This window comes from Anastrepha obliqua, chromosome 2, assembly GCF_027943255.1.
Source record: "Anastrepha obliqua isolate idAnaObli1 chromosome 2, idAnaObli1_1.0, whole genome shotgun sequence".
Taxonomy (NCBI): Eukaryota; Metazoa; Arthropoda; class Insecta; order Diptera; family Tephritidae; genus Anastrepha; species Anastrepha obliqua.
Window position 1 is genome coordinate 27293840 of NC_072893.1, and position 288358 is coordinate 27582197.

A 288358-nucleotide genomic window follows, 5' to 3' on the forward strand; every position below is an offset into this window, starting at 1 on the left:
GAGCCTCGAAGCCCATTAGTATTAATTAATCAAACAAGCATTTTTATTATTATATGCAGAGTATCAAACTCACAGAGTCTCCATGGCAGAAGCTGTGGGAATGCTGCATAGAAAGAGACATTCTTTGCAAGTGTCCGGGTCCGCCGCTGAGCTTTCTTAGTGTGCCTTTTGCGGATAGTCTGAGGCAGTTCTCCAGCCTATATCACGTTGCTCTCCTCCACTACATCACTAGCTCGGCTGTTGCCACTACAGGGATGACTGTAACCACCTTTCTTCCTTTAAGTTTTCAAATCTTTCGCAAGTAGTGGTTCACAATACGGTATCAAAACGGCTCTCTGGTGCTACTCGTAATGGATCCGTGGTACTCTTGCCATCTAACCTACCCGCCTACCATCAAACCCACAGGCTCGATATTTCATTTGAATGATAAACCAATCAGGATATAAAAAGCGAATTTCTCATTTATTTGTATGTCAAAAGCATCAAATTCACAAATCGAAAAAAAACTCAAATTTTTCAAAATAATAAAATTTTGAATATCTGCATAAGTACCGCATAATGTAAATATAATATAAAATACTAATATCGTAGTTTGCCAAGAAATTTACTCTAATGATTTACATGAGTATTTTTCTAAACAAATCATGTCTGACAAAGATTTTCACGAAAATATTTTATTTACGATACGACCATTACAAATCCTCTGGCTTTTCATGCATTATTTGTTGGCATTTAATTTAATGAATGTTTTCATTTTTACTTGCTACTTAGTGCATGTGTGTGTGTGCGTGTGTGCATGTAGATATACTAACAAACGCGAGTGTTAAGTTGAAAATTCACTCTTAAAACTAATGAATACGAAAAAAATCGACAAGTTGATTTGTATCTTGAATCCAACTTGCCAACGAACGTTTGCCAAAAATTACAGCATACAAAGCAGCTATGTAAGAGCAACTACAAAATACAAAGCAAAAAAAAACAAAAACAAAAGCAAAAACATAACTAAAAATAGATGTAAAAAATACAATTACGATTGTCACCATTTAGCCATTTTGGCTAGAATCATTGCGCAAAAATTTAGCGGCACCGTCCGCAGCTAAAAATACACTCAAAAAAGACACAAAATGATGAGAGAAAAATGCACATAAATCAGAAAAAAAAACAAAATTGCATATACTAAATCAGATTGAAAAGGCGGGCCATTAAAAGCACAAAAGCCCTAAAAATCATCGACTAAATGTAAATAAACAAATGTTGAGATGATTTTTGTAAATGAGCTGTGCTCGCTGCGGTGCGTTTGGAGGCAGACGAAGAGGCAACAGCAGAACTGCGCCTATTTTTCATGCACTATAAATTTTGCGCTTTGCTGTGAAAATTGTGGAGCTACAAATGCCAGGGTTAGCGACGTCGTCCAAATGGAATAATCACTTAAGCTATGTTGGATACGAGTAACGGGTGGTTGAGTGGTTCTATGAGTGCTACTACAGTGTGTGAAAAAACTGTCAAGTATTTAATAGGTGATTTGTAAGTTTTTTTTCATTACTTTTTGCCGATTCAGTTAACAAATTATTTGAGAAAAATCTGTGATCAGCAGTAATAATCGGCTAAGTAGATTTAAGAAAATGTTAGATTTAAAAAACAAAATTAATCGATAATAAATCGAATTAATTACAGTTTCAAGCCGATTGGGAGCGGCAGATATTTTTTAGGAATTGTGTTTTCATGACAGAAATACACTCGGAGGTTTGTCATTACCTGCCCAGGGGCGACCGCTATTAGAAAACACTTTTTCTTCATTTTGGTGTTCCACCGAGATTCGAACCAACGTTCTCTCTGAATTCCGAATAGTAGTCACGCATCAACCCATTCGGCTACGGCGGCCGCCGCGTAAGTAGATTTAAGAAAATGCTGCCTCGTATAGGCGATTCTATGCCTTCACTCATTTCTTTAACTGAAAACCTGCATTCGTAAGATTTTTTTTTTTTTGTTTTGTTTTTTTCTGTTTTTTGGCATTTTAAGTTATGTCTTAACAAATAAATATCTACAGAAGTGCTTCGTCTCAACAGCCTCACTTTCGACTTGGGCTGCTATTTCTAGCTGATGGTAATGAAGGCTTGCAAGTACAGCGACCTTAAGTGACCTTAATTCTGCGACGATTTTCTGTTTTATGGAGCATAATTTTTTGGGTTATTTATTTTTACTTTTTTTATTATTTTTTATTTTTTTTTTATATTTATTTATTTGTTAGAGTAAAGTTATAAATAACCAATACACTTAAAATTTAACAAAAATACTGGCTACTAAGGCCTTCGGCCACTCTCTTCTGCAGCCATCAAAGCCACGGTTAGCAAATGGGTTACTACAACTCACAAGCGAGATTGGCAGGCTGAGAGAGGCTGCAGATGGACTAAATTGATGTTACCTTACATGTCCGATCGACTGTCGCAAATCCTCCTGTCATTAAGCAGAAGGGAGTGCAGACAGCTGGATGAACTGATGGCGGGCCACTTTCTGTGGGCGAAGCACATGGAAAAGGTAGGCATCTCAGACAGTGTACTACTCTACGCAGCTTGTGAAGAGGAGGATGAGACGGCGGACCACTTCCTGTGTGTCTGCCGCGCCTTCGCTCGAATCAGATTTGAGGTCTTTGGCACTGATGTGTTAAGAAGCGAGCACCTTGGCTCCTTGGCACCAAAAGATCTACTCAGATTTACTCGGAGATCGGGTAGATTTAAAGAAAATTAAAAGATAATTCAAGTATAGCACAATGGACTTAATTAATGTCTGAGTGCTGCACTTGTTAGTTGTCGCAACAAAAAAAGGCCTTCGACTCGCGTTCGTAATTTAGATTCGATTAAGTAGATTGCTAGCCAGCTTATGCTAAGTTGGTGATAGATGAAAACTACCTGCACCTCCAAAAAGGTGTTGCCCGTTTTCGTCCGCAAGTGGTACTTTATTTCCCACCTACCCTGTATATCTGCCGAGCGTTCCCCTATTCACCACCTGGGGACACGACTGATAGGAGACAGGCAACTAGACACGGTCTTTGGGTCATTAGTTCTTTAATATTACCCGGATAAAAACTATCTAGCCTTTAGCAGTCGAGTCACCTCACAAGGTCGGCGAGAAATCGGAGACTTCAATTATTTATTTATTTATTAATTTTTTATTAGTAAAAAAAAAATAATAAAATTATTATTCTACTTAAAAATCTATAGCTATCAGCTTGTCGATTGGGAAGCAATGCTTGATTGGAAAGCAATATTAATTGTTTCATGTAAATACAGAATTTCTGAAAAAATAGAGAATTTCGACTTCACATTCAGTTAAGGCACAAATCATTTCATTTTGTTGAAATTGTCTGTAGGAGGAACAAATATTCTAAACTCTTTTGAAATTACCATAAAAAAGGATTATTCGAAGTGAATCCTCTCCTAAGTTGCTATACTGGAAAAGAAACAGCGCAACCTGGACTAAGCAGCCATACCAATACCTTTGAACTCTGCACATTAAAGCCTCAGAACAGAGTTTTTTTACGTAAATACGGTAGCAGTGACTATTTCACTTTGATGGGGGTACGATGTCTCGAAATTACAGTCTTACAATCGCATATATTTCTTTAAATTACTTATACAAGGTGGCGCAAAACTAATCACCCTCTATGAAAATTTCTAAATCTTGCAACTGACGCCCTACGTCAATCATAATTGACACTTGTAAACTATACAGCTGCAGTTCACTTGTGGAATGGATAAGCAATGAGCGCGAAAAGGTCAAAATAAAAATTCCATCCCTCAAAACCCATTTTTTGTATTTAATAAAAAAGTTATCGAGAAAGAAACGGCTGGCGCGCTTTGGTAAACTCGGTCACATTCGCTTAAGCGGTTATCGCGCCAATTAAGAAGAAGAAGAAGAAAAAAGTTATTAAAAAGTTGATTAATTTTGCGCCATCTTGCATGTCAGTTATGGTTAGAATAGAGAGTGTGTGCTTGCATTTCTGCTCGTATACTTCACCCAATTCAATTGATAATCTCTGCATATTTCTTTAAATTCAGTCGAAATTCCTATCATGAATTTATTTTTCTCTCAAAACTGTTTTGATTTCAATATCAAGTGCTGGCCTTCGCAAACGCCAACTACTCCACTTAACTAACTAATGCACTAACAAATTTTTAAAATACGAATACATTGAGCTTCAAGTTTTTCAAGCCCCCCTCACTTTTACACACAAAACACCTTTTTTACTCTTTTTAACAATAAAAGCCATTACCCAAGCTCCAATTATGACTTAATGAGAGAGAAACAAAAAAGGAACGTCGACTGATTCTCTATGATTCATTAGTAATACCATTAGTAATTAGCCAAATCCATTTGACAGCCACTATGTGAGAAAACTTTATCACCATCAACATCCTTCCGCTCGGAGTGAGCTTTAGCTTCCTCAACGATCTTCTACCATTCAACTCGGTCCAGAGCTTCCATCTTCCAGTTTTTTACTTTTAATTTCTTCAGGCCTTCGGCAGTGTTTTATAGCCATGTCAAGTTGGATCTCCCTTTGCCTCTCACGATGATTCGATTATAGTTTATTTTTTTATTTTTCCTATCGCCGCGATTTTTTCATACACACAACATGACCGGCCCAGCGCAGTCGTTGCGCCTTGATAACCTTTGGAACATCTTCGCGGTTGCATAGGTCAATTAGACCGTTGTTTATAGGGAAAACTTTGCCCAAAGCATTTCTGGAAAGCGATATTTTGCTAAATCATTATCTGTAGTTTGTAACCTTCCCCAATTTAACCTGAGTACTCTGATAGCAGCCTCTGTCTTAGACCCTTCCTTTATGAGTAATTTGTGAAAATATCTGCACTTCCTCAAGTCAAATTCAATAAGCTGAGAGTGAGAATCCAATTGATTTCTTATAGCAATTCTTGCTACTAAACGAGGTGCAAAGCCTGAGATTTTCGTACGCATAGGTAGGTAACTTAAAGAGTTTGTAAGCCGTTAATCTTCCCATTTTGAACACTTTAAACACTTTTATAAGCAATTTTTAGCTCCAGATCTGTTTAGTCAAAGTTGTCATTGTGACATTGAAAACCTTAGCTTGTACTTAATCCAATGCATACTTCAAATTCTTTCTTCACACAACTCTTTTTGGACACCCTATATACAAATGCGTATTATATATGCCAATGCACGTATACGGCGCCAGGCATCCGATTCGTCCTTGTCCCTCGTCTTCGTATCTTTTCATTGCACAGGTGCTGTGGCTGTGCGCTCTGCATCAACATCATTTCATTGTATGCGTCACTTTGTATGCGAACTGTTATTATTCTGATTTTCTGTGTCACCATAAAAATAGCCAAAAATGCAGAGGCTCACATACATACCTATACTCATGCAATATGGTCTATTAAATAGATGCTGAGGCTAAGCGTGTATGTGGATCGAATAACTACCAAGCAGTGAAAAGCCAAACTGGTATTTAATGTGAATCGACGTACTAGTTTAATAGTAACTAGAAGTATACCAGTTGCAAAGTGGTGAATTCAATACGCACACACTGAAAATGCAAGCAAAGAAAATTAAACAAATGTATCATCATCCCTGATAAGTGGAAATTAGGGAGAGTGGTTCCACTACTGAAACCTGGGAAACCCGCCAACCAAGGGGAATCCTATCGTCCGATAACTCTCCTTTCCCCAGTAGTGAAGACTCTTGAAACCTTTCTACTCCCGCTCTTTACGAAACACCTGACCCCAGCCTCACACCAGCGTGGTTTCCGAAAAGTGCATAGCACCACCACTGCACTCACCGTCATTAACACCCAGGTAAACCGCGGACTTAACCAAAACCGCCCCTGCGAGAGCACTGTCCTAGTAGCGTTGGATCTAAAAAAGGCTTTCGATACAGTCAGCCACGCCACACTACTTGATCGCGAACTACCTGAGTGGTCGTCATTCGTCGGTGTTATTTCGAGACCAAATATCAAAACAGAGGAAAATAAAGCAAGGAGTTCCGCAGGGTGGTGAGCTTTCACCCTTGCTTTTCAATTTCTATGTATCGAAACTCCTCCAGCCACCAGAGGGAGTCTACCTAGTCCCCTACGCCGACGACTGCATGATAATGGCGTCGGGCAATGACATTGATGGCCTATGCTCCACGGTAAATGACCACCTTTCTCGCTTCTTCACTGCGAGGAACTTACAACTTTCCCTCACTAAATCCACGGCGACCCTCTTCACCACCTGGACAAAGGAGGTCAAGCTGCAACTTAAAGTAGAAATCGATGACACACCAATTCCGACGGTTAACAACCCCAAAATATTGAGAGTTACCTTTGACAGCTTGCTCTCCTTCTCAGCGCATACAACCGCTATTGCAATTAAAGTACAGAATCGCAACAAGGTCCTCAAGTCGCTTGCCGGCAGCACTTAGGGCAAAGACAAGGAAATATTGCTGTCGACTTTCAAGGCAATAGGCCGACTGGTTCTAAACTATGCTGCGCCTGTCTGGTCGCCTGGAACTAGCTTCAGACCTGCCAAAACACTGCAATAAGGACCGCGACAGGATGTCTCTTGATGTCCCCAATACAACACCTACACGATGAGGCCATTATGCTACCTGTGAAGGAGCATAATAAACTACTCAGCAAGCAGTTCCTATTAGGGTATTACCGTAGGCCTCACCCATGCAGACACCTGCTTGAGCATGAGCCACCTTCCAGGCACGTCAGGAGGCACTTCCTCAATTACGCGGACGAGATCCAAGACAAAACAGACAGACAGCTACTGGATCGGACAGTGTACAGACAGGCCATAAACGATATTCATCGGGAGCCTATCACCACCTTCGTGAGCTCCCGACGCTCGAATGCCAGAGTCCAACCATCACCAGATGAAGAGCTCCAGCTTCCCGTGAGACCCGCGTAACACTGGCACAATTACCTTGTGGATACTTTAGAGGGTTAAACTCCTATCTATCCAGAATCGAGCCCGAAATACCAAACATATGTCCGGCATGTGAAGGCACCCCGCACGACACTAACAACCTTCATTTTCAATAAAAGTTAAACATAAATAAAATATATAAAAGATTTAAAAAAAAATGTCAAAAAACATACACCAAATACCAACTGTATTTGAATGACAAATCAAAAATACTTTGATCAAATTTGTTTATTCACTTTATTTGCATCAAGTCTCACACAAAGAAGTCAGTAAGATGAGATTTGATTTCAGACTTAAGCTCTAATAGTAGCTTTACTTACTTTGTCTAAGCGCGTTGCCAAAGATTTGTTGTCTACTATAAACTAGTCCAATAACTAGTACGATCTTGATACGCAGGCTGACTAGTTCGTTAACTGGTATGAAGCTGCTGGATAATTAGGCAGTTAACATTTCAATTTCAATAGAATTTCTCCGTATAAAAAAAATGTCGTGCATTTGTTATATGAAGAAATTGCGCAAACCTGTCAAGGAAAAAAATTATCTAAAATCAAGGCAAATTTTGAGCGACTTCAAACTTGCACTTTATTATACTAAAATTTAATAGGCAACAAAACTGCGTACCCAAATTCCTTTTTCAAATTCTGATTAAAAATATTGGCGTTGTAAGAAAATTTGTTGAATTCTTATAAATCTGGCATAAACCGCGTGAAATTTGATTTAAAATGGGGTTTAACATAGAATGAACTTTTATTTTTTAAAGGAAAAAATCAAAATTAAAGAATAAATAAAGGGTGGTTAAGTTTCAAGGGCCGGTGTTGATTTTAAATAACATACAATTTGTTTTTTAAATTATTGTCATTTCTCTTTATTATGATAATATTTGTGTAGCTCAATTAATACATATTGAACAAAATATCGGCCAAATGGTTGCCGCGGCCTCGGCGGCACACCTCCATCCGATGGTCCAAATTTTCGATGACGCTGAGGCATAATTGAGGTTCTATGCCGTTAATGTACCGAACTATCTCATCATTTAGGTCTTGAATTGTTGCTGGCTTATTGACGTACACCTTTTCTTTCAAATAACCCCAAAGAAAGAAGTCCAAAGGTGTCGTTGACGTTAGGGGTGGTTCACTTTCAACATCGACCCTTGAAATTTAACCACCCTTTATATAAATAGTCAAAACTTCTCAATCTATGGAATCTGCAAGGCAACATTTTCTTATATAATTTGCTAACCAATGACATGCAATTGTTCTATGTACTTCTGCAGGGTCACGCACAAAAATTCATATGATAACTGTGCATGCTAGCACATACTATCGCACATGCATGCACTCACACATACACAACAGTAGTATATACACACACACACACACATGTATTATAAATCACATGGCAAATTGTATTTTGTGCGACGCCTCAACGCATTAGATTTGATTAGAATATTTATAGAGATGGCTCATAAAATTCTCTGCCTGCAATTTGTCATTTTCTCTAAATGTTGAGAAGCAAGCAAGGAGAGGGAGTGCATACGACCGTTATTTAGATCCATGACAAATATTTCATCATCTTTGCCTCCTCTCAACGTGACAAGCGTCTCAATTATAGCAAATGATTTCAACATTTTATAGCAAATTCAATTAAAAAAAAAATCAGCATCATAAATTTTCATGGTTCATAAAGTTTGTAAATCTCAACACTGCTACAAATTTTATTGCACAATCAACTACCTCTGCGATGTGTGGATTCAAGCAATTCACGTGATTATTTCTGTGCTATTATTGCAATTTTGTGTTTTTTTTTCTTCATTACAAAAGGCTTTTGTTTAGCTATACACTTCACACTCGATTTGGCGATTATTGGCGTCAATATGATTTATGGCGCATATACAACTTCTATATATTATGTGTAAATACATACATATGTATGTGTGCTATATGCTTTTCGTACATTTAATGACTCATAAATCAAAATATAGGGTAGATATTTATGGATTTGACTTGAAGATCAATTAAAAATAAGCCGCTATGTAGAGACGTTTACTGTGTGTAAACAGAGTATTAGTATCAGAAGCGTAATTGCGCAGAAAGAATCAAAATACCGTTTTCACAAGTGGGATATACCCAAAGCGAATCTATATAAGGTGATGGCATTCGAGCAACAACAACATGTTTTAAATTAAAAATGTCAAGGGAAAGAGAGTAGAAGAGTGAAATAAATGACAAATAAATAAAATTACTTTGACGCGCATTCACAATACAAGAACAATTTTCCGTCAACTTCCCGTTGTACTGGCATTTCGAAATTAAAGGCGAATTGAAGAAGAAGAAATCAACTACTCTAATCACACCACCTTTCTATAGATACGCCTTGGATATACCCATATAAGTTAAAATAAGTGAAAATGTGCATTTTTTTGTATAGATTGAGTTCAAGAGCGCAGAGAAAGCAAAGCATGGAGAAAAAATTGAACGTGCAGGTATTTTAGGCAGGACATAGAAATTTTGTTTAGATAAATTCAAAATTTGAACTGTCTTTGGAGTTTATTACTATGCTCATTTTAATGAATTTAATTTTTTAAGAGGTGGCAACCCTATTAACAAATGTTTTAAAATACGTTTTTGCGAACGCCTTTCGTTTGACACCCACATAATAGTTGTTCAGTTAACTGCTGGAAACCTCCGACCATTTTTTGAATTTGAAATAAAAATGTTTTGGTTGGAATAGCCCATAGATTGAAAACATAAAAATTGAAATAATATTTTTTTTTGCCCACTCCACTCTCGAACCTTTGACTTTAAATTGTATAAGTTGAGAACCCTACCTCTGGATAATTAATTTCTGTTTAGTATGCACATTTTACAGATTTTATTTTTAACAGGTGGCAACCCTGATCAAAAATATGTAAAAAAACAGGCAGCCGGTACGCCTTTGTTCGACACCCATATGGCAGTATTTCACTTAACTTATTTCTAAAATTAAATAGTGTTCATTCAAATGGGTGCCAACTATCTCAAAAAATATTTGCCAAAATAAGCTGCCTCAAATTTCTTCCAATTGACACACATTCTGTATTACTTTCGTTGTTTATTATAAATTAGTTAATTATTGAATTTATTTTTTTCAGATATGGCAACTCTATTCAAAAACATATTCGCAATTAAGACTTGTCAAAGCTTTTACAATATTTTTATATTTTATTCATTTTACTTGAACTTTATTTCTCAAACAGGTGGAAACCCTCTTCAAAATATTGTGGAAATTAAGTTCTTAGTTGATATTTGATCAAACTTTTTTACTTCATTTTAATATTTTTTTTACCATTTTATGTACGCCTTCAGTTTGGCACCCACAAAGTAGTATTTCAGTTAATTGATTTATTAAATTGCATAGCGTTAATTGAAATATGTGGCAACCATCTTCAAAAATATTTGCCAAAAATAAGCTGCCTCAAATTTCTTTCAATTGACACACATACTGTATTACTTTAGTTTTTTATTATAAATTAGTTAATTATTGAATTTATTTTTTTTTAGATATGGCAACTCTATACGAAAACATATTCGCAATTAAAACTTGTCTAACCTTTTTCCATATTTTTATATTTTATTCATTTGAATTCACTTGAGCTTAATTTTTCAAACAGGTGGCAACCCTATTCGAAATATTGTGGAAATTAAGTTCTTAATTGACACTTGATCAAACTTTTTAATATAATTTAATTAAAAAATTTTACCAGCCGGCAACTCTTTTAAAAAGGTAGTCTGTCCTTCAATCCAGATCATACATAAACTAACTATGTGTACCACCAGGGCTGTCCCTTTTCCTCACTCTACAGTGTCCTCATTGAAGCAAGCTGTGGCTTCAATATAATATATCTAACACGGCTCGTTATTTTTATATTGGCTACTTCTGTCAAGTTATTCAGGGAACTTTTTCCTAAATAGTCGATTTGTGAGGCCCATGTTCCATTCTACTCGTTGCACAGATCAGGGACTCAGTTCATAGCTTGTTGGCAGCTCTGATAGTGTGTTTGTCTTCATAAGCATCTTACAAGTTGCTAAAGGTATAGGTATTTGCGCTTTGTCTAGTTGGATCGGTAATGTGGTACCCAATCTCGCTAGTTCATCTGCTTTGCAGTTGCCTTCTATGTCTCTGTGACCCGGCACCCACAGCAGCTTTATTACAAAGTACTGTGATAGTTCTGTCAAAACGTCGATACATTCTTTTACTGCCTTCGAGTTAATATACGGCGATTTTAAAGCTTTCAGGGCCGATGGACTATCTGAATATATGTATATATGTAGGTGTCTCTTGTGGTGAGGACACTTTTATTCAGGGCTAGCAGGCCTTCCCTGATAGCCAGAATTTCAGCTTGAAATACACTGCAGTGATCCGGTAGCCGGAATGAAATGTTTGCACTCATTCCTTCACAGTGAGGGCCTCCACCAGCTTGATCATTTAGCTTGGAACCATCAGTATAGATATTCCGCTGATTTCGCTTCTATTGTGCATTACCCCATTGTCCCAATCTTCTCTCGTTGGGAAAATTGTGGTAAAGGATGGATTTAAATGCATGGAGTAGTTAGCGGAAAACGTTTCTCTAACTCTTTCAAAGGCAACAAATTTACGCTCTCAAATTGCATGCCTCACTTCTAATAATACCTGTTCAATTTCAACATAAATTTTACGTAAATTTAACAACAAGAACAAATTCACGCTTTCTATTTACAAAAGTAAATATTTAGATGTGCAATCAAATTTATTAAAGCATCGTTGACATTGAACGTGAACTCGAAACGGTTGGTTGTTTAGTTCATTGTTTTCTTCTTATTTCTCTATTCTGAAATTTCTGAAATTATTCCAAAATAAATTAAAATTACAAAATTAAACGCGCGCTAGAAAAACAAAAAAAAAACGCACAAAGAAAATAAAACAAAAGCAAACCAACAAAGCGAATGAGCAGCAGGTAATAATTTCACATCCCAACAACAAACAGCTGTTCAAGGCCAGAGGATGTAGTCAATGTACTCGTAAACACAAAACTCAAAATGCTACAAAACAGATACAACAACAATCATTAAATATAGGTATATAGTCTGTAAAAGTAGAATTGTAACGAATTGTAAGCTGTATAGATTAGCGTGATGAAACTAGCCAAAACAACAAATGCCACAAAATGAAATGTAAATAATTTTCTTCAATTTTTTTCTAATCGACTCACCCGCTACCTCCCCCGCCATATGCGCGAGAGCACACAAAGAATGCTTTAATGAGCAATAAAAATACGAGCACAGCGTGAGTTACAAATGAAAACACATTTCACCCGCCCGCCCGCTTTACTATTTAGTCGCCTTCGCTAGGGCGATTGTCGAAAATATGTAAAATAAAACAAACAAATCAATAGAAAAATTTACCGACAGGTAAATGAACAGACGTTGATATTTTTACAGAATTTACAAATTGCTAATGTCGACTACTGTTGGCGCGTTGTTACTGACAGTAGCGCTAAAAGCGACTCAATAATTCAGCCAGTAAGCAATTATTTCAGAATCTCCATCAAAAGCGGCACGTCTACTGTCCCGACGCGTCCCGCGTGAATATGCAAAACAAATAAACCGAACTGAATGAACGCCCACTCAGCAGCAATGAATATAAACAGGCGGACAAAGAATAATTCATTGTTTTGTAAAACGCCCACCTCACCCCCACCCGCAAACAACTTCTAGTAGGTTCTGTGGTGTTGTTTTTTTTTTGTTTTGCTTTTTGCTATTGTCGTTTGTCCGAGTTGATTTGGTCAATTACCGAGCGCTGCCTATTAGACGCGTGATTGAATGGAAAGCATTGCAGCAGATTTTCATTTTCATCTGAATTCTCATTGAGAACTAAATGCACACATACATACATGCGCATACACACACTTATGGCAAGCGACTGCGATTTGAATTGCCGCTATGCCCACCGCCTGCGTTGCTGCCTTGTGGTGAAAATATTGCATGGTTCAAGTGCAGAACGCAGCAGTACAGTTCCGTCTAGGCGCTGTTTCAAACACTGATCAGCAGCCACCTCTGCCTTCGTCGCTGCCTCTGCCTCCGCCTCTAACTCTGCCTCTACCTCTACCTCTACCTCTACCTCTACCTCTACCTCTACCTCTACCTCTACCTCTACCTCTACCTCTACCTCTACCTCTACCTCTACCTCTATCTCTACTTCTACCTCTACCTCTACCTCTACCTCTACCTCTACCTCTACCTCTGCCTCTATCTCTGCGCCTATCTCGCGCACACGGTTACGTATACGACGCGGTGTATGCTTTATGTTGTGGGAAAAGTTTCTACTTACATAACTTCAAAGCGCAGCTCGCGTGATTTGTCAGTGTACGGTGAGACAATGTTGCGTGTGTGTGTGTGTGGGTGTGTGCGCACTTTGAATTTTGTGAAATTGAATGCGTCCTCTGTCAATTAAACGTTTTATCGCTTGAGCGCGTCGCTCATACGCCCCCGCCGGATGTCTACAAGTTGAATATAGTTAGTAGTTATGCATTTATTAATGTAGATATGTATACGCCAAAGTTTTTGTGTATTTACATTTGCCTACGAACTCTTTACCTTTCCTTCTTACATACATTTATATGCAAATATTTATTTATTCGAGTGTGTATTTGACGACCGATCACATGTGAGCTCGTAAAAGCGTATGAATGAAGGAATTCATTGTAAATGCGGAAATAAATTTGAAAAACAGAATTTAATTACATTAGTTAAGGTGTTTACTTCCAATTTAAATTTCATTTGATTGCGAAAATTTTTGTGCATTTGTGTGGCAACCTGGTTGAATTTGTGATTCTCACAAGGTTAGATGGGAAATTAAGATATATGAAAAACAAAAACGTGATTCATGGCTAGTGATGCGAATTTAGAACTACTGGATATAGAAATTTTTTTTCGGAAATTATAAAGTAGTAAAGGCGGGTTGTTATAAGGTAGTAAAGGGTGGTTAAGTTTCAAGGGCCGGTGTTGATTTTGAATAAAATACAATTTTTTCAGGAAATTATTCTCATTTCTCTTTATTATGATAATACTGGTATAGTTGAGTTACGCACGGAACAAAATATTGGCCAAATAGTCGCCGCGGCCTCGGCGGCACACCCCCATCCGATGGTCCAAATTTTCGATGACGCTGAGGCATAATTGAGGTTCTATGCTGTACCGAACTATCTCATCCTTTAGCTCTTGAGTGGCTGCTGGCTTATCAATGTACACCTTTTCTTTCAAATAATCTCAAAGAAAGAAGTTCAACGGTGTAAAATCACATGATCTTAGCGGCCAATTCACATCGCAAAAGAGCCATGGTTTCGTTAGCTGTGTGACAAGTGGCACCGTCCTGTTGAAACCACATATCGTCTACATTCATATCTTCCAATCCGGGCCATAAAAAGTTCGTTATCATCTCACGATAGCGAACAATATTCACAGTACTTGTGTACTATATTAATTTTTCCTTAAAGTTATTTTTCTTAAACTTATTTTAGTTGTTGGCATAGCAACGCGCGCCGGGTACAGCTAGTTTTAAATTAAGGAAAAATGAAGTTTATCTGCCAAAACTCCACCATGTGAAACTTTATGATAATTCCTCCTCTGTTATTGCTACAGCTACGCTGTAACTGTTATGAGCTCTGTAGACAACTGAATGTGTGCCACTGTTTACATTTAAATGTTAAAATTGCTTACATTTGTAATAGCAGAGAATGTTAATGAAATGAGAAGCAGATAGGGCACTAATTGTTAACATACTGACAGTAACATAACATTTTCTGCTTTACATAGCATTTCCTGTTTTACATAACATTTGCAAAGGAATTTGAAAATCGAAGTGTGCTGTCAATCTACATACAATTATTGGAATTCCTAGTAAATTGCAATTAAGTTAAGTGGAAATGTGCTATAATTAAATTATAGCAACAAATGTTTAATGATAATTTTGCTGTACTCCTGTATTTATTTCAATGCGTGCAGAAAATTTTCAAAGTAATTAAATACCAATCAAAATAATTAAATATTGAGTAAATTTTCAGACTCTTTTTGAAAATATGCAAAATAAAAACCAAGTAGCGTAAAAATAAGCAAGAACTGCAGAAAAGTGAACAAAATTATACGCCAATAAACTGGCAATAATATTAATTATTAGAAAAGTTGTAGCATTTTGAGCTGTTAGTTTTTTTTTACATTAAAAACTTAGATAAATTTTACAGTATCCAATTTTTTTTTCTGTTTTTATTTTGATTATTTTTTTTTTCTCAAAAAGTTCAATATTCCCATCGAAATAATTAAAAAAGGTTACAAACTGAAATCAAAATATAATTTAGTAGCATTCAATTCTACAAAAATGCGTGCATACACACACACACATATACATTTACAATAGCTTAGTACAATTAATAAACTTTGACTCAGCGAAAAACAAGTTTTTTGCACAAAGTTCAAACTGCTAAGTAAAACGCAATTAAACAACTTTTTAGGGAATTTTTTTGTAGTGCAACTGCTATGCAAAATCTTCTTCTTCTTTTTGTAGAATTTCAATTAAAGCCCATTAAAAATTTACATACAAAGAAAATATTAACGTAATATTCATAGGAGTGCATTAAATTAATTAATTCCTCATGAAAGCGAGGTGAGTTTTAAACCGAAAGCAGCCGGTAAAAACGATGTTCTAAGTAGTGCCAATGAACTTTCAGGAATTGAGAGTTAAAACGAATCTAGTTCCAGAAGTGCAAGTGAAGCTTTTAATACTCGTTTAACTGCAAAAGCATTTGTCAATAGCGATATTTTTTTGAGAGTATTTAATGAATTAATAGCACTGACGATACCATAAATCTGGCTCGCTTGGGGACTTTTTTTATCAATTTGCCTTGTGGAAGCGCAAAAAAATTGCTATGCTCTCTTTATTATGTTATTTGTGGTTATGTAGAGTGACTAATAGAATAAAAGAAGTTTTAATGCAATCATTTATTTTGTAAAAAACATGATTTTGTGGCAAAAACTACGATATACGAGGGGGCACAAAATTAACCATCCTATCGGAATATTTATAATTCTTGCAAATGGCGTCAATCATATTTGACACTCATAAACTAGACTAATAAGTACTTTTTTTAACTTGGTTTTAGATCCTCTTTATTTGCAACAGAAAATGCATTTTTTCTACTTTCTTTTTTCATTCTCATAACTTCTCTAAATTTTCATATTAATCAGAGATATCTTTATATCTTTAATAAGCTAGTAGCGTTCTTACCGAAGACTTTAATTACAACAAAAAACATCTCAAATTAGTAATCGACTATATCACGTCTATGTTATCTTAATCGATTTTCAGGTGTAGGAAAATTTAGAAACATGAAAATTTCAAAATGCGATATCTCTGCGCAAAAAAATCATATTTGAGCAAACAAAACGCCATTTGAAAAAAGAAGGCCTGTATTTAAAGATACCATCCTTTAATTTTGGTGAAAGAAAACATCTGCAAGGCTACATAACCTCAAATATGGGCAAAAATGGTGTTTTTTGCACTTTTAGGTTAGGATATCTCGAAAACCAGAGCAGATAGAGCAATTATGAGGCCAGATTTGGATTCAGCGCATCATAAACCTTCGGAAATATATAGTCTGGTTTCTGGGTCTGAATGTTGGTTAAATTTTGTCGGCCTGTGTAATCATGTACGCGCTTCGCTAATGTATTGGTTGCTTCGCTTAGCAGCTCAAAATCATACGACTAAATAAAGATAGCGAAAAAAACTTATAGACAAAAATGTTCACAAAAGAATGCTCTATAAAAAAGCTCTGAAGTATATTTTCCATAAAATCTATAAAAAAGAAGTTATTACGCTTTAAAACAATTCATCCCTTAATTTTTCGCGTAATTTTGTTTATAACTTTTTTATTATTAATTTTATATTACAATAAAAAGTTTTGAATGAAAGTTGTAGATAACATTATTGTCTACAAAAAAGTATCTTACAAAATGTTCGTAACTTTCGGAATTCACGAGATAAACGCAAAAAACCAGTTGCACCCTTATTTCCAAGATGGCGGCCGCGGGACACAACCCCCGACCCCGAAAACTCAAACTTAAGTTCACAGTGATGGGTTTTACATAATAAAAGCATAAACTCGCATACTCCTTAAATTACTTAATTGGCTATTTTTTTGTCTCTTTTGACTGGACTATTATACACAAAATATTTTCGGATTAGTCCACAAAACTTTAGTGGCATTTTTTTCGCCAGAAACTCGGCGTTCTTGAATTGAGTTGCCAACTCGCAGCGTTTACTCGTGGCGCTTACTCCTTTCGACTGTCAAAACATACAATAAAACTTATAAAAAATAAATAAATGTTAAATAATAAATAAATAATTGCTAATTTCATAAAAACATGCGCACTTTTGTGCCTATCTCCATAAATTCGTGGATTTGCTTGTCAGAAGCTTGTGGCAAATACCTACAAACAAAAAAACTATCAGTAAAACTAATATCGGCAGTATTGAAAATCACCCATGGCTATGTAATAGTCAAAAACCACCGGTAGTCACGAAAGTGCGATCGATCATTTCTGAACTCTATTTACCCACATTTGAGTATTTAAAGCATAAATTTCTTTGTTCTTATCTTTTGTGTGCAGGGAAATGTAGTAAAATGTATTCAACTGCACATCGCCCGCTGTTTTAGTGCAAATATTTGCATTTCAATCGATTTGTGTGCCATTTCTGTGTTAGCATTAAATATTCGATTCGTATACGAACTCCTTCCGTCTATTCAACTCATTGTTTGTTCAACGATTTTTTTTATTTTTTTGCCATTTCCCGCTGATTGCTTTACATGTTTTTTTTGCGTTTTTCTCCCTCTCTCTCTCTCGTTTGAATAAATGCTAGTGTGTCAGTGCGTCTAGAAATAAAAATTGGCACTTAACGTAACGAGAACATGGCGTGCCATGTGAGTCGGAAACAGCAGACGGTGGCTGGGGTCACAACCACCCAGAAGTAGTGCTAGCAATGACAATAACAACAATAGCAACAACAATAGCAAAAACAATTGCAATGCAATGGCAATAACAGCAATAGCAAAAACAATTGCAATGCAATGGCAACACAATAGCAACAACAATAGCAACAACAATATCAACACAATAGCAACAACAATTGCTACTGATTGAAGCTTTCAACAAGGAAGCCAATGCAGTGGTGCATTTTTTGATGACATTAAGTACCTACTTAGAAAAAAAAATGTTTTTTTTACGCTCGCACACATCTACATATGCACATTTACGTAAGCATACATTTGTTTACATGTGTCACGTGACATTTGGTTAGCAGCAATGCGCATTCCACTTGGCCGAGCGATACTTAGTTCAAGTCACAACGACAATACTTAGTTGCGGCAGCAGAAGAGGCAAGAAAAAAGGGCAATAACAATTCCTAATTGCATTAAATATCTACTCAGCAGAAACTGACAATTGCAATGCATTCCGCAAGCTAATTTGTTGGCGCTTTTGCGCTGTTTCTATGTTTTTTTCTGTTTTTGTTTTTGGTTTTATCATATTTATTTATTTATATTTTGACATTCAGTGTTTTTCGTTGTCACATTGCTGGGTATTTCATTTGTTCTGTTGTTGTTGTTGTTGTGGTTCTTATTATTGCTGACACTTTGCTGGCTTGGCATTGAAAATGCAAATGCACATACATACATGCATATTTGCCTTGCTTTGCACTTGCGGTTGTTTGGTTAGTTGTGATTTCTGCGGCATTGCCTTTGGTCGTTGTTGTCATTGCAATTAGCTGGTAGCGCTTCTTTATGCATATATTTATGATTCTGTCAATACATACATACATACATATACTCATGTGCGTATGTAAGTGCATACACGGCATCGCGCCTAGCACGCGAGCAATAAGAAAAAAGAAAAAATTAAAAAATTAAAAATAAAAAATAAAAAAATAAAAAATAAATAACTGGCGCGTACATTTCTGTTAGGTGTTTGGCCGAACGTACGTCTTGATGTTTTTCGCCAAATCGGGGTACCTGCATTTTTAAGCCGACTCCGAACGGGAAATGCTTTATATTTTTATGAGGAGCTTTTTTCATGGCAGAAATACACTCGGAGGTTTAGAAAAAACTTGTTCTATTATTTTGCTGTTTCATGCACATTAACCATTCCGCTACGATGGCCGCTTCTAATAAGCAAAAGCAGCAGTGTTTTCCGTGGCAAAGTTGCTGACCCACCAGTACAATTACATTTGGCATTAAAATTCTTGCAAAAAATGTTTGCACCAAAAACTATAAAATAAATAAGACATTAACTGCTCACTCGTAGGTAGGTGAAATAGTGAATTGACAGTTTGGCACTCCTCAAGTAGCACTGGAGCGCCGTTTTGATACCATTTCACGACTTCCAGTGGGCAGATATCTACAGCCAACCAGAGTTGTCGATATAACGGAGAAAATTGATGGGATTTATGTTGGCATACTGGCCCAGGCTAGCGAAGAAAGGAGCTCCCAGTGATCTTAATCGTCTAACTGCCAAACCGAAGTAGCACATAAAGAAATGGAGCTCCATCTTTTCTGCGCTTTCCTAAAAAATATTTTGTGCAGTTCCACTTTAACTACTGTCAGGTGGATGCCGATGACCGGGTAGGAGGTATCTGAGGCCAATTCATTCCCCTTCCTGACAAGCTCATCAGCAATTTCATTTCCATCTATGTTCCTATGTCCTGGAACCCAGATCGGAGAAATGTTATCTGCACACCCAAGAGAGTTGAAGTCCTCCTTACACGAGTTCACTAGTTTGAATTTTCACCATGGCATCGTCAGTCTCTTGATCGGGCTTGATTATTGGAGAAAATATTAATATCTCCCTGGCTCCCGCGTTCCTTAAGCATTTTGCATGACTGCAGGATCGCAAGGGCTTCTGCTTAAAAAAACTGGCAGTATTCGGCAGTTTAAAGGAGATAGATAAATTGGCTGATTTAGAGAAAATCTCAAGCTCTAGTAAATAGCGAATGAAAAAATCATGTAGATATGTATGTATACTTAGTCTTGCCATAAATTCCGTGACAAATTTTACAATGCATACGGCGAGAACATATTCGCGGAAAAAAGTTCCGTTATGTTTGCTTTTGTTCGTCTGCGTTGGCTACTCATAAATTATACTCAGTTTCGTGTCAAATTTCGCTTGCTAACAATGGAGTGGAGAGCTAAAGAAAACCGCATTGCAGTCTGAGGGTAAAAGTGCAAGTGAGACTTACGAATTGCTGGAAAAACTCAATACTTCGAGAAGGTTTGCCTACCGCACGATGAATCGTTTTTGGCAAACGTCTGAAGTGACAGATCGCAGAAGAAGCGGTTGTTCTCGCATCGTTCGGATCAATGCGGCCATAAAAACCGTTCGAAGAATAATTCGCAGAAATCTCCTTAGGAAGCAGAAAATTATGTCCGACCAGATCCTTGTCAAGACTAATTAGAGATGATTTCCGCATGAAAGCCTTCCGTGGCTCAACTAGTCATCTATTAACAATGCACTTGAAAAAAATCAAACTCGACAAATGCAAGCAGCTTCTGCGGTGGCACGCGATCAACGGCCATGAAAATATTATTTTCACAGATGAGATAATTTTCTGAAGAAGTTTTTAATGAGCAAACAGACAAAATCTCTGCTTAAGCTACTAAAGACGCAAAAAATTTTATTACAAGGTTTCAACATGGCCACCATCCAGCCTCCGTAATGGTTTGGTGGGAAGTGTCTTGAAAGGCGTTGCACCTCTTAGAAGGCGTGCCTCACCAGTGAGCAGTTCTCCCTTCAATGGAGAGCATTGGATCTTCCAGTAAGATTCCGCTCCAGCCTTTAAGGCAAAACCCAACCCACAGTGGCTAAAAAACAATATTCCTGGGTGCATAGCTGCAGAAGATTGGCCGTCTGGAAGTGCAGATGTGAATCCATTAGACTACAGTTTGTGGTCAGATCTGGAGAACATGGCCTGTCGAAGACCTCGCAGAAATTTTAATAGCCTCAAACAATCTTTGGTTCGAGCAGCGACGTCAACAGCCATGGAAACCGTGCGTGCTGAAACAGATGAAAGGCTTAATCGTCGAAGGCTTGAGTAAAAGTGACCATTCGTGATTAAATAAAACCAGTTTCCTTAAGAAAAGTATTATAATTCCATACAAATAACGGACTTAACTTGTAACAGAACTTATGGCAGTACTAAGTACGTATGCGCATATTTGTATATAAAAAGAAAAACCGGCATTAAAGCTTTACTGTTGTTCTATAGGAAGAAATTTAGCAACTTTTTTTACTTCCATATTAACTGCTTTATTAATTAAAGATAGCTTCTTTAAAAATTTGGGAGCTCGAAATTAATTTGAGAGCAAAACTCTAGTAGACTTTTTTCCTTAGAATTCTATGAAAGATGTCTAAAAATAATTTCCAGCCCTAATATGGGTACACAAGGTGGCGTAAAATTAATAATCTTTTGTTTTGTTTTTTATAACTTCTTTACTAAATAAAAAAAACGATGATTTCGAGTGCTGAAACCTTCACGCGATTGTTTGTCTGTTTGTCTACTGCAGTTGTCTGTCTCCTAAGTGTCAAAGATGATTGACGGACGACATCATTTGAAAAAAGTGCAAATGTTTCGATAGGATGATTAATTTTGCGCCACTTTGTATTTCGTTGATTCAGCCTAGTTTTCATGCCCCTTTTTATGGAAAGAGAAACGCGGCGACTGCCGTTGTTGTTGTTGTAATTGAGTGCGCTTGTATGTGACACACAGTCTGTGACTCCAAAGTAGGTGGATCCGAATTCAAACTCTCGCACATGAAATATGAAAATGAATAATAAAAAATATATTGAAAAAATATTAAAAAAATTCTGCCTAATAATTGTCGCCACTCATCAGTTGTTTGTTTGCCAACTGTCGCATGAATTTTCTGCAGCGAAAAATCTTCTTGTAAAGCATTTACGTATTTTCCGGCTGTTAATTTTTTCTGGAAAGTTAATGGCGTACGTATACACAACAAATTAGAGTCGATATAAAATTTAAAAAAAATATTATCGTTATTATTGAAGCATTGAATTGAAAGTTGAAAATATTTTTATCAGACGCACCCTGTTTTATACGTCTAGGTAGATATATTACAGTGCAATCAAAGCGCATTCATTAAAGGCACTAGACCAACAACAATATTTTGTAGGTTTGATTGTCAAAGCAAAGTATTGGCAAAGTATGAAACAAAGCATGAATTCGCCTTGCTTTAGTCTGGGGTGACAGCCACATGGCCACGGCGAAAGAAAAAAAACAAATCAGCTGATTTGCCGATACCACCTTTAACAGATTCGCCTTGCATGCAATCGTACATGTGTATGTATATGTATGTGTTAATGACTTTTTTTTTAATAAATATGCAAATCTTACCCAAAAATGTAATAACTTCAATTTGCACTTAAACGAAATATGCGTCTTATGCCTTATGGAAATTTTGCAAGCATTTTAGTAATTGGCCCAACTCAAAAGTCTAATAAAAAGCAAATAATTCTCTTATAAGCCATTTTATGCAAATTACTTCACACTATAACGCAAGGAAATTTAACATTTCCTATGAACGTAAATATTTTGCTGAAGCCATTTGGTCTAAAACCATTTGCACTCACGCAGGATTTAAGATTTACCAAAATGTTTTATATGTTGGCACAATAATCCCTTTTCACTCGTTGTAATGAAATTAAGAATTGGTATCAACAAAGTTATAACGCGAATGGGTCGCATATGTAAATTTGTAGCTCTCTTGCCTACGCACCAGTTGACCCACAACCACACATTCATTCATTTATATGCATACTTGCGTTTGTGTGTATGTGGTTGAAAATTTCGACTCCGCCACAGACATTGTGGGGACAATCTTCTACGTTGTTAAATCGTTTTTCCTCCAACTTTTCGTCGCTGTTAACTTGCTTTCCATGTCATTGAATCTGTTGGCTTGGTGGCTTTCAAGTGAAAAATGTTGTAGTGTTACGAATTTATTGGTATTTACTCTAAGTAAAAGCAAGTCAAGTGAATGGAAGAGCGAATGCTTTGAAAGGAGTGGCATATACCGAAAATGAGTACCAACATTCTCCAAGGGGAGAGGAGAAAGTGCCCAAAAACAGCAACACAGCGAGTGTGGCTGTTACTCGTATAGGCATACAACAATGTAACTATGCAAGTATGCTTATGTACATAGATAAATATATCAGCCCACGCAGACATTTACTATATGTGTCGCCTATCAGCTTAGACAAATCTAAATGGGACTAAACGCATTTTTATTTAATATATGCAAGTATGTACACAAATTTACTTACATATCTATATAGAAATGTGTATATCAGCCAAAACTAAAGCACCGTGCAAAACTTGGAAGCCTTGCTGGCATGCATTCTGATCTATGCCAGCAAATGTGTATGTATGTGCATACTTATAGTTGTGCGTTACTACATGTGTAGAGATATTTTATAAATTCTCCTTCTGACCTTTCAGTGCTGTTTGTTGTAATGAGAAATGTAAAAATGATTTCATTACATTTTATGAGTGTTACTCGTATATAAATAAGTACATTTGTTGTTTTTGTTGTTGCATTCCGCAACATTTGTAAAATGTCGAATAAAAGTGAAATTGGAGTAAATGTATCGAAAAATTAAGTGGTTGACATAACTTTTACGTGTACATACATGCATACACAGATGCGATGACAGACTGTCATTGCGGTTATGGAATGAGGGGAATGAATAGCAAATACAGCAAATATACTGCTGTTTCATAACATTTTTTTTTGTAATAGTTAGCACTTTTCTACGCATATCTACATATACACACACATAACTGCATTTATCGGCGTTTTTGCGATTATATCTGGTTGATTGCAGGGCAAGGATTTTTTTGTGGGATTTAAAAGCAATTAAAAGCGCGTGCATTGATGAACAAAACATAGTAGAACTTTTTATTCTATATAGGCAAAGTAAGCCTATTTATTTTGCTGATGATGGGGATTTTGAAATATTATTTCATGTGTGGCAAATTTTCTACAAATTAACTGCTTATATTTTGCAGTTTCATTCAATTAATTGGGCTCTTCAGCCAATTCGACTAATAATTACATGATTTGATGTCTATTTCCTCAGTATTAAGCGCACAATACCAGCAAAACGAAAATATTCAGAAATATTTTTTAATTAAAAATTATGACACATTCCAAAATTCTTGGGAATCACAGCAGAAAGCTCAATTTAGTTGTTAATTAGTAATTTTGCGTGGGGCACACGGAAAATAACGGTTATCGTAATAAAAATAAACCGACATTTGATATGGCAACTCTTAAGGGGGAACGCCACTGTGGAAGGTAAAAAAATTGGCGATTTTTAGGATTTTTTTTTGTAAGTAGGAATGATTATTCGAGGATCGGACAAAAGGCAATTTATTATATATGTATTAAACTATATTGATGTAAATTTTCATTAAAAAATATTGAAAATTGACAAATTTATGTAAATAAACGTAACGAGTGAAAAAAAATGACGTCATCTGGTGGCAGCGATACAGCAATGAATAATCATCTGAAATCAAAAAAGCAAAAATTTTATCAATCTACACAATAGTGGCTATCGTTGTACGTAGACGTTTTTTTTTTTGTTTTTTTTTTTTTGACATAATGAAGGGGTGATTTGAATTTCGATGTGTGTTTTTCACCAATTTTTTGATTTTCAACAAGCCCAAAAAATAGTTAGCCAATGCGTTAACAAAAGTTTTGAAAAAAAGAAAATTAAAATCGATTCATTAGTCTTCGAGAAATCGTTGCCACCGTATCAAAAAAGTCGTTTCGAGAAAAACGCATTTGAAATAAAGCATCGTATCGTAAGCGCTACGAGGCCGAACCGACAGACGCTCACTTAAGTTCACATAGAATCGGGAATAAAGCGAATTTCGCTTTAAAATTTTTACCACATTTTCTTGAGTAGTTATACTAACAATTTATGCAAAAAAAAATCGATTTTTTTGATTTTTCACAATGGCGTTCCCCTTAAGGTCCAGAATCACCTTGAGAAATAGTTACAGATAAAAATAAGAAGAAGAAAATAAATAAAGATAAAGAAAAAGGAAAAGAAAAAGAAGAAGGAAAGAAAAAGGAAAGAAAAGAAAAGAAAAAGAAAAAACAAAAGGAAAGGTAAAATAAAAAGAAAAAGAAAAGGTAAAATAAAAATAAAAAGAAGAAAACAGATAAATAAAAAAGGAACAATAAAAAAAATTGTTAAAGAAATGTTGAACAGCTCAAGTTATTTTTTACTTTAAAAAAATTAATGGTCAACCCTCACAATAACAGATTCAAATTTAAATATATTTATCACTAATTGATCCATTGATCTTTCACTCTTTTTAACATTTATTTGAGTTTTTTTTTAATTAAATTTTTTTAATCTTTATTTTTTTACCTTTTTTGTTAAAATTACAAAAAAATATTCCCAACATTTTCAATAAAAATCAAGTGACAAACTAAGCATAACAAAATTTGTCTTTTAAATTTAATTTAATTATATTTTTATGGCTACATTTATAATAAAATTATGGCAACCCTGTTCAATACAAATCTAGTGATAAACTAAGCGTAACGAAATTTGTCTTTTAAATTTATTTAAATTATATTTTTATGGCTAAAATTATAATAAAATTATGGCAGCCCTGTTCAATAAAAATCGAGTGCTTAACACTCTTAACAAACTGCTATTGAAAAACTAACCTTCTATTAACATAAACAACAATTTGCTCCTCACTTTACCAGCACAAACTTTAAATTTCAGAGAAATGGTGGCAACCCTTCTATGAAATTTTAAAACTAATTCACTTTTTAACATTTATTTAATATCTAATGATATTTGATGAAATAACATTTGCATGTGCGTCTTGATGTTTTCCATAAATGGAACTACAATTTATGCCAAATCGGCAAATGGGTTCTTTTGAGAAGATTTTTCATGAAAAAAATAGTTTCAGCCATTGTCAGCCGAGGGGCGTCTCCTAATACAAAAAACTTTTTCAATTTGCTGTTTCATGCGCAGAGATTCGAACCTGTGCACTACCGTATGGTAATCACGTACCAAACCACTCGGCTATGACGGCCGAATTAATACTTTTGTTAATATCGTAAGCTGCCACATTTGGTATTTTTGTTTTTTTTTTTGAGTTTGATCACTTTATTTTACATCCATATTTTCCATTTCATAAAAGTTTAAAATAATTTACGGGCTCCGGTATTATCTTTTTCTAGACCAAACATCAGTAGCGACGCCACTCGGGAAATCCAAAAATGTTGAACAAATTTTTTTAATGATCCGTAAACACAAAAAAACACTTAAAATAAATGATTTTAATTCCCTGAAAAGATATAGCACAGGCTTCTTTTAAAATTTTTAAATTTTAGTGGCATTTGGAAACCATGTAAAAGGCTATGAAAGTTAAGAAAATGGCAACTGTTTCTTGAATAGCTGGCAACACTATTTGAAAAACTCAAAATTTTCAACAAAACATTTGGTTTTTTATTTTTATTGCATAAAAATTTACTACACGACATAAAAAATGCATCTACAATGACCAGTTTTTCAATGTAATTGGGACTATTTCGCACCACTCTTGGTACAATGCCTCTCGCAGGAGGTTTTTATTGCTTATGTGGTGATTTCTTTTTTTTTTCAGCATATTCCACACGTGTTCAATCGGATTGATATCCGGGCTCTGTGATGGCGTCTCTAAAAGGTGTGGAGTGTTGTAAGCGAGGTACAGCCTAGTGTTCATTGCTTTGTGTTTAAGGTCGTTGTCCTGCTGAAAATAGAAATCGGAACCTATTCCCAATTTCTTGGCGCTGCTCTTCATATTTTTTTTTTTTTAATATCAATAAACCCGTATTGGTCCATTGCTCCGTCGATGAATTCCAAATTTCCGACTCCTGCTGCAGCTATGCGGCCCCAAACCATAATACCTCCGCCGCCGTGTTTTACGGTTTTTATGGTATTTGTTGGATTTAGAGCTTCTCCTGGTCTCCTCCATACGCGAAGACGCCCGTTTGAGCCAAAAATATTGTACTTCAACTCATCTGAGAAAATGACCTTCCACCAGAAGTCAATTGGTTTGTCCACATACGCTTTGGCAAACTCTAAGAGCTTCCTCCTATTAATTAAATTTACGTGCGGCTTCTTGCAGGACCTAAAATTATACATACACATATGTTTTTACCGCTCTACGGACTGTTTCCGGGTGCACCTCCTTGTCAATGTATCGCCCAATGACAGTCTGAATACGGGATTTGCTTCTACTCATAATCTTAGCTATCTCTGCATAAGATTTTTGCTCTTTTGTGTAGAGATGCAGGATCTTTCCACGATCATTGTGAATCGAATATTTTGTCCTGCTCAAACAAAACACGCCAACTGTAATGAAATTACTCATTGTTGCACACATTTTTCAAAAATCCCCGTTATTTCTAAGAAGAACGCTGGCGCCAGACAGCGCAAGACATTACGAGTACGTAGACTTTTGTTGACGCAAATATTTGAGTATGTTTACATTCGTTGGAATAATATAAGACTAAAATTAAAAGTTATTGTTTTTCTTTTGTAGCTTAGAAGAAAATATATTGTTTTATTAGCCTACATCAAAGTTTTTTAAATTTAACAAAAATTTGGCCAAGTTACAGGGTGATTTGTGCAAATAAAACAAGACTACGGTGACTTAAGTGGCACACTGTATGAAAAACAAAACAAAGCCTCGGATGAGAACTGCTTGCTTTGATGCCCCTGTGACCCCTGCAAACATATGTATGTGCATTTACGTATGTACATACATATATTGAAAAACTTCTACGAAATTCTTATTACTTTTTTTGAAACAATTATTTTTAAATTCAGTCCTGTGCTATTTTATTCCCAATATTTCCTCATGGGTTTGCTAATCACCCCGATCGCGCTCGAAAATAAATGAGACTCTAACAAATTGAAGATTAAATAAAATATAATTTAAAAAACACACATACATATGTACATATATTCTATTTAAAATTTAATGTTATGATTATAATTTGTAAAGAAAGTCACAAAAATTTCCATAAAAAAATGTCAAAGGAAAAATTCCATTGAAGGTTACTAGCCCATTAATTATTTTTAATTCTCTTTTGCTGCTAGCAAAAATTGAGTCAAGAGCATGGCGGCCATAAATAAAATCATAACAATAAATAAAAGCGAAAATTTACACCTTCAAAAAGTGTCTGACACTGCAGTATGAGAAATTGCAATAAAAAATGTGGACTACATACATACATACATATATACAGTTGAGTTGGTGGTGCTGCTCTTGTCACTCTCGCTGCTGCAACAGACAATCAAAACAGCGACAGCAAGATTTACGACAGCTACTTGATGCGCTGTCACTGGCATTCATGCTAGCAGCAGCAGCACCACCAATAACAACAACTACATAGCCACAGCAATGCTTTGCGGCTGGCCTTAGCGCTGCGGAAGCACTCAATGCTGTTAATGAAGAGAGGCGGAGGAGCGTACAATGCGCAGGCAATCACGTGCAGAGTTGATATTTTTTTAATTTTTATTTTTGTTGGTAGAAAAGTTGAAGGAATGAGGGGAGCTAAAAGATATGCAAATGTTTAGTAGATATTTGATATCTGCAATTTCTGAAATCTACTTGTAAGTGGTTGTTTTTGCAAAGAGCAGAAAATAAAAAAACAACAACAATGTCATTAATATTGCAGTCACAACTTTCAAACGACTTTCAAATGATCTTTACGCAAAAACACAAAACAAAAAAAACAAAGCAATAATAATATTTAATTCACATGTAATAAATATCTCAAAGACATTTCAATTAATTTTGTACATTTCTCGAAATAAATTTAAATTTATTTAATTTGTTTCAAATTTTTTTATTACAGGTCGCCGACACAGTTTGTAATATTTTCCAACACAAAAAAACAACACAAAATTACCAGTAAACTGCAAGCAAAATAATTCCCTCAAAAAAGAAACAACGATAAAATCCCAAAATATTTCAATGAGTAACAACAACAGCAAGAAAATCAACAGCTGAAATAAGAACATCATAACGTGACAAGGCATTCTCCCCCAATAAGTAAATGCGAAGTAAACCACTACAATAAAAATTACAACAACTGCAACCAATAACGGAAACAACAACAATAATACGCTTAAAATTAAAAAAAACACAAACGAATTGAATTGAAGCCACAACCGAAACACCACACACAAAATCATTTCGCAATAAAACGTCAAAATTTAAGGCAACAAATGCATAGAGTTAAAAACGTGCAGCCACAAAAAGCGAGCGAATAATTAAATTTGCATTAACAACAAACCGAACAACAACAACAGTTGTAAAAGCAAATAGAACCAACTTGCAGCGCAAAAGGGGCAAATAACACGCAAAGGATCAATAAGCAACCAGAGCAGCAACAGTGGCTGTAGCAGCAATAACAACAACAACAACAAGCAACACGATCATTATAATTAAATTATCACGACGCGACAGTGTTTGACAGCAACGGCAGCAGCAACAACAAAAACAGCAAATCAAAATATCAACGTCCTTATAATCACGGTAATAACAGCAACAATAACAAGCAGCGTAAATTTAAAACGGTGACAACGGCACATAAATATACATACATACATACAAACATAGTACATAAAAGCGTCTGCAGCAACAGTCATTACAAATAAATTTACAATACTTACCTGCAAAAACCAAAAAAAAAAACAACTACATACCAAAAATCAGCAGCAACAAAACAATAACAACAACAACAAACAGCAACAAAATGCATATAGAAATTCAGGTGGCATTAAATTTCGTGATTTCGTATCTGTACAATAAACTGCCAAGGCGACGAGTAAATATTTTTGGAGAGGAGCTCGAAAAGGCATTGAAGGATAAGTTCCAAGGTCACTGGTATCCGGAGAAGCCATTCAAGGTGAGTACATGCCGGCAGTTGAGTGAAAATTAATTAGAAAAATGAATATTTTCAATTAGACCAAAAATCTAACAGCATAGTACACCTGCGCTCAAAATAATAGGAGCGCAACGAGATACCAAATTTTAAATATTATATATTTTTGTTTTGTATTAATGTTTTCTTTTATGTTTTATAAAAGTATGGTGCGTATGACTCAAAGCTCCAAACTTGGTACAAAACGCACAAAAATTTAACAAAATTGAAAAGAATTAAAAAAAAAATTTAAAAAAATTAAAAAAAAATGTTCCTTAAAATTCTCAACTTTTTCAGCAGAATTGAAAAAAAAATTAAAAAAAAAAAATAAATTGGCGTGTTCACTTCTGTTAGGTGTTTGGCCGAGCTCCTCCTCGTATTTGTGGCGTGCGACTTGTTGTTGTTCCACAAATGGAGGGGCCTACAGTTTCAAGCTGACTCCGAATGGCCGATGGGTTTTTATGAGCAGCTTTTTCATGGCAGAAATACACGCGGCGGCTTGTCATTGCCGGTCGAAAGGCGACCGCTATTAGAAGAAACTTTTTCTTACATTTCACTTTATCTTGCATTACAAGAAAACTGATGCCTTCTTCATGCTCTCTCCAAGATATATAGTGTTTCTTTATTTTCCATGATAGCTTCCAATCAGCGATCAAGTCTGGTCAAAAAGCATTAGGGAAGCACCCCGAATAAGAGGAGTTGGCGACTAGTAAACAAAAAAATAAACAAACGTAGTAAAAAACACGTTTATCCAACCTTTCAAACACTTAATAACGACTATTCGGGAGTAGCTAATTTAGGACCAGTTAGGAAGTCATTTCACACATTTCTGTTTTCCTGTCACAACTGATTTAAAGTTCATTGAGGTTGTAATTTTTTTACCAATAAGTAAATAGAATATTTTATTTGTATTTTTTTTTCATGAAATATTTTCTCTTCCAATTTCAGGGCTCGGCATTCCGTTGCTTGAAAACTGGTGACCCCATTGACTCGGTATTGGAACGTGCGGCACGCGAGAGTAGTGTACCTATTGCTGATATTCTAGAAAATTTACCTGCTGAGCTCTCCGTTTGGGTGGATCCCGGCGAGGTGTCGTATCGCATAGGCGAGAAGGGTGCGGTGAAGGTAAATTAGCTTATATAATTTTTAATTATTTTTAACTTAGTATTCCCAGTCAATCCACTTATTTTTAGTTAAAAATCCTCATACTTTTATCTAATTGCCTTTAATTGTATCTGCAGATTCTGTACTCGGAAAATAGCGACAATCATGAAGACAACACATCGGCCGACCGTGAGGTCAACAAGACCTTCAATCCGGAAGCGCAAAGCTTCCGACCTATCGATGCGGTTAACACGAGCATGAATAGCTTAAATCTGAGTCCGAAAACTTCACCGCATGCAGGCTCCTCACCGCATTCAGCTTCCTCCAATTCGCCCACCTACAAGGGCAGTCCCAATCCCGCTGCATCGGCCAATGGCTCATTTATGCAGCGCACACAGGCACCTCTAACATTCACAACAGCCACCTTTGCTCAGACGAAATTCGGCAGCACCAAATTGAAAACCAGTTCCAAACGTACCAACAGGTTGGTATAAAATTCGTGTGAACGCCGCACCTCAGCAGCTACTAACAAATATTTTAATTGATTTTTCTCATTACTTCGCAGCAGCAGTTCGTATCGTATGTCGCCCACAGAGTTCTCTAACTATATTAAACAACGTGCCATGCAACAACAACAACAACTTCATCACGGCGCTCATGGTGCACCGAATGTAGGACAGCCGCCAAATCATTTCGGTCCCATAGGACCCGTCTCCCCAGCACGCTCACTCTCACCGAATCCACTGTCACTCGGCCTTGGACAGAATGGCGCCACAGCGGATCCCTTTTACTTCCCCAACATGGCCTCAATGGGTATGTATCCTCAATTCAATGGACATCGAAATGTATTCGACGCGCAATTCTACGCTGCCGAAAATAACGGAATGTATGGCGGTGGCGCACCAAACAATCCGGCCAACGGCAGTCATGGCAAATTCAACAACTACTTAGATCCACATGGCTTCTATGGACTGGGCGGCAATCAACATTTACAACAATCTGCGGCTGCCGCCGCTGCTGCTGCTGCTGCTGCAGCTGCCGCCCATCAACAACAACATCAGCAACAATCGCAAATGGCACCACCACCACCACCAGGCGTCGTTGGCTCACCAATGCCAACGCAACAGCAACAGCAACAACAAGCAAATGGTAGTGGCAAAAATGCCATTGATAAGAGTGCAGTTGATAACAATACCACTGGCAACAACAACACGAATAACGGTATTACATTAACTGTTTCGAAAGGCAGCAATGTCACAGAAACAACAAACACAGCCAACAATGCAGTCAACAGCACTGCCAATGCAGCTGCAGCAACACCCACTGCAGTCAGTCCATCGCCATTGGCTGCAGCAGCTGCTGCCGCAGTAGCAGCAAGCGCTGCCGCCGCCGCTGCTGCTAACAGCACCAATCAACAACAACAACAGCAAGACTCAAACAACTCGAAACTGATCGATGGTCTCAATTCGTTCTATTCCAATGCAACTGGACCCTACCAGCAGTTGTTGGTGGCCAACTAAGGTGGTTTTTTGTTGGGGTGAGCGCGTGGGAGAGAGAGCGAATGTAAGGGAGTAACGAATGTAACATACACAGCGCCGTAGAGAAAAGAGAAGAAATTGAATATTGAAGCTGTAGAAAGGAAGAATAGAATATTTTTTTAAATGCTTATTTTTTAGAATTATTGCAAAAGCAAAAAAAGAAATATTAAAATATATGTATGTAAAGAAAACATTAGCAGAATGAGGGAAGTTAGGCGAAGGAACAGGCAAGTGAGTAGTGCAAAGCGTAATTTTTTAAAAGGAAAATATGATAAGCAACTAAACATACAAAGCAAATGTATACAAATGTAAAACCTGTAATAAATACATGCAAACAAATACGCAAAACATTACATAGCAAGTAAATACAAATACTATTACATATATTACTGCAATGCTAGAATATATGAAAACGGAATTCAAGAGAAGGAACCAATTGCAAAGAGACGTGGAAGCAGCAATAAAGATAAATAAATAACCTGCGCTTCGCTAACGAAGAACGCCAATATGTCCAGAGGCAGTGCCAGAGGAGGGGAGTTTTGTAATAGAAATACACGCAGATGTATGTGTGACAACAGGATGGCAATGGAAATGCTAAAATGCGCTGTTTTTAGAAATAAATTAGCAAATTAAATACAAAGAAAACCTAACCTAAAAAACAAAACAAAAAAAAAAAAAACAAACACTATCAGATTAGTATAAATTTCAAGTCGTTTTATTAACTAGTTGTAATCGATTAAACAAGAAAAGAAGAAAGAAGAAAAGTGAAAAAGCAGAAGAGCATGAAAAAATCGGAGAAACAACTAAGTATATAACAAAAGCAAAGAAGATACGATATAAATAAAGTCTTATTATAATAAGTTTTAAAATTAGTCAAAAGTGAAAATCGTTTTGCTGTTTTTTATACCCACACATTTTTCTAATATTCAAATGTTGTATTATATAAGAAAATGAAAATGTTAAATGTTTTATATATATTATTGTATAACTACTTATTACTATTATATTATATTATTATTGCTATTACTATTATTGTAACTAAACAAAAGCAAATCTAGTGAAAAATGTTAAGAAAATCAACCGCAGTACTTTAGTAAACACTTAAGTAACTACATACAAACACACACACACACATATGTACACTCAAGCACTCACCAAAAGCCACACACGCCTAACACACGCTGGCCACAGACAGGCAAGCGCCAAGCATGAAAGGCGCGCTGCATGCGGGAGTAAAGACACCTGGAAGTATAACAGCTTGGATTGACGCTGATTTGTAACCGAGTAACCGAGTAAGAACTTCCACGACATCAACAACAACAACAACAGCAACATTAATAACAAAATATGCAACTGTTCGCCGTATATCTTCGGGCCGACAAGCGATCGGTGAGTACGAGTACGAGAAGAAATTGTGATGCACAACCGGACTAGTGTAACAGAGAGGGGTAGTAAGCCCCTTAAATGGCAGAACCGCTCGCACTTTGTAGCCTAGCGCCGCATGCTTACTTTCTGTGCGCCAGCAGTGTACATTTGTATTGTATGTACCAATAAGTACCTTTAACACTTTGACCTTGTGACCTTGTGCGGTGCATGCGTGCGTGCGTGCGCGTGTGCGTGCGACGACATCTCAGTCTTTAACAATTAAGTGTGCAATAAATTACATGATGTATCTCCTAAACTACCTTGATTTGTCAACAAGTTTGTAGAAAATATATATATCTTTTTTAGTTCAATTTACAATTAAAGCGTAATTTTTTATTAATTATTCTAATGTTAACATACATATATGTAAATGCATATATTTTGTAATGCCTACCTACATACATACATACATATATGCATACATATATATGTATATATATATATAAATATAATTTTACATATTTTTCTAATTCAATCAAATTTGTTACTGTGAAAAGTAGTGTTTTTTTATTATTATTAATATATTATTATTACTATTACATGCATAAATGTTATTTTAACACATACGTACATACATACTTATGATGAGGAAAGAACTATACCAATATAAAATGTATTAGAAAAAAACGCAAAGCAAAGCAAAACAACAAAAACAAAAAAACCAAAAAACAACAACTAAAATTATTACCTAAATGAGCTGTTTATTTTGTACAGAGTTTTTTGCTAGTACATTGCAACATACATACATACAATATTCGTTTTTATTTTTAACATTAATGATTTTTTTATACTTTTTATACAAAAAAAATACAATGTTTGTAGTGATTATAAATTTTGAAACTTTTTTATTGAGAATATAATAAAAACTTTTCCACGTTACATTAATTAAACAAAAAATATACAAATGGAGGACTTTTTCATTTCTATTATTTTCCTGTTGTTGGAGTGTGAACGAAGAAGGTTTCCTGGAGTTCAGTGAACGAAATGAGCTGAATGAAATGAGGTGCAGTGCCGAAGCAGTGACGTTTTGGGTAAAGATTTTTGCAATAACCATTTAAAAGGGTTAGAGCGACAAATAAGCAATTTTCCATTTTTAATTTGCAATTATTTATGAATTACAAAAAAATAACAGCCACTTTCCTTTTGTGTGCGCATTTATTCGCCGTTTGCTAGCCTGCATATTCCAAAGAAAATTAAAGTGAAACAAAGTAAAGTTAACCAGAATTAAATTAACCTAACCTCAAAAATTTTAACTTGAAAAAAGCAAGAAAAAAAAATAAATTCAAGCAATTCAAATCTAGAAAAAAGTAATATATTTATATGAAAAAAATATATGAAAAAACTTTCCCCTATATTAAAACGAGATTAGCACTGAATTTTTTGTTTTTTTTGAACCTAACCTCAAAAATTTTAGCTTGAAGCAAGAAAAAACATAAAATCAAGCAATTCCAAATAAATATGAAAAAACTTTCCCCTATATTAAAATGAGACTAGCACTGATTTTTTTTTTTTGTACTAACCTAAAAAATGTCGACTTGAAAAAAGCAAGAAAAAAACATAAATTCAAGCAATTCAAATCTGGAAAAAATAATTAAACTAAATTTTTTTTTTAACCTAACCTCAAAAATTTTGACTTGAAAAAAAGTATATGAAAAAACTTCCCAATTTCAGAAACCTTATATTAAAATGACATTAGCACTGAATTTTTTTCTTAACCTAACCTAAAAAATGTTGACTTGGAAAAAGCAAGAAAAAAACATAAACTCAAGCAATTCAAATCTGGAAAAAAGCATATGAAAAACTTCCCAGTTTCAGAAACCTCATATTAAATTGAGATTAGCACTGAAGCTTTTTTTTTTAACCTAACCTAAAAAATTTTGACTTGAAAAAGCAAAAAAAAAATATAAGTTCAAGCAATTCAAATCTAGAAAAAATATATGAAAAACTTCCCAGCTTCAGAAACTTTATATTAAAATGAGATTAGCACTGAATTTTTTTCTTAACCTAACCTAAAAAATGTTGACTTGGAAAAAGCAAGAAAAAAACATAAATTCAAGCAATTCAAATCTGGAAAAAAGCATATGAAAAACTTCGCAGTTTCAGAAACCTCATATTAAAATGAGATTAGCACTGAACCTAACCTAAAAAATTTTGACTTGAAAAAAGCAGGAGAAAACATAAATTAAAGCAATTCAAATCTGGAAAAAAAGTATATGGAAAAATTGTATGAAAAAACTTTCCAGTTTCAGAAACCCTATATTAAGGGGACAGATACCTGTAAACGGCCATATTTTTCCTGATTTTTATTAAAATTATTTAAAATGAAGAAGTCAATATATTTTTTTCAAAATTGGCATGCAGTTTATTTATATATTAAAATAATACAATTTTTTTTTATTTTTTATTTTAATCATTTAAAATGGCGGATGTATACTCAATTCTTTCAGGAAGGTCGCAGCGGGGCTTCTCAATCGGCCGACATTGTAGCATCGGCGTCAGTGACCTGAATACAAAAAATCAAAATTTTTTTTGTTTATCAATGTCATAATTTCTATATGAATTAAAAAAAATGGAAAAAAATTCGTGGAATAAAATGCTTCAAAAAAAAATTAACTTTGGGACGAATTTTCCAACAATTTTTGCTTCGAAAAATTATTTTTTCGAAAAATTTTCGAATTGATAATTCACATTGAAAATAATATCATAAAAAAGATGTGTGCAAAATTTCAGGAAGATCGGTCAATAACTTTTCGAGTTATCGTGTACGCCAATACGAAAAATATAGCTTTGAGAAAAACGCGTCTGAAGTTTGAATACAACGCAACTATACCTCTCCCAGCGCTCGAACGCAAAGAATAGAGTCGTCACGGTTGACGATCTATAATATAAAAAAATACTTAAATTTACGTTCTAAAAATATTTTGACATATTCTTAAAGGATTATATTAACATTTTATGAAAAAAATAAATTTGTTTCCAAGTTTTACAGGTATCTGTCCGCTTAAAATGAGATTAGCACTGAGTTTTTTTTTTTTTGTTTATTCAAAACCCCATAAGCGGCGCTTTACCGGCCCTGAAAAGTAAAAGAAGCGCCAAAAAACCATTTGTTTTTTTTTATATATAAACTGAAGATCAATCACGCATTCGTTTACGTATAACCAGCCTAACTTTAACTTGCTTTAGTTAAAAAAATATTTTTTTATAGGTAGGTATGAACAACCGCGCATATTTTAAAACTGAAGATCAATCACGCATTTGTTTACTTACAACCAACCCAGCTACTCATTCGAACCATGCACACTTTAAGCAAGCAATATTCCACCACTTCAATTTCATAATAGTCATAAAAACTTTAGAAAACTTCGTCTAAAAGTGTCTACTGAGACCTTAGTTTGAGATTCTAAACCTAACCTAAACCAAACCTAACCCAAATGCAACATAAAAACACCAAAGAAATAGCAAAAGCGGATACAATAAAATCTCTTAGAATATCTAATTGAAATGCCTAAATCCTGTAGGCAATTCTCAAACGTTTGTTCCACAACTTTTAATATATTTACATATATTATAAATATTATAAATATTTAAAACTTAATACAAAAAAATCTGACATAACCTTGAAAATTTTCTGAAATACTGAAAAAAAATAAGAAATCGTAAAATGGTTATGGTAACTTTGGTTTTAAACAAAATCTAAAATAACAGCGTACCTCGGCGTTCTGACTTAACCTCAATTTATCTTAAAACTCAGAAGTTAACCTCACTCAACGAAATTTCAAAAAACCCTTAAATTAAATCTAATTGTGGCCAGTGTTGCTCGCATTCTGCTCTTTTAAGCGTTAGCCAAAGCAAACACAACCAAGCAAACTTAAAATAGTTCAATGTAATGGAAAATTAAGCCAAGTTTTTATATAAATGTCTAACCATAACCGTTGAATCCTTATGCGTTTTTTGCTAAGCCAAAACCTAAAAAGTTACCTTAACAAATTTGGTGTTGTAACATAACCGCAATTTAATTTAGCACTCCACTAAGCCTTTAAAAACGAATTGAGAAAATTTAAATAATTAAAAAAATGTGTAACAGCAATTAAAAAAAAAAAACTTTTTTTATGCATATAATTGTTGTGTTCTCAAAAAATCTACGTTCGCCCAATTTAAAGTCAAATTAACCTAACCTCAAAAATGAGTATCTAACTTTTCTTGCTAGCAGAAGCAAGCACTTTTTGTCACCGTCAGTTACTATTTGGAATATCCTATTTGCTATAATCGAGATTTTCAAAATATTACCTTAACAAGTTTACCACCTTGAAAAAGTGTCTTTCAAAAAATGTCTACTCAGAAAAAGTTAAAATATGTATCTACATTTTTGATCGAAAATATCTATATAAATAATAGAACAGGAACTTTTACAAGCAAAAAAGTCCATTAAATGTGTACAACGTGGTTAGTACTAGAACTCATCAATAGTTACGTATGTATTTGGGGTATTCACAACGAACTCCACAGTCAGCAAATTTGCTTGAACGCGTTAATTTTTTTTTATTAATTTTTAATATTTTTTATTGTTGTTTTTTTTAATATAGTCACACCTTAATTGAACTTATAATAGTTATCGCTTTTTCATCGAATCTTTGAATTTTATCGTCCCTCTACTTTTTACCGGTCAAAGCACTTGAGCACTAATTTTTCTTTTTTCACTTACTAGTGATTAATAAATATTTCTAATTGAGATCTTTTTGCGCTTCACGAGGCTATGCAAATTTTTGTGTGAAAGTTTTGATACTTTATTTTCACACTTCTTTTCTTAAGCTTTCACTTAATATATTTCCGCGATGAAAGTTTTCAAACTGATTTAAAAGCTTTGGCAAACTTATTCGATAAGAAGCTTTTTATGAGCTTTCTACTTCTAGCTTTTCTTTCTTTTCACTTACTCATGGCCAAAATATTTGTGAAATAGAGAACCTATTGTGCTTCACCAATTAACGCAAATTTTTTTGTGAACATTTTTATACTTTATTTCCCAACTTTTTTTGTGACAATTTTTATACTTTATTTCCCAACTTTTTTTCTTAAGCTAAGTGAAAGCAGATTCGCGAAGTGAAAGTTTTCAAACTAATTCAAAAGCTTCGGCATCTATTTAAATATGAAGCTTTTTCATAAGCTTTTATTAGATTTTCTTTCTGCTTACTTAGTCGTGAAAATTGGGAACTTGTTGCGGTTCACTTTATGTTCCTACTTTTTTTCTTAAGCTTTCACTTAGCATATTTCCATATTTGAAAGTTTTCATACTCATTCAAAAGCTTTGGCATTAATTTCAATAAGAAGCTTTTCTTATAAGCTTTCAATAATTTTTTTATTCTTGTATGCAATTTTTTATTCCTCAATTTCCTATTTATTTTCTTAAGCTTTCACTTGGTGAATTCGAATAATCAAAGTTTTCAAACTCTTCCAAAAGCTTTGGCGTTAATTTCAATAAGAAGCTTTTTTATAAGCTTTCAATAGCTTTTCTTTCTTCTAACTTACTCGTGGTTAAAAGTGTGAATTAAACAACTTCTTGCGCTTCACCATCTTACCCAAATTTTTGTGTGAAAGTTTTGATACTTTATTTTCCTACTTCTTTTCTAGAGCTTTCACCTGCTGGATTTGCATAATGAAAATTGTCAAATTTATGCACTGATTGAAAACCTTTAGCATTAATTTCAATGAGAAGTCAAACCAATTTTCATAAGCTTTCGGGAGTTTCAAATAAGCTTTCGAGCATTTCCCTTCAATCAAATATTTGCTTCTTTTCTAAAGTTAGCACTTGGCGGATTTGGTTAATGAAGCAAGCACTTTTTGTCACCGTCAGAATGTAAAAACTAAAGCTTTCAAATTTATGCACTGATTGAAAAACTTTGTCACTAATTTCAATGAGAAGCTTATTTTATAAGCTTTCGGGAGTTTCAAATAAGCTTTCGATAATTTTCCATGAATCAAATATTTGCTTCTTTTCTTAAGCTTTCATTAAATTGAAAAATTTTGACATTAATTTCAATGAGAAAGTTTTTTCATAAGCTTCCGGGAGTTTCAAATAAGCTTTCGAGCATTTCCCTTCAATCAAATATTTGCTTCTTTTCTAAAAGTAGCACTTGCCGGATTTGCATAATGAAAGTTTTCAAATTTATACACTGATTGAAAATCTTTAGCGTCAATTTCAATGCGGAGCTTTCTTTATAAGCTTTCGAGAGTTCCAAATAAGCTTTCGAGCTTTTTCCTTGAATCAAATATTTGCTTCTTTTCTTAAGCTTTCACTAATTGAAAAACTTTGACATTAATTTCTATGAGTTGCTTCTTTTCTTAAGCTTTCACTTGGCGGATTTGCGTAATGAAAGCTTCCCAATTTATGCACTGATTCACACAAATTTTCCATAATTTCAATGAAAAGCTTTTATCTGAAGCTTGCGGGAATTTCCTTTGAATATTTAAGCTTCAACGCAAGACCGCTCGGTGTTAATTTTTGTTATCAAATTTTTTCTACATTTTTTTCGAGATTTGTGAATCATTTTCATTGAATTTTTGAACGACTATCCAAACAGATGTTCTCCTTTCTTTATTTGTAATTTTTTTATACTACATTTTTGTTTAGAACAACTTTTGTACTAAAAAAACATTTATAAAAATATGTAAATTCAGAAAAGTAAAAATTATTATACATAAATATCGATGTGAATAGCAAACAAAATGAATGAATCGAATGTGCTAGCGTTGTTGTTGTACAAATCGACAACGACACCATTTTTTATAGAAAATTAAAAAAAATAAAAATTATTATAGAAAATATATTGAATTTCAAAAATAAGTTGAAAACGATTATATAGCATTCCAATTTAAATAAAAAATAAACTTATTTAAAAATTTGAATACGCTTTGGATTTCCAAAACAAACACAAAATAAATTGTAAATAAATACAAAACCAAAAAAAGATTTACGTACGCCCTACCAATATATTTGTTGAGCCAAAGAGTAAATAAATATTTAAAAGAAAAGTCTAAATTAGTAGTGGAAGTAAGACTGGCGCTAATGAAATTAACTTTTTTTCACTTTCTATAGATAGAGCTTTCCTGCAAACGCCCCACGAAGGCGCATCCATTTTTCACGCCTAACAATCCAATTTACCTGCAGCGTGCATTGCAAATGAAAGCTAACGGCTTTTGCTGAGAGTGAACACAATGGAGTTAAAGAGAGCGGTACTCGTTATGCGTAACTGTGTAAGTGTGTAAAAACAAACTTACAGCTGTGCGTAAGCTTGAATTTGCGAGTATTTGAAATAAAATTTAGAATAGAAAATTAAAAAAAAAAATTAGGAATTTAATTTTAAAATTTAAAAAAATTTTTAATTTTATTTATTTCAAAAATTTTTTTAAATTTTAATTGTTTAATACAAAAATAAATAAAATTCAAATGCATTTTCCAACGCTCACGAGTACCTCGAGCACGCGCCCTTGTACATACATCGAGTAGTTTTACTCACCTACGCAAAGTTGAAAGCCTTTTTTCATGTGCGTTCAAGTGTTAATACACATAGAATTCTCCGAACAAAAACAAAAACAAAAACAAAAACCTACTTGTATATTGGTGTCTTAGTTGTATTTAACAAAAACAAAATATTTTTTAAACTTAACAAGCAAGTAACAAAAACACTTTATGTACCTTTAAACAAATTTAATAAACATGCATACATACATACATACATACATACATGAAAGCAAAAACTGAAAACTAATTTAAGTGTATAGATTGTAAAATAAATATAAAAACACGCAAATATCTTAGCAACAACAAAGTGTACATACAAACATACCCTCAAAAAATACCTACAATACAAGCAGACAAAGCTAACTACCGTGAAATGTTAAGAAATGGAGAAAGAAAAAAAGTAAGATAAAACAATAGAAAATTATAAATACATAGAGTGCATACTATAAACATATATATGTATATTGCAGTAGTGAATTTTTTATTCTTGTCATAATTTTTGTACTTTTATAAATAATAAAACTAAATTAGAAAAAAATTTTATTTAAACACAAAAGAAATGACACAAAAAACTAAACGCAAATGTGTAAACTTTCAAATACAAAAGAGTTCACAATCACTTTAAAACTCTGAAATTAATTAAGTTCTCAAGTACGTTGAAAAACGGGGAATTATTCTATGTATGTGTAAACTTGGCATTAGGCAAAATGCTAAAAAGCGTTAAAAATAGAAAATAAAAAATAAAACACAGACACAAATGAATTTATTTGAGCAATTTTCGTATTTTTATAAACATAAAAACATGATTTACCGCTTGTAGTGAGTCTAAAGAGAAATTACTTTCCACACAATTTGTTACAAATTATCTGCTGCCAAGTTTCGTTCGATGATTGACTACAAAAAAAGCAAAAAACTAGAAAACCAAAAAACAAAAAACTAAAAAACTAAAAAACAAAAATGCAACCTAAAGCTATGTTTTTTTTTCTACAAAGAAAAGAGCAAATTAACAAACGAAAAAACTACTAAGAACCCCACATACACGCTTACACATACATACATACGTACATAAGTGCACACAAATATAATATAAGGCAAGCGCCAAGAATTGTTGCATGAGTACGAGAAAAAAAGAGTAGCGAGCAAGCGAACACTGAGAAGCGCTAAAAACTGTTGCATGAAAAAAAGGAGAAGAATAAAAAAAGATTTCTAGAAGAAAACCCCAAACACCTATAAACATACAAAGCTTGTCTCCGCCAAACGCAGGAAGTCGAAAGCAAAAGTTAGCGCAAAGTAGGCAAAAGTAGGCAGAGCAAAAAGCTAAGCAGCTTAGCATGTAATGGACCTGTAAAGTGAAAAATATTTTTTTAATTTTATAATCGAGTGAATGTCAGTGTACTCAAAAACTCAAAAATTAACAAACTAACTAAAAAGAAACCAAAAGAAAAAGAAAAAAACAAAAACAATTATCTACGCGTAAACTCACTAACTTAAACGGCAATTTGTCTACCAGCAAGTATTACAAAGAAAGAGAGAGGGGAGAGAGAGAGAGCGAGCAACACACATACACGCATACTTGTGCATTGCGCAGCCGAAAAACAAACAAACTCCAAAATAATTTTTAATGCTAAAGATTACAAACGATTTGTAAAAATTTAATTTTTCTACAAGCATAAGCGCGGAATGTACGCGAAAAACAAAAGAAAAAAAAACAAAAACAAAAACCAAAATGCAAAATGCAAATAAAACAGGATATTGAAAATGTACGAGTTTGTGAAGCAAATTTGCTAGCGCATGTGTTGTGAATAGGCACACACCCACACACACACATTGCGTAGCAAAAAGCAGCCGAACACTATGTAACAATAAGAAATGAAAAATTAAATATAAAACTTGCATATCAGTAAAAACAATAATATTTCATAATATTTGTACTATTCTAAGGTAAGAAGAGAGTGCCGAGTAATGAAAATACATAGACAAAAAACTAAAGAGGAAACAAAAACAAAAAACCAGAAAACAAAAAACAAAAAGACAAAAACCAAAGCAGCGGCAGCAGCAGCAAATATAAAAAGCTAAATTACTCAAAATCCATATATTCAGTTAGGTGCCAGTGTATCTAAGAAAATTTTTTGCATAACTCTATGTATGTTGTTTATAGCGTTAAGCGTAATGTAAATGTATGAAAATGAAGTTTACGATCAAATATTAAATAAACAAAAATTGAAAATGAATTGGCAAACTTTTGAAATTTTCGTATTTGAAAATTTTTTTCTAAACAATACAAGCATGAGTATTTTTTTAATAATTAAGAAAAATCTAAAAGTAATGCTTTCTCACATACATACATACATACATACATACATAAATCTACTGGATGTTCTCAAGCCGTTCGCCTTTTTTATACCTTGGATGTACATAGTAAATGAAAGTAATACCTACGCTTATATGTGTGTGTGTAAATACCTATTATAGTACAATATTGCATGCCCTTCGCACATACATACATACATATACATATGTACCCACATACATGCATAGAATATGAGAAATTCAAAAATTGTTTCCAGTTTTGGTTGTGAGAATTTTGCGCGCTAAATGAGGTCCCCATTTACACTGGGAAACATTTGGTAGTGAAACATTTTGTTCGTGGGAGCAAAACGGATAGGGAAGAGAGAGAGAGGGGATTTTGTCCCCCGTACTGGCACACTTAAGTGGTGAGGGGTAGTCAGAGGCCCGAAAAAATGATGATTTTGAAAATTTTTTTTTTACTAGGGAGGGAAGAGGTAGAGAGGATTTGGTCCCCCGTACTGGCAACACGCTTGTGTTTCATATTCGCATTGTCAAACTTAAGCGGTTAGGGGTAGTCAGAGGCTTGAAAAAATGATGATTTTCAATAATTTTTTTTGCTAGTCAATTGCTTTATTTTTCAAAAATAAAAACATAGCGTTAATATTATTATATTTCGACTTGACTTTAGCAAAATTTCAAAAAAAAATTAATAATTGTAAAAGTTATCGTTGTTTGTGTGGAGCCCGTTTCTCCAGAAGTCCCTTGCGGTGATCATCACAAGTCCTTGGAGATCCACCTAAACTCAATCGGACAAGAGAAATTAGTTTTATTAATAGATAATCTTGAGCCTGATCGAAGCTTTTTTTTATTTTTTCAAAATTAAATATTTTTCAAATTTTCGAGAAAAAAACCGACAATTAATTCTTAAAAAAATTTAAATTTTTGAAAAAACAAATCCTTCGATCAGACACGAGTTTTTTATGTTTTTTTTTACGGGTTTTAAGTTACAGTGATCACCATTTCAAAAAACATAGTTTTGAGAAAAACGCATTTAAAGTTTTGCTATCGAGCTCCGGAGCGCCCGAGCGCCCTTTGTTAATTGTTGAATAACTCGAAAAGTATTTGTCGGATTCACTTAAAATTTTCACATAATATTTTTAAGATATTATACTTTAAGAAAATGCAAAAAAAGCTTATTCCAAAAATTCTGCCTACCCCTAACCCCTTCAAGAAGTAAACGTGAAAAGCAACGAATGTTGCCGAAAACAATTTTTCTTCTGTGTGACTGCGCATGAAATATCAAAAGCGAATTTTCAGTGTCTCCCTTCCAGATGTGTGTAAATCGGAACTAAAACAGCACCAGCGAATTAATTGGTTCAAGTGAATTTTGAAATTCCATACTTTCCTGATTACTCGTAGATTCTTTTAGGATTTTCAATGGATTTACAATTTGAGTGCATACTTTTTGGCGCCAATACTATCAGATATGACAATTTTTTTAGAATTTCATTATAATTTTTTTTTCTTGCACAATCACCACCTTGAAGCAGCAGCATAGCTTACAAATTGACTGCATTCGACAACCCTGCAATTTACTATTTGTAATATTTATTGTATTAAGCCGAAAATTCCACTGGAGTTGACAAGGTACGATGCATGTAAAACCGCCTACTAGCCTACTATGGAAATGGCAAGAGCTTCAGCTACACCGCGAGCCTTGCGTAACTTTGGCCCGGTTTGCATACTGTAGCAGGTTAAATTCCTACCTTTTTTATATTATTTTATTTTATTTATTTATTTTTTCATAAGGAGGTTGAAATCAAAATGTCCGAAACATTATCAAAGGTGCCGTCACACCAATGGTATGTGGGTCATGCTCCCAATAACACTATAACATTCCTCCTAATCGGCTGATTTCCATACTCGAACCGCCTTAGCATTTTTTCAAGATGGAGTCGCGTTTATGCCTACATAACAGATTCCGCTCCTGTAGGTGTATGCAGACTTTACGCCATCAATAGAACCCACTTCTATCACTGCCTTCGAAAGCGGTTGTGGGGGGAATGAAACATCCGAGAATGTGCAATATTCCGATACTCACAAACTATTGTCTTGTTTTTCGGTTTGATACTGTAGTGAGTGTTTGACTCAAGTGTCGGTATCTGTCGTCGGTTTGTCTAAAACAGTTCAACTCCACTGCCAAGCTGCTGGCAAAGGTTAATCCCGACATACCCAACATATATCCAGGCACACCGCACGACACCAACCACCTTTTCACATGCCCCATCAAAACCACTCACCTAACACCCCACTCCCTCTGCACCCAACCTGTCGAAACAGCACATTTCCTGGGTCTACCGTTAGATGAGTTAGACAACCGGAAACTACATCGCACCGACAGAGTTTAGTAAGCTGCCACAACAGCAACATCAACTGAAGTTGGCAACTCAATGTCAGCAAGTTGTGAGCGTAAAGTTCCTGGCCCAATGCGTGCTAGCTTTTTTTGGCTTGAAATATAGCGAAGTCGAAGACGACGATAAGGCGTTTCGCTACTGCTAGTAGCTCAGACCAGTAGTCAAAAAATTCTAAGTGCCCTCTGTAGTTGAAGTAATAGTAAAGAACTTGGAATCGGCCACAGGTCGTCTTTCCTAAGTTTCTGCCACCACGAAACGTGCTGCGCTTAGAGAAACGTCTGTCCCTAGAGCTCCTTCATCTAAACAAGTAAACAGACTGAGTCTAAATTGTCATCCTATTTGCCTAATTGACAGCGTCTTCTGGAAGCCTTAAATATGAAAAATGCACTACTAAGCCACCTTTTAAAGAAAAACACATTAAGGCAGTTCTTAAATTTGCGAAAGAATTCGTAAAAGTGGAGCTATTTGGAAACACGCCATCTTCAACAATGAAACAAATTCAATATGCACGGCTCAAAAGGTTATCGTTACTACTGACGCGATGTACAGGAGACGCAGCATCTAATGTCGAAACGAGCCCTAGGAGGCGGAACAGTGATGGTCTGGGTAGCAGTAGAAAATGAATTCAATTCGGGAATTACAGAATCGTTGCTCTGGCTTAGGAAGGCAATGGCTTAAGGTTTTCCGATTTCAGCAGGATAACGACAAACTCTACAAAAGAAATTGTTCAAAAAATTGGTATGCCAGTTTTATCCTGGTCAGCATTAACTCCAGATTGAACCCCTGTTGAAAACTTGTGAGAAATTTGGCAAGAAAAGTTTTCGATCCGATAAAGCTGTCCAGTGAAAATATCGTTGAACTTAAAGAAGGTATTAACAGCGCAAGAAAAGTGATGTCACTATGAAGAACTTCGTTCGAAGTACTCCTCGTCGATTACTGGTCGTGATCGAATATGAGGCATTCTCTGAAAAAATAGAAACCCAGAAATTAATTTTGCGAAATTTTTTTCCCCATAATATATGCATGAAAACAAATGTAGACCCATGAAATGCGTGGATGCTACCTTCTCAGGGTTTTAATTTTCATGCTACTTATCTGCCAAATGTCAATAACTTTTCAACGGATCAGTATATTAAAGAAAGTTTCGAGAAGTTTTGATGCTTGATGACTTTTTACCTTTCAAAAAACTGTAAAAATAGAAAATTTCAGAATTTTTAACTGAAAGTATCCGAAAATGTCCCTAATTTGTAGGCTTGCAATCCCCTAATTGCCATTTTGGGACAACAACGCATTTTCTATCCACCAATAAATCTGCCTCATGTATTTTGTAACTCATAAGCAAAAACTCCACACTGGGCTTTTCACGTGCTTCACGTGCAAATTTTATAGCTGAGATATGTTGTAGCTTTATAGCAGTGACAAAGAAGATGTCTGAAGTTACTGCCACAACAACAACAACAACAAGATGTCTAATACACTCTTCCTCGTCCTCATTCTTGTAGCTTCTGCAATTGTTGAGGTGAATTTGTGTATAAATTCAATGTCTCTTAGCAAATTTTTGAATCTTTCGAAAAGCGACGAGTTCATGGCACAAATTTCTGGCAAAAATATAATTTTGAACATTTTTTCATATAAAGGTCGGTGTAAATAATAAGCCCGAACTATCTTAAATTTAAAAACATAAACCGTAAATATTTTTCAACTTAACTGAAAAATATTGTAATAATACGAAAAAATAATGCATTGAGTTTTTGTTGTTAATTTCATTTCATATTATTTAATAATAACTCGTGTAAAAGAATTTGGCATCATTTCTTGTTATAATGAAAATTCAGGAAAAAATTGCTTTGAGTGCAGAATTATGCGCAACACTCTAAATATCTATATATTCAGCTCGCATTTGTTTAAAAACTTTCTCGAGTTGTTTAGTGAAAGCTTCTCACCAATTCAAGCACTTCATTTTCACTTCACCAGCATAACTAAGAACAGATTTTCGAGCTAACGCTTAGATCCTAATTTTAAAGATAAAATAAAAAGCTTTTCAGTCTATTGCTGTTTTTTTAAATGTTTGGTATTTATTTATTTTTCTTTATTTTTAATTTCTATTTTGAATTTGTACTTTTCAATTTCTTTTTTTGACACTCAATGGCCTGAAATCTATGCCACATTTTCATGTTTTCATCTGTGGTGACGACAAGTCTATGCGAGCTTTTTCAAGTTTTCACACTCACAAAGGAAAGAGATCCCGACAGTCCATCGTTATACAGACCACTTTGCATGCTTGGCATAGCCGGCAAGCCAAGGATCGATCCTTGGCCCGGACTTTTGGAGCGACGGACTACGACGAAATCCTTTGCATCGACATGCCAGATTGCTCTTACCTTGGACTGAACACTGGCTTGACTCGCGTGGGCTTAGTCTAGCCACTAAAAAGACGAAGTTAATATAATACTTCCAACAAGAAAAGACATACCGTTAGAATTAGACATGAGAGGTTTAAAATAATTGAGTGTCAGAATTGGCAGAAAGTGACGTACTGGGCGCATATTAAACATGCAGAGAAGAAATCTGCCAAAACAACGGCCATGCTGTCGAGTTTGATGGCATACATTGGCGGACCAATAGCCAGCAAAACGAAATTACTTACGCGAACTACCCAAGCGGTGTTACTATGCGAGAGTAAAATTTGGGCTGATGTCTGCAAAACAACACGAAGGTGTAAGACTTTGGTGAAGATTCAAACAGCTGCTATCCGAATAACATCAACCTACCAATACCAACACCATATCAAAAGCTGTAGCGTTATTCATAAGCTACTCGATCCCGATAGAACTTCTAGCATTGGAGCATAAACGGCATTGGATTCAAAAGGAAGAGGCCGCTCGTTTAGAAAATATGTCTACATTCAAACTCAGGAGCGAATCTGTCTACATAGAAGAGCTTTCCTTCACCAAAACAAAAATACAAAAACAAGGCGACCAGACAGGCGCAACATAATCTTCTAGCTTACAGCTGTTTAAGCTTGTCTGTAAGTGAGGTAAATGAGTTATGGCACTTAAATTTGTATCTGATCAAGGATATTCGCCCCAACAGCATTTTGGGAGGATAATAGGTTTTGAAATATCTCTGAGCAGTTTTAGCAACCATCATTTAATGGATTGAAGAACTTTAAAGATTCACTGTTCGCTTTTCGAGTTGGACTATGAAGAGAAAAAAAGACTACTGAAAAAAATCTCACAATTGCGTGTGTAAATTTTTTTCAAGGTTGCAATTAACTTTTAGTTATTTTGTGCATATTTCGTGAGAATAGTTGATTGAAAGCTTTTATCACTATCGGCTAAGGCACACAGGCTTTGCGATTTGAAAGAACCATAATGAGAAAAATCTATGGTCCTATTCGGCTTGAAAACGGCTCGTATTGCATTCGTTACAACAACGAAATTGAAAACCTTAGTGGTGGTGAAAATGTAATACGTTTTATTAAAGCTCAGCGGATAAGATGGATTGGCCACACCATAATGGAATGCCCAACGAAAGAAACCAAAAAGGGTGTTTACTTTGCATCCAATTGGAGGAAGAAAGAGAGACCGACCAAGAAAGAGATGGCTTGATGACGTAGAAGCAGACTTAAAAGCGATGAGCGTGCGTAATTGGAGAAATGAGGCAAGAGAGAGACTGAATTGGAGGAGGATTGTTGATGAAGCGTGGACCATAGCTTTGCATAGCATAGCACAGACTATGAAGCTAAGAGAGAGAGAGAGAGAGAGAGGGAGAGAGGGAGAGAGAGGGGGAGAGAGAGAGAGGTTAAGGCACATACATAGGTAAATTTTTCATTTTTGTTGAGATTCTAAATAGTTATTTTTATTTCTAAACATTGAAACTTTCATATTTTTCTCAAAAAAAAATTATAATTTATCTTACGCAGAAAACTCACAAACTTTTAACGAAAAGTTAATCGAAAAAAATATTGAATCTTCCAGTAAAATCATGATTTTATATTTATACATATGTATATATATATATATATATGTATGTATGTCCACATATTCCACGCAGTGCTGGGGCTTTGAGAATAGCAATATTGTAGTTAAGAAATTGTACAGAAAAAAATTAGTAATAAATAAACTAAAGAAAAAAAACGATTTTTAAGGGACTATGTACAAAGAAATAAATGGATTAGTTAGAAAGAAAGCAGCTTCTGTTCCGAGAAATAAAAAACACAATTAACGTCAAGTCAAATATGTATCGTAAGTGTAGTAGTGTGTATGAAGACTTAAGTACAGTGGAAAATTTCGCTACATGAAACGTACGAAGTTTTTTAATAACGGCACGTCGAAGCACGAACTGGAGAGCGCGGTCAATGTTTGCTTTGAAGTGGAGAAAAAATAAAATAAAATAAAAGACGAAAGAAAATTTAAGTATTTAATAAAATAAAATACGCTCAATAGAAAAAATAGTTGAATTGACAGGATTATTAGCAAAAACAAAAACAAAAAAACCTAAAAATTATCGTACGACATGCATAGCAGCATAAGAAATAATGGCAAGTACTACATAAATAACCAAAAACATGCGAAAATATGTGCATACCTACATACATACGGCATGCAAGAAGAAGCATTCTTATTGTGAAAAGTTTTTAATTACTTCAGGTACCTTTTTTGTATGTGTATGTTTGTAAAATGCTCTAAAGTACCTGGTTCTCTTACATAAATGTCGCACAATTCATTAAAATTAGAAAGAAAATATTTATAATTAAAAGATGCTTAATGAAAATACGCTTATATGCTGTAGTAAAAGTTTAAGTAACAACTTAAGATGAAAATTTAATACAGAAAAACATTAAAAAAAACATTACAGTTTTTTTTTTGTTCTTGTTTTAAAAACATTTTTCAAAATGCCTACACAGCTATAATGTTTGATGTGAAATTTTGGGTTTAAACACAAAGCGCGAGGAGTATTCATAAAAAAAGTTCAATGATTTAATTAAAGATAACTTTAGAAAAATAATAAGTTAAGTTCATAAAATCAATTTATTCCAAATTTTTCTCTTTCTATTTTTTTTGTTTTAGGTTCTTTCTTTTAAGATTATTTTCAGTTCAACACCTACCAGCTTAGCCCAACTTGAAAATTGAAATTTGAAAAGGTCGAGCCAAGGAGCACCTGGAGATTTGGTGGCTCCTAAAACACTCAGGCTAAAAAGCCCATTGTATTTAAAGCCCTGGAAAGGGGGTAGATAGTCAAGAAGGGAAGGAGAAAAGTATCAGAGAAAGAGATAGGAAAGAATAGAGACAGAGACAGATACAGATACAGAGACAAAGGTAGTAGTTAGTCCTGTGAGAATTTTCCAGATTCTTTGGCAAATCTCTAAATATCCTCCAGTTTTAGAGAACAAATATTACTCATTCTCATGACATCGGAACCCAAAACTCGTAGCCGTGCTCTAGCAAAGAACTCACAGAGAAAGTGCTCAGTGCTATCCGCTTCCTCCAAGCATGACAGGCACATCGGTTAGCCCAACTTACTTTTAGGTGGATTGACTCAGGCATCTCTTTAAGAGATATGCGGCATTGCATGGCTACCTTGGAGGTTGTCGACTGTTTTGTAAGAAATTTTATAGCCGCCTGGCTATCAGTGAAAATGTAGATGTCATCTCCAGGTAGCACCATCAGTTCAGCCTAAAAGACAGTACAGTAGTGGGGGAAATCCCCACATGTTTAGATTATACATTTCCGGCCACCCTGTCCTCGAGCTCTGAGTCTTCTTTTAATACGAGTACATGAATGGGCTCGTCCTGTCTTGCATCGTCCCATTTCCACTCTTCTATTGAGGGTAGGAGGATCGTGAACGTTATAACGACATGTGTAGATGGGAGTACACAGTCCACTAGTCTGGAAAGCCACAAAATTGTAGGATTTAAATATTTATGAGTCTGATAATTTCGCGGCTTCCCAGACTGGTGGATTGCACGATTAATGAGAATTCAAAAAAAGCGCACGAGGATACTTGGTAAATTGTGTGAAGAAGTACTGTGTCAAATTTCAAAACGATCCAAACACAGTTTACCAGGTAACCCAGCCTGGAGCTTAAACACTCGTAACTTCGTCAATTTCAATTTCGTCAATAAAATTTTCAAGAGACGATGGTGGGAAAACAAAGTTTAAATAACTTACCTCGATTTAAGGACACCAACACAAGGTGCCACCGCCTTCAAAAGAGAGTGCCCGGAAAAAAGATTTCGATTTGTTTAGCGCATTACCTAACCTATTAGTAAGGGCTGCCGCTCGAATACACATTTTTTATCCAAAAAAAAAGTTCTTTTAGTTTTTAAAATTTGTATGCAAACAAAATTTTTTTTAATATTTTAAATTTTTATTCGCAATTTTTTTTTTAATTTTCTTAAAAAATTCTTTTTTAATTTTCTTAAAATTTTTTTAAATTTTCTTTAATTTTATATATTACAAAAAAAACTTTTTTCAATTATTTCAATTTTTATGCAAACAAAACACGCCTTTGAACGTTTTAAGTCTTTATACAAACAAAAAAAATTTGTTTTTAATTAAAATTTTAATTTTCTTAAACTAAAATGAACTAAATGAAATTAAAAAAATTTTTTTTAATAATATTACTTTTTTTAATTTTTGGAAGTCTTTTATGCAAACAAAATTTTTTTTAATAATATTACTTTTTTTAATTTTTAAAATTTATTTGATGGCCTAACAAAAAATTTTCTTGAACGTTTTAAGTCTTTATTAAATTTTTTTAATATTGCAAAAAAAACTTTTTTTAATGTTTTAATATTTTATTTGCAAATTTTCTTAAAAATTTTTGAAATAATTTTTTTAAATTTGATACAAAAGAAATTTTTTTTTTATGTTTTAAGTTGTAAGGTTATGTTACCTTTATATCCGAAAAAAGGAAACGCACGTGTAAATGCTACGGTTGCTTTATTTCAACTAACTATACATATGAAAACTAAGAATAACGATTGAACAAAATGTACATGGGTTGCTATGATTCCTACATAAGTCTTTATAGAAACAAAATAAAATTTGTTTTTAAGTATAATTTTTTTTGATTTTCTTCTTTCTTTTCTTATATTCTTTATCCAAAAAGACTTTTTTTTAGTTTTTCAAATTTGTATGCAAACAAAAATAATTTTTTTTAATGTTTTAAATTTGTATTTATAATTTTTTTTAATTTTCTTAAAAATTTTTTAAATAACTTTTTTTTTAATTTTATGCAAAAAAAATTTTTTTGAAAGTTTTCAGTTTTTATACAAACAGAACAAATTTGTTCGAAATTTTAAATTCGGTATTTTTTAATTTTTTTAATATTTTTTATCCAAAAAAAATTTTTTTTTTAATTTTTGCAAACAAAATTTTTTTTTAATAATAATATTTTTTTAATGCTTAAAGTGTTTTATGGAAGCAAACAAAATTTGTTTCTAATAATAATTTTTTTTTTTTAATTTTTTAACATTTTTTTTTAAATGTTTCTTATCCAAATTTTTCAAATTGTTACCAAAAAACATTTTTTTTTTAAATATTACTTTTTTAATTTTGAAAGAATTTTATGCAAACAAAAAATTTTTTTAATAATATTACATTATTTGATTTTTAATATTTGTATGCTAACCAAAAGTTTTTTTAATAAATAAAATAAATAACTTTTTTTATAATTTTTGATATTGTTGTGTTTTATGCAAACAAACAATTTTTTATGTGTTTTAAATTTTTGTATGTTTTTTTGTTGTTTTTAATTTTAAAAACTTCTTAAATATTTTTTTAAATTCTTATACAACAAACATTTTTTTTTTTCATTTATTTCAATTTAATTACATTTACGTACTTGGGTTTGTTTACTCTCTATATTTCTTTTTAATATTATGCCACGATATTATATACCTATATATACATATATACATTTAAGACCTTAACTTACACACATACAGGCATACAAACATACATACACCCAAAATATGATCAATAAAACTAAAACGATCGGTTGTTTAATGAAGAAAATACAAAAAAATCTCCTATGAAAAAATTCAAAATTTAATAGAAACTTCAAATATGAAATTTTCAACTAATAGACATTAAAATGCGACATTTTTATAAATTTATACGATTGTATATGTGTGTGTTAAAACCCACACAAAAAAGTATTCCACTGTATGACTTACCTACGCATCTTATCTGTTTGCGAATTTTACCCAAGCAATCTCAGTGTGATTCCTTTTGTACAATACCAAATAGATGGCAGAAAACTAAAGAACAAAAACAAAAACCAAAATAAAACAGCATTCAAGCAATTAAAATTATTTTGACGATAAATTGCAAAAGAAAAATAAATGAAGCAGAAATAAGACATAAAATTAGTGAACCACAAAACTGAAACAAAAAAACACAAAATTCATTCGGACACTTGCGAAAAAATCAAATTTAATATAAAGTAAAAGCAAAAATAAAAGATGAAGTGTTTTTGGTTTTCGTCTCTTTTTTATCTTTCCGAAAGCAAATTAAAGCGTACATACAAAAATACAAATGAAAATGTAAGAAAAGAGAACTTTTAAATTTTTACTATTAGCCTGTAACATTTGTAGATTTTTTATTCGCATTTCTATTTGACATACAAACATACATACATACATGCATGTAAATTATGAATATATATTTATATTTGTAATGGTACAACTTAACTGAATATATCAAATTAGTAAACAAAACAAAAATATTGAAAATTAACAAAAATAGTAGCTGTAAAAATAACTTAAAAGTAAATAACTACACACACATGCATACTTATTATACACAAACAAAGAAAAAAAAATATTCAATTTGTACTTATGAAGAATAATAACAAAAACAAAAGCATGTAGAAAAAATGCAAAAAATGCAAAAATATGTAAAGTATATTAAAAATGTTTTTATACTAATTATTTTTGTAATTGGCAAACAAATTTTTTACGTGATTTTTATACTAAAAATACAATTTATTTGAATTTAAAACGATAAAAACTAAATTCAACAACTGTAGACAACCTAAAATTTACACTTAATTCATGTAAAAGAAAAATAAAACAAACAAACTTCTAAAAGCAGTTAGAGCAAAGAACAAGCAAAGTGTAGAGAAAAACTTAAGAAATATTTGCGCGTAAATTATTTGGATAAACTTACTTAAATTTGGGAGTTATGAAAACAACAAATTCAGCTGAATTGGCAACAAAAGATTATTCAACCAAAATACAGTCAAAAAACAACAACAGTGCAGAAAACGCTAGCGCTACAAAGGCATTGAAAAAAAAACTATATGTATGTAGATTATAGATTGGCGTTAACCTTGGCGTTAAAATATACGAACAAGGCCAACGTCAAACAATTTCCAACAGATAACCGCATTTTGTCGAAAATGGCACACTGTATACAGAGTATAATGCTTCAATTTATTTATTTACTTTTCAGCTGTTAACTCCCTCCTACACCGTTTCGCAAGCCTGACAATTTTGATAATAGTGTGACTAGAGTAAGCAATAGGAATAGAAAAAAAAAGTTATAGCTTCCTCATTTGCCGCAAATTTGGCTTCGCCAGGCTGGCTTTGGAGCTTATTGAAGTAAATATGTAACAGAAAATTGTGCTGGACACGATAAATTTATAAGTGGCTATGAAAAACAACTGCATGACGACAAAGGGCTATATGAAAATAATTGTAGGTTATGAAAAGTGTTACTAAAAAAGGTAACGAAAAAAAAGGGATCCTTAAAAGTCATAAGAAAAACGAGTCCATAGGTTTTGGAAATTATTTTTGTATTACTTTTTATCAACTTTTAATTTGAACTTTCAACTATATTTTTTAGCTAATACAACAAAGCAATTATGAACAGTAGAAAAAAGGTTTAAGACTAAAAAATCTTTATTTTTAAAACATTCGACGGTTACTTCGTGATGACAGAAAACACTGCTAAACATCAATATGCGCGCTCTAGTAGGTTAGGTTAGCCTAGTTGGCCACAAGCCACGCATAGAGCTTTTGGTCCCTAGCGATACCAGATGGAAACCGACCTCTATGAATACATCAAGTAGACATCATCAGCGCTTTTGGCGAATCTAAGCAGCGCTAGGCGATTCGCTTTTGGGACGTCGTCCAGACTCTCAAACAATGGGACTCCCAGGCATTTTAAACGCGTTTTTAATAATGCCGGACAAACGTACAGAAGGTGTTCTAAAATTTCCTCAACATCCTCTCTGCATTTCCTGCATTTGTCCGCGGGAGCAATTCCTATCTTGTACGCATGTGCAGCCAATAGATTATGACCTATCTATGGTAGTTCTGCAGTCCTTTCGCGAGAGCGTAAGTACGAATTGAGTCAGTTTTTTGTCGTTAGTTCTACACATAACTTTTGCTGCTTTACATGTGGTGAGATTAGTCCATCTATCTTTCACTCGCCTTTTCATGTAGTCGTCCATTTCGTTGTATTTAGCGGTTTTTGTGTGCCGTTCTCTTGTTCAAATGGTAGTCTAAGAGCACTTTTTGCTCTCTCATCTACTATTTCGCTGGATATGCAGCCTACTGTTTGCGGCTAGCCTTTCTATGGCCTCCCTACTCCGTCGAACATTTTTGCACTTAATACAATATGAGCTTATTGCTTTTATTGCTGCTTGACTGTCCACGTATATATTAATTGTTGAGTTCTTTCTTGTTCTAACGTAGGCTAGCTCCGCGGCTTTCCCTACAGCAAACACTTCCAGTTGGAAAATACTGCTGTGGTCTGGCAGCTTGATAGGCAGTCTTATCCCTAGTTTTGAGCAGTAAATACCCGCTCCCACTCCATCTGAAGTTTTAGAGCCGTCTGTATAGATGTGAGAAGTTCTATGGCCAGGCTTCATGCCTTTGTGCCATCCCTCCTCTTGAATTGTAGTGCGAAACCTTCTCTCCCAACTAAAGTACGGAGTCATGTAGTCTGTGCAACCTGAGCTCCACTTTCCTATTGAGCTGTGACCGAAGGTTCTGCAGGTGAATACTCCAGCAGCCACCAACCTCCTCGCGGATTTCGCTGCCAGGTTTTCCGTCATAAGGTCAATAGGTGGCATGCTGAGAATCATTTCCAGTGCCACCGTTGGAGTGATTTTCATCGCTCCTGTTATGCCCAGAGCAGCAAGTCGTTGAATCCTTTCTAGTGGCATTAAGTATGTATAGTAACTTAGTCAAAAGTCATTTCAAACATGGCAGTAGATAAAAATAAAAATCGACTCCCCTGAGTTAGTGTGGAAAGTGTATTACCACCTAAATTGACAGGTGAGCCTCAAAAATCATGATATTTCTTCATTATTTCCACAAAACCCACACAGAGAACGCAATTTACATGCGCTCCTCCCATTGAACCCTCTCAGGATATCAACGCTCTCTGCAGTTGCCTTAGGTTGCAGAGGCATCAACAGAATAATGAATAACAGAGTTTATTAAAAGAAATCTAAACCGAGAGCCTCTAAAACAACAATAGCGAGAGTATGTTCATTAACAGCACATTCTTCATTAGCACTCTCTGATAGAACAGTTCTGCTTCTGTTTGCGGAGTCATTAACAGAATAATGAATAATATAGTTTATTAACATTCTCTGCAAATACTTTGAAACCAGAGAGTCTTTGAAACAACAAAAGCAGACAATGTTCAGCGAGAACAGATTTCGCTGTTATTATTAACATTCCATACTGATAGAATAGTGGCTTCTGCTTGCAGAGCTATTAGCATAGCAATAAACTGTTCTCTTCTCGTACTCTTTTTGGAAATTCCATTTCTACCACTTTTTCTAAAACATAATTTTAACATTTGCAATATACCGTCTGTTTAAAAAAAAAGAAGAAATAATATTTAAAGAAGTGGAAAAAGAGGTCGAAAGCAATTTCGCCACAAGGAATGATATAACAAATAACGATACTACGAAATGAGACACTGGCTGTCAGTTCAAAAAAGTGCTAGTTTGAAGCAAAGTGCATCTAGCACACTAACAGGGTTGCGAGAGAAAGCATATCGCACCCTAAATACAAAAGGGTCACAACTCAAAATTTTCCAAAACTGAGTTTTTTGCATAAATTAATTCAGAGTACACATTTCTAACTGCTGCAAATATTTTGTTCACATAACTATCTTCTTTAACTGGAAAAATACAGTTATGTCTATTTTTATGTCAAGTGTGTTGCTTTCGCACGATCAACTAAAGAGAATTATTTTTAGTTGCGTTAATGGGCTCAAGAACAGCTGATTACTTTTATTACACATAAAGAGTTTTATTTTGAGTTCTGCCTCTATAACTGTAAAAAGTGATAAATTTCGTGGTATATTATTTTGCATTGTGCCTCTTTAGTTGTAAAAAGTGAGTTCAATTAGGTTAGGAAACTTATAAAATTAAAACATTTTATCAGTTAAAAAGGCACAACTTAAGATAATATCACTAGTTAATCGAAAAAATTTCAGTTAAAGAGTCATAAATCAAAATTTTGTTTTATTTTCGCAAACATAATATAAAATTTAAAAAAATATAGTAGAACCTTCTTCAATGTTGTATATTTTCATGATGGAACAATATTTTCTTTAAATATTACAATAATTTTTACATAAAACGTTTTTCGTCTCTCCTGAAAATCTTAGTATTTTGAGTTGTGACCCTTTTGTATTTAGGGTGCGATATGCATTTTGTACTCTGCACGGTCAAGCAAGCAAATAGAAGCTCAGCTGCTGGACAGCATGCACAATCTAACCTCCAATCAGCAAGAAAATAGCTAGCGATATGATTCAGTTAGAGCACTCGTTGCTTCGTCAGGCGACTGGAATTGCCACCGGCCGCTGCCTACACTGGGCGCATGCCCTAAAATGGGCTTGGCAGCAAGTGACTCTTAGTGCAGCTGCCGTTACGACGCGAAAGTCGAAAGCATCGAAAACTATAACTGTCAATGCCCTGCTTTGGGGAGAGCACTCAGGCTTTCATTGCTTCATAATTTCTTTGGTTGTCTGGTGAATTAGGGTTGAGCAAGGCATCCAAGAACTTTTGAGGTTTATTAAACTTCGTCGAACTAAACCAGTCAGTCTTAAGGACAGTAACACATCGCAAAATTGCGCAGATTGGCGTGAAAAAATGAGTGTTACTCTACCGTGACGTGAATGTAGATGAGATATGTAGGTGAGATAACTACGAAGAAGATGTCAAAATCGTGAAGATTTGCAAGATTTCCAAAAGTTAGTATGGTTTAACACGCATCAGTTCTTGGAAAAAATGTCAATTTGAATCCAGATCGAAAAATTTAAGCAATAAAGAACGGAAAAAGTAAGAAAAGTCTGTATATTTATTGAATACAAGTCAAAAATTCACTGAAAAGATATAAAAAAAAATATTTATTATTCTTAACATTTTTCGCATAAAAAGCAGCGTTGTTGTGGTTAAATTGACATCAGCGACTGATTTGTGTTAATACAGCAACAACAAAAAACTAAGAATGCAAGCCTCATCAACAAGGTAGTAGCAGCAGAGCAGGTGATTCGAACTTTTTTTTTATAATTTTGCCTGTTCTCTAAATTGGCTCACTTTATTTACCTTTTAGGTTAGGTTGGGTTAGCCAAGTTACTTGTCTAAGACTAAACACTCGGCGGCCCTAAGGCCCATTGTGACGCCTGCATTTGATTTTCATCCTCTAACTAAGTTGCTGAAACTCCTCAGGCATTTTTAAGAAAGTAACCTGTCCCTTCATTGAGACATTTTCCAAATTTCCCAGGTCTTCAAAGAAATAATCGCCACGGCTTCTTAGAAGTGCAGGACATTCACAGAGGACACAGTCGGTGTTGTACCAACTCAATTTCTTCTTCATCTCCACAACGCCTGCAGAGATTAGGTTAGGTTCGGTTGGTATGGTTACCCAGGGAATGGGCACACTTGGGCGAAGAAAGATTCATCCTTTGTGATACCATTATGAAGGGGTGAGGTGAGAGAGAAAGGCCGATGGGATGCAGGGAGAGGGCGGGGAGAGGTGGTGCTGGGATGGTTAGGAGCGTGCGGATTACGAACGATGACTATGTTTGCGTCGACCCCTTTATGCTGCTGATGAAATTCATCAGATTTTTAATGTCAGCGCCAGCCATATCAGCAGGCGTGGCAAAGAAGTAGGAGCCAAGATGCCTAGATCTTAGCCCCGCCAGAGCAGGGCAGCTAAGGAGAAGGTGCTGAGATGATTCCACCTCATCCTCCATACATCCAGCGCAAAAAGGACTCGAGGTGATTCCAAGTCTCACAGCATGTATTCCTCGCGCATTGTGTCTTGTGAGAGAACCCACGATATGAGAGAACTGATATTTTGTCAGCCTCAGAAGCTCGCCCGAGGACCTCCGGTCCACACGTGGCCAGAAGGATTTCGCGACTTTACACGTTTGTGTACTTACCCAGCGCTCGCTGAGTTGGTGCGATGCCCATCTTTCCAGGAGCAGACCGCAGGTAGTCAGGGGGATCCCAATTCTCTCCCTTCGCGGGGAAATCACCTCACATGTCCCTTGTCTGGCCAGCTCATCCGCCTCACAGTCTCCAGCAATGTCGCTGTGACCAGCAACCCAGATGAGGCTGATGTCAAAGAATTCGGACGCAGTCGAAAGCGAGGTCGAGCATTCCTTGACCAATCCCGAATGCACCGTCATAGACCCGAGGGCTCTAATTGCCGCTTGGCTGTTGTAGTAAATATTTACTTTCTTGACCGTTAGTACGCATTTGAGCAGCCAATCAGCTGCCTTCTTGATTGCGACTACCTCTGCCTGGAACACACTGCAGTGGTCCGGTAGCCTGAATTTGAGTCTGATGGGGAGCTCCTCGCAAAATACTCCTCCGCCAACTTTTCCTTCCAACTTCGATCCATCCGTTAACAAGTTCACCAGGCCCTGCCCCCAAGTGTAGCCCTCCGTCCACTCTTCCCTTGACGGAATATAAGTGGAGAAGGTTCCGGTTGGACTAAACGAGGGTATACACTGATCCGTTGACAGAGGGATGAACTCGAAGTTTCTGAGGATGCTTGAGTGCCCTTAAGTGCGGTTGAGCTTATAGCTCCAGCCCCTCAGTCTGATTGCGGTACCACATTTAACATTGCGTTGAGCGCCAGAGTAGGAGTCGTTCGAAGTGCCCCACTGATTCCAATTAATGCCGACCTCTGAACTCTCTCCAGCTTTTTCACCAATGTCGTCTTCTCTAGTGAGTTCCACCAGACTATGACTCCATATAACAAGAGAGGCTGCAGAGGTCATGTGGGTACACCCATTCTTCTGGCTAGGGTGCCAATAGCATAGTGAACCGTTATAAAATAACTTTTGCCTATTTACCTTTACTTTGAAATTTTCGAGTAGGTTAATTGTCATAGAGCGTTGACAAAAAAATTCAAATTTTTTTATTCTTTCCAAAAAGCTAAAGAGCGAGTCATTTTAATATACTTTACCAACAACAAAATGCACGCCACTGATAAATTTGACATTTCGAATTTAACACTCTAGAGAATTAAAGTATGTAATAACAAAATACATAGTATTGTTGTTTTTGCTCTATTGCTGCTAACTTGTAGTTGTGCCTTGGAAGAGTATGGAAATATAATATGTAGCTGTTTGTAATCACACAAACTTAACAACAGCATTTACATTTACGTGAGCGCAATAGCGGATTCTGTCACATTCACGAAGAGACGAGTAGCCGAGTAGCGATCTGCGAAATTCACAACCTTCTGTATGCTTTCAAACGTGTTCACAACGGTGCTTAATGTGACTTTGTTGTTGCTGTTATTGAAAGCAGCACAAACATATTCCCCTTACATATTACGGGGAATGCTGCTGCAGTGGCAGTCCTTGAGCGGATATAAATTTGTGCCGTTTCGGTTACCTAAATGAGACTCTTAAAATGAACTGTTTACCTACCTTAATTAGCCTCTCTTTTTTTTCTTTTTTCGTTGATGAAAATAAATGAAATTTGCTCAGTTAGCTTTTTTGGGAAATATAAAGCGACATGTAATGCCTTCAATATTTAAAAAGCGTAACTTCTAGTTTTTGTCTGTAAACCCACTAATTAAATTTACTGTTACCAATTACCCAACTATTATGATACACACACACACACTCCTTAAAGGCTATAAATATTACGAGTAAAGAAAATTGCGAAAATACAATTATAAGTAATGATAACAAGTAAAACTCTCAGATTACTCCCACCAAATAAATTTTGCATATAAAAAAACAACTAAAACTAAAACTAAAACAAAAACAAATACTTCAAACTGCAAATGAGTGCAGTACTTCAAAAATATTGCAGATCTCTGTGTGAAAAATACAGGATGACCCAAAATATTAAAACCAAAAAGTTTGTAATATACCTAAGCAAATAATAAAGACGCTATAAAAATTAAGTGAAAACTTAGAAAGTGAGACTTACAACACAGCAAGAAAACAGCTTATTTTCGAAATTGTACATTGACACAGTATTCTTCATACCAAATGTAGTTACATTCAGCAGCATTTCAACTGAAAAATTAAATTGGTAAAATAAATTAATTAAACAGTTGGCGAGTTGTAGGAACTTCATGTATGCCTTATTTAATTTTTTATACTTAAATGAGTTAAAACTACATCTATACATACATATGTATGTATATGTACGTATTTTACATAAATTTGCTTTTTCAACTATTAGTTGCTCGAAAAAAAATTAAGAAATTAACAACCGTAGCAGTGGCAAAAACAGTAGCTGGAATCCAACAAGAAAATAAAAATAAAATATTAAACTTAAATTTATTGTAAGAAATAAAATGATTAAATCTTACAGGCGCTACAATATGTACATGACTAATTAATGGAAAACCAATTAAGGAAGTATTAAACTTAATTATCAGCAAAAAAAACGAAGAAAGTAATAAGACCAAAATATATTTGAAATAAACTAATCATTCAGTCAGCCATCATCGAAATTCGCCGAAAAAACAAAACGAAGATGTGCGAAAAAATTCACCCATACTCGTGCTTACAAACCAACATTTACACATACATAGGTACATATATGTGTATGTGCATGAATGTACATGTTTGTGCAACATTCGATTTCCATAGTGAGGGAAATTAATCATTCAAATCAAAATCATGATCACACATTCCTAAATAATTTTCAGAATTTGTAAAAACGCATTGTATGAACCTTTGAAAATGCACCAAAAACAAAATTCTTCAAAATTTAGTAACATGTCCACCCGTTCAACTTACAGTCATAATTACCTAAAGCGACAACTAAACAGTGTACAGTGTTTGCCAACAGCATAAGACCGTACAAGTAATTACTAACGGAATTACAGACATATTTAGGCAGCCTTTTCAATTTAGTTGTATATTTTAACTGTTCATTATACATAGGTAACTCCAAACTAGATTAGCGAATATTTCATATGCATTCTTTTTTCTGTACTACACTCGCACATTTTATAATGTATTTTTTATACGAGATTTTCATAAACATAATTTTTCTGTGAAGCAGAAAAAAAACTAAAACTAAAACGGGTTTTCAACTATAGAAGTTTGTTTAGATATACAGCCAAGAAAGGAAAAGAAAGAAAGGAAAAGAAAGAAAGAAAGAAAAAGAAGAAAATGAAAGCAAAAGAAAGCATAGCAACAACACCAGCTGCTTTTTGGCAGGAATACGCTTTTTGCAGTCAAATTTTCGACAATCTGACAATGTAAATGTAAAAATTAAGTGTTGAAAAAAATATCAACAGCAACACCAACAAACAACGGCTCTTATTTATGCATCCTTCTATAGAATGAAAGCTGTTGAAAAGTTTGATCAATTTGGCAAAAAATTTAACCAAAATAGACCACAGTAAATATATCTGCATACATACATACATACATACACGTAAATATAAGAATGTGAAAAACATAAGAAACATGAAACATTGAATGCAACACTTAAGAATTTCATAAATGTAATTGTATTCAGATTTCTCAGCATAAAATAAAAAAAGTAAATAAATAAAAACTATATATTATATATGAGCATATAAATACATATATATAAATACATACATATGTATGATCTGATCCATATAAGTAACAAGTAATAAAAATAAAGGATTGAGTTATTTAATTACATACAAAATGCATTTTCATTGATCACAAGATTGATGTGGATTGACTGCGGGTAGCGCGAAATTTCTTATAACAAACTGTACAGGTAACTGCTAACGATATATACATATGTGTACATGGTATATGTGTGCACAATGAAACCACTCCTAACGGGCACCTCTAAGATAATGGAAACGTGCAAGAAAACGCGCCGACAGAAAAGCACCGGGGCCGGATGGCATACCAAATGTAGCCCTTAACCCTCGAGAACACGCGCTATGAGCATTTTGCTCAAGCAATTTTTCATTTCGCGAAATTTTTATGTTCTATGTAATTCTGGCACTAATTGTGGTGAGTACCTTCGCTAGTAGTTGTGCTTCGTACTTTGACGAGCATTTCTTTCGATTAGTGCACGATCGGACGTGTAGGCAGGCGGTTGATTTTTAAGAGCGGCATTTTGCTCATTGCGCGAGAAACAATGTAAGTATTTCTTGATTTATCTTTTTTGTTGAAAACCTCGGGTTGTGAAAAGGGTTGCTGCCCCAATTTTGAATAGCGGCAGAAACATTACCATGGATAATTATTTTACTTCCATACCTTTAGCAGATGAACTATACAAACAATATAGAAACGACCATTGTGGGTACAATAAGAAAAAATAAAAAGGAAATTCCCCCTCAATTTATTTCAGCAAAAGGAAGGCCGCAACCACATACAATGAGTGCATTTGCCGAAAACAAGGTTCTTGTCTCTTACGTTCCAGTGAAAAAAACGAAAAAAGTTGTACTTATGCTATCATCACTTCCTGCCGATGGCCAAGCTAATGATGAAACATCTGAGAACAAACCCGAAGTAATAACCTTTTACAACCAGACGAAAGGGGGTGTAGACACTGTTGATCAAATGAAAGGCACTTATTCAGTTTCCAGGATAACCTGCAGGTGGCCAATGCGCCTCTTTTTCACGCTTATTGACATTACTGGCATAAACGCACAAATTATTTACAAATCAAATACAGGCAATTTAACCCAGAGGAGGACGTTTCTAAATGAAATTGCCCTGGAGCTAATAAAGCCACATACTTCTAATCGGCAGGCCATAAAAACTTTACCTCGTGATTTAAGAAATACTATGGATCGCATTGTACCAGCAAAAGAACCTGAAAGCCAACACCTACAACCTGGCTTTTGCGAGCTTTGCCCCAGGAGTAAAAACAGACGTTCGAAAAAAGGCTGCACTTTATGTGGAAAATTACTTTGCACGGAACACGTTAAGTATATGTGCCCATCTTGCTTCGAAAGCAACGTAAATGTCAATCTTACCGAAGACTGATTTTTATTTATTTATTTTGTTACAAGGAGTTTTTTTTGTTAATATACTAAAATATGAATGTAAAATTTTTGGTTATGTCTTGATTGAATGAATTTATATAATTTTACAGTGTGAATATCTTAAAAAAACACATAATTGCAAAACAATGGCTTGGTATTATAACCATGTTAAAAATGAAATGTTTAAAAATCGTAATCCATTAAAAAGTTACATTCATACATGAAGTGAGCAAAATGCTCATGCGCGAGAATCCGTGCTATCTTACGAGGCGCGTGTTCTCGAGGGTTAAGGCGGCTATCCGCTTGCGTCCCGAAATATTTGGGGGGGAAGCATTGAGTACCATGCAGTTTGGCTTCCGGAGAAACCGTTCGACGATTGATGCAGTTACTACGGTTGTCCAAACGGCTATTAAGGCAATAGAAGGAAAGCGGTGGCATTGGGGCACCAAGGAATACTGTGCTGTAACCACATTGGATATCAAAAACGCCTTTAATTCGGCAAGCTGGTCGCACATCTTGAATAGCCTGTATGGAATTGACATTTCGCCGTATCTTCTCAGGATATTAAGGAGTTACTTCTCTGATAGCGAACTGGTATATGAGAGCAGTGCTGGAACAAAAACGGGTACAAAGTTCTAGGTCCTGTAGTCTGGAATATCATGTACGACAAAGTCCTTCGCTTACCGGTATCCAGAGAGGTAAGAATAATAGGCTTTGCGGATGATATAGCGATAGTGACGGTGGCTAAGCACATACAGGAAGTGGAACAGATTACAAATAGAGCGATAAAACAAGTGAAAGATTGGCTCGAACAGGCGGGACACAAATTGGCAGAGCAAAAAACGGAGACGGTTCTGATAACAAGTCGGAAAAAAGTCGAGCATATAAGAATCAGAGTGGGAGAACAAATTGTTCGCTCACAACCTGAAATACCTAGGAGTTATGATAGATTGTAGGTTAAATTTCAAGGCCCATATTGACTTCGCGGTAGAGAAAACCGCTAGCATACAAGCGGCACTCTCAGGAATCTTACATAACATAGGTGGTCCTAAGTCAACTAAAAGGAAATTGCTTGCAAATGTAACCACTTCAGTTCTCCTGTATGCAGCCCCAGTTTGGCCAAATGCGGCGAAACTGAAGGATAACATAAGGAAGCTATTGTCTGTATATAAGCTAAGTGCCCTAAGGGCATGTTGGGGCTACAAAACAATGTCGGATGACGCGGCGTTTGCCATAGCTGGTGTGATACCAGCGGATATTCTCGCGAGTAAAATGAAGCGAGTCTATGACAGATGTGCAGCGGATGCCGAAATAAATAAAAAAAACGGTGAGAGAAGAAGAGTGGTTTGTGTCACTAACAAGGTGGCAAGACCGATGGAATACCTCCAGTAATGGACCTATAAACTGATTCCCGATTTGCGACCATGTCTAAATCGGAGTTTTGGAGATACAACCTACCATGTGACACAGTTCCTTTCTGGACATGGAGGTTTTAGGAAATATCTGCATTGGTTCGGGCATGATGACAGCCCCTACTGCCCTGTGTGCATCAATGTAGAAGAAGACGTGGAACATGCCAGTTTTCACTGTCCACGCTTTATAACAGGAAGAATAATTCCAAATGCAACTGACGTAGTCGAGTTCATGTTGCAATCGGAAGAAAAGTGGGAGGAGGTAGCTGCATACGCTACTAGAATTCAAAAAGAACTCAGATAAATTAAGCAAATGAGACGCATTAGCCGATAGACATTGACGAAACTATATAGCTAACCAGCCTAGGGAAGCAATATGTTGAAGCAGTTCCGCAGGGAGAGTGGTGGAGGAGACGGAGTTCAAGGGATTAGTACGTAGGTGTACTGTTTTGCAAGTCCAGACAGTATGAAAATTACTGACTGTGCGTGGTCCCGAATGAGGTGTACCCTTAGCAAGCAGTATGAATCGTTGGTTCGTATCTCGGTGAAAACACCAAAATTAAGAAAAACATTTTTCTAATAGCGGTCGCCCCTCGGCAGGCAATGACAAACCTCCGATGCCATGAAAAAGCTCCTCATAAAAATATCTGCCGTTCGGAGTCGGCTTGAAACTGTAGGTCCCTCCAATTGTGGAACAACATCAAGACGCACACCACAAATAGGAGGAGGAGCTCGGCCAAACACCCATAAAGGGTGTACGCGCCAATTATATATACATACATATATTAATACCAATAAATCCGACGCCGGAATGGATAGCACTTTATAGTACGCGCAAGCACTAGCCAAGCAACGGAAATAAGCGCCAAAAAGTAGGCACCAAAACAAAAACGCCAAAACAATTGATAACAAAAACGCCACAAACAGTAGGTACCAAGGAAATATAACGCCAAAAAGTAGGCACCAAAAATATATTTTCTACAAGTTTGCACCAACAAGCGCCAAAATGTAGGCAGTGTTTTTCTCACTAGAAATTAGCAACCACAAGGAAAAACTCAGGAAAAATAGCCTAAAGTGTATCTAAGATATATATAAGGTAAAGCTCTCGCTCTCCTTTTTTCCTACTTTATCGCTTTTTTCTCTTCCGCGGAACGAAAATGCCCAAAACGTTGCATAGCCTTCAAATTTTACTCTCCATTCTCGCTCGCCCATCGACGCCTAAGAAGTTGCACTTCAAAAACTGTTGTAGTTTTTTTCGGAATTCATATTTCTTCATAGGTTTAAAAAAAATTAAGTCATTTTAATTTTTATATCATAAAAAAATTGCTTTATAACATAAAAAAAAATCACAAAACAAATAAAAATCGGTCCTTCTCTGAATGTCTCCTCATCCAAACAAGTGTGTGGATAGATACATATGTATGTATGTATGTATGGTTACATATTTGTATGTAAGTACTGCGCGCCTTTCTTCGTTACATCCCAAACGAAAAGTAAGGAATTCTAAACGCAGCTTGCAATGCCCGCATAGTAAAAGCATTTTGAAAATTGTTTCCCTTTGTCTACGCAAAAGGGGTGGAGTAAATATGATACGAAATTAATTTTGCCAAACTTTAAACTTGAATTCTTTAAAACTTTCTTTATTCATGTACAAACACATGATTTTTTAATGCATGTATTACCATATCCGCTTGCCAGACCACGAAGTATTTAAATTATTGTCTGCCAGGATATGTTTATATAAATTCTTCTGAGCAGCAAAGGGTTAAATTTTATTCTCTTATGTTCCCCTATTCTATCATACAGAGTTGTATTTAATATTAACTATGTTAAATTACTGGCAGCATTCATAATCGATGTTGCCAGATTTAAAAACTGTATTCTTATTCTAATAAATATTCACTTCATATACTAAAAAATAATTGCAAAGGAAATGAATGAGCAAACTGTTGCATGCTGTGTATACAAAAGTTCTAATGTTCTAATCGTTACGTAAGAAAATAATACCGGGAAATAACTAAAAAAGTCAAACAATACATACCACTGCCAATTCATGGCGTTCTGCTCAAAATGTGAACTCTGATATTTATAAATCCTGGTGAGTAAGGCTGCTCTATCCATACAGTCGTTTGCTACTATGCTCTGCCTTATCTTCTTCTTCTTCTTCTTGATTGACACGATAACCGCTTAAACGAATTTGGCCGAGTTTAACAAAGTGCGCCAGTTGTTTCTTTCTCGTGCTAACTGGCGCCAATTGGACACACCAGGTGAAGCCAATTACTTTTTCAACGCAGACGAGGCTTTGCTCTTCCTCTGCTACCACCAGCCGATACCGCATCGAAAACTTTCAGGTCCAGAACATTTGTATTTATTCGGACGACATAACATAGCCAAAGTAGCTGATGGATCTTTATTCGCTGCACTTTGTCTATGTTGCCTACAGCTGATACAACTCAGTCTTCCATTGCCTTGTGACCAACGTGCAAAGGTCTAAAATCTTCCGCAGTATCTTCCTCTCAAAACTTTTTCCTTTATATCAACAGCTCTGGCTGGCTGCAGATATCAGCTCGTCGGTGGTCTCATAATGGTATCAAAACGACGCTTTAGTGCTATTTGAGGTGTGCCAGACTGGCGCTTCAACCATCTCACCTACCTACCATCTTTCTCTCAAACACTCGACACTTTTTCTTTTTGCAATTTTGTGGTTTGAATGCCAGCTAATTACATTGCACTTACTTTCCGGCTTCCATGAATTCCACGAGTTCTACGGATTTCAAGCGGAATTGTTATATTCGGTATTCGAAAAGTTTTATAAAAGCTAAGTGCATACAAACTATTCCCGTAAAACAGGTTATAAATACCCTTAATGTTTTATAACTTTCACAATTGTTTTACATAAAACAGATATTAATAGTAGTGCAATTTCGGAACACTGTCGTTTTGACGTGATAACGTCTTATAATTCGATTTAACAGGCTGCACGCACGAAAAAATGTGTCGTTACCTTATTCATTAGTGTTACCTTACTCATTGCCGTTACCTTGCTCATTTGCCGTTACCTTGCTCATTGCCGTTGCCTTGAATGAACTGCAAGCGAAAGCGCGGAACGAACGACAAAGCAAACAAAGCAAACGAACGGCAACGTTCGACATCTTGCTCTCTCCTACTTAAGTGAGCGTATATATGTATGTATATGCGCATATGTACATATATAAATTCACGTATTTATATTTGCATATGCCTTCTTATTGATTATTATTAATTTGATTTACTTGAAGAATTTAAAATAAAACCAAGTTTGTTAATAATACCTGTTGTTTTAATGTTATTATTATTTTTTGACGTGATAACGTCTTATAATTCTATATAGCCAGCTGCACGCACCAAAAAATGCGTCGTTATCTTGCTCATGCGTCGTTACCTTGCTTGAACAGCATGTTATGTTATGTTATGATATGTTATGTTATGTTATGTTATGTTATGTTATGTTATGTTATGTTATGTTATGTTATGTTATGTTATGTTATGTTATGTTATGTTATGTTATGTTATGTTATGTTATGTTATGTTATGTTATGTTATGTTATGTTATGTTATGTTATGTTATGTTATGTTATGTTATGTTATGTTATGTTATGTTAATGTTGACTCATTCTCTATATTCATACAAAATATCTAACAAACAAATAAAATTAAAATTTTCTTTTGAAAAATGCAACCATTCAATCAGTATTTTCTTATGACGTTATCACGTTAAACTATCGTCAGTAAACCGACTTTACAGACAACCTCTTTTTTTTCAAAATAGTTTCATATTGGCGAAACTTCGCGATTGGTTTTAGATTTAAAAATTAATTCACAAAATTAAAATCTTGGATTATGTGAAATAATTTCTTGTTTTAATATTAGACTTGGCAATTTCCGCTAATCATTTCTACCTATACCATTATTTACATTCAAATATTAATTAAATTTTATTTTATTTTATTTTTTAAGCCGTTCGCAGTTTGTTTCCATTTAAGTAACAAAATACTATTTAGCTACCATTTTTACCAAAAAGGATTTAATTTTTTCCTTTTTATGCACACTCTTGTATACAACCTTTTGTAAGGGAGTGTCAAAATTCGAATGTCACTAGTGAGCACACCTTTAATAATTGAATCACATGGGGCGATATGGTAACCAACCCGACATTCCCAATGTAAACTCCTTCTTATTGAGCTCATGAAACTATACATATCGCATAAGGTTAAGTTGAAATAGTTAATTTTTCTAAATGGAAATTTTAATGGTAATGTTTAACGAAGTCAAACTAAATATGAGTTCAAAGATTACATACTATGGTCATATTCTTTAAATTAATTTCAACTCGACTTATTTTTTCTTGAATTGCATACGTAATAAATTATCAAAATTTAAAACTATCTGGTATTGTGATGTTGCCATATTCGTCGCTTTTTGTAATATAAAGCAGCAACCCCGTTGGCGTCGTTCGCGCGTGTTCGGTGTTTTAACGTCGTTGTGCGGTCGGCATTTTTCACTACTTCATTAAGATCGAAAGAGGAAGGAGGAAACGACGAAAATTTGCACTTATTAATTTAGCGGAGTGCGGCATCGGTGATTTTGAAATTTTATCTATATTTAACTATAACTAAGTAAAAAAGCAACCAGCAAATATGTCCGACGAAAAGAAGGTAAGTTAGTGCAAATGTTTAAGTAAAGAAAATGAGAAAAATAAACAAAGTTCTGGCTAAAATAGAAGAAACTAAAGTGCAACCTACCGAAAGTGTGCGAACTATGTAGCAAAGTAGAAAAAAAAGTGTATGACGCCGACAACATGGCGCGGTAGCTGAGTATTTTACCGCTTATGCTTGTAAATTGTTGTATTGTAATTGAAGTAAGCAAAATCGAGTAAGTGAGCTTTACTATATTGACCGCCGACTGTCCTTTCTTGCGTTAATCGCGCAAAACTGATGTGCCTTAAGTAGACTAAAGCTCAACATAACCTTAAACTCGTATTTCCTTAACGCTAGAGTAGCGACACCCAAGTTTTTCCACCGTTTACAATTCCGTCAGCAGGCACGGGGTAAAATATAGTGGCACCGCTTAATTTATCATAATGGTTTGGGGAGTATTATATTCCAGACGGATTTCACAAAGATAAAATATGAGGCATTTTGTCTAACCGCACAGTGGAGCAATTCTGCGCACATTTTTGTTTTTGGTAGAACAAACGGTAGAAATCTAATAAATCAGTCAAAATTCTGTTGTTTTTTGTAGCTCGAACGTATAGATGTGAAACTACATAACTAAATTATTTATTTATTTTATTTCCAGGGAGAAACAGAGCACATCAATCTGAAAGTTTTGGGTCAAGACAATGCTGTTGTCCAGTTCAAAATTAAAAAACATACACCCTTAAGAAAGCTTATGAATGCTTATTGCGACAGAGCGGTAAGTCTTGTATACATTCGATCCGCCTACGAAGTATTTATTAATCTCTTTGTTTTTTGTTTGGGTATAGGGGCTATCCATGCAAGTAGTACGGTTTCGTTTTGATGGTCAACCAATAAATGAAAATGACACACCAACATCATTGGAGATGGAAGAAGGTGATACTATCGAAGTGTACCAACAGCAGACGGGAGGCCGAAATTAATTTTGAAATTAACCACGCAAATCTATAATAAATTCACTTAAACATGAAAAAAATCAATTTAATATACAAAATACAGAAGAAATGTTAAAATAAGTATCATCCAAAAAAATGCTGAAGAAATACTAAATGAGCAGCAAGCCCCTCATTTGTGAAGAGAAAGAATGCTGCTAAAAAAAAAAAAAAAACAAATTAAATCTGCGCAAATCTTTACCAAGTTTCAGATTGTTTAAAAAAGGGGGTTTGTTGATCATGTGCGAGACGATACGAAATGCCGCTCAAGAGTGCTTGCAACAAAATGGAACCAGGATATAAATTTTACATTTTCTAATAATTTAACTTTACACTATTTTATAAGCAGTTTGTATCGAATTAATTTTAATTTATGAATGGAAACTAAAGAACGCATTTATTATTAGCCAGACCAAACTTTTTTCATTGTTCACTAAAACAAAAAAAAAAACATTACAGAATGAGTTGAGTTGCATTAGGCACGAGCGATGTGGAGTTTCACAGTCTTTGACCACAAACCATGTTGTGCTTTCAATGCGAATTCGTTGTGCGCAGACGGGCAAACGGCAGGTTTAATTTACATAAGTAAATTTTTTAGATCTTATAACTGTGTATTAAACAAATTAAAAAAAGCTGAAGAAATATACGAGTATGGAAAACAAAACAACCATTTGTCTTGCTATTCAAATTTCGATACAGTTAGCATGGAATATGGAATGGAAAAATGTATGAAATAAGTTGTACATTTGTGTCTGGCTGGCGTTGATATTTTGTAAATTTGATTTTAGTCGATTTGTCCCACAGTGCAGTAGTGACTCACTGCACTGTGCATCGCTTGTACAGTTGCTACAAAACATGCGTCCTCGAATATTCGAGAAAAGCTGACATTGAAAGCGACATCTATCGAACGCGCGAATTAAAAAAGTTTTTTAACCTAACTTTTTTAGTGGTCCCACTGAAATTTCGGACCGTTTAAATGAATAATTTGATTAGGCTTTCAAAATTAACTTACTATAATCTACTTTAAATTAACAGCTACATGTCCAAATTTCCCTTCAAATATATTTTGTTATAAAAAAAATCCCATACACACTGGATATTAAACGAATTAACTTTTCAGTTCTTATCATTCGAAAAAAAATAAATACTTTTTTTTTGATTTTTTTACCTTTCTTTCAATTAATCTCATTATCCTTTATTAAGTCTTTCTTCCTCAATCCAACATGCATGAATTTATTGTGCAGACCCTGCGCACATACAAACACATATACACATGTGTATACATATATTTACAGAGACATGTGTCTACTTACAAAAATATTTCGTATATTATTAATGTCAAACGATTCTACTATATACGATATAATCATCACTTCCTAACCATTCCCAGTTCCCAAACATTTCTTAAATTTTTCATCCGATGCGCTGCTTACTTTTCCCTGCGCATCAATGATGGCTGCTGTGATGGATTTCCGAATAGAATATTTGTATTATGAAGACGAATTTGACGTCTGGGAACAATTGGCAATGTGCATAGGATTCGAGCTTTTTCAGGTGCAATCAAAATCAATGGACTTTACCAACTTATTTCTTAGATTCCATCTTACTTTTGGCTTCATGCTTTGCCCGCTCTTTGACTTCGCTCACTTTTTTCAAATGCCTTTTGCCGGTCAAATGTTGTTGTAACGCCGCAATATGACACATGGATATGTTACAGCATTCGCAATAATAAGATCCACTTGGCGTCCGATACATAGATAAGTCAGTGCTCGGGTTGCTTTGCTTCAGACTTTCTAATATTGTATCTTCGGTGTTAGTTGTTGCCGGCACATTGGGTAAAGGTATTGTCTGTGTAACAAAATGTTCCAAGCTCAAAGCTTTCATCTTTTTTTTGTGTTTTACTCCTTGCAAATGCATTGTCATCTGCCCCTTCGAGGTGGCGTTCACTTTACATAAATCACAGTACAACGATTTCGGTTCAACTTCGCTGGTAGTTCCTCCAGTGGAAGTGGCTTTAATGTCAGACGAATTAACCGCAATCATGCCGCTAGCAGTTGTGGGCGTTGTAGTATCAGGTGTGGTGCCACTATCAGGCGTACTTTCAGTTGTTTGTAATTTGAACAATTCACCGATACCAAAACGCTCGTCATTGGTTTTTGGTACATATTTGGTGCCAGTGCGCACCCATTTATTTTCAGCATTGTAATAACCAGATCCTGAAGGTTGCGAAACCTTGCTAGCTACCAATTTATGCTTGCGGCCTGAGTAATGTTGGCTGGCATGTGCCAATGAACCAAATTTCAAATCACAGATTTCGCAGTGGAAAGCCTCTGGGCCGCTTTGTCCATCCTTAATGAATCTCTTAACTGTCGGTGGTGTAAGCCCTTTCTCTACATAATTCGTATTCAACCAATTGGTTATATGGCGATCATGCTGCTTAGATTCATAGTGATCCTTGGCGCTTTTTGACGAATTCATTTGCACATCACATAATGTGCAATGCAGGGGATGTATCAGCTTGTTTAACTCATCTGGATAGCTTCCATCGCGGCCTTGAAATATTACTAACAGTCCATCGGTGGCTGCTTCAGTATTCCCAGGACCTGCACTGTACTTACGTTTCAGCGGCGGTTTCGCAGGCAATGGTGGTATATAATTTGTTCCCTGTAAGCCTGGAGGAATATATCGATTAATATTTTGATATTCACTGCAAGTATCCACATCTTGCTGTTGCTGCTCCTCAGTGGAAGTTGGAAGTAGTGAAGCGGGTGGTTGCACGCCTTGTTGAATTGTGGGAATATGGTAGCCAGCCAGAAATTCGTTACTCATCCTGAAATGTAACTATAAACAGTGTGTTTTTCAATTATTAACAATTCCTTTGTATCTAAACAACATTTAATAAATAAGCAATACCGGTTGCAGGCCTTGTTATTTTCAAGGGATAATAGAGTTGCCATAACTTAAGAAGGAGAAATCTAGCTAGAATTTGGACAGAACGTCTTCCCACACAATTCGTATTTGCATAAAGCTGCTTCAGACCGCAAATTGAATTGTACTCAAGGCGCCGGTATGGGTGAATGTCGAAATATCGATGAGAATTTAAAAAAACAAACGAATAATATTTAGTATACTACAACCCGCATTGAAAGAAAAGGATGTAAAAAAGGATAGAGCGGTGTATCCCCACCTTACAACTGAAAACCGCATCCTACGTAGGCTTTTAAGTAAATTAATGTTTAAGTTGTAAAATTCAGCGTAAAGTTGGTGCTGCCACACACCTCAAATAAGAATGGAGTACGTATGCCGGAAGGATGTTTGTAAATGTGTAGTAATTTTTGCTTTTGTATAGAATTGAGCAACATTTTTGAAAATACAAATATTGTTTTTGTACGGAAAAAAATGGGTTCGGTGACCAACAGTATTCGAAAACGGATAAACCGATTAGTCTCAAATATTAACACGAGCTTCTTAACTATATTTTTTAGTAATTAATCGAGGATTTTTTCTCACTGATAAATATTTTGTTTTTTTATAAACAACTAGCGTACCCTCGCCCGCTTCGCTAGACGATAAATTCAATGATTTGCTGAAAGAGAATAAAATTAATACGAAACAAAGCAAATTCTTTGATACAATTTCATTCGAACTTTATTGTAACACTTCTTGGTAGACAACGTTTTTGGTTTTTTCATCTTTCGCGTGAATAATGACGATGGTTTGCCAACTCGTGAGCAAGCTACATACAATTGTCCATGAGAAAAAATTGGGTATTCTAAATTAATACCGCACATTTGTAGAGGCTGTCCTTGCGCCTTATTAATTCTCATAGCGAAGGCAAGGTGCTCCAATTTTTAATCGTAAATTATGAGGTGGTAAGCCTGGCAAATCGAGTGAGTTTAAGAATTCAGTTGAATAATTTACGACCTCATCTTGATCAGTAATAGTGTCCATTGACTTATACGCAACTATGTCACCAGGTATTTGATCCAAAATAGCTATATTTATATTATTGACGTCCTTATTTTTCCCAGTTAAAATTGCTCTTTCGCTGAGTCAATCATGGTTTTTGTAATGTTGAACTATGTTTGGAAATACACTCTGTATCAATGCCTCTTTAGACTGTGCAAAAGTGCAGAAATTGTTAGGCAATGTTATCATTCCTGTTGTTTTTGAAAAAAGGTTTATTTTTTTTTGGTTAAAAAGTGTTTTTTGAAGTTTTGAAAAACACTTCGCTCTAACAAATTTCTTCTCAGTTAATTGCTGAAAATTAAATATTTTGAAAAAACTATTTTTTTTTAATTTAACGTTTTTGAGAAAATTTTGTTCTTGAAAAAATTTCATATTTTTGTAAAAGTTTAAATTGATTTGTTAAAAAAGATTTTTTTCCGCTTTGAAAAACACCCCCTCGAAAAAATGTATTCTCTATTAATAGTGGAATATGAAATGCTTTGAAAACACCATTTTTTTTTTAATTTTGTTTGGTTTTCAGAAAATTTTGTTTTGAAAAAATTTCATACCCTTGAAAAAGTTTTATTTTATTTTGTTTAAAATTTTTGAAATTTTTTTTTGTAATTTTAGAAAACCACCTCTTCGAAGAAATTTCTTTTATCTTTTTGAGGAAAATTTGGTTTTGAAAAAATTTCATGCTTTCGAAATTTTTTTATTTTACTTTATTTCTTCAAAATTTTTGAAAACAATTTTTTTATAATATAATTTTCGAAAAACACCCCTTTGAAAAAATGTTTTCTATGTGTCATAGTGGTATTCCATTAACTTTTAGGATTATAGTCAAATACTTAAAAATATCTACGCTTTCGCAAATAGCAACAATAATCAAATTTCCTCAAAACCAAAAAATTTACTTTTTTTCTAAAAAAATTCTAAACAAACAACGTAATAAATTTAGAATTTTGTGTTCACGAAAAAACAGTATTGTTTTTATTGTATTAACTGAAAACCAAAATGTTGCAAAAAATCAAAACAAAACTAAATTATTTTTTTGTGTTCATTTGGTCCACATGTTCCATAAAAAGTTGATATGGTAAATAATATGCAGGGTCTGATACACGCAAATTTCCATTGACCATTATAGTGACAAAATTATCGATTACCAATTCCAACAGGATTTCAAAATCAGAGTTGGAATGAGTTGTTGTGTGGTGTACTTCTGAAAAAATGAGAAATAAATAAAATAAATCTAAAAATTCGAATTCTAACTTTATCTTGTGTATGTTCTTATTACCTTTGAATTTTTCCAATGAAGCACCATTCATTTTAAATTTTCCAAGAATTTTTTTTATCATTTCGCGTTTCATTCCTTTTTCATTCGATTCCAACATTTGTTCATAGCCGAAAACATCGTTTGCAAACGCATTCATTTCCATATAGAATTGGTCAAAGAAAGCATTGCTCAATTGAATTGAAACATTATTTTCATAAATACTTAGGACCTTAACTAATGCACCTTGGTACATACCTAACGCAGATATTCATCGCGACCTTGACATCGATACTATTGATGAAACAATACAAAGCGCTAGCAGAAGACACATAAATAGACTATTAAGGCATACAAATCCTATGATGAGAAGACTACCAAATAAAGAAAAATCTACCCAAAGTCGGCTTAACCGTCAAACACCAACAGATCTTGCAAAATCCTTGTAATCAATTGTCAACTAATCGTATATGTCATTGTTTGTTAACCACTTGTTTTTAAATAATATGTATATATTTCTTCTAAATGAGCTTGGGGGCATTGGCCCTTCAATATCACTCTCATTCCATCTTTTTGTAAATCAAATTACTTATTGTCTAACGACAGGTGTAATATTTTATGGAAGAAATAAAAAAAATAAAAAAATTTCATTCGAATCATTTGAAATTTCTGTATACAATAACGAAAAATTCAAAAAAAGTTGTACACATAAAATGAATGTCGATTCGAAACTTACTTTAATCTAAGAATCGAGAAAGTTTTGTTTTGTACAATATTTTGATTTTTTCTTTTTTTTATATGAAGAAAATATTTAAAAGAAATTTTTTTTTGCTAAAAACCTTCCCCTAGTGGATCCCTATAATATGAAAAAAGAACGAATAAAATTGGCCTCGTATCGGCCCAAAAAAATGCGTACAAACGAACATCATTTCATTTTTATATATATAGATTTAAGGCCGAAATTTTGCTCAAAAATTGATTTTTTTTTGAGAAACCACCATTTGGTCAAAAAAAAAAAAACTAATTTGCTTATTCTTTCAGTTAATTACTAGATTTAACATTGTTAACATTTGTGTGGTTTTCAATTTCAAAGGATCCAGTCGAAAGATATAGTGGTCACCGCAAAACGTCATTTTTGAGAGGAGCTCCCGGAGAACAGCTGTAGTGCCTTTAGAAATAAATATTTTTACTAATACTAAGTCTTAAAATACAGTTTACAGATAACATGTATCCAAATTTTTCAAACATTTAAAAGTTTTCTCAGAAAAATTTGGAAAATTCGCTTATTTTCGGCCTTCTAACTGTATAAAACCCCTCAAATAAGAATGAAGTTCGTATGCAGACACGTTCACTGGAAGGATGTTTGATGAATTGCAAAACATTTTTGAAAATATAGAAAATACAAATATTGCTTTTTATGAAAAAAACGTCGCAAGAGAAAAATTGGAATAAAAACCGCGCGGTTGTTTGGATTTTGGTATTTGCGTATATAAATCATCGAAACTTGAAGACAATGATGCTTAAAGTATCTCCAAAAAATAGCAAAGTAACTAAAAAGCGGCCGCCCTAGCCGAATGGGTTGGTGCGTGACTACCATTCGGAAATCACAGAACGAACGTAGGTTCGAATATCGGTGAAACACCAAATTAAGAAAAACATTTTTCTAATAGCGGTCGCCCCTCGGCAGGCAATGGCAAACCTCCGAGTGTATTTCTGGCATGAAAAAGCTCCTCATAAAAATATCTGCCATTCGGAGTCGGCTTGAAACTGTAGGTCCCTCCATTTGTGGAATAACATCAAGACGCACACCACATATAGGAGGAGGAGCTCGGCCAAACAACCAAAAAGGGTATATGCGCCAATTATATATACATATATAACTAAAAAGCAAAAATTACGGTTTACAACTATATTTTATTCCTTCGATAAGGTTTATATGTTGTTGATAAATTTGTAAAAAGTTTGCATCTAACTCTTTTCCGCCTGAGCGTCCTTCGGCAGCGCTTCAAAAGTATAACCCTCATCAGTCCAACTCCGGCTACGCCATCCACAGTATTTTTGCGTAGAACTACTTTTAACGTTAAAACCATTAAATTAAAAATTAAAATTTCATATGCATGCAAATTTGGAGATAGTAAGGAGGCACAAGGACTAACAACCATCGCCAGCAACACTGAACTGAAATACTGCATTTTAGTTTTTCCTTATTTTTATTTTCATTTGCAGGCATCCGGCAGCACTATACTGTTGCCAATTCCAATGAATCGTTTGAATGTCCCGTTTAAAATTGGAAAGTGATTGTATTTATATTTAAATGCATCTGCATTTAATTTTCATTCAAAATTTTTAAAATTTAAATATAAAAACAAGTAAAAACACACATGTGACTATATATTTTATGAATTGAAGAGAAGTTTAGAAAAATATGCTTTATAATGTGCCAAACTATAGTGAAGTTCCCGAGGGCACTTTGAAGGCAAATAATTACCAAACTATTAATTTCACAATAATTGGGAGCTATAAAAGTTGTTCCTGAACTATTCTCAAATATCTCCATCAAGTTTCATTAAACAAATCATTAAACCTTATCTAAAATTGCCCATGTCGCATTATATTAAGCCCGACACAAACAAAAAAGCAACAACGATGGAGCACACCACTTTGACATTCAAAATATGCTTTGGCTCGTTGCATCGAGGTGTTTAAAAGTTAAAGAAAGAAGAGTCCAGGAAGCTGCTGAAAACTATCAAAAACGAAAGAAATATAAAATTGAATCAATCACTTTTCATTTCAATTATGTTGACACGATAGCATATCGTCATAATGAAAAACTTGCCATTAAGGGGGGAGCCTGCTTTAGAGGATTCACAAAATCGATTTTTTCGTGGATTTTTTTGGGAAGGAAAGAAATATTTGATTGAAACGAAACTTTCAGGTTTTATTGTTATATATTTCAACAGTCTTCTCAAATTAATCATTAAAATATATGTGATATTATGCCCGGTACAAGCATATTGCCGAGGCGCCTGGAGTGTGCATGTGTCGCGCGGCGGGAAAGATGCAGGTCGCAATTTTCATCTAAAACCAAAAACCTAAAAAAATGTATTTTACTATAATATAGCTTCTAGTTAAACCAAGAAAATTAAACAAAAAGGGAGAAATTCAACAATTTTTCGCTAATTAGCACGTTGAGTGCCATGTGAGTCCAGGTTGGTCTCACAGTGTGAAGAGACTTTCAGGCCTCGTGGTGACACTTGGTCACACGGTATAATGTGTGAGATTTCGGTTTGTGCTGATGCAGCTGCTTCATAGAGGCTATTAGTAGTAGTGTATTCACACCATACTAGAGCCATTGCATTGTTTATGCTGCTTGGCCTATGGGTATGAGACCAATGTGGCATCATATGGCCTACATTTTGTTGAACAATATTCTATTGTATTATGTAAAAAAAAAAAAATCGTGGCCAGACGAACCCCATTTTTTTTTGTTGTATGGTGGCACTCAACGTGTTAAAAAAAACTTAATTTTTTTGGAAAAATAAATTCACTTTAGGTTGTTTAAAAAGTGGGTTACTCGAAACTTTCTTAAGGTTTTTTAGGTTCAACTAGAAGATAATTTAATTCCAAATACAATCAATGTTATCTTGTTTCGCCAGTTGGGAAAAATCGTAAAAATAAAAAACCAAGGAATCGCGCGTCAAAGTTTTTGTACATATACCGGCCGCTCGTATACCTGATCGACGCTTGCTCACAATTTTTTCTGTAACTCCGAAAATATTTTTAGATAGCTTGGGAAGACATTTATGCAAAAAATAAAAATCGATTTTTGAAGCCTCTAAAGCAGGCTCCCCCTTAAACTATTGAACAGCAGACGTCACGCAATGCCCTACAAGATATTTCTTGGTATTTATTGCTCTTCATGAGAAATGAACGGTCTCTATTGGCAATACATAAAGCGTTTTTCAGTAAGAGCGCTTCAACTTTTTTTTTGAATAAAACACAAACGGTTTGACTTTTTTAACTAATTTTTTTTTTTTATTATCGAGTTTGAACACATACATTTAAGTATGAAATTCGATTTCTTTTGCATGACCACCGCGTGCACGTTTTACGAAGTCCAATCGTTGAACCCAATTTTCTTTTGCATAAATCGGCCGAAATTCCAGCAATTTCGCGTTCAATATTGGCTCTGAGCTCACAAATCGTCGCCGGCTTGTTACTGTAGACCAATGACTTCACATAACCCCAAAGAAAATAGTCTAGAGGCGTCAAATCACACGAGCGCGGCGGCCATTCGACCGGTCCATTTCTGGAAATAATGCGCTCATCGAACTTACTCTGCAACGAATCAATTGTAGCGTGTGCTGTGTGGCTTGTGGCCCCGTCCTGTTGAAACCACATGTCGTCTAAGTCCATACCATTCAATTGCGGCCAAAAATAATCGTTTATCATGTCGCGGTATCGATTTCCATTCACAGTAACGTGGCGATCGTTCTCGTCAACGAAAAAATATGGGCCAATTACGCCGCCGGCATGTAAAGCGCACCAAACAGTGATTTTTTCGGGATGCAACGGTGCCTCATGAATCACGTGTGGATTGCTTTCTGCCCAGTAACGCATATTTTGCTTGTTGACAAAGCCATTGAGCCAAAAGTGATGGCTTGTTAAATGGACCGTAAAATGGCCGTAATGCTCTTAAAGTAGCAGCAACAGAACGATTATTTTCATAAAAAATTTGCACGATTTGCAATCGTTGCTCAAGTGTGTAGCGTTCCATGATAAAATGTATACTAATGAAGTTTACAAATGACAAGCGAAAAATAAAAAATATTGCGTCGTTCGCCCTACCGATCGGAAAAAAGTTGAAGCGCACCTATTGAAAAACGCCTTATATTGTCTGATATAAGTACCAAGATACAAATAAATGTTTGCCTATGGTTATGTGTAATGAAGGCGGCATAGCGAATTGAAAACTTCAAAGCTTTGTAGAGCGATTTGACCAGCAGAAATATTTCTAATATATATCGATACAACTTTGACAAAGGATTTTTATTAATACTACCTTGGCAATGTTTATTGGTAAAATTATTAAAGCAAATATTCAAATCAATAAGCAAAATGTTCAATGGAAATAAAAAATGTCGATTTGCAAGTAACTGTAGAAAATATAATATATAATCATGATATCTCGACCGGATACGGCACGGAGAAAGGCTTATACGCTCAGCCTAACTTAGTTCCATCTTAGGTTTATTGAGAGAGCTGTGGATGATTTATACACATTTAGACACTATTATTTGTAAAATACAAACGAAAACATTAATTCTCAAATCTCTGATGCTATTATATTCACTAAGAACGGACTACCGGTTCATGAACCGCATAAATTTCTGTACCCTCTCAATCTCTCAAAAATACCATAAGAGGGAATGTTTTGTCGCTGCTAGCATTCTTTTCATCAGATCTGTGTTTATGCCGGCTGCGGATATGGTTTACGGGTTACATTGCTCATAATTTTTTAAGATAATCAAGATTACTATATGCCATGCACCTTACACAGTTGTTGGTGCAATGGTGCTCACAGTCACCAACGTAAACGCAGGCCCGTGTCAGCTGATACAATGAAACTGATGAGAGCCCTATGTAAATGAATGCTGAAAACAGTGACCGACGTAAACGCAGTCCCCTGTTAGCTGTTACGGTCAAACTAATGAGAACCCCATGTAAACGAAAAATTACTTCCTTCCGTATCGTAGATTTTATCGCAGGATTTTTGAAAATTCCCGTAGAACCCTGGCAGCTGATTGCTCTCTCACCACACAGTGTTGCCAAGCAGTACATTTCGAAATCATTTACAAAATAAACTAAGAAAAATTATAATTTTTATTAAAATAACTTACAAACACTGTTGAATAATGTTAATTATAGATAAATGAACTATTTGCATTTGTTGGTTTTTGGCTTTGGTTTATTAAACAATAAAAAATTGTAACTGATAACGCGGATGTGTGAAAAAGTGTGTAAGCAAAAATATCAATGGCAACATTGTGTAGATACAACCAAACACACACACCCACAAACCGATGTATTGTGTAAATATGTAACTGAAAAGCACGGTGAGGTTAACTATTACCTCACACAGTTTTTGTCCGGACATGGGTCCTTTCGTAAGTATCTGTGGCGAATGGGAAAAGTGAGCCAACCAAACTGCATATATGGAGATACTGAGTATGATGATGCGGAACACACCTTCTTTAACACGTTGAGTGCCGCCATACAATAAAAAAAATGTGGTTCGTCCGGCCACGATTTTTTTTTACATAATACAATAGAATATTGTTCAACAAAATGTAGGCCATATGATGACACATTGGTCTCATACCCATAGGCCAAGCAGCATAAACAATGCAATGGCTCTAGTATGGCGTGAATACACTACTACTAATAGCCTCTATGAAGCAGCTGCATCAGCACAAACCGAAATGTCACACATTATACCGTGAGACCAAGTGTCACCACGAGGCCTGAAAGTCTCTTCGCACTGTGAGACCAACCTGGACTCACATGGCACTCAACGTGTTAAATGCGAGAGGTGGAACGTAGAGAGAACAGGTCTGCAGCGAGCTATTGGTGTATTTACACCTGAAGAAATTATCGAGAAAATGATGATAGACGAAGAAAAATGGAATGCCGTCGCAAATTTTGTGGAGGATATTATCCGAAAAAAAAGCGCGAAATGGAAGGCTATTCTGAAGAGCATTGAGCATAGGCTTCTCAAAACAGGCGACCCTGGACGCAGGGTGAGTAAGTAAGTGTACTTCTTAGGACGCCGTCTTGGCCCTCTACCTCGAAGCAATGCGGAAGCAGCCCCGGGGTGGAGGGAAAATTCCAAGAGAAGAGGAGGGATATTTTTAGTGGAATCACCACACACGTATTACCGACGGTTACTATATGGTGTGAAGGCATTTTTAACCCAACCTCACCGCCAAAAAAAAAAAAAAAAAAAAAAAAAATATGTAACTGAAAGAACCGAGTTGTTTTCTACGGGATAAGTTTTGCTTAATTTTGTATATCATACGGGCTGCGGAAAGGGACTACGATACGTTGGTGAGTGTGAGCACCATAAGTAAAATATACGCCCCGTATCGATAGAAATAAACCAAAAAGGACGTACAATAAAACTTTATATTTTGATGAGACTTTCGTAAACTTTCGCTTTATCAATAAAAAGAGGAGTAGATATCGGAGGTCAAAGGATAATTTCAGACATTATAAACTCCTTAAAACCTGCTTGGCTGTTCACAAAACCAAGGACGTTATTGCAGAGGTAAATGAAATTGCTTTATTTTGATGTAATATTTTGTGTTTATAGAGGACATTTTAGCTTTATGTAAATATTTTCATATTTTTCATAAAATTTGGTTTAGATATGTTTACAATATGTAAAATTTAAATTTCCACAATTTTTTTTCAGTACCGATGTTATTTACTTCAAAAGGCCTGTATCGGATTCGGTACTCATTCCTAGTTTTTTTGCACATAACAGAGCGCAAAAATGCTACGCTGCTTTTACATCCGACGTCATAAACAGCTGATGGCAAGCATTGTGCTACAAACAAAAGTGATTAAACGTTTCAAAGCCGCTTCGACCAATAAAAGAAACTATCTTTAGTGTTAAAAAAATAATTAAAAATAAATTTAATTATTAATTTCTTCCAAAAAGTACTAGCGCAGTTAGTATGGAAGATGACGATGCTGGGGTGCACCGCCTCGAAGGCTCAACTGGTACTATTCGTGGTGGACTGGTAATTAGGAAACCGAAAGAGGAGGGTAGCGATAGCAAATTTAAAGTGCCAAAGCCGTCCATACTAGGATTGGATCGTTTAGCAGCGCAGCGCCGAAAAGAGCGTGAGGAATCGCAACGCTTAATATCCTTCAAAGACAATGAAAACGATGATGATGAGGAGCATAAAGGCTGCTTATCAGCTACATCTTCAGGTGGTGAGTTTGCATTTAAAAAACCCGACGCCAGTAGCCTACATAAGATGAATCGACAGTTGCGGGAATCTAAAGTGGAGACACCAACGCATACAGGTGGAGTGTCCGAAGAGGCTCGTGAACGATTGCGTGAGCATGTGAAACGAGATCGAGACCGCAATACCAAGAGCGGAATGCGTTATTCTACACGTGAACACAGTAAAAGTGATTCCAGAGACCGTTCGTCATCAAGTTCATCCAATCGCAGTCGAGATCGGGAACGCCGGCGCGATAGAGAAAGGCACAGCGACAGAGATCGCGATAGGAATCGTGATAAGGACGGCTATAGGGAAAGAGATCGCCGTGAACATAGTAGAAATGATTCGGAACGAAAGAGTCGTGGTGATGCAACATCATCTGTTCGTAGTGGCGAGCGGACACCTCGATTTAGGGACGAACCACGAACACCAATGGATATCTCTGTAAGTGGCAGTGCTTGGGACGAGGATGACTCTGACCGTCCGTCGCAGTCCAAGAAATCCTCTTGGGACTTTCCCACACCCAAATCGTACGCTAGTTCAGATCGACCCGATTGGTCCACGAGAAGCGGCAGTAGCAGTGGTATTGGTACAAGCAGTTCGCGAGGTCGGTCTCGTCACGAACGTGAAGATGATACCCCAAGGCCAACACCTGCTCACAACTATAATGCATGGGCAAATGATCGCAAGCGTTCAGGTGCAACGCCAGCTACCGGACGCAGTAACCGCCAGCCGTGGGGTGAAAGCGAGGAAGACAGAGATCTATGGGAAGAAGAGCAGCGTCGTCTAGATCGTGAATGGTATAATATTGATGAAGGTTACGATGATGAAAACAATCCTTTCTATGGTGCTAATGCAGAGTATTTCCGGTAAAAAACATTGAAAATTCCGTTGATTTTTTTTTTTAACCAAGTACGATTTTTTTAATCTAAATAAGTTATTTTTTGCAGTAAGCGTGAGGAAATAATCGAACAAAAGCGTACAAAGCGTATTAGTGCACAACAGCGTCAAATCAATAAAGATAATGAGCTTTGGGAGCGTAATCGTATGCTTACATCTGGCGTGGTCATGTCCATCAATGTAAATGAAGATTTCGACGAAGAGGCGTTGGAGCGCGTGCATTTGTTGGTGCATCATATTATTCCACCGTTCCTCGATGGACGAATTGTGTTCACTAAACAACCAGAACCGGTTATACCGGTGAAAGATCCCACCTCTGACATGGCATTGATTGCGCGCAAGGGCAGCGGTCTGGTGCGTGTATATCGCGAGCAAAAAGAACGTCGAAAAGCACAAAAGAAACACTGGGAACTGGGTGGTACGAAATTGGGTAACATTATGGGTATTGAAAAGAAAGCTGATGAAGAAGATGCCAAATTCGATAAGGACACAGATACAGCAGACTATCGACGTGACCAAAAATTCGCCGAGCATATGCGCGATCAAGATTCGGGTGGAAAAAGTGATTTTGCGCGCAAAAAAACCATCTCGGAACAGCGTCGATTTTTACCCGTATTCGCTGTGCGTCAAGAGCTCTTGAATGTCATAAGGGAGAATTCGGTCGTTATTATTGTGGGTGAAACGGGTAGCGGGAAGACAACACAGTTAACACAATATTTGCATGAAGATGGATATAGCAATTTTGGCATGATAGGTTGCACGCAACCTCGTCGTGTGGCAGCCATGTCTGTGGCTAAACGTGTCTCCGATGAAATGGGCACCAAGCTGGGTAATTTTATTGGTTGTAAATTGCCTTCTATATGATTTTTAAAAATTTATTTGTTTTGTGCAGGTGACGAAGTGGGCTATGCTATACGTTTTGAAGATTGCACTTCCGAAAAGACCGTTATCAAATACATGACCGATGGTATATTATTGCGAGAGAGTTTGCGTGATCCTGATTTGGATGGTTATTCGGCTGTCATCATGGACGAAGCACATGAACGTTCCTTGTCTACAGATGTCCTTTTCGGATTGCTGCGGGAGGTGAGTGTTTTAAGCCATTTTTACTTATTTTTATTAACTACGCTGGGCACTTTAGTGACTAGTTAAGACTATATACATATATATATATATACAAGATCCTCTAACTCCTAGTTGGAGTATTGGGCGTCAACAACTCCTCTTCGCCATCGAACACCGGCTTGTGCAAGTGCTCGAACTTCATTCTAAGTCTTACTCAAAGACCTCATTTAAGCCTACGTTGAACGGCGCCAAATGGTTCGTAATGGGCTTACATTTCTTGCTATCTGTTGGAAGGGGTTCCACCGCAGCGCCTCTTTGGTCATCTTTCTCAGGGTGTGACCGATCCATTGCCATTTCCTTCTGTATATTTCAGTCGCCACATCGGATTGGTTAGCCTTCCTCAGTAGCCTTCCTCAGCCAGCCAAAAAGTTCGCATTATGCGGTGCAATCAGCGATTAATGAATATTTGGAGACGCCTGAAAACTCGCCCTTGCATATTATAAAGTAACATTTCAAGAATATTTGATAAAATTTTCATGTAAAAATATTGCAAAATATTCGCTCATTTACGTAGACGTCTTTTCAAAACTTAAACTTCCCCCCAACGTTTATTTTGACGATTTATTTTCATTTTCAGCCATTTGGTAGTCGTTTGAAGTAAAAAGTGATTTTTGACGAAAAAATGCCGCCATTTTGTAGGTGTAAACCACCTTAATATAAAAAAAAATGGCGAAAAAAAACGTTGGGAGGAGGTTTTTTATATGTAAAATATGGATGCAAAATTTCAAAAGGATCGGTTGAGTAGTTTTCAAATGCCAATGACTACGCACTTTACAAAAAATGGTTCGAGAAAACCGCGTTTAAAGTTTGTAACGGACTACGCGCGGAACTGCTGCTTCTCGGCAGATGTTTGAGGCGGCTCGGCTTTATGCTCTATAACTTAAAAAGTTTTGCTCGGATTGACTTAAAATTTTAACACGGTATTTTTGAAATGTTTTACTACGATAACATGCAAAAAAAAATCGATTTTTATCCCTCTAAGTAATATTGTTTCTTAGTATTTAGTTGGTCCACCATTATCACCAATTACAGCTTGAAGCCATCGTGGCATCCAGGTGACTAAATTGATAACTCTGCAGAAGTGATATTGTTCCAAGCTTCTATTAGTCGTTCTGAAGCGCTTGAAATCGCATTTTTTTTAATTTTTCGATCTAAATTTCCCAGGCATGTTTAATAATATTCAAATGTGGGCTTTGCGGAGGTGTATTTAATTGCCTTGGAGCATGGTAAAGCAGCCGATCCTGCACAATGTGTGCTGTGTGCTTTGGATCGTTATCTTGTTGAAAGACCTAAATTGGGCCAAGCTCCAAATCATCCACCGAAGATTTCAGATTGACTGCCAATAGAGATTTGTATTTATAACAATCCATATTACCTTGAATAAATACTAATCTTCCAACTCCAGATGCAGCAACAGCTCCCCAAACCATTACATTATCGCCACCATGCCTCACTGTTGATCGCAAATTCTTCGGACTCAGTGCAGTATTTTTTTTTTACCTCCACACGTTTGCTCTTTCATCGCCACCGAATATATTAAACTTCGACTCATTTGTAAACAAAACTTTTTGCTTAAAATCTATCCCTTTTCCTTGTGTGCTTTGGCGAACTCCAGGCGAAGTTTACGGGTTTTTTCAGAAATAAAAGGTTTTTTTTTCGTGGTGATCTACTATGAAAGCCGTTTTTGTTCAGAGCTCTTTGAATTGTTCTTGGATGAACACACTTGTTGGATGAGCTTGCTATATCCTCGGCCAATTTCGGAGCAGAAACTTTTGGATTTTTGTCCACTTCTTTTAGAATCAAGCTGACGTCTCTGCGAGATAGTTTGTTCGGGCGGCGACTGCGCGGCTTATTTTCGGTGGAACCACTATTTAAGTTTAAACACATTTTTAAGCAAAGTGTTTGTACTTTGTAAACAACTTCTGTGGGCCCCTGTAGTTTTCAGAAAATCGCATTTAAAGTTTTGCTATCGAGCTCCGGAGCTCCGGAGCGCCCGAGCGCCCTTTGTTAATTGTTGAATAACTTCACTTCAAATTTTCACACAATATTTTTGAGATATTATACTTTAAGAAAATGCAAAAAAATTAAATTTTTTGAAAATTCTGACTACCTTAACCCTTAAGTCCCATGTCCTTTGCTCTTCACTTCTGTGCACTTCTCTCCCCAGCGTTGGAAAAGTGAGAAAGTTTAGGTAAAAAATGTTAAGCCGCACAGATTTGTTGTCAAAAAACGAACCTTTATTCAAATTTCGATGCAAAAAAAAAAATATATATATATAATTTAATATCATAAGCTTTTCATATATGTATAAGAGCGGCTTATCGCTTTCAAACTTATGCGCTAATATCGTCTAATTTCTAAATACAATACGATATTTTATACAACTTGTAATTTATGTAATAAATACTGCGAAGTTTTCAACTCGCGAGCCATGTATTTTTAAATGATATTTTCATATATTTTACTTAATTTCTTTTTAAATGATACAAGTAATTTAAATATTTTTTTATAATTAACAAAACAGATCACATCAATTTCCACTAGCATTGTTGTATGTTTTATACGCATGTCTCACTTAATCATGCCATAACTGGGCTTACACGCTAACAACCATTAACCGAAAACAAAAAAAATATTTTTACAGCTTAACTGCAATTAAATATATTTTTTTACATTATTGTACGAATATTACAAGCTACACAAAGTTTGTTTTCGAATCAAATATCAAAAAACAAAGTGCATAAATATTAGATATTTATGATTTTAGACCACAGCAAAAACAAAAAAGCACAAACTTTTTAAATTTATCTCGTTTTTTCTATTTTTTTTTATTTTTTACTTTCAAATGTTTCTTTTACGATGCTAAAATTTTGAAGTCGCATCAGTAAATCTTAAATCTTATAAATAGAAATCAAGTCTTTTTTCATGTAAGAAATTCACAGTTGTATCAGTACGAACTGATTTCAATACTCGTGGCAGAGATGAGAGCGTAACTCCTACTTACATATGTATGTATGCACGCATGTAGGTATGAATGTGGTGTGTATCCTTAAGTAACCGTGTGTTGTACATTTAATAATACAATAAAGTTTATATACAACAACTTTCAGGTCATAAATGTTTTCCATATGCTTCTTGGTACAATAAATACATATTATATGTAGGTATGTTTGTTTGTATGTATAGTTTCTGTATGTGTAATATTTAGTGTGGTATGCATATGCATGTGTGAATGTTCTTTGTATTGTGGTGTGGGGAGGGGGGGGAGGCATGTGTGGCTTGACTACTGGAGCCGCTCACTACTATGCAATCAATGATCATCATAATCAACGAGAAGAAGAACGTGCGTGCGCCTTTTGCCTCAAGTTCATTTAAATGACAGAAATTTCGCAATTCAAAGCATTTAATAAAAGAAGCAAATAATAAAAGATGAAAATTAAAAAAAAAATTTTTTGTATGAAAATTAAAAAAAAAAAAATTTTGTATGAAAATTAAAAAAAAAAATTTTTGTATGAAAATTAAAAAAAAAATTTTTTTGTATGAAAATTAGAAAAAAAAAATTTTTTTGTATGAAAATTAAAAAGTATTGAAATTGCGTCTCTATGCAATTGGGAACAACTTTGACTATGCATTCCGGCGTAGTTGCACATATTGAAAATTATTATCGCTTTCGGTTTCGAAATATAAGAGACTGTTGCTTTTTGAAGTCGCTCAAGCTCTCTGCCATGTTTGCGTACAAATTTTAGCGTTGGAGTAGATTTTTAACTACAAATTGTTTGAATAAATTTTGTTTTTATATCCCCTACAAATAATAATAATAATTAATAAATTTTGTTTTTGCCATTTATAAATATGTATGTATGTATATAAATTTAATATTCGTTTTTGTTTTGCATGTGAATATATGCACGTATATGTGTATTTCATGATTGAGCAGCGCCTGCGCATTTACCTATTTTTTTCAATTATAATTTTTCTTTGGGCTTGAAGTACCAATTTCAAAAAGTTTACCACCTCATACAGTTGTACGTGCGGACACACAATATTAACCCTGCTTGTTAGTCCTTTCGACTACCAATTATAGCGTGTAACTGACTTTTAAAAATATCATTGGCCGCGCAGGGTTAAATTAAATGTTATACATTTTTGTGTTATCACTGTAAAAATTATAGCGCCACAAATCACTTACATGTGTGTATGCACGCATATAGCACTTTGTATTGACGTACGTGTATATAGGTGAGTGTGTATTTATGTGTATGTATGTATGTGTATATAAAATCAATGAAACTTAAGTAGAGGCATACACGTTCTTTTCAGTGTTGTTTTTGTTCTTTTTTTTGTTTCTGTTTTTAGTTTTTTTGTTTTTGCTTCTTATCTTCAGTGCAATATTTCTTTCTTTATCTCTCTCCATTGATTGATTGATCGATTGATTGATTGATCGCGAATCCTCACTGGGGATTTGTTGGATTCTTCTACGCCGTTAACTGCTTACGCTTGTGTATATGTATGTATATCCCCTCACTTGGAGGTGGAGTAGGATTTTTGTTTGTTCATTAGCAACAACATGCCGGCATTCATGCCCACGCTGCCCCACTTTACGCACTCGGACATCTGCGAAGTAGAAGAATAACAATAATTTAGCTTCGTTTTTTTTTTTTTTCTTGAATACACATACATCTGTATGCATGTATTTACTACAGTATTTAGAATTTACAACTAGCTGTGTGTGTGTGTATACCAACCTGTCGCTTCCGCACATCTTGCTGGCGGCTACCATAGCGGCACCAATACACGAAATGCTTGTTATTATTCCACAAACTGTGTTTGGCCTTGCGCGCAAAGGACACCTGTGTAGAAGTGAATTGCAATGAAAATATGTTATTGGACATAAACAAATACATACATATATGTATGTAGTAGAATTATTTTTTGTTTGTTTTAATCTTTCTTACCTGATTTCGTATGTCCTTTTCGTTATGTGCTGATTTCTCCTTGTCGGCGAAATTATTAATTCGCAGTTCCCAGCCTTGATTCCAGATATCCTCGAGTGTTAGTTTGAGCATTTTAAATGTGCCATTATCACGAATTTTCACACTATATATCTCGATAGTTTCAGGTTTCGGTTTATTGTCTGTAGGAAAAAAAAAATACAAAAATATTTTTTTTATTGTTTGAAAATAAAATTATTCAATAAAATAAGGTAACAGATTTTTCTGCTTGCAAATAAAATTATTCATTAAAATAAGGTAACAGATTTTTCTGCAAATAAGTTTAAAAAACTCGAAAATGTTTTTATTTTATTATTTTTTTTTATTTATTTTTTTTGTATTAAATTTTTTTTTATTAAATTTTGTTTTTATTAAATTTTTTTTATTACATTTTGTTTTTGTTTAACTTTTTTTTAATTTTTTTTTATTTAATGTTTTTTTCCCAAATTTTTTCTATTAAATTTTGTTTTATATTACATTTTTTTAATTTATTTAATTTGTTTTTTTTATTTCATTTCTTTTTATTTAATTTGTTTTTATATAATTTTTGTTTTTTATATAATTTTTGTTTTTTAATTCACAAAAACGACGTGGGGAGGACGCCCACCGTTTTGTTTTTACGAACAGTATCGGTTTTTCTCTTAGCGGTCCTGCTTAGGTCTTGTATCTAGGCAGCATTGATTTTGGAATCTTCAAAAACTACATTCCAAGGCTTATTTATTATGAAACGGCTTTTTCGAAATGTTGAAATTTATGTGTTGGATGAGCGTGTGGGAGAGATATCCCTAAAGCCAAGTTAACCTGCCAAAATGATTACTTCACAAAGTTTGATGATCTATACAAATTGTAACCAACCGACAAGTATCTGCTATGAAGAGAAAAAAGAAAACGAAACCTGAATCTATTTCAATAGTCTGTATCTAGACTAAGCTAAACTCTACAGTGGCATAAAAGTGATAAATAATTTTGATAGACTTTTTAGTGCTTTCCAAGTAACACTTGGAACACAATCATAGAAACAAAAAAAAAAAAAACAAAAAAATACAAAATACAGTTACAGTGCAAAACAAAAAAAAAATACAGTGCGAATCCTACTATGAAAAAAAAAAATTTAGGAAAAAAATTGTTGAGCACTTCGAAAACGTTTTCCAATCGGGAAAACACACATACATACATAACTGTGTACCTAATATTGATAAAAAAAAAACTTAAGTCGATTTAGCCATTTTTTTCTGTAAGACACTAAACTGCTTGCCTTCCTCGAAATATTTGAACAATTAATCATTTATAGCCCTGACTCGAGTAACCATCTTAATAAAAGTGGAATAAAATGGTAATTTTCTTCTGATAGTTCCGAGTTTATTGATCGCAAAGCAAAAGCTGCTAAAGTCAAATATGTAAATGGTTTTGCCATGAGCCCATAGGTACAGATATCCAAGGAAATATCGTAGGATTAAACAGCAATGCCCTCTCTGCTTGCATGTATTTAGTCCTGGCCTAAGTTCTGTTACAAGTTAAGTACGTTATAGATATTAAACTATAATACTTTTTTTAATGAAGTAAAACTAACTTCATGTAAATATATATATATTTAAAAAAAAAAAAAAATTAATTTTCCTTCGGAATGGTCACCATTTGTTCTGTGTTAAAAATAGTAAACATTTACGTTTCATAAGTTTGATTGTTCAGGTGCGTCATTGAAACATCGACCCACTTGTTCTGAGGCTACGGCAGCCTACTGAAAGTTCTTGTTGGTCTCTAGTCTTATATTATATTATTTTTGATAAATTTGTTTTGATTGCTTTGTCAGAGTACTGGTCTCATATTTGTGCTAAAGACATACATACATACATATGTATGTAAATAGGTATGCACATTTTAGTGCTAAAAGAAAAATAATTTAATTAAAGTCGCATTTAGTTTTACATCGCACAGCAGCTAGCATTTCTTAAATGCCTTTAAAATATGTAAATAGAATATTTTATGCTTAGACTTCGAGCACGTCAGATCTCTGAGGTTTTGTTTTTTGTGAAATAACGAAAAAAGTGTACCAAGGTTAAACAGAAAAGGCACAAGAGTTTACTTGAAAATATACTTGCATATATAGCTAGGTACGTAACTACGTATATCGCACCCTAAATACAAAAGGGTCACAACTCAAAATTTTCCAAAACTGAGTTTTTTGCATAAATTAATTCAGAGTACACATTTCTAACTGTTGCAAATATTTCGTTCACATAACTATCTTCTTTAACTGGAAAAATACAGTTATGTCTATTTTTATGTCAAGTGTGTTGCCTTCGCACGATCAACTAAAGAGAATTATTTTTAGTTGCGTTAATGGGCTCAAGAACAGCTGATTACTTTTATTACACATAAAGAGTTTTATTTTGAGTTCTGCCTCTATAACTGTAAAAAGTGATAAATTTCGTGGTATATTATTTTGCATTGTGCCTCTTTAGTTGTAAAAAGTGAGTTCAATTAGGTTAGGAAACTTATAAAATTAAAACAGTTTATCAGTTAAAAAGGCACAACTTAAGATAATATCACTAGTTAATCGAAAAAATTTCAGTTAAAGAGTCATAAATCAAAATTTTGTTTTATTTTCGCAAACATAATATAAAATTGAAAAAAATATAGTATAACCTTCTTCAATGTTGTATATTTTCATGATGGAACAATATTTTCTTTAAATATTACAATAATTTTTACATAAAACGTTTTTCGTCTCTCCTGAAAATCTTAGTATTTTGAGTTGTGACCCTTTTGTATTTAGGATGCGATATATACATGCACATGTGTATGCTTGTATGAGAGCCTATTTTTATCAGGCAACTCTTTTAGGAGAGCTGCCATAAATCAAAACATGTGTGTTCTCAGCTTTGGAAAATTCAAGACCCAGTTCATTGTTGTGCCCGCTTGATGCATCTAATTCTGTTATTTGATTTTGTGCTGTGCTAAATTTAAACAAAGCTAAGACTGAGAAAATAAATATTTAACTAAGGTGGATAATTGCAGTTGAAATTAAAAACTAAAAAAATCTTGAGATTTGTTTTGATGATTGTTTGTTATTTTTATTTTTAAATTAAGTATTGGAGGCATACAAAAGCTTGCGCACATATCGCTCTCTTTACCTATTTGATACTCTGCTGCTGCTGATGCTCAGTGCCTCTTTATTTTCAAAAATCAAACTCGACTTTAAAGTCAAATCGACAACTAACCTACAAATTGGTTCCAGTGGCGCTTAATTTTTTAATAAAAAAATTATGAAAGTACTATGTTTCAGATTAAAATAACATTTCTTACAAACTTTGCTTACTTTTCTCCCCTACCTCAATTGTCATATAGGACATTTTTCGTATTGTATTTGCTTTGCTTGTTGGTGATGAGCAACAGAGATTGCCGGCATTTTCTCCCATATTGTGATGCTATCTCATATAACGTAAAGTGATACTGCTGTTATTAGTGAAGCACGACCGTTACTAGGTTCTCAGTTAATCTGACGAAATCAGTTGTTGAGCTGTTTTAACCTAACCTAACTTTTTATTTTTGTTTACAAAAGTTCACTATTTTATCACCTTCTACTCAGTGCTCTCCAACAACTCACCACCTAAAATTATGTTGCGGGGAAATTACTCTCAGAACGCCACTTCAGTCAGCGTAATTTTGTATTGTATCATGCCTGGGTGAGAATTGCTGAGAAATTGATTTTAAAATTACTGAGAACTACTGCTTTGATGTTAAAATCTCTCGTAGGAGTGCATATATCTTGGAAAAATGTCGTGCATTTGTTATAAGGCGAAAATGCGCTACTTTATCAAGGAAAACAATTATGAAAAATAACGAATAACGAAAAATAAACGATTTTTCAGCAACTTTTAGCTTGCACTTTGTTGTTATAACCAAAAAACTTTCTAGAAATTCCATTTAAAAACCGAGATGTTGTTTCGCAAAGGAAGGAATTAAAAGTTTTAAGCCGACTCCGAATGGTAGATATTTTTTATAAGCAGTTTTTTTCATGGCAGAAATACACCCAGAGGTTGCCTTTGTCAGCCGAGCGGCGATCGCTATTAGAAAAAAAGCTTTTTTTTTTATCAGTTTTGTTGTTTCATGCACGGAGACTCGCATCTACGCTCTGCCGAATGGTAGTCACTCATCAACCCATTCGGCTACGGCGGCCGCTATAAAAGTAATATACCTATTTAATAAATAAAAAAATTAATTTTTCTTTATTAATTTTGTAACTCGGCCTATATTTCTATTTTTTTTCTTTACAATTCCTAACACTAAACTCTGTGCTTTGATTACTTTGTCATTTGCGCTCATTCAGTGCAACCGGCTTTTCAAACTGTAAACAAGCTTTATCAGTTTTCAAGAAAAAAAAGGAAGCTAAAAATATCATCGAAGTGCACATTCCAACCATAATTAACCGATTAACGAGTAAACAAATAAATCTCACATCAGAGATAGACATGCATACGTATATATGTATGTATGTATGTATACACTCATTAAAAATTTATTTAATCGTTTTTCTTTCTACAAATCAATTGTTTGATAGTTTTTATATGATTGAGAGGTTGCTAAAATACGTACATACGTATGTATGTATGTGTGGGCGAGGTACTTGCCATGGCATCATTTCTAAATATGTGGCTACTTCTATATTTACATACTTTAAAAAATTATCAATAAATATTAAAAAACAAAAAACTTGTATTGTTACTTGTTTATATGTATACGTAGATATGTGCACATGTATGTGTGTAACTATTGGCGCGTACCTATTTATAGTACATCAATCCCCTGCATCCCCCCAATACATGTCCCCTTATTACGCTTGTATATTTTGTAATCGAAACAATATTCCACTAAGTGCCAGCAAGGTTAATAATAAAGAGTGATCTGGTACTTTAGTGAACAGAAGTACTAATCAGAGCCAATCGGCGTTGCGAAATAAGGAACATTCAATTTATTATTTAAATACATATGTACATATGCCGAGATTTGCGAAATGGCCGTTATTGCATTTTACAGCCTTTGAAACATAATTTTTTGTTCATTTTCTAAGCTACACACATACGTACATATGCACTCGCACGTCAGATGTACTCGCACTTATCAGTTAGTCAGCACCGTTCATTTTTCTCTAGGCCTCATACCTGTCTCATCAGCTCTGGTCACATTTTTGTCGCACGTTATTTATATAGTACACTTATCTACATACACACATGCGAGTACAAGCAAGCAATTCCCCACTTTTCATTGTTTTGTGTTAAAAAACGTTGTCTTGCGATTGAGGCTTGACTTTTTTTTGTGCCTTACTCAATTCGATTGCACATGCTCGAAATCGTGCTCATTCAAATAGCGCTCATTGTATGTGTCCAAAGAAATAAAGAGCAAGACGAGTATAAAGTAACAAAGAGCAGGAAATTGTAGATGGCATATTAAAAGTCATACTGCAATTAGAGCATTTGATTAGTGAATTACTAATCATAAAGCAGTAATTGCACTTATTCACAAAAATACATTCAAAAAAAATTTAAAAACAAAAAATGTTTTTTGAATGCTTTCGCTGATTAAACAATTAGCAAACACTTGCGATTTTTGAACAAAAACTGCAAATACAATTAGAAGTTTTGTTATTGCATTAAAAAACAAAACCATTTTGACAGTTACTCGCTATTGTCAGTGTGTTATGTGATGTAGGAGGAGAAGTGTGAAATCGATTGTGGCTTTTGAGAGTTATGAGTAAGGATGTTACGTTAAATGGATGAGCAGACAAAAGCGGTAACTCTAAAGAATCAAGTTGTCGTTGTTTTGTTTTTTTTCGCTCAAATTAGACTTCTATTATGTAAAAACGGGTGTACAATTTATGTATATCTAATAAATGATATTTAGTAATTTCGACTCTTTTTTAGTGAAATCTTCGATGACATTTAGACATAATAGAGGCAATTTTACGTTGATTTTAATATTTCAATACTTAAATTTTATTTCTGGTTTATGCGAATTAACTCTTACTTTTGAGGTGTGCAGTAAGTAGGTGAACGGCAAATAGCTCAAAGGTGGTCATAATATTGTTGCCGTGACTTTATTCCTGCCGGAAATTGCGTTTGCAACAAATTGATTGCTGCTTCAGCTGTATGACATGTCGCACCGCCAATGTGCAGCTTAAATGCGAGGATACTTTGTTTTGCAATTTTTGTGGGAAAAATAGTTTCAGACTAACAGCAGCGGTTAATATAGATTAATGATAGATAAAATATATACTAAAATGTACTGCGTCACACCGCTTATATTCATATCTAATAGTGCCGCTTAAAACACTTCATCATTATTGAGAATTGTGTCTTGACTAGGTTAGGTTAGGTTTGGCAGCCGCATCGCACATAGAGACAACGATGCCACTTAGACCACGAAACGGGTCCCTTGTGAGCCGCGGAGGCTGGGCTGGCTACATTTCCCTCTCCATTTTGAACCATCCTAAGCTTTTGACAAAGTCTAAAAGTTGTTGATACCTAAAGTGTATAGATTATCGATATTCGTTAAGAAGTAGGATTTTAAAAATCATTTCCTGCTTATGGCTAGAGCTGGGCATGTGCAGAAAAGGTGTTGAATTGTTTCCAACGTCTCCTCATTTCTACAGTTACGACAAAAACCATGCGTGTAAACGCCTAATCTCCTTGCATGATTTCCTATGAGACAATGTCCTGTGTGTGTATGTCTTGATTAGCACGAGAAACTCGTGTGACCGCCTTCGATCCATCCTCGGCCAGAGGGGCTTTGCGGTGTACATATCCTGGTATTTGCGACTACACTGCTAATAAAAGATGTCTAACAGAAAAAATGTTGATTTGAACAGCAAATGCGCAATGTTCGACTTTTATAATAGAAGTTTTAACAATATTTTTCATTTTGTTTGACGCAATAATCGCGATTTTGGTCGAGTTTGGCAAAGCCAGTCGTTCTTGTTCTTAATAATATTATTTTAAAATTTCAAACAATTAAAAAACTGATGTGTAAGACTTGATATTATATTTAATGTTTTTAGAAAAGTTTAAATATCTAATAAACTAGTTTTTTTTTTTCAATCAAGCATTAAATATTTTAAAAGTAAATTAAGTGCTTTGCTGATAAGAGCAACAAAGTTTGAATTTAAATTCTAAAATATATGTAATTCATGATAAGTAATAAGTAAGTTGTCGATAAGATAATGTGTAAATATGAAGGTGTATGCAATTCGACAATCTTATATAAAATGCACCCAAAGAAGATATGCGTTTATAAGCAGTTAATATGTGCATGTGCGTATGTACTTCTGACAAAGCAACTTAACTCGACTCAGCACTTTCTACCTGATAAGCACTAAATTGCCGAGTACTAATATTGCCGGCTCTGAAAATATTCGATGCGATTCCAGCTGGTGGTAGCAGAGGAAGAGGAAGGCCTCCTTGGCGTTGGAAAGATCAGGTGGAGAAGGAACTTGGCTCCACTTGGTGTGCCCAACTGGCGCCAGTTAGCACGAGAAAGAAACGACTGGCGCGCTTTGTTAAATACGGCCAAAATCGCATAAGCGGTTATCGCGCCAATTAAGAAGAAGAATACAATTTTTAAACTATTAGTCAATCAGAGCTTTCGCACTTAGTAATGCGTTTTAATAAAATTTGTAGATAATTAACATTTTTTCCGTTAAATATGATGCTTTATTGATCTGAAAATAAAACCTGCTACAGTCAGATAGGTCGGAAAAATAAAAAAAACTAACTAAGCGCTGAGTAACCCCCTGGGTAGCACTGCAATGAACTATAGTAGCTCTAATGCATCGAATGCGTAATTTTTAACAATAATATTAAACAAAAAGTTAGGTGTGGGATAAAATATTTAATTTTAATTGCCCACTTTCTAGGCTCCCGAGGCCAGAAATTCGTTTCCTTATGAATATATCAGAAACTTTCTTAGTTTTCGAAATGCTTCAAAGGAGTCGGTTTTCGCTTGACATAGAGGTAGGTAGGTACTTCTGAACCACATCCTCCGATATACGGTTCACTAGACAGGACAGCCCTTGGTCGGAAAAAACCCGCGTCATTTCCGGTAACGTAGAACCGGCTGCCATGAGAACGACCACAGCCTCCCGTCGCCGTTGCTGCAGTTTTCGCAATACAACTGGAATTTTTTTTAATTTTTGTGATTTTCCCCCGTAACAATCCAATCAGCTGTTCGTAAAACTTGCAAATTGTTACTGGTTTTGCGTTCATGTGCTTTTTTTTTGATATTTTTCTCGTTGAGAGCGAATTTTCGAAAATTGAGTTACTGGATAGTTTTTACATGAACAGACCTACTGCCGGTGAGCAAATCCAGCTGCAATTTATTTGCATCGCCTTAATTATGTATGTAATTTTACTGCGTCACTTTAAACTCAACTATACTTTTACAAAGGTCACAAGGTCCGTGAGGGTAACAAACTTTCAAAACATTGAAAAGGTGTGTATCGCCTGTGTAGAATAGATTGGGCTGTAGTGCTAGAACTATAATGTTGAGAAAACGGCTCACAGCAGAAACACTTTCTCCTCACTAAATCGGTCGAGGACAAGGATGATAATACCAGGTTTGATTGTTGTTGTAGCAGCATAAACATTCTCCATACTTACATACGGGGAATGCTGCTGGATTGACAGTCCTTCGCCGGGTATAAATCCGGGTCGTTTCGGTAACGTAGAACCGACTGTCGTGGAAACCGACTGTTTGCTCATTAGGTATGGTGAAAACAAAACAAAATTTTGAAGGGAACTTTGGATGCTACGTCTTTCGTTTGGTGTTTCACAAAATTTAGCTTAAGCTTAGTGAAACACGTTGGCATATCTGATAAATTCGTTCAGATCCGAATAACGGTCTGCTAGGTAGTATACCTCTAAAAATCTCTTCACCATGGGTCAAGCGCTAGGTTAACAACCTTTTGAGAGCATGAAAATGTGTTTATATGTGTTGAAATAAAAAAAAAAGAAAAAAATAACGGCACTAAATGCGAAAAAAATTCTCTGCTGATTCTTGGTTCATGAATGAGGTACGTAGAAACTATTTTGACCGCCCGCTCCGCATACAAGCCAAACTTCCCCACATCTAACTTCAAAGGTGTTGCATTCAATTTCATCTACAATACTAGGTTGAGGTGGGGAAAACATGCACATACATACATACAATTGGTACATATGTATCTGCATATTTATCGGCACACAATTTGTATGCACTTGCAACACTTGCAACAAAGTAGTTAGATACACATAACTACGGACATGGCTAAGTACAATGCAAATAGTATGAAAAATGTTACTTGAAAAATTGATCTGCCTCTTATCGCACTCGCGCACAACAACGCACCAATGGATCTATATACATACATACATATATAAAGAAAACTTACTCAAGCGATTAAAATTGCGATGGATGTGAAGCACGCGACTAGTTATGTACACATGTACATACATACATACATATGTATGTATGTACTATGTACACATGTACATACATACATACATATGTATGTATGTACATATGTATATACAAACGAGCAGACGTTATGAATCGCCTACGTAAGCACGCCCAGGATTTATAGCACGCAGAATTTAACAATTATAATGATAATTTAAGTAAAGATACACGGCTGTCTCTAAAAAGTGCTGGCAAATATTACAATATTCGATATGCATGTATGTATGTATGCATAATATATACCTTCATCTACATTTGCAGCCATATATACGAGTATATAATACAATATGTACATATGTACGTATGTTTGAGAGCACTTTTTTTCCACATACCTACAAGTAAATAAACTTAAGAGCGTAAGCCACTCCGAGTCATCATGTGGTGAGTAGCGTTTTTAAGAGCGCGTGTCCCTAACACTCTTCGGATACTCGCGGCGTGACAGCGTAATAAATGTAAAGTACTTATGTACATATTCAATTACCATATTGAAAACAATTAAAAATAAGCAATAAACAATAAAGTGTAATAACTAAGGCGCCACTCGCCACGCTACACTGGGCAAATGTGTGGGGATTGACGAAATTAATGGCTAAAAGCAAGCACCTGCTTCCCTATATACCGTTCGTTTACCGCTCATACACGTTCATGCACGCTAGCTTCTGGCCGGCTGGCTGTCTATCTGTCTCGCAAAACCGTAAAAACCGGACTGCGGCGAGTATGGCTTGCGGCGACGGAAAGAATGTCTTGCTTTCAAGTTGGCTAACAAACACAAATTTACAGCCATTGCACTTTGTTAGAATACAGTTTTTGGCTATTCAACATGCGATTTTTTCACCAAATAAGTTCTGTTTACTGTTTTTTTAGCGGTTTTTGGTTTTTGCATATTCTCTTAGCGCTCTTCGGCTAATTTTTGTATGATATTTTCAAGTCGCGCCACTCAACACCAAAGGCACGTCATTCATTCATTCAGTGTTTCATGTTTTCTAGAAGATTCGCGTCGTCTGTAGTGTAGGTTTTTTCTTCATTTACGCGTTAAGTTTTTATTTATTACCAATTGTGCACAGCATTTGTGCATATATTTGTATGCATGTATGCATGTACGCACGTATGTATGTATGTATTTCTTCATTGTAATCATTGTTTAGTCGACGGCATCCAATTTCGATAATTCTACTAAGGTTTTCACTGAGCGATGTCCCAATTATGTCGTTTAAGAGCAGTTTTATGACTTATTTGGCAGGCAGGCGATTAGATTAAAATGTGTTTATCCCTACATACTACGTACATAAGTAGATATGCATATGTGTATGTACATATGTGTGTGGTGCTGGATTTGCGTGCCTGTGAGTAATCGCTTATTAAAAGCAAGCTGGCGCAATTCTATTTTAACTGCTTTAAGTCATCATTTTATTATCCTATTTTTGTTTCGCATTTTGTATGCATTTCGACAGCCCCATGCTGTTGACTGCATTCGCTGTGGTCGAAGGGTTCATTAGAAGTAAAACGTAGTACTTGATAACCCAACTATCCATATCTATGCACCTAATCTTTATATAGAAAAGCTGTAAAATCTATTTTTGCTTTTAAAAATAATTTTTTTGTTTTTCAAAATAATTTTTTTTTTTTTCAAATTATTTGTATTTAAAAAAATTTTTTTTTTCAACTTGATAATCTAACTATCCATATCTATGCACCTAACATTTATATAGAAAGGCTTTAAAATATATATTTTTTTTCAAAATAATTTTTTTTTGTTTTTCAAATTAATGTTTTTTTTTCAACTTGATAACCTAACTATCCATATCTATGCACCTAACCTTTATTTAGAAAAGCTCTAAAATTTATTTTTGTTTTTCAAAATAATTTTTTTTTGTTAAAATGATTTTTTCTTCAAAATAATTTTTTTTTTGTTAAAATGATTTTTTCTTCAAAATAATTTGTTTTTTTTAATTTGTTTTTTTTTTTTATTTTTTTTTTCAACTTGATAACCTAACTATCCATATCTATGCACCTAACCTTTATATAGAAAAGCTGTAAAATCTATTTTTGTTTTTCAAAATAATTTTTTTTTTCACGTCTTCAATTTTCATGTCTCTAGACCAGAACGGTACCTTAATAACCATTTTTTCCATAAAAATTATTGACTCTAATCAAATGAGCCGGAGTGTATAGGAACACACCTAAAGAGTAGGGGAGATCGGGGGGTTATGAGACGGGTTTTGTTTTTTGACCATAAACATAATATAACCTATCCATTTTTCTGCACATTAAAATTTTTTAATTGTGATTAAGTATAACAACACTTTGACAAAAGATTAATTTCTTAAAATTATAGAAAAATCTCTAAGTTTTGCCTGCCTGCTCAAAAATCATTTTTTTCGGATTTTCGCATGTTCGGGGGGTTGTGAGACACAAATTTCATCAGAAAGAAAACGGCCTGATTTTATAAAAATTTTTTATTTCAATCGTTAAAAAGGCATATATTGGCTTCTACAATATAATTGATATGAACAATATGAATAATATACCTAATCAATCAAGTCAATGAATATCCGAAAAAGAAAATATTAGATTAATCAGATTCACAATGGATGCAGGTGTAATAGCCGGCTGTTAAATTTGCACATTTCAAGTGAACAGGTCTATCGCAAGTATTACAGTGAATCGAATTGTTTCGGTTTAATTTTTTGGGCATTACACCTTTGCAGATAATACAGAAATGCGAGATACGGCTGTAGAATACTATTAAATGTTCCTAGATTACGGAAATAGCATGTCTCATGACCCCCCGAATACGCTGTCTCACGACCCCCCAATTGCTTTATTTTCAATGTGGCCACTGTTTTATGGATGCATTTAATATTTACGCAAAACTCTTGTTGTGGGTCAAAAGGCTACTCACCAAGGAAGGTTTTGATGCATGCACTTTTATAATTAGCTTGTTCAACAAAGTGTAAGAAACAACAAAAACGATTATCAGCAAAACTTTCAATCACACAAGTGGAGTCGCGGTATGAGGACACACAAATAACCTGCATGAACAAAATATTTGTCATGTAAATATTATGATTGAAAGCTAGCAAGAAGTTACGCAGATACCAGACAGATGCCGCGCTCTTCAGTTCAGGGCTGTGAGCGTGTCTCATGACCCCCCGTGTCTCACGACCCCCCGATCTCCCCTATTGGCTAATATTTGTTTGGTTTAAGGGGTTATATACCTTGTGTTGGACTAAAAAATCGAAAATTTTTTTATGACATATTCTAAAAGTACATCATCTTAAAAATATAAATTCAAAAAATCATAAAGATCGGAGCACTAGAACGAAAGTTACAGACCGTGGAAGCGCGCGACCTTTCTTGGAATTATCCATAAATGAAGTGCACGCAAAACTTTATCTCGATGTCGTGTTTTTTGAAAATTACCGTCGCGGTGATCATTATTTATCAAAAACTATTTCTCCGATCGATTTGCATAAACTTTTTTTTAATTATTCGAAGTTACAACCTCTGAAAGGTTCACTTTTTATAAATATTTGCATAGTTCGCTGGAATTAATTTTTTTTTTTAATTTTTCAACCCCTCAAAAATCGATTTTTTTTGGTGCAAAGCGGTTTTCATATCGAGAAAAAACTTTTTTGGGTAAATAAACCGTTCAGATTCACTAAAAAACATTTTTCTACAATAATCATTTAATTTTTTTGATTTCAGTTGAGCTGCTCATGCCCTATCGTGATCACCGCAAGCCTCTTCTAAGAAACGGTGTTTCGGGGGAGGGGCAATATCAACAATAAATAATAACATTTTTTAAAATAAAAACACCAAAATGTATTCTTCGAGAGTCACCCTTTGCCTCATTTGAATAAAAGTTCTAAAACATATTTAAAAAAAATTATGACAATCGTCCATGTTTTTGGGCTCACAAGGTATATAACCCCTTAACAACTGTGTGACACTATGCATGTATATACAATTTTTTTGTTTTTCTCTCCTTGTTCACTCGTCTCAGGAGCATAGGACCTCGACAAGACTCAGTCATGCGTTGGTTTCGTTAATCTGTTTTGATTTCTGACAGGGTAGGTGATTAACTCGCCGCTAAATATGCATGCGTATTTTATTAATATATTTCTAAAAAATAAAAAAATAAAAAAATACAAGTAACCACTTTCGCTGTAAATATTAATATCTCCAGCTATAATTAAATGTGAATAAATAGCAAATAAAGAAAAAATATATTTCGCTAAAATAGCTTTTGTATTTATAAATTGATTAACGCGTTGCTAACTGGATGCAGCAAGGATTTTACCGCTTTTAAATATTTTTAGACCATAATTATTTTATTTATCACTTTTTGAATGCTCGTGCGCCGATTATTGAATACTTACAGTTATGTGAAAAATAATAGGGACAGTGCCTACCCAAACTTACATTATATTTACAACCGAATAAAAAATCCAAAATTCTTTCTTGTTTAAATGATTTATTTTTTCTTAAACGGTAGAAAAAAGATTAATAACAAAATTTTTGCTATTCCTATAATATATTTGGTTTTTTTGTGATTTTAAATGAATTTATATAGTTTAACGTGTGAAAAAAAATAAGGACACTTCATGAAATCTTAAAGCTATAAGTAACTTAAGCAAAACTAAAAATATATTTTAACTGAATATTGTTGCACAAAGCCTTAGTGCCATATTAGTACTTTGTTGCGGATCTTTTGTTATCCAGAACAGCAGCACATCTTCTAGGCATTGAGTCGACCAAATTTTGACAAACATGTACCAGTATTGCGGTCCACGCATCCTCAATAAGATTCCAAAGCTGGTCGCAACTTGATGGACACTCTCCCCTGATTGCCCTCTTAAATTCGTTCCACAAATTTTCTATGGGGTTCAAATCAGGGGATTGTGCTGGCCATTCTAAAACATTGATTTTGTTGTCCTGGAACCACTTCTTTGTGGACTTTGCCGTATGTTTTGGGTCATTATTCTGCTGGAAGACCCATATGAGTGGCACATTTTCTTTGGCATACGGCAGCATTGTATTTTTCAAAATTTCAATGTAATCAGCCGATTTCATTATGTTCTGGATGCGATATAGAGGACCCACACCATAATAAGAGAGTGACCCCCATACCACGATGCTACCACCACCGTGTTTGACCGTCTTTAAAGTATATTTTGGTTTCAATTCTTGATGGATAGGCCTTCTTACATGCCGGACACCTCTATCGGAAGAAAACAAGTTTACTTTTGTTTCATCGGACCACAGAATGTTACGCCATTTTTCTTTAGGCCAATTGATATGATCTTTAGCAAATTGTAATCTTTGTTTTATGTTCTTTTTGGATAACAATGGCACTTTTCTCGCACTACGGGGTCTCAATTCCTCACCGATGAGTGTTTTTCGAATCGTTGATTTGTCAAGGTCAATGTTTAAATCATTTTTTATTCGTTTAGATGTGATAAATGGATCTTTTCTTACGAATCGAATAATACTTCTCTTTATAGTAGATGTAATTTTTGGTTTTCTACCACGGGTTTCATCCTTGGGAATCCATTTAATAGCATTTTCGACCATCGTTTTTGAAATACCGAGCATTTGTTCAATTTTTCTGTACGAATTTCCGCTTTTACTTAAATTTTTAATATTATTTCTAGTAGCGTGGTCGCAGTGCGTATTTCTACCCATATTTGCCTAAAAAGTTACAAAATTGCAATTTATTTAGCAATTAATGTGAAGCTGTGAATTTGTTTTACGCACTTACTTAAAACAAACAAGTCTCTCTAATTTTTAGTATTGTATTTTTACCAAAACGAAAAACTGTCCTTATTATTTTTCACAGCAGAAATCGCGCACTTCTTAAAGAAAATAATTTGTTATCTAAACGAAAGAAAAAGACACACAATTTGTAACGGGATTTTTCAATGTCGTTTACAAGCTTTGCTATACAACTCTTTTTTAGCACAAATTCTTTCATTTTACATGAATTCGTAAACACAAAAAACGGTGAATACAACTGTCCTTATTATTTTTCACATAACTGTCTAAGCATTCATTTTGCTATAAAATTGCTATTAAATGCTAAAATATTATATTTACTTAAATTTTTTTTTTTGATACTTTAATGAATACTTTATTCTATTTGCAAATTCGATACATTTCGAGCACTTTGAGAAGTCGACGCACATGCTCATATACATATATGTATATATATATATATTATTATATATAAATTATATAAATGCATACTTATATTGCATATGACAAGAACTTCATTTAAATTAAGCGCGTGCTCGCGTTGAAATGGTTATTATACATATGTACAACTACAGACACACACAAATATATGTTACACAGTATTAACAATTTCGCGAACTACCAACACCGACTCCTAATGGATCTAATTAATCTTAGCATACATACATACATACATACGTACGTACACATGCACTTACACACTCCTTCAAACTTTATCTGCTAGTAAATCTAACTGGTATAGATTATAAATTAAATGCGTTTGAAAATTAGCAGAGATAAAAGTAATTAGTTTTTCAGACTTTTAACTATTTACGCCGCAATTTGAAAAGTGACTGCTTATCTATAAATTTCACATTCTTCTTCTTCTTCATTTTCACTTCCAAATCGTTTTCATTTCCCTTATATTTGGGAATAGTTTCACGCAAGCTACTCACAACACTCAGATAAAAGTCGTTTCCTCGATATTTTTACGTTATTCGGTGCTTAAGGGCTGTCACTTTGGCGGTATTCCATACAAATTTCTAGATTTCTTTATGCTTTCAACTCAGAAATATTCCTTGTTATCGGTTGGGGGGCCGGGCGAAAGAAATTCATTCGAATTAGAAGGAAAAATATTCTTAACTGTTATCAAGGTCATGATTTTAGAGCGATTTTGACGTCATTTTTTTTTTAGGTAATTTTTCACTTGGCGCGATTTGTGTGCGTTGAGCGCCTGTTTTGGGGTCGCACATGAGCGTCTGATCTCCAGCTATAATACGTTTCATGAGCCTTCTTGTTAGAAATTAAGTTAGGCAGGTGGGTAGGTATAGTGGTTGTCAGTTGACACAGCTAGGCCTGCTGTAAGTGCATCGTGATACCACCAGGACTGTCCCCTCTGCTCACTCTACAGTGTCCTCATTGAACCAACCTGTGGCTTTAATATACATATGTATCTAATAAGGCTTGTTATTTTTATATTGGCTACTTCTGTCAAGTTATTCAGGGAACTTTTTCCTAAAATATTGAACCTTCTTCTGTCCAGAGCCTTGCACCCGCATAGAAAGTGTTCTATAGTCTCTTCTTCTTCAGTGTCGTTACAGCTTCTGCAATATATAACGAATGGGTGCTCCCAATCTACTGGCATGCCTGCCAATCAGACAATGCCCATTTGGAACCCGAGAAGATTTCTCAGGTTCTTCCTGTTCAGTTTCAACAGTCGGTTTGTGCGGCCATGCTCCATTCTGGCCACGTCATTCTACTTGCTGCACAGGTCAGGGACTGAGCCCATAGCCTGTTGACAGTTCTGATAGTGTGTTTATCTATAAGCATTTTACAAGTTGCTAAAGCTAAGAAAATAAGTAAAGAACTCTAAAAAAAGTGCAAGCTTCGGCCTATTTGGGCCAGTTTTTAAAACTAAAGAATCTGAGACATTAATTTCTTTTTCCTTCTTATGACTCATTTGTAGAAATTGCAAGGTCATGTATGTATATATATTTTTTACCATATTTTGTATTGTTTCTTTCCGATATTTAAGCGCCGAAAGCGGTAGTGTGAACATGGCAATAGAATTTGTGTTAATTTGAAATTTACATCGTCCCGCTATTATTTAAAAAAAAAAACTACATATTTTTATATTAACAGCTTCCCGCTATTATTTACAAAAAACTACATATTTTTTTATTAACAATAAAATATACCGGCGCATATACTTTTCGAAAACATTTGAATTACAAGCCCTTATGCCACACACAAGTAGCTACATACATACATACACCGATCGTAAATTGAAATTTATCACGTTCGCAGCTTCACGTTAATTTCGCGTTTTGCTGCAATAAGAAATAGATTATCACTCACTCAAAACTTCCATTCTTCCTGCACATAAGAAACGTCACGTGCCTCTTGCTGCATGACAGGCAAAAAACACGTTATCTAATCACACATTCGCATACAAATATGTGTGTATGTACATATGTATGTACGATGTAAATATGGTATGTAATATATGTGTGCACAAAGTTTGTTTCTAACTTCAATTAAAACACGATTGTTTTCAAAAAGCCCAGCACAACTTCACTTTCATTAAAAAAAAACACCCAAAACTTGTTCGCCTCAATGAAAATATTAATAAAAACATCTGCTTCCTCTTGGGAGCAAAACGTGCAATTCAGCCGTACATTTTTATCTGTAATTATCTGTACCGTTTGTGGGCTCACCACGCACAGTAATACAGTTACATATTCAAGTATACACTTGTTGTTGTATGCACAATTGGCCCTGCATTTAATCTGACCTAAAAATGTTCAAACACACGGATATATATTTATATATTTGTGTATACAACACAGTTTTAGTCGCCAAACGCCCCATAACCTCCTCATAAATACCACTCGACGAGTACTTCATGTACGTGCATGCATACATACATGCATACATATATGCTTCATTTCATGTTCATACTCAACCCCAACCCTACCCCTACATATAATACATGCATACATACACACTTCATTTCATGTTCATACCAAAACGCCAACCCAACCCCCCTACCCCCTACAGCAATTGTCCTTCGTACGTTTACTCACCTTTTGCCGTTTTGCACAGGACAATGCCGAACCATGACGTCATTGGTGTTTCGTTTTCATCCTGCGCCCTCATTGGCAACGGCAGCGTCTCCTCATCCTCATCGTCATTGTCGTCGTCAACATCATATTCGTCAACACCGCTGCCTCCGCTGCCGCTACTATTACTGCGCATTGTACGTTTGTTATTTCTGTTGTTGGTGGTGTTGCTGCTGCTGCGCACCTCGACAATGAAGCCACATTCGACGACGGCACAGAAAATGCGCTGCTCATCGCGCTTGAACCACTTAGATTCACGTAGCTTTTGCACCGCCACAGAGCTGCCAAACGTTGAATTTTTATTGTGTAGATATCCCAACAAGCTTAATCCGCTGGCTGCGCTGGCGCCGCCACCTACACTCCCACCTCCACCGCCAACACCACCACCGCCGCCGCTTCCTTGTGCTGCATTGTTCGACTGATGGTTGTGACCCTGGAGTGGCCACCACCTCAGTGCATTCACAAAACTATGTGAGCGATTTAGATTGGTTGCGGTCGCACTTGTCATTTTAAGGCTGTTGCTGTCGTTGACTCTGCTTTTATCACTATTACTATCACCGTTGCTGGTTTGCTTTGTTGTAAATATGGAACCAATTCTTTGGTTAGCGTTGAGTGTGGTCGAGTGGCTAAATGAACGTATACAATTTGCTGCACCAATGTTTCCCTCGAGAAATGCACGCAAAATGTGCAAGATTTTTGTTATTGAATTTTTTAGATATACGATTTTTTTACTCTTTCAATATATTTTCAGCTTGTATTGCCAGCCTGCAAATAGCTTTTGTGACTTTCACTATGTTTGTAGTTGTTTCTTTTTCTTTAACAAATTTTCACTGAGAGTTTTCACAAGTTCCCTATTTCTTTAAATTACAATTTGTTGCGTGCCTCACGCAATTTTTACTGTTCACGCTTTCGTTTGTGTTTTAGGCTACTTTTTGCAAAAATGTGATTTTTCTTTCGTTGTTTTCTTAATGCAAAATTTTTTTTATAACAAAAAATGTCTTAATTTCTGTGATTAGTTGCATCTATCACTGAAATGCACTTTGGTTGTGGGTTGGTTGAATAGAGAAAAATGCTTCGCTTAAATTTTTTTTTAAATATCTGTTGTAATATTATTTCTTTCATAAATTTTAAAAATATTTGAAAATTCTCCCTGTTTCTCGTAAGTTTTAGCAAAATAAAACAATTAGTCCCGCTCAATTCGAATTCACTTCTGCTCTGCAAGAGACCTTAAAGGCGAATACCAGCTAACAGCGCCGAGTATGTTTATTTAAGCCGGTTTCACTCGCTGACTCTTGACACTTTGTACCACGAGATACGTTTACCGATGGTGTCAATTGGTTCTCTTATCTCCGTTGGCTCATGAGCCCTCTTCCCCTTAAATACTTTGCTCCATTCATGAGTACCGACGTTTTTACTTATATGTATAGATAAATATGTATGTATATAAGTGTGGTGAATTTATTTGCTTCTTCACTGTTGCCTCATCGCTCATGAAAATCAACCCGTTTTAATCTCATTTTTTCCGGTAGAAAACGTGCAAAAAAAGAGAAAAGAGGTGAATAATATGAAATATGAGTGAAAGAGGGGAAGAGAGAGAGAAACAGAGAGATAGAGAGAAGTATATATGTAGATGTATTTGCATGAATGTATATAAATGTGAATTATATTTTGTGTTTTAATATTGAATAGGCCTGCATTCGCTGTGCTCGTCGCATACCTTCGTGTTTTATTATATTTAAGTTTTATTTTAGAAGGGGTGTTAAATATGTGTTTTTCTTAGTAGGCTTTTGATACGCTCAATTTACTAATTTATTGTTGTGTGTGGTCGTTGATAAGGGGTAAATTGCATTTGTTGGTTAAAAGTTAATAAATAATGTATAGTAAATGGTGGGTTTTTATTTAATCGAGAATGCTGATTAAGTGACATTCCTTGGCCGAATATAAATCCGCGTCGTTCCGGTAATGTAGAACCTACTGTTGTGGAAACGATCACCTCCGCGTAGTCTATCCCGGGTAACGCTAAATGTTCCTCGGCCTTGACGACATCTTCAACCTGAACAGTGACGACCATTTATTTTGCTTTCGTACTAACTCTTTCGTATAAACAGGTTGCATCCGGTACATGTATACATATATGTGCCTAGAACATTCCGAAACCATTATTTTCCTTTCTGCTCTTTTTTAGCTAAGACATGGAGCACTACAACTTAACTCAAGCAATCGTAAATTATGCAGTTATCGTTGCTACAGGGTTGCCCATATTCGATGGACCCGACGGATTTCGATGACTCTTTGGGCCCATTCCAATCGACGAGGCTTGTCCGCAGGCAACAATCTTTGCGTCAATTGAATCTTATACGGGGATAAATGCAAATCAATGCGGATAATTCGTTGTAAAGTGGTCCGAGCAATGCCCAACTGCTGAGAACGGCGATTTTGGGATGTCCTTGGCGACGCCTTGGTCCTTGGCCTCTTTGGATTAGAAAGAGCGTCACCAGTCGAAAACCTTTCGTACAAACGTTTAATGGTATTCTTAGAAGGCGCACTTTTCACATTATTTAATTTTTTATACCGACTTAGAAATCTCTAATTTTCTTCTTCTGCGATCGTGCACTCTTTAATAATGTTCGCCGTGAATTGGAAGCATCAGGAGGCGATGCAGAAACTGTTGCAAAACGCTTAAAACACGAGGAAGGTTATGACACTGCCCGATCTGCAAAATTTGTTCGACAAGTGCAAGCGACCAACGACGAGGATCCTTCAAAATCAATGAGTGTCCTTGTGAAGCAGCTTAATTTTTCTGAGGGTCTTATCCGTCGAGGTGTTCATGAAGATAAGACCCTGGTATAAATCCTACGTTATGCGTAGAAGACAGTTTATGCCGAAGCAAATACGAGAACAACGAGTTATCTGATCAAAATGATTTCTAAACAAAAATGAGTTGCTATGGTTTTTTTCTGACGAAAACCGACGGGCGGCAGTGTGAGACGTATGGAATGAAGCCAAGCTGGAGCGGTAAGCAAGCAGAATTCGCCTGTGCATCTGCGAGTCCGTGTCTGGCTCTGTTCCGAACCCTCTGCTTCAGAGAAGTTGAGCGAAATCCTCTGCAATTGCAAACCGAAACGTTCCACGCATAACTGGAAGGGGGTTAAGGTGGAAAGAAGCGGGGTGCTCTATCGAAAAGCTCTGATTCTACTAAATGCGGAGACTATCCGGTCTTTTGCCGCGACAAAGGCGCTAATCACGTATGGTTTTGAGAGGGTAAGCCTTAGGATCTACCAAACTGATGCTATGGGGATGCCCCTAAAACTATAGGAAACACAGAATCTGTTGTTTGCAAAGACTTGATTTTGACTCCGTTCAGCGGTAGACCCAAGGGTGATAGGATTGCAAAGTTTGGCCAACCGAAGCAAAATTGTGAGAGTAGCTTCGGCTGTCATGTATTCTTAGGATTTTCTAATCAGTCGTTCAGACGGCAACGAAGTGCAAGTGAGCTATGTCTGTGTTGATTTTTTCTTATATCACCCACACAATCTTAGTTTTGTTGGAAAGAAATCGCCGTAACATCACCTGTTACGTCAGCAAACCAGCTGATTCCTTCAAAATCGCTGAAAGTCTGATGTTGGCTACACCTTCTGAATTATCTCCACCGTGCTGGAGACCAACCCTATTTGCTTTCCCTGACTCTCCTGATTCAAAAAGTAATGCTAGCGATGCTAATTGCATATTTACTTAAAGCTAGTTTTGGCTTGCTTGAGTTTAGATTAGTCATTGTTACCAAAAAAAAAAATGCGTTTGAGTCGAAAAAAAATCAGTGTTTTTATTTATTTTTAATTTTATTTTTTATTTTATTTTTTTATTTCATTTTGTTTTTTTTTACGTTTCTTTACTTTTTTTTAATTTTTTAAATTTTTTTTTGTTTTTATTTTCAAAATTTTTTTTAATTTTTACATTTTTTTATTTTAATTTCTATTTTTTTTAATTTTTATTTTTTTTATTTTTTTTCTTTTTAAATTTTAAAAAAATTTTTTTTTATGGAGTTGGCAAAAAGCATTGAAAGCCGAAAAGTGTGAAACTTATCTTTCGACTCACCCACCCACTAAAACCCACTCCAGCCCTGTTTCTCTCCCGCGGGGCGACCGTTAGGTAATATTTCACGGGAGGGGTAGCGACCTATCGCCTCTACATGGAAATCTGCGCTGCTGTTCAGCGTCACGCAGTTTGGTAATTACTAATACCGTTAAGTAGTACTTCACGGGAGAGGGATCGGTTAGTACTAACTATGATACATACATATGTATGTATGTATGTAAATCATAATAAATAATTATGTATTAGAGAAATATTATTAGGGGATGCATTTTCCTCTATTTTTTAGTCTGTTAAAAAGAATGCCCACGTTTGATAAAATACAAATTGAAGTGTTCAGTTTTTTTAATCCAATTACATTTCACATTTTTACACTGTAACAAAATACGTAGGAGGTAAACAAAATATGCGACTTAGGCTCGCTCAAAAGTTTTATAACTTCACATTTTATGGCACACAACCCACTGTTGTCTATTCTTGCGTACATATGTATGTATGTATGTGTGTAGTTAAGTAAGTAATAATAAGTTTTATGTTACGCTAATTAATTTCACATTCGACATTAAAACGACAAAATGTAAACAAGTCGAGCTATAAATAAATCTTGAAAGTTATTTATTGTATTAGAAGTCGCCAAGTTCTAAATTTAAGTGTCACATGAGACTGGCACTCATTCAAGCACCCCCCCACTCATTATCGCTGATTATTTTCCATTCATGCATATTAAATTCGTATGTGTGTAATGTTTGTGTATGTGTGTGTGTGTGTACAAATATCCGGAACGCACTAGTAAAGGCCTGACAAAATTTATAAAACAATGCCTATAAAGATGTGCCACTCTAATTAACAATCTTTCATATTCATGGGTGGGGGCGTTTTTTTTTCTTTTTGTGAATTATAAGCACATTTTGAGAGGCATAATTTATTAATTTTTTTAATTCTCTATTTTTATTTTCAAATAAATTAATGCCATGCTATTCAAAATAGTATAAATGGCGTTAAGAGTTCATTAAAAAGATGGCGATTCATATTTATTATAAAATATTCTCTTAGTAGAAAATAAGCGCGGGCGGGTATAGAAATTCACTTCACGTTTGTTTTTCTGAAAAAAATTAAGTCACACACCTGGCATTTGTAGAACGAATTCTATGAGTCACAAGCATGGGTTAGGTCATGTTTGAAATATTATCGCTAGGTAGCGCAGTGGTCGAGATATTTCGAAAAATCGTAGTTAAGGTACGACTTAATTCATATTTAGTATTTACAGGAAAGATTATCAACTACATGAATGGAAATATTTTGACGAAAAATGCATCCAACAGGTTGCGCTGGAATCGAGATGTTCAGAGAAATCGAATTTATGCTACGTTCATATTAGGAAATACTTATTTGAATTACAGGAAAAAAATTCTACATAAAAAAAGATAAATAATTATCGCTTACACCCCCTTTGGTTGGGCACCTATTGCGGCGCGTCCCAGGTGGTGGATAGGGTACGCCACAGTTATCTTCTGTGGTTAAGTAGGTCATAGCCTTGGTAAAAGCCTACGCAGTGGTCGAGATATTTCGAAAAATCGTAGTTAAGGTACGACTTAATTCATATTTAGTATTTACAGGAAAGATTATCAACTACATGAATGGAAATATTTTGACGAAAAATGCATCCAACAGGTTGCGCTGGAATCGAGATGTTCAGAGAAATCGAATTTATGCTACGTTCATATTAGGAAATACTTATTTGAATTACAGGAAAAAAATTCTACAAAAAAAAAGATAAATAATTATCGCTTACACCCCCTTTGGTTGGGCACCTATTGCGGCGCGTCCCAGGTGGTGGATAGGGTACGCCACAGTTATCTTCTGTGGTTAAGTAGGTCATAGCCTTGGTAAAAGCCTACTCGCGAACCAGCCTAGTTCTCGTCAACCAACAACTATGGTAGGGGGAACAACATGTAGTGCAGTGTTACTGCACGCGTGCCGTAACTGCCATAATTGCTGGCAGTGACCCATATCCACTTCGGTGGAAGGCGAGAAGCCACTCGTATTAGTAGGTCATGTCTCTGCTAATACGAATGGAGTAAACATGGACTCACGGGGAGAAGGCCACTTCCTTATATCAAAGGCTACCAATCCAAGGTGGAACAGCATACGCCGAGGGATGCATGGCTTAGGGTGAGCTAAGTCGCTAGTATGCGGACTCTGGGGCACCTGTCGCACCCCAGTTTAAATTAGACTTACCACGGCATAGGGCTCTGGCGTGGCGAACCCCATTATTTCCCTACTAAAATCTCTGGTTACGACTGCTGACTCGTCAGCTGAGTGACCGCCCCGCAAAAATGAACAAAAATAACTTAAAACAAACAACAAAACAAAAAATTCCTTCCCGACGCGGAAGACCTGTTGGCTCCACCAAACTAATGGCGGAGTCAAAAACCACCCCTTCGGTGGCTAAAGTGCTCACTAAGAGCAAGACCGTCAGGGAGACACCACCGCACTCCCAGGTGGCTTCTACTTCCTCCAAAACCGACTCGGCTGCGGAGAACCCATTGAACACCAAACCTGTTTTGCCAGAAACTGGGAAAACAAGTCGGACAGAAGTCTCCAGGAAACCCATCCCTCCTCATCTCCGTCGATACAGAGATCGAAGACGCGCCACCTTCCTTACGGAAAAGTTCGGCAAAACCCCTGAGGAGGAGCTGTCCGACCAACAAAGGTCAACTCTCGGTTGGGCCCGGGAGTTTCTTCGGAAGTATGAGGCGTCCAAAGAGAAACCGAGTGCAGCTAAGCGGCAGCGGTCTTCAGAGGATCCTCATAGCTCCAACGACCCCAAGAAGCACAAAGCTTCCTCTGAGGTCAAAATACGCAAGTTCTGCGAAGTTGCCAGAGATAGTCTGGTCATGGCGGTGGTGGATAAAAGCCACCCTGACGGTTTCATCTCTCCATCAAACTGGAAGATTGTGGAGAGAAAACTTCAGTTGGGATACCTGGACGTTCTGAAACAGAACCCAGGGCCTCCTCCTTTCTGCTCTGACGCGGGATGGTTCCAGGCAAGGGTCAAGTTGATCGCGTGCTCGGATCAACGTTCGGTCAGCCTGTACGGCAAGGCCCTCGACCGACTCGGCGAGGTATGGCCCGGAGCGAATCTCCAACTCATCAAAAAGAGTGAAATTCCTAACAAACCCCGCGGCAGAGCAAGGATACCTGTAGAGCCATCCGATCCGGAAACCATCCTGGAGCTACTGAAGATCGGAAACCCGAACCTACCCACCGAAAACTGGAGGGTAGTTAAGGTGGAAGAGCCTTCAGGAAACTCCAGACATGTCACGCTGCTCCTGGACCAGGAAAGCGTTCAAGCACTGGACGACCGCAAGGGGATTGTGGCATTCGGGTTCACTACCACTACCATTTGGACCTATCAGCCGAAAAATCTCCTCGCACCCAGCGAAGAGAGTACGGCGGCCCCAGAGATGGATGTCGATAAGCCTCTCTCACAAGATTCGACGATTGAGTCCGACTCGGAATCAAACAGCGAACTTGTGGGAAACTTATTTAACATTCAACTCGAGGACGAGGATAGTCTTTTAGATAGCGGTGATGACGCGAACGCCACAGTCATCGAATGTCCCTCTAAAAGTGCTGCAGATTAATCTGCACCACTCTAAGGCTGCCTCGGCAGCCCTCATTCTTCGTCTCTCTGACCTCAGAGAAGACATCATTCTCATCCAAGAACCTTGGATATCAAACAACAAGATATGCGGCCTGAAAGATAGGCACTACACCTTGTTTCAAGGTGAGGCTAACGGTAGATCGCGCTCTTGTATTCTCATTCGAAAACATATTAATGCTTTTCTTCTTCCCCTTAGCAATGCTGACACCACTGCCATAGAGGTTGAAGCAGTCCACGGCCCGATCTGGATTGTGTCGGCTTACATGCCTTACGACGCAGCGGAGGCGCCTCCTCCTGAAGCAGTGAGGAGGCTCGTCAATACGGCGCATCTGATCCAGAAACGCGTCATTATTGGAGCAGACGCTAATGCACATAATACTGTTTGGGGCAGTACAAACAACAACACACGAGGTGAGCAACTTTTTGATTATATTCTAGCAAATAAGCTTGATATATGTAATAGAGGGGATGTCCCTACGTTTCTTAACTCGTCTAGAAGAGAGGTACTCGATATTACTCTTGCTAGCGAATCATGTACACAACTGGTGCAGGACTGGAGCGTTGATAAACAGCACTCTTTTTCCGACCACCAATATATAACATTCACTTTAAAAGCCGAAACGGCAAAACCCATGAAGTACCTTAACAAAAAACGTATGAATTGGATCAAATATAAAGAACATCTTGCCAATGGACTTCCTGATATCAGGCAGTTTGAAATGGCAAATAAAAACGATATCGAAAACGCTGTCAACATAATAACGAAGACGTGTCAAAGCGCAGCACGACAATCTTGCCCCCTGACGAAAACAGGAGGTAAGCATAAACCTTTTTGGTGGACTCCAGAAATCTCAGAACTTCGCAATCGAACTCGGAAACTCTTTAACCAATCTAAAATAACAGACGAATGGGAAGAATATCGACAATGTCTCAAAGACTTTAAGAAAGCCGTCAGAAGTGCAAAACGCACATCCTGGCGATCATACACTCAAGAATTAGAGAACACCTCAGAAGTAAGCAGACTACGCAAGATTCTTGCTTCAAACCCAGTCTCTCCCAGTTTTATCATGACTCAAGATGGAACTTGGACTACTTCAACTGACCACACTCTTAGAATACTTCTAGAATCTCACTTTCCAGGCTGTGTTGCCAACTTACCTGCACTTCCCAGCACTTTTCAGAGTAATTATGGGAATAGATCAGATCTAATCAGCTCTAATAGCATCTCTACAGCAATACTAAGCTTTAAAAAAATTTAAATCACCAGGTCCTGACAACATCATTCCAGCAGAACTTCAAGAAGGACTAGAAATTCTACTGCCTTGGTTAACCAGGATCTTTAACAAGTGTTTAAATCTGTCTTATCTTCCGACAATTTGGAAGAAATCGAAGGTAGTATTCATTCCGAAAACGGGGAAGCCTTCACACTGTAAACCAAACGACTTCAGGCCCATTAGCCTAACCTCTTTTTGCTTAAAAGCTTTTGAAAAAGTCTTAGATGAGCAAATCAAAACCCAACTTGATACTAAGTTGATCTCAGAGGCACAACATGCCTACACTAAAGGGAAATCGACTGAAACGGCACTTCATTCACTGGTGCAAACAGTGGAAACTTCCCTTCACAATAAGGAGTACTCTCTTGTCGCATTTATGGACATAGAAGGTGCTTTCAATAATATTGAACCCAACGCTATTTTGTCTGAAATTGCCAAATTGGGTATCAATTACTCCATCCGAAAGATGATCGAACAAATGCTCCAAAGTAGAATAATCACTGCAGAGCTTGGGTTAAGCCGCATGAGAATGTACGCCGTCAAAGGCACCCCTCAAGGCGGAGTACTTTCACCCCTTCTCTGGAATCTCGCTGTAAACAGTTTGCTCCGAAATCTCGAAAAAGCAGGCTGCAAGGTTGTAGCCTATGCAGATGATATTGCTCTCTGCGTGTCAGGCAAACACCTGAATACTCTTACTGAGCTCATGCAACGCTCAATCAATATTCTGTCAAAATGGTGCACCGAATGCGGACTAAATGCGAATCCAGCAAAGACAGATCTTGTTCTCTTCAATAGGAAACAACAATCTCCTCCACTGCAAACAATAACCTTAAAAGGGGAATCATTACTCCTATCTGACTCAGCTAAATATCTAGGAGTTATTCTAGATGGGAAGTTGAGTTGGAAATTGAACATCGAAAACAGATGCAAAAAAGCCTTCATAGCTCTTTATACTTGTAAGAAAGCTATAGGCAAAACCTGGGGTTTTTCACCTCGGATCATTTATTGGATATATACCTCGATCATCAAACCGATACTCTTCTACGGTGTGGTTGTATGGTGGACAGCACTCGAAAAACGGTGTAGAGTAGCCACAATTGATCGAGTTCAAAGAACAGCCTGCCTCCTGATAACAGGATGCTTAAGTACAACACCTACTAAGGCTCTAAATACGTTGCTTCACTTGCTCCCTATCGATCTGGCTGGCAAAGCGATTGCAGCGAAAGCAGCGACACGCATGAATGCTATATCGAAATGGAATAAGTATCTTGGCCATTCGGCCATACTGAACAGGAACACTGTTATCTCTTCCGACATAGACTATCATGTAAGTCTCCCATCACCACCCTTGCTATTCTCCTGTTCACTCCCAACTAGGGAAGAATGGAAGACAAATCTTACCGAAAGCGATGGCCCTCTGACTATATATACAGATGGTTCAAAACAAGACGGCAAAGTGGGATTTGGAATCTTTTCCAATTCCCCTCACATCAATCTATCATTTAGATTACCCGACTACTGTAGCGTATTCCAAGCGGAAGTATGCGCTATCTGGTATGCTGCGAAAACTCTCTTAGAAAATTGAATATCACTAGAGGATATCCGCTTTTTCACCGACAGTCAAGCGGCCGTTCGAGCACTCAGCTCCTCTTATACCCACTCAGATGTGGTTCGATCCTGTCTCTTATCTCTTAACGAGATAAGTGTTCAGAATTCTGTCCAAGTTATCTGGATACCGGGTCACAGTGGATTCGAAGGTAACTGCAAAGCTGATGAGCTCGCAAGAGCTGGAGCTGCGCAATCATATGTCAGTAACTTACCCACAATCCACATTCCGCTCTCAACATGTAAATTACTCATTGATCGAGAATTTCACAGCGTTGCTGATCGGAGGTGGCGAGTGGAAACTACTTGCGTTACGACCAGACAAATCTGGCCATCCTACAATCTGAAACAGACAAAAACCCTTATAAGTCTTTCGAAACACGAACTAAGGCATATAATATCTCTTATCACCGGCCACTGCCTTTTGGGCACTCACGCACGTCGGCTCGGGGTTCCTCAAAACGACCTGTGCAGATACTGCGAGGACGAAGATGAGGAAGTATCGAGCAGACATTTGCTGTGCAGTTGTCCGGGTCTAGCCAGAAGTCGACTCGCTCTTCTAGGCTCTCCAACTATTGACAATCTTTCAGTACTCTCGGACCTGAAAATCGAATCTCTCATCAAATTTTCGAAACGAATTAATATCTTTGACCAAAATCTACAATAAAAATCTCGGTTAGGTGGGGAAATCATTTAAAATAATGAGCTCTAGGGCAACACAACGGACCCAACTTGCGGTCTATGTGGCACTCCGATGCGGGGTCACCCTTAAACCAACCAACCAACCAACCATCGCTTACACCCTGGTTTGGGTGTTCGGCCGAGTTGCTTTTCCTATTTGTGGTGTGCGTGTTAATGGTTTCCACAAATGGAGGGATCTATGTCACCTTCTTATTTTATTTTTATTTTTAATTTTTTTGTTTTTAATTTTTTTAATTTTAATTTTTTTATTTTTAACTTTTTGATATTTAATTTTTTTATTTATATTTATTTATTTTTTTTTTACATTTTTCATATTTAATTTATTTTATTTTTATTTTTAATTCTTTTATTTATAATTTTTTAAGTTTTTAACATTTAATTTATTTTTAATTTTTTTATATTCTTTTATTTGGTTTTGTTATATAATATATTGCATATTTTTTTATATTTAATTTATTATATTATTTATTTATTATTTTATATTTTTTTAATTTTTAATTTTTTTTTTATATTTAATTAATTAGTTAATTATTATTTTTTATACATATTTTTGTTTTTATTTTTTTTTTATATTTTTTATTTGTGTTTTATATATTTTGTATATTTTTTTATATTTAATTTATTTATTTATTATTTTTTTAATTTTTTTATGTATGTTTTTAATTTATAATTTTTTTTACATGTTTTATAATTAATTTATTTTATTTTTAATTTTTTTATATTTTTTATTTGGTTTTTATATATTTTGTATATTTTTTTATATTTAATTTATTTATTTATTGTTTTTTTAATTTTATTATATATTTTTTTATTTTTAATTTTTTTAATATTTTTTTATTTGTTTTTTTATATATTTGTTTATATTTAATTTATTTATTTATTATTTTTTTATATATTTTTTTTTTAATTTTTTTATATAATTTTTTAATTTATAATGTTTTTTATATTTTTATATTTTTAGTTTTTTATTTTTTTTTTTTAATTTTTTTATAGTTTTATTTATTTTTATTTTTTATATGTTTTCTAATTTTTAATTTTTTTTAATGAAAATATTTTTTTTAAGAAAAGAGGGCCACTAAAAAATTTGTTTTTTAATTTTTTCCAAAAATTTTATATATTTTAAATAGCATCTTTTAGTTTAAAATTTTTTATTTCGAATTTAATATTGAAAATTTTTTGAATGTTAAAAAGAACCGAAGAAAAATTTTGAAATAAAAAATAAACAACATTTTTCCAGAATTAAATAGCATATTTTATTTTAAAATGTTTCCTTAAAAATTTAAAAACGAAAAATTTTTGAATATAAAACTTTCAGGAACTACTGAAAATAGTCTCAGCTATTTATGGAAAAAAATTAATATAAAAAAGCTCTGAAAAATCTTTGTCAAAAATGAGAAACAAAATTATTTTCCAAAAATTTTGAATAAAAACATAAAAGACATTTTGCTAACAATTTTGATTGAAAAAATGTCGTTCATGAAAATGTATTAAAAAATTGTTTCCCAAAAATTTTGAATGAAAAAATTAAGAAAACAGAGAGCCACTAAAAAACAATTTTTTTTCCAAGATAATTTTACATTTTTTTAAATACCATATTTTATTTTACAATTTTCATTTCAAAGTTAAAAAGGAAACATTTTTTAATGTTAAGAAGAACCGAAGAATTGTTTTTTAAACCAAACTTCTAAAATTTATATCCGAAATTCTAAAAATTCTCATTAAAAGGCGTGGAATTTTGATGAAATTTTATTGATTTTCTTTTTTACAACAACTATGTATATTTTCATAAAAAATTATTCAAAATAAATAATAAACAAATACAGTGTCAAAATTTGTCAACAAGTCCTTGTGCTATGGTTATTAAACGCTGTGTATACCTGCACAAATAAATACTCGTATAGGCATGCATTTGAATGTCTAAGCGTGCCAGCTGCCTTTTGATATTTAAATTTCTCAACGGAAGCTTTATAACTGCCTTTAATATTTTTGCATATTAATTCCCTAATATGCAGTGCTTTTGGATGAACACACAAACACATTCGTTCATATGGAAATCACATGACTCCTTCGTATAATGCATATCTACTAACATACATGCATGCATACATACATACATACACATACGAGTACACAAACGAACTGTGCTTAATGAATTCTGCTGAGCTTGGGGTTGCGCAATAGCATCCGCGCTTAGCCGGTCGCATTCGCTGTGTAGGTCAGTTTAGAAAGATAAGGCAAACGCATTTACCCCTTAAATGCTCTTGCTTAGTTCTTGCGCTCTTGTTGACTTGCTACGCTCCCTTTGACTTGCGAAAGTGAACTGTTTCTAAAATAAAAAATTTATTATCTTGAAGTTAGTTAAAAAAACTCTATTAGTAAAAAAAAAAATTAATAAAATTCTATAGGAAAAGGTCTCACCTCTCAAAAAAAAATCTCTTGCTCAGAACTAAAAATGTGCAACAGAGAAAACAAAAGAAATGGAGTTGTTGTTCTTGTTGTAGCATAAACATTCCCCATACTTACATACGGGGAATGCTGCTGGAGTGACAGTCCTTGGCCGGATCTAAATCCGTTTTCCGTTTCGGTAACGCAGAACGAAAGAAATGGAGATATTCCATTTCAGTTTTTATCACAAATCGAGAATGGATTGCTATGAATGTTAGGTTAGACCAAGGATGATAGATATCAGGTTTGCTCGTTAGGTATAGGGAACAAAACTTTTTTGAGGGGAACTTTGGATTCTACGTCATTAAGCTAAAGATAATTTAGCTTTTTTTCATTCTAATTTAGCTTTAGCTTAGTGAAACACAAAACGAATGACATCGGTCAGAGCCGAAAACGGTCTGCTAGGTAGTATACCTCTAAAAATGTTCCATGAGGTTAGACTATGGTGTTTACCACTCTCTAGTTCCCCTCACTAATTCCCAATGTGGTGGCACCGCTTCGTATTTCTAATCAACTATGAGCTATTGTGGATTGCAGCGGACTCGTAAGTCAGCCAGACATCCAAAGAAATATGAATGTAGACAGCGATGTTTCATTCTGACAAAAGCGTAACAGCGAGAGAGAAAGTGTTCAACAGTCTCCATTTGCTTTTCGTTCCTGCAGCTGCCACAAAAGTCATTAGAGAGAAACCCTAAACGCTTCCGATGTGTTCCCATTAGGCAGTGTCTATTGATGATACCAACTACTGTATTAAGGGGTTATATGGGTTTCGTCGGGTAAACAAAGGCCTATTTTCAATATTTTTTTTCTATGTAAAAAATTATTAATTTCATTCAAACTTTTTTCTGTCTTATAGATACATATTTAAAGAATAGTTTTTGAAATTTTCAAAAAAAAAAAAATTAAAACTCTTTCATTGTGACGTCGTTTCCGGTGACTCCTCGAAAAAAAGATGCGTCTGAGTTGTTAGCATAACTCCTGACAGGATCATCGAAAATGAAAAAACAAAAATAGGTGTTTTAGTTAAGACCATAAACTGCTTGAACGAAGGAAACAAAAAAAAGTAAAAATTGGAATTTGGGCAGACATTTTTCCAAAAAAACTGAAAATTTCGGTCAAATTTGCTTGACATTTTTTTTTTTTAAATAGTTATAATTGAAAAAAAAAAATCCTTCGTCCAAGCACGAGTAAATTGTATCTCGAACACCTGTGTAAAATTTCATCAAGATCGGTTGAGTAGTTTTCGAGAACGTTTGACAACCGACGGTTCCGAGAAAAACGCGTTTACAGTTTTGAGTAACAATAAGCGCACATTTTCCAAAGACTGTATCTTCGAAACTATTATTCGGATCGACTTGAAAATATAGGATAATATTCTTGAGATGTTGTAGAAATTAATAAGCCAAAAAAATCGAAATTTTTGAACCCACGAAACCCATGTAACTCTTCAAGGGAACGTCTATTGTAACCTTCTAGAAATTCGTCCTTAGGAATTGCTACCTTCAGTTCTATCTTCGACATTTTCTTTGACATCAAAAAAGCCTGAACGGAATCGACGAAACCTAAATTCCTGTTATAGTACCGGGGCACCAGAGGCACCATTCAAAATTTCAGCAGCCTGGCTTGCATTTTCGCCTTTATCAAAGAAAAACTGTAAAATGCACCGTATTTTGCCTTTGTTGACTTCTATTCTTAACACCCTGTAACTCACAACTGAATGGTACAAACAAAACAAAGTGAACTAATTTTTTAGTGCCAAATTCCAGCTTGACAACGAGCATAAACTTTAAATTGTTTGATCGATACTTTACGAGATATCATTACAGATATCACTACAGCCGTCTACAGGGAAAATAATGGATTTCTTTTTCCCCAAACTATAATAGTATTACGAAAAAACTTCAAATCAAATCATCATTCAGCATAGAGTAGAGCATTTCAATTTTTTAAACAGAAACCAATAAAATCGGACTAAGAATACTGCCTTGTGGTGTACACCTGTTCATGGGATAAGCCACTATTATCAGAAAAGCAATCGTTTTCTTTCTCCCATATTTAGCTAGAAAATTTTTAAATTGTGAAACATTTCTTAAATCTTTGCACAAAGAAAGTGCCGTACGATATGCGCGATGTGCTTTAGAATAATGAAAAACTCGTTTAAGGCTGGAGAAATAAAGGGCTTTCCAATAACAGGTGTTATTTTGGAATGGATTGCGCTATCGAGAGATGATTAACGATTTTTTATGGCCGGAATTGGATGGTAATGATCTGGACAACGTTTCTTTTCAACAAGTTGGCGCTACGTGCCACACAAGCAACAAAACCATTGATCTTTTACGGGAAAAGTTTCCGGACCGTGTTTTCTCACGAAGAGGTAATCACAATTGGCCACCGAGATCTTGTAATTTAACACCTTGTGACTTTTTTCTTTGGGGTCACGTGAAAGAGAAGGTCTACGCCAACAGCCCAGGGTCGATTCAAAACCTCAAAGATGGAATTCGTGAGGCTATCGCTAATTTTTTTTTTTTTGGTTGTTAATTGGTGAATATGGGATACAAGTAACACACGAATGCAAAAAAAAAAATATTTACCGTTAGGTTTTTGAGAAACAAGGTGGTCACCACCAGTAACCACCATGACTGAAGGGTACAAAAATTTATTAAAACTAATGCACTCAATTACTTCACTTTTTTATTTATTTTTAGAAAAAAGACAATACAAAATTTGGTAATAAATTTACAAACAATTATTTCTTGTGAAATTCTGAAAAACATGTCTTTCCTTTTCGGAGGCAAAGTGGAACGTGGCATGTTCTGCATTGCTATACTGTGCGGACAGGGACGGTTTTGGTACTGCAAAAGGCGCATCTTCTAGGTGTGCCTCTAAGCGGTTGGTGTCGATTACTCTCATGGCGGATTTCAGCAGGCACGCTAGGCTTATACCGTTTTATAGCAACTGGTACAGGAGATCTTGGGCTTGATCCATTGCTGATCGCGGAACTTCCTGGAGCTCGCTTGTTTACGTAGCAAGGTGCTAACAGCCCCTGATAAATTGAGCGGCGAAAGTCTTTCAATGTCAACTCATCCAAATGAGGTCTGTTAATCAGAAGCTCTTTGTAAGCTATATAGCTATTGATAACGCAGCAATCCAAGAAATGAAAAAAAAAATCGGTGTCACCACTTTTGGGATTTTCGGTCGATGAAGTAACAGGCTTTTAATTGATCGAATTTATCAACGAAGTTCATATTGCTATTGTATTTCTTTACAGCGGATGGTTTATAATTATTTCTGAAGTTGCGGCGAAGAATTTCAAGCATAGGAAGGACTTTATATAACTTATCATAGTCTGGATGCTTTCTAGCAGGCATGAGATTATTGTCATTCAGATGCAAGCATCCAAGAAGCCAGTTGAAGCGATTTAGGGGCATACAAGAGGAAATGTAGGAGTCACGTAAATCAGGAGCAGAAGACCAGTAATCTTTGTCGGTAGCTTTTTATACCTATCACCATATTTATGGCCAAGAAAGTTTGTATTTCAGAAGGACTGGTAGGAGAAAAAGGTTTACCTTCTTGTGTTGCATATAGGTTACTTTGAAAGCTTATGACCTCAACCAAGTCCTCTGTTCAAAACATGCGAAACAATCGGAGTGGTGTTATATCTTCCAAGCTGATTATATGATCAGCTAAGCCCAGACTCTCAACAAACTCGCCAGGTATATCCATAGAGAGAAGGTCCTTTCCATTTAGGTGGCTGCAAGATCGTAGAGCTAACATTATTATTCTGACTTACAAAGTTTGATAATGGTATGATATGAATAGCTCTTCATGGATATTCTGTACATCTGCCCCACACACATCCAATATCGATTTTGACACTGGCCACTCAGGCATGTCTAGATTCTCATCCTCATCGGAACTGGCTTCACAATCAGGTCCTGAAGGTAAATCTTCATACAAACATTCGTCAATTTCCTTTTGCGTCAATGATAGTTGCATTATTGAAATAATTGCCTAAAATATTGTAAATACCAAAGAAAGTCCGCCGACTCATAGTGACCGTATAAAAAAGCAAATTCTAGGAATACTTACGTCACGGTGGTTATTGTTGCTAACCATCACTGATTATAAAAAATATTCGTAAAATAATCGAAATTTAAGCGAGAAAGCAACCACTTGTATCAAACACACCACAAGAACTAAATTTGCACAAAAATCAAACCATAAATTGCGTTATTGAATTTATTATGAATTTTTACTTCTAGCTCTCACAAAAACGCGCGGCCACGGATTTTTACTTTAAATTTTCTCAACAAGTGGTGGGTGTATTTCTAGCTATTAGCGTCCTCTTCACTTAAAAGGAAGCAATAATCAATATTCGTGCAAAATTAAAAACTTAAATGTCCCCAACCGTCGTAAAAAAAATAAAAAATTGGTGGTTAGCAACGCTAACCACCGAGACGGAAAGAGTTAATGAAATTCTAGATGCTTCGGTGATTATAATAAAGAGATATGTAGGCCAATACAAATTAGATACCACAAGTGTGTCTGGACTGTTATTGATGTGTTGAATGCTATAATAATTAAATATTTATTATCTAATTCATTTATTTCGATATACATATATTTTAGGTACTTGACATGTAAAATTATCCGGTTTTGCTCTAATATTTGTTTGCAGATACAAAAAGTTTTCATACCCAGTGCGCTACCAATGCACCAGGTTACTTTAACGTTTTTCCTTCATAACGGTTGTTTGTAAGAGCTTAAGAGAATCGAAATAATAGATACAAGCGGATGATAATTAAAAAAAAATTTCGGAATTGCGATAAAAATCAAATTTTTTCTATGCCTTCTGTTGCCAACTCCGCCACATTTCTGCCTCTTGGTCCTTTGGACCTTTGTCTTTACGACCCACCTTTCGCTGGCGTCTCCTCAATACTGTTAAATGTAATTCTTTGCATTGAAAAAGGCATACCCTTTGTCGTCGCGACAGTTTCTGACCCATTTTTATCGGCTTAGGTCAAATGCTCTCAAGCCTTGAATATCGCTCAACGTTGTTCTGTACTCCGGCTTGGGCATCATTAAATGAGATTAGAGTTGTTGGCTATTGCAGCCTGAATTTGAGAGCAGAAAAAAGCAGATGTCTATATGATTTATGTCAACAGTGGAATTAAACATTTCGCACAAAATACGGCGGATGAAAAATATTCAGTCTTATCACTTAGCTCGTCGTAGAAGAGTTACGAATATAACCTTCCACTATGACTATGAAAAGTTTGCCATCACTCAATCCACGTGAACTCGAATGCCTTTAATCCTTTGAAAATGGATGACACTTTGTAAGGAGAATTGGCGCTCCTAGGCTGTTGAACTCGTTGGTAACATTTTTCCAAAATCTACCTACCTCCAATTTTTGCCACTTGCAGGGTTACACGCGCCAATTCTGGATTTTTTTGCAGTAATTATTTTAACCGCGAATCACCTATGTACAAACAACATTTTTATTAAATCTAATACTCATATTTTACTAGTTTACCATATTTTTATAAATTGTTGAAGTTGAAGTGAATTTTACTTTAAAACTTTTCCCCGACAACCAAAGTCACCTTGCAATAAATTTTTTGAAAAATCTGTGTAATGGCGCTAAGGATAAGCTCAGTGATATCACTTGTTTGGGTTTAAGTTCCCTCCCCTAATTCTCAATGTGGGGAAAACGCTTCGTATTTCTAACAAACTATCAAATATTGCGGATGCCTGCACATTCTAAGTCAGCCAGACATCCAAAGAAGTATAAACGTAGGTAGCGATGTCTCATCCTGGTATAAGCGTAACAGCGAGAGAGAAAGTGTTTAACAGTTGTTGTTCTTGCAGTACCTTTGCCCTGACAGTGTATCGTAATCACCGGTCGTCTTCGTCTAGCTCATCTAAACATCTAAAGGTAGACCCAGGAAACTAGCTGTTTCGACGGGTTGGGTCCAGAGGGAGAGGGGTGTTAGAATGAGTGGGTTTAATTGGGCATGTGAAAAGGTGGTTAGTGTCGTGCGGCGTGCCTTCACATGCTGGACATATGTTTAGTATGTCGGGGTCGATTCTGGATAAGTAAGAGTTTAACCTGCTACAATATCCAGCTCGTAATTGTGCCAAGGTTACGCGGGACTCTCGGGGAAGTTGGAGCTCTTCGTCTGCGATTGGTGGTGGTTGGACTCCGATAACGGCATTCGAGGGCCGGGAGCTTAAGAAGGTGGTGAGAGTCTCCCGATAAATGTCGTTAATGGCCTGTCTGTACACTGTCCGATCCAGTAACTGTCTGTTTGTTTTGTCTGAGATCTCGTCCACGTAATTTAGGAAGTGCCTCCTGATGTACCTGGGAGGTGGCTAAGGCTCCAGCAGGTGTCTGCATGGGTGAGGCCTGCGGTAACACCCTAGCAGAAACTCCTTACTGAGCAATTTGTTGTGCTCCTTAACAGGCAGCATTTGGTCCTCATCATGCAGATGTTGTATAGGTGACATCAGAAGACATGCTGTCACGGTTCTTAATGCAGTGTTTTGGCAGGTCTGAAGCTTCGACCACTACGAATGACTGGTTCCAGACGACCAGACAGGCGCAGCATAGTTTAGAATCGGTCGGCCTATTGCTTTAAAAGTCGACAGCAACATTTCTTTGTCTTTGCCCCAAATGCTGCCGGCAAGTGACTTGAGAACCTTGTTGCGATTCTGTACTTTAGTTGCAATAGCGGTTGTATGCGCTGAGAAACTCCCAATATTTTGGGGTTGTTAACCGTCCGAATTTGTGTATCATCGACTTTCACCTTGAGTTGTAGCTTGACCTCCTTTGTCCAGGTGGTGAAAAGGGTCGCCGTGGATTTAGTGGGGGAGAGTTGTAAATTCCTCGCAGTGAAGAAGCGAGAAAGGCTTGCGAGGTAGTCCTTTACCTTGGAGCATAGGCCATCAATGTCATTGCCCGACACCATTATCGTGCAGTCGTCGGCGTATGAGACCAGGGAGACTACCTATGGTGGCTGGGGGAGTTTCGAGATATGGAAGTTGCAAAGCAAGGGTGAAAGGACACCACTGTGCGGTACACCTTGCTTTATTTTCCTCTGTTTAAATGTTTGGTCTCGAAATATCACCGACGAATAACGACCACTCAGGTAGTTCGCGGTCCACCTCTTCAACCCGGGCGGGAGTGTAGCGTGGCGTGGCTAACTGTATCGAAAGCCTTAATGTTCACAGGCTCCACTTCCTATTCGTTTCTGCAGCTGTCACAAAAGTCAGTAGTGAGAAACCCCACACGCTTCCCAATTGTTCCCATTAGGCCGTGTCTGTTGATGATACCAACTACTGTATTAAGGGAATATCGGTTTGATGAGGGACCTAGTTGTGATTTGATTCATTCTAGGTCAGATCTATCCAGACAACATTCATTGTGGACCGCTTACTCAGTTTATTTAGAGAATAGTTCTGTATTCAATTGCTACCTTTCAGGAAATATTATTACACGTAGTGCCATAAAATAGCCCGACTGTCCGAGTGAATAGTGATCATACAGCGCGGCTTTTCTATAGCTCTACGAATTTAGAATTTAGAATCTATGAAAATCGTTCTACGATGGATTCATTGATAGGGCTGATCTTTTCAGAGCAACGTTTAGTAATTGCCAGATTTCTTTGATCATTTGATTACTGGAGTTTATATGGTCGCTGTACTCAAAGGTGCGAAGGGAATACCATTTATACCGTTCCTACTACGGTCGGTTCTACGTAATCGCAACGACCCGATTTATATCCGGCCAAGGACTGTCACTTCAGCAGCATTCCTCGTATATGTATGGGGAATATTTATACTGCTACAACAACAACTGAGAACACGTTATTTGAAAATTTTTTTTGTCGAAATATACCTAAAAGTTGGGCCGCCAGTTGCGGTCTCAGAGTCAACTCTGACAAAACGGAGTTGGTGCTTTCACCAGGAAAAACAAGCCTCCGCCCTTTACGTTTCCAAGACTAAGCAACCAGTGTCTTACACTCGCATCGGAAGTCAGGTAGCTTGGTGTAATACTTGACCCCAAGCTCCACTGGAAGCTGCACATAGAAAATCGAGTTAAGAAGGCCAATATAGCCTTCTACGCCTGTAAATCTATGTTCGGCAAACAATGGGGTCTCACGCAACGTGTCGTACTGTGGATGTACAACTTAGTGGTTCTGCCAATTTTGACATACGGTTGCCTAGTTTGGTGGGAAGCTCTTCAGAAGGGCTACAACACCACTAAATTAGAGAGAGTGCAGAGAACTGCATGTGGGGGCATCACTTGAGCTTGTAGAACCTGTCCCACTGCTGCGCTCAACGTTATTCTGCACTTACTTCCTGTGGATCTGCAGGTTAAATCCATTGCTGCTCAGAGCGCTATTAGGTTGAAGGAGATTGGCCTCTAGAGACAATTTTCTGTAGGACATAGTAGCATCTTGAAGCAGATGCTCCCTTCCTTCTCTGTTCTTCGCACTGGCCTCACCATCCGCAAACTGGGATTGGAGGTTTGTGCTAGGGCTATGTTTCCGAGCAGGCAAGACTGGAAAGAGGGGAGAGTCGACATGGATATAGGTACCTCTATTTTCACTGACGGAGTCAAGATGGAATATGGAGTGGGAGAGGGAGTTTTCTCTAAATCAGCCAGCATTTCCGTCTTCTTTAAACTGCTGGAAACGAGCAGTGTTTTTCAAGCAGAGGTGTTCGTGATCTTGCAGGCATGCAAAATGCTTCGCGATCGCTGTTGGGAGGGAGACATTAATATTTTTTCCGTTAGCCAAGCTGCGATCAAGGCCCTGTCGTCGCCGTATTGCAGCTCTCTTCTGGTGAACTTCTGTAAGGAGGAACTCAAACATCTCGAACGAGCAGGAAACATCTCCCTTATCTGGGTTCCCTGGATCTCCCTTATCTGGGGAAATATAGAGGGAAATGAAATTGTTGGCGAGCTTGCCATGAAGGGGTCGATAGAACCGGTTTTAGCTGTCCCCCTCTCAGACATCGGTGTCCCTTTGTCCGTTGTTAAAGGGAAACTGCCCAATTTCTTTCTAAAAAAAGCGCAAGACAGATGGAAGTCTGTCTCATCGTGTGCTATCTCGAAAAAACTATGGCCCTAATACGATAGAAATAGAACGCTTAAGGTGATGGGAATCCCCCGCCATTCAATTTCCAAACTCAATGCGGTGTTCACTGGTCACTGGGAGATCGGTACTCATGCGGAGAAGCTTGGAATTCCGTACAACGCCTATTGCAGAAGCTGTGGGGATCCTGCAGAGAAAGAGACTGTGGAACACTTTCTCTGAGAATGTGCGGCTCTGGCGGCTAGGTGGTTGAGATTCCTTGGCGTGCCCTTTGGGGAGGCTTGAAGAAATTCTCCAGCCTAGATCTCTTTTCTCTCCTCTACTATATCAACAGCACTGGATGGCTGTGGAAGGTTTTCTCTTCCCAAAAATTTTTCTTTGCACAGGTAGGGGTCCACATTATGGTATCAAAACGGCACGTAAGTGCTACTTGAAGTGTGCCTGTGGTACTCTTGCCATTTTGCCTACCTACCTAGCTATACCTAAAAGAATTTCACCTTTTCTTAATGTCTTTTCTTTCCTTAAGCCCGCCATAGTGGATCCACCATTTCGAGTTTAGCAACATAGATCTCAGATTCGAGCTCAGCGGCTCTATAAACTCAAGAATCGAAACATCAAAAAAATTTGTAAATTGCAGAAAATTGCTCTGAAGTGGGTTACCATTTTAAGTTATAAAAATCCATGTAAAAATCTATAAATAGCCATACAACTACTAGCGGGATGAGGCTAAAGAAATTTTAAAGCAATATACAATTTTGACTGAGCACTGGGTTTAGGGAATTGAGACATTTACAAAAGTGGCCGCTTTAATTAAACATTGCAATTGACAATGAAAATAATAATGTAACTTTGATAAGCAGCACATAAAGTAAAGTGTTCCACATTTGATGACTGCCAGAGTAATTAACTAACTGGAAATTGAAAAGTGCCGATACATTTTATTAGCCACTTACACTCGTTTCAACGCTTTAGGCTGCACGTAAGCCGTTAGCAAATGCTTTCGAGGTGTGTGTACTCTACTATTTTTGTTAGTTCGACGAAGCTAAATTCAATTCCTGATATTTATCGCTTCAGTTTGTATGTAGATGGCCAAATTATTGACTAATGCTACACAAAAAAAAAACAAAAACACAAAAAATCCATTGAAAAGATTAACGAACTTTTGATTGATAACAAGGACAAGTATGCATGCACAAATGTGAGTATGTGTGTATGTATGTATGTATGTATATATGTGCGTATGTATGTATGCATGCATTAATGTGCGTATGGATGTTTGTATGTATGTATGTGTGTATGTATGAATGTTTGTTTGTATGTATGCACATTAAGGTGCCTCGCCCGAAAGGTAGCTGTTTTCGCAGTCGTACAATAAAATTTTTACATTTTCTGACTTCTAAATTATTTCGACGTAATTCCGGCGTATTTGTGAATTGAACCGTTTTTTATAAGAAAATTGTATTCCTATTTATTTGTCCCAATAACTGGTCTTCAAATATGGAATAATGTGAAATTAAGAGTGCGTTTTTAAAAAATATGCCAGCAGTTTGATAATAATGATAGCCATTGATAATCATTGATGGTCAAGCGGCCATTAAGGGGTCACGTGGGTTTCGTCGGGTAAAAAAGGCCTATATTCAATATTTTTTTTGTGTGTAAAAAATTATTTATTTAATTCAAACTTTTTTCTGTCTTATAGATACATATTTAAAGAATATTTTCAAAAAATAAAACTCCTCCATTGTGACGCCATTTCCGGTGACCCCTCGAAAAAAGGTGCGTCCGCGCTGTCAGCATAACTCCTGACAGGATCATCAAAAATGAAAAAACAAAAATAAGTGTTTTAGTAAGACCATAAACTGCTTGAACGAAGGAAAGAAAAAAAGTAAAAATTGGAATTTGGGCAGACATTTTTCCAAAAAAACTGAAAATTTCGGTCAAATTTTCGGTTTTTTTTTTAAATAGTTGTAATTGAAAAAAAAAAAAAAATTCTTCGTTCAAGCACGAGTAAATTGAATCTCGAACACCTGTGTAAAATTTCATCAAGATCGGTTGAGTAGTTTTCGAGAACATTTGACAACCGAGAAGCGCGTTTAAAGTTTTGAGTAACAATAAAAGTGGCTTGGAGCGCACACCTTCCAAAGGCTGTATCTCCGAAACTATTATTCGGATCGACTTGAAAATTTAGGATAATTTTCTTGAGATGTTGTAGAAATTAAAGCAAAAAAAAATCGATTTTTTGAACCCACGAAACCCATGTAACCCCTTAAAGCAATTATGGCTCCTTGCACTAACTCGGAATGTGTTCAACAATGCGGATCCAAAATAGACGAACTCTGCGGAAACTGGCGGGCCACTATTTTCTAGATATTAGGACACAAAAAAATATAAGAAAATGAGAGAGCCGTTGAGCTCGTTAAAGCAGGTATTCGCTTGCCGAGATTAAGCAGGTCAGACATACCTATGATCTGAAAATACCGGGAATGTTTAAATAAAACAAAACAGAGTTAAATTTCAGGCAAATTTATTTTATCTCCTTCAAAATATGACCCGTCTGAAGCAACACACATGTGCCAACGTGTAACCCAGTCCCTAGGCCGACAAAGGGATGGCATTCAGCTCCTTCGTTGCATTCTCTTTGATCTCCTCTATCGACTGAAATCTTCCACGAAGTGGTAACTTTGCAAACAAAAAGAAGTCGCACGGGGTCATATCAGGTGAATACGGTGCTGCACGATGGTATTTACTTGGTGTTTGGTCAAATAATCCAGCACAATTTGGGCTCGTTGCGATGGCGCGTCATCCTCATGCAAAATCCACGAATTGCTTGCCCACATTTCCGGCCGTTTGCGGCGTACAGCATCTCTCAAATGATCCGATGGCGTTAAAAGTGACAGATGTATGTATGTCTTACAGTGCTACCAACATAGGAAAAAAATATGGACCGGTTCCCGGTACTTTCTTTTCTGAAAACGGAACTAAATGAGGAACTTCACTCTCCTTCCTGAAAACGGAATTAAATGTGCGATTAGCCCTGGAAACTCAGTCGAAATGGGAACACTCAAGCTCGTATAAAACTACCAAAATTATGGTAAGGACTTGGAATACCAAAACTGCAAACATTATTTTGTCATTGTCTAGGAAAGACTGTAAAATATTGGTTGGAGTACTGACGCAGCCAAAACGGAATTAGTCCAGAGCGATGCTTGTAACTTATGCAGCGAAGCGAATTCTAGACATACTTTGGTACATCTACTTTGCCACTGCCCTGCTCTTTGTAGGACCCGACAAATGTGCCTGGGATCAACATATTTTTTCTCCTTGAAGAATATTGCTCACAAAAGGCTGGACGGCTTGTTAAAACTCGCCAAGACGTGCATTATGATTTATATAAAATAATATCTTCTACTCGAGATACATAGCACTGGCAACACAATATACCAGGGATCTAAGTGATATCTTTTTAGAGATCAGCCAGCACTACCTAACCTATCCTTGATACACGGCGCGGCACTCGAAGTGTAACCAATTAAAAAGCCCATCAATTTAGTTTGAAACATTATTTTTATTTTATTCAAAGTAAAAAATGTATGAAAATAATACCTACAAAATTAAGAATCAATACTTTAGCTCGATATGACCATCTTTTGTCTTGACTATGGCCTTGAGACGGTTCTGAAACGAATCGCAAGCTGCCTGAATGTGGCTTGCAGGCATTTTGGCGCACTTGCGGACAATGATTTTTTTTCAACGCCTCGAGACTGGTGACTCTTTTAGTTCGGAGCTTCCTCTCCAAAATGGCCCAAAGAGAATAATCCATCTGATTCGCGTCGGGGGAATTTGAGAGCCATTGTGTGGACGTTATAAAGTTCGTAATGTGGTTTTTTACCCATTCTTGGTTCACTCGAGCTTTGTAACACGGCGCCGAGTCCTGTTGTACATCCATGATCTGCCACCGAAATGTTTGCGCGTCCACGGCTTCAAAGCAACCTCCAGAATACTTTCCCGATAATATTTCGCATTTACCTTGACGCCAAGCGCGATGAAAACGATTGGAGAGCGCCCATCTGCGGTTACAGCGGCCCGAACCATTATCTGTGGCGGGTGCTGCCTCCTGGTGGCCAATCGATGACACATATTCTCGTATTGAATGGTCGGTTAAATAAACTCTATCGTTTTGGGAGTTTATGAATTGCTCAATATGAAAAATTTTCTCGTCAGAAAACACAATGATCGGAAATTTACCGCTTTCGGCCAAGTGAAGCAACTCCTACGCTCTCCCAAGTCTGACTTGTTGCTGCTTTAGTGTGAGATCATGCGCCTTTTGGATCTTGTAAGGCTTGACTTTGACATTGACATTTTTCAGTATGCGGCGGATGCTACGGTGTGATATTTTCAGTTCCTTTGCCATTTGATTGGCACTTCCTCGGGAATTTCGCTCAAGTCGTTCTTCACTTTTTGAACTAATTCACGTGACGTTGCAGTCTTTTGATGACCACCTCCATGACGCTTCGCGATGCTACCAGTACCGTTGTAACGAGTAACTTTATTTACTTCAAGTTGTGCGAGCTCACGAACAATCGTTGGTTGCGATTTTCCAGCCAAATATAATGCAATCACACCATTACGTTTGAAATCCATTATTGATTTTATTTTTTCGCGTTTACTCTCGGCAAAATGCTTCCGCGCGCTTGTAAACAATATTCTGGACTGTCATTCAGTCAACTAAGTTGGCTACATTTCGAGTGCCGGACCCTGTAATAATGAAATTTTTTGAGATATTTTCAACACGCCCCAGCCTACAAATAACCTTGGGCATACATGAAAAATTACGCCAATTTGTAGTACGAGGCTTGCCTTTTACATTTTGCACCCAATAACGAAAACACAGTAAAATAATAATGAAAATGGCTTTATTGTTTTTCAAAATATTCTTCTTGGAAGTCAATAAACTTTTTGCAGTCGCTTAAACCAAAGCATTTTTGCCACTCGGAAGTGGATACCTCCAAAACGTACTGTTTAACTGCTTCATCGGCTTCTTCAGGCCTAGAAAACATTGATCCCGCATTTCATTTTTGATGTGATGCTCGGGAACAAAAAGAAACCATTAGGTACCAAATGAACAGGTCTGTAAGGCGGATGACCCATGGGTTGACATTTTGAGTGCTCAAAAATTTTCTTCTGTGAGCTGTGTGAGAGCTCGTATTGTCTTGGTGAAAGATGCTTCGCCTTCGGCGGTTAGTTTTTCTTAATTTTTCGAAAACTTCTGGCAAACAAATGCTTGTGTACCTCTCAGAATTGATCGTTTTAAGTTTCTCTAGTGGTACAGCTGCGACATAGAAAGCCTTATCGAAAAAGCAGGAACCATTTGCTTTGAGATGCTTTGTTCGTAAACCACTTTTATTGGATTAAGCTCGTCTTGAAACACCTATACTGTCGACTGCTGTTTAGTTTCTGACTCACCTGCATAGATACAAGATTCGCCACCTGTTGCGAGATCATATTGGTGCTTGGAACCACCGCGGCTGAAATTCTTCAACATTTCTGTACACTAACCCATTCGAGTCATTTTTTAATCATTTATCAAATTATGGGGTATCCAACCAGAACAAATCTACTTGACGACCAAATGTTCATGCAATATTGTATGCCCAACTACGAGTAAAGTCCAATGATGCCTTTATTTCGCGATATGTCACTTGGCGATCTTGTGTTATCCATTGACGCACAACATCGATTGTTTCTGGCACAATAACCGTTTTTATACGGCCGTCACGAAATTCATCCTGCAAGTACTGACGGCCAAATTGGAATCTGTTGTCCCAGCGTTTCACAGAGGCTAAGGGTGGTGCTTGAGGTCCCATGTTCCACTTAGGAACGAAGGGAAAATATGCGTTTATAAGTGTGGTGCTCCAACGCCAGCCAAAGGTCGAAGTAAGTTGATCAGTTGATCAATGCACTGCTGTCTCGATAATCCACATCGAAAATCGTAATAAATTATCGCACAAAAATGTTCACGATTTTTTTTTCTTCCACGAGCGCTACCCTTAAGTGGCCCTTTGAAACCAGGACAAGCCTGTTGTTTCGTCGAACTCCTCAGCCCACGGGACAACCGCCAAGCATTAAATCGTGGGGGCGGCAAGGCAAATTAGTCGCCGGTCCTTCGTCATAGTCTTTCGAGGTTTCTTAGTTCTTCGTAGTCTCTCCTATGACTTCGCATGCTGCCGTCCATTTTTTCCCTGCTTTGTAGTATTGATTGCACGAATGAATCTGGGTCTTAGTTTCCTCCAAATATGCTGCGAAGCTTCAATCTTGAGCCATAAAAACGCTTACATACGAAGAATACTTGGTGGACCGTCTTCTATCGCGTTTACCCCACAGTATTCACATTCCGATTCGTGTTTAAACCGATGGAGGTATGCTTTGAAGCATCCCTGCCCGGTTAAAAACTGAGCCAAGTCTTTCGAGCCAGCTTCGCAAGTCCGAAATGCAGTGATTTGTCCAGCGACCCTTTGTTGTGTTATTCCATTTTTGCTACCAAGTTTGGGTACTAGTTTCCCGTGCTACGATGCGTTGCATTTCACTCTCAGCCAATACCTCTACTACGAGTGAGCTCCATCTTTTGGACGAAATGAATTTTTCAACTTGCTGAGAAAAGAAGAAATAAAGCTCGTAAGTGCCAAAGTGTTGCAAAGGCTCAGAATATATAAGGCAACCCTCGTACGTATGTTTGTGCCTTTGCGTAGGCTTATTTACTTAAATTTAGTTACTACTAAATTTTTCTGAGTCAGCCCACCCTTCCAGTTCTTATCTTCTTGTGATTCATAGTTGAACTTTTAATTTGCCTTGATATGACAGATAAGCTGGTACCAACCGAATCAAAGTAACCTGCAACCGGGTTAGCATGAAACAACCTTGCTGGCAAGTGACGTAGTATCGCACACCTATTTCACGTTCAATTTATCACAGTTGACGGCATTGGAAAACAAAAGAATTCTAAGTCAAGTCGCAAGTTGCAAATATGCTCCTATTGACGCAGAAATCTGTAGATGTCTAGTTTCACATACACACCCATACATATTCACAGTTTCTTTTTCGCATTAGATAATGAGTTTCTACAAACACCTGATAAAACCCACTATGATTAAACTAGAAAAATATCGACGCATTTTACTAGGCAAGATTAGATTAGGTAGCCAGATGCGCATCCGATTGCAAAGTAGGAGAGGTCAGGTAAAAACTGAGAGAAAAAAAAACGAAATAGGCTGTGGGTAGTTTCTTGGCATACCTTTATCTTTAAATTATTTTTCTGCAACTCTTACATAACAGATCTGGCAATGCGGAATTTTGGCTCATTCTTATGTCTCACAGAGTTTAAGGTCCAGTAGCGCACTAAAAGAAAAACTGTTTTTAGAAGGGAAAACAATAAAAATAAATATACAAAAAATTCTATACCTTGTTTATTAGTACTTAAACTTTATACAAATTTTTTTTAAATTTTTCTTTACAAGAGTTAAATACATAAAAAATCACGTGACCCAAAGTACAACGAAAAAAAAGTTGCTCCACGGTCTGCGTCGTTTCTCCTTGAAATGTTGATGGATCTGTAAAAAGTAAAAAAAAAATCTTGTAAAATAAAGTTGTAGTTATAGCTGTCGAGTAGGATTTTTTAAATGTGATCTATGTCTTCTTTTATAAAAAAAATTATTTTTTTATCTAAAATTTTAGATAAAATTTAAATTTTTTTAGATAAAATCAAATTTTAGATAAAAAAAAATTTTCTTTAAATTCATAGTTCATATTTTGTTAAATAGAACAAAAATCTAATAAATCAAAGTTTCAAAAAAAATTTAATTTTTTTATGTAAAATTTTTTTATAAAAATATAACAATATGCAGCGCTGCTATTATTTTGGCCGCCACATATGTATAAATATGTATATATATTACATACATACATGCATACATATGTAATATTATTCAAATGCAGAAAAAAGGTTATTTTGAAACGCATTTCCAAGATTGTAAATAATAACTATTCAGGAGTTTCTCAAGGCGGACATATTCAGGCTAGGTTAGGTTAAGAAGGTGGCGCCCAGCTGCCAAGCTTTCAAACGGAGGCTCATTTATGTAAAAAAATCCCAGTCTGTTATCGAAATCGACACGCATTTAATGCCGAGGTATTGCCTCAAATTTAAACTAATGCGTATTTAAAAAAAACATAGAAATTCAAGCACTTCCACTGAGCTCAGATCATCCACATCAAACCAATTAAGTGTTGTTGATAGAGATAGAAAAATCGTCGCTAAAGCCAAATCAGGTCCACGGATAGTAAATTATGAATAGCTAAATATGTATGTATGCATGTCCAATAAATACAACGTTACATTTGATTATGAACATTACATATCAATTATACTAGAGCGAGTTGAGGCTATTTTTAGACCGCACGCCGCTTATGTCGAAATCGTCGTTTGCGGTATCGTGCACAGTCACGCTCACCCTGCTTACGCTCACGTCGAAAGAATGCGAACGTGAAATTGAAAACAAAACAAGTAAAGAAACACAAAGAAGTAGAGAATATAAAGAAATAAAATGAAAAAAAAAAAAAAAACAAAGCTATGGAAAATGTGCTTGGGTGCACGAGATCCAGTCATAGTCCCACCTGCCTACAAATCTCCCTCGTGTACGCCAATTTGTGCGCTTCTCAATCGGCGATTCATTCAATCGTCGTCTGTGTCTCAGCAGTCAACAAAAATACAACACAAGTAAAGTAAAGCAAAGAAACAAAACAAAAAAAAAACAATAGCGATTACTTGAAGCTATGAGTTCGCGTCTTGCGTTCGACAAGGTTGAATTTATTCAAAGCGAGTATGGCAAAACCAACTGCCCGCGCTTGCCGCGCACCGCTACTACAGCTTCGTTTGCGTGTTGGTTGCATTTATGATTACTTCGACCAACACCGCGCGCGCCGCATACAGACCCCATACAGGCAGGCACTCATGTCCAGTCTGTATGTTGTTTCACGGTGTATTCAACTTTGCGTTTTATATAGCTTTACACGTCATTCGCTGTTGTCTGCGCTTATAAGATTTTTTTTGTTTTTGTTTTGTTGTAACCGCTTATTCAATTTACAAATGGAACACAACGGAGCTTGTATACCACATACATACATACATTCCCCATGCACTAGTAGAAGGGGGAGGGAGAAAAATATGCGCTTAAAAAGCATAAAAATAACGCGTGAATTTCAAAATGAATGTGAAAATGCGTAGAATATGCATTTACATGCACACACACATACATACATACATAAAAAGCGGTGCAGTTGACATAAATCACATGAACCGCGCATAAATGCACGTACGTACCTATGCATATCTACATAGGCATACATAATAAGATTATTTTTAAGATTTATGGGAATAGTGAATAGAAATTAAATTACAAATGTTTGGTGAATGCGAATTTCTTTTAATCGGCACACTTTTTCATGACATTGAGGTGGACTGGACAATTTATGAGACACTTGAGGCATGTAATTTTTTTCCACAACCATTTTTTTTTAACAATCGAACATTTATCATCTAAGACCGTAGGTCATGAATGTTGCGATCGCTTTTGGCTTCTCAGGCTGTAAAAGTCGTTGCTTTTTGGTTGTGTGGTCAATGACCCACATCAATAAACCGAAGGCGTGAAGTAATATGAGCTTTTATAGCTTAACTTCTAGCGATCATCAAATACTTTTTAAAAAAGTCAATGCCTTCGATGCAGTATTGCAGGTGGCGTAGAACTGCTGAAAAACCGGTGTAGGGGAAAACAGAAGTTGTGGCCCACGATGGAGAGAATAACAAGAAGGGTACCGCTACTGTGCTCTCAGCGAATGTGACAGAATCGTTGTATGGGTGTGTGTGACGGCGCACTTATGCAATTTATTCATGTGACCAACATCAGATCTTTAATCGGCGCTCAGCGATTTTCAAGGGATCAGCTGCTTTGCTTACTTACTTCATGGGGGTTGAGACAGCGGTTTGTTTACGACAAAACTAAGATTGTGTTGGTTATAGGCAAGGTGGATTTATTAAGGTGACAGCATTCACCCAGCTGCATTTTTCGCCGTAGGTATGGCTTACGTCAAAATGATATGCTTTGTTTTTATGTATTGGTATGTTTACATTCGTATGTAATAAAAAATAAAAAAAATAAATGCAGAAACTCCTCGCGTTACTTCTTTGCTGTCTGAGCAACAACTAATTTGAAGAGCCTAAGAATACGTGTGAGATTAGTGGGCACAATTCTTCTCCCTAATTCGCTCAAGAATAATAGAATAAGAGATTGCGCCTTCCGAATTCGCTGTGTCGTTAGGACCCGGTAATATGAAATTTGAAAAGGTCGAGCCAAGGAGCATCAGGAGATTTGGTGGCTCCTAAAATACTCAGGCTAAAATGGCCATTATATTTAGAGTTCTGCAAACAGGGTAGTACAGGGTCCGCCATATAACTTTACGGAATTAAAAATGCTATAAAAAAGAAACTACTCAATATTTTTCCAAACTGTTTTTTTTTATTTTGAAGTACAATCCTTCCGGTTAATGATGGAACACAACTTCATATGGCTGCCTCGGCTAGACATGCACAAGGTCTTTACGCAAAATTCGTCTCAATGATGTCTCCGAAATGTCCAATTGTTGAGAACGACGGTGAACTGATGTTCCTGGTGATTCACGAACATTCTTGGCCACAGCAGCAATATTTTCGGGTGTACGCACGGTTTTTGGTCGGTCACGCGTTGGTTTGTCAATAAGCAGCCCAGTTTCTCTTCCTTTTTTCGCAAAGTAACGCACATACGCTTCATTCGGTGCTTTTCTTCTTCCCATTGCCGTACGTAATTTTTGTACACATTCTGCAACATTACCATGATTTTCAAAGTAATGTCGCAATATTTCCCAGCGTTCTTTGAGCGTATACACAGCCATTTTCGTTCAGCGGAAGAATAGAACTAATTTTCTGTCAAATCAGATGACAGCTAAGTGTTACCATTCTTCAAATAATACCTAGTTCAAATCCGTAACGATAGATGGCGGGCCCTATAGATAGTCCAGGAGGGAAGGAGAAAAGTATCAGAGAAAGAGATAGGAAAGAATAGAGACAGAGATAGGCGTAGCTGGTCTTGTGAGAATTTTCCAGATTCTTTGACAAATCTGTAAATATCCTCCAGTTTTAGAGAACGAATATTACTTATTCTCACGACATCGGAACCCAAACGTCGTAGCCATGCTCTAGCAAAGGCAGCACACTCACAGAGAAAGTGCTCAGTGCTATCCGCCTCCTCCAAGCATGACAGGCTCATTGGGTCCTCAATGATTCCAATGGTGGCCTTATGTTGACCCCATGGCTTGTGTCCTGTAATATTACAGACCTTACTTCCAAGTTTTAGACCCGATAATATACAAAGAAGAGGAACGGCAATAAAGGCGAAAGCAATATAAACTATTAAGCACAAGAGATTATACACATTTTCTTGCCACGGCGTCAGCCGCTACACCTTTCGTTGGCCATATTTTTTAAAACCTTCGGTTGGGCACCCTGGTCTGGCCTTGTTTTCATCTTATTTGAGGATCATTTTTAAATGATTATATCCATAAATCGATAGACAATTAAATTTTAAGAAACTACCTGGAAGTTCAAGTCGTTAGCTTTAATAGAAATACGTTAAATTCACGTCCAAAGTCGAGAAATCCAGTCTGGCCAGACCCAGGTGCCCAACGGAGGGTTAACCACGCAAAAAACTGGATTTGGAGGTATTTTTACGATCCCTGCTTTCACAATTTAATACGCGGCGCTTCATTTTCATTAGTTTATTAGGTTAGGTTAGATTGACCTGGGTGGCTGAAAGGCATCACATAGACCTATTGGTCCTTAGTGTTATCAGATGGAGCTAGACCTTTACATATCTTTGTAATACGTCTGCGCCTTTTGTGAATCTAAGTAAACTCTGAAGCTCTATCGCCGAGAGGCATTCTAACTTTTCATATTTTAAAGCTCCTAAGCATTTTTAATCAGGGCAAGAACATAGAAGGTGTTCTAGCGTTTCCCTCTCTTCTAGTTCATTGCAGCTATCGTTGTTTGTAATTCCTATCTTGAATGCGTGTGCCGCTAACAAATTGTGGCCTGTCAGTATACCCACGATAGTTCTGCTTTCCTTTCTAGACAGGGCTAGTACGAATCTGGCGTATTTGTCTGCATTCTGCATGGTTTTCGCGGTTTTGCAAGTGGCTAGATTATACCACCTCCTGTATTTTTATGTTTTTCATGTTTTATAAAGGTTGGTTAAGTTTTCAAGGGCCGGTGTTGATTTTGAATAACATACAATTTTTTTTAGAAAATCATTGTCAAACATTGCCGCCGCCTCGGCGGCACACCTCCATCCGATGGTCCAAATTTCGATAACGCTGAGGTATAATTGAGGTTCTATGCCGTTAATATGCCGAATTATCTCATCCTTTAGCTCTTGAATTGTTGCTGGCTTATCGACGAACACCTTTCCTTCCAAATAACCTCAAATAAAGAAGTCCAACGGTGTCAAATCACATGATCTTGGCGGCCAATTGATATCGCCGCGACGTGAGATTATTCAAATTTTTCGCGCAAAAGAGCCATTATTTCGTTAGCTTTGTGGCAAGTGGCACCGTCCTGTTGAAATCACATATCGACCACATTCATATCTTCCAATTCGGGCCATAAAAAGTTCGTTATCATCTCACGATAGCGAACACTATTCACAGTAACTGCCTGACCGGCCTCATTTTGGAAAAAATACGGCCCAATGATGCCGCCGGCCCATAAACCGCACCAAACAGTTACTCTTTGTGAGTGCATTGGTTTTTCGGCAATCACTCTTGGATTATCATTCGCCCAAATGCGGCAATTCTGCTTATTGACGAATCCACTGAGGTGAAAATGTGCCTCATCACTGAACATGATTTTCTTCACGAAGTGCGCGATATGCATTTTAATTTGAACGTCCGTTTTCATAATAAGCCGGGTTGAGTTAGTCTGAAATTGAAAAATGTCAAATGAAATGCAGAAAAAAACTTGACGTTTAGGTGTGGTTCACATTCAACATCGGCCCTTGAAATTTAACCACCCTTTATTTTCATTCATCAATATCATTCATTAATCAAACTAAATTTAAAAGTCTGAAATTTTTAAATCACAAATAACCACAAAATATATTTACAACCATGCAAAGTTCTCTTCCTTTTGCTTGTTTCCTATTGTTAAGAAACCTGGCGTCGCACTTGTCAAAATCGCAAAAAATAAAGTTACTGTTTTCGGAAGACGCCACATTCTGTATTCAATTCGCCTTGGAATCACCTACAACGTGCAGGCCGAAGTTACGCTCTCAATTTCGCTTTGTAATTTAGCATCCTTGCCTTGCTTTACACATTGATTTTCATTTCATTCGCCCCTCTCTCGTTGCCAAAACTCTATGACGTAGCTGCCAAAGTTACTATCCCAGATTTGGTTGTGATGCCTAAATCTTGTAATCTGTCAGACTTGCTGCTGAAAGCTTTTAGTAGCGGGTGGTAGTACCGAATGCTCTGTATTGGTTCGCATTTACGGTGACATTTTTTCCTATATAACCCTTGATCCTTCGTCAAAACGATGACGTGCACTTTATTTTGAAGCTTTCTTATGTTTCCATAGATTATTTTCTTCTAATTTTTTTAGTAATGAAGGTGCAAATTTTCCAATTTTGAGTTATTACGTTGCCTTGATTGCTTTGGTTGCCTTGCCCAGAATTCATGTGTATAAGAAAACCACAAATATTTTTTTTATATCAGAAACTTTCAAATTTCAGACCATTTTAATTTTTATACATTCATCTTTCTGGCATAAGAGAGATGCTATGTATTTCTTTCAATTTCCATTGAAAATTAACTAAATATAAAAAATAAATCCATTGTGGACATTATTTAGCTACATATGTATGGGAACCTTTTAATATGGGTTTGAAATAGTTAGACGTGAAAACGACAAAGGAAGAGCTAAAAAAGTGTGATCCAATTATGCCTTCGACTCACAAATCGCACAGGGGGACTATTCAGCAAAGCGATGCGAAAGGGATTTTGGTATTTTGTGTAGCAATTCGCATTTAAATATTTATCTTTATGGAAATATAGTTTAAAACAAACTTAACTGCATTGTCTAAATTGTATGCGTATACAGAATTTTTTTTTTACCAATCCAATTTTTTCGCATCGCATACGGAGCAGAAGGCCAAGGCACTTCTAGAAGTGCTTCAATACTTTACGAGCTCCCTATGGATTAGTGCCACTCCAAATACAAAATTTTGCCAATAGTCGAGTCACTCACGAACATGTGCGAACAGCTATTTTGGAAATACATATTTACATTTCAAATTTGTATTATGAACAATTCAACTTCTCTGTTTGAACAATACTTAATAAAATGGCGGCATGACTTGTCAAATTAACTGTAACAAAGTCAAGAGTTAACCACTCTTGAAAAAAAAAAAGATCTCAAAAGCTCGCTGTGTAAAACACTAGCGCATAAGGTCTTAGCTTTTATTGGTGTTTTGCTATATATTTTTATCGCTCTTTGCACTTTGCACTTAGTTTTATCACTCGCCACGTTGTTCTGTTTACGTTCTGCTTTTTTTTTTTTTGTTCAATTTCATTATATTCGTCCCCGCTAAATTACACGATTGTAAATAGTTACATATTTATCATCGTTCTTTGTTTTCATCGTCTTTGCAGCCAACTCACTGAAGTGTCTCTCAACTCACTTCACCACTACTCATTCTCGTACTCACTTTTGATGGGTTGTCATTGGCAAGAGTAAGGAGAGAAGCAAATTTTCACAATTTAATTCAATTGTGCGAACGCTCGTTGCCTACAAATTCACCACATTCGGGGGCCACAAATGCAAGTAGAAGAGAAATTAACTGCTCTCGTTAATGGTATTATGTTTCTCTTAAGCGGCACACGATGTGCACGTCATTCGTATTCGTGCAGTTCGTGCCACTCGGCTGAGCTGAAAATTTTATACGAATTCATTAATTTCTTAAATTTGATGGCAAATTCTTCAGGTTGCCTATTTAATTTTATTCTCTGTTTACTTTTCATATTTTTGCAATTCTTGCCAATTTGGGAATGCCGCACATTTTTCGAATTCATTTACTAGTAAATAAATACATATCTACATACATATGTATGTGCATCATTTGTATTTACAAGTGAAGTGAAAAGTGGTTTTCAATGCATATACACGTACATATGTATGTGTGTATGAATATGTATTTGTATACAGTGCCGGTAAAAAATAATAGCGCCATGATGAGCTGCATGCTCTGCGGAAGAAAGAGATGGACATTTTTATTGAATTTAACTTTCAGCTTTTCATGATTTGCAGCGATTTACATACAAATATTAGATTGGGTGAAAAGAAATTCATTATTTTTATTTCTTATTTTACGTAAATGGCTTTAAACTGTTTTATGGTTCATCTATAGTTCCTGGGCGATGCTACGACTGCCGGCCAACTTCGCTTATTTCTGTGGTTTTATCGACATTTTCGTAATATTACGGGTGAATAAAAACTCGTGACATTTCTTGGAAAGTTTTCCCACTGCGTACATCTTTCTTACCTGAGAGCTTTTGTACAGCCATATTAGGTCGCAACAATAGAAAATAGCTGACGTTTATTCACTTTTTGGAAATAAAGGAAACGAAAAAATAAATACATTTTCCAAAATGTTATTGAGGCTAAAGAAAATACACATACATATGTATGTATGTATATATCCATGTTTTATCTTCATAGTAGATTTTTTTCTACTTTTCTATTATTTTTAAACGGTAAACAACTATCGGCTGTTGTTGTCGTCTTTATTGCATTACTCTTCTTAACAGTCACACGACAATTTGGCATAGAGCCAAAATTTTTTGATTGGTATATATGTAGCATTAGAAATATTTAAATGCCGTCCAAATGATTACTACAGAGTCTTGCATAGTGAACCAGCTCCCATAGAGCTCTCTATCCTGTTGATAAACTGATGCTCAAACACTTTTTTCCTTTTATACAAGTGCATTTGGAGGTATTTTGATAGAGTATTTGCTGCAATATTTTTATTTGCTCGATACAATATACATATAGGACCTTTTGCATTATAATGGAATCTTTGTGTTCAGACGATTTAGTTATGAATTTGGGGTTGTACTCGCTGTTTGGTGGTGTCCTAACGCAAGACCGATCACCTTTACAACACTTTACCTTTACGAAATGATATATGTAGCTTTACTTCATCCATAAAATGTTCGTTTGTTGGTCCTTCTATCGGCAGTCCAAGTTATTTTCATCAAACCGAATACGTTCCCTATACGCCTACAGATTGAAAGGAGGGGAGCTTTTTTGGAGAGTATGATTTCGTGTTGGCGAGAGTATGGCGAATGTGAGTTGCCCTTAGCCGCCTGTGAACTTTTTCTATACATATGGTGTGATACGAAATGTTGGTCGGCTGAGTTGCATGTTCTTCTTGCTCTCCTATGTACATAGTTATTGTATTTTATATACTTATGTATGTATGTCGCGGGTTTCTAATAGATGCAAAAATCATAGAAGCTATATTCAGAATTGGCGCTTACACCCTTTGTTGAGTTTGGTGGAACTTCTCCTCCAATTTGTGGTATTCGTTTTGATGTTTTTCCACGATCCCGCCTCCGAACAGTAGAAATACACTCGGTGATTTGATATTGTCTGCCGAGGGCGACCGCTGTTAGAAAGAAGTTTTTATGTTATTTGATGTTTGAAAAAGTAGAAAAGAAATAAAAAACAAAAATAAAAAAAAACTTAAAAAAAAAAAAAAAAATAAAAAATAAAAAAAATATATATAAAAAAATAAAAAATAAAAAAATAAAATAAAAAACAAAAAAAACTTAAACTTAAAAAAAGGAAAAAACAATAAAAATAAAAAACAAAAATCAAAATGAAAATAAAAATAAAATCGAAATAAAAGAAAACAATCACAGTGGAGAAAATAAATAATAAAATAGAGAACAAAATATCTGAAATAAAAAAATTAAATAAAATACAATAAAAAAATAAAATAAAACAAATAAAATATAAAAAAAAAAATTAAAAAAAAAATATAATAAAATATAAAAAAATTAATTAAAAAATCACATAAAAATAAAACAAAAAAATCGCAATTAAAGAAAAAAAAGACAGTAGAGAAAAAAAATTAAAATAAAAAATAGAGAACAAAATATTTGAATAGAAAATAAAATAAAAAAGAAATAAAAAAAAAATTAATAAAAATAAATAAAAAATCAATATAAAAATAAAACCAATAAAATCGAAATAAAAAAATTAATTAAAAAATCAAAACAAAAATAAAACAAAAAAATCGCAATTAAAGAAAAAAAATACAGTAGAGAAAAAAAAATTAAAATAAAGTAATAGAGAACAAAACATTTGAATAGAAAATAAAATAAAAAAGAAACAAAAAAAAAAAAATTAAATAAAAATAAATAAAAAATCAATATAAATTAAAATCAATAAAATCGAAATAAAAGAAAAAAACAACAGGAGAGAAACAAAATTTAAAATAAAAAAATAGAGAACAAAATATTGTATTTGAAAAAAAAAATTAAAAAAAAGAAAAATAAAAAACAAATAAAAAAAATAAAAAATAAAAGAAAAAACAAATAAAAAAAAAATAAAAAATTACTAAATTTACACTACGCCGAAGGTTTTCTCATGATTCCATATACATATATAGGTTGGGCTATGTAAAATTTGCTTTTTGAATCGGCTATAAAAAAAAACTAATCAATATTTTTTCAAACTTTTTTTTTATTTTGAAGATTGAACATTGTCATTTATGAATAAAAAATAATATCGTTCAAATGACTGCCACGACTGGCTTTACAGTAAGCCATTCGATCAACCCAATTTTTAAGCACATTTTCGATTGTTTGGGCTCCAATTTCATGAATGGCAACTTCGATTTCGTGTTTTAAGGCCTCAATCGTCTATGGATGGTTCGCATAGCATTTGTCCTTAACGGCTTCCCACAAAAAATAGTCCAACGGGCTTAAATCACAGCTCCGCGGCGGCCAATCGATATCGGAATTCAAGAACGGTAGCCAAAAGTTCGAGTGTAATTTTGGCAGTGTGACAAGTTGCATCATCTTGTTGAAACCAAATGTCGTCCATGTCATCCTCTTCAATTTTTGGAAACAACTCGTTGAGCATGTCACGGTAACGCTCGCCATTTACTGTAACCGCGGCTCCTCGCTCATTTTCGAAAAAAAATAGCCCGATGATTCCGCCAGACCAAAAACCGCACCAAACAGTGACTCATTGTGGATGCATTTGCTTCTCTACAGTAACGTGTGGATTTTCTGAGCCCCAAATCCGATAATTTTGCTTATTGACGTAGCCACCGATTTTAAAATCAGAAAAGTAGAAAAAGACTCACCACTTTGGAAATAGGTTTTCAATATTTCCCAATTTTGTTCAAACGTATAGCGTCCTATTTCGTAAATGTCAAATCTTTAAGTAAATCATGAACACATTTGACATGTCATTTGTGTTGCCATTCTCAAAAAAATAAGTGGTTCAAAAAGCAAACGCTATATGGCCCACCCTGTACAATATAATCTGCGACAAATAATCTCCGTTGTCCGTTCCTCCGACAGTCGGTTCTATGGTACCGGAACGACCCGGATTTATTATGTATATATCCGTAAAAGGACTGTCACTCCAGTAGCACTCCCCGCACATGTGTAAGGAATGTTTTTGCTGCTACAACAACAACAACAACATCTCCGTTGTCGAATTTTGAACTTCCAGAGCCTTTCAAACAGAAAAAAATGGGTGTTATTACTTTTGTAAAGGACAGTATGGATAATAAAGTGGACTCAGCTGAACTATTATCTCTCTTGCCTTTTAACATTCCCCTTAGACCTCTCAGAGATAAGTCCACTGTTTTTAATGAGATATCATAGAACACCCTGTTGGCTTGTATGCACCGATTCATAAGTTTGCGCAGGCTGCTTAATGCTACTTCGGCACAAATAGCAGCTGGTCGTAAACTAATCAAAATCTGTTGATGATGCCCAATGTTGATTTATGCATATAAATATATGTCTGTATGTCTGCTTGTACGCATTTAAATGATTCAAATTAATACCATATTTTGTTCTGATTTCAATCAAAAATGGACCACTTGCAAGTCTTCTAAATTTGTTTTGAATTTATTTATAAAACAATAAAGAATACCACCTGACAACAACAATTAAGAAAAGAAAAACGTTTGTGTATAAAAAAAAATAAAGCAAAAAAAAAAAAAAAAAATTACGCATTCAGTGTGTTGCGGAAAGTAAGAGAAAGAACAAAAATCAAAATCAAAATCACATGGCAAAAATTAATGAAAAGGTCACACAAGCAGCTTGTTGGAAATTCGCCAAAACCAAAGAAAAAAAATTTCTTGCTTTATTATTCTTACTTTTTTCTTATACCATACTTGAATTGTACGTCAGCTCATAAAATTCGCTATCATATGATTTTTTCATGCTCCCGTAGTTTGATACACATTTTGTTTTTGCTTAGAAAAGTGTGCCCACAAATACAAGAAATACAACATCAACATTTATACATATAAATACATACTAATTTAATTGTTTTCTGTGCATACATACATACAAATCCGTGCGCACTGGGGTATTATAATTTTCATTCATGAACCTAAAATAGGACAGCTAAGTTTGTAGTTGAGTTCTGGCATTTGGTTTTTTCACACAATCAATTAATTTTACCCAATTAGTATTTAATAGCCGAAATTGGTTTGATTTTGCTTGTGAAAATTAAAAAAAAAAAGATAAAATAAAAAATTAAACTTAAGAAAATTTATCGAGGTCATTCGCATTGGTCGCAAATCAAGGAGGGTCCATCTTGCCACTCCAACCTCTGCCTTTCTGACTTCGATGCTATTTGTTGTACAATGTTAAAAGAATGTGGAAAGCAAATTTTCATATTTTTGAAGTGAAACTTCTTAGGCGTCGATGGACGACCGACAATGGAGAGTAAAATTTCAAGGCCATGCAACGTTTTGGGCATTTTCGTTCCGCGAGAGAGAAAAAAGATATAACGTAGGGAAAGGCGAAAGAGAGCTATACCCTATATATATCTTAGATACACTTTAGGCTTTTTTTCCTGTGGTTTTTCCTTCTGGTTGCTAATTTCTAGTGAGAAATAACACTGCCTGCTTTTTGACACTTGTTTGTTGGTGCAAACTTGTAGGAAATATATTTTTGGTGCCTACTTTTTAGCGTTATATTTCCTTGGTGCCTGGCGGCCGCCGTAGCCGAATGGGTTGGTGCGTGACTACCATTCGGAATTTAAAGAGACAACGTAGGTTCGAGTCTCGTTGAAACACCAAAATAAAGAAAAAGTATTTTTGTAATGGCGGTCGCCCCTCGGCAGGCAATGACAAACCTCCGAGTGTATTTGTGCCATGAAAAAGCACCTAATCAAAAATATTTGCCGTTCGGAGTCGGTTTGAAACTGTAGGTCCCTCCATTTGTGGAACAACATAAAGACGCACACCACAAATAGGAGGAGGAGCTCGGCCAAACACCCAAAAAGGGTGTACGCGCTAATTATATACATAAATATATATTTCCTTGGTGCCTATTGTTTGGGGCGTTTTTTGGTCCCAATTTTTTGGCGTTTTTGTTTTTTTGGTGTCTACTTTTTGGCGTTTTTTTACGTTTTCTGGCTAGTGCTTGTGCGTAATATAAAGTGCTAACGATTCCGGCGTCGGATTTATTAGTATAGTGGTTTTAAAAACATGTTAAAATTATTCAGGTTTCACTATTTTTATTCAATTCAAAATACGGCTCTTAAGGTAGTACCCTCTTAATGTTTAACTTTACTCATAGTTTTAATGTGGAGGATTATCTCGGATTATAAAAATTGTATGTATTTTTTATTAATAGGACTATGTTTAAGTTCGTGCGGTTTTACAACAGATGGCGTAACTTGATTATTATTCCATCGATCCACATTTCCAAACATTCATTGGAGAGCTACTGTCGTAAGGCACAAACGTCAGTATACGTTTTTTATTTGAAGCGTAAACAACAATATTTTTACCACACTTGAAAATGTCGAATTTCGTGCCAAATAATGTGTTTTTGCGGGGAATTTTTTAATATGAAGAAAAAAGCAGCCGAAAGTCATCGTATCTTGGTGGAAGTTTATGGTGAGCATGCTCTAGCTGAGCGAACGTGCCAGAAGTGGTTTGCACGCTTTAAAAGTGGTGATTTTGGCTTGGAAGACGAAGAACGCGAGGGTGCGCCGCCAAAGTTCATGGATACCGAATTGGAGGAATTGCTCGATCAAGATCCGGCTCAAACGCAAGAAGAGGTTGCAAAAACTTTGGGAGTTGATCAATCAACCATTTCCAAACGTTTAAAAGCCATGGGAATGATCCGAAAGGTAGGCCATTGGGTGCCGTATGAATTGAAGCCAAGAGACGTTGAACGCCGTTTTATGGCATGCGAACAACTGCTTCAACGGCACAAAAGAAAGGGTTTTTTGCATCGAATTGTGACTGGCGATGAAAAGTGGGTCCATTACGACAATCCAAAACGTCGGGCAACGTATGGATACCCTGGCCATGCTTCAACATCGACGTCGGCGCAGAATATTCATGGCCTGAAGGTTATGCTGTGTATCTGGTGGGACCAGCTGGGTGTTGTGTATTATGAGCTACTGAAACCGAATGAAACGATTACGGGGGATGTCTACCGACGACAATTGATGCGTTTGAGCCGAGCACTGCGAGAAAAACGGCCGCAATACGCCGATAGACACGACAAAGTTATTTTGCAACATGACAATGCTCGGCCACATGTTGCACAAGTGGTCAAAACATACTTAGAAACGCTCAAATGGGATGTCCTACCCCACCCGCCGTATAGTCCAGACCTTGCGCCATCCGATTACTATCTCTTCCGATCGATGCAATATGGCCTGGCTGACCAGCACTTCCGTAATTACGATGAAGTCAAAAAATGGATCGATTCGTGGATTGCGGCAAAACCGACCGAATTTTTCACAAAGGGAATCCGTGAATTGCCAGAAAGATGGGAAAAAGTAGTAGTAAGCGATGGACAATACTTTGAATATTAAATTTGTAACCATTTTACGTCAATAAAGTTTCAAATTTCGAAAAAAAACCGCACGAACTTAAACATAGTCCTATTATTTTGTTATAATTTTTTTTATACTTTTTTTGTTTTATAATTTTTGTTTTTTATAATTTTTTTGTTTTATAATTTTTTTTTCAATTTTGTTTTTTTTTTGACTTTTATACTCTCCATTATTTTCACCTTCCTCCACTTGTTTGCGTGATATTTCGTTTTCTCATTGAACAAACTTTACTCTTCTCATTACGTCAACCTTACAGAGTTGCATGGAGAATTTGACTCAATTTATGAGCTTCTGGTAAATTGAGCTAAATTCTGACCTTAGTCGCATAGATTTCCCAATTGAGTACTAATATATATTAATATGGCAAATTATGCTTGATTTTAAGGCCTTCATTGTTTAAATTTTTTAATTGCACAATTAAGGTGCGTGAAATAATGAAATCGATACAGATGCACAGTGGTCGAAAATTCCAAAAAACGCACCAAAACCACTAAATGTGTTTAAAAATTAATGAAATATACTTGCCTGAAGGTTTTCGGGGTCGCTGAATTCGAAAATGATGTTGATTTTTCAAAATTCAAAATGGCGGCCAATTGTCATAAAAATATCGTGTTTCAAGCCGAAATCAACTGAAATTTACATTTTCCAGTTCACCTCGGGCCCTATGCCGGACTCACACTGCACCGCCGCGCCAGCCGTGCTCGAGAAACAGCACGTGCGTGGTCACACGAAAATCGTTCATAAAGGCAAATTCGCTAGAATCCGCAGTTGATTGAATCGCCATTTTATTGTAGACACTTTTCCGATCCCGAAACTCTAAGGCTCTAAGCTCAACTCGGTTCAACTCATGAACTAATTTTTCACTCAATATTAAATTTTTATTAAACGAAAGAGAAATAAAACCCTTTCGTTGGACGTCTCTGACAGGCACCAATATCAAAATTATCATTCCAAGTTAGTATATAAATACTCCACTTACCATCGCGATGAAAATCCATTAGGCCCGGATATTCTCGGAATAGTTGTACTCTTTTTATAAACAAAAACTTTCGGATACACGCGCGAGCAATACTGCAGCGTCACGCCCATTCATCGGAACGTTCAAGGTCGAGCGGCTGCCTGCTCAAAACAAATGCACGGGAACATCTATCCTTTAAAACATCTCGACAGTAACGCACTCTAAACACGGTGAAGTCAATTGTATCCCGATCGGTGACAAAAATATTTCGAGGTTTTGGTGCGTTTTTTGGAATTTTGGACCACAGTGAGATGTAGACATGCATTTGGTTTTGGACAAGTTTGGTTTTTTTCATTGTTCATTATTATTTTTATGAAAGTATAGTATGTACAATGTACATAACTTTGCCGAAGGAACCATACCTCTAAAACGAATTCTGATGTCCCCCAATTTAAAAATATCACTATTTTTGGCCTTTACATAAAAAAATCAGCTAAATGGCTATGTTTTTTCTTTATTTTTATTTATTTATAATAATATTTATTATTTATTTATAATAATATCTATTTTTTCTCTTAAGAAATTTATTTAGTCAGAACATATGTAAATGAAAAAATTAATTTATGTGAGTTATAGAAAAAAAACTAAAAAGTTCGATCCAAATTGGGGGACATCAGAATTCGTTTTAGAGGTATGGTTCCTTCGGCAAAGTTTCTTATTTTGATCCCTAGAATATGATTTTCACAGAGCAATGGGTGATTTTTTTGCCTCCCCACAAATCGACCCGGCCTAATGTACATATATTGAAATCCAAGTTTCCAACTTTATACAAAAAATATAAAAATTCTTTAAACCTCCCCATTTAAATAGAATTTTTAGAATGATTTTTTGGTATGCAGTTTTTTAGCTTATTAAATTTTAGTGTAACAAAGTTCAAGTTTGATGTTGCTAAAAAATCCCATTGATTTCTTATACTTTTTTCCCGATAGTGTTGCGCATTTTCTTCATAAAGCAAATGTGCGACATTTTTTATAAAGAGAAAATATGCAAAAACGTCAGAAAGGGTTATGTTAGGTTAGATAGGTTGCTTGTCTAAGACTTAACACTCGGTGGCCCTATGGTCTATTCTGATGTCTGCATTTGATTACCATCCCCTAACTAAGTCGCTTAAACCACTTAGGCTTTTTAAAAAAGGTGACTAGTCTTCCAGTGAGGCATTTTGCAAATTTCCCAGGTCTTCAAAGAAATAATCGCCAAGATATTTGGCGCGGCTTCTTTGAAGTGCAGGACATTTACAGAAGTGGTGTTGTACCGACTCAATTTCTTCTTCATCTCCACAACTCGTGCAGAAGTCATTGTGAGGTACACCCATTCCACTCGCTAGGGAGCTAATAGTGCAGTGTGTGCCAGTATAACACCTGTGAGGCCGCTGGTTGGTAGCTGATCTGTTGAATCCAAACAAACATATTGTCCTTTTAAGATTCAGTTTTGGCCAGAGCGCTATGGAGACCCTGCAGTTAGTATGTAAATTTGTTTTAGTTTAGAAATTTCTCGAATCGAGCGCCACCCAGCAGATCCAGAATAACTTATAAGCCTTCGCGAGCAAACTCGCCAAAATATGATCGCCTTCGGATGAACGGTTCGAGAATGCATACAAAACGTATGCATGTATGCACATATGTATGTATGTAGAGCGAACAGACATTCACTTTTCATTTCACTATTCATATGTAGATGCATATGTAAATATGTATGTAATTGCACATGTACACCTAGATATGTATGTATATATGCACATAAATTTATGAGCAACGCGTAAAAGCTTGTCTGACAAATTTGTATATCATACATACATACATACATACACACCTACTTAATTTTCGTTTCATTTATTTATATATATTATGTAAATATGTACGTATGTATGTTTACACATAAAAATATTTTATTGCATTTCGTCTGCTTATTTTTAATTTAATTTATGCATACATATTATATATAAGTGTATGCATGTATGTGCTTACATATATTCGCTATGCCTGAGACATTGAAAAAATTGTTTACGTTCTTTTTACCATTGCTACCGAATTGCACAGATACATATGTATGCTTGTATGTAGATACACGTACATACATGTATTTTTGTCGGCCATATTTCAGTGCATTTCCTCATTTTTATATTTCTCTCAGTACAAAAAAATTCATTGAAAAAAAAAAAATAAATAAAAAATATTGTATATTAAAATTGTCGCACACTTTTGCAAAATTTCGACACAAGCCATCAAAAACAAAGCTTTCTACATAAAATAAAAAGGCATACATACATACATACATGTATGGGAATGTATATGCAGCATGAATACATGCCTCTATTTACTTACATACATAAAGAATATATTTTATATTGGGCCTCTTCGATACGCCATTTCTCTGCTCTGCTCACTGGACGAAAAATTTGCATGTGAAAACGACGACAAAGTTAGTCCCGATTTACACACACAGGGCCACACAGAGGAAGGGAGACATTGGAAATTCTCTTTTGCTGCTTCATTCGCGGTCACACAGGCCGAAGGGACATACATTCTGTCAAAAAAGTACCGGGAATTGTTCAATAAAACGCAAAATAATTGTTTAATCATCAACATTTATTTTGTCGCCTTCAAAATAGGCTCCATTCGAAGCAATACTCCCATGCCAACGATTAGTCCAGTCATCAGAGCTCCTTTTAAATACGTTTGAAGAGCTCTTCTTCAGCTCCTTCAGCGGATGGTCCTTAATGGCCTCTATGGACTCAAAGCGGCATCCACGAAGTGGCAATTTAAGTTTCGGGGAAAAGGAAAAATTCACAGGGGGCTAAATCCGATGAATACGGCGATGATTGTTCGATGATATTTGTCTGTGAGCTTTTGGTCAAAAAAGTGTTTACAATGTGAGCCTTGTGAGACGATGCGTTATCATGATGCAAGATCCATGAGTTTTTTGTTTCCACAAATTGGGACTTTCCTATGCACTTCCTTCCTTTTCTCTCAAACCTTGCATAACTTCCAAATAATACTCTATATTTACCGTGGAACCATTTGGAACGAATTCCGAGTGCACAACACCTCGATAACAAAGAAAAGGAGTAGCAGGACTTTCACTTTTGACCGACTTTGATGTGGTTTTTTGAGTTACGGCTCATGTGGATAGCGCCATTCACCCGCCTGTTGACTGGTACACTGGTTTGCATGTCGAACTCATACACCCACGTCTTATCACCTGTTTGGATGCGCTAGATAAACGTTGGGTCCGAATTCACTTGCTCCAACATGTCTTCAGCCACCTTCTTCGCATGAATTTTTTTAAAGAAATTCAACTCTCTTGGAACGAGTCGAGCAGCCACGCGTCGCATGCGCATTGATGGTCAAACTTAAATGATGTTTTCCAGCACCATTTCCTTGACTTTGTCGACATTTTCATCCGTTGAAGACGTTGATGGGCGACCAAATCGGGGAAAATCTTCCACGACTTCTCGACCCTTTGCAAAATCCTTATACCACTCATAAACCCGTGTTTTTGATAAAGCACACTCGCCATAGGCTTTCTGCGACATTTCCAATGATTCGGCACACGAAGTCTCGTTCAAAACTCAAAGTTGTAATCAACCTTGATAGATAGGTTTGGCTATCCGAAGCAAAATTTGTGCGAGTAACTTCGACTGCCTTCGATTTCATAGGGGACTCGACAGCAAAATTGTGCCCGCTCATTTCGCACGTATTCTTATGCTCTTCCAGTCAGTCGGTGTTCAGGCGAAAATGAAGTAATATGGGCGGTTGCTGCATTGTCACCACCGTTTTCACATACCCAGTTACGTCAGCGATTCAGCTGATTCCTTCAAAATCGCTGAGAGTCGATGAACGGTCTGACGTTGGCCACACATTCTGAATTATTTTCACAAGGGAAGAGAACAAGAATTTTTAATGATTATCTCAAAAATCCCATAAAACAAAAACAACGAGTTGAATTTAACTTAACCCGCACAAAACAGTTGGCGGAAATTTAAAAAAAAGTTGGCTGCTTAATAACTTACTTAGAATGTCGGAAAGAAATGCATATAAAAGCTTAAGGGGTCCATGTAGAAGCCTCAAAGTCGGTCATTTTTTTAAACATATTTTTAAAGGTGATAAAATAATTATAATATTTTGAAGCTTTAACACAACTTTATTTAATCTTTCGAGTGCACAAACAATTTTTTTAATTTTTTTTCCAAAATGGCGGCTCATTTCTTGTCGGCTGCCTACAGCGCGAGGTCCCAAACTGCTCTATTTATCTGAAATAAAAAAATGAAATTGGTTTTTTTTATAACATATTAACTGAAAGGATGAACCTATAAAATTAAAAAACAAGTATCAAATCAATTATAAAATAAGTCTTTGGAAAAAAGTCAGAATTTAGGGCTATTTTATTGACATTTTTAACCCCAAAAAAGTAATTTATCAACGCGGAATATCTGAAATTTTAGGTTTATCACTAAACTTCAAACAAATAGGTCGATAAGTTTTTGAGTTAAAACACGAGCAGTTTTTTAAAATACAGTTTCGAGGTAATTGAGTTTAAAGTTTGAGGTACAGGTGCGCGCGGAACGCTCTCTACATAGTTAATGGGCTATAGAAGCTATAATACGAGTATTAGGAATTTCCGCATGAAAATTTCACAGTATATTCTTAAGAAAAATTGAAAGAAAATCGAATTTTTGAAAATTTTACATGGACTTCCCCCCTTAAAATAAACTTGTATTCAAACTTTATTCATTTTATTTTATTGGGAAGTAAGTAATATAGTTTTTTATTATTTTTAATTATTATCACTGTCTGATAATGGTTTGCACCATTTGCGAAGTGGTTCCAAATCACCCTCACAATCAGAAGAGACTGTCTCTGCATAAGATATTTGAGGTAAAGGTGATGTATTTTCACAAACTGCATTCTCGTTCTGTGTAGCTCTTTTTTTTTGGGGCAATCTAATCAGTAAATAAACTTTGGGATTATATGTAATTCTACGAATTTTTTATGTAGACATGCAGTTCTGCAGCTCACGTTGTAATTTAAAGGCTCGTTCAGAATTGGGGTCGTTAATAAGGAAATGATTTTCTAATTTACTGTAAAGTTGAAGATCTTCTCGAATTAATTCTGCAGTTGTTGTTGTTGTTGTAACAGTAATAGAAGCCCCGTCAGTGTAGGGTGTATCACCGGTCATCTTTGTCTGGCTCATCAAAAGGTAGGCCCAGGAAATATGCTGTTTCGACGGGTAGGGTCCAGAGGGAGAGGGTGTTAGATGAGTAGGTTTTAAAGGGCATGTGAAACGGTGGTTAGGCCGTGCGGGGTGCCTTCACATGCCGGGCAGATGTTTGGTATGTCGGGGTCAATTCTGGGTAAGTAGGAGTTTAACCTGCTACAGTATCCAGAACGTAATTGTGCCAGTGTTACGCGTGTTTCGCGGGGAAGCTGGAGCTCTGCATCTGCTATAGGTGGTGGTTGGACTCCGATTACGGCATACAGTGGACGGGACCTTAAGAAGGTGGTGACGGTCTGCCGGTGAATATCATAAAATGACTGTTTAAACACTGTCTGGTCCAGTAGATTTCGGTCAGTTTTGTCCTGGATCTCGTCGGCGTAGTTTAAAAGGTGTTTCCTGACGTGCCTAGGAGGCGACTTTGGCTCAAGCAGATGTCTGCAACGGTCACCCTGCAGTACTCCTTGCTTAATCCTCCTCTACTTTGATATTTGGTCTCGAAAAATTATTGGCGAATGACGACCGCTCAGGTAGTTTGTTTTGCGGACCACCTCTTCAGCCCTGGCGGGGGTGTCGACTGATAAATATCATCTAGTAGCGTGGAATGGTTGACTGTGTCGGTTTTCGTTGAGCCCGCGGTTTATCTGGGCGTTTATGGTGGTAAGTGCAGTGAGGGAGGCGGGTTTTTCTTCCTCACCATTATGGGGAGAAAAGCCAAGCCCCCTCACTGCACTCACCGCCATAAACGCCCAGATAGAACTAACTAAATCTAAGGTTAGATCAATAATATCATTGTCGCTTAAGGCATCACCCACAAACAATTCATCGATATCATCTTAGCTGAAGTTATTAAAACCATCTCTTCCTAAACAAGCCTATATGTGCATACATATTTATGTCGGTCCTAAATTTTTTGGATGGAATACAAAGCACACAACTTCAAAATCGCATAAAAATAATCCGGTTAGAAAGAGACCTTACAGTAATGGGTTGGCCAAAGTATTAAATGAAGCTAAGTAACGCAAATTAAGTCTGCGCTAAGTGAAATCTAAATTTAAAACAAAAAAAATGGAAAATAAATCGCTTAAATTACATCAGCTTAACAATTCAGCATCGAGTAGCGATGCCGCGATATGTTCAACCATCTGAGAATTTCCGTGCTCGCTTGAAATTAATCAAACAATACTGATTAGGATTTGTGGACTTAACAGGTGTTATGTTAGCGCTGCTATGCTATGTCTGTTTGCGGTAAACCGAGTGTAAAAAAGTACTAAGTGACTTATAGTACGTCTCTAACCAATTGGCAGTCTGGTCAGAGTAGATATTCAGAAAGTCCGAAACAGTTTGGGCGCATACCTTCTTTCATAACCATGGCGTATAAGAAACTGCAATAATTGAAAGTGCAACTGCAAACTCTCCACTTGCTCAGTTTAGTATTTTTGTGGGATTTAGGTCTACGCTGTAGAATTTGGGAAATTACATGTATAGGGTGGGCCATGTAAAATTTGCTTTTTGAATCGGCTATAAAAAACACTAATCAATATTTTTTCAAATTTTGTTTTTATTTTGAAGATTAAATGACTGCCACGACTGGCTTTACAGTAGGCCATTCGATCAACCCAATTTTTAAGCACATTTTCGATTGTTTGGGCTCCAATTTCATGAATGGCAACTTCGATTTCGTGTTTTAAGGCCTCAATCGTCTCTGGATGGTTCGCATAGCATTTGTCCTTAACGGCTCCCCACAAAAAATAGTCCAACGGGCTTAAATCACAGATCCGAGGCGGCCAATTGATATCGGAATTTCGGCTGATTATTCGGTTTTCAAAAACGGTAGCCAAAAGTTCGAGTGTAATTTTGGCAGTGTGACAAGTTGCATCATCTTGTTGAAACCAAATGTCGTCCATGTCATCCTCTTCAATTTTTGGAAACAAAAACTCGTTGAGCATGTCACGGTAACGCTGGCCATTTACTGTAACCGCGGCTCCTCGCTCATTTTCGAAAAAAAATGGCCCGATGATGCCGCCAGACCAAAAACCGCACCAAACAGTGACTCGTTGTGGATGCATTTGCTTCTCTACAGTAATGTGTTGATTTTCTGAGCCCCAAATCCGAAAATTTTGCTTATTGACGTAGCCACCGATGTGAAAATGAGCTTCATCAGAAAAGAAGAAGAAGACTCACCACTTTGGAAATAGGTTTTCAATATTTTCCAATTTTGTTCAAGCGTATAGCATCCCAATTCGTAAATGTGAAGCCTTTAAGTAAATTATGAACACATTTGACATGTAATTTGTGTTACCATTCTCAAAAAAATAGGTGGTTCAAAAAGAAAACGCTATATGGCCCACCCTGTACATACAGTAGAAGCCCGATAAGTGCAATACCGATAACTGCAATTTCGTGGAAAGTACAATTCGATTTTGAGTCCATAGAAAACTCGAAAAGAGCAATAAAAAATTGCAATTTTCGGGCGCAAAAGAATTCTTGTTCGAAGAAATTTTTTACTTAATACGGCAATGTATTTGCGTTCATCACGCGCGAAGACACAGCTTTATAGCTATGCACAGTTATGGTTTTCGGAATTATTGCGACCAAAACACTGTTCTCACGCTTTGTGATTTTTGATTTTTACAAATAACTGTAAAATTGTAGCGCTGATATCATAAAATATGGCATCGAATCGTTTGTGACATTCAACACGCGTTAGTTTCAAGCTGGTTCTTGAGAGTAAAACAATCGTTCGGAGTTTGAATCATTTTTTTTTGCTTTCATCAAATAAAATCATGGGAAAAGTGAAAAAGAATCTACATTTTCTTACATTGAAAGAAAGAGATGAGATTGTCCAAAAAATTGAAAAAGGCGTTAAACAACGAGATCTTGCATTCGAATACAAAGTTGATTGCGCAACGATTTGCCGAATAAAAAAACAATCCCGTTCATTAAAAGAAAATGCATACAATTCATTTTCACTTGGAAATAAACGGAAAACTTTGCGGTTTGGCAATCATCCAGAGCTCGAAAAGCGTTTGTACCAGTTTTTCATGAATCAGCGGCGACGAAATGCTCCTGTTTGTAGCTTGATATTGAAAAGCAAAGCAATAAAAATATTTGATGAAGTAAAAAAGGATGGAGAACAATTCAATGCAAGTGATGGATGGTTTTCGCGATTCAAGAAACGCTTCGGACTTCGCTATTTGACTGTGACTGGTGAATTATTATCTTGTGATCCAGAAGCCATTGAGCCATTTAAGGAAAAATTGACGGCGAAAATCGCTGAAAAAGGATATGTAACATCACAAATATATAATGCTGATGAAACGGAGCTCTTTTGGAAACTTTTGCCAAATAAAACCTACGTTTCGAAAGATGAAAAGAGTGCTCCAGGCAACAAAGTTTCAAAAGATCGAATCAGTGTTCTTTTGTGTGCAAATGGTGATGGCAGCCACAAAATAAAACCATTAACGATCGGCAAATCTATGAATCCGTGTTGTTTTAAAACGACTGCTTGGATGACGCGGAATATTTTCAAAAACTGGTTCTTTGATAATTTTGTCGAAGAAGTGAAAAAATTCGCCAAAAAAAATGATGTTCCACCCAAAGCATTACTCTTGCTGGATCAAGCCCCATCTCATCCGCCCGAAGAAGAATTAGTTTGTGGTGAGATCGAAGTGATGTATTTTCCGGCCAATTGCACAGCGATTTTACAGCCAATGGATCAAGGTGTTATTAACTTGACAAAAATTCAATACAAAACATTGCTAATGGAAACCATAATTAGTGAAAAAGATTCTTCATTACATGAACTATTGAAGAAAATTGATTTGAAAACCGCCGTGATCATGTTGAGCCAAGCATGGGGGAAATTGCTCCCTGAAACGATCGCTAAATGCTGGAAAAGCGTATTGGATACAAGCCCAACAGTTGACGCGATTATTGAATCTAATCCAGACGATATGCCATTGGATATCGAAATTGACGACCCCCTTCTTGTTGGAGGATTATAACGGTTAAATGAGATGGTCGAAAACTATGTGGGTGAAGCAGACACAGATGGAATCCGCAATTAGGTTTTGGAATTAGGAATAGATGAAGGTGATAGTGAAGCCAATGAACCCGAAGATACTACTCAAGAAGAAACAACCGAAAAAGTCCAGCATGAATCGATTTTTGGCTGTGGCAATACAATTTTGAAATGGGGTGAACAGAACGATGTACTGTCATTCAATCAGATCGCTTGTTTGCATGATATCCGATTAAAAGCACTTGAAAAGTGTTACGAGAAAACGCAATCGAAAATAACAAAGTTTTTCCAAAAAAAAAAAAATTGAATTTTGGAGCACACACTCATATGTCCTTCCGCATTGATTTCTTTGTATTAATTTCAATAAATATGTGTTCATTTTTCTTGAATATCGACCTTTTGAGCTCATTAATTGCATTGAATAGAGTTAAAATATTTTTCCCTAGGTGTTCCTCGATCCACAGGAGAAATTCGCAAAAGTGCAATTTTTCGCTAAGTGCAATCATTGCTGAAATTTTCCAATTGTACTTATCGGGCTTCTACTGTATATGTGTGTAGGTACGTATTCATGCATGTATGTATGTATGCATTTTTTGCCTTTATGTAATTAAAAAATATATATATATACAATGCATATACATACATACGTAGTATGTTTGTGTTGTCGCATTCAGCTTCCTTCCGTGCAGAATTTGTTCTGGAACACGATTTTTAAATTACAAATTTTGTTACTTCCACGCCTCTGAACACCTGAATATTTACTTGAGTGTATTCGGGCATTGCTTTTTGGAGTCACAACGCATTCATGCCATTAGTATGCATATTAAATTTCGTACTTATAAAAACAAATATTTGAAGGCATGCCTGTATCTACATAACCATATATGTATGTATGTATGTATGTATGTATGTATGTATATATGTATGTATATATGCCTGATTGTGCTCGCGCTGCGACTACCTCAATGACACACCTTCCAGATACACACAAAATATAAACAAAAGGCGTATTTTGTTGTGTTGCTATATTACTTTCTGCACATTTGCAATGAATTATTGAGAACCTTTGTTGTTGTTTGAGACATTTCATTTAATGATTCGCGAAGAGGTCACAACAAACGCCGCTATAGGTAAATACAAACATACATACATGCACGCTTATGCACGGATAATTATGTATGTGTGTGTGAAGAGAAACTGTTTCGCAGATGAACGAGAACATAGCTGAGTAAAAAGATGTATGGATGTGACGAAGTCTACTCGTAAATGTAAGATATAGCAGTGGAAAGCAACAACAACGTGCCTACGTGCCTCGTCGCATGTTCCTCTGGTGTACATATCTATGTACATATATCGTGTACGTGCACATAGCTGCCAATGGTTTTTGTTATTTTGATTTTGGTAGCTTTTTCGATATGTGCTTCGCCATGCACGCATACTTTCTTCACAATCACCCCACTAGCATGGTGAATATACAAAAGCTAATTCTGCTCATTTTCCACCCTAATCAAACAAGTTTCGGCACTTTCTCTTATTTGCCGTATTCTTTGCCTCTTATAAGAGGAAAATGTGTGTATGTGTGTGTCTCGCGCAAGCTGGCGAGCAAGGATTTTTGCACAAACACACCCATCTGCATGAACCTACCCCCAGAGCTTTGAGGGTGAGCTACCTACTATGTATTTATTTGGCTTCTTAGGCCTTCAATTTTCACCACAATGCTAAGAATTATGCAATAGACTGTACATTGTTATTTCACTATTACAAATTAAAGTTGTATGCATGTATGTATGTATGTATGTGCATATGCACATAATACAGAATCCACGTGTTGCCTTGACCCAATACCCATCCATTTCGATGAGGTTCCTTCATACCAAACACAGCTGATTTTAGTTGAAGTTGGTTGTTCCATAGCGTAAGCAATACTTGGAATATACTTTTCTATATATGTACATACACACACACAAGTATATGTACATACATAAGTTCATGTGCATCTGTTTACTTTTGACAACACAACTGGGTCTAAAGTAAATGCCTCCATTCCAAAATTACTTATTCAAATGGACTCTGAAACTACATCTGAGAATAATAACCGATTAAGTCGTAAATTGGAAAAGGCTGTGGTTTTTTGTTAAGTATATTTTTTTATATTATAAAAACGCCAATACGTTAAGCTGTTCACGTTGATTCAAACCATCACTTATCAGAATGTCGATGGCGTGCAAGGAAGCGGTGATGCTCTGCATGTTTTGGAATTCGTGTTAATGCGCGATGGCAATGCTCAGGACTTATTCCGACTGGGAAGCAGTGATGCACCTAAGACAGGAAATAGGAAGGGGATCTACCGCTACGATGCTCATACGTTCGCCTTCATCTCTGTTGTAATAACATCCCTTTGTACCGTACCCTGGGAGATTCAGATAGGACAGGGGCAAATTTAATGTCACGGTTAGGTGCTTGACTTCATAGATATACTAAGATTTTGTGGCATCTGCGTAGAGATTCTGCCTCGTGCTGATTGCTTTTGGTAGATTCGAATAGAATGATTAGAGGTTTGTACTTCGATCGAACGGTATTTTGGGACCCCTACTTATCACTATACCTCATTCAAACCCAGTTCACTAAGTGAATCTAAGATGGAGCTGGGTTGGGCTAAGTGTATATGCCTTTCTTCTGGCCATACCAGGCCGAGATGTCAATTTTTTATTTCTCGTTATGGCATCGCATTCGAGAAGAAGGTGGAGTTGGAGTTTCCGGGGATTGATCACAGATTGATCTGAGCCTATGCAGATGGCTGTGTAATCTGCAGTGACCTGTGGTAATGCCAGTTTGTTCTTAGGCAGGTTTATGAGATGCCTAAATCTCTTTTGTTGGACCCTCCCAATAAGAGCTTAGCCTGGCGTGGCCCCATTATTTGGTATCAACATATAAATTTCTCTAGGCTCTTCACTTTAAATTTCTCGGCAAGGCAAGGTAGGCAAGGTGTGGCTCTGGTCCTCTTAAAAACGAGGCCGCAGTTGTTGTTGTAGCAGCATAAATATTCCCCATGCATGTACGGGCAATGCAGCTGGAGTGATAGTCCTCGGCCGGATATAAATCCGAGTCGTTCCGGTAACGTAGAACCGACTGTCGGGGGAACGAACGAGGTCGCAGTCTTTCCAGCCAATGCATTAACAGCCTCATTTCCAGATATTTCCATATGTACTGGTACTTCTATGAGCCGAATCGACTATGCAACCTTAGTAGATTCAGTTTAATAATGCACCCAAGAACTAATGAGGACTCAACCTCAAATGAAGAGTTCCCTTTCTTAATTGATCTTGCACATAGGCAGGCGAAAAAAAAATGTCGGCTCGGCCAGCTTTATTTTGGGCACGTAGATTTCAGCGTCTTTGGCTGCCACAGCCACTCTGTACCAATGCAGGATACACTCTTGGAGTTTCCTTTGAAAGACGGGCGTGCTGCAATTTACTTTAATTTCCAGTTGAATTCTGAACCACTTCTCAGAATCTATAACCTTTGTAATATCATCTCTGGAGAGTTGAGCAAGTTGGAGCTGCAGGCTCAGCAATTTCATACTATTCCTTTGCCAAAACCTCCCCTAATCGCGTTAATTAGGGAACGCTTGGCTGAGCGCTGAAAAACTATATGAAGTGGTGCTAACTCGAGAACCACCTTCCATGCAGCTATTGGACAGACGTTGATGCGTCGATGCTTAGACAAACCAGCCCGTACTGTTAACTGGGGGGATCTCGTCAGGCAGCCACTCTATAAGTTATCGTATTCCGGCCTAATTGTCTTGGTCTACATCCATATCAGGATTTTCGGGCTACAAACCTACGATTTTCTTGCTAACCGTTTGCACACCAATTATAGCCTTAGTGGCTTAGGACATGGCCGTAAAAGCATGTTTCTTCCACTTAAGCTTGCCTTACAGGAGCCGAGCTCCTTCTCCTATTTGTGGTGTGCGTCTTGATGTTGTTCCACAAATGGAGGGACCACCAGTTTTAAGCCGACTCCGAACGGCAAATGGTTTCTTTTGATGAGCTTTTTCAATTCAGAAGCACACCCGGAGATTTACCATTGCCTGCTGAGGGGCGACCGTTATTAGAAAACACTTTTCATTTTGCTGCTTTATGCGCGGAGGTTTGAACCTACGCACATCCGAATGGTTGACACGCACCAACCATTCGGCTACGGCAGCCGAACTTACTTATAATATCAACAACGGATGTCGTTGTTAGTCAGGAAGGGTGATGAGATATTTACCCAGTTTTCAATTCGATGAAATCGGCCTTATCGAATGTAGAGCTCCGAGACGTAAGTCACTTCCCGGGAAGTGTTAGCGGGGCTGTATGGAGCCTAGTCGCACAAGGGGTTAAGATAATCTCCTAAGAGAATTTTCTAAATCTACTCCACCTCGCATTCTTGACCTCTTTACTATATTTAGTTAGAAAACTTCCATTTTCATTTCAGCACCCGGTGCGTTTGGTTTTATTAAATTGCCTACGTATCGTCTTCCAAAGCATTGAGAGTTCCGTTGTTGTTGTTGCTACAGCAATACTAAGCCCTGTCAGTGTATCACCGCTCGTCTTTGTCTAACTCATCTAAAGGTAGACCCAGGAAACTTGCTGTTTCGACAGGTTCGGTCCAGGGGGAGAGGGATGTTAGATGAGTGGGTTTAGTGGGGCATATGAAAAGGTGGTTAGTGTCGTGCGGGGTGCCTTCACATGCTAGACATATGTTTAGTATGTCGGGGTCGATTCCGGATAGGTAGCAGTTTAACCTGCTTAAGTATCCACAACGTAATTGTGCCAGTGTTACCCGGGTCTCACGGGGAAGCTGGAGCTTTTCATCTGCTGTAGGTGGTGGTTGGACTCCGATTACGGCATTCGGTGGTCGGGAGCTTAAGAAGGTGGTGATGGTCTCCCGATGAATGTCGTTTATTGTCTGTGTAAACACTGGTCCAGTAGCTGTCTGTTCGTTTTGTCCTGGATCTCGTTAGCGCGATTGAGGAGGTGTCTCCTGACGTGCCGGGGAGGCGGTTCTGGCTCAAGCTGGTGTCTGCGCTAGCACCCAAACAGAGACTGTTTGCTGAGAGTTCCGTTGACTACTTCGGCGTGCTGATTTTACCTTTTGGTTGATCTTAGGACAGCTGCATTCGGAGGCAACAGTGATGGAGCTGTTGAATCTGTTTACCCTTTCTTCTAACTCCTTTTAGTCTGTAATTCCAGTAGATACCTAAATTTATCCCAGACAGTGTTACTGGTATTCCTTCTAGATCCTTCTTGAGTGAGCTCTCTCCCCTGTTCGAACTGCATGATCTTGAGGTCCGACAGGGAGGACTCGGAAGTAACTTCCAAATCCGAGACCGCATTTTCAACCAGTTTGCTATCGAGGGCCACATCAACAACTTCCTGTTGTTTTCTAGTAACTAATTTCGGTTTACATCCGTCATTGTGTATACATATTTAATATATGTATATAAACCGACTCTTGTCGTTTCTGTGACCAAGACTCCAATGCACCTTCTCCTTGAATGCAGCGCTAAAGCGCCGAGAAGGTTGAAACATCTCAGCCAGAAGACAGGCATATACACTCAGTCCAACCCAACTCTATCTTAAGCTTCATAAGGGAACTAGGTCTGGATGAGATACTGTGATGAGTAGGGGGCATAAAAGGCCATGAGGTCGAAGGGCAAACCTCAAATGAATATAAATCAAAAAATATTATATAATCCGCTACTAAAAATAAATTTGAATAGGAACTCATCCCTATTGATGTTGGTCCTTCCCCATTCCTTGCTTCCCTTTTTCTGCCATAAAAAATCGCACTAAAAAATAAAAACAATAATTTTAAATTTTTAAAATTTTCCAAAATCCACAAATTGGAGGGATAGCTAATCTTAAACAGCTGTCTAGGATACATGCGCCATTATTATAGCTGAAATTAAACAAACTCAATTCCCTCGTTCCCACGACAGTCGATTTTACATAACCGGAACGAACCGGATTTATACAGGGTTGCCCATATTCGACGGACCCATGTATTTTTTGGGCCCATTCCAATCGACGAGGCTTGCCCGCAGGCAACAATCTTTGCGTCAATTGAATCTTATACGGGAATAAATGCAAATCAATGAGGATAATTCGTTGTAAAGTGGTCCGAGCAATGCCCAACTGCCGAGAGCGGCGATTTTGGGATGTCCTTGGCGACGTCGCAACACTGGCCCGTACAAGAGCAATTTGGCCTCTTTGGATTTGAAAGAGCATCACCAGCCGGCATCCTTCCCCGTACAAACTCAATTCCCTCTAGTAAAGACACATCGGTATCCACATCGAGCCAGTGCATAATTGAAAATATTTTTAATCCTTTATCAACTACTGAGTGCAATAAATTTTTAATTTGCTCTCCCTCTCTTACAGATTGTTGCTAGGCGCCATGATCTGAAGCTGATCGTCACTTCAGCCACTATGGACTCCACAAAGTTTGCGACATTCTTCGGCAATGTACCCACCTTCACAATTCCTGGTCGTACTTTCCCAGTCGATGTGATGTTCAGTAAGAACACTTGCGAGGATTACGTGGAATCGGCGGTTAAACAGGCGCTACAAGTGCACCTCACACCCAACGAGGGCGACATGTTAATATTTATGCCCGGTCAAGAGGACATCGAAGTAACATGCGAAGTGTTGGCCGAACGCTTAGCAGAGATCGACAATGCACCCGAGTTGTCCATATTGCCCATCTATTCCCAATTACCGTCCGATTTGCAAGCGAAAATATTCCAAAGGTCACCAGAAGGTTTGCGCAAGTGCGTGGTGGCCACAAACATCGCTGAGACTTCACTGACTGTTGATGGTATCATATACGTCATCGATTCGGGATACTGTAAACTGAAAGTCTACAATCCACGCATCGGTATGGATGCTCTACAAATCTATCCTATCTCGCAGGCGAACGCCAATCAACGTTCGGGTCGTGCGGGTCGTACTGGTCCCGGACAGGCGTTTCGCCTGTATACACAACGACAATACAAAGAGGATCTACTGGCGCTGACTGTGCCCGAGATACAGCGTACTAACTTGGCGAATACGGTGTTGCTGCTGAAGTCGCTGGGAGTGGTGGACCTGCTGCAATTTCACTTTATGGATCCGCCACCTCAGGATAATATACTTAACTCATTGTATCAGCTGTGGATACTTGGCGCATTGGATCACACTGGTGCGCTGACACCACTCGGTCGGCAAATGGCCGAATTTCCACTCGATCCGCCGCAATGTCAAATGCTGATTGTCTCCTGCCAAATGGAGTGCAGCGCCGAAGTGCTCATCATAGGTAAGTATTCCTGTTTTGCTCCTCAAATAGTTTACAACAGATCATAATAAAATCGTTTTCTATTTTATGTTTTTTTTAGTATCTATGCTTTCCGTTCCCTCCATTTTCTATCGACCCAAAGGACGCGAAGAAGAGGCAGATGGTGTACGTGAGAAATTCCAAGTGCCGGAATCGGATCATCTAACCTACCTCAATGTATACCTGCAATGGAAGCAAAATAAGTGAGCCTTTTAAACTTGTTACCTAAATTTTCTGCATAGCTGACCTTTTTTCTTTCTTCCTCTGTTGCAGTTACAATTCCAGTTGGTGCAATGAGCATTTCATACACGTGAAGGCAATGCGTAAGGTACGTGAAGTGCGTCAACAGCTCAAGGATATTATGGTACAACAGAAACTCAATGTAAAATCTTGCGGCACCGATTGGGATATTGTGCGCAAATGCATTTGCTCGGCGTATTTCTATCAGGCTGCACGCCTTAAAGGTATCGGCGAGTATGTGAACTTGCGTACGGGCATGCCTTGTCATCTGCATCCCACATCGGCGCTCTATGGCCTTGGCACAACACCCGACTACGTTGTATATCATGAACTTGTGATGACTGCCAAGGAATATATGCAATGCGCAACCGCTGTCGATGGCTATTGGCTGGCAGAATTGGGTCCTATGTTCTTCTCTGTGAAAGAAACTGGGCGCAGTGGGCGCGAGAAGAAGAAGCAAGCGGCTGAGCATTTAAAGGAAATGGAAACACAAATGCAGTTGGCGCAAGAACAGATGGAGGAACGCAAATTGCAGGCAGCACAACGCGAAGAGCAGATGACACCGAAGCAGGAAATTATAACGCCCGGCGGTGCTACACCCAGGCGTACGCCTGCGCGCATTGGCTTGTAATTGCGGCAAGATCATTTCGACCTACATTCGTATGTACATACTTAAGTGTGCTTGTAGCCTAATTCATGACTCTGTATTTTTACCAGCAACTAATGGAAATAAAGTGGTTAACAGAAAAATGTTAAGTATTTTAGTTTTAATATAATATTTTAAAGGGTGTATCTGATGGGGCATTCGTAAATGAAAGTCCGAAACGTGTAATAAAGGGTGATCAAATTGGAGGTAATTCTTCCAATAGGAGTTTTTTGACAGATCACGCGTGGCTACTGTCAAATTAAATGCATAACTTTTTTCAGTATTCATTGACATTTCATCAAGGAAAGACTTACGCCTCAACGACGTTTATAAATCGTACAATTCTACAACCAAAATCGACGGTCTCTGAAAAGTGTTGATCGCGCACTCAGGCTAACTTATGACGATCTGCGATGAGGCCCATTTTTGGCTTAATAACTACTTCAATAAGCAAAATTTCCGTATTTGGGCTGAAGAACAACCTGAAGTCATTCAAAAACATCCATTACATCCATTGAAAATAACCAATTGGTGCGTGCGTGGCGTCTATGGGTTGCAGGAATCATCGACCCATATTTTTTCCAAGACGAGGCTGGCGTCAATGTAGCAGTGAATGACAAACGCTAAAAAACGAAACGCGCCGTGATAAACGACTTTCTGATGCCGGAAATTGAAGCCCGTGATCTCCACAGCATTTGGTTCCAACAAGACGACGCTACTTGTCCATATAGCAGGTGAAGCAATGGATTTACTGCGTCGTCGTCTCGATGAGAAATGTATTTCTCGTCTCCGTCCAGTGGATTGGCCACCAACATCGTATGATATCACAACTTTGGACTTTTCTTTGTGGAGGTATGTAAAGTCTCAATGCTTTGTGGATAAATCAGCTTCGACTGAGCCATTGGAAGCCAACATTACTAAAGTCATTCACGAGATACCGAACGAAGTTCTCCAGCGAGTCATTCAAAATTGGCGTTTACCGTTGACCGAATGAATCATTCTACACAAAAATAGCGAAGATTACCCAAACAATTTTGAATTTTCGTTGTTTTATTTCAATTTAAAATCCGATACCTTTGATCACCCATTATTATTAGGTGCGCAACTAGTTCTCGCTATTTTTTGATGAAAATACAACTTTATTCTCGTATACCGTCGCGGTAAAACTGTTCATCTTTTGAGGCTATCCACGGATCAAGCCATTTTTTGATGTCTTCATATGAATGGAACTGCTGGTCAGCTAGACCATGTGCCATCGATCGGAACAGGTGATAATCGGACGGCGCAATATCTGGAAAATATGGCGGGTGGGGTAGGATTTTCCATTTCAGTGCTTCCAGGTAGATTTTAACGGGTTTTGGTAACGTGAGGCTGAGCGTTGTCATGCTGTAGAATCACTTTTTCATGGCTCTCCGCGTATTGCGGCCGCTTCTCGCGCAATGCTCGGCTCAATCGCATTAATTGAAGTCGATACCGATCCCCAGTGATGGTTTCACTTGGTTTTAACAGTTCGTAACAAATAACACCAACTTGGTCCTACCAAATACAGAGCATACCCTTGGCAGCGTGAATATTCGGCCAAGGCGACGACGTAGAACCATGACCGGGCAGTCCCCTTGACTTTCTTTTCTTTGGATTGCTGTAATGAATCCATTTTTTCATCACTCCTCACGATGAGATGAAGAAAAATCTTTCGTTTTTGCCGCTGGAGCAGTTGTTCACAGGCAAAATGTCGAAAAAACGACGTTCAACATCCCTTGGTTTTAACTCATAAGGAACCCAAGTCTCCCGTTTTTGAATCATTCCCAAAGCATGCAATCGTTTGGAAATGGATTGGCGGGTAACTCCTAGTACTGAAACAAGCTCTTCTTTCGTTTGACACGGATCTTCATTGAGCAATGCCTCCAATTCAACGTCTTCGAAGGTTTTTGGCCTTCCTTCACGCGGACGGTCGTCAACATTAAAATCACCGTATTTGAAGCGACGGGACCAATCTCGCACCTGGAAAACCAACACTTTCCGCAAATGACGATTATTCGACACAAAATCAGACATTTCCACAAAACCAAACAAAATCTCTAATGTGTCGAAGCAGTTTGTTTTCCATATATCTAAGCTTGGTTTATTAGGCTAGGTTATGCTAGAATCGACTACCACACACAGTGACAAACAGCGGGAACTTAGTTGCTTACCTAATATATTATTCTAGATTGAATATATAGCTTTTCAGCCGCTTAAAAACGCAGAGCTCGCACGAAACTTTTGTGGTTTTTGTTTTCCGAAGTCATCCATTCAACGATCATTGTTTAAGAGGTTAGGGATAGTAAAAATTTTCAAAAAATTGGATTTTTTTTGCATTTTCTTAAAATATAATATCTTAAAAATATTTTGTGAAAATTTGAAGTGAACCCGACAAATATGTACTTTTCGAGTCATTCAGCAATTAACAAAGGGCGCTCGGGCGCTCCGGAGCGTTCGCAAAACTTTAAATGCGATTTTCTCAAAACTAGGTTTTTTAACTGGTGATCACTCTAACTTAAGGGGTTAGGGGTAGTCAGAGGCCCGAAAAAATGATGATTTTCACGATTTTTTTTTTGCTACTTAATTAATTTATTTAACAAAAATAAAAACATAGCATAAAAACATCATGTTTTAACTTGACTTCACCAAAATTTCAAAAAAAAAAAATTAATAATTGCAAAAGTTATCGCTGTTTGTGTGAAGCCCGTTTCTCCAGAAGTCCCTTGCGGTGAACATCACAAGTCCTTGCAGATTCATCTAAAACCAATCGGACAGGAAAAATTAGTTTTATTAATAGATAATCTTGTGCCTGATCGAAGCTTTTTTTTTCAAAATGAACAAAATGGCGGCCTCAGAAATTTTTTTCCAGATTTTAGAGCAAAAAACCAACAGTTAATTGTTAAAAAAAAATCGAAATTTTTGAAAAAAAAAAATCCTTCGATCAGGCACAAGTTTTTTATGTTTTTCAAAAGCTGTATAAATTTTATTGAAATCTACGTAGCGGTTTTTAAGTTACAGTGTTCACCAGTTTGAAAAACATAGTTTTGAGAAAAACGCATTTAAAGTTTTGCTATCGGCTCCGGAGCGGCCGAGCGCCCTTTGTTAATTGTTGAATAACTTGAAAAGTATTTGTCGGATTCACTTCAAATTTTTACACAATATTTTTAAAACATTATACTTTAAGAAAATGCAAAAAAAAAAATCAATTTTTTGAAAATTCTGACTACCCCTAACCCCTTAAAAACCGCTTGGTTGATTTCAACAAAATTTATTGAAAAACATAAACAACTCGTGCCTGATCGAAGGATTTTTTTTCCAAAAATTTTTCCTCGAAAATCTGAAAAATATTTTCTGAGGCCGCCATATTAATTTTGAAAAAAACCTTCAATCAGGCACAAGATTATCTATTAATAAAACTAATGTCTTGTCCGATTGATTTTAGTTGAATCTCCAAGGACTTGTAATGATCACCGCAAGGGACTTCTGGAGAAACCGGCCCACACAAACGGCGATAACTTTTACAATTAATTTTTTTATTTTTGAAATTATCCTAAAGTAGAGTCGAAATATGATAATATTAATGCTATGTTTTTATTTTTGTAAAATAAAGCAATAGACTAGCAAAAAAAATTGAAAATCATAATTTTTTCGGGTCTCTGACTACCCCTAATCTCTTAATTAATCACTCGGAGATGCAGTGCCATGAAAATATTCGCATATATCAGCTGAATCTGATCCAATTTTCCTGATCTGAGCGTAAAAAAAGGTATCGCTGACTTACTATGGAATTCACTTTAAATTGGATCGCAGATTTTTTATATACCAAGTCATTTCGGTTAAAAATTAGCATCAACTTACCGGCCATACCAGTCAAATTTGTAGCAACCAGGTCCATTGAGGTCCAGGACTGTCGTTCTACGCTACCGGGACGACCCGGATGTAAGTCTGGCCAGGGACAGTCATTCAGCAGTTTTCCCCGTATATGTATTTGGGAAAATGTATGCAGCTACAACAACAACAGGTCTAGTTTGATTTAGATCCGTGAATTTTGAGCGTAGATGTGTTACTAAGTTGCTTAACTTTTTTATTCAATAACAGATATATAAAATATGTAGTAAATATGCAATAAAAATAAAGTAAATATATGTAACGATGTGATAAAGCATGTTGTTCTTCGTTCCTTGGTAGGTACAATACCCATATAAATCATCGATGACAATCTAATCTGCACTTGTGCTTATCACGGCACTATTCCATTCAATCAATATATATTTGGGAGAGATAAAGTAGAAAATATATTCCCAAGTAACAATTTTGTTTGCTCATTCCTTGCGAACAGCCATCGTCTTCTCGATTTCCTCTACAGTGCGTGGCACAATGGCGAAATTCTCACAACCAGTTTTAGTGATCAGCACATCGTCCTCTATGCGTACGCCGCCAAATTTGCGGAATCGTTCATACACCTCTGGCACGATGAACTTGTTCAAATTCGGGTCGGCAAGTGCACGATCCATTAGGTATTCGATGAAATAACATCCCGGCTCGACAGTCACGTACATGCCTGCTTTCAGCGTACGCGCAAAACGTAGTTTACTTAGCCATTGTTCGGTGGGGCGTGTCGGTTGCCCCGCTAGATAGCCACCGACATCATGCACATCCAGGCCGATCAGATGACCCAGACCGTGCGGTTGGAAAACACCCGCCAAACCTGCGGCGAGCATATCGTCTACATCTCCTTTCAGCATACCGCCCTCCTTCAATTTCTCCAGCATAACACGGCACGATAGCTTGTGCATATCCACCCAGGAGACGCCATCACGAGCCTCCTGCAATACGGCATTTCGCCCAGCCAATACAGCATTGTAAATGTATTTCTGGTCTTCGGTGAATTTGCCATTAGCTGGGAAGCTGCAAGTTATATCCGCTGCATAGCCACAATAGTTTGCGCCCATATCAAAGAGGCACATATCGCCATTGCGCACAGGTCCATCATTTGGCGCTCCCGCATGACCATAATGCAATACTGCCGAATTTACGCCACTGCCGCAAATGCAAGTGTACGAGGCGTGTCGGCAGCCGCCAACAGCGTAGGCATGATGCAAAAACACCGCCTCGCCTTCATACTCGGAACGACCAGGACGCATGAACTGCATAACACGAATGTGTGCATCTGAAGAAACTTTGGCGACGTAGCGCAGCACCTCAATTTCCTCGGGCGACTTGATAACGCGACACTCGGCTATTACTGGATGTAGCAAATCACAGTCGACAATGAATTTTTCAATTCCTTCAAAGCGCGCCGGTTTCGAGGCTAAGCCACTGTCCGTATTGATTCCACTCAAGGTAAGTATTAGAGAGGGATCAGCACTCTCAAAGAACGCATTCAATTCGTCCACATAACGCACCCTATCTACTTCGTACATTTTCTTAAATTCCTCCAAAGTATACAACTTGCCCATCCAAGTGGCATACTCTTCAGGCAAACGGGGCACAAACAATGTTGACTTGCTTGTGTCCACTTCCAATACACCATAGCAGCCGGGTTCTTTTACTCCAAACAAGTATTGGAAGTAAGATTCCTGACGAAAAGGATGGCTTATATCCGTGTCGTTGAAACTCACGTCATCGCCACCAGCCAGAAGTACGTATGATTTGGCTTTCAAGGAACCCTTTTCCCTTAGAGCAGCACACACCTTTTGTCTATTTTTCTGGAAGAGTGACATTAGCACTGAAAGTGTCGATGGACCCATGCGAAAGGTGGCCATTTTGGTGTCAATTTACTTGCTTTGACGCTGTAGAAATGTAACGATAAATTAGAAAACGAAAATTTATAAGTTTGTGCTATCGCTTACGTGTGTATGGTTACAATTTAAGACCGCAACTGGAGTTCATTCCCAGTAGCTTTTATCTGGCTTTCCGCGGCCGTTTATTTATTAGTGCAATGGGTTTTATTGCACTTCAACTAATCAGTATGCAAAGTAGAACAACAAAAAATTGTAATCGACAAGTTTCAACGTTTTCTAGTTCGTGTTTTCTTCGTTTTATTTTGGTTTATTCAGCTGATTGGAGCTGACAACATTCATTTTGCCATAGGAAGGGTAAAACAACGATTGTTGATCGATAATTTCCTGATTATTGTTGTTTTTATATCGAGAGTGTTTTTCAGCTGCCTGAGAACTATCGATATCGATAATTATGGTTTGAAAGCTACGAATGGCAAACTGTGTTGACATTTCTATTCAGTATAAGACTAGGCGGCCGCCGTAGCCATAGATGACTAGATGTGAAACTCTTTTTCTCGTGAGAGCGCTGAAAAATGTGCATTTTTATAACATTTTCCAATATTGCCACACCGGTAGAAACATGAATTGGGTATTTTTTTAAACAAAAATTGGGAATTTTTAGTTTCCACACCACCATTGAGGTTAGTATTTAGTGTGCGGTTGCCCATTAGCCTTATATCACTCATAAACACCTACATATACTAAAAATAAGCACAATCCGTATGAAATATGTACATAAATAAGCAAAAAATTTAAAAATTTATATGTAAATGAAATTATTTAAAACTGAAATATAAAAGTAATTTAATAATAATAAAGTAATGAGCTCGAAAAACATAAGTTATAATTAAAAACATGACATATTGCGATTTTTTAATGTAACACAGAAAGTGGGTAACAAAAAAAAAAAAAAATCTCAAAAACAACGAACAGAATAAGTTAAAGCAGATTACCTTTAATTTTTTTAAAATATCTCAAACTAAAATTCAATTCCCTTACCTACTTTTTTTAACCATAGAATATTTACGTATATACAAATTTACATAAACCAACACACAGTTTTCAATAAAATATATTATGTACATGAGACTAATTAAAAGTAGAAGTCGAAAGGGATATAACGAGCTTTGGATTCTACAAACTCACTTCAATTATTACATTTCAATTGAATTCATTTTAAGACAAATAATTATAAACATTCCAACGCGTCATTTCTCCATTAAGCAAAAAGGAACTATTTTCTTCAGTTATTTTTGGCGTGTTTCTTCTGGCAGCCTGCCATTTCGCCTATCAGCTAGGGTTTGCAGCCCCGGGATCCCGGGATCCCGAAATCCCGGGATCCCGGTGTTTTTTCAAATCCCGAAATCCCGGGATTGAAATAACTAATCCCGGGATATAATTTTTGTCTGAATTATATTTCAAATGAGGTAAACCTTGAAATTGATTCAGAATTTGATTCAATAACTGAATCAATTTGTACACAAAAACCATTAAGTGTAGCAGAAGAACTAGATAAAGTTATTAAAGAGGGATATGCACCAATGCAGCCTATTAGATTTGAGACACTGTCATCAAAAATTCAAAAAGAAATGTCTCTTTTTGAAAATGGAGGGAGACGTGGTGACTACCTGGAAAGAACATACTCCTATTTAATGACGATAAAACCTACTAGTGTAGAGTCTGAACGAGCATTTTCTTCGGCAGGACAATTTGCAACAAAAATAAGAAGCCGTTTGAACGATGAAACGCTGGACGAGTTGTGTTTTCTAAAAGCTTATTTACAACAACACAAGAAATGTTAATTTCATTATGTATTATACTATTTTTTATTTGTTTTTTATGATGAATTAAGTTTTGTTTTGTTTTGTTTCAATAAATAATAATATTAAACCAATTTTTTAATTATGTTTTCAGTTTTTTTGTACTTTCAACTATGATAATGTGTAAGTATTTTTCATAAGTAGTCCAATCTTAATCCCGGTACCAATCCCGGGATCCCGGGATTGAAAATATAACACGGGATTGCAAACCCTACTATCAGCTGCTCAAAATCCCATAATGTGTGAGTGCTGCCAAGTTTTGAAACGTCCTCATGGGCAGAGAACGTTCATGGGTGCGCTCTCTCTCAAAATGAAAGAGTTTCACATCTTATTATCTATGGCCGTAGCCGAATGGTTGGGGCGTGACTACCATTTGGAATTCGGAGAGAACGTAGGTTCGAATCTCCGTGAAACACCAAAGTGAAGAGAAAGTTTTTTCTCACAGCGGTCGTCTCTCGGAAGGCAATGGCAAATCTCCGAGAGTATTTTTGCCATAAAAAAGCTCCTCATAAAAAACAATTTGCCGTTTGAAGTCGGCTTAAAACGGTAGGTCCCTCCATTTGTGAAAGAACAACAAACGCACGCCACAAATAGGAGGAGGAGCTCGGCGAAACACCCAAAAAGGGAGTACGCGCCAATTATATAAATATTAGTAAAAATATTTATTTGGGAAGGAACTACAGTTGATCTCCGGGAACTCCTCTCAAAAAAGACGTTTTGCGGTGACCAGTATATCTCTGAACTGGATCCTCTGAAATTTAAAAACCAAATAGATTTCGTTAAAGCAAAATATAGTAATTAATCGAAGGAATAAGCAAAATAAATTTTTTTGACAAAATAGCAATTTTTAAAAACAAAAAATCGATTTTAACCAAATTTCCGCCTTACAGTTACATTTCCTTGGTAATCTTATAACTCAAGAATGGGCTCACCGATCCAAACCAAATTTTTAGACTTTGTTTGGACTATTCAGTAGATGGTTTGTGTTTTGAAATTTTAAGAATCGGATACCAGGGTCTCGAGAAATAGGCCAAAACGTGAACCCGGGTAACCCTAGGATGTGTTTGAACCACATGAGTATTCATTGTAAGTTGTTGTTAAATGCTAATGAAAGAGGACTTTTCTTTTCGCTGGGTAACTAAGGACTCCAGATATAGACCAATTGGGAACTCGCCTTCAGGTTAAGAGATTGCATTCTTATGTACTACAACCAGTTAAAATGTTTTTAAAAATTCAGATCTGTTATCTATACATATTTCTCGAACTTTACAGATTCAAGGTCAAATATACCATAGAGCTGGGTCTTTGCTACCATTCCCAGATGATGACCATCAATTTTTGCAAATATATTTTATTGGTGATGAGAATCGTGAATTAGATCAGCGCTGTGCAATTTCGACGAATACGAGAAGATCAATCAATGAATTGCTAACAATGTTCCATCAACACAATGAATTGGTAAAATTGTTCAAAGTGGCACTCGATCTGATGCCCACCGATGGCCACAAAATCATAATAAAAGCCGATAAAACACCAATTGGGGAGCACGCCAGACGATTCAATGTACCAACGATTGATGAAGTAGCCATTGTTGTGGTTGGTGAACAGTTTCAGCCACGAGATATTGTTTTGTATTGTAGAAATGAGCAATTACAACGTATTTCAGAACTTCATCGCTGTTATGATGCATTGCAATATCGAATTGCAAGCCACTTTGGACGAAAATGTAATAAAAAATTGAATGCTCCAGGAGGAACTGGAAAAACATTTTTAACTTTATTTATTTTAGCATAATTTATTTAGCGTAAAAAATTGAAATGGAAATTAAAGAATCAAAGTTTTGTTACAATTTTTTACCGGCTCTTTCACCTTACCTGTATATAGGTGACCACCACAATCAAATTTTAAAAAAGTACAGAAAAGGCTATTGTGACATCTTTAGAAGGTATGTTGAATGAAAAAAATCAACTAATTCAACTGTTTAAACATTTTACGAGTTCTATAAAGAAAACTTAATATGAAAAATCTCTTGCGATATAAAAAAACATTTTATGTATGGTGGTGCGAAGCCCACTGGGTAATGCTAGTTGTTTATAAAAGGAAATATTTATCTTCGATTAATTAATAAAAAAAAATATTTAAGGTCGTGTTAAAATTTGAGACTAATCGTTTTCGAGTAATGTTGGTCAACGACTTTGAACACACCATTTAGAGAAAAACGCGCTGGCCTTTTACCTACATGCACTCTGAAACGCCTTTTTCAAATTTGCGTGTAACTTCGAAAATATTCACCGGAGCGATATTAAATTTTCTGTGTGTATTCTTAAATATATGTACCTTAAGAAAATAAATGAAAAAATTGGTTTTTTGAATTTTAACTATATATAACCCCTTAAGGCAACTAACCTCAATGTAAATTTTCAAGTCATCGGCATAAAGAAGGAGTCCCGTTGAAGAGAAACACGACGAAATGTCATTTATCAGGCTAACGTCAAAGGAGCCAATAAATGGTTTCGATGAAATACCATCAATATCAACACGAGAGCTCCTCTTGTCCAAATCCGATTTAATCCTATCCCAAAAATACAGATGAAAACCAAAATTTGGCAATTTAGCAGCCAAAATTTTGTGAGAAATCGTATTAAAAGTTCTAGAGAAATCAGTGTAATTTAAATGCATTTGGACGCTATGCCGAAAAGAAGCAAAGAGGTCTGCCGTAAAAATTGAAAGATTAGTTGATACGAGTATAGATCGAGCCACAAACCTGTACTGACCCAAAGTTGAAGACTAGTTTTTGTTTTTTTTTGGTGAGACAACTAGCAAGTAATTAAGTCTATTGTACTGCACTTGGATTCGTTTTTAATTTTCTTTAAATCTACTCGATCTCCGAAGTGGTGCCAAGGAGCCAAGCCTGATTCGAGCGAAGGCGGGGCAGACGCAAAGGAAGTGGTCCTCCGTCGTTGTTTACATACGGGGAATGCTGCTGTCACTCCTTGGCCAGATATAAATCCGGGTCGGTTCGGTAACGTAGAACCGACTGTCGTGGATACGAGTGGTCCGCCGTCTCATTCTCCTCTTCACAAGCTGGACAGAGTACACTGAGATGAGATGAACAACAAAAGTGGCCCGTCATCAGTCCAACCAGCTGCGACAGTCGATCAGACATGATAGGTAACATCAGTTTTGTCCATTCGCAACCTCTCTCAGCCTGCCAAGTTCACTTGTGGGTTGAAGTAACCCGTTTGCTAACCGTGGCTTTGATTGCTGCTGAGGGAGTGGTCGAACGGGTTCCGGGCCAAAGAAGTTGGCCTCAGAGCCCATCTTAGTTAAGGAGTCAGAGGTCACGATACCCCCGCGTCCCGGGACCCATGTTAGCATCAGGCTATTATGTCTTCCAACATAGTTTAGCCTAGATTTGCAGGACTCGAGTACCCCTGAAGACTGGTAACAAATTACTTGAGTGATTTTCAAAAATGTCATCATCATTCATGACATCAAGCACAGCCCATGAGTTCTCTTTAGCCAACTCAATTAACACGTCTCTCCTTCTGTTTATATCCTCCAAAGATGCGCGAGTCGGGTCGGTGATGCGTTAAACAGCCACGTTTACTACTCCAACCAAATTGCATTGCAATTACAATAAAAAATAGAATTATTATTTAAATCTAAAATCATTATATTTATTCAGCACTAATCGATTTCTTGCATTTTAGTTAAAAAAATATATATGTATATGTGGATGAATTCGAAAGCAAATTATGGAAGATCGCCTTTTCCATACCAATAGATACTACGTTAATCAAATTTGGGTCAGCTTGTTGTTAGACTACTAGCTCATCTAGACGTACGATTTTCGAAGGCATTTTTCAAAGACATACTAAAATAGCGAAAATTAAAACTGCACCAAGCGCATTACAGCTAACCGTACTTGTGTACGAATAGCTGAATGTAAAAAAAAGACGCATTATTTTTTATTAATCACTACTTTCTCGAAATGCTCCCTTGCCGTGTGCGTGGTGTGGGCGCCACCCGCATGACGCGGTACGCACATTTTCATCGATACCTTTTGTTGGTTTAACCAGGCGTTTGGCGCATGTGGAAACTCATCTTTGCGGTAATAACCCATAATGCCTGACTTGCGTATCGAGCCAATTTCATAGGTGATCAGCGGACTCAATAAGTTGCTGGCATGCGCATTCGGTAGTTTTGCAACTTTCGATTTCTCCATCGTGCGCATAACACAAGTCGTATCGCAGGAGATGCAGGCGAGATCTTGCAACACCTTTATGCGTGCACCAGCTGCGGCACACTCATCATTCGTAGCGTCCATGTATTTTTGGAGTGTTTCCTGTATTACCTGGATTTTCGCCTCTATTTTCTCTTTGAAACGATTCAGTATATCATCCACCGAAGCCAGACCGAGTGAGGTGCGCATATTGTCCACCGCTTGGTACATATTTTTGTCATTCAATTTAATCTGTTTGTGCACTTCAGTGAATCGCTTTTCTAAACGACATTGGAGCTCTTGCATTTGTTCTTGCGAGACTTTACGCTGCAATTGATTGTAGTCAACTTTGTCAGCCAAAATAATCTCGATTTCACTTTTGTCGATCTTTTCGTTCATCATATCCTCCAAACTCTTGCTTAGTTCTTCGAGCGTATTACTGTTGCTTGCATTTTTTGTTTCTATTCGATCTGCCGCATCTTGCAAACTGGAAACATAGAATTTCATATCCTTCATTTGGTCCTGCAGATCCGCAATGTGCATTGTTGTGCGTTGACAATCCTGATCCAGTATCGTAGCTGATATTTCATTCACTTTGTTGGTAAGCAGACAGAACTCCGCCTTAAGATCCATCAATTGATCTAGAAGTTTGTCGGGTGAGTAGCACAGGTGCATGTCCAAATCATACTCTTCATGTTGCGGTGGCGGCGGCGGTTGCTCCGTATAATGCGATGTCAAAGGCGATTTAATAGACGGATCGCTTGGCAAATCAGTTTCTTCTTCTCCTTCATCTTCGCCATCTTCTGCACGGTCCGGTTCGGTGTCAGGGAAATCATCAGATATACGGAAGCCAAATGCATTTTCAATGTATATATTTTCCTTCCGAATTGCGAGCATCTTTGGCAATAATGAGCTCAGCTTATCCAATTGTGCATTTGTGGTTTTTTTATTTATAGCAATCATAACTAAAATGCGCACCTGCTCCATGGCTAATTCCAGCTGATCTTTCATAATTGAAATGCCGCGATAGATGGTTTCTGGTATTTGTAATTGTACCACTTGGTTAGCAACCTCTAACTCTCCGCCAGACGGCGGTTTTTGCTCAAGCGCTTGTTCAACAGCTTCCTCCTCTTTGTATTCAGATACTGGAGGAATAGATTCTAAGTCTAATGCTTTCTCAGACGGTTGCTGGTCGATTGTTTCTACAGGGGGCTGGTCTTCTACGATAGGAGCTTGCTCGATGGGGACGTCCTCTTCCACTTCCGGCTCAATTGTGCCCGCTACATTTGTTTGCGCTTCTGTTACTACTTCTTCAATGTCAGCTTCCTCCACAGTAACTGGCTCATCAGGATCAGCGCCACCTGACTGCCTTCTACTTGAATGTTTTGTATTCTTGGGATGTTTATGGAAAGAAGTTTTAGCAAGTGAAGTGGCATCATATAATTCACTTCCGAACTTGCCACTGCTCATAACAGTTTCGTACTTTTCATTGTCCACGGGCTCATCGATGATATTCAACTTTTCCGCAAAAGAAGAAAGCAAAATGTGAAGCGCATAAAAATTTACATGCCCTGGCTCCGGCGAACCAATGGCGAGGTCAATTAGCTGTCGAAAATTCAAGTCAGTTCTCATATCTTTCTTATGGATGTTAATTAATTTATTTGCAAAACAAAATGTTTTAAAAATAAGTTTTCCGAAAAATTTTTCTATAAATTTATCTATTGTGTCAAACTGGAAATAAAACGCAAATCTTTCGAATTGTTGTAGCCCAATAATATTGGAATATTCTAAGCATTTCGAAGATTTTATTGTATTTTGACGGGATAACGTCTTATAATTCGATTTAACAGGCTGCACGCACGAAAAAATGTGTCGTTACCTTGCTCATTAGTGTTACCTTGCTCATTGCCGTTACCTTGCTCATTTGTCGTTACCTTGTTCATTGCCGTTACCTTGAATGAACTGCAATCGAAAGCGCGGAACGAACGACAAAGCAAACAAAGCAAACGAACGGCAACGTTCGACATCTTGCACCCTCCTACTTAAGTGAGCGTATATGTGTATGTACATGTGTATGTTATGTTATGTTGTGTTATGTTATGTTATGTTATGTTATGCTATGTTATGTTATGTTATGTTATGTTATATTATGTTATGTTATGTTATGTTATGTTATGTTATGTTATGTTATGTTATGTTATGTTATGTTATGTTATGTTATGTTATGTTATGTTATGTTATGTTATGTTATGTTATGTTATGTTATGTTATGTTATGTTATGTTATGTTATGTTATGTTATGTTATGTTATGTTATGTTATGTTATGTTATGTTATGTTATGTTATGTTATGTTATGTTATGTTATGTTATGTTATGTTATGTTATGTTATGTTATGTTATGTTATGTTATGTTATGTTATGTTATGTTATGTTATGTTATGTTATGTTATGTTATGTTATGTTATGTTATGTTATGTTATGTTATGTTATGTTATGTTATGTTATGTTATGTTATGTTATGTTATGTTATGTTATGTTATGTTATGTTATGTTATGTTATGTTATGTTATGTTATATTATGTTATGTTATGTTATGCTATATTATGTTATGTTATGTTATGTTATGTTATGTTATGTTATGTTATGTTATGTTATGTTATGTTATGTTATGTTATGTTATGTTATGTTATGTTATGTTATGTTATGTTATGTTATGTTATGTTATGTTATGTTATGTTATGTTATGTTATGTTATGTTATGTTATGTTATGTTATGTTAAAGTATATTATGTTATGTTAATGTTAACTCATTCTCTATATCCATACAAAATATCTATCAAACAAATAAAATTAAAATTTTCTTTTGAAAAATGCAATCATTCAGTCAGTATTTTCAGTATCACGTTAAACTATCGTCAGTAAACCGACTTTACAGACAACCTCTTTTTTCTTTTAACTTTTCATACGAAAAAATTAAATTTTGGAATGAACGTGGAAGTCGTACCTCTAAGAGTATACCTATGTCTGTATGTGTGCATGTGTGTATGTATGTATGTATTTATGTATGTGACGCTGCAGTTTGTCCAAATTTGAGACAATTTTATGTCAATTAATTTAGTTATTGTCCAATACAGTCGCGAAGGTCAAAACAGGTTAAATGCGTTTTAAAGGTGAAAAGCTATAAATGACAGCATACAACAAAATCCAAATTTTTTTTTCAAAATAGGGGGTCTTCACACCAAGCGCGTTGCTGCGCTAGCTGACAGCTTTATGTTGCTGGAGTTTTACGTATATTTTGCATTTGTAAATCTAACGAAAACGCCTAAAAGCCCAGACAGACGGCGGCGTTAGTCGGGATTATCGGCGCAGTAAATTCTGATTAAAATTGTAGTGTGACAGACGGTTGTTACGCGGATTAGTGAACAGCTGATTTGTTTATTGGCTAGTTGTGTCAGTAAAAGATGAGTCGCAGGCAATAAATATGGGTATTAGCTGCCTTGATACTAAAAAACAATTGCTTACTAAAAACAAAAAAAATAAAATAAATTGCAATTTCTCAAACTACTCCGAAATATCAAAACAAATAATGTATTTGGTATGGGAATAAGTGTCCGTCCTTTCTTAGCCAAAGTTACGATTTATTTAAACAATTAAAAAAAATTTATTATGTGAAGTGTGTGTCATTGGAAGCTACAACTTTGCTCCATCTCTCAGGCAGCATACGGATTCCTCTGATGAAAAATTCGAGTTCTTTTGGCTTGATCCATTCATTGAGCCAGTTTGCGATGCTCTCGTAAGAAGTGAAGCGCTTTCCAATAAGGGCTGACTGCATTGATCGGAACAGATGGTAATACGAAGTTGTAATGTCTTGAGAATACGTTGGGTGGGACAAGATATCCCAATTTGATCCCTCTAAATATTTCTGGATCGATTTAGCACACGTCACTGAACGTCTCTCGATATCCCTCTCCTTCAATTGATGTGGCACCCAGTTACCTGTTTTCTGGACCATTCCCATCACGTGCAGAAGTTTACCAACGGTTGATCTGTCAACATCAGCTACACTTTGCTTTAAAAAATAATAATGAAGGATGACTTCCCGCAAATGCTTCTTTTTCGGGACGAACGTAAACATTTTTGACGTCAAATAAAAAAAAGGATCTTTACTCTTCAAACGAAAGGCAACTACTGCGATCAAGACCTCACATATACACCTTCAAATCACCAGTATATTACTGGAGCAAACAGAAAAATAGGTTCAGCAGCGACACCTCTTTTACGAGGGCGGAAACTTATTCCCATACCCAGTAATTTCGTACGGGTTAGTGCAAACTAGCATTGTTCTTCTCTTTAAAAATTTCATTATTTTCCATTCACAATAGATATTAACTGTCATTTTTCGGCAATGTTGACACCGAAAATTCCCCTAATCCGCTTAAATTATGAGAATTAAGTCTGATTGTCAATTCGCATTATTGCACTTAATTCCTGAGATAATTCCGAATTAAATTGTTAAACGAAGCGCCGCGATAGGCAAACTTGACAATTCGATCGGCAATTGGGATAATAGGATAGGATAGGACAGGTATTAATGTTACAGAAATAAGTTAAAGAGGTCGTTCACAACAAAACACATTTGCCGAACTGTTAACTACGAAATCCATACCAATACCAACGAAATTTGGCATACACAGATTTCTAAGTTTCCAACTGCACTGTTTTTAGTTGGAAGTTTACCACCCTTGGGATGAAATGGCATACATACAAAGGCAACACAGACGCTTGCATACATCCGATATATAAAATATGTTCAGCAATTTTAGGCGAATATAATTTCATTAGAATATAAGTTTGCTCATGTAAAAATTATCCAGTAACTTGGCTATAACTTAATTTCTGAAAATTCGCTCAAGAATTGGAAGAGAAAAATATTATATCAGAACCAGTAAAAATTTACAAGTTTTACGAACAGCTGATTAAATTATTGGCGGGAAAAAGCGAAAAAAAGTACGGTGGAGTTACCTCGTATTAAATTTAAAAACAAAAAAAAAATAAAAATAAAATAACTAGCTTAGCATCACATGGGTTTTTTTTTGTTCACAATAATTTGTTCCGTTTCATCATCGCTGCCAGCTGAAGAACATTCCATTAGCAGTTGCATTGTTGTGGCAATCACAGCTTGATTAAAAAGTACCGGGAAGGTGATGTTGATTGTTTTCTTTGATTGCCAAGGCGTAGTGCACCATAAGTACCTTCCATCGGGCCAGACAGTCAATAAAGAATATTATTTATCCGTTTTAAAACGTTTGAGAGATGTTGTGCGTCGCAAACGGCCGGAAATGTGGACAAACAATTCTTGGATTTTGCATGATGATAAGGCGCCATCGCACCGGACCCAAATTGTGCTGGGTTATTTGACCGAACACCAAGTAAATGCCATCGCGCAAGCGCCGTATTCACCTGATATGTCCCCCTGCGACTACTTTTTGTTTCCCAAGTTCAAGTTACCACTTTGTGAAAGGAGATTTCAGTCGATAGAGGAGATCAAAGAGAATGCGAAAAAGAAGCTGAAGGCCATCCCTTCGTCGGCCTACCAGGGGTGTATGAAGGACTGGGTTAAACATTGGCACATGTGTGTTGCTTCAGGCGGGTCATATTTTGAAGAAGATCAAATAAATTTGCCTGAAATTTAACTCTGTCTTGTTTTATTTAAACATTCCCGGTATTTTCGATCGTATAAATCATATATTGTAAAATTAGTTAATAACCAAGAAGTACAAGCATGAAACGCAAAATATACCTTCAATGCTTTCGATTTGTATTTCGGAAACTGCAGCAACGGTGACTAGAGGCTGTAATTCAGAAGAAAATACATAACTCATATTTAATATATCACTTCATTTAAACTTTATCAATCTTATCTAAAATATATTTACTTACATTATCCATTTTAATCACCTATTTTTTGAAATTTGGAACTTTGACTCAGATCGCAAATTTTAATTCGTGTTTATTTTTAGTTTGCGATCAGCTGATTTTCTCACTTGCAAGTTCTTACAAGTAGTAATTTATCCAGTAAACACTTGCAACTTCTCCTCAAAATGGAATGTCAGTTTGCTTCTCACTTTCCCCTACTTTGCAAGTTTTTTGGACACCACCAAAGAGACACCAAAACTTTATATTTTGTAACAATTGGTGCAAATTATTTGCTTCATGAACAGGCCTTATGTTTACCCTCTACCTTTTGTTGTTGTTGTTGTTGTTGTTGTTGTTGTAGCAGTTTACTAACGATATCTTGATAAACGTTTCACTAGACAGGGCTAGTTTACAGCCCTTGGTCGGGAGTCATTCCGCATCATTTCGGTAACATAGAACCGACTACCATGGGAATGAATGCCTCTACCTTCTCACAAATGGTTATTACTTTTCCTCTTTTAGGTAAAATAGAAAATACCATAAAACATAAATTTTTGTGTTATACAGTGTAATTAATTTGATAGTGAAATATGTATATAGGGTGTTCCAACGCGGATCCTATACAACATTTAAAATGTTTATTTGCGCCACATTTGAAACCAGACTAATTTCACTAATTGATATTTTATATCAATAGGAATTGTTTAAAGAACAGTAGCGATTGGCAATTATAAAAAAAATTAAAGCAACTTAAAGAAGAAACAAAATCCAAGAAAATAACAGCGACTGGTAATCTTTATCGATCGATGTTAACAGATTTCTTGGTACCAGAATTTGATGAAATTCATTCCGGAAGTATACACTTTTTTCAAATATGGATTTATAGATGGTTGTGGTTGGTGCAACGAGTATAGGGTTTTTCAGTAAGAGCGCTTCAACTTTTGAACTTTTTTGAATAAAACACAAACGGTTTGACTTTTTTAACTAATTTTTTTTTATTATCGAGTTTTAACATATACATTAAGTATGAAATTCGATTTCTTTTGCATGCACGTTTTACGCGTCCAATCGTTGAACCCAATTTTCGACCACTCTTTTGCATAAATCGGCCGAAATTCCAGCAATTTCGCGTTCAATATTGGCTCTGGGCTCACAAATCGTCGCCGGCTTGTTACTGTAGACCAATGACTTCACATAACCCCAAAACGGGACGGCTTGTTAAATGGACCGTAAAATGGCCGTAATGCTCTTAAAGTAGCAGCAACAGAACGATTATTTTCATAAAAAATTTGCACGATTTGCAATCGTTGCTCAAGCGTGTAGCGTTCCATGATAAAATGTATACTAATGAAGTTTACAAATGACAAGCGAAAAATAAAAAATATTGCGTCGTTCGCCCTCCCTATCGGAAAAAAGTTGAAGCGCACCTATTAAAAAACCCTATACATTAAGGAAATCATAACTTGGGTGCTTTGCTTAATTTTTGCTTCTGTTGAAAAAAGGTATGCAATTTCTTGCTGATGAAATAGAAGTACATTTTTTATACACTGTTTAAGTATGGCTATCAATTCTAAGTAAACCCTGGTTTAGATGTACATCTAATTCTCTTTTTATATGAGAGATACGCTCCCAAAAAATTAGTGAAAAAAATCGTGTAAAAAGAGAATTATGTGAAAACAATATTAAAAAATTCTTTTTAGAGATAAAAATTTATTTCGTGCTTACACATTTTAATTCATTAAATATACCGTCAGCGTCAAAATAAAGTGTACACCAGATATTGTTAAGTTTTGACTATTTGTTTACTTATTTTATAATTTCAATTATTTGTTTATAAAAATATGGTTCGTACTAAAATAAAATCTATATAAACTAAAGTTTCGAACTTAACACAAAATTTATAAAAATTCTGCAAATGTTCACCAAAATTTCACAATTTTTACTAGGAATTTATAGAAAAATTTCAGGTACGCAGCTTTGTAGATTATTGAATTTGGTAATACCAAATACAAAATTCAAATAGTTCGAAAATTGCGTTGATTTTTGTCGAATAGAGAAAATGTGCTTTTAAAATTTAAATAAAAAAAGAAACATTTTCACTTAAAAATTTTAAACAAAAAAAAAAAAAATTAAAGAAAACAAAATGTTTCAACTCGCCTAGGAAATTAAAAGAAATGTGTAAATAAATGTTTCAATAAAAAATTCAATGTTGAAAATTTTGGTATACATCTTTTTAAAGTGAAATATCTCCGGGTTTTTTTCCTCTAAACAAAAAAATGCTCGTTATTTTCAGTGGTTTGCTGGGGGTGGGTGGGCTTTTCAAAAATTAAAAAAAAAAAAATAATTTAAAAAAAATGTTTCAATTCACCTAGGAAATTTAAAAAAAAATGTAAATAAATTATTAATGTTTCAATAAAAAAAAATTCTATGTTAAAAATTTTACTATAGAATTTTTTAAAGAGAAATTTCTTCGGTTTTTTGTTTTACACTAAACACAAAATGTTATCTTCCACTGGTTCGAATATACCAAAAGCTGAAAAGTTGTGGCAATGCCACGATGAAACTTTGAGGGATTATTCAGCAATTAATAAAATAAATTAAAATAAAAATCTGTGAGTGTTATAAAAAATTTTTTTTTTTACAAAAAATATTTTCAAAGAGTATGTTTTATATCAAAAAAGTCAAAAGAAAATGTTTCAACTGTTTATGTTTTATATGAAAAAAGTAAAAAGAAATTGTTTCAACTGAAAATTGAAAATATGTAAATAAATTCTTAATGTTTCAATAAAATAAAAAAAAAATCAATGTTGAAAATTTTCGAATAGAGTTTTTTAAAGTGAAATATCTTCGTTTTTTTTTACACTAAACACAAAATGTGTTTTTTTACTGGTTTGAAAATAAAGGGGTTTTCAATTGGCACGGGTCGATTTTGGCGCCCTGTGGCAGCCATTTTGTTTTGGTGATATCTGTCAAATCTTTTGTTTATTATTCAGTTGTTTATGCCAAATCATCATGGCAAGTTACACGATTGAACAGCACGTTCAAATGATAAAACTTTATTATCAAAATGAGTGTTCATTAAGGGGGGGCGGGGGGGGGGTAGGGTCTCAAAATCGAAATTTTTTTTCATCACTCATCTTATAGTAAATCATTTCAAGAATGTTGTGTCAAAATTTTAAGTGGATCGGAGCAGAACTCTCAAAGTTATAGCCTTTGTAGGCACTCTACCTCGAATGCGGAGCATCGATAATTTTTCAGTCATTTTTTCAAACGCGTTTTTCCCGAAACGACTTCTTAAAAGTCGGTGCCAATCACAACTCCGAAACTATTCAACCGATTCTTTTCAAATTTGGCACACGTTTTCTAAATCAAAAATACCTCCCCCCCCCCCACTGTTTTTTTTTAATTTTTTTTTTTAAGGTTGTTTTTCACTTACAAATATGGCGAAATTTTTCGCCAAAAATGCTCGTTTTACGTTTTTTTGCCACCAAAACTACAAAAATGAAAAAAAAATGTATTAATGGGGGGGAGGGGGGAGCATTACGTCATAATTTAACTGAAAAATTCGACTTTTTTAGTTTCAGATGATTCTACGACGAATGCCGATTGGCACCGCAGAGCACCTCTCGAAAAACATATCTCCAAAAAAACTCTGTCATGGGCTTATTTGTCAATATTTTATTATTAATATTTTTTAAAAACTTATTGAAAAGATGTACAATAACATGCAACTGATTTTATTAAAGTATCTTAAGCCATATTTCTGTAAAAAATTAAAAAAAAAAGTGTTTTTTTTAGCGCTAAACCCTACCACCCCCTTAACGCAAACGTTGCGCGCATTGCATCCCTTTTTCGGTAGACGTGGTGGCCCTTCCAATTTCTTATGGCCCATATTGAACCATATGGACCTAGGCGACATGTGGTTCCAGCAGGACGGCGCTACGTGCCACACAGCAAACGCCATTTCATTCCATTTCAACATCTACTCGCCCTTATTGAAAAACCCGCCCCCTCGCCCCTATAAGTTGAAAACATGTGGGAATCCTACTATGACATTTGTATGTAATAATGAGAAAAATTAATAAAAATCCTTTTTTTTCTTTCCAAAAAATTAAAAAAAAATATGCTTTTTTCAAAAAAAAAATTTAAAATGTATTTTTAATCCAAAAAATCAAAAACTAAATGTTTCACATATTAAAAACCCCGAAGATATTTCCCTTTAAAAACCCTATACCACACTTTTCCACATTGAATTAATCTCGAAACCATTAAATTATTTCCAAACTTTTTTCAGTTTAGTTCTTATTATACTCAAGTCTACAAATAAACCAATTTTCAGAAAAATCGACGATAATGTCCGAAACACTTGGACCATTTGACATGGAAATGCTTAGGTGCATAATTTTTCTGCAGTTGTTTGATTAGATTTAGATTCATTTGAGGTTTGCACTTTGACCTCATAGTACAATATTTTGTACCCTCTACTCATGACAGTGCCTCATCCAGACCCAGTTCCCTTATTAACATGGAAACGCTCATCTATCAAACGTCAGAAACGAAAAATTACAAAATTAACAAAAGTACCTTAAAACATATATCCCACCAGCAATTATGTTTTTTGCCCAATAAACCAGAAACAATCAATGAACTAAAAACGAATTTATAAGAACAACGACTTTTAAAAATTTCACTTAATGACCTTTTTTCTGCGAACGAAATTAAGCGGCGCTTTCAGAATTCTATGATATTTACTTAAGTTATACACAGAAGTAATAAAAAAGTTCTACTTCTACTAAACTTCTTGGAAGCCCCTTTATATTTCATATCGGTTTTATGTGACGTCATATTTTGCGGTACTTGCGGGAGACGAAAGCTTCATTAGAACGTACGCATACACACGCATACACATATCTAAGTGTGTACATTTGTAAAAATAATAGCTTTGGAAAGCTTTTATTGCTGTCAATCAATTTGGCGACTTTCGACGAACCAATAAAGGTGTCTAGGCGACAGAAGTTCGAAGACGTTCAAACGTTCGAAACGTGTACGAGTATTTGAGTTGGGAAACGGAAACGGAAAACACATTTAAAAAATAGAGAAATACAAAAAGTTATAAAAAACGTTAACATTTGCGGAATAAGTAACAAATTGGAGAAAAAATCAAGAAACCTAAAAAATAAATATAAAAATAAAAACAAAATAAAAAATAAAAATAAATAAACAAAAATGCTAGTCAACAAAATGTTTAAATAACCCATAAGGCCGGAGTGTTAATAACAAATCAAATAAAAGCGCGTGCAGACGGCCTACGGTGTGAGTGATTAGTTTAAGTGTGAATTTGCGCAGAATGCTGGATAAGGGGAAGCATCAAGTGGTAGCGAAAATGAGAGGCGTGATTCTTGTGTTTACATGCGACTATGCGGGCAAAGAGGAGTGAAGTGCAGCCTACTCGAAGCTATTAAATATTGCAATTAGTCAAGCTAATATGTGTGTATGACAGGTGTATGTGTGTATTTGTGCATATAAACATGGAAAATTATTGGCCAGAATTTTAAGAAAATTCAAAAGTTTTAATTTAAAATTTTAATAAAATTTAAAAAGTTAATAAAATTCAAACATTTTAAGTAAAAATATTTTCGATGCGTAATGGTGTTTCAACTGAAATTCGGGTAAAGTTACAAGAATCAGAGCGATTACTGACAAACGCCCCTATGTATTTGTGTTGTACATTTACTTTTCAATTAAAAAGGCATACAAATACAATAAATGTGGAATAATAAAATGAAGAGCTATCGAAAGGTTGTCACCATCTAATTAGGTGAGTATTTCGCTTAATGATAATACAGTTTTTTGCGTAGTGGCACAATTTGTTGCGGGCTTCTTAAAGAACTCGCAATGAGAGAAAGTAAGGAAAGGGTTGACATTCCTGAAAGTTTTGCAATGTATCGCTGTTGGTTTGATGTTTTTGTTTTTTGTGACTTACATAAGGGGTTAGGGTAGTCAGAGGCTCGAATAAATGATGATTTTCAATAATTTTTTTTTTACTACTCAGTTGATTTATTTTACAAAAATAAAAACATAGCATTAATAAATCATGTTTCGACTTGACTTTAGCTAAATTAAAAAAAAAAATTACCAATAATTGTTGTTGTTGTTGTACCAGTATAAACATTTCCCACGCGTTTACGGGGAATGCTGCTGAAATGACAGTCCTTGGCCGGGTATAAATCCGGGTCGTTCCGGTAACGTGGTACCGACTGTCGCGGGAACGAAAAAAACATTAAAAAAAAAAATTACTGTAAAAGTTATCGCCATTTGTGTGGAGTCCGTTTCACCCGAAGTCTCTTGCGGTGATCATCACAAGTCCTTGAAAATTCAGCCAAAATCAATCGGGCAAGAGAAATTAGTTTTATTAAAAGATAATCTTGTGCCCGATCGAAGCTTTTTTTTTTCTTTTTTCAAAATTATAAATATGGCGGCCTCAAAAAATATTTTTCAGATTTTCGAGAAAAAAATCGACAGTTAATTGTTAAAAAAAAATCGAAATTTTGAGTTTTTTATGTGTTTCAAAAGTAGTACAAATTTTATTGAAATCTACCAAGCGGTTTTTAAGTTACAGCGATCACCACTGCAAAAAACATAGTTTTGAGAAAAACGCACTTAAGCTTTGCTATCGAGCTCCTGAGCGCCCGGGTGCCCTCTGTTAATTGTTGAATAACTCGAAACGTACATATTTGTCGTATTCACTTCAAATTTTCACACAATATTTTTAAGAGATTATAAAGGGTTTTTCAATAACAGGTGTTATTTTGAATAGCCCGATATTTCGGTAGATGTAACTTTTAAAGCTGCCATTTTTTGATATTTGACAAGTAGAAACTACGCCATTAATAAAAATGGAAGGAGACGCGCTTAAACAACGCATTGAAATTATTAAAATTCACTATAAAAATGTTGAAAATTGGGCAGAGACGGTTCGTAAAACTCGAACATTTTCGGGTCATCGTGAAGCATCTTGTCGGACCGCAATACAGAAAAAAATGGTGAAAAAATTCGCGCTGTTGGGACAAGTTGTTGTTGAAGTGGTTGAATATTTCCACTGAAATACCCCTAATTAGTGACCAGCACCGTTTCACTACCGCTGTCTCGTGTGATGATGCCTTTTTTTGTGTTTTTTTTTGTGTTTCCTAGTCAGATCCATTTAGTGAGGTCCAAGTATAACAGCAAATCCTTTTAATTTGCTATAGGAAAGGCTTACCGAAGGAGCGGGGGTCGTGCCTTGGCTAGTCTAGGATATTCACATAAATAGCGGAAAACACTTTCCTTCGTCCCTTCCGCTTGACATCTTCTGCAGATAGGATTGAAGGATAGATTGAGTCTAGCTGCATGATCCCCTACTTTCCAATGACCTGTAAGCGTTGCAGTGATGCGTGAAATGATTGGCCGAGAACATCCTAACAGGTCATTCGTCCTTTGGATTTTGTATGACGGCCATGTGTTTTTTGTTGTAATACATATAGTTATTTGCTTCCATCTTCTTTCGGCTAAAGCCAGATAGTGTGAAGCAATGGATGCTTTTAATGTGTTCAGTGGGGTGGAGACTGCCACCGCCTCTGCTAAGTCTTGAGTCGAACCTTTTCTTGCTAGCTCATCCGCTATCTCATTACCCCGTATGTTCCTATGACCGGAAACCCATATCAGGGTGATTTCAAGCCAATGGCTAAGCAATTCCAGCTCCTCAGCCGTCCTAAAACCCGTGGACGCCGCTCAAGAACAGCGGAAAATATTGCTGTTGTAGCCGAAAGAGTTGAAGAAACCCCAGGTTTGTCCATTCCTCGTCGTTCTATGGAGTTACGCATTCCACAAACGTCATTTGTCACCGTATTTTGCATAAAGATTTGGGTCTTAAGGCTTATAAAGTCCAGTTAACACAAGAACTCAAGCCAGCCGATTATCAACGACGTCGTGTCTTTGCTGATTGGGTCGTTGAAATGCATGAAATGCATCTTGAGTGATGAGGCCCATTTCCACCTCGGTGGGTTCGTCAACAAGCAAAATTGTCGGATCTGGGGCTCAGAAAATCCAAGAGTTATTGTTGAAAAGCCTCTATATCCTCAACGTGTGACTGTTTGGTGGATGCGGTTTATGGTCCGGTGGAGTCATTGGACCTTACTTTTTCGAAAATGAAGCTGGAGCAACAGTTACGGTGAATGGATTACGCTATCAAGAAATGGTTAACGATTTTTTATGGCCGGAATTGGATGGTATTGATCTGGACAACGTTTATTTTCAACAAGACGTCGCTACGTGCCACACAAACAACGAAACCATTGATCTTTTAAGGGGATTGACACCTTTTATTGCAAAACCCTTTACTTTAAGAAAATGCAAAAAAAAATCAATTTTTTTGAAAATTCTGACTACCCCTAACCCCTTAAATATATTTTATGAAGGATCGCCACCCCAGTAGCATTCCTCAAAAATATGCTTCACGGTATTGCAATAATAACAATGACTAATTTTCTTGATATCTCACCTAGTTTATGAGGTATCACAAAAAAAAAACAAAAAACAATACAGTATCTTCGATAAACACTTTTTAAGTTCAAAGAACTCTACGCAGTATTTCATGACGATTGATAATAATTCTAAAAATAACTTTTCCCAACTTCACCATTTCAAGTTAATCTTTTCCATTAAGTTCATCGAATTTTATTAAAATTAGTTATTATTAAATTTGAAAATAAATAAAGGGTGATCAGATTGGAAGTACTTTTTCCAATAGGAGGTTTTTGACAGATCACGCGTGACTTCAGTCAAATTAAATACATAATTTTTTTCAGTATTCATTGACATTTCGTCATGGAAAGACTTACGCCTCAACGACGTTTATAAATCGTACAATTCTACAACCAAAATCGACGGTCTCTGAAAAGTGCTCATCGCGCGCTCAGGCCAACTTATGGGGATCAGCGATGAGGCCCATTTCTGGCTTAATGGCTACGTCAATAAGTTAAATTTCCGTATTTGGACTGAAGAGCTCCTCGAAGACATTCAAGAAAAGTCATTACATCCATTGAAAACAACCGTTTGGTGCGACCTAAGAGCTGGGGTAATCATCGGTCCATATTTCTTCAAAGAGGAGGCCGGCGCCAATGTAGCAGTGAATGGCGAACTCTATCGCACCGTTATAAACGATAGACTTTTGATGCCGGAAATTAAAGCCCGTGATTTCCACAACATTTGGTTCCAACAAGACGGCGGACGGCGCTACTTGCCATTCACCCCGTGAAACAATGGATTTACTGCGTCGTCGTCTCCGTGAGAAATTTATCTCTCATCTGCGATCAGTGGATTGCCTACCAAGATCGTGTGAAATCACATCTTTGGACTGCTATTTGTGGGGGTATGTAAAGTCTAAAGTCTGCTTTGTGGATAAACCAGCTTCGATTGAGGCATTGGAAGTCAACATAACGAAAGTTATTCACGACATACCGACCGAAGTCCTCCAGCGAATCGCGAGTCATTCAAAATTGGTATTTACGGATGACCGAATTACGGCACAGTTGCGGCCAGCATTTGAAAGGGATTATCTTTAAAAAATTAATGTTATGATGGTTCTACACAAAAATAATAAAGTTTGCCAAAACAATTTGGATTTTTGTTGATTTAGTTCAATTTAAAATCCGATACCTCTAAATTGATCACCCTTTATTAGTATGTTTAAAAAAATAATAATAAACATTTTTAATTTTGGCATCTTGAAACCTAAGCGAGTTATTGTTATGATATTTCATGTTATTTCTATTATCCACTTTGCCCTTCGCGAGTTTTATAAAAATCCATCATCAAATTGAGTCCCTACAAATCAACGAAATTCACCTCTTCCATAATGTGCCAAAATAGCAGTTACTAAAAATGTTAAGAATATCTAATAAGAAAAGATGCGATCAATATGGACAATGGAATTATTTGGTGAAGTGTAAAATAAATCTTTTATTATATTTTCTAGCTGTTGTATTTATGTGTTATACATATATAAAAAATGGAAGAAAATTCCATTCCAAAAAATGTGTCAAATTTCAACGCGATTTTTGAACGACTGCAAATTTACACTTTTTATACCAAAATTGAACAGCCTAGAAAACTGCATGCCTTGAAGTTTTTCAAATTATCTAATTAAAAATTTGAAGATTTTGTTGGCGTTTTTTTTTAATTTGTTAAAGTTTTGTGAATTTCGTACAAAGTTCGGTTGTTTTTGTCATATGGTGTATGTTGTAGAATGCGCTACATTCAAAATTAAAAAAAAAAAAATTGAGTAAAAAAAAACAAGAATGATAGAAAGAAGATAGCGCCCATCAGAGATTGCGTGACGTCACGTTTTTCCGAGTTGTGCAGTATTGCCAACGATTTGCTCTTCGCAATAAATTTAGTGCTTTTTTATACCGAAAATGCGAAAATTTTGAAGTTTAGTGTTTGTTTCTTTTTTTTTAATTTAAAGTACCGAAACTTTAAAAAGGTTAAAAAAGGTCACTCTGAGAAGATTTTAGTGCTAATGAAAATAAGTTGCTTCTTATAAAATTTGATATTTTGAAACTGTGAATTTAATTTCTTGCTCCTTTTAAGGTATGCAAGAATATTAAATGCCCCTCTCTCAACTCTTCTTAAGATTGAAAACCTTTTTACACATTTTAAAAGGCGTTTGAATTTACTGAATGCGAATTAAAACCATAGAGGTGTAATCGTTTCTTCCGGTCATCAATCCTTAGTGAGACTTAGGACATTAAGAGTTATATTCATTGTAAAAATAAACGAGAAAATGCCAGAAAATACTAAAGAAACCATACTGACATTTTTACAAAAAGAGTACCTTATCTAGTTACATAACTTCAAATATAGCAAAAAAGTCGTTCCCTTAACAAAAGAGTCTCGCTTAACAAAAAAAACTCATAAATTAAATTGTACATTAGCATAACATATTTATTTAAAAAAAACGCACATTCTCAAGACAATTTGCCACACATACAAAGTTCTTTAAGTGATTCAAGAAAAATTTGGTGTTTTATTTTCTTTAAATGGGCATTTTAGTGCGTTTTTATACCCAAAGCTAGGCAACACTGCACTAGCGAGGGAGAGCGATTTGACTGCCGAAAGCAGAAGAACACCAACAACAACTTCAATAGCGGGCAGTGCGACTGAGTTAATTATTTAACTAATTATTAAAAAATGTATTTTTTACAAAATTATAAACATTACATTTTAATTAGAACAGGCTAGAAAAATGTCATGAAGAAAGAACTAAGACTCCGAGACTAAAGAACAAAAAAAAAGCTAAATAAAGTTACGAAAATGGTAATCTGGCCATACTGGAGCTAAAATCACGTAACTCGTTGTCAAATTCGTTAAGAGCAAAGTTACGGGAACACGATAGGCGCCATCTCATTATTCTTTCCATCATGCAAAAAAAATAATTTAATATTAAAAAAAATTTAATGATGTAAAATTTAATACAAAAAAAAAAAAAACAATGGCGAAAACTTACTTCGTTGTGCTACTATAATTTTGAACACTTACAACTCGTATATATACAAGAGTTTAACAGTTTAACATTTCTCATTTCAGCGACCGTTACCTTCCCCAAGTTTCAATGAATTATACATAATTTTCAGTTGAATAATTTTATTGGTATCCCTATACTTCTTCTCATTCAAAATTCACTCTTCATTTGAAGTCAATTATAGCACCATTAAAATAAATTGCAGGGAAAAATTTAGAAGAAGTCTGATGTTAAAATATTCTCTACTCATTCTTCTATAATTTTTTAATAATTTTCCTGGATTCTTTTGACGATAATAGATATGATATATGTATGTATGTATGTAGTTTCGCTTTCATCCTTAGCGCGCTCCCACAGCTGTTAAGTCTATTGGATGAACTTGAATTCTTAGCAAATTGTGAGAATAGAATTTGTGGCGTCAATTCCTCTTTTTTTGATATATAAAGATATGGGAAGCCACTTCAAAGTACGAAATTCACGAACGTTAATTCATGGAAAAAAAGGCACATTTTTATGATTTTTTTTTTTGATGACACAGTTAAAATTTATTCGTCAAATCTTTTACTACATAAAACTATAGCATTTGAAGTATATTTTGTGAAATTTTCATCCAAAAATATTTAAAAATACGGCAATCGCAGAAATTATTCGGACGCATCTCAAAAAAAAGTAGTTTTGCGGTGCCCCTCATAACTCGGTGTTAAATCATCTGAAATCAAAAAACCAAAGTTATTTCGTTAGATAATCGTTTTCTACAGGTAACGCCGAGAGGGTTTTTTGAAATTAAAAATTTTTCGATTTTTGGGACCACGTTAAAGTCAAAAACACGATTTTCGCGTAAAAAATCGGTGAATTAGTTACCGTAAAAACAAAAGTATCAACAAATTCGAAAAAAATTCTTCGGCGTTACCTTGTAAAACATCTACAGAAAAACTGTTCAAAATTTCAAAAGGATCGGTGCAGTAGTTTCAAAGTTATGAGGGGCACCGACTTTGAAAACGTAAGTTGTGGGAACAACGCTTTAAAGTACAAATGGCGCGCGGTTGAGCCAGGGAGGTAGCAACACTTACATGGCTGTATCTTTGTAAGTTTTGCTCCGATTCATCTAAAATTTTCACAGAATATTCTTGAAAGGTTCTTCATTTAAAAAACCAAATAAAAAAAAATGCACAAAAAAAAATTTAAAAACGTTACCCAAACGTCAATCTGTCATCGATGCCGTAGGAAATTTCAACAATAACAGTGTTGTAGTAACTCATGCTCGAGATTTACTTGTCAAGCAAACAAAAAAAATTTAAATGATGTGGATACCAGATCACTGCGGAATTAAAGGCAATGTGTTCGCTGTCGCGAAAAGTGTTCATAAGGAACCGGCTCTGTATTTTGACGTTCTGGAAAAAGCTGACTTAAAACGTCTAATAAAGCTGTACCTGCATAACAAGGCAGGAATTGGTACTTTCATCAATACGCGACAATTAATCCCTGCAGAATAATGCCTACCTATCCACTGGAATCTAAACATGCAGACATTTTGTTATTCTCACGACTTCGTTTAGGTCACACGCAGATCACTCACAGTTACTTGTTAAACTCTGGAGATGCATCATGCTGTTTTTGTAGGTCATCTAGAATATAAGTAAAGCATATCCTAGATCAATGCACCCAGTTTACCAATACCAGGCGAAGGATTTTTGGCACAGCTCTCCCATCACAACTTCACACAACATTATCAAATGTAAATACTATATCTAACTTTCTTGTAGTGTTTAACATAGTTCCATTAATTTAATATACCTATACTTAGACATATTTTATTTACTTGTATATTACACACATATATATATATATATACTTAATTCTGTCGAATATATTTTGAATGTGGCAGTTTATATTTCGACCTTAAGACGTTTTTACTCTGCTGATCCTCACACACCGCCCTATCATATAATTATAATTTCTAAATAAAACAATTTAACGAAACTCATCAGCCTGATTACTTTTTAATGAGGAGTTATTGAGGAGTTTGTGCTGATTACTTTTTAATGACGAAAATGAGTAGTTTAGAGCAAAGCAGATATATTTTTTAGTTATAAGAAATTTCTATCGGTAAAAGAGAGATAGAAATATGGCTAGAACAAAAATGTGTAGTTGGATGATGATAGTGATGATGATAATATGAGTGCTAATATGATAGTCAGCTGTCTTGTAGGGCCCCTTATTTTCAATATAATACTAGCAAATATTGTAATTAATCCTAGTTTATTGTAAAACCAGCTGATGGCCTTGAGCTAGTGCTGTTTTTTTTCCTGCTATTTTCTGTATATTCATATACTTAAAATAAAACATGATTCAGGATTCTGATTCTTTTTTTTGTACGCTGCAATAAAAACTTTACTTATTTATACTCTCATTTCATTTGGTCACCACTGGCTCATTTCTTCTTCTCTGTTTCCTTAAAGGGACGCGTTCTCCACTAAGTGCACTGATGTTTAATATGTTAAGCATAGCTGCAGGAGTGAAAGTTGGTCAACAAGTGCGCAAGCTGACGAACATCCCGCTCACTGGTTTTTCTTGACCTCACCTTACGTGACCTTGTTCTCGGTGATACTTTCCGCTATATTTTTTTAAGTCTTTGCACTATCAATTGGCTATCATACAATACGGTATTTCCGAAGCTTGTCTTTGCAAGCGCGTAGTTCTAGTTATATTCGTCACATCGGTTCACGCTAGAGCTTTTTGGAAAGCTCTTTTCACGTGCTAACACGTGTTTGATTAATTGTTGTTTGCTTTTAGACGTTCGTGAGTTATAGCGTCGCAAACATGGAGCAAAATAAAGAGAAAATACGGCATATTTTACAGTACTACTACGATAAAGGCAAAAATGCATCTCATGCTGCCAATAAAATTTGTGCAGTTTATGGACCCGATACAGTTTCCATTTCCACCGCACAACGATGGTTTCAACATTTTCGTTCTGGTGCAGAGGTGATCGAAGATGCGCCACGGTCCGGAAGGCCTGTCGTCAAAAATTGCGATAAAATCGCTGAACTGATCGAAAGAGACCGGCATAGTAGCAGCCGTAGCATCGGCCAAGAGCTGGGCATGAGTCATCAAACCGTTATAAACTATTTGAAGAAGCTTGGATTCAAAAAGAAGCTCGATGTATGGGTGGCACACGACTTGACGCAAAAAAACATTTTTGCCCGTATGGATGCATGCGAATCGCTTCTGAATCGCAATAAAATCGACCCGTTTTTGAAGCGGATGATGACTGGCGATGAAAAGTGGGTCACTTACGACAACGTGAAGCGCAAACGGTCGTGGTCGAAAAGCGGTGAAGATGCCCAGACGGTGGCCAAGCCTGGATTGACGGCCAGGAAGGTTCTTCTGTGGCCAAACGCTCAATTCGGACCTGTACTGCCAACAACTGGACCGTTTGAATGCAGCACTCATGCAGAAGAGGCCATCTTTGATAAACAGAGGCCGAATTGTCTTCCATCAGGACAACGCCAGGCCACACACATCTTTGGTGACGCGCCAGAAGGTCCGGGAGCTCGGATGGGAGGTTCTTTTGCATCCACCGTATAGTCCGGATCTCGCACCAAGTGATTACAACCTATTTCTGTCCATGGCGAACGAGCTTGGTAGTCGGAAGTTGTCCACAAGAGAGTCCTGTGAAAATTGGCTCTCTGAGTTTTTTGACAATAGCGAAGCGAGCTTCTATAAGAGGGGCATTATGAAGTTGACATCTCGTTGGGAACTCTTCATCGAACAAAACGACGCATATTTGACTTATTATAACCAATTTTATGAACAATTGAAAATTCAATAAAAATACCGCAAGACTTTTTTGACAACCTATATTTGCCACTTTTCCCCTTTTCTCATTAAAAATATTATTTGAATTTTTGTCTCTTAATCGACCATATTTTTTGCTGTCAACACTTACGTTGAGAGCCGAGAGAAAAGCTACATATTTAGCTTCAAGATAAGTAATTACGGTAAAATGGGCAATTGAGTGCGAGTTCCAAATATTAATACGTATATGCATTGCTTTATAGTTTGTTTGGGTATATTTTTTATTGTTGTTAGATTGACTTCAAACTCGTGTGAGAGGAAGCGCACAGGTGTATCGGTAAAATTATTAAAACAAAAATATATATTTGAACTAGACGCTGATACTGGCTGCTGAAATGCCAACTGTTAAACCGTGTTGCAGTATTTCACGCCAGTGTACTTTTATGTACATATGTATGTATATCATACAAGACTATATATATACATATATGTCTGTATATTACAACTACCAATTTCAAGAAATTGTAAACTGTTGACTGCTGTGCGGGTATACATACATACATATGTTGCACGTACATAACCTGTCTGTTATGTTTACACAACTGTGCTATTGGTATGGCTTGTACGAACTTCGTGGAACATAGTTTTTTTCTTTCTGCGTTGTTAAGAAAGGTACACATTTTATTTTAATATCAGTTCCCTTACCAACAGTCGGGAAATTTTTATAAATCGAAATGCAATCATTCAAGCTAACTTAAAAAGAACAAAGATAAGATAACGCGGTGTCGCCCGCCATTGTGGTAACAAAAATTGCAAAATAACAACCAGAAGTGTAGCGTGTAGGTAAAAAATAAGTAATAGAACTCAAAGTAGTAAATTGATATTTACAATAAGTCGAAATACAGATAAATACTTAAAGGGAAAACCAAATACAAGTTCAAAGGAGGCGTATTACGTTTCCCGAACTCGCAAAGAAAAATGATACTTATTTATGCTTGTGCGCATGCATGTGCGTTAAACCATAAATCTGCTGAAAGTTTTTCTATTAATGTCTTAACGGGTTAAGCGGAATAAACTACAGATATGCCTTGGAGAAGAAAGAGAAAAATTAAGCACATAAATACTGAAAGTTTTTGGTATGCATACATACATACACACGTAAATATGTATGTATATCAATATTTTGATAGTATCGATAATATAAACGCCAGTTTCTTTTAATCTCTTAATAAAGTACTTCAAAGTACACGGCTGTATGCAAATTCATGTTGGCCGTCTTTTTCAACTCAACAACTACTGATGTGTTCATAATTTCTACATCTGATTAAATTATATTTTACTGTATGACGACCTAAGCAAACATTTCACTCAAATGATATGTGGGTAGCAATTTCAAGCATGAAAAATGTATATGGCCTGTAGGAAAAATCTGAGGTATTCTGAGACTAATTACTATTTCAGTATTGGTAGTTAAGGGGCGAGCCTGCTTTGGAGGCTTCAAAAAATGGATTTTTTTTTTACATAAATGTCTTCCCAAACTACCCAAGAATGTGTCCTCAAAATTTCAGAAGCAAATTCAAAATATTTTCGGAGTTACAGAAAAAATTGTGAGCAAGCGTCGAGCAGGTATACGAGCGGCCGGATCGCTCGAAATGCGATTTCTCGGTTTTTTATTTTTACGATTTTTCCTAATTTGCGGGAGAGATAGGGAAAAAGTTTAACGTCCTATCGAAACGAGATATCATTGATTGTATTCAAAATTTAATTCTCTTTTAGTTGAACCTAAAAAACCTTAAGAAAATTATAATTAACCCACTTTTTAAACAATCTAAAGTGAATTTGTTTTTCCAAATAAATGATTTTTTTTTAATTAGCAAAAAATTGTTGAATTTCTCCCTTTTTGTTTAATTTTCTTGGTTTAACTAGAAGCTATACTATAGTAAAATATATTAAAATTTTTTTAGGTTTTTGGTTTTAGATGAAAATTGCGACCTGCATCTTTCCCGCCGCGCGACATATGCACACTCGAGGCGCTTCGGCAAAATGCTTGTACCAGGCATAATATGACATATGTATATTTTAATGAAAAAATTTAAGAAGACTGTTGAAATATATAACAATAAAACCTGAAAGTTTCGTTTCAATCGAATATTTCTTTCCTTCCCAAAAAAAATCCACGAAAAAATCGATTTTTTGAAGTCTCTAAAGCAGGCTCCCCCCTTAATATTTCACTTTTTACTCTTACATATATGTAAATAAATAAATAAAATATTTCACTAATTGAACTCCACTCTGTTGCTCATTTTGCAACTGTACTACTGTACTCAGAGTGTAACAGTTTCAAAGCGCAACAACATTAATTCGTGTTTCTCGCACGAGGGCTGTTTCGAGTTCGTACTGTTACATGATTTTGTTTTTCGAATGCAGTATTTATTAGATGAAATTAAAAGCGTTGAAGTGAAAACTTTGCTATCATTTACTGTTAAATATTATAAAACGTAAATGAAATTTGAGTACATAAATAACGCCACCTTTGTTCGACAAACAAAGATAAACAAATAAACTTTGGGAAACATAGATCTGCGTTACTTATGATTTCCCCCGTCGACTATGACGAGAACGGTATCACCGCAAGTTAGGCAATTTTTTTTTGTTTTTGTCGGGTCTGCACAAACAATTCGTGCAAAAAGCGGCAGTACATTGTTCTGCTTTTGTGTTTATTTCAATCTCTCTTAAATCTAACTGATTTATGAATAAATGGTAATAAAGTATTGAGAGTTAAAGAGCTCATATATTCATAGCTCAACTAGGGATGCCAGTATTTGTGGTAATTATTGATGACGGGATTTTTCGTGATACAACTTTTTTAAATGGAGTAAAAATTCAATAAGCGTTGTGTTTTTGCTAAAAACTATACAACATTTTTATTATAAAGGGTGGTTAAGTTTCAAGGGCCGATGTTGATTTTGAATAAAATACAATTTTTTTAGGAAATTACTATAATTTCTCTTTATTATGATAATATTGGCATGGCTCAATTATATATGGAACAAAATATCGGCCTCGGCGGCACACCTTCATCCGATGGTCCAAATTTTCGAGGACGCTGAGGCATACTTGAGGTTCTATGCCGTTAATGTGCCGAATTATCTCATCCTTTAGCTCTTGAATTGTTGCTGGCTTATCGATGTACACCTTTTCTTTCAAATAACCCCAAAAAAAGAAGTCCAACGGTGTCGTTGACGTTTAGGTGTGGTTCACATTCAACATCGGCCCTTGAAATTTAACCGCCCTTTACATATCACCTATCCAATTACATTAAGAAAACGGTTGCCCAATACTAAAGATAAATGGGTTTTGATTACTATTTAATTGGTTGAAAACCACACAAACAAATATTTAGTTTACAAGTGCCAAATATGATTGACGTACGACGCCATTTGTAAAAGGTATTATATAAATCTTCCGATAGGGTCACTAATTTTGCGCCACCTTGTACAAATCTACAATATCTGAAACTTATAGAAGGTTAATATGTCAGAAAGAGTTGTAAAGCATTTAAAGTTGAGTCGTAATCTAAATTTAATGCATATAAAACCTTCCGACGAAAACTCCACAAAGTAAAATATCATACTTGGTCTAAACAGGCTGGAAGATGGCACATCTTCTATTAGATACAACTTTGAACTTGAGCACCTCATTCAAGGGCAAAAAATCATGAAATAGTACATAAAATGCCAATGAATATGACTTGGACACGTAGAGAGAATGCCAGAAAAAAGAGCACCAAAACGAGCCTTCAAGAAACAACGGTATGGGAAGCGAACCAAAGAAAATCTGCGTAGATGCAGTTTTCGGCGATCTCAAAGAGATGAACATGAACAACTGGTAGCGCTAAGTAGCGGATCGAGTAATCTGAAGGAAGATAGTTGCGGAAGCAGTGGTCAATCCAGGGATGTCATGCCAAGGAAAAGAAGAATACAAATAACTTTCATTAATAAGAAAAGTTTAAGTCCTCTCTCGACGAATAAATTAACACTCTATAAGGGTCTCATCATGCCCGTCTTAACGTATGGCGCAGAAGCGTGGACGATGACAACATCCGATGTACTATTCACCAGACAGGGCTAGTTTACTGGGGTGGCAGCCCTTGGTCGGGAAAAACCAGAGTCATTCCGGTAACGTATAACCGGCTGTCATGTGAAAGTACCCCGCACGACACTAACCACCTTTTCACATGCGATGAGTAGGTTTTAGACTCATCTAACACCCCTCTCCCTCTGGACCCAACCCGTCGAAACAGCATGTTTCCTGGGCCTACACTTAGATGAGCTAGACGAAGACGTAGACACCGTACCCTACACTGACGGGGCTTCTATTACTGTTAAAACAACAACAAAATCCGATGAGACGTCCCTTGCAATGTTTGAGAGAAAGATTCTGTGCAAGATTTTTGGACCTTTGCACGTTGGCAATGGCGAATATCGCAGGCGATGGAACGATGAACTGTATGAGCTTTACGATGACATAAACATAGCGCAGCGAATAAAGAGGCAGCGGCAACGTTGGCAGGGTCATGTCGTCCGAATGGATAAAAACGCTCCGGCTCTGAAAGTATTCGATGCGGTACCGGCTGGCGGTAGCAAAGGACACGGAAGGCCTCCTCTGCGTTGGAAAGATCAGATGAAGAAGGACTTGGCTTCACTTGGTGTGTACAATTGGCGCCGGTTAGCATGAGAAATAAACGACTGTCATGCTTTTTAAAGCTCGGGCAAAATCGCGTAAGCGGTTATCGTGCCAATCAAGAAGAAGAAGAAGACGCGAGCTCTCAGCAGACAGTTTCGTCAGAAATTATTTGTAAATGTACTTACACTTATTTTATAATAAATAAATATTATTAGTTTTATTTTAAATAATAAATATTATAAAGGGTTGTTAAATTTCAAGGGCCGATGTTGAATGTGAACCACACCTAAACGTCAACGACACCGTTGGACTTCTTTTTTTGAGGTTATTTGAAAGAAAAGGTGTACATCGATAAGCCAGCAACAATTCAAGAGCTAAAGGATGAGATAATTCGGTACATTAACGGCATAGAAACTAAATTATGCCTCAGCGTCATCGAAAATTTGGACAATCGGATGGAGGCGTGCCGCCGAGGCCACGGCGGCCATTTAGCCGAAATTTTGTTTCATACGTAATTGAGCTATACCAATTTTATCAAAATAAGGAAAAATGAGAAAAATTTCCTAAAAAAATTGTATTTTATTTAAAATAAACACCGGCCCTTGAAACTTAACCACCCTTTATATAGGAGTCTCTCTTCGATTAAAGATATGCGGTTCTTGTGGATTTTATTTTCCAATTATTGTACAGCTTTTAAACATCTGAAGTGATCGAAACAGCTTTAATTCTTTGTAAGTGCATCAGATTCAATAAATAAAAAAATTGAGGATCCCTCGACGCTACAAAAGGTGCAAAGCTTTTATAAGTGTTTCTGACAAAATTTATTATTTCTGTCTATTGATTAACCTGTTTATTTACTTTATATCCAATGGCTGCACGTGCCATTCCTTATGCATACTCGTATATGGCTTTATCTAGTCAACATTTTAATTAGGGTGCGGTCGGTGGGGCTTCCGCTATAGAAATGTTTAATAATAACTATAAAAATAAACTCCTGAACGTTTTATGGTCTTTATATAATCAGTGTTTTTTGTTGTTATTAGGAATGCCAATATTAAGTATGATTGTCAATCTGGGTATTTTTTAGTTATTTCTTTGGATCGGATTCGGGATCAATTTCTTCAATATACGAAGCATTATTCGTAGCAACCAAACTAACACAAATATGATTTCAATAGCATAGACAAACTATAGTATCTACAAAGTAACATACTTGCTCGAAAAGCCTACTATCGACAAAAAAAATTCCCGAAATCAACGGCCGTTTGCGACGTACAGCATCTCTCAAACGCTTCAAAACGCATAAATAATATTCTTTATTGACTGTCTGGCCCAATGGAAGGTATTTATGGTGTACTACGCCTTGCCAATCGTAGAAAACAGTCAACATCACCTTCCCAGTACTTTTTGATCATGTTGTTGTTGTTGTAGCAGTAACTTTGCCCTGTCAGTGTAGCGTAATCACCGGTCGTCTTCATCTAGCTCATCTAATGATAGGCCCAGGAAACTAGCTGTTTCGACGGGTTGGATCCAGAGGGAGAGGGGTGTTAGATGAGTGGGTTTGATGGGGCATGTGAAAAGGTGGTTAGTGTCGTGCGGCGTGCCTTCACATGCTGGACATATGTTTAGTATGTCGGGGTCGATTCTGGATAAGTAGGAGTTTAACCTGCTACAATATCCAGAACGAAACTTTTTGATCATAGGGTATGTCGATTTTGGCCGAACCTAAAACATTGCGCCATCTAGCACGGATCGCTGCTTGCTGGAGTCGGTTGGTGATACCGAGTGCTGCCTGGTATGCGTCACTTGATATCCCCAACGTAGATTAGGTCTTCTTCTTCCTCGTCGTCCCACAGTAGGTTCTCTCTCAAAGGACGGATATGGAACTTATTCGCGCCTACTCGAAGAATACCAAAGATTTTTAGGAGAATTTTTTTTTCGAATGCTCCTAGTGCACTCACATTAATTGTCGTAATCTACCAAGCTTCTCCGTCATATAAAAGGATTGGGATGATTAGGCTTTTGTGCTGCGTTGTTTTTGTTTTTCGAGAGAGGGCTGTACTTTTCAATTGCCTACTGAGCCCAAAGTAACACCTCTTGGCAAGAGTCGTCATTCTGGCTGTTAACACTGGGACCTAGATAAGCAAAGTCCTTCACCACTTCAAATTTGCGGTTGCCAACAGTGACGTGTTGCAAAGACGCGTGTACTCTTTGTATGCTATGTTGATAGCAGGTACTTTGTTTTACTTGCGTTTACCGAAATATCAACTTTTCCGGCTTCCTTCCCCAAATTGGAGTATGCTGAACATACGGCGCTATTGTTTAGGCCGACAATATCAATATCGTCACCTAAACGTGATTTGCCCGATCTTCAATAAAATTGATCTTTCTAACTGCGTAAATTACCCTGGGATTAGTTTTACATATTAACGACGCGTATACGGTCTTATCGAGAGTATTGTGTGAGAGACTGAAGCCCATCGTCAAAGAACTCATTGGACTTTATCAGTGCGGCTTCACGCCTGGTAAGTCTACTATTGACCAGATTTTCAAGATACGCCAAATCCTGGAGAAATCCGACGAACGACAAATCGACAAACATCACCTTTTTTCGATTTCAAAGCTACTTTCGCAAACTACTAGCACATACGGGAACTGCCTCTACGTCGCTGTGCCTGACTTTGGTATCCCCGGAAAACTTATACGGCTGTGTAAATTGACGTTGAGCACTACGGTAAACTCCGTCAGGATCGAAAAGGAACACTCCGAGCCTTTCGATACCAAACGAGGTTTCAGACAAGATGATTCCCTTTCATTTGATTTCTTCAATTTGTTAGTGTGAAATGTCACCTTGACAACGAGTAATAACTTTAGATTGTTTGATCGATGCTTTGCGAGATATTGATCACTACACCCATCTACTGAAAAAATAATGGATTTATTTTTCCTCAAACCAATATTTAAAAATTGCCGTAAAACGGCCGCCGTATCCGAATGGGTTCGTGCGTGACTGCCATTCGGGATTCAGAGAGAACGTAGATTCGAATCTCGGTGAAACACCAAAATGAAGAAAACGTTTTTTCTAATAGCGCTCGCCCGATGAAAAAGTTTCTCACAAAAATCATCTGCCGCTCGGAGCCGGCTTGAAACTGTAGGTCCCTCCATTTGTAGAACAACATCAAGGGGCACACCCCTGTATAATATTTAAAAAAAGCTCTTAATTCGTAAACAGAAAAACTAAACAGTGTATTTGTTCTGTAATTTGTACTGTAATTTTTCTGCAATGTTGCCCACTTATTTTTTTTTATTCTAAAATATTTAATTGGTAAAAAAATTATAAATTACCCGAGAGTCTCGCATATCTTAATCCTAGGATTTATCGTTTTCAGAAATCCAATATTTCGGAATTTCAGCAATGACATTCCTGGATGGTATGCTCGGCTAAAAGGTTTTTTTTTTTGGCTTAAGGTGAATTTTGTTTTGCTATTCGCTTTTATTTGAAGATTTTCTGACACCTTAAAGAAAATTATAAATTATGCTGCATTGAAAAATTGCCTAATGCTGGTGCTTCAGGTACTCTAAAAACCGATATCTCCGAAATATCAGGATTGACATTCCTAGTTGTTGTTGTTGCGACAGCATAAACATTCCTCGTATATGCACGGGGAATGCTGCAGGAGTGAGTAAATCCAGTTCGTTCCGGTAACGTAGAACCGACTGCCAACGTAGCGTCAGTAGCGTTACAAAGCGTCAGTTCGAGTTACCAGGCTTAACATTCTTTATTTGTGGTATTTCCTTTGAAATAAGCGATTAATGATGGACTAAAATATCTGTCTAATGGCCGTCTTTGCTCTTTTAATAATTGCTAGCAATTTGGGAAAACTCCACTCGATGGCAAATGAGGGTCAAGAAAAATCTTTCCACTCAAATTCTTACTTATTCTTAAAACAACCTGATCTTTTGGCGGATCCAATAAGTTCTTCTTGTGTGATTGTGCTATTACTCTTTATGTCCTTTGCGCAGACCATCTTGCATGGATTCTGTCTGCTCCTCATACTCAGAGCTTCTTCAAAAATCGTTATGCAGGGTGGTCGTGTTGACAGTTTTGCTTCGTTGTTTTGAATTTTACTATTCAAAGTTCGTTAAGCTTTTGCACCCAGCCGCCGTAAGTTGCTGTATTCAATTTCAGTTTGTTAGTGTCAATTTTTCTAATTGTGGGCACATCAAGGCTTTGCATGGCAATTAATCACAAACTGCGCAGTAGTTTTCTGCGATGAAAAATGTTTTTCAAAAAAATCATCTCCTGTTTATCATTCTAAAAGCTCAGCCCAAACCTGCTAAGTATGCGGGCTCTCATAAATGCTTCGATAATTTGTTTAAAAAAATTTAGTGAATCTAATTACGAATTTCACACATAGGTGTCAAATTCGTCCATTTAAATTCCGGTTTTTGTTTCAGGCAAAGCACATTCAACAGGTAATGTCTCTAAAGTAGCTGATTTGAGTTTCTTCTTCTTCCAAATTTTGTTTAAATTACTCCACACCGTCAATCTTCGTTTAACGATTTTGATATTTTGGTGATCAAAGATGTGCCACTTATTGGTTTTGCTCTACTGTTATTAGTCTTGGTTTTATTATTATTATTTTTGATTTTATTCCTTTAAGATATCAGTCCGTACAACTTGTATTTTAAGGGGAGAGATACCTGTCAACGGCCATATTTTCCCTGATTTATATTAAAATTTTTTAAAATGAAGATGTCAATAATTTTTTTCTCAAAATTGGCATACAGTTTATTTATACATTAAAATAATATTTATACATTTTTTTTTCTATTTTAATCATTTAAAATGGCGGATGTACACTCAATTCTTCCAGGAAGGTCGCAGCGGGGCTTCTCAATCGGCGGGCATTTTAGCCGACGTCAGTGACCTGAATACAAAAAACCAAATTTTTTTTTGTTTATTAATGTCATAATTTCTATATGAATTAAACAAAAAAAAATAAAAAAAATCGCGGAATAAAATGCTTAAAAAATGAATTTTGGAGCAAATTTTCTCACTATTTTTGCTTCGAAAAAATTATTTTTTTGAAAAATTTTCGAATTGTAAATTCACATAGAAAGTAATATCATAAAAAAGATGTGTGCAAAATTTCAGGGAGATCGGTAAGGAACTTTTCGAGTTATCGTGTACGCCAAATCGAAGTTTGAGTACAACGTAACTATATCTCTTCCAGCGCTCGAACGCAAAAAATATAGTCGTCACGTTTTTCGATCTATAATATAAGAAATACTTAAATTTACGTTCTAAAAATTTTTTGACATAAAGGATTACAACATTTTATGATTATTAACATTTTATGAAAAAAAAAAACAAATTTCTTGAAATTTTATTGGTATCTGCCCCCTTAAACTGGATCTAAATCGCGTAAGCGGTTATCGCGCCAATCAAGAAGAAGAAGAAGATATGTATAAAGTATATTTATGGTAGTTTTGTTGAACAACACAAAATTTGTAAACAAACATAGCTAATATATATGTTGCTTATGTCATATGTCTACAAGTTTTTATATGTGACTGCAAATTTACTGTTCGTTAACATTTTTATTTTTTCTGGTCTTTTGGAGAGAATTTTCGCTTACGCTCTTCATTTGGATTGATGTCTGGTGATGGCTAATTTTGTTATCGAACGCATCTAATCTCTTCACCTCATTCAAACACGTTTGTAAAACATTAACGAAGTTATTTTCGTTTCTTTCTCGTGCTAACCGGTGCCAGTTGGACACACCAAGTGAAGCTAAATATTATACTTCCTCACCTGATCTTTCCAACGCAAAGAAAGCCTTTCTCTTCCCCTGCTACCACCAGCGGTACCGCATTTAATACTTTCAGAGCCGGACAGTCTGTACCCACTTGGACGACATGACTCAGCCAACGAAGCCGCTGGGTATATGCCGTCGTAAAGCTCATACAGTTCATCGTTCCAACGCCTGCGATACTCGTCGGCGCCAACGTGCAAAGGTCCAAAAATCTTCCGCAGAATTTTTCTTTCAAACACTCCAAGGTACTCCTCATCGGATATTGTCATCGTCCAAGCTTCTGCGTCATCACGGGCAGGACGACAGCCTTACAAAGTGTTAGTCACTTACATACGAGTGTATAAAATATCAACGAAAATAATTTTAACTTAATTTCAGTTATAGTTGTTGCTGTTATGTATGTAGATGGCTACTGTCGTGTTCCATCGAACTACGCCTGTCTAGTGTGCTGACTCTCACCCCTTCAGTCATATCTCATACAGTTCACTTATTTTCTATATAAAAAACACAAAACTTACAACTCCTTATTTTTTTCTCAAGATAAAGAGATGTTTTTGTAGCGGCAGAAGAGTATCAAAAGGTGACGCAGCAGCGGTTAATAAAAAATATTGGCAATACAAATTTTGTGTTGCTATTTTTGGTTTCTGAATGGTCGCTTGTTCATTCAGAACTATTTTGCTCATAATTACTTATGTATATGTGTATGTATTTTTGGCATTAACCACACCAAGAGCATTGAGCATGACTTAGCCTTATTCTTTACAACAGACTTTTGGTTTTTGGTTAATGCATTTCGTACATATTTTTCCAATTGTTCAAAAGTGGTTCAACGCGGCCTTTGCAGTTAGTGTTTGTATGAGCTTCCATTCTTTTTCACCTTTAACTAAATATAATAAATCATAGCAGCAAAGTCAAGTTACGCACAATTTGTAACATCTTCGAGCTTGGGCATGAGTATAAATATAACGGGTGTTTTTTTTAGTGGTATAGAGTTTTTTGTTCTTCAAATAAAACACGAAATTTCCAATATTTTTGCTTTACTATGTAGCAATTTTTATGGAATTCAGTGTTTCTAACAATAAACACCAATGCATCATCTTCCATTCGCTGGAATCGTTATGAAATGGCCTGAAATGCAAATCTCTCTAAACATGGCCTTTTTGGGGATGTAATGTGGTCTCGAGAGACCATTTTGATTACTCACATAGCTAACTATTAAGGGATGAAATGAATTGTTTGAATACTATGTAATTTACTGTAAATATAACAAATAAAGAACATTTTACTACGACTACTATTAGCTAAGCCTTATCACTAAAGGTGTTTTCACGGTAAAGATTTGGTTCAACTTTTATTTGATTTACCACTCTTTCGTGAACTTTTTACACTGTCAATTTTCAACTTCTTCAATTAATGTAGCAGCAGAATTTTATATACATACATAGGTGCAAGCAAAGATCTTTTATCAAACTACATACGTACAAATTTATTTTTCTTCGGCGGCTTAACGCGGCAGATTCATTATTAGTAATATTATTCTCTCATCTCTCAACCCGGACTAGAGCAGAGAAGTTAACATGACTACCCGTAAAAGGGCAGAGAAGTCAACATCAACCATTACGAATAGCATGATGACCTGTAACAGAGCAGAGGAACTAACATCACAGCCACTATGAATAACATGATCTCCCGTAACAGAGCAGAGGAGTTGGCATCACTCCCACTATGAGTAACATGACCACCCGTAAAAGAGCAGAGGTATTAACACCACGCCACGAACACATTGAATAACATCACTACTTGGAACAGAGCAGAGGAGTTGGCATCACTCCCACTATGAGTAACATGACCACCCGTAAAAGAGCAGAGGTATTAACACCACGCCACGAACACATTGAATAACATCACTACTTGGAACAGAGCAGAGGAGTTAACATCACTCCCACTATGTAACATGACCACCCGTAACAGAGCAGAGGAGTTAACATCACGGCTTGAATAACACCAAGTAAATATTTCTTTATTTTGTGATTACACTGCTTTTCTATAGCGGTGATGACTTTCTTGGTATGCGATATGAGTTCGTACTGAATGAATATTATTTATAACAGTGAAATTAGATATATCTATGCATCGGGTAGTTTGTAATTTAAGACCATAGGATGTGAATTTTGTTGTAAACAAAATACCACAATTTTTTTAAGAGCTATAGGAAAGTTTTTCAAAAAAACACACGTACAATTCCGAAAAATGCATGACATTTTTATTTAAATCAATAGTAGAGTCCATATGATTTAATGTTTGAAGATTATTTCATGCAAATGTTGACCGCGACTGCGCTTCAAATGGTCCATCCGCTTAGTCCAATTTTGACACACTCTTTCCAATGTTTCGGCTGGTATCCCACATATGAATGCTCGAATGTTGTCTTCCAATGCGTTAATTGAAGCAGGCATGTCTGAATAGACATGACCTTTAACATAGCCCCACAAAAAATAATCTAAAGACGTTATATCACACGATCGGGGTGGCCAATTGACAGGTCCCGAACGTAAAATAAAATGTTCACTGAACTCGCCTCTCAACAAGTCCATTGTTACGCGTGCTGTGTGGCATGTGGCACCGTCTTGCTGAAACCACATGTCATGCAAGTCAAGCTCTTGCATTTTGGGCAAAAAAAATGTTGGATATCATTTCACGGTAGCGTTACGATTTTCTAGATACATGGGCAGCTCTTGCAATTCTTCTGGCTGATCTTCATTCCAAAATCAACAATTCTGCTTATTTACGTACCCATTGATCCAAAAATGAGCTTCGTTGCTGAACACAATTTTTCAATAAAAAAGTGGATCTTACACTTTCTTAACAGAACACGCATTTTTATAACAAAATTCAATGATCTGCAAGCGTTGTTCGTTTTTAAGACGATTCATGGTTAAGTTATAGACCAACCTGAAGATGTTTGACAGTGAAACAAAACACGAAACGTGCGTCAGCTATTTAAATCAACTATTTAAAAAAATATAGCTAAAAAATCACCGTTATTAATTAAGTATGATCGACATATTTTCCTATAGAATCTTCTCTGCCTCTAAAAAACACCCGTTACAATGCTACTTTACTGGCAATCAATTATCGGCATAATTTGTCGAACTAAGCACTTCATGAACGTAACCATGTAAAGTTTGTGATTGGTATGTATTATAGATCGCAAGTAGATTGCACTTTCAGTGGTATGGTGTACGTGTATGTGTGTAGTATTTTGGTACATTCACACATTTTAATATATAAGAGACGTTTACAAGGAGCTGAGTAAATACCATCATAAAGTTGCGCGTAAAATAAAAATAATAATAATAATAATAATAATAAATATGACCAAGTATAGGCATGCGTAGTGTTGTTGTTTATTGGACTGCAAATCGTCCATTAACAGAACCGCATATTGCCATCTGTTTATGTTGGCAGTACCAAAGAAATTTTGAGATATGCATGTACATACATACAATACGCGAGACAAGACCCACGTTGCTTCGCTGTACGAAAATCAAGTGAAATTTCTCGAGTTCAAAGCTTTTTTATAACTAATTTTCATCATTATTTGTTGATGAATTCTCTCTACACTTCTGATAGGTAAATATGTTTCCATTATTTATTCGCTCGAATGCCTTGAAACATCTGGAGAGAGATTGTGATTTTCTTACATGGCGTTAGTGTAATGTTAGCCCGCGCAAAAAAGCGGCATTAAGGTGATGGGAAATAATGGAAATAAATTGTTTGATACTTTTTTGAACAATTTTTTAAATTTCTGTGCAACGAATAAATATGAAATCGAATAAAAGACGATGCTTTCGCAAATGTCCCACCTTCAGAGCTCAAGTAGATTTTTGTTTGTCAAAATCCGGTGAAAAAAGTTAGAAAAAGTAGAAAAAATTATTCAAATAAAAAAAGTGTGAAGAATTCTATTAGACTGTCAAAGATGACATAAAAAAAGGTGCCGTCTAGGAATTATTCCCTACTAACCTCTAGGCGCCACTTTTGAAATACGCTTTAGTTTGCAAGATGGCAAGGCAATTCGAGATAATGAATTATATTCCTAAAGGGAAGAACTTCTAGGCGGAAGTCGTAGCAACTTTCAACCTATATCGAAAATATTCAAATTAATTGTCACAAATACTAGCCACACAATCAATTTGAAAGAGTGTTAAGCAATTCAATTTATTTGTATCGGACGAAAATCGGAAAAATGCTGATTTACGGCAACATTTCAAATAAGTGTAGATATTACCTTATTGAAAGGTGTCCAAGCGTGTTGATGGCTGTATTTTGTGTTGCTTTAAATCATGAACTGGCCTTCCAGAAAGATGCGTTTTCATAGTTTCCCATTCATTTTCAATGGGGTTGTCGTCTGGGGATAATGTCGTCTGTTGTTTCCCAATGTGTTTTTCTGAGAGCAGTGGTTTTGATAATGTGGGACGGTAGGATATGTTCGCCTCCTTCACTCTCCATTCGATGGTGTTGATACTCACATCTATTCCCTTTTTAGCAAGAATTGTGTGTGCTTGGCGTAGTCGCAAAGAAGGCTCCCGCTTAAAAAGTTGGACGAACCTTTTTCCTGTTTTTTTGTCATCACTCGCTTCAAGTCGCGCTCGGAAAATTCATCAACATTTTTGTACACTTTACACCGCTGATTCCATATCAAAACAAAATTTTTTAATTTTTTAATCACTTTTGCAGCCGCAATGTGAGATAATTTCGGCCCTTCGAATGCGTGCATAAAAATAGCGCCTAAAAACGCTTTGCGTACTTTTCACTGCTTTTTGTTTGGTTGCGTTTACGGGAAAGTTTCGAACGACACTAATCTGAATTAGCACTGGCGTCGTAGCCCTTGAGTGGGCCTATTATGCAGCAAAAAGTAGAACGAAATATATCTTGAAGTTACAAGAAAAAAACCGGTTCCTCTCTTCTGACACAGACTGTAAGTAGATGTTTCTGAATGATGGAGCTAACTGAATTGCTGACAATAAAACCGTTTGAGTTTTGTTGGGAATTATCTGATCACAAAGTGTTTTGAGTTTACATAATAGACATAATAATAATTTATATGCCTTATTAAGAAATTTAAAGGTGTGTTCGAGACACCAAATAAATTCCACAACACTATTGCTTATCTGCAACTCCACCGCAGACGCTTAGTTAAGGGGGGTTTATAAGGTCAAAAAAATTAATTTTTTTTTTCGTTTCGATGCGATTCCTAATATATAATATTTCAGAATATTCACACGAAGTTACAGAGCCTAATTCTCAATATTTCCGTAGATACAAAGCCAAAGGTAGGCGAGCGTTAGGTAGTTACGCTGTGACCGGACAGCTATAGTACAAACTTTATCTCCTTTTCTCCACTTTTCATTTTTATGATTTCTTTGAATTGGCGTACATGAACTAATGAACCTTTTGAAATGAATCATAGCTTGTTCCCTTCAGTATTAAATTGTCTTCTATTTGAACTAACAAAATAGATAAAAAAAAATTTTCAAGATTTTTATACCAAGTTGAAGTGAATTTTTTTTTCTTTAAAACCTCCAAAAAGTTGAAATTTTGAAATTTCTCTCAGTTTTCTTAGTTTATCTAGAATAAAAAATCATGATAATTAGAAATCCATTTGAATTTTTTACTTTAGATAATAATTACGAGCTGTATCTTGTACGCCAGTTGGAAACTCCAGCGTTGCAGCGCTCTACTAATTTCTATGTTAAACATTTTTTTCAACTTATTTTAACCAGTAAACCAATTTTTTATACTTTTTAAATGTTCATTAAAAGATAGAAAAAACTTTGCAGTGCTAAATTAATTTTTTCCTTAAAAAAAATAAATCGCAAAGAGATGCAATTTTTAGACCTCATAAACCAGGCTCCCCCCTTAATACTCGCCGCATAACTCAATTTTTTAGCAACTTTAAACTTTCAATTTTAGTCCAGTCATCTGGAAGTTTGACCTGGAAAGTTTTGAAGGAGTTTTGAAACTGGATAATTTTTATAGATTTTGGGATGCTCTTTCCGAATTTCAACTTTATCACCTCGTATCTGCGACGGTAGCGCCGCCTTATTGAAAAAATGGCGCCTAAAAAATAAAAAATATTTTTAGTTTCTTCATCAGAGTCTGCACTATTTACCACCCTACACCTTTTCCTGGGGATATTGATGACACTTTTATTTTCATCATTGGTGATCGACTCTTCATCACTATCTTCAGTGTCAGATGTTTCACTTTGAATATAATCCGCTTCATCTTCAGATGATAGTTCAGAACTTGTTGCATCTGACTCTATATCGGAGCACTCTTCACTTATGTTCGTTAGCTTTTCCAATAACTCACTTCTATTCGACATTTCTTTCATGAATTTAGGGAACAAAAGAAATAAAATATACAATTTCTTAGAACAAGTATCACTTCCTTGGGCAATCTAAATTTGAATACCTTACAGAGCAAAATTACATTTCTCGTGTTTCTCTATCATGACGAAAATTCGGTTTATTTTGTCAAATATTTAAGTGCGAAAAGATATGGTTATAGATATGGATTTTGAAGAAAAAACTGATAAAATATTGAAGATCAGTCTCAAATTATTTTAACTTTCTTACGCTTTTCTCTTAAGCGAAGAGGACACATTTTTCAGTGCGCTGAAGAGAGAGTACATACACTGTATTAAAATAAATAAATAAATAAATAATTAAATAAATAAATTATTAAATAAATAAATGAATAAATAGATAAATAACTAAATAAATAAGTAAATAAATAAATAAAATATCTGACCCTATAACCACATGGCGAAGTTAACCCTTCCTCCGCCAGTTCAGCCTTTTCATGCCTTTTGGTTCAAAATATAAATTCAATCCTAGAAATATCATGGAATTTTATGTACTTAATTTTATTTATTAGCCATACATCTGTCAGTAAGAAAAATACAAATATTGCATTCTCTTCCGTATAAAATCTATTTGCGTGTAACCAGACTCATTAGGTGCGAATGTGTCTAAATTACTGCTGTTTAACGAGTCCAATTCTTGCGAAATTATACCTATTTATACAGGGTGTTCTAAGTGCGAGTTTCCCTTTTTTTACTTCAAATTGCAAACATATTTTCAATGGGAACTCATTAATTTTGGCAGCGAGATTTAAGAGACTCCTGATGAATGTCGTTTAATGGCTGTCTGTAAACTGTCTGATCCAGTAGAAGTAGTCGTGTTGCGTCATAGATCTAGTCATTATAGTCGAAGAGATGTCTTCTGACTCGTCTAGGCGCTGGCTTAGCCTACAGCAAGTGCCTGCAGTGGTGGTTCCTATGGTAAAAAACCAGTAGGAACTGCTTGCTGAACATCTTACTAAGCTACTTAACCGTAAGCATAGGAGATTCGTTGTGAAAATGTTATAGTGGAGAGATCAGGAGACATCCCGTGGCTGTTCTGATGGCAGTTTTTTGTCAAGTCTGAAGCTTAGTATACTGCGAATGTTGAAAGATTGGAAATCGTGCAGAAGATAACAGCAATGTGTATAACCGGCCCTATGAGCACAACTCCAACAGCGGCAATAGAAAAATTGTCAATTGGCACCCAATTAAAGTAGTAGCGAGAAACTCAGCCAAAAGATCTGCTCTACGACTGAAGATGTCAGGACAATTCTCACAGAGGTTTTTGGTCACAGCAACATTCTGGATTCAAACGGAAGATCAGATATTCACGTAGTCCAGTTAAATTTGGTAAAATGTCTGGTGTCATGATAGAGCAAAATTGATTGCAGAAAGCTCTGGACTCCACAAGCCATTCATATAATTTCTTTAAAAATGAATCCAAAATCTTTTCTCCGCAATTTGATCTCCAAAAATCTTTCAGACTCCCTAGTTACTGTTGAATAATTCATAATGCGCAACAAAATCAGCTGAAATGGCTCTGGAAGTAATCTCTTTTAATACTCGGACAAAAATTTTCATTGATATCAGAGCGGCTATTGAAGCAATTACGACTCCTTGGAGTAACTCGAAATGTGTTCAAAAAATGCAGATCCAAAATGGATGAACTCTGCGGAAATGGGCAGGCCACTATTTACTGAATACCCGGACACGAAGAAATAGAAGAAAATGAGAGAGCTGATGAGCTCGCTAAGGCAGGTATTCACTTGCCGAGATTGAGCAGGTCAGACATATACCCATTACTCTCCTTTCTGAAACGGAACTAGATGAGGGACTAGCTCTGGAAACGTAGTCGATATGGGAACACTCAACCTCGTACAAAACTGCCAAAATTATGCTAAGGACTTGGAATACCTGCAAACTTTATTTTGTCACTGAAAGACTGTAAAATATTGGTTGGAGTACTGACGCAGCCAAACCGGAAGTAGACCAGAGCGGTGCTTGTAACACATTCAGCGAAGCGAATTCTAGACATACTTTGGTACATCTACTTTGCCATTGCCCCGCTCTAGGATCAACATGTTTTTCATTCTGGAAGGATATTGCTCACAAAAGGCTGAACGGCTTGTTAAAACACGCCAAGACGTGCCTTATGAATTATACAAAATAATAAAATTCGAGTCCAGATATACATATAGCACTGGCAATAATGGACTCTAGAGGTCTAAGTGAGATCTTTTTACAGATCAGCGGATCATTAGTGCTAGGCGATCATTTCCATGGCAGCCGATTCTATGTACCCGAATGACTGGGGGGGTTTCCCGCCCAAGAGTTCCCACTCCAGTAAACTAGCCCTGTCCAGTGCGCTGAACCTTACCCCTCGCTGTGGGGCATGTCGCATCGCATTGTTGCAATCGATGTGCTTTTTTCGATGAGGAGCTTTTTTCATAGCAGAAATACACTCGGAGGTTTGTCATTGCCTGCCGAGGGGCGACCGCTATTAGAAAAATGTATTTCTTAATTTTGGTATTTCTCTCTGTGAATTCCGAGTGGTAGTCACGCACCAACCCATTTGGCTACGGCGCCCGCAATGGCCCTTTACAATAGCGTCATTTTTAATTGACCGGCCGGGACGAACATGTAGTGACTTTTTTGCGTTTTTACGTCTTGTGCCCCGCCATTTGACTCGGTTAACCAAAACTTCGCGAAAAGTAGTTTTCGCAGATCTACCCTTTTCACGTAGGATTTTAATTATTTCTACGCCGTAATGAAGTGACATCAAACGGATTTTAGCAAATTGTAGAGTTTTTATCCAATATCCGCTAAAAGAGGTGCCATCTACCTGTGACAGCTGTCAGCAGAAAATATTGTTAAATGAAAGACCCTGCACTTTAAAGACCCTGTATTTTCGTAGGTATGGAAATTGCATATAAAAACATAAACTTTTATTTAGATCCAATAACTGTAGCATAGGATGAAAAGCTAAGACTTCTTTCAAAATCTTTCAGTCACATAATCGGTTTTTATTGGATTTACATGGCATGACATGTAATTGAAAATTTGTTAATAATACCGCAATTACTAATTTGATTTGCGTACATGTGCAAACATATGTTCCTTCAATATCAGTGCGCCCATTCATCACACAAAGCCATCAATAAATGCTAGATAAATATACAGATTCCGCCAATAAATTCATAAGTAAACAATATTCGAGCATTTTATCATTTACATGCATACATACATACATACGTACACATTTATATGCACACCCATGCGTATACAATGGTGGATCTAAAGAGGGGCGGTTGGTTATGTGCTTTTTGTATTTTTGGAGAATTTGCCTTCTGCTACAACTAAATAGCCTCCACTTTAAAGTTACCTACAAGTTCGAAAATATTATCGCATTTCTTTTTTTATTTTTTATTTCATTAATTAATTTATTTTTTATTTCATAATTAAAAAAAATTATGCAATGCTTTAAGGGGTTAGGTGGGTTTCAAAAGCTCAAAATAGGTACATTTTTATGAGTTTTTTTTATTTAATCAACAGAATATTTCATTCCATCAATTTAACACATAAAAGATACATATTTTATAAGTAGTTTGTGAAATTTTCATTGAAAATTTTTGAAAATTAAGGCGTGGACACGTCGTCTCCTATGACCCCTCAAAAAAAAGTTCTCTCGGCGTAGTCAGGATAACTCATGACAGATTCATCTGAAATTCAAAAACAAAAAATTTTCTGTTAGTAGATGTTTCAAACTCGTGCTTGGACGAAGGAAAAAAAAAATCAAAAATTACATTTTTGGCGGCGTTGAAAACAAAAAACCCTTATTTTGAGTAGAATTTGCACCCTTCATGCCCTTGAAAAATTACTTGGAATAAAAAAAAAAAAAATTCCTTCGTTCAAGCACGAGATAATGTTATTCCAAAGATGTGTGCAAAATTTGAACAAAATCGCTTCATAACTTTTCGAGAAATCGTGTCCACCGACTTAAAAAATCGAGCTTTGAGATAAACGCGTTTAAAAACGAAACGCTGCACTGACATGGCCTGATGGGCGGAACTTCTGAAGGGTCTATCTCGTAGAATTTTACTCGGATCAATTTGAAATTTTAGGAGAATATTTTAAACATATTATACTATTTAATAAGACAAAAAAAATAAATAGATTTTTTGAAATTTTGAAACCCACCTAACCCCTTAAAAACGTCAAAATACAGTCTGTGCCAGAAAAAAGGATTATTCATGAAGTATAAAAAATATATGTATATTTAAATTTTTTTTTACATGAAAGTATGTACAAAACTACGAGTTGCAATTATTCAATAAGTCGTGTAATCCTCATCGTTGTCGAATATAACCTGGCATCTTCTTCGTGCTTTGAACCAGCTTTTCTGCGTAGCTCGTCGACAAACAGGACTAGATTTTGCGAACTCGACACACGAGTTGCTTTAAATCATGGGCTGGCCTTCCGGCAAGATGCGTTTTCATAGTTCCCCATACATTTTCAATGGGGTTGGCGTCTGGGGACTGGGAAGCCAGTCCAATGCTGTGACACCATTTTCTTGTTTTGTTGTTTCTCAATATGTTTTTCTGAGAGCAGTGGTTTTGATAATGTGGGATGGTAGGATATGTTCGCCTCCTTCAGTCGCCATTCGATGGTGTTGATACTCACATCTATTCCCTTTTTAAGAAGAATTCTGTGTGATTGGCGTAGTTACAAAGAAGGGTCCCGCTTACAAAGTGGACGATCACTTTGTCCTGTTTTTTTGTCGTCACTCGCTTCAAGTCGCGCTCGGAAAAGTCATCAACATTTTTGTATACCTTATACCGCTGACTCCACATCATAACAAACTTTTTTTAATTTTTAATCACTTTTGCAGTCGCAATGTGAGATAATTTCGGCTCTCTCGAATGCGCGCATACAAATACCGCTTCGAAACGCTTCGGGTACTTCTCACTCATTTTTTGGTTGGTTGCGTTTACGGGAAAGTTTCGAACGACACTAATTTGAGTTAGCACTGGCGTCGTAGCCCTTGAGTGGGTCTATTATGCAGCAAAAAGCAGCACGAAGTTTCTAGAAAAAACCGGTTCTTTTCTTCTGACACAGACTGTAGTTTGAATTAAAAATTCTCTACTGACGCAAAGAGTGTATTCGAGCTGTAATAAATAATTGCCGCATTGTTGCTTTATATGAGATGGCATCTCGTTCTGCCACAACATTTCTGCAACAACGCCAACGTCATGCGATCTGTTAATAAAATATTGAAAATCTAATGTTCATCACTAGCAACGTCCTATTTTATCGTATGGTTCGGTAGTTTGGTGGAAAGTTCTAGGGAGAGAGTACAATACCAAATTACTCGGCAGAATACAAAGATCAACCTGTGCAATAACGGTCGGGCAATCAGATCATGTCTGTCACGTTATTCCAAGAGACCTACATATTAAGAAGATGGCAACCATGGGTGCATTTAGGTTAAACGAATCGGGTCGCTAGAAAGAAAAGACGTATGGTCATGCCAGTCTATTATTGCGACAAATTCAGTTACCCTCGGTGAGGACTGACTACATCGCCCCGAAGGTACGTTCATTAGGAATTTTACCACTCTCTACCCATCTAAGGAAGAATGGGATAAGGGATTCTCTCTAAACAACTTTGACAATAAAGTCAGATGGCAGTAAAATGGATTGTAGTGTTGGAGCTGGTATATATTCTCATAGACGTGGAATTGAAAAATCTGTGCGTCTCCCTAATACCAGCAGTGTCTTCCAGGCGGAAGTTCTGGCAATTGGGGAAGCTTTTAGGCTACTAATCACGGATTTCTCTTTTAACGTCAATATCGCTATTCTTTAGGATAGGCAAGCTGCAATCCAGACACTGAGTTCGGTTACAACAACATCTAAAGTGGTGGAACAAAGTAGGAATAGCCTCACCACCTTGAGTGAAAGCCATAAAGTTACATTAATCTGGGTCCCGGGACATCGGAACATTGAAGGTAACGAAAAAGCAGATGAACTGGCAAGACGGGGATCTGCCATGAATAACGTTCTTGCAGAATCAGTATTCACACAGTCAGGAGTACAATTTCCCAAAAATACCTCCGAATCGCGGATTGTAGATGGAAAGACGTAATGCAAAATTAGCAGAACGTTATGGCCCACTTTCAATCTCAAGCCATCATTTTGATAAAACCTCAAGCATCGACATTGATAAACATGAAACGACGGGGCGCCTGGAGACTAATGGCAGTCATAACTGGCTTTTGGTCTATTGGAGAACAAGCAGCCAAATTGGGTAGCCCTCATAATACATACTGTTACAGTTGTAAGCAACCGGAGAAAAAGGAAACAATCTTCCATTTCCTCTGTGAATGCCCTGCTCTATGGAAAAACAAAATGTTAACCGTACACCAAACGCTGTTCGAGAGTCTCGAACAACTGTCTGGCTTAGACGTCAACCACCTAATAAGGTTCCTGAACCGCACAAACTGTGCAGTGTTGCCTACTCTTTGCACTTCGCAATAAAATTAGTGCTTTTTTTGTATCCAAAATGCGAACATTTTTGTTTAGTGCTATTGAAAATTTGTTGATTCTTATATAATTTGATATTTTGAAAGTGCAAAAGAAAGACAAGATAATACTGAAGAAACCATAAAGACCTTTTCGAAAGAGGATTACCTTATCTTGTTACATAACTTTAAACATTGCAAAGAAGTATTTTTCTTCCTTTTTTATAGAAATATTCTTAACTTAAATTTTAAATACAAGGATGGATTTTTAAAACTCTGTTTTTTCAATACATTCTATTGGACATAATCATAAAAAATTTATTTAAAAAAAACACACACAATAAATACAATTCATCACACATACAAAGTTCTTTAAGTAATTCAATAAAAATTTGGTATTTTCGTTTCTTTAAATGGCCATTTTAGTGCTTTTTATATCTAAAACTAGGTAACCATGCAGTTGCGAGAGAGCGAATTGATTGCTCGAAGGAGAAGAAGAAGAGCAAACTTGGAAAAAAGCGAAGAAATGTCACACACAAATAAAGCAGGCCACAGACGGGAAACAAATCGAAACAATCGGTTGAAACTCATTTCCTCACATACGTCTGGATTTGCTGACGATTTTAGTTTCAGGTAGTTCGTTGCTGAACGAACTGCTGCTGAGCAGGCTGCAGCTCCCACTTACCCAGCTACCCAGAGACGATATCACTAAAGTAATCAAATTCGACAAGAAGTTCAAAATTGAACCGGACGATAAGTTAAACTGGAGTAGACCTGCATATGAAATGAAACTCCAGAAGTGTACTCTGTACTGGCACATAAATAGCTCGAAGGCCTCAGAAGGCATAGGCGCTTGAATATACGGTCCCAGAACCAAGCGTTCTGTGCCGATGGATAGTTTGGAAAAACATCTTACAAGTGGAGGTGTATGCCATCTGTCTATGTGCTGAGATTAACTTAGACAGGAACTTCCGAAATGAGCGAATTGCCGTTCGGATTGTTGACATGTATAGTATTTATTGGTACGTGAAAAGAAGGGAGGAGAGGAAAAAAGTCGTTCAATTTGGGTGCGGGACTGAAACTGGTTTAAAAGGCAAGATGAGTATTCGCACCTAAATTTTCTTTTCACACTTTCTATATTAGCGTTTTTGTCTTCTGCTTTATATAATAAAATTTGCCACGATTTTAATTTCACATTTCTGTACTTATATTAATCGCTTTATTTTTTTTTTACAATAATGCCTGACTTTTGTTTAAATCTATAAGTTCATCAACAAATGTGTAGTTTAATGTTGTCATTTGTCCGCATACTTCGAAATTTCTTTTATAATTTAAAAATTGTGAAGAAAAAAAACAAAAATGTATATGCGAACACTCATCTCGCTTTTTAACCCTTTGGGGACGGAGCTGCTCGACGAGCGAGCGTCACTGAGGACGCAAGGTATTGGAGTGCGCAGTAAAGAAAATAAACGGAACGTTATAAAAATTAGGGCTTTATTTAACACAAGAAAAAATTTTCATAAATTAAAAAAATAATTATAAACAAACTTCTATCACTGCTAATGTTGAAGTGCCTGAGTGGATTCCTTATTGCATGGGTTTCACTTCCACTTTTACCTCTACAGTAATGCCGTCATCTTCCATCTTATCAGATTCAAAGTAATATTCGTCAGAACTGTCACTATCTAGCGTATCATCTCTAGATCGCTTAGCCATCGTGCGTAGGATAAAATATAAAATATACATACAATATAAAAAGCCTGCTGGTTCCTCTAGCAGTGACACTGAGATACTGAATCAAAGAACTGAAATTCGTTCTGACTCTACCGTCGTCTCACATTGTAAGTTTACATTATAAGGAAGATAAGACTTCATCGCTAATGGGCCCTAATGTCTTTGAATGTAAACGTGACTCTTTTACTATACCTATGCGGCCGCTGTAGCCGAATGGGTTGGTGCGTGATTACCATTCGGAATTCACAGAGAGGTCGTTGGTTCGAATCTCGGTGAAAGCAAAATTAATAAAAACATTTTTCTAATAGCGGTCGCCCCTCGGCAGGCAATGGCAAACCTCCGAGTGTATTTCTGCCATGAAAAAGCTCCTCATAAAAATATCTGCCGTTCGGAGTCGGCTTGAAACTGTAGGTCCCTCCATTTGTGGAACAACATCAAGACGCATACCACAAATAGGAGGAGGAGCTCGGCCAAACACCTAACAGAAGCGTACGCGCCAATTATTTATTTTTATTATTTATGCGTATCTTATCGCTCAGATCAACAGACGATGCGAGCCTTACAGCTACGGACTAATTTGGGCCGCTATATGCCGACACGCGTCCGGAACGGTAAAACGGCTTTGGCGGATATATGCCGACTCTTATCCCCAAAGCGTTAAACCAGTCCTGCAGCCAAATTGAACGACTTTTTTCCTCTTTCTCTCCTCCCTTTCTTACAAGCATAAATAAATACCATACATGGCTATAATTTTCCTTCTCCTTGTAAAAATCACGAAAAATAAAGTAATTACATATTTGGTATGACGCCACCTTTACTATTCAATTCGCCTTGATCCACACGCGTGTGGCGAATGAGTTTCAACTGATTGATTCGATTTGTTTCACGTCTGTGGCCTACTTAGCACACGCAGAAGTAACACGCGAATAATCACCAACACCAACAATAATCACAATCGCTGATAATGTGACAAGATAATAAAAAAAAGTAAAGCAAAAAAGTGAATTATTGAACTACTTAAAAAAATTAAATTTTATATAACTATCAACGTCACATTTCAATTAGAAGAGGCCAGAAAAATGGCAGCAAGAAAGAAGAAAAACTCTGAGGCTAGAGAAAAAAAACAAATTCTAAATCAACTTACGAAAATGGTAATCTGGTCACGCTGAACACCAATAGGGCTAATGTGACGTCAGAAAAATTAGCTGATATTGTCAAATTCGCTGATAGCAAAGTATTTGGACCACGATAGATGCCACCGCATTATTCTCTCCATCGTGCATCACAAGCTAATCAAGCGCAATATAAAATTTTTCACTGCGCAGTTGAAATGGAAGAGGAATTGAAATACTACTTTAAACTTTTTTAATGTAGTTTGTTAATTGTTTTTAGCGCAAAATAGAGTTCAAATGAAACTAAGTTGTTGGCCCTTTATTTTTCCAAATTTTCAAGCAACCCATTCGGTGCGTAATAACTTCTGCAATGTTGCGGCAGCTAATCAGCTGAGTATCAGCAACAGACCATCAAAAACGTAACAGGATCGCCGCAATATTGCTGTAAATATTGAATAAGGCGACACACCCAAATAATCTCGTATATTATTTTTAATCGGTAATTCAATCTATTTTTATTTCACTTAAAATGTCAAAAATTTAGAAAGTGAAGCGAAGAAAATTTTTGTGGTGCTGATAAAATTAATGAAGTAAGTCGTCAGAGTCTTCAATATTTGGTGCACGATTTGAGATAAGCAAAGTCACATTTCAATGGGAGAAATGAGTTTAATGGGTTGATATTCAAGTTTTGAGATAGGCAAGTAAGAATAAATATTCCTAATCGATGCTTTTGGTAATTGATGTTTTTCAGAACCCATACAGCTCAATATATTTTGCATGCGTTTGAATCAAATTTCGTAGCATTTATTCGCCTCTGCTTGAGGTAGCGTCGAAATAGGTGACACCTTTTCAGGTATTGTCATTGAGCCCGCATTTAATTTTTGATCTGCTGGGCAAAGTATACATAAAGTATAGCATGCCATTTAAAATGTACCATGGACTCATCAAATCGATATTTTGCATGTACATTTTACATTCTTAAGCCCATGTGTCGTTCCCACGACAGTCGGTTCTACATAACTGGAACGACACGAATTTATACCAGGCCAAGGACTGCCACATTCTCCGTATATGTATATGGATCATGTTTCTGCTGGTACAACAACGACAACAACAACAACTTCATTTAATTTGAAGTTGTGCCATTGGCTGCCGAGGATCAGCACCAGATACTATTTTCTGGGCACATTTTTTTTTAACAGGACACTCAATATGTCAGACCACAAGGACTCAACGAAAAAAGGGTCCCATTAAGATAAATTTGAAAGAGATCAAAAATTTTGCGAAACAAATATGTTTAGAATAAAATATATTTTTTATATTCCTGCAAGAACGAGAATTTCGTGTAAAAAAATTAAACTGCAATACATTGCATGTGATGGAGACCTAAAAATAATGCTCTTTTTTATGTCACGAAAATATGTAAAAGTTACTAATGGAGTTACATTTCTTTTCCTTAGAGACAGAAAGCGAATAAAAAGTAAATAAATTTAAGGCTGCAAATGTCAGGACAATTTTCACAAAGGCTTTCTGGTCATAGCAATATTCTGGATTAAAACGGAAGGTCAGACTACGTGATTCCACAACTTAAATTTGGCGTCATTATAGAGCAAAATGGATGGCAGAAAGCTCTGGAATCCACAGGCCATTCATACAGGCCATTTTACAGATGGGCCCAAAATGGCGAAGGGAGTAGGAGCGGCTGTCTTTTGTCTGCAATTTTCTCTCCAAAAGTCTTTTAGACTCCCAAATTACTGTACTATATTTCAAGCTGAAATTTATGGCGAAACAAATGCAGCTCAAATCATTTCAATACTCTAGTAACACAGGGACTTATTGACAAGTTTCGATAATTTATTTCTTTTCTATTTAATTTTATCATTTTTTTTATGAAAATATAGCTCTCTCTACTAAAGGGTTTTATAATAAGAGGTGTTATTTTGATATTCAAAGAAAAATTCTATTTTTTAATATAAATGATCGGATGTTTATTTCATTATAAAGAGGAAGGTATGCCGGTAATAGTGGAACCTAACATCAGGCAAACGACCACCACGGCCACGCTTAATTTCCAATTTTCCATAACCGAATTGCAAAGTGGCTGCCCTATGTCCTCGATAGCCTAACGAATTCCATCTTTGAATCGACCCTGGGCTGTTGACGTAGACCTTCTCTTTCACGTGGCCCCAAAGAAAAAAATCACAAGGTGTTAAATCACAAGATCTCGGTCGCCAATTCTGATCACCTCTTCGAGAGATAACACGGTCCGGAAACTTTTCCCGTAAAAGATCAATGGTTTCGTTGCTTGTGTGGCACGTAACGCCGCCTTGTTGAAACTAAACGTTGTCCAGATCAATATCATCCAATTTCGCTAGCCATCTCTCGATAGCGCAATCCATTCACCTGTAACATTTGTTATTGGAAAACCCTTTATAGTAGCTCACTCCCCCAAAATTAAATGGCGTTAATCTTATGCTAACCCAACAGGCAAAATACTTAGGTGCCATCTTAGATCCCAAACTCTGTTGGAGGCCCACCGTAGAGTACAGGGTAAGGAAAGCGAATATAGCACTCTACACGTGCAAGAGAATGTTGGGTAAAAAATTGGGTCTTCAACCAAAACTATCCAATTGGTCTTACAAAGCCATTGTAAGGCCCATACTAACATATGCAGCACTAGTCTGGTGGCCCGCAATAGAAAAGAAATACAACAAAACCCAGCTGAACAAGATACACAGAACAGCGTGAATCTTAACCACAGGAGCGCTTAGCACTAGTCCTATGGTCCATATTACCATTATATGATACTTACATATAAAAACGATCGCTACTTGTAGCGCGGTGAGACTCAGAGATATAGGAAGCTGGACAATAAGATCCTCCTACATGGACCCTCACTGCTCAAAAACAAATCAGACAATACAGACCCGCCCTTAACTAGAAGAGAGACTTTACGGTACGTTTTCTACTGAGAGCCGAATGGAGGAAAGGGAAGGTGATTGGAAGATACGATATTGCAATCTACACTGACGGTTCTAAAATGAATTGTGGTGTGGGAGCTGGTTTCCATTCGGAGCCACTCAACCTATCTCAGTCAATTCGACTTCCTGACTATGCCAGCGTGTTCTAGGCAGAACTACTAGCAATCAGAGAAGCATGCAATTCACTAAATTACTACAAAGAAATTGGTGAAAGAGTAGCTATCTTTTCAGACAGTCAAGCAGCTATAAGGCCTTAGATTCCAATTCCATTTCATCCAAGTTAACTTTACAGTGCAGCAAAGAACTAGGGCTGGTTGGCCATTGGCTTCAAATTACTCTGATATGGGTTCCCGGCCATAGGAACATAGAGGGTAATGAGATGGCAGATGAGCTCGCAAGAAAAGGAGCGGCACTAGACATAACAGAGGCGGGGCGGTTGCTACCCCATCCAATACAAAAAATTCATCCATTGCTTCACACTACTATGCTTTAACCGAAAGAAGGTGGACGTAGATAAATATGTGTAGTACTAAATACAAGAAAAACATGGCTGTCGTACAACATCCAGAGTACGAATTAATTGTTAGGATGCTCTCGGCCAAAAATTTCACGTATAACTGCAAAATTTTAATAGGAAATGTTTTAATATGAAAGCCTACATTGAGATGAAAAGTTGTTTCTTTACTCTAAAATACGAATTATTATTATTTTTAAGGTTGTGCCTACTAAATGAGCTGATCACTGTTTAAAAATTCAATTGGAAATTACCATAGACAAGTGGAGTGGATTTAAAAATCTCAATTTTTTTGCAAATAAATGTGCAAATTGCTTAAAATAAGAGTTCGAGGGTTATTAAATAACACCACTGATGTGTAAACTCATAAATGAAAAATATGCGCTTTGACGTATTAGGAATATTCACACCGAAAGTACTGCTTTGTTAGAGTTTACATTTGTTAATTTGTATTGACACAGCAATTAGATGTTGCCTTTTCATACCATTTTTAACAATTTGTTCTAGCAGTTCAACAAGCCCTGCCAGTACGGCGTAGTTATTTATTTATTTATTCATTCATTTAGTAAATCTAGAAATACATTGTTTCTTACAGACTATATAGAACTAACAGTGTTTGTAAAAATTATACTTACATATATACATGTCTCGTTACTGTTAAAAAATTGATTGATTGATAATTTGAACTTATATTTAGGTTGCGATAAATCAAAAGCCAAAGAACTTGAAATCTGCTTCAATTCATTAAATGTCCTAATCAAAGCTGCTTTCGAGGCATAAACAGTTCTAACTCGATCTTGAAAGATTAAATCCTTACTCTAAAGATTTGTTTGAGGTATGTGAAAAGGAAAGCGCTCTAAGAGTAAAGGCGAGACAACTGTCCCATTTATAATAACAAAAACAATGTAGAGTGAAAGTATATTTCTGTCTATGTCATCGTGAACGTGGCATACAGAGAAAACATTGAGAAAAAGTGGCGGGGTAGCAGTATTGGAATTTGTAGTGACAGTCAAGCTGCTCTGAAAGCCCTTGCTTCCCCACGCTGCTCCTCGCAGTTAGTCGGTAGATGTAAGACAAAACTGAACAGTGTTGCCCAACACAACAAAGTTAGTCTTTTTTGGGTGCCTGAACGTTATGTTAATACAGGAAACGAGTTAGCTGATAAACAGGCTGATGAAGGCTCTGCAAGTATACCACTAGGCCGTGAACCCTTTCTAGGTGTCAATTCTGCATCGATTCAACTATGGGTTAACAAATTCATGATGTCTACCCATAGAGGACGTTGGTCTGGTTGAACTCGTGCAGACTCGTCAAGTGCTTTGTGAAAGAACTAAACAAGAAAATATCGACCTTTCTCCTGGGTTAGGTTAGGTAGTGATGGTTGCCCAGAGATACCATTGTGGTTGTGATACCATTGCAAGAGGGAAAAAGAGATGAAGGAAAAAAGGACGAAAGGGAAAGGGATGGGGAGGGTTGGGTGTTTGTGGACTATGAACGGTGACTGGTCTGCGGTTGTGTTAACCTCTTTATGCTGCTGATGAAGTTCATCAGATTTTTGTTATCAAGACCTGCTATATCAGCAGGCGTAGAACAGAAGTGAGAACCAAAATGCTTGAATCTTAGTCCCGCGAGAGCTGGGTAGCCGAGGAGCAGGTGCTGAGATGATTCCATGGCATGTATACCCCGCGGACAGTGCCCCGTGAGATGCCCACGAAATTTGAGAGACGAGATTTTGTCATCCTCAGAATATCCCTCAAACGCCTCCTATTCAAACGTGGCTAGAAGGACTTCGCGACCTTACATGTTCGTGTACTTGCCAAGCGCTCGCTGAGTTGGTGGAAATCCCATCCTTCCAGGAGTAGAGCGCAGGTTGTCAAGGGAGTCCCGATCCTCTCCTTTCGCGGGCACACTACCTCACAGGTCCCTTGTCTGGCCAGCTCGTCGGCTTCGCAGTTTCTAGTAATGTCACTATGACCAGGTACCCAAATTATCTTTATATCGAAGAATTCTGATGCAATCGAGAGAGAGACCAGGCATTCCCCCAGCAGTCTCGAATGCACCATAATAGAGCCTAGGGCCCTAATTGCCGCTTGGCTATCGGAGTTAATATTTACCTTCTTAACAGTTATTACGCACGTAAGTAGCCAGTCAGCTGCTTCTTTAATTGCGGCCACCTCTGCTTGGAGCACAATGCAGTGATCCGGTAGCCTGAATTCGAGTTTGATGGGGAGCTCTTTGCAGAATACTCCTTCTCCAACCCTACCGTCCAGCTTCGAGCCATCCGTAAACAGGTTAACTAGGCCCTGTCCCCAAGTGTTGCCCTCGGTCCACTCCTCCCTTGGTGGAATATGGGTGTACAAAGTTCCGCTTGGACTAAGCGAGGGCACACACTGATCCGTCGACGAGGGGATGAACTCAAAGTTTCTGAGGATGCTTGAGATGCTTTCTCCTAAAACTTAGCAGAAATGACCTGAGAGTACTGGTCATGCTGCCATCGGGGTCGTCGACAGCCTGATATGCCTATCCTGTCTTAAGGATGACGACACTGCAGAGCATTTTCTCTGTAGCTGTCCGGCGTTTTCCAGAATCATACTTAGGATATTGGGTTGCGATATACTGAGTATGGATAAAGTTCATACTCTTCCTTTGTTGTTGTTGTTGTAGCAGTAACTTTGCCCTGTCAGTGTAGTGTAATCACCGGACGTCTTCGTCTGGCTCATCTAACAGCAGGCCCAGGAAACATGCTGTTTCGACAGGCTGGGTCCAGAGGGAGAGGGGTGTTAGATGAGTGGGTTTGATGAGGCATGTGAAACGGTGCTTAGTAAGTAAGTTAATATACATATGTTTAGTATGTCGGGGTCGATTCTGGATAGGTAGGAGTTCAACCTGCTGCTATATCCAAAATAAGAAAAAAAGACAATCGCATTTCAAAAGATCACCGAATACCAACTAAATATTGACGGAATGAATTAAACGGAAATTATATATTATATGGCAACAACAAGGTAGGTGAAATGGATGAAATGGTTGATGTGCCAGTCTGGCATTCCTTAAACAGTACTAAGGCGCAAATAGTCTATAAAAATTTAGATGAAATGGTTGATGTACCAGTCTGGCATTCCTTAAACAGTACTAAACCGCAAACAGTCTATAAAAATTTAGATTTTATTTTAATTATTAAATTTAGATCATTTAAACAAATTATTTAAGTTGAAGGGAGTCCTTGATATGAGCTGAATATAAGTATGTGAGAGCCGTTTTATGTATGCCGTATGCTTTACTCGCTCATCTTACGAATAAAACTTGCTTTCTTCTACTCTTTTCGTTTCCTCAACAATTCGCTAAACCAAAAATGTATGAATTACAAAACTCAAAACTGCAGCAACGCACAAAAAGTCTTCGTCTTCTTTTCAATACGGCATTGCCCCTTACTGATTTGTTAAAAAAAAACCAGCTGTTCCCTCTATACATCTTGTATCAATATTCATATATTTCTCTTTGAAACCAGCAACAAAACTTTAAAGGTAACATAAACTGGCCCTTAAAGTCGTGGGCATGAAAATTTAATAAGCGCTTGAGAGAACGCAAATGCGATTACCGCCACTATAAATGACCTGTAAAGTTAGAGGTTTGTTGAAAAATCACCCTGAGTTGCTCATACAAGTCACGTTTGGCTATACGTAGACCGTCCTAAATATTTATACAAATACATATACATACATTTATTCACAAGCTACAATCATTAAATATTTCACAAAAGTAGTTACTTAGTAGTAGATTGTATACGTATTTTTTCCCCTTAATTTTACTTTGATAAAATCCCCCGAAAATTTTATTCGGTATACACCTCTGTCGTGCCTACCCTATCATAGATATTAGCAAAGATTTATACATTTTGACATATGTCAGATAGTCAATCTATAAGTACTGAACACTGTTTCCCTCTTTACTCTCCCGCCTTTTTGATAAAAAAAAATCAATGTTTGTCGGCGGGTTCAATTGATGGTTAAGCACATAATTATAATCAGCACAGCTGGCATTATTTTACACTCTACACGAAAGCTCGAAACTTAGTTAACTATTGGGGACTTGAATCAATACTCGCTGAATATTTTATTGTTAAGAGGTGAAACAAAATAAGTAATCAACAATTGCTGGGCTACAAAAAAACAAAATGATTGGCGCGTACACTTCTGTTAGGTGTTTGGCCGAGCTCCTACGCCTATTTGTGGCGTGCGCCTTAAGGGGTTATATACAGTTAGAAGGCCGAAAAAAGCGAATTTTTCAGAATTTTTTCTGAGAAAACCTATAAATTTATTGATCTAAAAAATTGCACACATCTTATATTATCTTTTAACTGTATTTTAAGACTTAGTATTAGTAAAAATATTTATTTCAAAGGAGCTACAGTTGATCTCCGGGAGCTCCTCTCAAAAAAGACTCTGAACTGGATTCTCTGAAATTAAAAAAACCAAACAGATTTCGTTAAAGTAATGTTAAATCTAGTAATTCATTGAAGGAATAAGCAAAATAATTTTTTTTGACGAAATGGCGGTTTCTCAAAAAACAAAAAAAAATCAGTTTTTGACCAAAATTTCGGCCTTTATAAAAAAAAATTTATCGGTGAGAAAAAATCTTCGATTAATTACTAAAAAGGCTGATTTTATATTGATGTAAAATGCTTTATACGGTTCATCAGGGTACTTAAGGGTACTTCAAGAAAGCGCTCCAGTCGGGTCTGATATGAGATATGGCGATGGTTTGGGTATACAGGTATAGCTAGAATACTATACTCAGGTACTTGTACAGCGTTCATGTACATGGAGCTGAATAATCCATGTGCGAGATGAAGTAAGCCAAGCAGTCGTGACAAAAAAAGAGAGAACTGCAGTAAGATCGTACGGAGCCTAATGGGACTGAAGTGTTTCTTCAGCAGGAGTTGCGATCAGAACTGCGCTGATTTTTCACAACAAATTTTATATTTCTCACAAAGGTAGCACTTCGACTGTAAACGTTTGGTTAAAAAAATGTGTGCAGCATAGTACACATAACAGAGTTGAACCTTTCAAGGCAGACAAAAAAAGAGGGAGAGACCCGAGAGAGAATGAGAGAGAAAGAGAGAATGAATATATAGCTAAATAAATTCACAACATTTGCAGAGAATACAAATAGACAAAATTTACAAAAAACGGAGAAGGGTCGACCGGTGTAGGTAAACGCTGGACACAAACCGTGGCAACAACGCGCACTACTCCGAGCGTTTATTATTCGTACAAACGCAGCGATTCCAGGACCGCAGCAACGGCACAAATTACCGCAAGGCAATACCAATAAATCCGACGCCGGAGTGGTTAGTACTTTATGGTACGCACAAGCACTAGCCAGGAAACGGAAATAAGCGCCAAAAAGGAGGCACCAAAAAAAAAAAACGCCAAAAAAATTGGGACCAAAAAACGCCCCAAACAGTACACACCAAAAATATATTTTCTACAAATTTTCACCAACAAACAAACGCCAAAAAGTAGGCAGTGTTATTCCTCACTAGAAATTAGCAACCACAAGGAAAAACTCGGGAAAAATAACCTTAAATGTATCTATGATATATACAGGATGGGCCAAATAAGACCTACTAATGACTAAAGGCTACTGCCTAGCAGTATGCGCAGTTGCTCCATCTTGTTGAAACCACAAATTAGGATACTGCTCCGCCATTGGCCGCAAAATCAATCAATCAATGTTCTGTAAGAAGCTCCTGAAATCGATTCCGACGTTTCATCCTCATTTTCAAAGAAATATGGACCGATAACTCTAGTGGTCATAACACCGCACCAAATAGTACATTTAGATGGGTGCAACTGATGTTGGTGTGTTGCCCTTGGATTTTCAGAGCCCCACAATCTACAGTTTTGTTTGTTGACATAACCATTTAAATGGAAATGCGCTTCATCCGACATCAAAGTATTATTTAAAAAATCAATTTGTGTGGCTAATTGTGTAAGAATAGAAAACCTCCATAATTTTAACGCGTTGTGTTGTACTGTAGGGTTCCATAATACATTTCCAACATCTCAATTATAACCTACAAAAAGAGAAAAATAAATATGTCAAAAAATAAAAAAGTTATTTGTGCTTAACATTAGTAGTTTTTATTTGGCCTGTATAAGGCATAACTCTCTCTATCCTTTTCCTCTACGTTATATCTTTTTTCTCTCTCGCGGAACGAAAATGCCCAAAACGTCGCATGGCCTTCAAATTTTACTCTCCATTCTCGCTCGTCCATCGACGCCTACGAAGTTTCACTTCAAAAATATATTTAAGAGTTTGTTGGTCACCGGCTTTGAAAACACCATTTTGAGAAAAACGTGTTTAAAGTTTGCAAATCACTTTACATAAGATAAAAGCACTCTGAAACGTATTTTCAAATTTGCGTGTAACTTCGAAAATATTCAATGGAACAACATTAATTTTTCGGTGTGTATTCTTAAATAAATGTACATTAAGAAAAAAGAATAAAAAAAGCGATTTTTTTGAAAATTCTTACTGTAACTAACATTATGGGGTTATAATGTTGGTCAACATATGGAGGAACCTACAGTTTTAAGCAGATATTTTTATGAGAATATTTTTCATGGCAGAAGTACCTATAGTCGGAGGTTTGCCATAGCCTGCCAATGGGCGAGAGCTATTATATAATAAAAAACTATTTTTATCATTTGATGTTTCATATCCGGAGATTCGAACCTACGCACTTCCGAATGGTTACGGCGACAGAATAAAAAAGAAACTAGGTAATCAGTGAGACTTTCAAAGTACTTGAATTTTTACAAAGGCGATACTAAATTGAACTCCGCTTGCCAAATTTGCTGCAAATTCGTTTTTTTTTGCGAAGTGCAGGCTTTAATATTTTTCTGAAAATTTTATGTTTCCAAATTGAAAAGAGAAAAGCTCACTTGTCACCAGTGCGCCATCGCCCCCACGCACTTTTGGGCTTCAATTTATTTACGTCAATTATTGGTGGTGTTTGATCAATCACACTAAAACACATGACCAAGTTATTGTAAAAAGAACTGGTCTTGCATCGCCGAAAATCAAACATAATGGATTTTAATGCTATAAATAGATAAACGCATTGTTCACAAGATTTATTGACGCAACCATATTTTCAGCGGGGATACAACTTTGTTTCCGTTTCCCATCTGTTTGGGTTCCCATCAGTTTCCGCGAATGCCAACAACGCGACAGTGCTTCAATAATTGCAAGTGCAAATATAGCAAATTGCGTTTAATTGATTGCTAAATGAAACATATCAGTATTTACATCGGCAGGCTGGTGGGTTTGGTAATGAATCAACTAGACTGGGACACGAAATTGCATTGTGATACTGTCAGATCGGATTTTCGCATCAGTTCAATTTAAGCACGTGGTTTCCAGATATCTCTGTTAAGTACGCAAGGAAATTTTTTGCAAAGTTTATTTGTTTTATTTTTATAGAACGATGGGCAGTGGCGTAGGGATTGTTCAATGCTCAAGTCTTTTTTTGCCACAAACACAGATTCTACATAACCCCGTGAAGAGCATTGTAGCGGACAGCGGATAACGGGTTGACGGGTTTTTTTCTTTTCCTTGTTCACTCCTCTCGGGAGCATAGGGCCTCAACAAGACTCTTCCATCGTACACGGTTCTCTGCTATTGTTTTTGTACCGTCCCATAAGATGTCGGCATCTGCTAGTTCGCTCAACATCGACCATCTCCAAGTGTTTTTTGGTCGACCGCAACCTCTGCTCCCTTGCGGGTTCTAGTTCAGCGCCATTCTCCTGATGCTATCTGGTGGTTTTTTCAACGTGTGACCTATCTACCTTTCTGCATTTGATTTGCCTAAGGATGGGCTCCTCGTTCGTTAATCTCCACAGTGCGTCGTTACTGATGGTGTTTGGCCAGAATATTTTGCAGATGATGCGGAGGCATTTCTTGATGTAGGATTGTAGCTCTGAGTGATGGTGTTAGATACCAGCCATGTTTCGCTTCCGTACAACAATACGAACTTCATGAGCCAAACATTCGTAGTTTAGTGCGCCTGGAGATTCACGAGCTCCCCCGTACTGTTTGCATTCGCCCGAATGAGCGGCCCTTCCTTTGTTCAGCCTGCAGTTGACATCTTCATCTGCTCCACCAACTGCCGTGATGAAGCAGCCGAGATAGCAGAAGCTTTCAAGGAACTCCACCGGGCATCCGTCAACCAATATTTGCCTTGCGTCAATGTGGTTAACTCTCTCATCGCCTTGGTCTTGGCGATGTTGACCTTCAGTCTGACAGTGCATGCCAGCGCGACTAGTTTGTCCGCCTTCGCTTGCATGTCAGAGAGTTTGTGAGAGAGGAGACAGATTTCATCGGCGAGGTTCAGGTCCTCAAGATGTCTGGTGAAACTCCATACGATGCCTTTTTGTGCAGGGTCAGTTAGCTCATGACGTCATCAAGGACGATGGCGAAGAGAAGGGGTGACAGAGGACAACCTTGCTTTACGTCTGCGTTGGTAGTGAATGGATCGTTGACATTGCCTTTGTGAAGCACTGCCAGTTCGGATGTCTCGTAGAGGGCTTTGATGAGGAGGTTTATTTTGGCGGGAACTCCCTTTCTACTCAGTGCCAGCCATATTGCGTCTCGTTTGATAGTATTGAACGCCTTCTTAAAGTCTACGAACAGCATGTAGAGCGGGGAGCGCTACTCAACTGATTGTTCTACTATAATCCGAAGTGTGTTGGCTTGATCAACACAGGTTCGGTGAGGGCGAAAACCAGCTTGCTCGTTTCAAAATTATAATATTAAAGTTAAGTTTAAGTTTAAGTTAATAGTTTGAAATTGCACACAATTGCGACGGGGACGGATTTCTTGCCGTCGATTATTTTTCCGGCGGCAAAATAATTAGATTTATTTCTATTTTCTCCGACGGGTTGTAGATTCAGGCTTGCTTTTTTAATCACAATTTTCGATGACAATTTGTTTGTTTACAAGCAACAGCAGGCACAAGAAAACCCGCAAAATATCAATAATTCCGAAATAATTTGTTTTCTTGTGGCAATGAGCTTCAACGAATTACTTCACAAATATAGCAAACAAAACAATTCCAGTACAAAATTAATTTTATTTTAACCACAAAATGTCAGCTGAAAACCGTCCCGTCGCAGTAATGTTTTCCGTCCCCGCCGCAATTGTGTTTAACGGACCAAATTATTCGAAGAAAGTGGATCAACTGATCACCACCCGTCAATCCGTTACCCGCTGTCCGCTGCAATTCTGTGTCCGGCCTAACAAATAATGCTTTATCACCGGTCAAGTTTCAAAAGGATTTGCTAGGATATTCACAGATACGAAAATATTTCTACTACTTTGCTTACTTCGAAATTTCTGTTATTTCTTCTAAGTCACATCTAGGTAATGTGGGAGTAGCTTGTGGAAGTAACTTCGGCAGCCACGTCACAGGTGGCTCGGCAACAGAAATACACCCGCTCTTTTTACACATATTCTTACGGTCTTCCAATCAGTCGCTGTTCAGACAGCAACGATCGATGTGCGCATTGATTTTTTCTTATATCCTCGGTCATCTTACAAAATGATCTGAGGAAGTTCTTTGACAGTAGCAAACCTTCAGAGGTTTGGTGGAGGCGAATCCTACGAATCAGCTATGAAAAGCTAAACTTAAAAAAAAATAAGAAGTATTCACAGACGACTCCATCTCTGAGACAAATTGTACAGCAAGCGACAAAGCGGACTCATTTATAAGCTTGGAGTGAGGTACTTTCCACACAAAGAACGTCTTAACGAGGAGAAGGAAGTCCCTAAATCTATTGTCAGTGTCTCACAAAAGGCAGCCATGGTAAAGACAGAGGAAAATAAAGCAACAGAAGGAGCGTGGATAACGGTAAATAAACGGCAGCGCACAAGGAGTAAGCGTACTCGCCCCGAAACCATCATTGTCAGAAGCACGGTCGATTGTTCTTACGCAGATATTTTAGAAACGGTGAAAAATGCGAGCTCTCTTGAAGAGATGAACCCGCTGGTGCAAAAAATCCGTAAAACTGCGTATGGCGATCTACTTTTCCAGCTGACTACACAATCAGACGTGAATATGGCGAAACTGCAAGCAGCGGTGGGTCTGGCTCTCTCAGGAAAGTCGGAAACAGAAATCGCTAACAAAAGAATCTTCTCTTGAGATCCATGACATTGATGAAGTAACTATGCTTGAAGAGGTTTGTGTAGCACTACACTCCCAGCTCCTTAACTTCAACGCAGATTTTATCGATACGGAAGGCATACGGTAATTGTTTCACTACTTTCTGAGGCAGGCAAAAATGGAGCCAAAGAGGCAGCCCACTTCTAAAGAGGGCTAAGCTCGTATTGTCTGGGTAATCGTGAGAAAATCCAAACTAGATGCTGCTTTAAATGCCTAGACTTTGGGTATATATCCAGAAATTGCGCCAGCCGAACCTACCTCAAAGGTGTGTGCTTTAAATGCGGAGGAGCTCGGACATGTAGCGGAAACATGCACAGATACTCCAAAGTGTCTCCTGTGTAAAAGAAAACGAACCAACAAATCAACCGATTCCTTTAAAATCGCTGAGAGCTGGATGACGTTTTGACGTTGGCCAAATCTTGTAAACTCTTTTCCCCACGCGTTTGAATAAATGTATTGATGTAGTTGGCATGAAACGGAATAGAATTGTGGATGGCCGGAAATTTTTTGTAAACACTCGTACAATATTGCCCATTACACGTATCGATATGGTCAATGTCGAAAAGACTTTTTCTTGCTTAGTTACAGAAGCGAAAAAATATAAACAAAATGAAAAAAATGAGACATCTGCTTAAATCGTTTTTGTATGGAATAGCCAACTCAGAGAATATTTTCTCACGCCGCGGACTCGTTTTTTCGATTAACTGAGCTTACAAAAGAATTGTGAGAATTGTGTACACACTAGATATGTCAATCCCTGTGTAAATCCCGAAAATGCCGGGATTATTTGCTAACAATTGCCGGATTTTCGGGATTTGTAGTCTTTTACGAAGCACATAAAATGAGGAAGAAGCTGCCCCAGCCTCCAGAGGGAGTCTCCCTGGTCTCCTACGCTGACGATTGTTCGATAATGGCGTCGGGCAATGACATCGATGGCCTGTGTTCCAAAGTGAACGATTAGCTCACCAGCTTTTCTCGCTTTTTCGCTGCGAGGAATCTCCAATTTTCCCCCACTAAATCCGCGGCCGCCGTAGCCGAATGGGTTGGTGCGTGAAAACCTTCCGGAATTCAGAGAGAACGTAGGTTCGAATTTCGGTGAAAGACCAAAATTAAGAAAAAGTTTGTTCTAATAGCGGTCGCCCAACGGCGAACCTCCGAGTTTATTTCTACCATGAAAAAGCCCCTCATAAAAAATATCTGCCACTCGGAGTCGGCTTGAAACTGTGTACGCGCCAATTATACAATATATTTATATATATAAATTCATGGCGACCTCTTTACCACCTGGATGAAGGAAGTCGAACTGCAGACCAAGGTCAGCTTCGATAGTTTGATCTATTTTTCTGCGCTCACAACCACAATTGCCACTGAAGTCTGAAACCGCAACAAGGACCTCACACCGCTTGCCGGCAGTACTTGGGACAAAGAAATCTTGCTGGCGGCATTTAAAGTAATTGACCGGCTGGTACTGAATTATGATGCGCCTATCTGGTCGCCTGGCGCTAGTCATTTGCAGTGGGAAAAGCTCCGGACATGCCAACATACTGCTCCCGTGACTGTCCTAAAGTCACGGGAGACACACTGGTCTGAGACTAGCAAATGCATTTCTTGCTCTCTGCAGCCTTGTGAAAACATCACTTTTGCATGCTCCATTTGCTGTGAATTGGCTTCCAAGATATTGAAAGCCGCTCGCTTTGTCAATGCTACTTTCTCTAGTATTGAAGGAGGCGTCATTTGTATTGATCGCCAAATATTTTATTATATTGACTTTGATTTCAGCTGTATTAGAGCGCCTTATAAAGTCGTTCAGTTTGCTTTGTATGTCTGATTTGCGCTGAGAAAGCAAAACTATATCGTCCACAAAATCTAAATCTTCACGATGAAATAGGGTACCAAAACATACCCCTTCTTTCTATATTATCAATTGAAGTGGTTAGAATTTAAGATGCAGCCCTGCCTCACGTCGGCCTCAGTTCGTGTGGGATCCGATAAGAGTCCGTCATGCAAAATTCGGCATTCAAAAGTCTCGTATTACGCCTTGATTAGGTCTATAGCCTTGTAAGGTTCTCCTTTCCGTAGTAGGGGATACCCTATATAGGTATTACTGCGTTTTAGTCGATCAAATGCTTTCTCATAGTCAATGAAATCCGCTTATTGCTTTGCTCCAGCTCTCGTAATTCGTTTATTTGTTCGGTGATACTGCGGTCAATACATGATTTTTCCCTGCGAAAACCACCTTGGTGGCATATACAATTGATGCCTATTTTAACTTTGATTCTGTCCAAAATGACTCTGCAAAGCACTTTTAGAATACCGCATAGCGGCATAGTACATAGTAGTAAATCAGTCCTTTGGAAATGATGCCGTATTCCAGTATTTTTTTAAAAAGGCTTTGTAGCATTTTTGCTGAAAGTTCCGGATTCGCTTTGGGCATCTCTGATGCTATTTGGTCGATGCAGAGAGTTTTATTCGATTTCATTACCATATTTGCTATGATTTCGCAATGTCTTGGTGCTTCAGAGTTTATGCACGCGATGCGTCGAGTGATGAGATGCGTCGGTTTGGTCAGCTGGTACATTCGTCTAGCTTCTGCTTGAGTTAATGTTAAATAGGTCCTCGAAGTGTTCCACCTAACGCAGGAGTTGTTCGTTTTTATTCGTAAGGATTAGGGTGGTCCAAAAAAAATTTGTATGCTGCCGCCCCCCAAAATAGTAAAGAATGAAAAATAAAAAGACCCGTATTTTTTTTTTTTAATCAGACCATATTTAATGGTGCCGCCGGGGCTTTGAAATATCCCATGTATTTTGCATGGGAAAAAAATACTTTTTCGTAGATTTCATGTAAAAACCTGGAAAATGAATATATTTTAACCGGATACCTCAGTTTCTCTTCATAATTGATCAGGGAATAACAACCAATTATGAAATAATTAATTTTTTTTGCATTAACTATTTTCATAAAAGTAATATAAAATATTGTTTTTCGATTTTTTCTTAGATTTTCGTTTTATGGGGGCTTTTTGGGGTTCTATAAAAAATAGTTAATACAAAAAAATTAATTATTTCATAATTGGTTGTTATTCCCTGACCAATTATGAAGAGAAACTGAGGTATCCGGTTAAAATATATTCATTTTCCAGGTTTTTACATGAAATCTACGAAAAAGTATTTTTCTGCCATGCAAAATACATGGGATATTTCAAAGCCCCGGCGGCACCATTAAATATGGTCTGATTAAAAAAAAAAAAAAATACGGGTCTTTTTATTTTTCATTCTTTACCATTATGGGGGGCGGCAGCATAAAAATTTTAATATAAATTTTTTCCCATGCATTTTTGGACCACCCTAGTAAGGATCCTACAACTTTTTGTTTTGACGGGCAGTTTTGATTGCTGAAATTGACCGCAAAACTGGCGTGCTACGCCATACAATGTTCTCTTGTCTCCTGTGACGGCAAAGAACTGGAAACGGCATTTAGCATGAAGAAATATTAATTTAAATAAAATATTTTAACACAGAGAAGCAATGGAGCGCGTAACAGGCAGAGTAAAGATTTCCATCACTCAAATTCATTTTTTTTAGATGCGCAACTAAGTTCACGCTGTTTTTTTGATGAAAATACAACCCTAATCTCAAAAAATTGTTACAAGTGAATCATTGAAAGTATTACCCATCGCTGGCTGCTACTTTTTCCCATCTTTCTGGTAGATCTCGTATACCGTCGCGGTAAAACTGTTCACTTTTTGAGGCTATCCACGGATCAAGCCTTTTTTTGATGTCTTCATATGAATGGAACTGCTGGTCAGCTAGACCATGTGCCATCGATCGGAAGAGGTGATAATCGGACGGCGCAATATCTTTAGAATATTTCGGGTGGGGTAGGATTTCCCATTTAAGTGTTTCCAAGTAGGTTTTAAGGGGTTTGGCAACGTGAGGCCTAACGTTGTCATGCGTAGAATCGCTTTTTCATGCCTCTCCGCGTATTGCGGCCGCTTCTCGCGCAGTGCTCGGCTCAATCGCATCAATTGAAGTCGATACCGATCCGCACTGATGGTTTCGCTTGGTTTTAATATTTCATAATAAATAACACCAGTTTGGTCCCACCAAATACATAGCATAACCTTCGCAGCGTGAATATTCGGCCGAGACGACGACGTAGAAGCACGACCGGGCAGTCTCCGTGATTTTCTTTTCCTTGGATTGCTGTAATGAATGCATTTTCCATCACCCGTCACGATGCGATGAAGAAACCCCTTCCTTTTTTGCCGCTGGAGCAGTTGTTCACAGGCGAAAAAACGACGTTCAACATCCCTTGGTATTAACTCATAAGGAACTAAAGTCTCCTATTTCTGAACCATTCCCAAAGCATGCAATCGCTTGGAAATGGATTGGCGGGTAACTCCTAATACTGAAGCAAGCTCTTCTTACGTTTTACACGGATCCTCATGGAGCTATGCCTCCAATTCAGCGTCTTCGGAGGCTTTTGGCCTTCCTTCACGCGGACGGCGGACGGTCGTCAACATTAAAATCACCGACTTTGAAGCGACGGAACCAATCTCGGCACGTGATTTCACTTAAATCAGCACCTCCATAAACTTTTTGTAGCTCTCGATGCGCTTCAGCTGCCGTTTTTTTCAAATGAAAGAGGAAAATCAACACTTCTCGCAAGTGACGATTATTCGGCACAAAATCAGACATTTGCACAACGCGGGGTGCGTCAAAGCTTCCTTTAAAATGCTCCTCCAAAGCGGTCTATCTTGAGCTGTTGCTTCGTTGTTACGTATTCCCAGCTTCTTAAGATCGTGTTCCACTGCGTCTATCCAACGGTTCCTCGGTCTGCCTTTGGCCTTCACGCCCATTAGCTTTCCTATCAAGGCTTTGTTCACGGTACAGTCAACAGGTATACGGATCACATGACCTAGCTATCTTATGCGCTGCGCTTTAACAAAACGCACAGCTGTCTCGTTCTAAGTTAGATCGTCCAGTTCCGAGTTCAATCGGATTTTATAGGTACCATCATCCATTCTTATTGGGCCAAAGATCTTTCTTAAAATTTTTCTTTCCATGCCAGCAATCTGAGCACAATCATCAACCTTAAGAGTCCATACCTCACAACCATATGTTAGGATTGGTCGAATAAGAGTCTTGTACATAGTGAACTTTGTAGCTTTAGACGAAAGTCGGCACTTGAACAAGTTAAGGTGGGCGTAATATGCTTTGTTGGTGGCGTTGATGCGATCCCTGACGGCGGAAGTTGAATCACCGCTGCATACGAACATAACTCTTACTGCATAACTTAAGCTTCAAAAGTATAGGCTCCCACATGGAAATTTGGCATTTGTGCAGGCCGCCTCGATTTCAACAGATATTTGGATTTGCCCTCGTTGTTTTAGTTATCAAGGTACCACCTTTGATGACTTCCCTTACGACAAAGTGCAGCATAAAATTGAATATGACTGTTGATAAGGCATCACCTTGTTTTACACCGGTTTCAATAGGGAACGACTCTGGGAGCTTCCCTTGAATGATCATATGTCTAAGCTTGGTTTATGACATTTAGGTTATGTTAGAATCGACTAGCATACACTGCTGGCGGCATCTATTGACAAACAGCGAGAACTTAGTTTCGCACCTAATATTTTATAAAAAAGTTATCGAAAAGCAAGAATGGATAATTAATTTTGCGCCACATTGTAACATGAGATAGATTAATATGCATCAAATGCTACCATTTTTCCGCTTATTCCGCATAAATTGTATGAGATTAAAAAATATATGAACTCTTTCAACTACAAAATACATTTCTTTACTTTTTAAGTTTTTTTGCACTGAGCGTTTTTTGACATACTTAAGTTACTTCATCAGATACATACTATATATACCCACCAAAGTATTATTAAATGCGTATAGATTTAAATGCCGTCTTTTTTTGTTATTAATAAAAAAATTTTGACTTAAAATTAAAAAAAAACCATTCAATTAAATTAAAAACCATTTATTTATTATTTATTATATGGAAGGAGAGCTTTCCAAACGATATTAATGCAATTTCTCGCGATTCAAGTTGTTACAAAATAATGAATATCTAAAACCCGGTATTACAATAATTCCCGAAAATCCCGAAATCGTAAGAGTCGAAGAAAATTGGCATGCATAATATAGACATGCACCTACTACTTATACACAAACTCTGCATGTGTACGCACTTCATCGCTTCACACCTACCCAAGTCGGAAGCTAAACAGAATTGCCGGCAAAGCATTTATCATTTCTATCCACAGTTTCTTAGTCCATTCCATTGAAATCGAAGTGGAGTGGGCGAAAAACTTCATAGGACACACATCATTAACTGGGATTCTGAAGAAAAAGTAATAAATAAATATTACGTATACGCAGCGGGATAGACGACAACTTGTCGTAAACGCCTAAAAGGCGCCTATGCTTTGGCGTGCGCGTGCTAAAGAGCATCCATGCAAATGTCACATGTGATGTCGAATTGGGTAGAAAAAAATTTCTGTTGGACTTTTGGTGATGGGCATTGTTAACAATTTCCTTACAAGGTTGAGCAAAAAAGCAAAAAATATGTGAGATTGTGCGAGAGGATTCAGCAGAAGAAGGAAGGCATGCACAAGGAACAGTTTTAATGAATATATGCAGATGTACGAGCCCATTAGAATATGTCAGATAGTCAATCTATCAGAAGTTACTCAAAGGAAAATCCACTTAAAAAATCATTAATTACTTCGGTACTAGTGAATGTCGTATATATCGTTACCTATGTACCTATATTAGGCCGGTTCGATTTGTGGGGAGGCAAAAAAATCGCCCATTGCTCTGTGAAAATCATATTCTAGGGATCAAAATAAGAAACTTTGCCGAAGGAACCATACCTCTAAAACGGCCGGGAAATATAGGGAAAAAGTTAAACGTCCCATTGAAACGAGATAACATTGATTGAATTCGGAATCAAAATGCTTGTACTAGGCATAATATGACATAATATTTGAATGAAACAATTTGAGAAGACTGTTGAATTATATAACAATAAAACCAAAAAGTTTCGTTTCAATCGAATATTTCTTTGCTTCCCAAAGAAATCCATGATTTTTTGAAGCCTCTAAAGCAGGCCGCCCCCTTAAGTGATGTTCTTTTGAAGAAATTTTTCTAAATGCTCCATGTAGATATTTATTATTTTCCTGCAATCCCCATCGTATTATCTCAGGATTTTTAAGGGGGTCTTCTACCGTCGCGCCTTAATCTCGGGCCTATTTTTGGAAATTAATTACAAAGCAACCACTTGAGATAATGAAATCAGATTTTTTTTATTTAATTTGCACAAGTTTGCACTATTTAAAAATATATTTTTCAAATCGAATTCTTTGGCCCTGTGTCCTTGAACCGTCCTCGAGGTTGCCCTTGTAAAAATGTCCTAGGCGACTTTGTGGCACGCGATCGACCATTTTACTTATCTGAAATCAAAAAAAAATTTTTTTTTATCATAAAGTGTAGCGTTGGCTATGTTTTCCCAGTGGCGATTTTAAATATTTTGAAATTTGTAAAAAATACGTGATTTTAAAAAAAAAGTTTGAAAATTTCCTCTTTTTTTTACACTTTAGAGGCCCGCAAAATTAAACTAATCAAAAATTGAAAAAAGTGGCCTGGGAAAACATAGCGAGATGTTCACTGAATAACTGGAAAAAAGATGGAATGAATTCGACAAATATTTATAGTAGATGTGTGACCAGAAAGTTGAAAAAAGTCAACTTTCGGAAAAAGGCGTTTAAAGATAAAGAAACGCTCGAAAATGCCACGCGCATGCATGTATTCTCCCCGAAATGCTCATGAAGGAACATGTTTTTCATAAAACCCTCTTTATAGCATACTCTTAACATTAGTAGCTTTTAAAAAATCTAAAAAAAAAAAAATCGATTTTTTCAAACCGTGACGGTAGAAGACCCCCTTAATACTAAACACTAAATAAATCTCCAGTGGGTGTTTCAGTTAAATTTGGTGCGAACTAAAAGGAATATCACATTGCACTTATGCAAAATATCTGGTAAATGGTATTTTTCATTAATCATTTCTTGTCTGGTTCGTAGTAAATAGACAATTTTTTCCAATGACACTTCATTTTTTGTTGTTGTTGTTTATTAGTGAAACAATATTGAAGTTGAAAGCGATTCGGTTACGCCTTGAAAAAACATGATTTTTAAATTTTATCTGGTTAGTTATTACAGCTGAAAAAAACAACAACTATGCAGCTTTCCTTATCGGCCTAATGACAACTCAGCTGTTGAACCCTGTGATAGATATTGCGCTTTTCAGTAGGAATCGTGAAATGCTTGCACAGTGGGTGGTTTAGGCTTATGGCGGAAGATTCAAGATAGCAAAGAGATTTTTTTATTTAGAGGCTGATTTTTGAATGATGTGCTCGTGAGAGTTGGATAAGAAAATAAATATTACGTATACCTAAATGCGCTACAACTTAGATTGCTTCTGAAGGTAATTAAGTGTGACCTTCCATATCATAAATGACATACTACACAGCTTGCAGATATCTATTTGTAAGTAGATTCCTGTAACTTTTCAAATTCACAGGCTGGAGCGCATTGGATACATTGAAGTATTCAGTCCCCGCTGATCAACACTCGTTCAGTCACAATAAAAGGAAGAGAAGCAAGAATTAAAATGCCATAAAGTTGATTAGCAGCCAACCTATTTCGACATTAGTTCGGCAGTGCAGCCTTAATTTACTAGGTTGTTCAATAAGTTTTGCGACTCTATGAGAGAAGGCGTTGCTAGTAGCCAAAAATTTTTTTTTTATCTTGGACCACTCTTCATGAGAACGGCTGTAAAGTTTATTTCAATCGTCCAATTAATTCTTTGTTTAACAGCCATTTAGTATCGACGTGTCACAGTATTTTCTACTATGGAAAAAATTAAGTATCGTGCGGTGATTGAATTTTTATTTTTTGAAGGTTTAAAAGTAAAGGAAATTTATGAACGAATGCTGAAAGTGGATGAGGGCTTTTCGCCAATAATTAGTACAGTAGAAAGATGGGCTGCTGAATTCAAACGTGGTCGTACAAACCTTCAAGACGATACACTTCAAGGACGTCCAAAAATTGCAGCAACACCAGAAATCGTAGAAAAAATGCAGGATATCGTATTGGAAAATCGTCAAGTGACTGAAAAAGATTTAATAAAAGCTCTAGGCATCACATTGGCCAGTGCAAGCAATACTTTGACTGAAGTATTGGGTTTCAGAAAACTGGGGGTACAATGGCTGCCGCACTCGCTAACAATGGAACAAAAAACACATTTTCACAGCAGCATTTTGAACGTTTTCGAAGGAATAAAATGGATTTTTTACATTCATCACTAAGAATGAGACTTGGGTCTATCACCATGACCCTAAATCAAAACAAGAGGCTAAAGAATGGTTTGAACTTAGTTCTTCAGTTTCGAAATGAGTTCTTGTTCGGAAATCGGCCAATAAGGTGTTAGAATCAGTTTATTTGGATACGGAAAGGAATTTCGCTCACGAATTATTTGCAAACTGACAAAATAAAAAATTCTTAATATTATTGTAATCATTTGGCCCGCTGAAGAAAAAAATTTGTGGAAAAAGACCCAGCTTGCAAAAGAAAATAATTCCTTTTCTTCAGGTCAATGCATCGAGTCACAAGATCATTTTGACAATGTCCTAAAATCTGCGAATTAAAGTTCGAATTGTTGGAGCATCCACTATCTATGGAGTAGTCACCAGATTTGGCCCCTAGTGACTTCCTTCTGTGTCCAGACCTAAAAAAATGCATGCGTGGAAAGCGTTTTCCATCAAATGATGAGGTCATAACAGCTGTGGAGGTGTATTTCGCAGCAGTTCCAGATGCTCACTTCAGGGATGGCATTCATAAATTGGAATCTCTTTGGAACAAGAAAGAAATACAATACTACCTACATCAAAGACTTGCACAAAGTTATCAACCTACGGAACGCTCTAACTTCCAAAGGATGTGCATTGGGAGCACAACAAAAGCCTATGCACATGCTGGCGCAAAATTAACCAGCAATTTTTTTGTTTTTCAATAACTTTTTTACTGATTTTGAGTGATGACCTTTACGCACTCTATTGCTTGCCGTTTGTATACTGTAGCTCATTGAAGTACGATGTCATTTGCATATATTTTAAATCTTTCGATAGGCTGATTAATTCTGCGCCACCTTGTAATAGTAAAGTCGAAAGTAATTAACTATAGAGACCAAAGTGGTCAAATAACTGCAATCTGAATTCTGATAAAATACATTCGAGCTTCAACGCTGTTCTTAAAATTTTGCTATTTAATACTATACTATTTTTTACTGAAATTCATTCATTACTTTCGTACGCTACTTTGATTTAATAATGAATAAAACACAAATCAAAAATCATAAGGCATAAATAAAACATTTTCCTTTCTAGGTAATTCAAAATTTCGGTCTTCCCAGTGTTAAATCAGAATGAATAAATGAGAATAGGAGGAGGGAAAATGCAATCCAATTTACAAAAAACACATAACAAACCTAAGCTTAGAACAGGAGCAGCCAGTAATGAATCGTGCTCAGCCGCCATATGCCCCTACTTATTTACCAAAATAAACAGTAAGTGTGGATTTGCCCCTTTTTTCTGTTAAAACATATCTGCTCTCTAAACACATTTTAGTTTCCTCAACTGTCTGCTATTTGTTGTCGTTGAGAGATGTTATTTGGCACTACTTAGTTTATTGATTAACACTTCTCGATTCGACAAACTCGCATGCATTGAACGCAAACACTAAACAGCTGACTGGCCACTTTACAGCGCCTACACCAACAAATTCTTACAAATAGCTTTCTTTATTTCGTCATTGCTGCGCTGCCGTGCGTTCACTGCAAATAAATAAATATTTAACGGGATGTTGAGAAAACGAACTCGAGTTTATCGTGTCAACAAATTGATCCACCTGTTTCGTAATGTTCACATTAACAGGAAGATGAGAGAATGACTTTAAGTGTACGTATAACATTTGTAAGCTAATAAAGCCATAATAATGAACAGTTTATTATGTTTTTTGTTAGTATTTCATTGCCGTTCGTTTTTGTCAGCAATCGTGATGTTGGCGTGTTGGAAACGAGAGTATATTTTATGAGAACATATTTTACTCCAGCAGCATTCCCCCGAAACTGTTTGGGAAGTGTTTGTATGTGTGTATGCTGTTGTAGCAGCAACAACCAACATGTGAAATTATATGGTTGAGAGACTACGTTCAGCAGGCCGTATGATATAGAGAGATTTTATTTTTATAAGGCAATTAGAAGTAACAAATATAACAAAAAAGAAAAAACTGTGCAGGGAATACCTGTATTATATATATACAAGTATATATAAGACATTAAAAAAATTAAGACAACGATTCCTGTAGTTAAGATTTTGCAGGCAAAGGAAGGAAGAGGAAATTTAGCATAGCCTTTCCAAGTTTCAAAAGCGAAGTACATAAAGTAAGCTATTTGGGCTATTACCAACCAAAGTACTATACTTTCGACGGGGCCATGATTTTATGTTACAAATCAATCATAAAGAAAAGCTCTTAAGTCCAAAAATGTATCTTTTCGCAACTAAAAACTGAAAAGACATAAATTTTATTAGTACTAAAGTTCAAAGAGAGGAGAAGAGCATAAGCCTTTTGAAGAGATCCATAATACAGGTGAGTTCCCTAAATCTGACAAAAGTTAAAGTTGGCCTCTATGTCTGTGTACTAGGTTGTTCCATCAGTTTTGTTGTTCAATAAGAAAAATCCAATTTTATGGTTTGAACTAAACTTTATTATTCAGTATAGTCTCCCTGAACATTAATACACTTGTTTCAACAAAATTCAAATTTATAAATTCCATCCTTGAAGTGAGCATCTGGAACAGCTGGTGGAGGTGAATCCACCGCTATTATGACCTCATCATTTGATGAAAAACGCTTTCCGCGCATGAACTTTTTTAGGGTTGGAAACAGATAGGTTATAATTAAAGATTATTATTTTAAGAAGAAAAGAATAAAAGATTAATTTATAGATTTTAGTCATTGTCAAAATGCTCTTGTGAGTCGGTGCATTGACCTGAAGAAAAGGAATTATTTTCTTTTACAAACTAGGTCTTTTATCACGAATTTTTCCTTCCGCTGGTCCAAATGGTTACAATTATATTAAGAATTTATTGTTTTATCAGTTTGCAAATAATTCGTGAGCAAAATTCCTTTCCGTATCCAAAAAAAAACTGATTCTAACACCTTCTTAGCCGATTTCCGAACACGAACTCATTTCAAAACTGAAGAACTAAGTTCAAACAACTCTTTAGCCTCTTGTTTTGATTTAGGATTATGGTGATAGACCGAAGTCTCATTCATAGTGATGAATCGATGCAAAATATCCACATTATCCTTTCAAAAACGCTCAAAAATGCCGTGAAAATATGTTTTTTTGTTCCATTGTTAGCGAGTGCGGCGCCCATTGTGCACACAGCTTTCTAAAACCCAATACTTCAGTACAAATATTGCTTATGCAATGCCCATGAAATGCCTAGAGCTTCTACTAAATCTCTTTCAGTCACTCGACGATTTTCCAATACGATATCCTGTATTTTTCCTACGATTTCTGATGTTGCTGCAATTTTTGGACGTTCTTGAAGTGTATCGTCTTCAAGGTTTGTACGACCACGTTTAAATTCAGCAGCCCATTTTCTACTAATTGATGGCGAAAAGCCCTCACACACCTTCAACATTCGTTCATAAATTTCCTTTGCATTTAAACCTTCTACAAATAAAAATTGAATTACTGAAAGATACTTGATTTTTTCCATAGTAGAAAAACTGTGACACGTCGATACTAAATGGCTGCTAATCAAAGAATTCATTGGAAGATTGAAATAAACTTCGCAATCATTCTCATGAAGAGTGCACATAACAACAACAAAAATTAAGCTAGTAGCAACGTCCTGTCTTATCGAACCACTAAACTTATTGAACAACCTAGTAGATTTAGATTTCTTCATAACGAATTTCTATAAATTGTGCGCTTGGCTATAACTTGCACCTACGCAATTGTGTACTTAAATACTTTTAACCTCCGTATAACGAATTTGTGGGTACAATACCCATTAATATTGGAGTAGGTGGTAAGAGAATACTTTGATGAAATTACAAATACAACACATATAAGAAATTTCAAATAATAATATTAGTTAAATCTTAGTAGTAATTTTAAGGAAACTTTAGTGCATTATAACCTATTTTTAACAAGTCCTAATAGCAGTTTATGCTTAGCTACAATTCAACAAGGCATTTAGGTGTTGTTGTGGTTTCAAAGCGCGGAAACTCACTTTTGGTAACCCAACAGGAAATACAGAAAATGTTATGTTAACAGTAATAGACTAAATGTAAACATTTTATACAAGCTGCTTTCAGGCGCAGCCAGATCAGTAACTATGCAAACAAGAAGGGATAATTAATTGAGTTTGTGTGTTAACATTTTCGCTCAGAAGATTACATTTCCCTATATTTTTAGCTTAAATATAATATATATTTGCTGTAATAGAGCGAGCAAATACTCTCTCAATTTGGAAATATCAAATGTTACAAAAAAAAAACATAAAAGTTGCAGAGAGCACTAACAGCCATCTGTAGGTATCAAATGTAAGCAAAAATCAACAGGCTTAGTTAATGTTATTTCTAAAACTTAACAGAGGTCTACCTGAAGTTTAGCTTATGACAAAAATGGGTTTCTTTTTTGCTTAGTATAGTAAAGGGTAGTGCTGAAAATTTAACATTTGAAAATACTTTCATATTTTTTTTATTTCATATGTTTCTGTCTGTTGGTTACTCATTTCAAACTTTTGAAGGGGAGCTAATTTTGGAAATCCAATGCTGAGACTTTCTTCAAAAACGTTTATTTATATTTATGTGACAGTTGAAGCCATTAGCAATATTATTCAAATAAATATAATAATCAAAAAATGTTATTAAGTGAATTGCTTAGAGTTCAGTAAACTTTTTATACTTTTTAAGACTTTAAAGAATTTTTTTGAAAGTTACTCCACAGCAGCGGTCCTCCTTTTGCTATTTTTTGTTTGTTCCATTCAGTTGTGAGTTACAGGGAGTTAACAATGGAAGTCAACAAAGAGCAAATTCGGTGCAATATGCAGTTTTTCTTTTAAATATAAAGGCGAAAATTCAAGACAGGCTACTACAATTGTGAACGGTGTTAATGGGGTTAGCGGTAGTCAGCGGCTCGAAAAAATGATGCTTTTCAATAATTTCTTTGCTGCGTCAGTTGCTTTATTTTACAAAAATAAAAACATAGCATTAATAAATCATGTTTCGACTTGACTTTAGCAAAATTAAAAAAAAAATTATTTATTAATAATTGTTGTTGTTGTAGCCGCATAAACATTCCCCATACATTTACGGGGAGTGCTGCTGAAGTGGCCGGATATAACTCTGGGTCGTTCCGGTAACGTGGAACCGACTGTCGTGGGAACGAAAAAAAACATTAAAAAAAAAATTACTGTAAAAGTTATCGCCGTTTGTGTGGTGTAAAAGTTATCGCCGTTCGTTTTTCCAGAAGTCCCTTGCGGTGATCATCACAAGTCCTTGAAAATTCAGCCAAAATCAATCGGCCAAGAGAAATTAGTTTTATTAATAGATAATCTTGTGTCTGATCGAAGCTTTTTTTTTATTTTTCAAAATTAACAATATGGCGGCCTCAGGAAATATTTTTCAGATTTTCGAGAAAAAACCAACAATTAATTGTTAACAAAATTCGAAATTTCGAAAAAAAATCCTTCCTTTTATGTTTTTCAAAAGCAGTATAAATTTTATTGAAATCTACCAAGTGAGTGTTTAAGTTACAGTGATCAACAGTTCAAAAAACATAGTTTTGAGAAGAATGCATTTAAAGTTTTGCTACCTGCTCTCGAACGTTCCGGAGCGCCCGTGCGCCCTTTGTTAATTGTTGAATAACTCGAAAAGTATTTGTCGGATTTACTTAAAATGTTCACATAATATTTTTCAGACATTATACTTTAAGAAAACCCAAAAAACAAAAAATTTTGAAAACTCTGACTACCCCTAACCCCTTAAACTGAACTCAAAAATAAATGGCAACGCAATTCAAAAAAGTATTTTTAACTAAAATGCCGTCAATCACAATTTACGTCCATTTAAATATGTATTTAAGTTAAAGCTTTTTTTATTTTTCCATTGATGTACATGCATGTACATATATTTTTTTACAAATAATACAATTTTTTATTTCCAAAAAAAAATAGGTGGCAAAACCAGCTAAAATATCTTTTTATCAAATTCAGGTGCCAAAGCTATGGAAAAAATTATTTTCGAGACAATTTTTTCTTAAACTTAAAAAACCACGCTGTAATTCTAATGTCCCTTATTTAATAGTTTGCTTTGTTTTTCTATGCGCAGGTGACAATACAAAGCTAAAATTAGTTTTGAATGCAAGCCGAGTGTCTCAGTGCATTTGGGATCAATGCAAAGCCATAAAGTCAGTTCATTTCTAAGCGCCTTTTCCATTTAGAAACAATGTAACAGCTCATTAGTAAAACAAGTAAATAACTAGTAATCGTTTAAATAAGTGGAGTATTACCAATACAACAATTTGTTAGTTACAAAAACAAAAAAAAAAAAAATAAAATTAAAAAGGAATGTATGTATGTATACTTGTATATATCAACTTGCATTCGGTAAAATAAAAGTTAAATCATAGCAAACTGGTTACATTTAGCTAACCATTTTTATGTAAAATCATTTCTTCTTCTTCTTCTTAATTGGCGCTATAACCGCTTACGCGATTTTGGCCGAGTTTAACAAAGCGCGCCAGTCGTTTCTTTCTCCTGCTAACCGGCGCCAGTTGGACACACCAAGTGAAGCCAAGTCCTTCTCCACCTGATCTTTCCAACGCAGAGGAGGCCGCCCTCTTCTTCTGCTACCACCGGCTGGTACCGCATCGAATACTTTCAGAGCCGGAGCGTATGTATCCATTCGGACGACATGACCCAGCCAACGTAGCCGCTGGATCTTTATTCGCTGCGCTATATCTATGTCGTCATAAAGCTCATACAGCTCATCGTTCCGTCGTCTGCGATATTCGCCGTTGCCAACGTGCAAAGGTCCAAAAATCTTACGCAGAATCTTTCTCTCGAACACTCCAAGCGTCGCTTCATCGGATGTTGTCATCGTCCAAGCTTCTGCGCCATACGTTAGGGCGGGCATGATGAGAGTCTTGTAGAGTGTTAATTTTGTTCGTCGAGAGAGGACTTTATTGCTCAGTTGCCTACTTAGTCCAAAGTAGCACTTGTTGGCAAGAGAGATTCTACGTCGGATTTCAAGGCTGGCATTGTTGTCGGTGTTAATGCTGGTTCCTAAATAGACGAAGTCTTTTACAACCTCGAAATTATAACTGTCTACAGTGGCGTGGGTGCCGATACGCGAGTGCGCCGACTGTTTGTTTGAAGACAGGAGGTACTTCGTTTTGTCCTCGTTCACCACCAGACCCATTCGCTTTGCCTCTTTATCCAGTTTGGAGAAGGCAGAACTAACACCGCGGTTGTTAAGGCCGATGATGTCAATATCATCGGCATACGCCAGCAATTGTACGCAACGTCATCTTACATAGCCGTATTAGTTTTGCGGGGATACCAAATTCAGACATCGCGGCATACAGGTAACTCCTTTCCGTACTGTCGAATGCAGCTTTGAAGTCGACGAAAAAATGGTGTGTGTCGATTCTCCTTTCACGGATCTTTTCCAAGATTTGGCGTATTGAGAATATTTGGTCGATGGTAGACTTTCCAGGTCCAAAACCACACTGATAAGGTCCAATCAGTTGGTTGACGCTGGGGTTCAGCCTTTCACACAATACGCTCGCTAGAACCTTATAGGCGATATTTAGAAGACTAATCCCGCGGTAATTGGCACAAATTACAGGATCACCCTTCTTATGGATTGGGCAGAGCACACTTAAATTCCAATCGGCAGGCATGCTTTCATCCGACCAAATTGTGCATAGAAGCTGATGCATGCACCTTACCAGCTCCTCGCCGCCATGTTTGAATAGCTCACCCGGCAGTCCGTCGGCGCCCGCGGCTTTGTTGTTCTTTAGCCGGGTTATCGCTATTCTCACCTCGTCATGATCGGGTAGCGGAACGACAATTCCGTCGTCAACGATTTGGGTATCGGGACCTTCACTTTCTCGGTGACATGCGCAGCTGTCACTGTTTAATAGGTTCGAGAAGTGTTCCCTCCATAATTTAAGATTGCTCTGTACGTCAGTCACCAGTTCGCCGTCTTTGTTCGTGCAGGAAAACGCCCCGGTCTTAAAACCTTCTGTAAGCCGCCGTAGAATTTTCGGGCGTTGTTCCTGTTGGCCAGCATCTCAAGCTCTTCGCACTCACGTATTTCGGCCTCTCGTTTCTTCTTTCGGATAATACATCTCTCTTCCTTTTTCAGCTCTCTGTAGCGATCCCACATAGCTCGCGTTGCGCCCGATCGCAGCGTGGCTCTATAGGCGGCATCCTTTCTTTTTGCGGCATCATGACATTCCTCGTCGTACCAATTGTTTTTTCGGACTCGCCGGAATCCGATTTCTTCTTCGGCGGCGGTACGTAGGGAACGAGAAATGTTGCTCCATTGTTCGTGGATGCCGGTTTGTTGGGCAGTACTCTCTGAGAGCAGGAGTGAGAGTCGAGTGGCGAATCTTCTGGCTGTCTGTTGTGATTGCAGCTTTTCGATGTCGAACATTCTTTGCGTAGGTAGATGCACGTTTTTTGCTGCACAGAGGCGTGTGCGCAGTTTGGCTGCAACAAGGTAGTGATCCGAGTCGATGTTGGGTCCTCGGATCGTACGTACATCATCTAATACACTAGAAGCGTGTCTTCCATCTATCACAACATGATCGATCTGGTTTCGTGTTTTTCGATCAGGAGACAGCCAGGTGGCTTGGTGAATCTTCTTATGCTGGAATCTGGTGCTGCAGACTACCATGTTTCGGGCCCCGGCGAAGTCGATCAGCCTCTGTCCGTTACCAGATGTTTCGTTGTGCAGGCTGAATTTTCCGACTGTGGGACCAAAAATTCCCTCCTTGCCCACCCTGGCGTTGAAGTCGCCAAGCACGATTTTTATGTCGTGGCGCGGGCAGCGCTCATAGGAACGTTCCAGGCGCTCATAGAAAGAATCTTTGGTCGCATCGTCCTTCTCTTCCGTCGGGGCGTGGGCGCAAATTAGCGAGATGTTAAAAAATCGCGCTTTGATGCGGATTGTTGCGAGACGCTCGTCCACCGGAGTGAACGACAGTACTTGGCAACGAAGTCTCTCTACCACAACAAATCCGACACCGAATTTGCGCTCCTTTACATGGCAGCTGTAGTAGACGTCGCAAGGTCCTATGGTTTTCTTTCCTTGCCCCTTGTAAAATCGGTTACTAATGGAAAATTGCCTATAGACTTGATAGAAAACTTGGCCAAGAGAGAAATGATCAATTGCGCTACTTGTTCTCAGGTTGTTGTTGTAGTATAAATGTTCTCCATCCATGTAGAGAGAATGTTGCTGGAGTGACACTCCTTGGCCGGAAATAAATCCAGGTCGTCTCGGTAACGTAGAACAGACTATCGTGGGAACGGTGCTTTCGCGTCGGGGTTAATAGCTTCTATTCGACGCTATCCTCCACAACTTGGATGTTCTCAGGTGATCGACTCGTTTGAGGATGCCCAGGTGGCTTTTGAGCTCGTACTTATTACATTTGTTGTTTTCCTTTGATATTTGATAAAGATAAAGATAAAAGTAAAGGTAAAGATAAAGATAAAGATAAAGATAAAGATAAAGATAAAGATAAAGATAAAGATAAAGATAAAGATAAAGATAAAGATAAAGATACAGATAAAGATAAAGATAAAGATAAAGATAAAGATAAAGATAAAGATAAAGATAAAGATAAAGATAAAGATAAAGATAAAGATAAAGATAAAGATAAAGATAAAGATAAAGATAAAGATAAAGATAAAGATAAAGATAAAGATAAAGATAAAGATAAAGATAAAGATAAAGATAAAGATAAAGATAAAGATAAAGATAAAGATAAAGATAAAGATAAAGATAAAGATAAAGATAAAGATAAAGATAAAGATAAAGATAAAGATAAAGATAAAGATAAAGATAAAGATAAAGATAAAGATAAAGATAAAGATAAAGATAAAGATAAAGATAAAGATAAAGATAATGATAAAAATAAAGATAAAGATAAAGATAAAGATAAAGATAAAGAAAAATATAAAGATAAAGATAAAGATAAAGATAAAGATAAAGATATAGATAAAGATAAAGATAAAATAAAGATAAAGATAAAGATAAAGATAAAGATAAAGATAAAGATAAAGGTAAAAATAAAGATAAAGATAATGATAAAGATAAAGATAAAGATAAAGATAAAGATAAAGATAAAGATAAAGATAAAGGTAAAGATAAAGATAAAGATAAAGATAAAGATAAAGATAAAGATAAAGATAAAGATAAAGATAAAGATAAAGATAAAGATAAAGATAAAGATAAAGATAAAGATAAAGATAAAGATAAAGATAAAGATAAAGATAAAGATAAAGATAAAGATAAAGATAAAGATAAAGATAAAGATAAAGATAAAGATAAAGATAAAGATAAAGATAAAGATAAAGATAAAGATAAAGATAAAGATAAAGATAAAGATAAAGATAAAGATAAAGATAAAGATAAAGACAAAGATAAAGATAAAGATAAAGATAAAGATAAAGATAAAGATAAAGATAAAGATAAAGATAAAGATAAAGATAAAGATAAAGATAAAGATAAAGATAAAGATAAAGATAAAGATAAAGATAAAGATAAAGATAAAGATAAAGATAAAGATAAAGATAAAGATAAAGATAAAGATAAAGATAAAGATAAAGATAAAGATAAAGATAAAGATAAAGATAAAGATAAAGATAAAGATAAAGATAAAGATAAAGATAAAGATAAAGATAAAGATAAAGATAAAGATAAAGATAAAGATAAAGATAAAGATAAAGATAAAGATAAAGATAAAGAGAAGATTGGTTCAATTTCCACCACTGAGCGAACATTAGTATATTGCAAATAATCCACATGTTATTTTCAATTAGACGAAGGCCATAGTAGCCAGTGCTTTAGCTCTTTAAGTGGAATAATTATTTATAATTGTTACTCTTTTAATAAATAAAAAATAAAAATATTTTAAATTTTATCAGCAAAATGAGATAAATCGAAGTAGAATTAACCACTCCACGATGGACTGATTCCCAGGAGATTTTTCTGCTCATTTATTTACCCCAAATGCATTCATGTTACACTACTCATAAACTGATAAATTTAAGGACTTAACACCTTTATCAGTACTGATGAATAACACTAATATAAAAAAGCTAGCAACAGAATAGTACTTACACATGCAAAACAACAAATTATTAAGTGCGAAAAGCAGGAAAGACCATCAAAAAGTTTGCTATAAAAGACTAATAACCTACTAAGTGTGACCAAGCACCTCAGCGGAAAAATATATGAGTTATCAATTCACTTTAAACTAACTTTTACTAATAGAATTAGCCATCAAATGACACTCTCGTCACGTCTACATGCTTATAATAAGTGTAAGAAATAAACAAATAAAAAAGGGTAGCCCTAGAAAAAATGTCAAAGACGAGGAAAACAATACCACCTGGCTATGATTAAGTATGAGAGATAGTAAATAAAAGCTACCTGCCTGAGTCATAATGAATTTAGGTGCACTTACGTCATATCTTCCATGCTGTCTTTGGATATGAAATATTACAAAATATTCCCTGATGGCATGGAAATAATCTAAGTGAATAAAATTTAATCAGCTGTAGACTCCAGCTAACATTTTTAAACTCATTTTAACTGAAACTATTCTACATTTTAATAAACAAATTATAATTGAAACTTCATATAATGAATGTTGCGTGGATATAAAAATTTGTTCGTTATATACATAGAAAATTATTTATTTATTCAAAGTTGTTTTTAACTTTAGAATAGTAGAAGTTTTATACAGAATTTGTCTGCTTGCAATGCATTTTCTGCTAAACATTAGTTTGGGGAAAATATATCCATTATTTTTGCATAAAATGTTTGCCCAAATGGTTTAAAACTATTTTAAGGTCGATTTTTAGGCCCTGGGAAATGCTAGAGACTTTCTTTGCTCTTTCTTCCCCATTAAATCTTCATGACAGTTTACTCTCTTAAATAACACCTAGATAATTAGTCGATTTTTAAGTGTTAATTCAACTCTTACAAATAGCGGGACCCCTTGGGAATCTTGTACTTTCCTGTCAGTAGTACTAAGTTCATCTTATCTGGATTTACTTCCAGTTCGACCAATTCCGTCCACTTGTAGATTTCTCTGAGTGTCCTTCAGAGTATCTCACTCAACGTTTGAGGACACCTACTTCAGATGATAACCAGCAAGTCGTCATCATATGCCGTCAGTTTTGGTCCGCTATTCCCAAGTTTGATGAGAATCTGATTCATTACCAGATTTCATAGAAGAGGGAAGAGCATTGCTCCCTGTGGAGCCCCTCTGTTTGGCTTTTTTGAAATTGTACTGAACCCCCATTCGGCTATCACTATGCGACAGTTTAATAGGCTGCCGATCCAGTGTCGAATATCAAGTTCTACGCCTGTTAACGCTAGGCCTTCCATCAAAGCTTCCGTAGACACATTGTTGAAGGCTTTAGATATATCAAGGAAGGTTAGGTTAGGTTTGGTATCTCCATAAAATAACTTATGTCTGGCATACAGGTACCTTCTCTTGCAAGTTGGTCTGCCCTATAGTTCCCTGGTATATCTCTGTGGCCTGGAACCCAGCATAAGATTATACGATATTGCTTGGCCATCTTATGTAGTGGATGGCGACAATGTAAGACACTCCTTGATCTTGTTTGGAATGCAACCCGGGGTCGTAGGGCAGCTTGGCTGCCTGATAGAATGCAGATATCTGTTGATGATATTCTGTTTATCTTTAACCATTTTAAGGCTTCATGTATAGCGTTTATTTCCGCTTGAAAAACACTACAGTGATCCGGTAGTTTAAAAGATTCACTAATAGAAAGCTCTTCGCAAAATAGCCCTGATCCTACACCGGTGTCCATTTAAGATCCGTCTGTGGGTTGGGTGTTGGATCTTCTTCAAGCCATTCCATTCTAGAAGGGATTTCCATTAGGAAATTCCTTTCGAAGCAAAGAATGGGAGAGTGATAATCACTGTCACTGGGTATATCCGTGTAGGAGTCTAAGATGGTTGAATGTCCATGAGTAACAGTCCTCCATTGTGAGCGCACTTTGAGCCTTAAAGCGTAGCAGGCCGTTGAGTACTTGCAGAAGAAATCTAGGGGTGGCAGATGTAGCATGATGTCCAAAGCCATGGATGGCGTGGTTTTCATGACGCCACATTTTGCTATTCCGCTGATCTCTGCACCTTATTCAATAACTTAGAATAGGTGTTTTTCTGTACAGCACACCACCAGACAACATTTCCATATAGAAGAATGGGTCTGACGATAGCAGTGTAAAGCCAATGAGCAACCTTAGGTATAATTCTCCAGGTCTTACCTAAAGCTCTCTTACAGGTATAAAAAGCTAGGTTCGCTTTCATGACTCTTTCTAAGATGTTTGACTTCCAAGTCAGTTTCCTATCTACATATGTTTAGTCCCAAGTACTTGATTTCTTCCGAAATCAGAAGAGCTTACCCCTTGCGCATAATTGGACTTAGCTGAGGGATTTTGTGTTTCCTCGTGAACAATATGAGTTGTGTTTTGTCTGGGTTGACTCCTAGACCACACTTTTCTGCCCACCTAGAAAGTATATCTAGAGCATTTTGTATTAGGTCTCTTAATGTGTGTAGATACAAATTTACCAGAGACAGCAATAACAACATCATCGGCGTAAGCTATCACCTTACAACCCACCGATTCCAGTATTAGCAGAAGTTTATTTACAACTGCGTTTCATAAAAACGGTGAGAAGACTCCACCTTGCTCTACTTACCAATCTCCTGAGCACTGATTCTTCTGTGCTGCAGTAACTTATATCAAGGAAGACTTCCATCGCATACTCTTTATAGTGGAGCGCCTTCTCTATATGTAGGGTCACCCTATGAAGAGAATGGTAAAGTAGAATAATAATAATTATCCCATTAATTTTTGTAAAGTAATTTTTGTATATTATTTTTTAATAAAATACGGTTGTTTTTATTTAGAAATTTTCAATAATTGCTTATTTTCTTATGACGTTGTCACGTTAAACTATCGTCAGTAAACCGACTTTACAGACAACCTCTTTTGTTTTTTTTTAAATACGATTTTTGGCGTGATAACGTCTTATAATTCGATTTAGCCGGCTGCACGCACCAAAAAATGCGTCGTTATCTTGCTCATGCTGCGGTACCTTGCTTGAGCTGCATGTTATGTTATGTTGTGTTATGTAATGTTATGTTATGTTATGTTATGTTATGTTATGTTATGTTATGTTATGTTATGTTATGTTATGTTATGTTATGTTATGTTATGTTATGTTATGTTATGTTATGTTATGTTATGTTATGTTATGTTATGTTATGTTATGTTATGTTATGTTATGTTATGTTATGTTATGTTATGTTATGTTATGTTATGTTATGTTATGTTATGTTATGTTATGTTATGTTATGTTATGTTATGTTATGTTATGTTATGTTATGTTATGTTATGTTATGTTATGTTATGTTATGTTATGTTATGTTATGTTATGTTATGTTATGTTATGTTATGTTATGTTATGTTATGTTATGTTATGTTATGTTATGTTATGTTATGTTATGTTATGTTATGTTATGTTATGTTATGTTATGTTATGTTATGTTATGTTATGTTATGTTATGTTATGTTATGTTATGTTATGTTATGTTATGTTATGTTATGTTATGTTATGTTATGATATGTAATGTTATGTTATGTTATGTTATGTTATGTTATGTTATGTTATCTTATGTTATATTATGTTATATACTTTGGTGCAATTTTCATAGTCTAATATACATATGTCCTATGCCATAATATGCATATATGTAATATTCGCGCAATTTTCAAACATAAAGAGCAAATCTATATGTAAAGATGCATACAAATCATATGAACATATCAAATGTACGAATCTATTCTCTACGATATGATATGACAGGAAAAGTAGGAAAGTCAAATCGGTGATGACTTATTAACTTCTGATGCACAACCGAAATTGAACATATCTTTCCTCCTTCTCTATATCCATACAAAATATCTATCAAACAAATTAAATAAAAATTTTCTTTTGAAAGATGCAACCATTCCATCAGTATTTTCTTATGACGTTGTCACGTTAAACTATCGTCAGTAAACCGACTTTACAGACAACCTCTTTTTATTCAGAAATTATCCATAATTGGCCACCATTTATTGTATTTTTTCCTAAATTTCCTAAATGTTTGCCTACTTCCATTTCCTATATTCTGCCTTTTTTACTTCTCGGCTCGTTTGTGGGGATCTCTAAGTTCAACGAACAAATTGAAAAACTATTCCGAAATGTTGTGATGAACTTTGCGTTGTACTATTATCTATAACTTATTTATCTGTATTCACAAAGTAATGATAACGAATTGAGTTATCATATTTTTTGTAAATTTTTTTAATATTCTGATTCAGTAATTAAACTCTGAAATATTCATTATAATTAATGGAGTAAATATCTAATTACTATATTTATAATTTAAAAAAGTCTCGAGCAATTGTTTAAGTATTTTTGTAGTTACACAATACATAGGTACATATCGTCCCCTTAGTATTAAAATAGCCTATAAATTTTTTGATGTTTTGAGAAAATGAATTTCAAACATTTTGTCGAAAGTAGCTCTCACTCAAATCTCGTTATGTCTGTAAATATTTATTATTTTTGACTGACGTTTTGACGCACTTTGTGGAACTAGAATTTGACCAAATTTTGACCACATATAAAATCGACGATGGAGAATCCAAAACTTCAATAAAAAAATAATAGCCTATGAGCACATAGGCTATTGTTATACTAAGGGGACGATATATTTGAATTTCATAATATTTATCTAACCTTCCGTGGGCCTCTTTTAAGCACCTGGCTGTTAAAACTTTATAGCTATCGAGGCGATGAAGCTTTCTGTGAGTACACTTCGTGCGCCCAGCTCCTTGTGTTTGTATGTAGATATGTATGTATTTTCTAAAATATTTAGATTAAAAGAACAAACAAATCCATTTGTTTTCATATTTACACTGCTAATGCAGCTTAATGGATGAGTAGTAAGTCATGTTAAGTCAGGTTGGTTGTCCAGCAAAACAAACAGTAATTCATATCGAGCTATGAACCTACAAAATTTATATTTGGGATCGTGGAATTAACAAAAATGTGAAGTATTTGAGTTGCCGTGAGCAAATTGCAAAGCAGGCATTCATTGACTGCGAAAATTTCCACACGGCATTGTACGTATATCATTGAGTTTTATTAGGAATATCTAAATCTGTTGGCAAACAAGAATTTAAATCTGCCTGATTATAATTTAATTTCAATGACAAAGTTGCTAAGTCATGCAGATCCTCGGTTTAAAATTTTATCAGTGAAAGCTCGTGCTTATTTTGTTCCTTAAATCTAAACTGTATCGCTAACACGTGTGGCAGAAATATTTATCGCACTGATTTCTACCACCAAACAAAGAAGAAATTAAAACACAGCTGGTGTGCTGTGCAAAAAATAGTATTCGAATGTATCTCGCAGCAAGCAGCATAAAGGAAATAAAATATGTCGAGTTTTAAGCAGAAAATAGCAGATCATATCATTATACGAGGGGGGTTCAATAAGTACCCGTGTTCGAAATGAAGACACCATTTTTCAATTTTTTTTTATTTTCAACATAGTCCCCTTTTAGAAAAAAATATACTTCTTCCAATGCCCTGGTGGCGGCAGGCTAATCACCTATCCTGCCAGAAAACAAAATAGATTAACGAAACCAAAGCAGGACTGAATCTTGTCGAAGCCCTAAGCTCCTAAGTGGAGTGAACAAGGCCATTTTTTTAACCCCTCCAAACAAATAGGATTTGTCGAGCTCCCCAAAATACACCTCTATCTCGGTGATGACTTCCTCGTTTGAACTAAATTTTTTCCCCGTGAGCTATTTCTTCATGTTAGGGAACAAGAAAAAGTCGTTGGGAGTCAGATCAGGTGAAAACGAAGTGGCGACAACAATTCATAACGCAATCCATGTAGTTTGGCGGCGGCAGCTCCGGATGAATGTGCTGGTGCGTTATCGTGGTGAAACAGCACTTTCTTTAAATTTTTCGCGAAATGCGGCCGTGTCTCCTTCAATTTTTTGTGAAAGCGATCAATAACTCAGTATTGTCCAGTGATCGTTCTTCCTTTTTCTAAAAAATCTATGAGGATGCCAAAAAATCGTCGCCATGACCTTTCTGGCCGATGGGACTGTCTTCGTCTTCTTTGGAGCAGATTCATCGGGAGAAATCTATTGTTTTGATTGTTGCTTAGCTTCTGGTGCATAATGATGAATCCAGGTTTCATCAACAGTGACACCTCGATGCAAAAATTCCTTCAGATCTCGCTTAAATTGCTCCAAACACTGATTCGAAATTAACTGCCGCATCCGCTTGTTGTCCACCGTGAGCAATCGCGGCACCCAATGGGCCGACAATTTTTTCATCACCAACTTATCATGTAAAATATAAATTGCCGTTCCGGTTGACACACCTACATATGACCTCTGTTACTTCACGCACTTTCGTTCGTCGATCGGCGAGAATCATGTCGTGGACTTTTTGAATGGTTTCCTCGGTAACCACGTTTGCCCTGGGCACCCTGGTCGCTCCTTTTCAAAAACGGATATCTACTCACATTTAAATTCGTTGAACCAATATTTAACTGCTGTCATAGATGGCGAAGCGTACCCATAGATAGCAACCAACTTTGCTTTTATCTCCTCGCATTTTTTCCATACAAAAACAAAAAGCGAATTACCGAACGATACTGCGTTTTTTCCCCGCTTAGCGAAAATGACGAAACTCATCTTAGCTGCCAAATCCAAACTAACTTTTCAATCAGTCTGAAATTTGTTTCGCCGTCGTTTGCTAGATGGCAGCACTGGATGCTAACACCAACTTCCGTCAGGAGCGCCTTCTGTCATCAAACACGGGTACTTATTGAACCGCCCTCATATTTTAGAAGCATAAAATGGTTCCCAAACAAGATGGTACGTGCAAATGATAAAAATGTATTATCACAATAAGTGTGAATTGGTGAAAACGTTGTGGTCTTTCAAAGTTGACGCTCCAACGTTTGGTGGTAAAATTCGAAACAACCGGTTCGGTAAACAGTCAGCCAACTCCTATATGTGCACGTCATGCAAGATCGGCTGAGAGTATTGCAATCAGGACGGACAGTATACAGACAAACACTAAACGATATTTGGGGACACTTACCACCTTCCTAAACTCCCGACCTCTGAATGCAGTCATCGGAGTCCAACCACCATCTATTGCAGACGAAGAGCTTCAGCTACCCCGCGAGATCCACATAACTTTGTCCCAATTGCGTTTTGGATACAGTAGCACATTAAACTCCTACCTAGCCCGAATCGACCTCGACATACCCAATCCAGCCTGTGAAGACACACCGCACGACACTAACCATCTTTTCACATGCCACATCAAACCTACTCACCTGGCACCTATCTCGTTCTGCACCCAACCTGTCGAAACAGTTAAGTAAGCTGCTACAACAACAATGTTATTAATGGTTTCATAACTTATTTCTTTTGCCACCAAATGGATTTTCGTTAACAGACAATGACGGCAGTGCCCCAAATGGTGCGACGGAAAAATGTATGTCCAAAATAGATTCCCGCGACAGTCGTCTGGTTTACCCGGTTGAACAGCCCGGATTTATATCCGGCCAAGAACTATCACTCCAGCATACTGCTACAAAAACAACAACAAATAAGCAACAGCTCTCTCACAACTCTTCACCGATGAGACGGTACTTTATCGATTTTTTCGTTGGCTCGTGTCACAAAAATCTTGAATTGACCTTACGGAGACCTAAAACTTCAGTCAAAATGCTATACACAGTTGCTGACAAGTCTCCAAATCCATTTCAATGAGATTTACAGACGATATTTTTTTTTTAATATATTTTGAATATGAGATAATCTACTCTGTTTTTCACCCTGGCTTTTCATAGTCACTGGTTGTTTTTTATATTAGCTTAAGCTATGCCATTTGCAAATATGCTAAACAATCATCAGCCTATGCTTTTTGCAGCATTTAGTGCGTTTGGGTAAACGATTTTTAAGCTTAACACAAAAGTCAACCGCAGCGTCTTGAAGCTCATTTTCCGACCGCAGTACAAAGCACACAAACAAAAATGATGCAATAACTAAGTCAAACATCCAACTGTAAGTGTGGATATAGGATAGGAGAATCATAAATTATACAAAATATTGCGTCACAGTAGAATTTAGGGTACAAACTAGAGAATACAAACAACAAACTACAAACATTCAAAATAGAGAACGACCGAATATCCATTTTTAAGCCGAATCGAAACCGGATTAAACATCAACCAATTTCAACCGAAGCCGAATCGAACATTCCAAAGGTTCTAAGTATCAATAAAGCAATGATTTTAGAAAAATCCCATATTTTTGTTAGTAAAATAGCAAAAAAGTAGATAAATTTCAATCACAATAATTTCAGTTCATAGCATAAACTTATTTCTGCAAAAAAATAGCAAAACCAAATATTATCCAATAATTATTTAATACTCATAGTTCAATAATTTTATATTGTAAAGGGTTTTCCAATAACAGGTGTTATTTTGAATAGCCCGATATTTGACAAGTAGAAACTACGCCATTAATAAAAAATGGAAGGAGACGCGCTTAAACAACGCATTGAAATTATTAAAATTCACTATAAAAATGGTGAAAATTTGGCAGAGACGGTTCGTAAAACTCGAACATTTTTGGGTCATCGAAGCACCTTGTCAGACCGCAATGCTGAAATTGGTGAAAAACTTCGAGTTGTTGGGACAAGCTGATGTGATGTGAAGAATAAAACCCGTGCACATCGCTCAAGAACAGCCGAAAATATAGCTGTTGTAGCCGGAAGTGTTGAAGAAACCCCAGGTTTGCATAAAGATTTGAGTCTTAAGGCTTATAAAGTTAACACAAGAACTCAAGCCGGCCGATCATCAACAACGTCGTGTCTTTGCTGATTGGGTCGTTGAAATGCATGAAAATGATCCGGAATTCCATCAAAAAATCATTTTGAGTGATGAGGCCCATTTCCAACTCAGTGGCTTCGTCAACAAGAAAAATTGTCGGATCTGGGGCTCAGAAAATCCAAGAGTTATTGTTGAAAAGCATCTCTATCCTCAACGTGTGACTGTTTGGTGCGGTTTATGGTCCGGCGGAGTCATTGGACCTTACTTTTTTCGAAAATGAAACTCAAAAACGAAATGGAAACAGTTACGGTGAATGGATTGCGCTGTCGAGAGATGATTGACGATTTTTTATGGCCGGAATTGGATGGTATTGATCTGGACAACGTTTATTTTCAACAACCCAATCAAAAATTTCTCTTCAGCTTGCCGCTTCACTTTGTTCATAGGAAACCTCAACCCCCTTTGCGCAAAGCATAGAGCGGTTGGTTGCAGCTGTTACACGATGTATGCTACGACTAACGGACGACTGGCTTGTGAATATTCCGCATTGCTCACCTACGGGTCGTTGATAACAAAATCGCGATGCAGCTAGAACCTATTAACATAAAAGCAGAATTTAGAATTGAAGAAGCTAGAAGGTATAAGATTTAAATGTTTTTCAGTCGAAATTGCTGTTATTCTGGAACTTCTAAGTTGACTGTCAAGCTGAGAAATTAGGCCCTCAGCCACATCTGGAGTTAACTGGAATAATTTTTGGAATTCCCTTGCAGCCAAATGAAAAGAGTTGCCCACAACTCAGAGCGAACGAGAATTTACTGTTCGAGGGCTCACTGACTCCTCTCCACGCGGGAGCCAAACAAATAATATCCTCTTGGCTAGGTAATTTCACGGTTTTAATTAAAATCACTAATTCTTGTTTTCTCGTTTAATTTAACCACAACAAAATTGTTGTCGTTTAGTTTGCGATAATCGACATGTTAACCAAAAAAGCTGATTTTGCTTATCGATTTTTGTTATGCATTGGATTACCGAATCGTTAAAATCGAAAATCGTTAAAATTGCGGTGAAGGAAAGATAGCAATGCGAATATTGTTAAAATGTGTTAGTGAATTCCACCACAGAAAGATATTTCAAAGCAATTAAAAAAAAAATTGCATTTTGATACCAGTAAATATTCAAAAAAATTTTCCAAAAACTAAAAGTTAATATAATTTTTGAATAAAAAAATGTTTACAAATGTTCGGCCAAAGTGGCTGGGCATGCTCGAAGCCGAAACCGAGGTTCGGTCGGTCTCCAATGCAAACAAATGTTTTTGTATGCGTCTTTTTCGCATTCGTTCAGAGTTCACTTGAACTTTCATTGTGTAGTAAATTGTTTTTGTGCCACTGAATTCATTTGGAGGTTCAAATATTTTTATTTATGGTTCGGTTTAACTCTTAGTGGAAGCACATATACATACATACAGATGTCAGATGGTCATACCTCCCATGAAAATTCGCAGCTCAACGCACAGTGGGGCCGTTTGGGAATTTAGCGGAACTTTTTTAATTTTAAGGTCATAGATTAAGAAATATCAAATCAAATGATTGTTCCTATATGGATTTGAGATGCTGAATTCGAAAAAGTTATCCATTTTTTTAGGTATGCGAACCGGGTTTCTAACGAGACCGTTTTTGAACCACACCGAAAATTATATTGGATTTAGGCCAAAGCACATACAGAACCGTTACTATTATGATGTTATTGAGACATTTATACGTAAAGTTTTATATGTAGAAAGGACCATTTTATTTACATATGTAAATTGTATAATAAACGTAATACACTTTTTCATGTTAAGTTTAAACAAAATAAAAATATGACAATATGTTTCAGTATAAAGAAAATTTATGAAATCTTTTAATTTGACAGAAGCTCTATGACTTCTGGCGGAAGAGACTTCTCTTTCTTATATGGAAGTGAACGTAAATTGTTTATTACTGGATCCGATGGAATTAGTAGCGCGTGCAAAATGTCTGTATTGGTGTCTATTCTAGACATTTTTCTCGAGTATCCTTCGCGGTATTTTTTGAAATCCTTCAGCTTGCTTCCTGCACATCCTTGGATAATTCACCGATGGGCATTGGGAAACTACATATTAATTATATCCGCACCGAGCAACAAAATTTTATGGACCGTTGGTGGCATTTGGAACCACGGATATTTTTCCACATACAATTTTGCTGCTTTTGCAAAAACTTTTCTACATTTATTTGTTGTGCGCAAGATCAAGTCTTCAAAACAATAGCAAACCGCTCTATTAGCTCAGGTTCAATTCCAAGAACTTGTGCTGATATCTTCTGATCTTCGAAAAATGTTCTAGCAGTGTTTCCATCATTAGTAGTTCCGCCTCCTTGCTTTGGAAAATCTACTAGTAAACCCAACTCTGATCTTAATTTGTTTTGCAGCGACTTCTTTTTTTCTTCAACACTTTTCTTTGCTAATTCGCCTCTAGCTAGCTATATCTTGATATCTAATTTATACGAAACTAGCAAACCCGGTCCCCTTCGCTGGGCACACTAAAATAGAATAGATATGGTTTAGAACAGAAAATATATGGTTTTCATATTATTTATTTCTTTATTCTTTATTCAAGCGCTTTGGCATAAACAATATTTTTTGTTTTTCTATTTGTTTTTGAGTAAATATAAAATATAAATTGAAAATCAGGAAAAAAGAAGATTGTTTTTAAAATTCAAATCAACGCATATGAATAAACAATCGTCTTTTTTCCTGATCATCCATGAATTTTTCGTTTCAATTTATATGTTTTATTAAGCATTGGAGCTTTTTTAACCATTATCCATTTATATTTTTCAAAAAAAAAAAAACGAAAACAAATTTTTTTTCCACGAACACATAATTTCATTCGAATTTCACATTAAATTCTCAAATTTCGTAAGAAATTATTCACTGTTCCAAAATCCACTCCAAAAAAATTCACAAACAATTTTTACATGTTGCACTTACGTTGTTTCCTTATGGCATCCAAATCAGAAAGAAATATTAACACATTGTAACTCACACTGTCAATTTGACAGTTCAGTTCCGCCCCAAGCGTTAAAAAAGTAAGCGACATTATGGCTGCTTCAAAAGAACGCTGTACCCGTTACCACTGCTCCGAATTACAACCAAACTTTACGAAACCCATTTTCAATACCTACTTAACAATGTGTGTAAGTTTGGTTTAATTCGGTGCAAAGATACGGCGGGTCCACGTTTTGGCATATATTTCGAGACCCTAGTCATCAATAGGTATGAAAATTACCCCGTATTAAAGCACTTATCAACAGCTTTCATTTGATACCCATATTGTACATACACAACCAAAGGTTACCTGGGTCCACGTTTTGATCTATATCTCGAGACCCCAGTCGCGGAGGGGCAGGAAAAATACTCTGTCCTAAAGCATTCACCAACAGCTTCAATTTGATATCCATATTGTACAAACACATTCTAGGGTCCACGTTTTGGTCTCTATCTCGAGACCCTAGTCACGGAGCGGATGGAAATACTCTGAACTAAAGCATTCACCAACAGCTTCCATTTGATACCCATATTGTACATACACATCGGAAGGTTACCCGGATCCACGTTTTGACCTATATCTCGAGCCCTATTTCCAAAATAAAATATAATCCATGTTACTCGTGGATGATGTAGCTTTCGAATGGTGAAAGAATTTTTAAAATCGGTCCAGTAGTTTTTGAGCCTATTCATTACAAACAAACAAAGTTTTCCTCTTTATAATATTAGTATAGATATGAATGCAAAATTCGAAAAATCTGATTAGAGCATGTAGAGGAGAAAGGCCTAAACCATAGGAAGTAACATCGTTTTTCTTTTGCAAACAGTGCTCAATTCTTTCTCTTTAAGTTGTGAGTCCATACGCTCAAACTCCTCAGTGATTTTTTCCAAAGTTTTTTTTTAAATGCAAAGCGTGTCGGGCGACAACATCTCGTAGATGAAGACCTCTGATTTTTCCATATTGACACATTATTATGCTCTGTTTGTCTATTAGTTTCTAAAGGTACGATAGAACGCATCAATACATTTGAATCATTATCGTTTGAGGTTCCCGTAAAAGCTGCTTTATATCGCGAGTGTCCACTGCTTTCATCGCAACCCCATTTCCAGTAGCACAGCAAACTATTTTCGTTCAAAGAGCTAAAAACATGAAGTTCTGATTTTGATATGCGATATATCGTGAAATCAAGTAAAGCCTGAAGTTCAATTTCGCAAAGGTTCTCTGCAATCTTTACCGACGAAATAGGGGGGTAGCACTCTTGTTTTATTTGCTGAATCGATTTATAGGATGGATAATGATTAAGGGGGAACGCCTCTGTGAAAATTAAAAAAAAATCGATTTTTTTTGCATTAATTGTTGGTATATTGAAAAGAAAAATGTGGTACAAATTTTAAAGCGAAATTCGCTTTATTCCCAATTCTATGCGCACTTAAGTGAGCGCCCGACGGGTTTGGTCAAAAAAACGGCTACGATAGCTACTATTGGGTAGGTTAATAAAATTTTGGGTTTTTCGATTTCAGATGATTATTCATTGGTGTATCACTGCCACCAGATGACTTCTTTTTTTTTAACTCGTTACGTTTATTTACATAAATTTGTCAATTTTCAATATTTTTTAATAAAAATTTACATCATCATAGTTTAATACATACATAATAAATTGCTGTCCGATCCTCGATTAATCATACCTACTTACCAAAAATAATTCCAAAAATCTACTATTTTTTAACCCCCCCCCCCCAATGGCGTTCCCCCTTAACATTTTTCATTTTGGCACTTTTCCGCAGAATTATTCAATAAATATTTAACTTTCCGCACCTTAACTTTTGGTCCACATTCATGAAATTTCTTCTAACGTCTGCCTGTTTTATGCAAGTTGGAAACGGCTTGTTCGATTGCTTTTGAAATCCACTTAGCTTGCCATTTGAAAAATCTGGTTTTTGATCAATAATTTGCTTGCCAGCTTTTTTGGATATGGTGCACATCGTTTTTGATGCGAGTCTCAAACTTCTTTTTATCCAGATCATTTATATTTGTCATATTCATTTTTGCGCAACAGTGCGATACTGCTTTTCGAACAGCGTTGGCTCAATTTGATGTTAAAAGTTTATTTTGCTCCATGTACTCAAATATATCGGCACGAGTAAAACCCCCATTTCGGCCAGCCATCTTTGAAAATAAGCAATAAGAGCAGCTGCAACTATGCGCAGCATTTTTTTCACGAATATAATGTATCCGGTCAGTCCATAAGTTCGTGCGTTTTTTAAAGGTGGTTTTAAAATTAATCAAAAAGATGTTTAAAATATTTATTAATAAATCATTATTATACAATGTCTTCCCAAAGTTCCCAAATTCCCTGCTCAAAAAAATGTTTGTGCTTGGAGCCAAAATACGCTTCGATATCCCTTTTTATAGCTTCTTTTGAGGAGTAGTTCTTGTTACTCAAGAATCGATTTTTTTTGCATGTTATTGTAGTAAAACATTTCAAAAATACCGTGTTAAAATTTTAAGTCAATCCGAGCAAAACTTTTTAAGTTATAGAGCATAAAGCCGAGCCGCCTCGAACATCTGCCGAGACGCAGCAGTTGCGCGCGTAGTTCGTTACAAACGTATACCTTCGTGCGGACTCAGGTATCCTTTTGTATCTGTCTATTGCTCCAAAAATATTTCTAGTACATTCTTTTGTATTCAATAACAGCTGCTGATGCTTCAAACTATGTATAATACCTATATAACAACTGTAAATCTCAAAGGGAGCAGAGAGAAGCATCAGTTTGTCGTGCGACGCTGACTTGAACGGTTGCGACGCTGTTACTTTTCTTTAGTATTGTAGATTTTTGTAAATAGTTTTATTAATGAAGGCACAGGTGCTTTGCTGCAGTTTATGTATGACATGGGGATTAGCATTGGGCCAAGCGCTCACGAATATGCGAGAAGAGTGGAACAAACTCGCATCGAAAGATCTGACCAAAAATGCCACCAACAGACTAAGGAGGGCAGGATAGCAGGATATTGGAAACATACTCTATGGTGCTGGAATCGACGACTCCGTGTAAGTAGAGAGAAAAAAGTATTTTCTTGACGTTTTCATAACTTAAAACTTTAAACGCGGTTTTCTCGAACCTTTTTTTTTTAAAGTGCGTAGTCATTGGCATTTGAAAACTACTCAACCGATCCTTTTGAAATTTTGCACACATATTTTACATGCAAAAAACCTCCCCCCAACGTTTTTTTTTTCGCCATTTTTTTTTATATTAAGGTGGTTTTACACCTACAAAATGGCGGCATTTTCTCGTCAAAAATCACTTTTTACTTCAAACGACTACCAAATGGCTGAAAATGAAAATAAATCGTCGAAATAAACGTTGGGGGGAAGTTTAACTTATACTTTAACTAAATTATTCGATTTTTTTGATTTCAGATGATTCTACACTGAGATATGCTGACTACTGCAAAATGTATTTTTGAAAAGACGTCTACGTAAATGTGCTCTCATTCGCTCATTTTGCAATATTTTTACATGAAAATTTTATCAAATATTCTTGAAATGTTGCTTTATAATATGCAACAACTTTTAATAAACTGGCTTGAACCGTTTCGCTACAATAAATTCATGAAAAAAGTGTTTTTTTTTTTAGCGTTTATCCCTTACCCCCCCCTTAAGTGCCTCATTCAGGTTTGATAGCTGATGGGAATAATAACCAGCAGTTATCGTCTGATTTGTTCCCAGAAGTTTATAATAAACAATACCGGCCATACCCCACCAAATAGACAGGAGAATCGTCTTGGGGTGAAGGCCATCTCTAGGGGTCGGTTCTGGTGTTTCAGCTTTATCTAACCATTGGAGTTTGCGAACAGGATTATTGTGAAGGACCCATTTTTTATCACCAGCAAACGACACGGTTCAAAAACCTTTCATTTTCAAGCCGTTGCAGCAGCTGAGAACACACATTCACTCTCTGTTGAAGGTTGGCGACGGAAAGTCTATGCGGAACCCATTTTTCCAGCTTTAAAACCTTTCCCAATTGAACCAGGTGCCTGTGAACTGTTCCATGCGAAGAATTTAACCTCTGAGCTATCACATCGACTGTCAAATTTGACTCAGCTTCCAGGAGTTCGAGCAAGGCGTTGGAGTTAAAGACTTCAGGACGACCAGCGCGCGGGTTATCCTCCACGTCGCAGTTACCACTTCGGAATTTTGAAAACCTCTTTTGCGCAGTCCTTATACTCACGGTACCCTCTCCGTGAACAGTGTTTATTTCTGCAGCAGCTGTTATTGCATTTTTACCACTTTTATAAAAAAAGTACAAAATATGCCTCTTATACGCGTTCGAAGATTCCATTTTATTTTTTAACAACACGTGCTTCTATCCGCGATTAAAATCACTTGTTAAGTGCACAATATAGCAAAGAAAATATAAATAGCTCCGTTATATTCCGCGAATAATTTTCTGTATGAAAAAAATCGTACAAAAGTGAAATTATGGGTAAAATACGCACGAACTAATGTAAAAGCAGAAATAGCAATCTTAAGCAGTTGTCACGCCTAAACAAAAGTAGTTATTGAGAAAACCTATCTAATTCATTTTTAGTCCATAAATTTTGTATCGCCTGATATAAATTTCGATACAAAAAATCACGCTTTTTTTTAATTCCGTTACGCTGCTCTAGCGGCCCCACTGTGCACCGTAGGTATTTAAATATGTATACTATTTAAAATATCAAAAATGAAGCACTCCTGGGAACATAAATTTTGATATAAGCGATAAGTCATATAGAGATTCTCAAAATGTCGAACTTGGAACTTGAAATGCAAGAGCTTAAGCTCTTTTATACATACGTACATACATACATACATACTATATACCTTTTACATGTCTCCTAGCTTTCCTGCTTAATTCCAATATAAATTGTCACTTGCGCCACATTGTTTTTTGAACTGTTTCTTCTCAAAGTCATTAACTGAAAAGTACATAATTTGATATCTCTTATTTTTAATAGCCATACTTGGCAAGTATATTTCACATTTCTTTGAATAAATACCATTATAAAGATAACAGTGCCTTATTACCTTTCTCAAAGTACATCGCATGGAAAAATCTGAACAGATGACATTTGTATCTATTTATTTGGGATTTATTCTGATAAATTTAAACAAATTGAGAAGTAAAGAAATTTAAGAAAAAATTAAAAAAAAATAAGGAAGCAAATTAAAAGTAAATGTTAGTATTTGAGTAAACTCAATAGGTGGGATACTGGGTTTGAGTTTCTGAAGACTTATAGTTTACTGGTTTCATTGTAATTGTCCTCTACGGCCAAAGTACATATTATATATTGGGCAATAGAGGATGATATGTGGCATCGTAATTTTTTATGCCTGCAGTGTGGATGGGAAATGAATGGTCTCTAAGTCCCTTTTTAGCCGGAGATATTGAACAGGCGTGTTACCTAATTTTTAATATAAAATATTGTGCTTACTTCAACAAAGGCATTTCTGGTTGAAAACTGTATAAAAGACAATTTATCTGACAACGACTTCAATTTAAATAATAAACGCCGACTAAAGATTGGGAGTCGCCCAGGTGCTATTAATAATGCCGCTAAGCTTTTAATGGTTTGAATTATTAAAAAAAAAGTAAATGAGTATGTACTTGTATACTTAGAAGAGTGTAAGTTAGAGCAGAAAGCCTGACGGGCACAGTTTGGCACAGATATGGCTAAATGCATGTGTGTACCAAGTTTCGTGGAACTTTTTGTTGAATGGCGCAATTTTGTAGATTTACTTATTATCAAGATAGAGTGTGTATTTTAAAGATTTTCTTTTAAGTACCATTATATGGCGGTGGGCGTGGCTACTGCCTGACTTTGTTCATTTTCAATACCAACCTGCCTTCAATGAAGAACATTTCACTATACAAAGTGAAGTCCAAACTAAACAAGACTGGCGTCATAAAAATGTTTTTGTACCGATGGCACAAACATTCTGACACTTAAAACACATTTTAAGACGCCATCTTTTCAGTGAGTTATTGCGTTTGAAGTTACATCCCTAGCTGACTTGCAGTGAAAGCTTGGTGGCTTTCGGTTCACTGGAAGCGAAGTTATTGTGTCTAAAGCGTCAGTATATTTGTGTCATCGGTACAAAAATGAGTTTCGAACAAAGAGCTAATATCAAATTTTGTTTTAAAATCGGTAAAACGTTTACCGAAACATTTAAATGGATGAAAAAAGTTCGTGGCGATGATTTTCTATCTCATGCCAGAGTTCATGAGTGGTTTATACGTTTCAGAGACGGTTGTGAGGACATAAATTACAATGAACATACGGACCGCCCAAAATCAGTAATCAGTAATCGAAAACTCCATCGAGAGTGTTCGTAAATTTATCAAAAATGAACCGAAATCATCGTTGAAATTCATTGAATCGGACTTAAATATTTCCAAAACATCGATTTATCGCAATTGAACTGATCATTTGGGTCTACGAAAGGTCTGTGCATGTTTCATTCCACACAAGTCAACTGAGGACCACAAATTGCTCAAAATTCAACATTCTAAAGACCCCATTAAAGATGCGAGAAAAGACGAAAAATTCCTTCACAACATTGTAACTGGTGTTTCCAACATGAACCTGGAACTAAACGTCAAAATGCCGAATGGAAGGCCCCAGACGAGCCACCACCCAAAAAATCGCGTTTATATATATAATTGGCGCGTACACTTTTGTTAGGTGTTTGGCCGAGCTCCTCCTCCTATTTGTGGTGTGCGTCTTGATGTTGTTCCACAAATGGAGGGACCTGCAGTTTCAAGCCGACTCCGAACGGCAGATATTTTTATGAGGAGCTTTTTCATGGCAGAAATACACTCGGAGGTTTGCCATTGCCTGCCGAGGGGCGACCGCTATTAGAAAAATGTTTTTATTAATTTTGATTTCACCGAGATTCGAACCAACGACCTCACTGTGAATTCCGAATGGTAATCACGCACCAACCCATTCGGCTACGGCGGCCGCGTTTGGAGATGCCAAAAATCAATTGTTTTTACGATTTCAAGGGAATTGTCCACAAAGAGTTCGTGCCAATGGGCCAAACCGTCAATGCAATTTTCTATCCTAGAGTTTTGAAGCGTTTGTTCCATCGCATTCGCCGAATTCGCCCTGAATACCGCGAAGGAGGAAGCTGGCGCTTTTGGCATGATAATGCACAATCTCATCGATTCACTCTTGTGACTGATTTTTTGATTAGAAATCGCATTTTAACCATCAATCACTTATCGTATTTGTCTAATATGGCTGCCTGTGACTTCTACCTATTCGGGAAATTGCATTTGGCCATGAAAGGAAAAAGTTTTGCGTCCGTAGAGTGCATCCAAAAGGATTGGACCGACATCCTGTAGGACATTTCGGTGAATGACCTGAAACACTCTTTCGAAAAGCATTTAGATCGTCCAAAACAATGTATTGAGGCCAGAGGGGACTAGGGGTCCTTACGTTTCTACTTTAGCTCCGTCTTGCTTATTGTCCAAAATACCTTGTATATTTGGACATTATAGTTTCATTTGGATATCTGAAAAGAAGGAAGGACGCATGAGCGTATGCTGAATATTTTATTCTTCGAAATATTTTATTTATTTTTTTATTGAGTTATTGGGTGTGGGAATAAGTTCCCGTCCTTTCTTATCCAAGTTACGAATTATTTAAACAATTAAAAAAAAGTATATTATGTGAAGTGCGTGCTATTGGAAGCTA

General features: G+C 36.4%; 7 protein-coding genes across 8 annotated transcripts; 3 read left to right on the top strand and 4 right to left on the bottom strand.

Moving 5' to 3' along the window:
• The first annotated feature begins 29328 nt into the window (after positions 1-29328).
• LOC129237333 (protein Tob1) lies at positions 29329-34091 on the top strand. Of its 2 annotated transcripts, none has more exons than XM_054872007.1 (4): positions 29329-30015; positions 30979-31155; positions 31272-31618; positions 31700-34091. In XM_054872007.1, exons 1-4 carry the CDS (start codon positions 29863-29865, stop codon positions 32652-32654), a joined length of 1632 nt encoding a protein of 543 aa, XP_054727982.1. In that variant the 5' UTR covers positions 29329-29862; the 3' UTR covers positions 32655-34091. The 2 variants fall into 2 exon arrangements, with proteins under 2 accessions (XP_054727982.1, XP_054727983.1); XM_054872008.1 differs by having other exon boundaries at positions 31703-34091.
• Positions 34092-71706: 37615 nt separating this feature from the next.
• LOC129238989 (small ubiquitin-related modifier 3) lies at positions 71707-73513 on the top strand. The gene is made up of 3 exons (XM_054874245.1): positions 71707-71872; positions 72516-72632; positions 72703-73513. The coding sequence occupies exons 1-3, from the start codon at positions 71855-71857 to the stop codon at positions 72835-72837; spliced, it is 270 nt and encodes an 89-aa protein (XP_054730220.1). The 5' UTR covers positions 71707-71854; the 3' UTR covers positions 72838-73513.
• A 649-nt stretch (positions 73514-74162) lies between these two features.
• LOC129239229 (zinc finger matrin-type protein 3-like) lies at positions 74163-75958 on the bottom strand. The gene is made up of 2 exons (XM_054874582.1): positions 75760-75958; positions 74163-75687 (listed from the first exon to the last, which is right to left on the bottom strand). The coding sequence occupies exon 2, from the start codon at positions 75673-75675 to the stop codon at positions 74431-74433; it is 1245 nt and encodes a 414-aa protein (XP_054730557.1). The 5' UTR covers positions 75676-75687; positions 75760-75958; the 3' UTR covers positions 74163-74430.
• Positions 75959-85668: 9710 nt separating this feature from the next.
• Positions 85669-175182, top strand: LOC129239642 (pre-mRNA-splicing factor ATP-dependent RNA helicase PRP16). The gene is made up of 6 exons (XM_054875305.1): positions 85669-86948; positions 87030-87808; positions 87872-88065; positions 173256-174168; positions 174248-174389; positions 174460-175182. The coding sequence occupies exons 1-6, from the start codon at positions 85804-85806 to the stop codon at positions 175055-175057; spliced, it is 3771 nt and encodes a 1256-aa protein (XP_054731280.1). The 5' UTR covers positions 85669-85803; the 3' UTR covers positions 175058-175182.
• Positions 91623-112663, bottom strand: LOC129239644 (uncharacterized). The gene is made up of 4 exons (XM_054875306.1): positions 111407-112663; positions 93060-93238; positions 92850-92954; positions 91623-92718 (listed from the first exon to the last, which is right to left on the bottom strand). The coding sequence occupies exons 1-4, from the start codon at positions 111948-111950 to the stop codon at positions 92626-92628; spliced, it is 921 nt and encodes a 306-aa protein (XP_054731281.1). The 5' UTR covers positions 111951-112663; the 3' UTR covers positions 91623-92625.
• Positions 175183-179160: 3978 nt separating the features above from the next.
• LOC129238779 (xaa-Pro dipeptidase) lies at positions 179161-181155 on the bottom strand. The gene is made up of 2 exons (XM_054873955.1): positions 180946-181155; positions 179161-180885 (listed from the first exon to the last, which is right to left on the bottom strand). The coding sequence occupies exon 2, from the start codon at positions 180856-180858 to the stop codon at positions 179416-179418; it is 1443 nt and encodes a 480-aa protein (XP_054729930.1). The 5' UTR covers positions 180859-180885; positions 180946-181155; the 3' UTR covers positions 179161-179415.
• Positions 181156-186348: 5193 nt separating this feature from the next.
• LOC129239385 (uncharacterized) lies at positions 186349-188682 on the bottom strand. Its single transcript, XM_054874849.1, has one exon. It carries the CDS (start codon positions 188551-188553, stop codon positions 186661-186663), a length of 1893 nt encoding a protein of 630 aa, XP_054730824.1. The 5' UTR covers positions 188554-188682; the 3' UTR covers positions 186349-186660.
• Between the last annotated feature and the right edge of the window lie 99676 nt (positions 188683-288358).

Excerpts from the sequence above, each read along its gene's own strand:
- LOC129239644 (XM_054875306.1), bottom strand. The coding sequence starts at position 111,950 with ATGACAAGTGCGACCGCAACCAATCTAAATCGCTCACATAGTTTTGTG. Across the intron at positions 93,239-111,406 it reads CCTGTGCAAAACGGCAAAAG|ACAATAAACCGAAACCTGAA; the intron begins GTGAGTAAACGT and ends TTTTTCCTACAG. Across the intron at positions 92,955-93,059 it reads AAAAGGACATACGAAATCAG|GTGTCCTTTGCGCGCAAGGC; the intron begins GTAAGAAAGATT and ends ACTTCTACACAG.
- LOC129238989 (XM_054874245.1), top strand. Across the intron at positions 72,633-72,702 it reads ATGCTTATTGCGACAGAGCG|GGGCTATCCATGCAAGTAGT; the intron begins GTAAGTCTTGTA and ends GTTTGGGTATAG.
- LOC129239642 (XM_054875305.1), top strand. The coding sequence starts at position 85,804 with ATGGAAGATGACGATGCTGGGGTGCACCGCCTCGAAGGCTCAACTGGT. Across the intron at positions 88,066-173,255 it reads TTTTCGGATTGCTGCGGGAG|ATTGTTGCTAGGCGCCATGA; the intron begins GTGAGTGTTTTA and ends CCTCTCTTACAG. Across the intron at positions 174,169-174,247 it reads CGCCGAAGTGCTCATCATAG|TATCTATGCTTTCCGTTCCC; the intron begins GTAAGTATTCCT and ends TGTTTTTTTTAG.
- LOC129239229 (XM_054874582.1), bottom strand. The coding sequence starts at position 75,675 with ATGAGTAACGAATTTCTGGCTGGCTACCATATTCCCACAATTCAACAA.
- LOC129237333 (XM_054872007.1), top strand. The coding sequence starts at position 29,863 with ATGCATATAGAAATTCAGGTGGCATTAAATTTCGTGATTTCGTATCTG. Across the intron at positions 30,016-30,978 it reads ATCCGGAGAAGCCATTCAAG|GGCTCGGCATTCCGTTGCTT; the intron begins GTGAGTACATGC and ends TTCCAATTTCAG. Across the intron at positions 31,156-31,271 it reads GCGAGAAGGGTGCGGTGAAG|ATTCTGTACTCGGAAAATAG; the intron begins GTAAATTAGCTT and ends TTGTATCTGCAG.
- LOC129239385 (XM_054874849.1), bottom strand. The coding sequence starts at position 188,553 with ATGAGAACTGACTTGAATTTTCGACAGCTAATTGACCTCGCCATTGGT.
- LOC129238779 (XM_054873955.1), bottom strand. The coding sequence starts at position 180,858 with ATGGCCACCTTTCGCATGGGTCCATCGACACTTTCAGTGCTAATGTCA.